General features: G+C 34.7%; 1 non-coding gene across 1 annotated transcript; it reads left to right on the plus strand.

The window, feature by feature from the left end:
• The first annotated feature begins 143,464 nt into the window (after nucleotides 1-143,464).
• On the plus strand, nucleotides 143,465-143,538 carry Trnav-uac (transfer RNA valine (anticodon UAC)). The gene has a single exon. It is a non-coding gene; the product is annotated as a tRNA-Val (tRNA).
• The last annotated feature ends 144,820 nt before the right edge of the window (nucleotides 143,539-288,358 follow it).

Here is a 288,358-nt window from a genome sequence, read left to right on the forward strand (position 1 = left end):
AAATTACAATTATACAAGTCCCACTGGGGTCTGACTGTGAAAACGGAATTATCAATCATGACATAAGAAATATCCCTAATTTAGCAACTTCATTCCAGAAATCCAAGTGATATGGTGGGAGTGAATACATTATGTTCATTGATGACTGGGAACAACCTAATGAGTTGAATTTAGTTCTATATCTAGAAAACTTTGAAAAGTTATAAGATTTGTGGGCTAACCTATAAAGATGAGGCTTTTTTATTTTTTTTTAATTTTTTTGAACCCAGGGGTGTTAAACACTGAGCCACATCACCACATCCCAAGCCTTTTAAAAAATATTTTATTTAGGGACAGGGACTCACTGGGTTGTGTAGGCCCTCACTAAGTTGCTGAGGCTGGCGTTGAACTCACAATCTTCCTGCTTCAGCCTCCAAGCTGCTGGGATTACAGGCATGTACCATGGTGCCCAGATATATTTAATAGTACATCTATAAAGTAAACCAAGAAGAGACATACTCCACATTTTCCATGGTATGTTTCTAGGCATAATTTCAAATATGTGATAATAGATTCCTTTTATTCTTAAGAACTCAGAAACTTAGTTATATCCATTCAATTTCACTTATAACTGGACATAAATGTTAGAGTTGGCTAGGGAAGAATGATTAAATATTTGCTTCAGAGGCAGGGTTTGTTTGGGAGATCAGAAATACCTAAATAGTTCTGGTATTGCCATTTATCTAGAAAGTCTGACTCTTTCATTGGACTAACTGTGTGACCTGTAAGTGGTTTTTTGACTATTTTATCACTCAGTTTTCTCATCTGTAAAACTGACACCATAGCAATTGACTTCACTGGATAAGGCTGGATATTAACTGAGACCAATTACACAACTTTAAGCACAGTTTCTATTAAAAAATATCCAATAAATGTTATCTATTGTCATAAGAACATTGAAAAGGTACTATTGAATTTTGAGAGGATTTATTCTCTGTAAATGTATATGCTAAAAAGATGTGGAAATAGCGAAGGCAACCTTTTGAGAACATGCATGGAGTCTGAATATTCTTATAGATTCTCCAGTAACAGTAGTATCACATATGAAGAAATCCCACACTCATCTATATCAATATATTAACAAAGAGGAAATTTTATTTTCTGTAACAAGATAATAGTGAAACATGGAATATAAGCCTCTATGCTGTTATAATATCATATTCAAATCAAAATGTAAGAAATCAACTCCAAAAAGTACTTAAACATGACATTCATATCTTTATTTTTTAGTGCACAGATTTTTTTTTCTCTTTATTTTTCATTAGGTGGCTATGTACTGAAAATGAAATCAGTAAAACCTGTTTCATTAGTGCAGTAAATATTATTATTTAAAACATTTAAAAAATAATTTAGACTCACAAGAAGTTACAAAGATGCTACAAAGATATCCTGGGCACTCATTCTCATCTTTTCCCACTGTTGACATCTTCCATTAGTACATTATCAAACCCAGAAAATGATTGGCACAGTACAAGTAACTAGAATATAGATCTTGTTCATTTTTCACCAATTTTTGAATGCATTTGTTTTTGTTTTGGGACATTGAACCCAGTTATCTCTGAGCTACATCATCCCCATCCCTTTCTATTTCTTTTTTTTCTTTTTTTTTTTTTTTTTTTGAGACAGGGTCCTGCTAATTCACTTACTGTGTCCCTAAGTTGCTGAAGCTGGGCTCAAACTAGTGATCCTCCTGCTTCAGGTTCCTAAGTCACTGGGATTATAGGTACATGCCACCATGTCCAGTGAATTCATTCATTTTTTTGTTTTGATTTTGTATAAATTTTGTATACAATTTTGATTTTGTATACAATTTGTAGTAAAATAATATTTTACTACATGTACATATTCTTAAAACCACCTCCACAATCAAGATACAGAATCATTTTATCATTACAAAGTCCTTTATAGCCACACCATCTTCACCTTCTGTAACTCCTGGCAATCATTTTCAGTTCTGTGTCTCTATAATTTTGATAACTCTTCATAAAATCATTTCAACTAATAAAGATTTAGTGCCAATTCTTACTTATATTTTAAAATGCATTTAAAGAAAAATTATAGATGCTTTGTTGAAGATGTGTGGAAACAGATATCATAGGTGCGAAAATTCAGTGTTAAATTTTGAACTTGGGAAATAATTCATAGAAATACAACTTTAGTTTACAAAGTAGTAAAATACTGATTGTCACTGTTTCATTTTTCAGGGATGCAGGTTAATTTTTATGGGTCACAAGCTCATACTCATTACTGTCCAGGATGATTGCTATTTTTGAAAAGCAAAGGAAAAATAAACTTAAAAAACGTTTTCAATTTTTGAAAGACATAGAACAAACTCACCACTTTGAGAAACAAATAAATCTCTTTAGATTTAAGTTAATTTTTTTTCAATTGTATTGATCCACTTTATAGGGACAAAACCCGTAGGATCTAAGCACCTCACAGATTGAATTAGGGATTAAGCTTCAACACATGGATTTTAGAGGATATATTCAGACCATGGCATATAGTCATGTGCCCTCTTTAGAAAGAAGGGATCATTTAAATTTTTCAGGTCAAGTTAAGGTTCATTCTTTAGAATCTTATGTCATACACTATGCCCTCAAAATTCACGTGGCAAATATAAACGAACAATTTATTTTTTTTCTTAACATATTCAAAGAAAACTTCACAGCATAATATTCAAATACAACCTTCTGAATATGATTTCAGGAAAGATAATAAAATTCTCCAGAACGAATTCAGAGCCAGTTCTGAAGTCAGTGGTACCTCAAATAGTGTCTTCCCTGAGAAGGGAGAATGATGGAATATCCCCATATCTTCTCTCCCTGACCTGAACTAATTTCACCTAATTATGTTCTCTTCTGGTGATCTACAGTAAGCCAGCATGTGAATTAAACTTATTTTAATAAATGCAGAATGCTTCTCTGAACAAAACTTTTGTAAAAACCTACAAACGACTGGCCTGTGATGATGTTGTATTGCTGTTTAGTTTCAGACACATTCATCAGTAGAACTTGTGCCAATGCTGACTTCCACTTTTAATCATAATGACTTTAACTAATGTTCTAACCTGATTAGAAGAAATCTTACTACTAGATAAGGAAGAGGCACTTAAAAACAAAGGCAGTAGTTTCTTCCAGAGGAGACATCCAGAACGTCATGATTTTATGTGTTCAAGTAACTAATCATTTCATTTTCAACTGTTCACTCTTTTGGGATATCACATAGAAGACAGCACAGCATAACTAGAAAATATGGAATAGAGTAAGCTCTTTTCCTTTTAATCCATGGCATATTTCATTAGTTTATGAGGGACTTATAAGTTTATAAATTTCTTGCTGGACTACTTTCTTCCAGCAGTTCTGTTTTCAAAGTTAATCATCTTCATAGTTGTGAATTTATATTCTTTGCATGTTGTAGATGTCTGAGACAGGAAAGCACTAATTAATTCATGTCGAGAAAGAAAAATGCATTTATTTATTTCTAAAAGAAAAACAAAAGAACAACTCTTTCTTTCACAAATAAATTTATCACTTGGAGACAATACAAGATGTTCTTCCTTGATTTAGATATGAGACCCTGAAAGAAGTATCAAAAATAAGTGACTCAGGTTATGTGGAATTAGTGAAAACAAGTTTTTAAAAATCTGTGATTTACAGGAAGGTGAATTCTCTTAGTTTCACTGGGAATTTCTTGAGTGCCGAAGAAGCCTTTGTTTATGTATATTTGCAAACAAACATTGAAAGTCAGGTAAAAAGCTCAGAGGATCCCCTAAGAAGAGCTGTCTCTGTGTGAAAAAATGGATGAAACCATCTATTGTATCTTACTATACTTCAATAATATGTCACAAGACTTAAAGTCAACACAACTTGCCTATACAAAAACTTGTGTTTCCTAGACAGATGAACATTGCAGAGACTTTTTAAAATGTTTTTATTTGTTCTAATTTGTTGTACATGACAGTAGAATGCATGTATACATTTTGATAGATCATAAATGATGTATAATTTCTCATTTTTCTGATTATACACATCATGTGTGTGATTTTAGTATCACATTGGTCATGAAGTCATATATGTACATAAGGTAATAATGTCTGTTTTATTATACTCTCTTTCCTACCACCATACCCCTTCCCCTCCTTTTGTAAGTGAACAAAATTGCTCTTGGTAGTATAATTTCAGGTAAAAATATCTAACTTTAAGGAAACAATCCTCTTGTAGTCAGTTGTGGCTTTGCTCACTTTACTTTTACTTTTCTCCATACAGCTTAACTTTTTTCTTGGTATCCTTTCATCCTCCTTGATTCATCAAAAAAGTAAAAATATAAAAGGTGTGCTCCAAGCACATGAGACCATCTGACAATTTTTGCTTGAAGTCTTACAAATTGATTTCAAGCTCCTTATCCATCACAAACTTGGAATTACTTTGAACAAATTACTTCACCTGTTTGACCTCAAAGTTCTGTCTGCAAAAGGAAATCAATGCTTATAGGACAGGATTGTAGTAAGAATTAGACAACATGTGATCAAATTGCCTAGTGACTAGAAGGTGCTAAATAAATAGCATTATAATTAGAATGTTTTTTTTTTAAAGTAATGGACTTCTATTGCCTAAATGAAGTTGCCCCCAGTAATGAAGAACTTAATTCCTTACAAAAACCATGAGGAGATCCAAAAAGTATATCCATGACCTTAGTTCCTATCACACAAACTTCTTCTTATTTGCAAATATGCACTATAAGATTGAAGTAATAACTAATGTGCTGTGAGGCAGGGAGCACGAGCTATATGGAGACACAGGGAACATGAAAGACAATTTAGTGCTTCCTCCTAGCCTGCATTTCATCTCACCCTTGCTGTCTATGGACTATTCATCAGCATTACTATGCAGTGAGATCTCCTTTGAAATTTTAATCAATTTAACATTGGTGTATCAATAGATTAGATGAAATAACTTTTGCTGTCTCTTCCAAGCACCTTTGTCATATGAATGGCTTACAGCCCTCATATTTCTCAGTATGAATTTCTAGATATCCTTCTATTTCAATCTTGTTTTCAAAGGACAAGGTGGAAAATGACAATGGTAATGAAGATTAACTGAAAGACTAATTATTTAGTCACTGGTGGGGGGATGAACCATACAGCTAAATCTTTCTGTCACGAATATTCATAACTAGTTCAGTTTAAATGCCAGATTTATGAGAGCAAGTGATCCATCTCTATCAAACACCGGATGCTTTATTTAAGGTAGGTTCAGAAGAATCTTAATTTTTCATACGGAACTATTCACTGTATATCAATTCTAAGACATTGTTCTCTTTCCACTGTCCTGTGTGTTACGCCCTACTTAGACTTACCCATACACATTTAAATAGAGTCAAATAGTTATTAAATATTAAAAATCTCTTGTATTTTTTGACAGTAACAATTTTTTTTTTTAAATCTGACCACAGTCTCATTTGATTGGTAAAAAGTTGTGTGCCATAAACCCAGCATGACTAGATTACTAATTTGGATATTTAATTGCATGAAATAGGTGCCTTATGTCTAACATTTGATACTGTGGGTATTTCAAATATGGCATAAATCTAGTATTAAATTAGCACATGATTTAAAAGCTGAATTGGCCATAGGAAGTTTATACAAACACTAATGTAAGAAAATCTTATTGTAAACATGTTTGTCATCAAGTTGTTTAATTATAACTATGTCCAATTAATATTGTTAATACATTGAGAAGATATTTTCTTCTTCCTATAGCTAGATAATAGTCTTTTTCAATGTTAGTAAAAACAGTTAATAAAAATGATTCAAGTATATACATATTTATACATATATATAAATAAAATGAAAATGAAATAGTTAATATTTGAAGATAAAAGTCTATTGCTTAAAATGCATACTAAGATATGATATTCCCTGAATCTATGAGCTTTCCATTTCTTCAGATAGGAAGCATTGAGAACTACAAGCAAAGGTTAGTATTTTGACCTTCCTCTAGTTAGTTTTGAGGCGTTGCTGTAATGATAAAATGGAACATCTGACAAATCATTCCCACAAATGTTTTTCTCGAGTAATCTGTTATCAAATAAGGGAGGGAAATCATTAATCTTACATTTAACTAAGGCCTTTTACACAAATTAAAGGCTCATAATCATGCGATTTAACTTTCAGTTTTTCCTTGGCCCTGTGTCTTTTAAATTTGAGGTACTTCTCTAGCTACTAAAAGTTCATGATATTATTTTTATCAACTATAATAATTAGCAAAACAACTCATAGTTTTGAATAGTCTATAAATCTCCCCCAGCCAAAGGAATTCTTACTGTGTGTGGATTATACTCTCTTGGAAGCCTGGAAGGCTATGAAAGGCTGTTATTCTAATTCACTCTGACATGCACATTCTTGAGCAAGTCATGAGACCCAGGAAATGTCATTCCAAGCCAATCTCCAAGAAAGTTATCTGAAAGGAGGCAGAATTTTTTTTCCTTTGGATGCCTATTTCCTCATGATTTGCCTAATACCCTCAAACTTGTTTATGAACTCTGGAGGTTCCCAATGAATTGATTCCCCTTCATCTCTCTAAAGTGAAACTTCTAGTCTCAAAATCCTCTCTCTCTCTCTCTCTCTCTCTCTCTCTCTCTCTCTCTCCCTCTCTCTCATTTCTGGACACAGCATTGTTTTTCTTCTCCCAGGCTCATGACAAGTATTTACACTAGAGCTGACTATAGTGCTTCTTCCCACATAGCATCACATGACCTTAGAAACTTTCTCCAAACTTGTATCCCAAGATGATGCTATTATTTAATTAGAATCACCATGGAAGATAAAACTTATATCCATTTAGTCCCTTAAATGAAATAATTAGGTGAGGATCTGGATAGCATGTAGTGTTTGGTACTTTGATTATCTACTGGAGTTTGGTTGGTTATAAATAAAATTCAATGAACAATGTGTTTTTCAAATATTCCAGATATTTTATAAAACGTAAGAAGAAGAAAGAAAGGAAGTAGGAATGAAGAAAAGAAGAAAGGAAAGATTACTTGTAAAGATTTTGCTTTTGGTCTATAGATTAGTTTCCTATTGCCTTGGTAACTAATTACTGGAAAAGTAGTGGCTTAAAACACTAAATCTATTTTCTCACAGTTTTGGAAGACAGAAGTCAGAAACATCTTTCACAGAATTAAAGTCAAATGGTTTCCAGGATTGTGCTCCTTTGGAAGCTCTAGGGGAGGGTCTGTTTCCTTACTTTTTCCAGCTTCTGAGGCTGCTTGAATTCTTTCACTTATGGTCCTCTGTCATCTCCAAAGCCAACAAGGATGGGATGCATCCTTTTCACATCTAGCTACTCTGATACTTCTCCGTCCCTCTTTCACTTATAAGGATACTTCTGATTCCACCAGGACTCCAGGGATAATTCAAGATAATCTTCCCATCTCAAAACCCTTACTCACACTCGCAAAGTTCCTTTTGCTGTGTAAGGGAATGCTGTCACAACTCTGGAAAACAGGACAGAGCACCTTTGGGGAGTCACTATTCTGTCTACCACATTTTATCTAAACAGCAGCAACTAAAGGAAAAATCAGGGCAAGCAAAACTTAGCATTTATAGTGGAGGAACTATGTTTCAAATACCTCAACTACCTCTGCCTCCTGTGCTGTTTCTAGAAATGTATCATATTGTAGCTGATAGCAGAAAGGAGGGTATAGTATGCTTGAGTTGAACCATCTGTCTATCCATTTACTAATCATGTTTCCCTAGGGGTAAGTCACTTAAGCTCTCTGAGCCTCAGAGTTTCACACTTGGAAATGGAATGATATGGTTGTCTCAAAAGGTTCATTTGAAGATTAAATGCTATAGCCTATGAAAAGTGCTTTGTACAAATCCTCATGTACAACAAATTTTGCCTCATCTTTCTTGATACTGCTTCTTATGTAAAGCCTATTCCATAAACTGCTATTAAATAAACATTATAATGAATGACCTTGTTAATGATGATTTTGGGGATTAATCATTTAATGATGCGATTCCTTTTGGTTCTTCATTGTATAGCATAAGAAATAGTTTAGAATGCTTAAGCTCTCCTACTTCAACCATTATGATGAATTCCATGCAGTAAATAAAACTGCATATTTAACTCTGTTCTAGTTATCACACATCTGTAGACTAGACAGGAGGTTAGTGATATTTTCAGATCAGTCTGACCATCTTAACAGAGTGAAACTTTATATCCTTAACATGTGATAAAACATTGGCAACTGAGGTAAAATCTTCATATTATTACTTGAGGTCTTATCAAGCTTTTTTCAATAATATATGTAGTATTAGCCAGTCAATATACGGTTAACTAATTACAGCTTTTAAAGTTCATACTTTAGTTTCTTTCAATATGACATTTTTTACATGACATCCAGGTCGAGGAAGAAATTTTTGTTTTTGTACATACAATTAATAATTAAAAACTGGATAGAATAAAATTAGCACCTGCATGGCACCAAAGTGAAGCCAATCAAGAAAGGGAGGAAGTTCTTGCTTGTCCCTAGACAACTTTGATTAGTTCTAGTTTAGCAACTTCTAAAATTGAAATTTTTTTCTAATTTTTGTCTTAAGCTTTAACATATTCAACTGTATTAAAACATCTTAGAACATATAACAAGAATTAATTTTACTTCATGCTTACTCTCAAGTCTTATTGCCAACCCAAGGAAACAAAAAAGGGCATTCTATAGGAGGTCATGAAGGTAGTGAGGCAAGTAATTACACTGAACTATTCTATGGAACAAAAATAATGGATTCTATGATTCAGGAGGCTAAGGCAGGAGGATAGCCAGTTTGAAGGTAGCCTCAACAACTTAGCTAGGTCCTAAGCAACTTAGAAAGTCCCTGTCTCAAAATAAAACATAAAAAATGGGCTGGGGATGTTGCTCAATGGTTATGCGCCCACGAGTTCAATCCCTGATACAAAACGAAAGATTCTAAAGCAGAACTGGATTTGATCCAAATACATCAATGTTTTACATTCCATACATCCTGTTGAACTTCACTGTGCTTTAACTCTATCCTTCACAAATCAATCATACACTGTTTTCAGATGATATCAGTTTATTTCCCCATAATTTAACTGTTTTAAGATTTTAGGGTTTTTCATTTTTGCCAGTGTTACCAATATTTTGAAGTAATTTTATTTAATTCAAAAACTCCAAATATAACAATAAATGTCTCAATGACAAGAAACCAGATTGTATTGTGTAGAGGCTTTTACAAAGAGTAAAAGTAGGTATCTTATTTAATTCTTCAATTAAAACATAAAAAAATCCTCTAATGCTTTTTTGACTTGAAATTGAAATTTTAGACATTCTTTGTCCCAATGATTTTACTGATAACGTTGCATCAATACAAAAAAGTGCCCTGTTTAAAATGGTTCTTCTCAACACTTGGACTGCACAAGATACAAAAAGTCCACCTTGCTGTTTTCAGTTATAAGAAATATCAGGTAGGCTTTTATAAGGGATGAGGGTCAAAACTTCAAACAGCCAGTTGTTGAAAGTTCTTACCATCTAAAACAAAGACATTAAATTCCAACCACTTAAACTGAATCTGAATTCCCAGAAATCAAATCTATCCAACTGAATTGATTATATTTGACACTGGCAAATGTAATATTGTAAGGCTAATGGAAATATGAGTAAAATGGAAAATTAAACATGTATTCTGATGGCGAATATAAGTTAAATATAAGTAGTTGATCTAATACTAACTATTAGAAATATAATTTGTTACTGGAAATTAAAGTTTCACTCATTAGAAATAATTAAGCTTGAGTAAAATTATTTTGTAAATAAATATATATTATTAAATATTAGTAATATGATTAAATTATATTAACATATTCAAATTATACATACAGAATTGTGAGAGCTGTTTTCTAAATTATAATGTGTACAACTAAGATAGACTTAAGAAAACCATGTTGTCACCTATTTAAAAATTAACATGTTTTTGAACTAGTGGCCAGAGATAGTATGTTCAGCATAAGAGTATGAAAACTTTCTTACCAAGTAGAAAAACAAACCTCACTGGTGACAAAATATTTTTCAACTGAGCCTAAAATCTGGTTTCAATGAACTGTGCAGCAGAGTTTTCTAAGTAACTAATACTAATCTATTAGAATTGGTATATGGGATGAGAATTATTTCTTATCCTTGAAATCAATTATTCTAGCAATGTTTAAATTCGCTAAACATCCACCATCCAAATAATTTTCTTCCTATAAATCATCAGGCATTCATTGGATTGCTGCCAATAAGTAGAATTTTGTAGAAAAAAAAGAAAGAAATATGAAGGGGATATGAAAAAGGTATCAAAAGGAGATTGAGAGAATCTGGAGCATACTCTGTTGGAGTGGTTGCCTACCATCCTCAGGACCTGTGTTCAGTACCCAGTACCACAAATACCATTGAAACATTTATCATCACTGTTTTCTGATAATTTTTGAATGAAGTGCAATTAGTTCTGCACTAGAGGCCAGGATTCAATACCCAGGCCATTAGTTCACAAGCATAAATTAATTCTTTTTAAGTAGGTGACAACATAGTTTCCTTAAGCCTGTCTTAGTTATATACATTGTACTTCAGAAAGACAATTCACACAATTTTGTACAATTTGAATATGTTAATAAAATATTATCCACAGGGAGAAAGAAACTCAAAGTAAAGCAAGGTCTTTGACAAGCTTGATGTTTTTTAATATTTTATTTTTAGTTGTAGATGGAAACAATGCATTTATTTAATTTATTTATTTATTAAACTTTTATATTAATTTTAATTGACACATGAAAACAAAAATTTACCATATAATGTTTTGATACATGTATATATTGTGAAATATTTAAATCAGGTTAAACATATCGATTTATTTAAATCAGGTTAAATCAGGTTAAATATTTAAATCAGGTTTAAATATTTAAATCAGGTTAAACATATCTATTATTTATATTATCTCCTCATTTTCTTTCCAACAAAAATTTTCATTATTTTTATGTGGTGCTGAGGATTGAACACAGTACCTAGTCAAGCTTGATGTTTTAATACATATTTTCAAAATAATGAACATGAACTAAAATCAGCAAACTTCATTGAGTAATATTGTTAAGAGAGATACTGTTCTAGATTTTAATGACACATCAATAATCTCTTTAAAAGACCAAAGTCCAGCCTGGATGAAACTTACAGCTGACTTTCTTAAAAGGGAGTAAATAAATAAATGAATAAACAAATAATTAAAACATTATGCCAGATTATGATAGATGTAAGTGAGAAAAAGCAGAAAAAAAAACTTTCAGCTTCATCTCTAACAACATAAAGATCTTGAAAGTCATTTTCTGACTAAATGACCAGAAAAATTACAAGAGATTGAAAATCTCTTTTATTGTAGACCCATCCAACAACTGAGGTCACAAAGCAAACTGGCCATCCTGAAACCTGACACATATAAACTTGTACAGTGTCTGACAGAGCTAATGTGGAGCAGAAGTCAGTAAAATCATAGTCCAGTAAAAATAATTAAATGATAATTTTGACACATGACGGGAGTGCAAAAGCAAATTGGCAAGAAAGCTAGAAACTTCTGGAGACTGTCATCTAACCTTTGTGAGCTTTTCCTGTGAGAACTCTATGACGCATTCATACTGAGGATCTAAAAGGATCCCTGTGGCTTTAGTGGGAGATGAAGAATGCATTCAAAAGTATCAAATCTCCTCTTAGAATTGCCTTCATAGTGTCCTAGAGATTCTGGTATGTTGTACCTCTATTCTTATTTAATTATAACACTCTTTTAATTTTTCCTTTGATCCATTCATCATTCAAACATGGATTATTTTATTGTCACATGTTTATATTGTTCCCATAGATTTTTTTATTATTGATTTCTAATTTTATTATATTATGATCTGATATAATCCAAGGAACTGTGTCATTTTTTTTATTTATTAAGACTTCCTTTGTGGCTTATGTAATGGTCTATTTTAAAGTTCCATGAACAGCTAAGAAGAGAGTATATTCAGCTTTTGCTATATGAAATATTCTGAAGATGTCCATTACGTTAATTTGTTTTACAGTACTTTTACATCTTAAATATCTTTACTAATTTTTCATCTGGATGACCTACCTATTGGTGAGAGAGGGCTGTTGAAATGACTCAGTATTATGGTACCCAGTATTATGGTATTGGGATCTGTCTGAATGTTTATGTTGAGTAGTGTTTGTTTTACACAATTAGGTATAATAATATTTGGGACATAAATATTTATTATCATTATGTCTTCTTGTTGGATTGTTCCCTTTCCAATGAACTTCTTTATCTCCTTTGATTAATTTTCACTTGAAATCTGCTTTTTATTTATTTATTTTTTTGAAATGAGAGTAACTACTCTTGTTTTCAGAATCATTGTACATGGAATATAATTTTTCATCCTTTCATTTTTAGCCTGTGGATATCTTTGAGAGGTATGCTTCTTATAGGCAACAAATATTTGTATTTCATTTTTAATCCAATCTACTGTCCTATGTGTTTTCATTGGGAGTTGCAAACATTTTATTCAGTATGATTAACGAAGATGTATTATTATTTCCTGCCATCTTACTTACTACTAGTATTTAATTAAATCCTGATTCTCATTTGCTTAAGTACTCTTCTAAAGAGATTCATTCTTTCCCAAACTCTTCTATTTTTAACTTCTTCTTTTGGTAGGATTTTGTTATGTATTTTCTGTAATGCTGGCTTAGTAGTGATGAATTCTTTTAGTTTATGATTATCTTGGAAGACTTCTATTTATTTTCCAATTCTGAAGATTAACTTTGTTTTATATAACAGTCTTAGTTTGCAGTTATTTTCTTTCAGCTGTCTATTTGGTATTTTAATTGTAATATGTGTAAAGAAAGATTTTTTGGTTTGTTTGTTTGTTTTATCTATTCATTTGGGGTTCTAAATGCTTCCTGTATCTGTATGCCCATCTCATTTCCAAGATTTGGAAATGTTTCTGCCATTATTTAATGAAAAGGTTATCAATGCTGTTAGCCTTTATTTCTGTTTCTTCCTCAATGCAAATGACTTTTAACTTTGTACTCTTAATGTTGTCAAAGAATTGTTGAATATTCTCATAATAGATTCTTATTTTTAATACCTTCAGACTATTCAAGTTCAGCCACAGAATCTTTCTTTTACTTTATCTAATTTATTGGAGAGACTTTCAACTGGATATTTTATTTGATCTATTGAGTTACATTTACAAGATTTATCTTTGATTTCACAGTCTCTCTCTCTTTATTGTAATGATTCTTTGCATCTATATTTTCTTCCTTAGTTCATTCCTTGGATCTTCTTTTAATTCATTAAACACTTTAACTATCAATTTTTTGAATTATTTGTGATTTTATCCACATCGTTGCCTGTGGATTCAGTTTTTGTGGGATTATAAATTTTTGAAGGCATTGTGCTGGCTCGTTTCCTTATGTTTTATGAGATCCTATGTTTGATCATCTCTTCAAATAGATTTCCTCTTTAATGTGAAAGTCTTTTGTGAGTAGTTTTCTCTTTATGATAAACCCTCAACTTGGGGTATATCTCAGTTTCAACACATCTGAAAGGATGGGAATGGAGATAAGAAAGAAGAAAAGTGGTATCAAGAGGTTCCTATTGACAAAATATGTAAAATTAGATAGAACTCTAAAAGACCACAAAATGTGGGAAGATACTATAATCAGTTTTCATTGAGCAGTTAATGCAGTAAGTCATAAAGAAATCAGGTTTTCTTTTTGTTGAGGTTTTGTAAATGGAGATATTTCTTTCTGGGGTTTCAATTTTAGAACCTCCCAGTTGTGAGGAAGTGTGTTTGAGACAAACATGCTGTGTTTTAATTCTCATTGATGACCCAAATCATTCACACTTGTTTAGGGGCGTCTGTGGACTGAGTTTTCACTCTCCTTGCCTAATAGCAACTATTGGGGTACACTTACCCTCTCCAGAACAGACTTCCCCCTCAAAATACCTTTGCTATTCTGATTGGAACCCGGAGTGTAAGTCTGTCAGAGTTGCTAACCAGCACTCTCACCCATGTACCCTGTGGACTGATCTGGATTGTGCCTCACTCCTCACTTAGTGCCTCAATCCATGAAATGGGGGAAGCACATAATGCATTAGTCTATCTTTTAAACCCTCTGGGCATAGGGGAGGTGGCACAAAACCCATAGTAGGAGATCACAGGGTCAATGCTTTCAACCCAACTCAGATCTATTCCAGTTCCATCCCATCAGCCAGTCAAGCTTCTTAGGCCAGAATTTAGACCGCCCAACATTATATTACAGTACCCTTTATTCTTCTTCCCTCTGAAGACTCATAGGCCAATCCATGTCTCCTGTAGCCTAGACCTCACCCAAGTCTGTGTTATACTGTCAGGCCTGAACCCAGACAAACTCACACCCACTGATTGAGTGAAAAGTAAGCCTAAATGAATGTTTGGTCTTGAGAACTCAGAAAGCAAGTATACCAAAAGCAAGACAAAAAAAGAGTTTCTAAAAATTCAGAGCAAAAAATAAAAAGCAAATGTAAAATGTAGGAATATCTAGTCTCTTACTCAGGGAGTACAAAGAACCTCTCAAAGCTGTTGTTGCTTCCCCACTTTCACTGACTCTGCTGGACTGTGCTGGGACTTTCTCCTGTACTGTCTCAGCTTGCTATATCTGAGAATTCTTTCTTCTCAGATTGCAAATTTGTTGGTCAGCAGCTCCTGTTTCTCTGAAACTCCATGGGAAAATTTCTTTCAGCTCATTGGAGGGGATCTTCTCTACACCACTGAGCCACTGCCTGCCTAGCACTACCCCAGTCAATGCTTTTTATTAATTCTCTTTCTATTCAAAAAACTGATATTTCTGATTTTCACTTTGTTGCTAGCTCTCTGAATTGCCTACCAGCATTTTCCCATAGCCCTCTTACCTTAATGTGCTGCAACAGAAGTGTTGTTTTCATTCAATTTCAGGGAGCTACTGTGATATTTTGGCTTTCAACTAGTTGATATTGTCCTCTATAGTATGACAATTTTAATTTCGATGTACTTCAATTTTATTTTGTTTTGTGTGCTTTTTGTGTTTTATCTAAAAAAAAATTACTTAACCCAAATTCATAAGATTTACTCCTATGTTTTTCTTCCAACATTTCTGCACATTTAACACTTTACTTAGATCTATAATTCATTTTTAAGTTAATTTTTGTGTATATTATAAGGAGGGAGTTCAAATTCCTTCTTCCCATGTGTATATCTAATCATCTCAAAATAATTTCTAAAGATTTTCCCCACCGAATTTTACTGGCCTTTATGTAAAAAATTAATTAGCCAGATGTGAATTTATTTCTTTATTAACAATTGTATTGCATCAATTTATATAACAATTTTTATATGAATGCCACATTCTCTTTTTTTTTGATTTATTAGGGAAGTTTGAAATCTGAAAATGTGAGAACTCTATTTTTTTTAATTGTTTTAGCTACTTAGAGTTCCTTGAATGTTGATATGAACCTTAGGATCAGCCTTTCAATATATGAATAAAGAGGTCCCTGGGAATTTGAAAGGATAGTTTGATTCTGTTGACCAATTTGGGCACTATTTCTATCATAAAATATTAAATCTCACACTGCATATGCATGGGATATCTTTCCATTTATTTAGATATTCTGTAATTTTTTTTAAAGAGGTCTTATTGTTTTAGGTATATTTATTCCACTCTTTTTTCGTTAATCATAGCTTTTATTATGGTATTACAAATAGAATTTTATTTTATTAGAGCAATAGTTCTTAAATTCATTTCTAGAATGCTCATCACTAATGTACAGAAATACAATGGACTTTTTAAATTACACTGTATGCTACAAAGTTTTAGAATTCATTTATAAATTGGAATAGTTTATTTTTCACCCACTCCTTAAAATTTGCTATGGAAAAGATTGTCACTTATGACTGAAGAAAGATTTTTTTTCCTTTTCTAATATAGATACTTTTTGTTCCTTTCTCTTTTCTATATTGCTGAGGATAGGATCTCAACTATGATGTTAAACAGACAACTTGATCCTGACTATTGGGAAAAAATGATATTTTTTAACTATTAAGCATACTGTTATCTGACATTTTTTATATGCCTTTAGTGATTTGAAGAAATTTCCTTCTATTTATTGAGTATTTTTATTGTGAAGAGATTTTGAATTTCAACAAATGAATATCCTCCAGTTATTGTCTTACTTATATATTCCCCCTACTTTCCATCAAGGTGGTACATTTAACTAAACAACTTTTAGATGCAAAACCAACCTTGAATTTCTGAAATAATCCCACTTGTTCATGGTATAAAATCCTTTCATATATGTTGTTGGATATGGTTTGCTTCAGATTTTTTAAAGAATTTTTTCATCTGTGATTATAAGAAATATTCATCTATAGTTTCCTTGTGATATGTTTGTTTAGTTTTAGTATCAGAGAAATATTAGTCCCACATCATTATAGTAGTTAGGATATCTAACCTTCTGTTTTGAAAAAGTTTATGAAGGTTGATATTAAATTTTTTGTTTTATAGAAATGATAAATTCATTATTGATCATATCTGGGTCTGGACTTTTCTTGTGGAAAGTTTTTAAATTATTTATTCAGTTTTCCTACTTTTTATAGGGATATTCAGCATTTTCTATTTCTTCTTAAATAATTTTTGTTTTTTCTCATTCTTGGACTTGCCCATTTTATCTTTGCCATCTAGTTTTTGGCATCCAACTGCTTATAATATTTCATTGCAATGTTATAAAAATTTTTCCCTAATGTCAATAGTCATGTACTCTTCTTCATTTCATTCTTAAATTTAGTAATTTCAGTAGTCTTCTCTTTCTTTCTTAGCCTGTCTAGCTAATACTTTTTCATTTGTAATGAATTCAAAATCCCATATTTTTGTTTCTTTAATTTTTAAATTATTTTTCTGTCCTCCATTTCACTCATTTCCCCTAATCATTATTAGTTTCTTTTTTTTTTTTTTTTTCTTGCTCAGGTTCAACTTACTCTTAATTTTGTAGTTTATTAGGATGAAAATTAGTTTATGATTCCAGGATGGCAGATTAGAGGAAAGGTATATTCTCTAGTTGCTTCTAAGCACAAGACTCAAGTAGTAGGAAGGCTACTCCTCAGAAAGGTGTGTGACTAAAGGAGTTCACTGAAATTCAATATCAGACAGTAAAAATAATTATGAAACCATGGAAAGTTTGAAGCTTTGAACATAAAATGAGAAATAATACATTAGAGGAACATCAGTTTGGTTGACAATGGCAAAATCAGTACCTCCAATCCATTTCAGAGGGAAGGGGGGATATAGGCAGAGAAAGGAAAATACAGTGAATGAATTGGTTTGGAGGAAACTTTGGAATAGAGAGGGAGAGTGATCTTAACTGACTCAGAGATGTTTGGGGAAATTGTTGAGAGAAAAATCATCAAAATTGGTCTGTCAATAGACAGTCCAACAGGAACCATTTTCAAATGGCTGCATAACAGTAAATAGAGGCAAGAAATTGGGAACTCAAAGGAAGTTGCAAGCCTGACACAGCAGTAACCTATTATGGGATCCAGAGTGTACATGGATCAGTGTGATTGAAACAGGCAGAGAGCATTGTGTATAGGCAAACCAGGTCGGGGATACTAAGGAGAGAGAGCTCCCTTTGCTGTCCTTCCATCCATACAAGTAACTGGAAAGATACCAGTAACCAATCAGATAGGCACATCTGCCCTCCAGGTCTGATCCTGGGTAACTTAGATTCATGGTGATGGAAAACATGAGACCCATGTAAGCTAAGACTCCTCACTTGAAAAGTGAAATTTTCAGTAGGACCCTGAGGTCGAGACATCCAGCAGAGATCTGCATCTGCCCAGCAACAGAGTGTAAACACCTAATCTCAAACACCCTCTAACAGAGTTCCAAAGGACAACCAAGACTAACTCCAGCTGCTGAAACCTCCAGTTTAGCACTCTGCATTACTCCCACTATGGGAGTACATCATTTGTCAGTACTCCCCAGTCTACCTTATTCTGTACCATTAGATGGGAAGTTGAGAGCTACTAAAAAAAGATTTGGCACAGGACACAGTGGGTAGCAGCTTGGTGAGAAATGGAACTTAATAACTCCTAGCCCTTTACCTAAGGGTTACAATGCCCCAAAATAAATTAAAGCAATGACACAAATAAGAACTGAACAACAATCTTTGCTAATTGTTTTTTTATTAGTTCATATTAGTTATATAAAATATTAGGGTTCATGTTGACATAATTATACAAATGTGAAAAGTAATTTGGTCTAATTCAGTCCCCAGTAATTTCCCTGCTCCTCCCTCTCCCTGTTCCCTTCTCTCTACTGACCTTTTTTCTATTTATTTTTTTTCTAATTAGTGTTTTTTGTATATACATGAAGGGGAGATTCACTGTGATGTAATCATATGTTTACATAGGAAAATTAGGTCAGATTTATTCCACCATCCTTTCCTTTTGCCATCCTTCCCCTCTCCACCTCAGTACCCACCCTCTTTTTTAAAAAAAATTCCTTTAATTATATACCACACCAGAATACACCCTGATATTATCACAAACGTATGGAACTCTACTTGCTCCAATTCAAGCCCCAACACTTCCTGAAACCCCTTCCCTCCTTTCACTCCACCAATCATTGTTTAATACATTTACAGTTTGATTTAAAAAAAAAACAATTAGCGTCCTGTGGATATTCCCAATGCTAGGATTCACTGTGCCATGTCCATGCATGCACGTACAAAAATGGAAACAAGCTCTATATTTCCCATTAAGAATTTTTTCTTATTTCCTTCTTTTCCTTTTGAAAACTTTTTAAAATTTTAAGTTAATTTTCATTTTTAATTTTTTTTAACTTTTCCATTCTATGTGATTGTGTGTATGTGTGCATGTTATTACTGTGTTGATAGGTTTGAGAATATATAAGGTAAAATTTTTCTTCCATTTTAATTGCTTTCTTCTTCACCCATTTATTACTTAACCTTGATTTGACTTCGGTGGAGTAAAATTTCACTTAGGTTTCATTTGTTTTTATGTTTAGGTTCATATTTTGACTTTTGTTCTGTTTATTACACTTTCTTCACTATCTTCCCACTAATAGCCCAAAATTTTCTGTCCCTGTCCCTTTTTTTTCTTCATTCTGTTACTTAAAGTGATATTTTTACTCCTCTAAAGCCATCATCTGTTATCTCTCTATTGTTTGTCCTCTGTTAGCTTTTCAAATATTTTACTTTCTTTCTGACCCCATTTTCTCCTTTCTTAAGGAACTTTAAATTCACAACCTGATAGAATTATATAGATTATACAATTCCTACCTAACTTATGTTTTGTGAAACATAACTAAATTTCTACCTAACTTATGTTATGCAGTGAAAAACATAGTTGACACCTGCTATTTAGTGTATGATCTAGTTCATGGTTGTTTATTGATGGTGCTAATGGTAAAGTCTGATCCCACCTTTTCTCTACAAGTGGTAATTAGTGTTACAGATGTCAAAATAGACACTGGACTTTATTTTAATACTGAGATTAGGGGGTTTTTTTTGACTGCATGAACAATGTGATCCTATAATATGTATAATCAGAAAAATTAGAGATTACACTCCATTTATGTATGATTTATCAAAATGTATAAATGCATTCTACTGTCATGTACAACAAATTAGAATAAATTTTAAAAGTTAATTAAAAAATATTGGGGGTTACCAGATTTTAAAATTTTGGTGATTATAGAGGCATGAAGTATTGTCTTGAGATGGTTTTATCTTGCATTTCTCTGATAACTAATAATATTGAATGCTTCTTTATGTGCTTTTTGGACATATATTCATCTCTCCTAGAAGTTTATGCTCAAGTTCTCTGAAAGTTTTTGCAAGTTTTTGTATTATTGATTTGTAGAAATTCCTTATATATTTTTATTTTGAATAGAAGTCCTTCTCGAAAAAATAAATAAATAAAAAACAAGGAAGACAAAACCTCTAAATCAACCACCAAGCCCAAAGTAGGAACAACTAGAGCAGAACCTCAGGTCCTACTCTTTGACATTTATTCACGCAGCAAAAGCAGACAGAATTTCCTAGAACAGAAAAGATAACTACACATGAACAGACACATTTATAAAAGAGGAAGAGGAATCCTTCTGAATAAGTGTGCAAGTTTAAGATCTCTGAATACATGAAGAAACAGAAAAGCAATTCTTCCTCCAAAATTCACAATCCTTTAACAAAGGAACCTATAGATGAGCAAGGGGTTGACATACCAAAGACTATTAAAAAACTGATTATTAAAATGTTCAATAAACTAAAAGAAGACTTAAGAAATGAATTAAAAGAAAGAATACAGAGAGCAAAAGAGCATTTTTAGTAAAGAAATGTAGATATTAGAAAGAAATTAATCAGAATTTGTGGAAAGGAAAGACACAATGAAGCAAATTAAAAATTCAGTTAGATGCAGTGGCACAAGTCCATAATTCTAGTAGCTCAGGAAGCTGTGGCAGCAAGATTGCAAGTTCAAAGCCAGACTTGAGAAACTAAGTGAGACCTTTTTTTTTTTTTTTTTTTTTTTCGGTGCTGGAAATTGAACCCAGGGCCTTGTGCTTGTGAGGCAAGCACTCTACCAACTGAGCTATATCCCCAGTCCCAAGACTCTGTATTAAAATAAAAAATAGATATGAACTGGAGATGTGACTCCGTGGTTAAGCACTCCTGGGTTCAATCTCCCAGTACCAAAAATAAAAGTAAACATAAATAAAAATCAGTTGATATATCACCAACAGTTTAGATTACACAGAAAATAGTACTTCAGGTTTTGAATATAGGATGTCAGGCCTTGAAAACAGGGTATATGAACTTCAATACTCAGTATGCAATAAAGAATAAAAAATAAAGGACCATGATAAAAAAAGAAAGAACTCTGCGACAACATCAAGAGAAAAAAATTGAGTCAATGAGATGGAAGATAACATGGAAATATGGCCTAAAGACATTAAGAATTTCTTCAGTGAAATAATAGCAGAGAATTTTTCTAAGCTTAGAAATGAGATGGACATCCACATGCAAGGATGCCTATAGAACCTCAAAATGAACAAGATCAAAAAAGAACATTTCTAACACATTATAATCAAAATGCCTAACCTAAAATAAGGAAAGAGTATTAAAAACTACAAGAGAAAATTGTCAGGCAACATTTAGAGACTCATTTCTGACTCCTCAAATCAGATCCTAAAATCAAAAAGATTTGTAATGAGCTATTCTAAGCCCTGAAAGAAAACAATTGTCAGATAAGATTGCTCTACCCAGAAAAACTATCTTTCAGAATCAAATAGGAAATAAAATATTCCAAGGTAAGAAAAAATTAAAATTTATGACCACTAAGCTAGCACTTTAAGGTTTACTTAGGAGATATATTACACACAGAACTCAAAATCACACTCCAAATGTATGAAAGTCTCTAGAAGAGTGACTAACTAAATGAAAATGAAGACTAGATTAAAAACAGCAAACAAACCAAATGAAAGGAAATAACAAACATCTATGCAGAATAACACTGAATGTAATGGCCCCAATTCCTGAGTTAAAAGATATAGATTGGCAGAATGGTTTAAAAAACAATGTTTAACCCTGTGCTGTTTTCAAGAGACTCATCTCATATGAAAAGTCACCCATAGACTAAAAGTAAAAGTATAAAAAAAAAAATCATATGCAAATGGATTCTGAAATCAAGTAGAAGGACATATACTCACATCTGACAAAGCAGATTTCAAGAAAATATTAATCAGAAGAGAAAAAAGTCACTACCTACTAGTAAAATAAACAATACATAGACTATTTTACCCCAAACACCTGAATTCACTTTTTTTTCAGCAGCTCATGGAATCTTTTCCAAAATAGACAGTATATTAGGTCACATTGTAATTTTAACAAATACAAAAACATAGATATAATTCCATGTATCCCATCAGACCACAATGGAATAAAACTAGAAATCAATTGCAAGAAAATGTTATATAAACCATATAAAGACATGGAGTTTGAACACCACTTTTTAAAATGAAAAATAGATCACAGCAAAAATGAGAGAAGAAATCCTTAGAAACAAATGAGACCTGAGATACAAAATATCAAAATCTTTGGAACAAGGTAAAGGTAGTTTATATCCACTCACACCCTTTCTATTCAATATAGTTCTTGAAAACTTTTTTTTTTTTTGTACAAGGGATTGAACCCAGGAGTGCTTAACCACTAAACTACATTCCCAGCTCTTTTTATTTTTATTTTGAGACAGGATCTCACTAAGTTTCTTAGGGACCCACAAAGTTGCTGAGATTGGCCTTGAACTTATGCTACTATTCCCTCAGCCTCCTGAGTTGCTGGGATTACAGGTATGCCCCATTTCTCTCAGTTGTTTTTTAAACTCTTATCAGAGCAATTTAGTAAAAGAAGAGAATTAAAGGGACATAAATAGGAAGGGAGGAGTCAAATCATCTGTTGGATGATGATATGGTATTAAATATAAAAGATCCTGAAAACTCTATAAGAAAACCTCTAGAGCTGGTAAATGAAATCAGCAAAGTAGCAGGATACAAGATCAACATACACAAATCAAAAGTTTTCCTATACTTAAATAGTGAATCTGCTGAGAAAGAAATCAGGAAAACTATCTCATTCACAATAACCTCAAATAAAATAAAATACTCTGGAAAATTTTTAACCAAGGATCCAAAACACCTGTTCAATAAAAATTATAAAACACTGACAAAAGAAATTGAAGATGACCTTAGACAATGGAAAGATCCCCCCCATGTTTTTGGATAGCCAGAAATAATTTGTCAAAATGGCCATACTGCCCAGAGTGTTACACAGATTCAATGCAATTCTCATCAAAATACCAATGATGTTCTCCACAGAACTAGTAAAAACAGTACTAAAATTCATTTGAAAGAATAAAAGACCAAGAATAGACAAAGCAATCTTGAGCAAGAAGAGTAATGTTGGAGTCATCACAACAGTGAACTTCAAATTATACTACAGAGCTATAATAACAAAAACAGCATGATATTGGCACCACAACAGACAAATGGAACAGAACAGAAGACACAGAAAAAAACCCACATAGTGAAAGTCATCCAATACTTGACAAAGTTGCCAAAAATATGTTGGAGAAAAGGTAGCTGGGAAAACTGGATATTCCTGTGTAAAAGAATGAAACTAGATCCCTATCTCTCACTGTGCACAAAAATCAAATCAAAATGGACCAAAGACTTAGGAATTCCAACAGAAGCTATCCAACAGATAGAAGAAAACATAGGGGCAACACTCCAACATATTGTTGCAGGCACCAACTTCCTTAACGAGACTCCTAAACTCAAGAAATAAAATCAAGAATCATTAAGTGGGTAACATCAAGTTAAAAATCTCCTGTGTAGCAAAGGAAATGACTTAAGAATGTGAAGATAGAATCTAAAAATGAGAGAAAATCTTTATCAGCTACTCCTCTGACAAGGGATTAATATCCAGAATGTATAAAGAATTCAAAGACCTTAAGACATACAAATACACACACACACACACAAAGTAACTCAATCCATAAATGGACAAAGGAACTTAATAGATACTTCTCAAAAGAGGAAATACAAATGGACTGCAAATATATGAAAAAATGTTTAACATACCTTGCAATCAGGGAAATGCAAATCAAAGGTACAATGAAATTTCATCTCATTACAATTAGGATGGTAATTATCAAGAATGCAAATATTAATAAATGCTGGCAAGGATGTGGGGGGAAATGTAAACTCATACATTGTTGGTGGGGCTGAAAATTAATTGAATCACTCTGGAAAGCAGTATGGAGATTGTTCAAAATAGGAATAGAATCACTATCTGACCCAGTCATTCAACTCCTTGATATTTATCCAAAAGAACTAAAATAAGCAGATTATAGTGATATAGCCACATCAATGTTTATAGCAGCACAATTCATAATAGCAAAGTTATGGAACCAATTAGGTGCTCATTAACAGATTAGTTGATAAAGAAAATGAGTAATGTATGTATAGTGGAGTTTTACTTAACCAGAAAAAAAGAACAAAATTATAGCATCTGCTGATAAATGTTTGAAACCAAAGAACATCATGCTAATTGAAATAAGTCAGACTCACCAAATAAAGGGTTGATTGGGTTTTTTTCTTATATGCAGAAGTTTACAGCAAATTTAGGGGGAAAAGGGAGAGCTCAGATTTTATAAGGGTAGAGAGACTTTAGAGAAGATCAACAGAGTAAACAAAAAGATTAATGGGATGGGAGGAGGGACAGGAAAGAGAAGGAAATGTAAAATTAATTTGATGGAATTATGCTATGTACATGTACAAATATACCACAGTGAATTACTCCTTTATTTATATCGATAAAGCTTAAAAATAAACAAATAAATAAATAAATGGAATACCAGTAGAGTACAAGACGGGGAATAAGGCCCTGGAAGAAGGAAGGGAAAGAGGAGGCACTAGGGACTAAAATGGAACAAATTAAATTTCATATAATTATGTCAAAATGAACCCAAGCATCAAGTATAACTAAAGTGCACTAATAAAAACATTTAAAAAGATAATTTCTACCAGGAGAAGATGCTGATCAGGGCTGATTTTGCCATTCAATTTTAATTGCTTGGTGTTAAGGTTTAGAAATAAGATGTATCCCAAAGCTCCTGTGTTAATACGGGGTTGTTCAGAGGTGAAATGATTAGATTGTGAGAGCTGTAACTTAATCATTCCATCCTAGTTTGAATAGACTGACTGGGTGGTAATTGTAGGCAGGCGGGTCTTAGCTGGAGGACATATGTCAGTGGGAGAGTGCTCTCTTCTCCCCCAAGATCTCTTCCCCCTCTGCTTCATTGCCAGTCATGAATAGATCAGATTTCCTCCACCACATTTTGCTGCCATGTTTTGTTGCCTCACCTTGGCCCAGAACAATAGAATGGATCCACCATGGGCTAAACCTCCAAAACTGTGAGCCAAAATAAACTTGTCCTCAAAAAAATTAGTTTATTAATTTGAGATTTTTAAAATTATCTTTTGTAACGATGGCTTTAAATAGTGTTTTAACTGTACTTCTTTAGTTTTTCTTGTTATTTTTAATATTTCAAAGTACTTTTCTTTTATAAAATTTTTAAAATTTATTCTAATTAGTTGTACATGACAGCAGAATGCATTTATACATTTTGATAAATCATACATAAATGGAGTGTAATTTCTCATTTTTCTGATTATATGTATTGTAGGATCACATTGGTCATGCAGTCATATGTGTACATGAGGTAATAATGTCTGTTTCACTTTACTATCCTTTCTGACTTCCCTTCCAATTTCTTCTTTTATTCATAGGCTTCTTACAATTGTGTTGAATTTCTAAATATTTATTATTTCCCCAAATTACTTTTTATTGTTTTCCAATTTTATTCCAGTGTGTTTATAGAATATATATTTTCATTATTGCAATCATTTTAAAAGTAATGAGACTTGTTTTATGACTTAAAATAGGCATATCCTGGAAAATATCCCTGTGTTCTGCTGCTCCCATTTGGTGGAACGTTCTATGAACACATGAGTGATCCAACTGGCTTATAATGCTCCCAAAGTCTTCTATTTTCTTGTGGGTTTGTTTTACTATACGCTATTGAAAGTGGAATATCAATGCTTTCCTCATCATTGTTGAATTGTTAATTTTTGTTTTATTTCTCTTCATTTTTTATCCATTTAGGTGAATTTAAATGAGATGTGCATATGTTTACATGTATTCTTTATATTTTTGTTACTTGTTAGCACTTTCTATCTTAATATTTGATTCAAAAATGTTTGCAATTACACACTGAAATATTATTGTAATACTGCTTTAAAGACCTTATCAGTTTATACAATCTCTGTCATCTTGTCATGGGTGTCTTCTGATTTCATTTTCCCAATTGAGATGAGGTTTCTCTGGTTCTTCATGTATTAAGTGATTTTTGCTTGAATTGTGGTCAACCTACCTATTATATTTTGATACTTTGGAACATATTTATATCCTATAGGGAATGTTAATAATCTATTTTTATTCTTCTAGAGAATATGGCTCAAATTTCATTTTGGTTTTTAAATCCTTTCCAGTGCTGTTTCTTTTTCTGTCCTGCATATACATATCCCAGTGGTTAGTCTCAGACCTGACCATAGTTTTATCCACTAGATCCCACTCAAAGTCTTTGGTATGCTGACTAGGACTACATTCATGCATAAATAAATCAGGGATTTACCCAGGAATTAATAAAAATAACTCTTTTGATTTCCCTAGCTATTTCCTCTCTATTATCTCACTGATAATTTTTGGTCCTCTAGGTGTCACTTATCAGCCTTCTCTTCAGAAACTGTCCTTTTCTCTGATCATACAGTCCTTAGGACAAAAGAAAAGAAAAAGAAAAAGAAAAAAGTTCAAGAGTTTTACCCAACCTACTTGGAAATGCAATTCTACCTGAGGGAAAGAAAGCTTCTCCTCCCTTATAGTTTTGACTTGAGAGCCTCCTGGCTCTAGAGTAGAATAGAACAGAGAAAGGGGGAAGAAAAATAATGAAGTTATTCCCCCTGCTTTCTCCAAGCTTTAGGAGTTTCCTTCTCTATCTCAAACCAAAACAGAAGGGTTCTTTCCTGAACTCTCTGTGACCACAGTGATCACTTTCAAGTTATGGATTGTACTATGTTCCTCTAAAGAGATACTGGAGGGAAAAAGCAAACAAACAAACAAAAAATCTCTAAACTTGTGGCCTGTTTGTCATTGGAGGAAGTCTGAGGAGGGCCTGGATAAGAGAACCTAAACTCAAAATGTCAGGGTCTTTTATGTGCATGAGTGAAAAACATTTCAACACATTAGATATTTTGGCAAAAAGATTTATTGAGGAAGTCAAAAAATACACATTCAAGGAACATGAGGATCACATCAAGAGTGAGAGATGTTTAAGGGTTCTTAGATTCTTTTCATGGAAACTGGTAAAGTATGGGCATGGAAAGGTATGTGAAGATGGCATCAGTATGGTGATTATAGGTGGTCTGATGATTCTAGGGCTCCTTAGGCTGACACCTTCTCCATTATCTCAACAGTAATTGTGAAAGTGACCTATATTGTAGCCCTCAGGGAAAGTACACTATTTGTTTTGTATCTCCTTTTACTCTATATATTCTAAAAATACCTGTATCTGGTAGATTAATTAACAATACAAAGAGCAACTTTCACAAATGGGTGAATTTCCACATCCTTTCCAGCATTAATTATTATTTGATTTCTTGATGATTGCCATTCTGACTGGTGTAAGATGAAATCTCAGTGTAATTTTGATTTACATTTCCCTAATTTCTAATGATATTGAATATTTATCATGTATTTGTTGACCATTTGTATTTCTTCTTTTGAGTAATATCTGTTTGATTCATTCACCCTTTTATTAATTGGGTTATTTGATTTTTGGTGTAAAACTTTTTGAGCATTTTATATATTCTACATATTAATCTTCTGTGAGAAAAGTAGATAGCTAAGACTTCTCCCAGTCTGCGTGTTTTTCTTTATATTTCTAATTGTTTTCTTTGCTTTACAGAAACTTTTTAATTTGATGCTGACCTATTTATTGACTCTTAGCATTATTTCCTAAGCTTTAGGGGTCCCATTGAGAAAGTTGTTGCTTGTGCCTAAAAGCTAGAATATTGAGCCTATATTTTCTTCTAGGAGTTGTAGAGTTTCTGGTTTAATTCTGAAGTCTGTGATCCATTTTGAGTTGATTTTGGTGTAGGGTGAGAAATAATGGTCTAGTTTGATTCTTCTACATATGGATAACCAGTTGTCCCTGCACCATTTGTTTAAAGGTTGTCTTTTCTCCAATGTATGTTTTTGGCACTTTTGTCAAGGATCCAATGACTGTATTTGCGTGGGTGTTGTCTCTGAGTCTTCTATTCTGTACCATTGGTCTATGTTTCTATTTTTACACCATTACCATGGAGTTTGGGTGTGATACTTGTGTCATAGAATGAATTTAGAAGTATCCCATCCCTTACTATTTCAAGGAATAATTTGAGGAGTATTGGCATTAGTTTTTTTTTTTAAAGGGTTGGTAGAATTCAACTGAGAATCCATCTGGTCCTGGGCTTTTCTTTGTTGGAAGACTTTTTATTACTGCTTGTATCCCATCACAAGTTCTTAGTCTGTTTTAGGTTTTCTATGCCATCCTGATTCTGTATTGGCAGATTTTATTTGTCTAGAAATGTAACCAGTACTTCTAGTTTTCCAATTTATCATAGTATAAGGTTTCATAATAGTCCCTAATAATCTTCTGGATTTCTGAGATATCTGTGGTGATTTCTCTTTTTTCATCTCTAATTTTATTAATTTAGTTTTTCTCCCTTTTTCTTGTGGCTAGTTTGGCTAAGGTTTTATCAATCTTATTCATATTTTCAAAGAGCCAACTCTTTGTTTCATGGATCCTTTGTATTTTTTATTCTCAGTTCAATCACTTTGGCTTGAGTTCATTTACTTTGGTTCTGATCTTATTTCCTTACTTTTACAGGTTTTGAGATTGATCAGTTCTTTTTCAAGAGCCTTGAGATGTATCATTAGGTCGTTTATGGGGAATCTTTCTTATTTTATTATGTAGGCACTCAGTTTTAGAATTTCTTCTTAGAACTGCCTTCATAGCATCCCAGAAGTTCTGTTATGTATCACTATTCTCATTTGAGTCTAAGAACTTTTTAATTTCTCCTTTGATTTCTTCTACCACTCAGTCATTATTCAAAAGTGTATTTTTCAATTTCCATATGTTTATATAATTTATGTAGGGTTTTTTGATGTTGATTTCTAATTTCATTATGATCTGATAAGATGCAAAGAATTACATCAATTTTTTTTTTTATTTGAAAATAGTTGCTCTGTGTCCTAAAATATACTCTATTTTGGAGAAGGTTCCATAAGCCACTGAGGTAACAGTGCATTGAGCTGTTCTTGGATGTTCTTGGATCTATAGATATTTATTAGATCCATTTAATTTATAATATTTTTCATGTCTAAAGAGTCTTTACTGGTTTTATGTATGGATGACCTATTTAATGGTGAGAGAGGTGTGTTGAAATCACCCACTGTTATTTTACAGGGTTCTATCTGGAGCTTCAATTTGAGTAGTGTCTTTTTCATGTAATTAGTTGTACTCATGTTTGGGGCATAAATATTTATTGTTATACTTTCTTGTTGGATTGTTCCCTTTACCAATATGAAGTAATCTTCTTTGTCTCTTCTGGTTAATTTTAGTGTAATATTTGCTTTTTCATATATGAGAGTAGCTACTCCTGCTTGTTTTTTGGTTCCATTCTCATGATATATCAGTTTCTATTCTTTTGCTTTCATCTTGTGGCTGTTTTTGTCTCTAAGGTGTGTCTCTTACAAACAACATATAGTTGTGTTTTGTTTTTTCATTCATTCTGGCAGCCTATGGCTTTTTATTAGAGTGTTACGAACTTTTACATTCAATGCTATCATATAGAGATGTTTATTAATTCCTACCATTTGATATATATATTGTGTTTAATTTAGTCCTGTTTCACAATAACTTAGCTACTCTTCAAATGAGATTTGTTCTTTTGTGAGGTATGAGGTTTGTTTTTATTTCTTCTGTATGAAGAATTTCTTTAAGTAAGTTCTGTAGTGCTGGTTTAGTAGTAACAAATTCTTTTAGTTTCTGGAACAAAATGAAGAGACCAAATTTAAGAATCATTGGAATTGAGGAGGGCTTGGAAGATTTTTATTTCATCTTCAATATTGAATGATAGCTTGCTGGATATAGCAGTCTTGGTTGACAGCTATTTTCTTTCAGGACTTGGAACACACCATTCCAAGCCCTCCTGTCTTGTAGAGTGTGTACTGAGAAACCAGAAGTGATTCTGACTGGCATGCCTCTAAATGACCTGACAATTTTCTCTGGAGGCTTTTAAAATTCTGTTCTCATTCTGTATGTTAGGAATTTTAATTATAATGTGTTGTAGAGAGGTTATTTTATGATCTTGACTACTTATGATTCTGAATGTGTCCTGTATCTGGATGTCCATATCATTCTGAAGATTAGGAAAATTTTCTGCTCTTATATCCATTTCATTAGCCTGCATCTAATAGCTCTCCTCAATTCCAGTGATTCTTAAATTTGTTTTCTTCATGTTATCCCAGAGTCCTAGTATTTTATGATCATTGTTACTTTCTTTTTCTTTAATAATGTCTGAATGTTTGATGCTGGCCACTTTGTCTTCCATCTCTGAGGTTCTGGTCTTCGGCATGGTCTACTCTATTAGGAAGACTTTCAACTAAACATTTTATTTGATTTTTTGTGTATTTCATTTCCAAGATTTCAGTTTCTTTTTTTTCAATATTTCTATTTCTTTATTGAATCTGATTCATATTCTCTACTGACTTCCTTAATTTTTTCAGTTGATTTTATATGTTCTCTTGGAATTTATTGTTCACTTTCATAATGATTGTTTTAATTCCTTAACTGATATTTTATCCTCGTCAATATTTTGGGGGTCATTTGCTGGTGAATTATGAACATTGGGAGATATTGTGTTAACTTGCTTTTTCTTATGTCTTCTATTCCTGTGTTATGTTTCATGCAGTGTTGAAAGGGATTTCTCTTCCACTTTTATGTGTGTACCTTTATAGGGCACAGTCTTCACTTGCCAATGTGTCCTAGAGTGATTTTGATTGAGACCCCCTAATAGGAGTGAGGTCCACAGTCTTTGTGTTCTATCTCTCTGATCTTGTTATAGCATTGATGTCCATAGGTAAGACCTGTGGACCAACTTCTAGCTGTTTCTATTTGGGGACTTGTAGTTAGTTGACTATACTATAGCTGAACTATAGCTGAAGGTCAAGTGTCATTAATTTGTGAGTGGAGCAAAGTGCATTCTTTTTATTGACTTTAGTTCAGCAGTAGTTTTTACCCTGTGAACTTGTAGTTTTCTAGAATCTCACAACATAGGGGGAAAAAACAATAGCAACAATCAATGTAAAGAACATACAGCTAGGCACAACTGTGTACACCTATAATCCCAGCAGCTGGAAAGGCTTAGACAGGAATATCTTGAGTTCAAAACTAGCCTCAGCAATGGTGAGGTGCTAAGCAACTCATTGAGCTCCTGCCTCTAAATAAAATACAAAATAGGACTGGGGATGTGGCTCAATGACCAAGTGCCCCTGAGTTCAATTCCTAGTACCCCCCCCCAAAAAAAAGCATTAAATTAAATACTTGGTTCCTATTATGATATCAATAATGTTAATTGACACAAAAAACCTAACCAGTAGGGTCTTAAATTGCCAAGAGCAAAAATAGTAAGTAACCATGAATCATATCTGTCATTAAAGCAAACATTGAGTATCAACTATGTTGTCCAAAGGAACACTTATTACAACAGCATTAATGGTGGGAGCAGGAATTATATAAACCAATTCATGCTAAAAGATGAAAAAGAACACAGTTAATTAAGAGAAAAGAAAATGTGATAGGAAGGCAGAAAAAAGTTCATAATTTCAAAAAGTGAACAGAGAGAATGCAGAATAGATGGAGCATGCTATGGTTATAAGGAAGGAGAAAAATAGAATGAAAAAAAAACCCTACATTTTGAAAATGCTAAAAATGAGGAAAAAAAGAAACAAATACATACGTACATACACAAACACATGGGTCATCAGCACAGCAAACACATACACACACACAAACACAGTATAAAAAGGAAAGAAAAAAGATTCTTAATGCAAAATTAAAGAATCATTTCCACTAAGGTGGTCAAAAAAGTCAATGAGAAAAAATAGACACTGTCTATCCCAGACTGACTTTCTTTCTGTTTCTTCTTGGGCTATGTGCTGGGAGTGAGAGTAAGGGCTGGGGATCATTAACACCTTCCTCTCTTTGTGTTGCTTACCAAGCTGCCAGATGGAGTGGCCTAAGACCGAAGCTGGTTCATTTAATTCTTAGTTTCTCTTCTCCCCAGTGTGAAGTAGGATGAGGTGGGAAGTACTGTGGGCTGGAGTTTGGTCTTTGCAGACCAACTGATACACTCCAAAGGTGGGACCCTGTAGAGTTTTATGGGTGCAATTCTAGCAGGTGGGACTTAGGTCTAATCAGGCCTCAGGAGCTTTGCTGAGCAGTTTCTGCTCTGGAGAGATTAGGTCCACACATCCCTAGGGCCCAACAGTTGATGATCTCTGCTGGAAGTCTGGATCTCTGTAGCCTCTCAAGGATTCTATTCATGGGGCAGGGGATTCAATCCTTTACCCCCTCTGCTGTCCATGAACACAGTTTTCCCAGTCTTCACAAGATTAGTCCCTGAGTGCATTCATACTCACCTGTTCAGACCCACTTCAGGGGGCACACGAGCTGAGCTGTCATAATCAAAGAGGGAGGCGATTTGGGCTACCCTTCACTTTTTCCAATGTGAGTGCCCCTGGTTAAAATATTCTCTATGTCTTTTTCATTCACATTCTACTAAGTACATGGAAGGCACTTGCCAGGTCAGTGTGGCCATCTTTGTTCAGATCCCCCTGCTTCCACAACAGCAGCCACCTCAAGGTGGTCCCCCCCTCAGCTCTCCATGGCCAGTTGGGAAACATGGGGCACTTTCCAAGCACAAGTGCACTGTGCAGCCTTTGAATTAGCTAAGGGCAGGCTGGTTTTCTGATCTCAAGTCTTACCATACTGAATATATCCATTGAGTTTCTCTCTGTTTCCCTTCCCTCTATTCTGAACTAGAACCACTGGTACTGCTGCCACTGCTATCACAACCAGCTTGGCTCCAATGTAGACTTTCTCTCTTGTTTCTCAGAATTTCTGAGTCTCTAAGACAGTCTGACTGTCTAATATTAAGCTTTAGCTAAATTGTTCTTTCACCCACCTCACAGAGAAGCAGTGCTCCTGCTGCTTGAATCCTGAACCACAGCTCTCCTATAGTCTGCCATCATGAATCCTCCTCTACCTCAGTTTTTACTGTCTGCATTCCCATTGGCATTGTGGACTTCCAATGTCTTACCAAAATTTCCCATTAAGCTCTGATTACAACTAATTCTAAGGCTTCTATAGCCTGTTTTTCCAAATTTTTCCAAACTCCTTCTGTAAGCCAGTTCCAAAAGGCTTCTGTGTTGGGGTCTTAAGCCCCCTTTGCTCTTCTTGGCCAGCAACAAGGGAAGGGAGCACTCCCCAACAAGGTCAGACTGGGATACGTAGGGCCGACTGACCATCCGCATCCAGCCCTCCAGGCGGAGGACAATCAGGCACATCAGAGAGACCAGTCACAGCAGGAACTCATTTATTGAGGAAGTCACACAGCTTTTATATAGGGTGGCCAGGTGGGAACCAATCAGCTTAAAGGTCAGCAAGGCACGGAGTTTCACGCAGGCGAGAATCCCATAGGACTATATGGCAAGCAGGAGCTGATCATGTTCGCGGAACTGTTGTTAACCAATCCCTGACCGTGGTCCCATTTATCGTCATTAACCTTTGAAACCACCTTTGAGGCCTTGATCTTGCTCACTCGCCAGGGAGTAAGGAGTCAGCCTGAGTTAGTTAACATGTCATTAGTCCCAACACTTCTGAACTTATGGTCATGTATAATAATAATAAGTACACCACTTTTCAGTACCAATTTCTGTTAATCAACTTTTTGTTTCTGTAATCAAAATACCTGAGAAGAACAACTTAGAGAAGGAACGATTTATTTTGGATCACAGTGTTAACCATGGATTTCAGTCCATGGTTGGCTGGTTCTGAGGCAGAAATATCTTGGCGGAAGGGTGTGATGAAGGGAAGCTGTTCAGCTCATAGTAATGGGAGAGGCAGAGAGAGGCAAAGGCTGAGGAAAAGAAAAACTCTCCCAGGGCTCATACCCAGTGATCTACTTCCTCCACTTAGGTGCCACATCCCAGTAGTTTATTTATATATCAGTGGATTAATCCATTTAATGTTCAGAGGTCAAAGCCCTCATGATCCAGTCTGTGCCTAAAACTCCTATCTCTAAACCTTGCAGTACTAGGGACTATGCTTTCAATGCATAAGCTTTTAGGGACGATTCCGAATCCAAACCATATCAACAATTCTTTTATAGTGAAATTTTCCCAAAATTTCAGATCATCATTGAATTTTAATGTTTAATTTTCTTATATTTTGTGGAAATTTTCTTGGATTACACTCTAGATTGACTTCTTTTATAATGAAATAACTTAAAAAAATAAGATTCCACCTCATGGTCATACTTAAACCTTTGCATCAATCTAATGAGCAAATTAATAATTAATAATGAAATTAATTCAGAATATTACTATGATATATTCTTTCTTCTCAATTTCCTATTTCATCATCCTAAGACTGCTTCTTTTTTACAAACCTTAATTTTCATATTTGCTTCAGAAATCTGGCCTTCAACAAATGTCTACTTAGAAAAGAAGAGGGCATAGATTTTTATCTCCAAAAATTACTGTCTTTTCTTGTAAAAGAACGGTAAAAAAGTCACATTAATTCTGCCAACTTAAACTTTTAACATTATTTAGTTCAAAACTATTTTTCTTTCTTTCAAATTTGAAGTAGATGTCAGAAATTTCTCCCTCTATGAGAAAAGATTCAGTTGGCCACTAACCTAAAATAAAGACATTCTAACCAGTATCTAATATCCTTATTTTTAACATACTAGACTGAGAAATTCATTAAACACTCTAATGTCACAGAGTAAACCATTTTAAATATTTATCTACTACCTATATCACAGTTTTTGTTTCTGCATGGACATACACATACATAAATTTTTGATGCTAGAAAGTTTCTTAAATTTCTGTATATTCTACTCTAAATTTAATAAAAAAATAGGTTTTAGAGGGGCTAAAAATGTGGCCAAGATCTTAGAGATAATAGCAAAAGTAGAGCTAGATTTTAATCACTTAACTTCTGAAAGGCTAATCTTTCCATTCAACATTATGTCTCCTAGAAGTTGAAGTTTAAGAGATCCAAGATGGCAGACTGGAGGGAGGCTTCGTTCCTTGTAGCTCTGTAACTCGGGTTTTAAGCAGAGGATATCTGTTTCTTGGTAAGGCAGTTTTTGCTGCTTATCGATCCCCTTCTGTTTACCCCATTTGTCTGCTGTGATCACCTGCAGTCTGCCAGCATATCGACGTGTTTTTTGAGTGCAGATTGCTCACTGTCAGGTGCCTATCATCCTCCATTTGCCTGCCTCTCGCCTGTGCATCACCTGTCTTACACCTATCTATCACCCAACGCACGAGGTTCACCAGTCAGCAAACTGATCGCCGACCGCCAGTGGAGCACCAGCTGCCTGCTGTTGCCTGGAAGCTCACTGTTACAGTACCTGCAGGTTTGATTACACGTGGCTGCCGCCATTTTGAGACAACAGCCAGGCCCCGTAGGACCCCTGGCCAGACTGACTGAGCCCCGTCTCCAGGATCCTTCAGCCCAACTGATCACTCCCTGCCTCTGGGGCCCTCACATGGACTGACTGCTCCCTGCTTCCAGGACCCCCAGACCAACTGACTGCGCCCTATCACCGGGACCCCAGACTGACTAATTGCAACCAGCCTCCAGGATCCCACAACCTCACCAAACACACCCAACCTCCATGACCCCTGCCTGACCAACTGCATTCTGCCTCCAGGACCTCCTGCTGACCACAGCCACACCCTGAGCTGCAGCTCCCCATTTGCCAACACATTTCTAAGCCAGAGCAGCCATCTTGGATAATCCTAGAAGCCAGAGCTCCAATCTTTAGGTGGGGCAAAACCCATCCTGAGACACCTGCTAGAGGCTTGAAGCTCATTGTCAGGTACCTCTCATGCATCAAGCTACTGAACTCTGGGAGGTTTCATTACTATATGACTGTTATACTGTAGATTTTCTTTTTTCTCCCTATTGAAAAAATTTAAGTTTTTATTTCTTTACTTTTCTTGCTCTCTTTTCCTTTTGTTTACCTGTTCCCACAGAGTCTCTTTCTCCCTTTTTTGCATGCTAACATCCCATTTCTTTTGATTACACCCTTTCTATTATCTAGAACTTCCGTATATTCTTTTCTTATCCCATTAACAGCCACATTCTACATTCCTCTGCATCCTCTTTGTCCTCCATTTGAAACTGCTGACCTTATTGCAATACTGTTTGTTTTACTGAAGATAATATTTGAACTCATTCTGTTTATTATGACAATTTTGTTATTGTCCTCATAGGGGCTGTTTGGTCTAGGATTGCATAGTGTCTGATTTGGGCACTGCTAATATTGATCTCCTCTTAAAGAAAGGGTTTTGGGAATCTATAGGGCTACTATAAGCCTACAGGGGGAAATCTGCAATACCCCAGAGCTGTAGTTCTAGAGGGGAAGATACCCGAACGACACGAAAAAACAAGGGAAGAAAATGATCCAACCAAATCTAGATTCTATATTAATAGAATCCAATGACAGTATGTTAGAAGAAATGTCAGAAAAGGATTTCAGATTATACAAGATTAAGATGATTCGTGAAGCAAAGGATGAGCTAAGAGAGCAAATGCAGGCAATGAATGAGAATACCAATAAGTTGAAAGAGCAAGTGCAGGAAGCAAAAGATCATTTCAACAAAGAGATAGAGATTCTCACAAAAAACCAAACGGAAATCCTTGAAATGAAGGAAACAATAAACTAAATAAAAAACTCAATGGAAAGCATCACCAAAAGACTAGACGACTTGGAAGACAGAACTTCAGACAATGAAGACAAGATATTTAATCCTGAAAATAGAGTTGCCCAAACAGAGAAGATGGTAAGAAATCATGAACAGAATCTCCAAGAACTATGGGACATCATGAAAAGACCAAATTTAAAAATTATTGGGATTGAGGAAGGTACAGAGATACAAACCAAAGGATTAAACAATTTATTCAATGAAATAATATCAGAAAATTTCCCAAACCTGAAGAATGAAATGGAAAATTAAATACAAGAGGCTTATAGAACACCAAATGCACAAAATCACAACAGGTTCACACCAAGGCACATTATAATGAAAATGCCTAACATTCAAAATAAAGATAGGATTTTGAAGGCCACAAGAGAAAAGCATCAGATTACATATAGGGGGAGACCAATACAGATAGCACCCGACTTCTCAACCCAGACTCTAAAAGCTAGAAGGGCCTGGAACAACGTATTTCAAGCTCTGAAAGAACATGGTTGCCAAGCAAGAATCCTATACCCAGAAAAACTAACATTCAGATTTGAAGATGAAATAAAATCCTTCCATGATAAACAAAAGTTAAAAGAATTTACAAATAGAAAGCCTGTGCTACAGAATGTTCTCATGAGGAGGAAATGAAAAACAACAATGTAGGTAAGCAAAAGGAGGAACTACCTTAGAGAAAAACCACTCAAAGGAGAAGCCAAGCCAACTTAAAAACCAAAAATAAGCCAAATGACTGGGAATACAAATCATATCTCAATAATAACCCTGAAAGTTAATGGCCTAAACTCATCAATCAAAAGACATAGACTGGCAGAATATATTAAAAAGAAAAACCCAACAATATGCTGCCTGCAAGAGACTCATCTCATAGAAAAAGATACCCAGACTAAAGGTGAAAGGATGGGAAAAAACATACCATGCACATGGATTCAGTAAAAGAGTGAGGATTTCCATCCTTATATCAGATAAAATGGACTTCAAGCCAAAGTTAGTCAGTAGAGATAAAGAAGGACATTTCATACTGCTTTAGGAATCATAAATCAGGAAGACATAATGATAGTAAATATTTATGCTCCAAACAATGGTGCATCCCTGTACATCAAACAAATCCTCAATTTCAGGAATCACATAGACCACAACACAATAATTCTGGGTGACTTTAACACACTGCTGTCACCACTAGATAGATCTTCCAAACAAAAACCAACCAAAGAAACCATAGAACTCAATAACACAATTAATAACCTAGACTTAATAGACATATACAGAATATTCCATTCATCAACGAGTGGATTCACTTTCTTCTCAGCAGCACATGGAACCTTCTTGAAAATAGACCATATGTTATGCCACAAAGCGGCCCTTAGGAAATGCAAAAAAATAGAGATACTGCCTTGTGTTCTATCAGATCATAATGGACTGAGAATAGAAATCAATGACAAAATAAAAAAGAGAAATTACTCCAACACCTGGAGACTAAATAATATGCTATTGAATGAAACATGGATAACAAAAAACATCAGGGAGGAGATAAAAAAATTCTTAGAGGTCAATGAGAAGGATGATACAACATATCAAAATCTCTGGGACACTATGAAAGCGGTACTAAGAGGAAAATTCATTGCATGGAGTGCATTCCAGAAAAGAATGAAAAGTCAACAACTAAATGACCTAACATTACAGCTCAAAGCCCTAGAAAAAGAAGAACAGAATAACAGCAAAAGTAGTAGAAGACAGGAAATAATTAAAATCAGAGCTGAAATCAATGAAATTGAAACAAAAGAAACAATTCCAAAAACTGACAAAACAAAAAGTTGGTTCTTTGAGAAAGTAAACAAAATAGACAAACCCTTAGCCACACTAACAAAGAGAAGGAGAGAGAAAACTCAAATTACTAAAATTCCTGATGAAAAAGGAAATATCATGACAGACACCACTAAGATACAGAACATAATGAGAAGCTACTTTGAAAATCTGTATTCCAACAAAGTAGAAACTACCAAAGACATTGACAAATTTCTAGAGACATATGCTCCTCCCAAACTGAACCAGGAGGACATACACAATTTAAACAGATCAATATCAAGCAATGAAATAGAAGAAACCATTAAAAACCTACCATCCAAGAAAAGTCCAGGACCAGACAAATTCTCAAGCTGAGTTCTACAAGACCTTCAAAGAAGAACTCATTCCAATACTTCTCAAAGTATTCCAGGAAATAGAAAAGAAGCGTACCCTACCAAACTCATTCTATGAAGCTAATATCACCCTCATACCCAAAACAGGGAAAGACACATCAAGGAAAGAAAATTTTAGACCAATATCCTTGATGAATATAGATGCAAAGATCCTTAACAAAATATTGGCAAACCATATCCAAAAACATATTAAGAAAATCGTGCACCACGATCAAGTGGGGTTCATCCCTGGAATGCAAGGATGGTTTAACATCCGTAAATCAATAAATGTAATCCATCATGTCAATAGACTTAAAGATAAGAATCATATGGCTATTTCAATTGACGCAGAAAAAGCGTTCGACAAAATACAACACCCCTTCATGCTCAAAACACTAGAAAAAATAGGGATAGTAGGAACATACCTGAACATTGTAAAGGCTATTTATGCTAAGCACATGGCCAACATCATTCTTAATGGTGAAAAACTGAAACCATTCCCTTTGAAAACGGGAACAAGACAGGGATGTCCTCTTTCACCACTTCTATTCAACATTGTCCTCGAAACTCTAGCCAGAGCAATTAGGCAGACTAAAGACATTAAAGGGATACGAATAGGAAAATTGCTGATTACATGATTCTATATTTAGAGGATCCAAAACCTCCTTCAGAAAACTTGTAGGCCTCATCAATGAATTCAGCAAAATAGCAGGTTATAAAATCAACACACATAAATCTAAAGCATTTTTATACGCAAGCGATGAAACAGCTGAAAGGGAAATAAGGAAAACAACTCCATTTGCAATAGCCTCAAAAAAAATAAATAAATAAAATACTTGGGAATCAATCTAACCAAAGAAGTAAAAGATCTCTACAATGAAAACAACAAAACATTGAAGAAAGAAATTGAGGAAGACCTTAGAAGATGGAAAAATCTCCCATGTTCTTGAATAGGCAGAATTAATATTGTCAAAATGGCCGTACTACGAAAAGTGCTATACAGATTCAATGCAATTCCACTTAAAATCCCAATGAGGTACCTTACAGAAACAGAGCAAGCAATCATGAAATTCATCTGGAAGAATAAGAAACCCAGAATACCTAAAGCAATCTTTAGCGGAAAGAATGAAACAGGGGGTATCGCAATACCAGAACTTCAACTATACTACAAAGCAATAGTAACAAAAACGGCATGGTATTGGTACCAAAATAGACAAGTAGATCAATGGTACAGAATAGAGGACACGGACACAAACCCAAATAAATACAATTTTCTCATGCTACACAAAGGTGCCAAAAATATGCAATGGAGAAAAGATAGCCTCTTCAACAAACGGTGCTGGGAAAACTGGAAATTCATATGCAACAGAATGAAACTAAACCCCTATCTCTCACCATGCACAAAACTCAACTCAAAATGGATTAAGGACCTTGAGATCAGACCAGAGACCCTGCATCTTATAGTAGAAAAAGTGGGTCCAAATCTTCAACTTGTTGGCTTAGGATCAGACTTCCTTAACAGGACTCCCATAGCACAAGAAATAAAAGCAAGAATCAACAACTGGGATAGATTCAAACTAAATAGCTTTCTCTCAGCAAAGGAAACTATCAGCAATGTGAAGAGAGAGCCTACAGAGTGGGAGAATATCTTTGCCACTCATAATTCAGATAGAGCACTAATTTCCAGAATATATAAAGAACTCAAAAACTCTACACGAAGAATACAAATAACCCAATAAACAAATGGGTTAAGAATATGAACAGACACTTCACATAAGAAGATCTACAAGCAATCAACAAACATATGAAAAAGTGTTCACCATCTTTAGTAATAAGAGAAATGCAAATCAAAACTACACTAAGATTTCATCTAACCCCAATTAGAATGGTGATTGTCAAGAATACAAGCAACAATAGGTGTTGGAGAGGATGTCGGGGAAAAAGGTACACTCAAACATTGCTGGTGGGGATGCAAGTTAGTGCAGCCACTCTGGAAAGCACTGTGGAGATTCCTTAGAAAACTTGGAATGGACCCACCATTTGACCCAGCTATCCCACTTCTCGGCCTATACCCAAAGGACTTAAAATCAGCGTATTACAGAGATACAGCCACATCAATGTTCATAACTGTTCAATTCACAATAGCCAGACTGTGGAACCAACCTAGATGTCCTCCAATTGATGAATGGATAATTCCATTCAATGGAATATTACTCAGCTATAAAGAATAATAAAATTATGGCATTTGCAGGCAAATGGATGAAATTGGAGACTATCATGCTAAGTGAGATAAGCCAATCTCAAAAAACCAAAGGACAAATGATCTCACTGATAAGTGGAGGATGACACATAATGGGGGTGGGAAGGGGGCAAGAATGGAGAAAGCAGGGACTGTATAGAGGGAAAAGAGGGGTGGGAGGAGTGGGAGGGGTGGGGGTGAAGGAAACAATAACAGAATGAATCAAACATTGTTACCCTATGTAAATGTGTGATTACGCAAATGGTATGCTGTTAATCCATGTACAAACAGAAACAACATGTATCCCATTTGTTTACAATAAAAATAAATTTAAAAAAAAGTTGAAGTTTAAGAAAATTGGTTTATATCACTAGTTTGTAATTTTTCAGCCTCATTCTTTTCTTCATGAAGAAAATTATGATGATATTTATCTTTATGATTATAACTATATGTTGGGTTTTCTTAGGGAATCAAATATGTATGTAAAAAAAAATGATATGGTGAGCCTGACTCAGGGGAAAACGCTAAAAGCTCAGTTTAATCAATAAGTACATTAGAGCTTCTACCGATCCTGCTCCTGCAAAAAAATTCCATACATAAAGTTGCTCAACAAATTCATTTGATGAGTTAAATGAGAGTATACCTTCTAATTTGTTTTCATATTTAATTATCCATTTATTCTTTTGATTCATCGGCAGTAATTTCATACTGTTGATTCCCTCTTGACCTTGTGCTTGTAACTGAATCCTCAGATCTGGCTTGTGGCCCAGGAATATGTAGAAAATTGTTTATATTAGCAGCAAGCTGCCTTGACTGCAACGCTTTGATTTAATGTTATAACTGTACTAAAAGTAGCATAGCTTTCCCATGTACTCTCTATTCTGTTCAAATCCCTTGTCATTATAACAGATGTTTGGATTATTGTTCTGTAAACTATGTCAGAATTTCAATCTCTAGTATCTGTTTATTATTCTCCAAGGGTGATATTACAAATGTTCTCATGCACATTTAATACTTATAAAACAGTCTGCCTTATTTCCCATAAAAAAAAAAAAAACTCAGCAGAAAGTTTTTGTTAATCAGAGTAAATACAACTAATTTGGGGAAGATTTTTTTTAAGTATGTATGAACAAACGACTCCAGCTAAAAATGGGCAACATTTCAGAAGATGTTTCAGCCATTTAAAAAATAATACTATAGCTTTTTATCTTATGCCTCATGAGATAAGGATTTTTTTTAAATTTAAGTACAACTAAAATTTAAATGTGCTATTGAAGAATTTCACTTTGATATTGAGCAATGATTCAATTTATATGAATGCTTGTTTGAACCATATCAGCTGATAGAACTTCATGGTTTTGAAGAGTGTAATATCAGCAAAATAAAAGAATTATTATAATAAAACAATGAGAGCCCAGATGCTTACAGATATCAGACATGTGTGGGGAGACCACAACTGTTTAAAATTTGTACTTGAGTGGAAAACCTTATTACTTTAAAAGAAAAAAAAAAACAGGCTTACTGACAGCTTTTTAAAATACATTTTTAAAGGTTGAACTATTAGTTTCCTCCTGTTGTTTGAATGAGTTATGGCAGCTTTTACAAGGGCATGAAATAAGATTTCCTGAGGTGACTTGGTCCAATTGGATGTTGACGAAGAACAAAACCTCCGAGATACCATTTGTTTCTCCTCTGCATTTTTATATTATAATTCTTGCTTTAAAGAATTAGTATGTTCTAAATAGAGCCCAAGTCAGATAAAGCAGCATTAAGCCTGCTTATTACAAGAGATGTAAACACTAATACTCTGAGGAATAATCTGTGTTTCTAGAAAACAAGGTTTGTAGCTTGAACAGTTTGTAGTGAGAATTATTTATGTGAGAATAATTTGTGTCTCTCATTTACTTCATAGGTATTTGTTATTTCTAATTCTTAGTTCTTTTTTGAATATTAAGTAATGGCATTTATAAAACGAAGTGTGGAAATATAGAGGAACCAACTCTTTTGAAATGATTTAGAAGAATGACAGAATTCTTCTGGGAAATAGGAGAAGTGGGGAAGGGGGAGTTTAAGGAAAAGGTCAATTAGCTACTCAGTCAACCCATAGAAAAAGGTGTGGTAGCTTTTACTTGCTTCATTTTAAGAGTAGACACAGCTATAACAAGGTTTAGATTCTGCAAGAATACCAATGTGCATTAGGTTTGCATTTAGGATTTAAGAAAAAAAAAGAAAGAAAAAAAACAAAACAAAACAAAACAAGGTCAGCTTCGGAAATGATGAATGCCTTTTTGCTGAAAGCTGTACTGAACGTCCTTGAGTTTAATCAAAACTATTTGTTTTTAGTCAGCTTTGCTGTTGTCTCTTTTACTCTTGTCCACTGATAGCTTGACATTAATGACATCATAAATCATGTGAAGTGGCGGCTTGGGTTTGGTAGCATTTCAAGTGTTTGTTGAGATGTCCTGGACTATCTGAGGGGCTGGTGCAAGGTTGGATATCATCCTGGACTGAATCTTTAGTTTATGGCATTGTTTGGTCAGTAAAAGCTCAGAGTGCATTATTGGCATGATGGGTTTTCTTTAAAGAATTCTAGTCCCTTATAAAATGCAGTCTTTAGAAAGAGATGACTGAATAGATAAATTTTCTTTAATTCTTTTTAAAAAATATTTAAAACCTGATTTTAAAACCCCATTTTAAAATAAAAATTTCCTATTCTTGCCAATTCTTATGGTCATTCAATGCCTCTATAACAAACCATGAGTCCATTTGCACTGCTCGGTTTGCATATTGCACATCAATTGAGACTTGAACAATATGTACAATTTGAATAAATCTATTGCTTACACTTTTTAAAAGGCTCTTGTCATACATAAAGCATCATCTGCACGTTGGAAACGCATTTGTTGAAAAATGTCCAGCATTTATCAGGTTTTTGTTTTGAAATGATTTCACTGAATCATTCCATGTTTATAGTTTCTTTATCTGTGTGACTTGTGTTCTTAGAACATGCTCTTTATTTTCATTGTTTTTTAGCACTAAGAAAATCATATTATTTTAACTGTTATGTTTATAATGATATTTTTATAAATTTATCTGTATCATAAGAATAATATGTATACCATTTATTTCCATGTAAGAAGTTGATTAGATTAATAAGCTGAAGAGATTTCCCTGCTTTAGAAGGCAACTGGTATAAAGAGCACACTTTTCTTCAGTCATGGAAAAAGATGTCACCTTGAAGTGTAAATAGCATATTGCAATAGGGCACTTTTCATAGTTAAACACAGTCCAGCCAAAAAATAAAGATACTCACCCAGTGCAGTTTTTCACCTAGATCCCAAGTGAATTTAGTTAAATCACTGCTTCACAATTCCAGGACAAGAACTGAATAGAATGTCATCAAATAATATCAATCATTTGACAATTTGAATAATATAATCCATTGTTTTAAAACTGAACTTGAGAGGGGAAATGTTGGGTGTGGAGATAAGCACAAATTCTTAAAATTCTCCCTTCAGATATTTAATACTTATTTTTGTATGAATGTTAGCAGAAAATTTTCCATGTATCAATGATTTTTTACATTTAGTGAAAATAATCTAACTTAATATAGTATTAAAAGATTGTTTTTCCTTTTGTTCAACAAGATATATTGACAATATAAATAAGTTTAAACAGTATTTGTTTCTTCCTTCAGTTAGGATTAGTGCCTGTTATAAAGATTTATTTGTTCTATGACTCAAATAGTGGTAGCATAATTATAATGATAAAGAAAATCACAGCTGAGCTTGATGTAATTAGAGCAATATAGTCCCATTCACAGTGACATGTCCTTCTCCTATGGGTTTCTTGGCAAATACCGAGGAATACTATTATGAATTTTAGACTATTGTACAACTTTAAGAAATGCTGTAAATATTGTTATGTGGTTTCATGGTATCTCTCACTATACTCTGTGGAGAATGTTCTCATGGAAGATAAGTTATTTATATTCCTTTTCCCACCCCAACATTTCTTACTTTTTTCCTGCACATCTGTTCCTCAAAAGAGGACAAGGTTGTTTGCTTTTCTCACTGAAAAGTATTTAAGAATATTTGCTTTGATCTGGTCTATGTGTGATAGACTCAGGCAGGCATTGTTTTTCTTCAGATCAGAACTATGTGCTAAGGTGAAAATATTTAGATACTTCCTGATCTGTAATACTTCTCTGATTTAGATATACCATATAATTCCTTTTGCCATAGAACAGAAGGAATGAACTTTAGCTTACTCCAGAAAAAAGCATGAACATTCCAATAAAGCACAAAATGTTTAAATTTCCTGGCAATCACTTCCATGGTTCATCCAGAAAAAGTTACCTTATACTTCCAAATATTATTTTCAGTTTTCTATATCCATCTATCTTGCAAATATTTATAATGCATGAAAAATGTATTTAAAAGCTCTCCTTTTTCCTATTCACAAAAATAACTTTGCTCATAATGGTCAAATAATGTTCTTCTGATAAAAGAAGAAAAAAATTGTCTTATTACTAATAGCAACATTAGATTCACTCTATTTCTATTTACTGAACGACTGATTCTAAAGAATGTTGGTTTCAAACCATTGGTAAGGAAAGATATTTGAACTTACTTGGAGAAACTATCTTTTACAAAACCTCTACTACCACTCTTCTCTCAAACATGAGAACACATTTGAAAACACACTCATACTTGCCTATACATGACCATGTTTATTCATACACAAAATCGTACAAGTGTTTGTGAAAGTACAGTGTTGGATCAATGGTTTCATTCATCCTGAAGATTTTCATTTTAATCTAAGCTCCTATTGGAAGTTAATGAAATATTATAAGCTCTGGGTCTATTCCAAGGTGAACTGAACTCCTGGTCATATATAAATAGTGAATAATTGTAATAACCATGAAGGATCTGGATGTTATTTCTAACTAACAGCTCCTGGCAGTACTATATATCAAGTTTTTATTAAAATCCTCTGTATGGATGCTAAGCTGACTTATTTTACAACTAATTTTCTTTTACAACTGAGCATGAAGTATATGTAAAGTTTGATAAGTAAAATCATCTAATATGACAAGAGACATATTTAAATGATGCATATATATCATGAAATATACTATAGCAGCTTGTTTTCATGATTGTCAAATGCAATTTCATAAATATGTTGTTATAATGATATTTTAGGTAATTTTTTCTTATGCTAAAATGGGATTTTTAGAAGAAAGCATCATTCAAAAATTTTCAATGTATTTCAGATTGGGAAGAACCCCTAAAGTTTTAGCTATGACTCCAGACTGGCAGTGCAAGTTAGCAGTAGTTACTATAGGCAAAGTTCTTTCAAAGGCATTCTTCCTATATTTACCTCAAATACCATTAATTCACTTCCATCATCAGAAATTACCAAAGCAAATTTGACAGATACTTAGTATTTAGATGTTTTGCATTGAAAAATTCCTCTTTATCAGAACTTTCTCCATATTGTGTTCCTAATTTTTTTAACTGAAGTTGATTTTAAAAAGCATCCTAAATGTGGCCTATTAGTAACTAATGGAAAGCAAGCAATAATTTCCATACATCTTTGGACATCCATAAAAAGCAAGTCTGCAAAGATAACTAACTAGGAGTATGAAAGAATGTGAAATGTAGCTCCCACTTCATGCACCAGGCAAGTTGTTCCCTTTGCTACATTGGATAAAGACAAATGCTCAACAAACTGGGTACCTAGAAGGTAGTTTAAGAGTGTTTCCTTTTCTAATTCACATAATGATACATATGGATTATCAGAGGCCTTTTAAAACAAACCAAAAAATTTATAGCCAGTTTCAAAAGTGAAGTTATACTTACTCTGACACAAAATCTGACCTTTAAATTGCATAAAAGTAGGAAATATTGAAACATTTTCTGTGATACTCAACTTCTGAAAGATGAGACACCATTTTCTGCTGACTAAACCCTCTTAACCAAATTGCTTTACTACTTTGCAACTATTTGTATTTTTATAACTGTTGTAATCCCATTATATTTAAATCCCTTTCACATTGTCATGTATAAGTGAATCTAATAGCTTACCCACATCCATAATAGGTCTGTTTAAAAAAAAGTCACTCACTTCATTTTTCATGTTCACAAAAATTAAAGAAACAAAAACTGAGCTAAGGAAATCTCTGTGGGAGAAGAAACTTTCCAGAATGTGCCATAATTTTCAAATAAAGCACTAAAGAACATAATTTGACCTTATTTCCTTGGGTTATTGATGTGCTAATGCTAATCTTGCACTAGGTCAGGGTTAACCCCAAAGAATAAGCTATTGAGCTTGTTTAATATCTTTGTGGTACTCATCAATAGCAGTGTGTCTGTGGCTCTGGTTTCCAAGTTTCAATCTCAAATAGTGTTTTCTACAACAAATACAATTAAAAAATAAATATTTTTCCAGGCCCCATATAAAATACCTTTTCTTTTACTATTTATTGACTTTCTATATAAAGGCATTTAGAATTTAAAAAAGGTTTATCAAAAGTTGATTTTATAGATTCACCTATTCTCTCCCATTGCAAGAAGAAATGTCTGCCTTTTTTTTTATTGAAAATACACTTACTTTCAGCTATATCTTCTGTGATAATCTCTTACTTTCAATGAGGTAGTCATAGGACATTATTTTTTCTATTGAAGACATATTGGATGTTATTAAAACATCTTTTAAAATATGAAAACCTTTTATGTACTTTCTTGTCTTGAGAGTGCTAGTAAGTAACAAAAAAAATCACAAGAGGTAGATGACGTATGGACTCCAAAGCAGTATTTTACTATAAAAGCATGGAACCCTGCTGGCATATGTAATTTAATGTGCACCATGCCTCCCCTAATTCAATCAGGTTTCTACATCCCTTCTTTTATATTCCAATTGGATTCCATGTGCTAAAGCCATCAAGATTTTCAGGATGAAATGAATGCTTGTATTAATCCTGCAATTTCCATTTAAAACACAGCATCGATTTGATTAATAAGGTTTGATGCTGAATAATTATATGGCAAATATGTAGGCTATAGGAAAACCACAGATGTGACCACCAGCAAAAGCCTTGTGGGACAAGGGGGTCAAAGGGAAGCAATGGCCATGACTGAGGTGATGAATTCTTAGGCTTTTCTTTTATGCAATTAACAAGCAGGGCTTCTATTAATTTGCCACCCCCAGAGCCTTGACTGGTCAGATGCGTCTGGGTCAAGGGTCACAGGGGCAGAGTCGAGGTCACCATCACAACAGCCCTGAAACAAAATGGGAAAACTGAAGAAATCCAAATAATATGTCTGAATATACATTCTGTAATATGGAGGGTATGGGAGGAAGTGCATTTCTCTAATGTTAAGATTGCTGTTTTAGAATAATAAAAATGTTCTTTGCACATTTAATTCAAAGTAATCAATCTAAGGTGCAGTGGTTGAGCATCCAATAAAAGAAAATCAATGTGGTCTCTACAAGGGAAGACAAACAATGCTCACTTTTACTAAAGGGATTATAGGTTAACATTTATTCAGTGTATTGTAATCTGATGTCAAGTGGTATAAAATCAAGCCAACAATCCATTACCACCCGTTATAGGCTAGGTGCTGATCTCATGCAAATTGGCTTTTCATAGAACTTATTGAATCATTTCTGTGTTCTAGTTATGAAACATTTTCTACAGTGACTGAACTTTGATGAATTTTATTTCATATCTTGAATGAAGACATATAAAAAACAAATATTTGGTTATGATACTGGACCTGAATTTTTTTTCTTCCAAATTCTTTTATTTCACTACTGCAAATATCCTCATATCAATTCATGTACTTCTATAATACTCAGTGATAGATTCCTATGTATTTTGAAATGTTGATGGAATTTATACTTATTTAGAATTTAAGAAAAATAATTCTTACTCTATCAGTGATATGCATATTTATAATTTTGAGTTTATCTTACATAGACTGAAGTTTGCATTTTATACTTTAAATATTGTAAGAATAGAGTATTTTAAAATGTGATGTCTTATAAAATAGATTACATGGTTTCACAATATTGGAATTAATCATTGTTAAAGTTATAAATATTATGATAAGTAACCTAATCATTAGTGGCTCCACTATTTGCTTACAATAAGGATTTATAGCAATTAACACCACCACTCTACCAAAATGCAGTGATCTTTTGAAGTATTAGAAAAAGTTAGTGATCACTCATTAAACATAATATAAACAGGCCTATAAAACCTGTCAAAGTTAGCATTTTTCTAAAGCAACCATGCTTATTGTTAGAACTGGGACCACTTTTAAGTGTGAGGAAAATCATTACCACATGTTTGAAAATATTGGTGATATTTTGCAGATTGCATTACTCTGGTTCTACTTCAAAACATTTCAGAATTACTTGGTAGTAGAAAGGGAAATTGAATTTGACACTATTTTTATTATAAAAGCTAAGTTTAGTTTTACCACCCTTGCTTTGATGGGACATTTAGCTTTTATTTGTTCAGTAATAGAAGCTTGCTTATTCTGAATTCAAGATATTAAAAATTATAAAGTTTATTATTTTAAATCTTAGCACTCTAATACATGTATATAATTGTTTATCATATTATTAAACTACTCAAGTATTAACATTTTTCAAGAATACTGAAATCCATAAAATTTATAGTTTTCATTATTATCTTTCTTTCATATTGTGATTTTTCCTCTGATACTTAGATGAAAGTAGATACCTTTGCTGATACTGTATAATGAAACAAAAAAATTAAACCATGATTATTATATTATGATAACCAATTTAGGTTTCTGTTATTGTTGCTTTATTTTGCATTTGACATAGTAAAAGGAATGTTTCAAAGACTCCACTAAATTCATCAGCAATTTTCATGTATTAAACTGGAAATAATAATAAAATACTTACAAACTGGTTCAGGTAGTTTAGCTTTCCTGTCTGAAAACTGACTTTGATCAAATGTATCTATTTACATGAAGCACTCTGAACTGATCAAAGTGAAAAAATATTTAAACAATATTAATTTAATATGATATTGTAACACAACTTGAAATGGCTAGATTTTTTTTCAATGTAGAATTAGCCCTCAAATAATAAATTCTTCGTATTTACAATTAAATTGAAAGTCAAATGAAAGACCAGTGAAATTTTTAAAAATGTAGTTATTCATATTCAGACTATGAATCTGAACTTGAATTCTCTCCAGGATGTGAATTTTATCAAGATTTTTTATGAACCCTTAATTTCTTGTTCCATTTGCATTAATAAAGTAGAAGCACTTGCTCATTTGTACTATACATGAACTGCGCTTTTGAATCTGATTCCTTCGTATAGCAAAAGAAGAAAGGCTTTAAATAAATGAAGAATCAGACATCACCCCCCAAAATGCAAGTGAGTTTTGTGGAAAAAAAATTTTTTAAAGCTTCATTTTTATTTGTAAAAGATTACCTTGCTTTAGGGCATCTAGATAACATGAAATCACTTCTCAACTAGGAACGATGAAGATATGAACTCTAGGCTAACAATAATGGCAAAAATAATTTCAAACTGAAGGCAAAACCACTTCATTTTGTGCACAATGTCTGAATGTCTTCCAATGGACTTTAAGTAAAAAATGGAAAACATTTTAGCAAATATAGGGAAGCACTGAGTATATGGCACTGAGAGGCATTTTTGATGTTTTTGCATTTTTGTGCAGAGAGAGCCATAAAAGGTTGCCAATGGGGTATTGTAAAACCACAGTTAACAGTGAATTTTAGATAGATATAACCAGTTAAAGGTGATTGAATATCAAGGGTTGAGTAGTGCTTATTATACCTGCTGTTGGGAGACTTCAATTCATTATTGTAACAGAATGAAAACAGCATTGCTGCTGTCCAGGACATGCTTGTAGTATTGATTGGGTTTCTCCAAAGTCTTCTCTTAGGATGCAGAGTGCAGTCAAACATGCACAAACATCACTCAGTTCCCCTGATTCTGTCATGTGCTCCTTGTACCTCAAACTAAAGCAGCCTTAAGACACAGGAAAATGCTTCTTTATTTGAAGGCAGACAGGGCTCTAAGCCTGACTCCAGGGGCTATGCAGATGTGGTGACCTTTCTTCCAGAGACCAGATTTTACACTCAAATTGTCATTAAAGCTCGTTTTTCCCTGGAGGTTCCCAGTCAACTTGTGTGCTCTCTCCATTAGGGTTAAAAGTCAGAGTGGCACCATGCCTACTACGCATACTAAATGAAATGGAACATAAATAAAAAGGGGACATGACCCTCCCTCCCGGATAGATGGCATCATCCACAATCAAACCAGATGTAGTCAGGCTTGGTCAGAACCCCACACATCCAGCATAAAGACTTCAGCCAGAATTTCATAGGATGCTTTGTCTCTGGAACTGTGCCTCTGAAGTAGGATATCCCTTTTTCTTAATTTTCATAAACAGTAGTAACAACTGACTCAGCTTGTGTAAATCTGGAAATCCTACATCTTTTCACACACTCTGGCTATATCTATAAACTTAAGATAATTAGTCTGATGGTATAGGACCAAAAATAAAAAAAAAAAAATAAGGAAAAGAAAGAGTATATAGAGTATAATGCAAACATGAACTTTTCAGGGCACTTTAATTACAAGAACTCAGAGTAGGTGCACATCATGAGAAGCATCTTATAAAACACTTAATTTTCCTTTGCCTACTATGTAGATTGTCTGAGGACAAAATGACCTTAAAAAATGCAAGGATCTCTCAATCTCATTTTAATGCTAAATCACAAATAAATTCAAAAAATTTTATCTAATATTACAAATGAATCAGCCTAATATTTCAAGAATGGGAGCTATTTTTGACCTATTGATATGCCATGTTTGTCCCCACTGGTCTCAACCAAGAATTATACTTCATTGACGCAGAAGCATTTCTCCTTAATTAAGCACTTCTTGATTTGAAATGCCAATGTAAAAAGCTCCATTTTCTCCTTAAAAGAGGAAGGGACAAGAAAGAAAATTGTTCTTTAAAATATTTCCTACAAGAGCTGGGGATATAGCTCCATTGGTAGAGTGCTTGCTTTGCAAGCACAAGGACCTGGGTTCAATCCCCAGCACCGCAAAAAAAAAAAAAAAAAAAAAAAAAAAAAATTCCTATAACTTTGAGAATCTCCTTTAGAAGGAAACAGAACCAGGGAAGGTATATCTAAGTCATATAAGACATATTGGTTAAAATTGCTACAACGTGTCGGGGTTCCCAGGACCCCCAGCCTTGGGCACGGTCATGATGGCACCTGGCACTGAGCCAAAAGCGGCCAGCTATACAGTAAACAACCAGCGAATTCCAATGATTGGCTAATTAACGATGTGATTAGAGCATGCCCCCCTCGTGTACCTATTCTATGCCTGCAGCTGTCCGTGCGTTTACCTCGTGTACTCTCCCCTGATTGGTTGAAGTGTATATAAGCCTGGTGGGTGGGAGAGTAGAAGGAAGCTGAAGCAGAAGCTGGGAGTAAGAAGAAGCTGAGAGAAGAAGAAGCTGAGAGTAGGAGAGGAAGCGGGGAAGAAGAGTGCGAGCGAGGACGTGAGCCGAGCCGGAGAAGCGGAGCGGCCGAAGTAGGCGTGAGCCGAGCAGGAGAAGCGGAGCGACCGGAGCAGGCGAGAGTTAAGCAGAGGGAAAGAGAGCGAGAGAAAGAAAAGAGAGAAAGGGATTAGAAAAGAGGGAAAGAAAGGAAGGCTGTGCACAATAAACTTCCAAAGCTTCAGACGTTTGTCGTGTCTCTCTCTGCGGCCAGAGGGAACGCGATAACAACGGATCTGAAATTGGGAGATGCTCCAAGATATGAATATAAATCTATTCCTAGTACCTGAATTTGTCCTGATGTGTTCAGTATCTATCCAGGCAATTCTCTTATTTAAAGGATATTCTCAGTAAAGACACAGACTGCATTTTGTAGTAGGAAGATTTGAATGGTTTATCATAAGACTTGAGTTCTAGTCCTGACTTTATTATTTAAGGTGTGACCTTGAGCAATTCACTTGCTTTCTTTGAACTTTTTTTATTTTATTTATTTTTATTTTATTTTACTTTATTTTTTATTTGTTTGAACCTGAAAATTGATAATATATGCTTTGACTACTTCTCAAAGGTTTTCCAAGTTTAAAATAACCCAATTTTCATGAGTTCTTAGGAAGCTGTGGAGAGATAGATGATAGATACATAGATAGCTGGATACATAGATAGATAGAAACTATCTATAGAACTGGTCATTACCAGTTGACTACCTAAAATATAATCTTCCCCAAATAAATAAAATCTCTCTTGCTGTTAGACTAGTCATGACTTTTTAAATTCCTTTTGCCTTGTTCTTTGCTCCAAGTTTTCCAGGAGCAGATTTTCTTTCATGGTGTCAATACCATGTTTATTAGATGATTTCCAAGGTTAAGGTCATCCCCTTGGTCCTTTGATCCAAGTCTCACCCTCCATGGGGCTTCATCTCCACATACCTAGCATGCCACCCTTCACAATTATCTAATGAACAGATGATTCCATATTATTCCCTTTGAGTAAAACTCTGCTTATCAAGCTTTGGGATTGTTTTCCTTTTATTAGTGATGCTTTGATCTCTACTCTGTCCCAAACTCTACACTTTTAGCTTGATTTGAGTTTGACCCATTCCTTTTATTTCACAGTAATAAAACTAAAAATTGCCATTTTCTAATAATGTTAATAAAAACTCAGGCATTTAATTTTTTTTCAGTATCTCCCACTGGATTATAAGCCTAAAGCAGGAGAATTTCCTTTTCAAATACTGAGCTTGATATCACAGATGCCACCATGAATGATTTCAACCTTGTTGTCACAGACTATATGCAGTCTTTGTAATTATAGTCAATTTAAAGTTCACTCCAAATTTCCCATGTGCCTTCCCAAGGTATATGAAAAGGAGCAATTCAGTCCCCTTCTGTTCAAATTATTCTTGTGGCTTTTTTCTGCCCTCAGAAGGCAATGACACGGGTTATATACAGTGTTTAATCAATGAATATAACAGTCCTATATGTGACTAAGCTTTGTTTGCATCTGTGACCTCTCCCACTTTCTCATCTTCCCCCCACCTCTTCACCCTGTGTTATTAAGGCAAACTTGTTAACATTCTTAGGGGAAAAAAAAGAAACTACAATTTATTGGTGAAGACCTACTATGCCTAAAGTCCTTAACACACAATTTCCAATCTTTATCACAAACTAATTTTCCAAATGAGAAAATTTAGACTAAAATGGTTAAACAATTTTATTTATGCTATAAAGCTAGTAAATATCTAGCTAGCAATTCTTAAATTCTCTACCAGGTCATGCTGACTCTGAAGATCAATACATTACAACTCAGTATGTTGACTTCCTTTACTCCATATTGATTTCCATAACCCCATTTGGGAGGCATTTTTTAAAAATCTTATTCCATGGATGACTCTGAAACTGACCATTGCTTATATTCTTATTCATAATACTCTCCTGTGATCACATTACAGTTTCTAAAAGCACATTTACATACATAATCACATTTGATGCTCATGAGAAGCCTCAGGAGTGCTGGGCAGGTGCTATAACACACATCTTACCATCAAAAAAGTCAAGACCTTAGGTTAAAGGACTCGCTCAAGCTATCACAATTATAAGCAAAAGTAAAACCATGGCTAGACTTCAGGTCTCCTGACTGCACTTCCAAGGCTCCAAAGATGAAAGTATCACATATTATTATGTGCATTCATAATAATAGTTTAAAAGTTATTAGTACAAATTTCAGTCCAGAAGTTCAGAAGTTCAAATGTCAAACTTTATTTTGTCATAGTTGAACTTAATTTCTTCCTGAAAACCTCATTTCTGCTTGAGTATAGAAAACAACCTCATGCACTTTGGAAAATTTCAAAATTCCTCATGACTCAAACTGTACTCCAGAAGGACAAGCCTTCTGATTATTCATTTTTCTCTGAACTGTTTCCTCAACATTTCCCCTTGGCCTGGTGCTTGTATGCTCTCATGACAAGAGATAAGAGTTGTCTCAGGTCTTCTTTTCAACATGTACCCCGTTGCTGGTCCATGCTAGCTCAGAAGACCACAACATCAGGTTTTCTGCTACCCTAGCCTTCCTCAATGAAAGTAAATCGTGGGTTCCTGGTGCTATTGTACCCCAGAACACTTGTTATTATTTTTATTAACTTCTTCCAGCAAGCTTTGCTTAGTATCAGTTGTACTACTTAATTAGTTATTTTAACAAAAGTCAATACAGCTTTTATGATTTGTCAGGTGCTATTCTAAGTACTATTATTATTGTTAAATCAATTTTGTAGCTGAGGGTATGGACCAAAGAAAGACTCAGAAAGCTGCCCAGAATCATACAACTAGTAAGCAGCAGAGCTAGAATTTGAACCTCAGTGGTTAATGATAGATGATAAGAGTGAATTATGTGAAGTATCTTAACTTCACCAGAATAAGGACCCTAACAAAATGTCATTTATAAAATTTGCACAGATGTTCTCAGACATAATGCCACAAATAGATGCACTGTACTTATCTGAAATATTTGATGTCCCTAAAAACTGGTCATTACGGACACGGCTACATGTACATGTCAAGAGATGCAGATGGTTCTTTCACAGAGAGAAGTCCTGAATCCATCCTAATATGTTCTAAAATATAATAGTAGTGAGGCCAAGAGTATATTCTAATAATAAATGTTTTATATTTAAATTCAATATAGTCATATAGGTGATTATAGGTATACATAATAGTTCTTATTTAGAAGTATTTTACTTATTATCAGCAAGTTCTTGAAAAAGAAGAAATAGAATATTTCAGAAAATAGATCTGAAATTTTCATTAAATTTGTTATCTTTAATACTTTAGAAAAATCAGTTTTTATTATTTATAACATTTTATGAAATTAAGCTTGAAGTTTTTGAACTCATAGATACTCCTCATGATTAAATTCCCCTTCCTGACACATGAAGTAATTTTTCAAGAAAACCAAAATGCTGGGAATATGCTTAAATAGAGAAAATCATCCATTATAATATAATAGGCAATTTCCTCTTCTTGCCAATATAAAGTTATTCCACACATGAAATAACAAAAAGAAAGAAAAGGACAATGGTTTGCAAGATACAGAACATCAGACTAAAATGGACAGTGATTCTTGAGAAACAAGAAACAAAAGAGGCAAGCCCTTTGATTGCACCAGCTCATTGCTTGGAGAAAGTTTCTGGTCAATAGTTCAGGGATGGGGAGTCCAAGGGAAACTCAACAGACTCCTTGAGTGAGATGATGGAGTGGAGAGTTCAGGGAGATTATGACATCTAAGGTTCATGGGAAAGCAGAAAAGAGAGAACTGAATAAGAAAAGAACCCTGGATATCTTCAGAAAGTCTGCCTTGAGTATCCACTTGGGTACTGAGCAACACATGTATCAAAGGAAACTACACAAGACACCCAAGACTGGAGGTAATAATGCCAACACTCTTCCAGGTCTTGACTAGAAAAAATTCAAAATCCTCAGGGCATTGAATACAATAGTTCAAAAGGTCTTACCTCAGTAGTTGGGCTCCTTAAACTGAGTATTATTTGGTTCCTGCTTAATAAAGCATAAAAGCTAGACTCAAAAGGATCAAACTATTTCTAAATAACTGTTTCACAAAATAAATCACAAGAATGCTTTTAAAAAATGCAAAAATATCCAGCACCCAACAAGGTAAAATTAATCAGGTGTGGCATCTAATCAAAAATACCAGCCATACCAAGAAGGAGGAAAATAAAACACATGAAAAGAAAAAAAAATTCCAATCATTTGAAATCCATCTAGATATTAAAATTAGCAGACAAGGAGAGCTGGGGCTGTAGCTCAGTAACAGAGCACTTCTCTAGCATGTGTTTGGCACTGGGTTGGCTCCTTAGCACCACATAAAAATAAACAAAAAAATAAAGGCATTCTGTCCATCTACAACTACAATTGTTTTTTAAAAAAATTAGAAGACAAGGATATTAAAACAGTTTTTTATAATGGTATCATGTTCAAAAAGTTAAGTATAAATAAGATTTTAAAAACCTAAATCAAACATATGGTATTGAAAAAATAATGGAAAAGAAAACAAAGCATCAGTAATCTATGGGATAACTTCAAGCCACCTAATATACATATAACTGAAGTTTGCAGAGGAACAAATTATACTGAGTGTTGGAAATAAAATGTGGGAACTGGGATTTTCACAAACGGTTAGTAGAATCTAAAATGGTACAAACCCATTCCAAGACAGTTTCATAATGTAAGAAAAAGTAAAATACTTATGTACCATATGATCCAGCCATTCACACATGGGATTTTTTGAGAGAAATGAAAATATATGTCCATAAAAAGGCTTGTACTCAAATGTTTGTAGAAGTTTTATTTGTAACAACCCCATGGAAACAATCCAATGTTCATTAATATATGAATGAATATAGAAATTATATCAATGTGGAATACTACTTATCCACAAAAAGGAATTAAATATTCCTTGATACTACAATGTAACTAAACCAAAATAATTATGCTAGTGCAACTAGATAAAAAAAAAATACTACATACAATATGATTCTATATAATAAAAATTCTAGAAACTGTAAACTCGTTATAGTGACAGAAAACAGACCAGCAGTCTTCTGCTGATGGGGTACAGTATGAGGATTAGGAAGGACTGAGAGGAATCAATTACTATGGGGACAGCAGGGTGTGGCTGAAGGAGGTAGGTCATCGGAGGGGCGTGCCTTTGAGGTTTATATTTTCTCCCTGGTGAGTGGAGCTCTCTCTCTGCTACCTGGTATCATGTTCCCAGATGCTTTCTTTTGCCATGTCCTTTCACCATGATGTTCTGCTTCACCTCAGGTGATCAATAAAGTTGGCCAACTATGGGTTGAGAACTCTGAAACTGTGAATGCCAAATAAACTTTTCCTTCTCGAAAATTGTTCTTGTCAGATCTGGTTGGTCACAGTGGCAAACAAAGTCTGGCTAAAACAAAGCTTTTCATGAGAAAGAAGGGGCATAAATTTCCATAATTATAATAAGTACTTACTAGCTATATCAGAATTTATTGGGAAAATAAATAATTTCATTAACTAATGCTTGAATAAGGAAAAGAAAAAAATTTAAAAACTTGAATTCAAGATACAAATTGTGAAATTTCTGAGAAATTTTTGAAGTTTAAATATTCTTTTATGGCAAAATTTTGCTAAAAGACAGCACAAAGGCAATTTAGAATTGTACATGTCTCAGAACAATAGGCCATGTCCACTGTGAAGTCTTAGGCATGAATTGTCCCTAGGGATTTTCATTCTCCTTACTAGAAGGTAATGTTGTTGGCAAATGACCAGTGTCAGAGAATATTTCTAATAGATGACAAAATCACTTGTGTAAGATCGATGACAATCTGTCATGTGAGAAGAGGCTCCCAATACAGTTTTTCTTCCTCTAGTTTCTGAATTCATTTTTCACATTGTTTCCAGAGTTTCTGAAGTAAAGCTCTGATCAACTCATGCTCTATCCTAAAACTTCCCATGATTTGCAGTGTCTAAGTTATTATTCAGAGAACCGATGTCATTATTTCTACTATTTTTCCAAGTTTTCGCCACAGTACACTGGGATATATAAATGCATATATACTGACATTGTCCTCTTTTTGTTTTATAAAGATCACTCCTCAGTTGTGTGTGGGCAAGGACTGGAGGAGAATAGGAAGGAATGGGGGGACCCACAGTATCAATTCTTGTGAGAGACCACGGTGACTTGGGGTGTTATGATAGCACTATGGGTCCAGGGAACTCTCATGGATGATTTCCTCTCTGCTATTCCATTTAAAGACTTCCCAAATAGGATCCAGGGTCCTCCTGCAATGTTACCTTTTTTTTAAAAAAAGATATTTTTAGTTGTCAATGGACCTTCATTTTATTTATTTATTTTATTTATATGCAGTGCTGAGGATCGAACACAGGACCTCACACATACCACTCAAATGCTCTACCACTGAGCCACAACCCCAGCCCAACAAGGTATGAGCAGTTACTTGAACCAGGGGTTCCTGGGTTACACAGCCTTAAGAAGTTGTTACTTCACCTAGGACTGAAGGGGAAAGAGAAGGGAGCTGTTACTAGGATCTAGCACAAGACAAAGCCACAAGGTCTCATACTGAAGCCTTGGCAGAGGAATTCAGCCTCCCACAAGCGGTAGCTCTGTTGGAGGGGAGCACAGGAAAATAAAGACCTGACATCACTTTGCACTGGCTTCTGAAGGCAAGAGACACTGGCCGACCTGCACAGAGGCAAGCCAGAGAAGATGGGAGAGTGTCTTTGGTGGGCAAATGCAAAGCCTCCAGCAATTGGGTGCATGAAAAAGAATGAGAGACTGACTTCACAGGCAGAAACGCGAATGAAAACACATGGAAAGAAAACAGAAACTTGGGAAATTTTTCATGTGTATCTTATTGTATGACTAGAGCAGGCCAAACTTGTGACTGATGATTAAATTCCAGGTCTCTAAAAATCTGCCAGTGCTTCTTAAAGTGCTTTCTTAAGAACTCCTGAATCAGATGTTACATGTTGAAACACGGATTTCCAGGCACCATGTCAGGCCTATTGAATCAGAATCTCTGAGGAGAAGCCCCAGAATTTGAGTTATTAACAAGCTCCCTGAGTGATTCTAGTGATTTTTTTTTAGAACTACTGACCTAGAAGCCTTTTAGAATTATAAACTTCAGACAGTTGAAGGCACTTTTCTATGGTATCACTATGCACTGGTTTTAACCTTGGCACTCCTTAGTTCAGGTGGTGTTTTAAACTGGAGTTACATGAGATAAGCAAAATATTCACTAAAAAAAAAAAAAAAAAAAAAAATTGCCAGGCTGTGAACACCTTGGGGACCAACTGTCAACAAATGAGAAGGAAATCCACATTGGAGAGTCTTATTTCTTTCCTTTTTTTTTTTTTTTTTTTCCTGTATAGAGAGAATCTTAGGGAGGTCTCAACTCCCCAGTCCTTTGTCACAGACAGGTGGTCTGGAACCAAACTTAGTCATTACTATGCACCCTAATCCCAGAGGTTCCACAGCCCTGAATTAGCCAAACTAACTCATTTTCAAGACGCTTACTGTTGGTGATACTTCATCAGGTGTTCGCAAATGGCCCTCTAACAAACACATCATCAGAGGCAATGCTGCTGAAAGCAACGCGTGCCAACTTGAGGAAGACAGGCCTGTTCCTAACAGAGCAGCGCCGGGACTCGTTATGAGGTGGTGGGAGACAAGGATGAAAGCATTTCTGGTTAGGCCACATGTGGGAGAGCTGAAGCAGTCAGTCTTCCAGCCACAGCTCTGCAAGCCAGAATGCTGAGAAAAGATGCAGGCTGGGAGTCAGAATGGGTAACTTGGAAATCGGAATGTCAGAATCTTTTGTTTCTCCTTTCTGCCATGTAGACAGCAGCAGAAAAAAAAGATGTAGGGATGGAAATGTTTTTCAATATCAGGAGGAAGAGAATCTTTACTATCAAAGAATTAGCTTCACCTGATGATAATCAAAACCCAGATAAGGTATATTATAATTCATTAAATGTATTTTAGTCAGAGATGTCTTGATTTTCTATCTCAGGCAGGTATTCTGAGGAATTGTAAAATTAACTACCGCTTAGCAAAAGTTTAAAACCCTTGGGTAAATAATAGTGTGATATAATAATATTAATAATAACATTATTAATACCATGTACATATTGAATACTATGTTCCAGGTATGCTAAGTGTTTCACATATATTAACTTATATAATTGTTTGAACAACAACCCAATGGCAAATTGATGATGATATTTTTTCCAAATTTACAGTTGGACAAATGACAGCTTACCAAAATTTTGGAATTCCAAAGATCCCATAACTTTTAAGTGTCCAATTGATGACCATTATTATAATGTAATGTTCACATGGAATTCAGGAAGCCATTTATTAAACGTGGGCATATTCATTTATATTCACTAATCACCACACCTACATATTGTTATTGAGGGAAGAAAAGAATGTGGTAGAATTTTAGATGCAAGAAAATCAGTCTTCGATGAATAATTATTCTTCTTCACCTTAAATGCATGATTTAAGGTAAATGTTAATACTACATCCTACTTTCAGTTAAAAAAGCTTTTTTATTCCATAATTATGATTCTTAAATCTGAAGCCACAAATTAAGAACATAGTGGAGAAGTAGCTAAGGAAATGACAGTCGTGTTCAGTGCTGGTACTTCACAGGCTGCTTGGTGGAGTGAAATGAAGAGTTAGTGGGTAGAGCTGAGGGATGTCTGGTACTATAAAAAGTTCTTTTCAGCAGGAAAAAGGTACTGCAGAAAATACCTGTGCAAAGGTGAATCTCTGGTGAACACTATGGGCGGATAAGAAAATTCTTCTGGCCATCCTTTAAAACTTCCTTTTATTCTTCATGCCACATCATATAACAACGAGAGCTATTATTACACTCCAGTTTATTTACCAGAATGCTTCCATGTGTCAGTTTTTTTTTTTTTAACCAATTGAACTTTGAAAGTCAGTGAAGTTAACTGAAAGCTGGAGGGTGCTGGTACTGGGGGAGAGGTGGCAATGTTGTTGGACAGATGGCCAGGGACAAACTGAGAGGCACAGAGGATGGGGCTGGCAGCTCTGGGTATCCCTTCCTCTTAGCCAAGATTCAGGGAGATCTGGGGGTGTGAAGAGGAGTGATAACCCAGGTGGACAATCTTTCTTAACTAGCACTAATTAGTCTTGGCTGAAACACCCCACTGCCACATAAAAGAACACTACAGATCTCATAGTGTCATTTGTTCAAAGATTTTGGATTAGGTCTGGTCATAACAGAATGCCACAAGCATTGTACTTGCCACTTCTTCATCTCAAAATTTGAAAGATATGAGCATATTATTCATCACCTAAGCGTTCACTATTGTCAGCATATTTCTCTCAGCCTAATGTTAATGTTATTGCATTCAAGATAGGTTACATTTCTGCAATTGTAGCTTTGCTATTTAATATTTTTCTTCCTCATTTAAATGTCATCTAAAATAGCAGTCTCTGAAGAGTCTTTGGCATGTAGTCTGTGAAGCCAGATGGTCTGGTTTCTAATGCAAACTCTACCACTTACCAGGTATATACCCTTGAGCATTTCATTTAACTCTCCTTGCCTCAGTTTTCTCATATGTGAAATGGGAATAAATACTACCAATCTCATAGTACCACTGACAGAATTAAACAAATTAATATATATGAAGTCCTGAAATAGTGCTTGGCAAATAAATTGAGTCAACTACTAGCCTGGCACATAGTAAATGCTATATAAATGTTAGCTATCGCTACTGCTAGAAGCTGTCAGAATAAATTCCACATGCTATATTATTACTTTAAAAACAGTACACTGATCTATCATACCAGAGAAATTTATTCAAGTTTGCCATATAAATGTCTAAATACACTTACTCATCAAACCAAACATGAATTTACCCTGTAAGTAGAAGAGAAGCACAGTAAAAACAACCATTTTAATTTTTACAGAAATTTGTTTAAATTTTAGTAACTCATTATAGAATTAAAATAGTTTATAAAAAGCATTTGTCAGACTGTGATATTGATCAAGTTCAGAAGTAATGTCAGAACTAAATAAAATGATTATTCAATGAATTATTGATTCATTAAATAATCAATTACCGTATGTCTTGGTCTGTATAAAGGTATAAAGTTTGAAGAAGAACAGAGAAAAATAAAACCATTCTTACCTTCTTAGAAGTTATGATCCAGTAGAGAGAAGTCAGATAAATAAATAATTTTTATATTTACTATTGACTGAACACAATAATAGAGTCAAGTGTGAAATGATACGGAAACATACAGAAAAAAAGTGATTTTCATACAGGGAGGATACTTAGTGACAGTTTGAAGCTGGTTATTGTGAGGCAAATGTTTATCTCGACCCTTAAGTTGGATCACTGATATATGAAGGGGAAAAAAAAAAAAAAAACAATGGTATCAATATTCTCTCTTGTTCTCATACGTAAATGTTTTTCAGGTACACTTGTGTGAGGGGAAGGGGATAATAAAACTGTAAACTTGATTCCAAAATACAAAACTGTCAAAATATTCAAATTTAGTAGGAAAAAATGTCATAAATATTCACATATTAATATTAATACAACATTACAATTAATATTTTGAATGCTTGGAGAAAGCATTTCAAAACATGGCATGCTAACTTGGGCAGACCTGAGGGTGGTCACATGGGAATGTTTCTTGTTGATTTCCACATCTCCCTGAGCTACTGTGAACCTTCAGGGCCTCAAGTATAATACACAGATATACACAAACACTTAGCCAGAAAGAAAGATAATTCCTGGGAATAGTTCCCACAGTTACAATCACTCAACTTCATTGGTCAAGTCACTCACACCCTTTCCAGTCATGGGAAAAATCAAAGAACAGATTATCTTCTCAGTCTTTTTCACTATTATCTAGTCATGATGAAAAACTTGATTTTCTTTAAACAAAACTCTGTAAGAAAATAAATTCAAGAATTATAATTCAACTTAGGGAATAGTAAGTGATATTTGGTGGGGGTGGGAGGAACTGAGGATTGAACACACGGCCTTGCACAAGCTAGGCAAGCTCTCCACTACTCAGTTACATCCCACCCAGCCATTTTTATTTTATTTTGACATAAGGTCTTCCAATGTTGCTGAGGCTGGCCTTGAACTTGGATTCTCATGCCTCAGCCTCCCCAAGTAATTGGAATTACAGGCAAGCACCACTGTGCCTGGCTAAGTGAGTTTTAGAACATATAAATAGCTTTTAAAAGTTTATTATAGAGCTGCTCCTTGTTTTTCTAAACATCTGTCCCATCTGTGCCTGGCTTTACCTCACGCTTTGGTGGCTTGAGAAGGTTGAACGTGTATTTGACGAGGAATCACTTCTAAAAGCTGGCTGAGCAGCATCTCAGACATGTCAAAAAAGATGTTTTGATCCCAAAAATAATGAGAGAAAAGGCCAGAGAGAGGTGTTCTGAACAAGTTCAAGCTATCCAAGAGACTGAGGCAGAAGCATCACAAGTATGAGACCAGCCTTGCCAGTTGTGCAAGACCCTGTTCAAAACAAAAGAGACAAAAACCTCAAATTCTGTCATTTCCAACAATAAGTCTGGAACTGGAGAGCATTATGATGGCGGACTAGAGGGCGACTGCATTTCACGATGCTCCAGGACGCAGGATTCAAAAGAGGAGATAGTGAGAGGCTTGGGACCAACTCAAAGCCGCCGGGTGAGTCTCTCCCTTTGGGGAGGTGTCCCGGATGGGGCGGGTAGCCCCTGAACGCAGGGAACTTTGTGAAGTACAGTTGCCCAGCAAGACGCCCCTCCCCCCGCTGGAGCAGTAAACACGGACAACTGGGATCATCGTAGAGGAGGCGGCTCAGCACAGCACTTGGACTCGGAGCAACCACTGGGGCTCCGGGCGGCTGCCTGAGGAGGAGCTGCGTGGCGAGCTGTTTGGACTCAGAACAACCGCTTCTGAACAACAGGGGGTTGCCCGGAGGAAGAGGAGGAGCACAGCGGGTCGCTTGACCTAGGAGTGACTGCATCAGAGCCACAGGCAGTTGCCAGAGGAGGAGCTGTGTGGCGAGCTGTTTGAACTCAGAATGACCGCTCCAGAACACCGGTGGCCTGCCTGGAGGAGGAGCGCGGTGGGTCACTTGGTCTCGGAGCCACCGCTCCTGAACACCCGGGGGGCTACCCCGAAAAGGAGGAGGAGGAGGAACAGGGCGGGTCACTTGGACTCAGAGTGACTGCCTAGGGCTACAGGTGGTTGGCAGGAGGAGGAGACACGAAGTGAGTTGCTTGGACTCCTAGTGACTGCGTCGGAAACCCAGCCGCTGTCCGGAGGAGGAGGTGTGTGGCGGGTCTCTGGGTCTTGGAGCTATTGTATGGGGCTCCAGGTGGCGGCTCAGAGGAGGGGCCGCATAGCCAGGTGATTAGGTGCAGAGCAGGGTCCCAGGAGCTAGGTGGCTTCTTGCTGGAAGAGCCGCAAAGAGACACGCCTAGGGGCGGAGCGAAGTTTCCAGGACTGCAGGCAGAGTCTCTGGGAGAGGCAGCCTAAGGAGACTTGCCTGCGAAGGGTGTGGCTCCCAGGCCCAGGAGGTAGGTCCAGGCCCCTGGGAACGTTGCAGAGGAAGACAGCCCAGCCCAGGCGGTAGTTGTAGATTGAGGGGAACCTCTAGGAGGGCAACTGACCAGCGAGACGTCCCCACCGAGTGAGTCTTCCCTGCTGGGTGAGGTTTTCCCACAGGGACGGTAAAACCAGAGACACAGGCACAAACAGGACTTGCCTCAGCCCACAGACTAGTTCCCCATTGGATGACCATTGGTCAACAAGTGGAGGCACCTCTGCCCACTAGCAGGGAATATACACCACCTGAGGGTCACCACCCCTAGAGAGGAAGCTTCTTTGTGGAGCTCCGCATTATCAACTTTCTCCAAGACTTCAGGCTACTTAAGGATAAGAGGGGATATACTAGCAATCTTCAGGGACATTATAAGTCGATAGAGGAAATCTGCAATATCTTAATGACCCACTGATTCCTGAACAATATGAGAAAACAAGGGAAGAAAATGCCCCAAAAATCTAGATGTTACATCAATAAAATCCAATGACAGCATGGCAGAAGAAATGATAGAAAGGGAGTTCCGAATGTACATAATTAAAATGATTACGGAAGCAAACAATGAGATGAAAGAGCAAATGCAGGCACTGAATGATCACACCAATTGACAGTTAACAGAGCAAATTCAGGAAGCAAAAGATCATTTCAATAAAGAGTTAGAGATACTGAAAAAAAACCAAACAGAAATCCTTGAAATGAAGGAAACAATAAACCAAATTAAGAACTCCATAGAAAGCATAACCAATAGGATAGAACACCTGGAAGACAGAACTTCAGATATTGAAGACAAAATATTTAACCTCAAAAACAAAGTTGAACAAACAGAGAAGATGGTAAGAAATCATGAACAGAATCTGCAAGAAATATGGGATATCATGAAAAGGCCAAATTTAAGAATTATTGGGATTGAGGAAGGCTTAGAGAAACAAACAAAAGGAATGAACAATCTATTCAATGAAATAATCTCAGAAAATTTCCCAAATCTGAAGAATGAAAGGGAAAATCAAGTCCAAGAGGCTTATAGGACTCCAAATACACAAAATTACAACAGACCCACACCAAGGCACATTATAATGAAAATACCTAACATACAAAATAAAGACAGAATTTTAAAGGCTGTGAGAGAAAAGAACCAAATTACATTCAGGGGGAAACCAATACGGATATCAGCAGATTTTTCAATTCAGATCCTAAAAGCTAGAAGGGCCTGGAACAACATTTTTCAAGCTCTGAAAGAAAATGGATGCCAACCAAGAATCTTATACCCAGCAAAACTTACCTTCAAATTTGACGATGAAATAAAATCATTCCATGATAAACAAAAGCTAAAAGAATTTACAAAAAGAAAACCAGCATTACAGAACATTTTCAGCAAAATATTCCATGAGGAAGAGATAAAAAACAAAGAAGCAAATCAGCAAAGGGAGGAATTATCCTAAAGGAACTGTCAAATAAAGGAGGAACCAAGATGTGTCAAAATTTTAAATATGAACCAAATGACCAGGAATACAAATCATATCTCAATAATAACCCTGAATGTTAATGGCCTGAATTCATCAATCAAAAGACATAGACTGGCAGATTGGATTAAAAAGAAAGATCCAACAGTATGTTGCCTGCAAGAGACTCACCTCATAGAAAGAGATACCCATAGACTAAAGGTGAAAGGATGGGGGAAAACATACCATTTGTATTTCAGTCATGTCTGTTGTGATATTTCCTTGTTCATTCCGAATTTTAGCAATTTGGGTTTTCTCTCGTCTTCTCTTTGTTAGTGTGGCTAAAGGTTTATCAATTTTGTTTATTTTTTCGAAGAACCAACTATTTATTTTGTCAATTTTTTGTATTGTTTCTTTTGGACTCAGCAAAAAAGCTGGAGTATCCATCCTCATTTCAGATAATGTGGACTTCAAGCCAATGTTAGTCAGAAGGGATAAAGAAGGACATTTCATACTGCTTAAGGGAACCATAAATCAGCAAGATATAACAATCATAAACATCTATGCCCCAAACAGTGGCTCATCCATGTATGTTAAACAAAGCCTTCTCAATTTTAGAAACCAAATAGACCATAACAAAATAATACTAGGTGATTTTAACATGCCTCTCTCACCATGGGAGAGATCTTCCAAACAAAAATTGAACAAAGAAACCATAGATCTCAATAACACAATCAATAATTTATACTTAACAGACATTTATAGAACATACCATTCAACCAAGAGTGAATACACTTTCTTCTCAGCAGCACAAGGATCCTTCTCTAAAATAGACCATATATTATGCCACAAAGCTAATGTCAGCAAATACAGAAGCTAGAGACACAACCTTGTATTCTATCAGATCATAATGGATTGAAGTTAGAAATAAATGAAAGAGTAAAAAACAGAAACTACTCCAACACCTGGAGATTAAACAATATGCTATTATATGATGAATGGATAACAGAAGATATTAGGAAAGAAATTTAAAAATTCTTAGAGGTAAACCTGAACAAAGAAACATCATATCAAAATCTCTGGGACACTATGAAAGCAGTACTTAGAGGAAGATTTATTTCATGGAGTGCATTTAATAAAAGAAGTAAAACTCAAAAAATAAATGACCTAACACTACAGCTCAAAGTCCTAGAAAAAGAAGAACAGACCAACACCAAAAGTAGTAGCACACAGGAAATAGTTAAACTGAGAGCTGAAATCAACGAAATTGAAACAAAAGAAACAATACAAAAAATTGACAAAATAAATAGTTGGTTCTTCGAAAAAATAAACAAAATTGATAAACCTTTAGCCACACTAACAAAGAGAAGATGAGAGAAAACCCAAATTACTAAAATTTGGAATTAACAAGGAAATATCACAACAGACATCAGTGAAATACAAAACATAATTAGAAGCTATTTTGAAAACCTGTACTCCAACAAAATAGAAAATTTTGAAGACATCAACAGGTTTCTAGAGACATATGAATTGCCTAAACTGAACGAGGAGGACATACACAATTTAAATAGACCAATTTCAAGTAATGAAATAGAAGAAGTCATAAAAAGCCTACCAACAAAGAAAAGTCCAGGACCAGATGGGTTCTCAGCCGAGTTCTACAAAACCTTTAAAGAAGAGCTCATTCCAATACTTCTCAAAGTATTCCAGAAAATAGAAGAGGAGGGAACCCTCCCAAACTCATTCTATGAAGCCAATATTACCCTGATACCTAAACCATACAGAGACACATCCAGGAAAGAAAATTTCAGACCAATATCCTTAATGAACATCGACGCAAAAATTCTCAACAAAATTTTAGCAAATCGCATACAAAAACATATTAAAAAGATAGTGCACCATGATCAAGTGGGTTTCATCCCAGGGATGCAAGGTTGGTTCAACATCAGGAAATCAATAAATGTAATTCACCATATCAATAGACTTAAAGTCAAGAATCACATGATTATTTCGATAGATGCAGAAAAAGCATTTGATAAAATACAGCACCCCTTCATGCTCAAAACACTAGAAAAAATAGGGATAGTGGGAACATTCCTTAACATTGTAAAGGCCATCTACGCTAAGCCCATGGCTAATATCATTCTAAATGGTGAAAAACTGAAAGCATTCCCTCTAAAAACTGGAACAAGGCAAGGATGCCCTCTTTCACCACTTCTATTCAATATCGTCCTTGAAACTCTAACCAGAGCAATTAGACAGACCAAAGAAATTAAAGGGATACGAATAGGGAAAGAAGAACTCAAACTATTCCTATTTGCTGATGATATGATTGTATACTTAGAGGAACCAGGAAATTCCACCAGAAAACTTTTAGATCTCATAAGTGAATTTAGTAAAGCAGCGGGATATAAGATCAATGCACATAAATCTAAGGCATTTTTATACATAAGCGATGAATCTTCAGAAAGAGAAATTAGGAAAACTACCCCATTCACAATAGCTTCAAAAAAAAATAAAATACTTGGGAATCAATCTCACAAAAGAGGTGAAAGACCTCTACAATGAGAACTACAGAACACTAAAGAAAGAAATTCATGAAAACCTTAGAAGATGGAAAGATCTCCCATGTTCTTGGATAGGAAGAATTAATATTGTCAAAATGGCCATACTACCTAAAGTGCTATACAGATTCAATGCAATTCCAATTAAAATCCCAATGATGTATCTTACAGAAATAGAGCAAGAAATTATGAAATTCATCTGGAAGAATAAAAAACCCAGAATAGCTAAAGCAATCCTTGGCAGAAAGAGTGAAGCAGAGGGTATCGCAATACCAGATCTTCAACTCTACTACAAAGCAATAGTAACAAAAACGGCATGGTATTGGTACCAAAATAGAAAGGTGGATCAATGGTACAGAATAGAGGACACGGACAAAAACCCAAATAAATACAATTTTCTCATACTAGACAAAGGGGCCAAAAATATGCAATGGAGAAAAGATAGCCTCTTCAACAAATGGTGCTGGGAGAATTGGAAATCCATATGCAACAGAATGAAACTAAACCCATATCTCTCACCATGCACGAAACTAAACTCCAAATGGATTAAGGATCTCGGAATCAGACCAGAGATCTTGCATCTTATAGAAGAAAAAGTAGGTCCAGAGCTTCATGTCGGCTTAGGACCAGACTTCCTCAACAGGACTCCCATAGCACAAGAAATAAAAGCAAGAATTAATAACTGGGATAGATTCAAACTAAAAAGTTTTCTCTCAGCAAAGGAAACTATCAGCAATGTGAAGAAAGAGCCTACAGAGTGGGAGAAAATCTTTGCCAATCATACTTCAGATAGAGCACTAATCTCCAGAATCTATAAAGATCTCAAAAAACTCTACACCAAGAATGCAAATAATCCAATCGACAAATGGGCTAAGGAAATGAATAGACACTTCACAGAAGAAGATCTACAAGCAATCAACAAACATATGGAAGAATGTTCAACATCTCTAGTAATAAGAGAAATGCAAATCAAAACCACCCTAAGATTCCATCTCACCCCAATTAGAATGGCGATTATCAAGAATACAAGCAACAACAGGTGTTGGCGAGGATGTGGGGAGAAAGGTACACTCATACATTGCTGGTGGGGCTGCAAATTAGTGCAACCACTCTGGAAAGCAGTATGGAGACTCCTTAGAAAACTTGGAATGGAACCACCATTTGACCCAGCTATCCCACTCCTTGGCCTATACCCAAAGGACTTAAAATCAGCATATTACAGAGATACAGCCACATCAATGTTCATAGCTGCTCAGTTCACAATAGCCAGATTGTGGAACCAACTTGGATGTCCTTCAATTGATGAATGGATAAAGAAAATGTGGTATATATATACAATGGAATATTACTCAGCCATAAAGAATGATAAAATTATGGCATTTGCAGGCAAATGGATGAAACTGGAGAATATCATGCTAAGTGAGATAAGACAATCTCAAAAAACCAAAGGAAGAATGATATCACTAATAAGTGGATGATGACACATAATGGGGGGTGTGAGGGGTTAGTGTTGGGGTTGGAGTTGGGTTTAGGGAAGGGGGCAGGAATGGAGGAAGGAAGGACTGTATAGAGGGAGGGGAGGGGTGGGAGGGGTGGGGGAGAAGGGAAAAATTGGCAGAATGAATCAAACAACATTACCCTATGTAAATTTATGATTACACAAATGGTATGCCTTTACACCATGTACAAACAGAGAAACAACATGTATACCATTTGTTTACAATAAAAAAAAAGAATCCAAAAAAAAAATTATAAAAACCATAAAAAAAAATCCCATAAATAGGTTGTTCAAATATGTAATCAATAAAGATATTTCCAACCTAAAAAAAAAAAAAAAGTTTATTATACTTGATTAGATGTCAAAAATACAAGTTAAAGATCTTGATAAATGGTAAGTTTTACAGTATAATTTCAAGGAATAAACTATCAACAGACATTAACTCCTTTAAAAGACTAAGCTTTTAGGCCATTGTTTTAATCAACTTTCTCAGTGCTATGACTAAAAGACCCAATCAGAGCAATTGTACAGGAATAAAACTTTATTTGAGGGCTCACGGTTTCAGAGGTATCAACTCCATCCCTCAAGTCTTGAGGTAAGACTGAACATCATGGCAGAAGAGTGTGGTGGAGGGAAGCAGCTCACATGATAATCAAAAAGCAGAAAAAGACAAAGCTAAGCTCATCTCATCAAATATATACCCCAAAGGCAGACCCCAAAGGCATACCCCCAATGACCCACCTCTTCCAGTCATACCCTATTCATCTTTATCTAACACTCAGTTAATCCCCATTAGGGTATTAATTCACTGATTAGGTTAAAGCTCTGATACCCCAATCATTTCTCCTCCAAACCTTCTTGCATTGTCTCAAATGTGAACTTTTGGGGTTCCAAACCATCCAAACCATAAGCCACATCAGCTTCTCTGAGACTTCCACATTGAGTATGAGCTTAGGAAGTTAGATAGAATCATGAGGGCTCACTGGAAGTTTTGGATAGCTCCTGGTGGTAAGCACCTTACTCTCATGCTAACATTGGCAACACACCTCAAATTATAGACAGCACAACTAAAATAATTGCCTGCTATAAACAGGGGACAAAGTGCAAAGAGGAATCTCATTCATAATACCAACAAAAATATAACATTCAAAGAAAGAAATTTGACAGGAAATAATAAATATTTAAATAAATAAAACTATATATGTATTTAAAATAAGTATTTAGAAAAAAACTAGACAACTTCATAATGTTCTGGACACATCTTCTATATCCTACTATCAAAAATGTCATAAACAGATGTATTGTTTCCTCATTTGTTTATTTATTTGATGTCTCTGAATGCTAAAATAATCAGGTACTCTATCTTTCATGTCAGGTATACTCATTGTTAGAATCACTAATATTTAAAGAGTTCTTATAACACAATATATAATACAAATTATTGATACAGAAAGTTGGGTAAAGGCACTAAGCCTTAAAAATAATATAAACTTAAATGGATTAAAGACTTAAATATAAGATCTGAATCTATGAAACCACTAGAAGAAAATATGGGAAAAATGATTTTAGAAATTTGAACGAGCAATGATTATAGGGGAAAGACCCCAAAATACAGAAAACAAAAGCAAAGATAGACAAATCGTGTTAACACCAAATTAGAAAGTTTCTCCACAGTGAAGAAAACAATTTTCAGAGTGAGGAGATAACTCACAGAATGGGAGGAAATATTTGCAACTACACCTCTTACAAAGGATTAATATCCAGAATGTAAAAGGCAATTAAACATCTTAATAGCAAAAGCATGACAAATTTTAAAAATGGGCAATAGACCTAAATAGATGCTTCTCAAAAGAATATATATGTGACTAATATATAAAAGACTAAAGGTAGGTAAAAAATGTCTAATATCTTTGATCACCAGGGAAATGTAAATCAAAATCACAATGAAATATCACCTTACCCCAGTAAAAATGATCATTCTCAAAAAGTCTGAAGATAACAAGTTCTGGTGAAAATGTGCAGGAAAGGGAATCCTTACAATCTGCTGGTGAAATTGTAAATGGGACAGCCACTATGTGGAAACAGTATGAAGGGGCCTCACAAAATTAAAAATAAAACTACCATATGATCCAGAAATTCCTCTGGGTGTATAATCAAGGGAAATGAAATTAGTCTGTTGAATAGACATCTGAAGTCCCATGTTTATTGCGGCATTTCTCATAATAACCCAGAAATGGAAAGTAAATGACCATTAATTATGAATAGATTAAGAAAATGTTGAACATATACACAGTGGAATACTGTTTAGCTATAAAAATGAAGGATATGCTGTCACTTTCAACAACATGGACAAAACTGAAGATCATTATGTTAAGTGAAATAAGCCAGGCACAGAAAGACAAACTCAAATGTGAAATATTAAAGTTAATATGAGGCAATCCAAGATGGCGGACTAGAGGGTGACTGCATCTCCAGTCGCTCTAGAACCCAGGATTCAAGAAGGGGAGGCATTGAGAGACTCGGACTAAAATAGAGCCACAGGTGAGTCTCGCCCACCAGGTAAAGCTCGGCCTGGGCGGCAGGCCCAGATAGAGGTGGCTTATTGGAGCAGGGTAGGGCAGCTAGAGTCTTCCCCAGGTAGCCCTGCCCACTCTGGCAGTGGGCCCCTCCCACATGGCCAGCTTCTCCAGTTTCTCGGAGCAGGCCCCCCAGTGAGAGCCTTTCTGATCAGAACCAGCTCCAAGTCCCAGAGCCAGCGCGGCGTGCTCCGGCCCGCAAGCGGCTGCAGGGACCAGGACAGGGCAGCCAGGGACTTCCCCAAGCAGCCCCGCCCCCTGCGGCGGGAGGTGCCTTTCAAGGCTAGCTTCTCGGACCACACCGCCCAGTGAGTGCCTTTCTACACAGAGCCAGCCACAGGTCCCCGAGCCAACAGAGAACTTTGACCCGCAAGCAGCCTCTGGGATCAGGGCAGGACAGCCAGAGACTTCTCCAGGCGGCCCTGCCTCCTCCGGCCACAGGGTCTTTCCACGGGGCGATCCAAGATGGCGGACTAGAGAGTGACTGCATCTCCAGTCACTCTAGAACCCAGGATTCAAGAAGGGGAGGCATTGAGAGACTCGAACTAAAATAGAGCCATGGGTGAGTCTCCCCCACCGGGTAAAGCTCGACCTGGGTGGCAGGCACGGATAGGGGCAGCTTATCAGAGCAGGGCAGGGCAGCTAGAGTCTTCCCCAGGTAGCCTTGCACTCTCCAGCGGTGGGGTCCTCCCACACGGCCAGCTGCGCGGTGCAGGCCCCCCAGTGAGAGCCTTTCCTCACAGAGCCAGCTCCAAGCCCTGGAACCAGTAGGGGGCAAGGGTCAGCTTTCTTCGGAAGCACTGCATTATCAAGTTCCTCCAAGACTTCAGGCTACTGAAGGCTGGGAGGTGATACACTGGAAATCTACAGGGACACTATAAGCCAATAGAGGAAATCTGCAATATCTCAGGGTCCCACTGACATCTGACCAATATGAGAAAACAAGGGAAGAAAATGTCCCAAACAAACCTAGATACTATATCAATAAAACCCAATGACAGCACAGCAGAAGAAATTTCAGAAAGAGAGTTCAGAATGTACATAATTAAAACAATCAGAGAAGCAAATGAGGAGATGAAAGAGCAAATGCAGGCATTGAAGGAGGAGATGAAAGAGCAAATGCAGGCTTAAATGATCGCACCAATCAACAGTTAAAAGACCAAATACGGGAAGCAAGAGATCATTTCAATAAAGAGTTAGAGATTCTGAAAAAAATAAAAACAAACAGAAATCCTTGAAATGAAGGAAACAATAAACCAAGTTAAAAACTCCATAGAAAGCATAGCCAATAGGATAGAACACCTGGAAGACAGAACCTCAGACATTGAAGACAAAATATTTAATCTTGAAAACAAAGTTGGCCAAACAGAGAAGATGGTAAGAAATCATGAACAGAATCTACAAGAATTATGGGATATCATGAAAAGGCCAAATTTAAGAATTATTGGGATTGAGGAAGGTTTAGAGAAACAAACCAAAGGAATGAACAATCTATTCAATGAAATAATCTCAGAAAATTTCCCAAATCTGAAGAACGAAATGGAAAACCAAGTACAAGAGGCTTATAGGACTCCAAATATACAAAATTACAAGAGACCCACACCAAGGCACATTATTATGAAAATACCTAACACACAAAATAAGGACAGAATTTTAAAGGTCACAAGAGAAAAGAATCAAATTACACTCAGAGGGAAACCAATAAGAATATCAGCAGATTTTTCAATTCAGACCCTAAAAGCTAGAAGGGCCTGGAACAACATTTTTCAAGCTCTGAAAGAAAACGGATGCCAACCAAGAATCTTATACCCAGCAAAACTTACTTTCATATTTGACGACGAAATAAGATCCTTCCATGATAAACAAAAGCTAAAGGAATTTACAAAAAGAAAGCCAGCATTACAGAACATTCTCAGCAAAATATTCCATGAGGAAGAGATAAAAAACAACGATGCAAATCAGCAATGGGAGGAACTAGCCTAAAGGAATATCCAAATAAAGGAGAAACCAAATCATGTCAAAAAAAAAATGACTGGGAATACAAATCATATCTCAATAATAACCCTGAATGTTAATGGCCTGAACTCATCAATCAAAAGACATAGACTGGCAGATTGAATTATAAAGCAAAATCCAACAATATGCTGCCTGCAAGAGACTCATCTCATAGAAAGAGATACCCACAGACTAAAGGTGAAAGGTTGGGGAAAAACATTCCATGCACACGGACACAGCAAAAAAACTGGAGTATCCATCCTCATTTCAGAGAACGTGGACTTCAAGCCAAAACTAGTCAGAAGGGATAAAGAAGGACATTACATGCTGCTTAATTGAAGCATAAATCAGCAAGACATAACAATCATAAATATCTATGCCCCAAACTTTGGCTCATCCACGTACATCAAAAAAACTCTTCTCAATTCCAGAAATCAAAGAGACCACAACACAATAATACTAGGCGATTTTAACACACCTCTCTCACCACTGGATAGATCTTCCAAACAAAAATTGAATAAAGAAACCATAGATCTCAATAACACAATCAACAATTTAGACTTAACTGACATATATAGACTATACCATCCAACAAAGAACGAATACACTTTCTTCTCAGCAGCACATGGATCCTTCTCTAAAATAGACCATATTTTATGCCACAAAGCTACTGTTAGCAAATGCAAGAAGATAGAGATACTACCTTCTACTATATCAGATCATAATGGATTGAAATTAGAAAAGAATGAACAGAATAAAAAACAGAAACTTCTCCAATACCTGGAGATCAAATAATACACTATTATATGATGAATGGATAACAAAAGACATCAGGAGGGAAATAAAAAAAAATTCTTAGAAGTAAACGAGAACAAAGACACATCATATCAAAATCTCTGGGACACTATGAAAGCAGTACTTAGAGGAAGATTTATTTAATGGGGCGCATTCAACAAAAGAAGTAGAAATCAACAAATAAACGACTTAACACTACAGCTCAAAGCACTAGAAAAAGAAGAGCAGACCAACACCAAAAGTAGTAGAAGACAGGAAATAGTTAAAAGCAGAGCCGAAATCAACGAGATTGAAACAAAAGAAACAATCAGAAAAATTAACAAAATAAATAGTTGGTTCTTTGAAAAAATAAACAAAATTGACAAACCCTTAGCCACACTAACAAAGAGAAAGAGGGAGAAAACTCAAATTACTAAAATTCGGAATGAACAAGGAAATATCACAACAGTCATCAGTGAAATACAAAACATAATTAGAAGCTATTTTGAAAATCTATACTCCAACAAAATAGAAAATTTCAAAGACATCAACAAGTTTCTAGAGACATATGAATTACCTAAACTGAACGAGGAGGACATACACAACTTAAATAAATCAATTTCAATCAATGAAATAGAAGAGGTCATCAGAAGCCTACCAACAAAGAAAAGTTCAGGACCAGATGGGTTCTCAGCCGAGTTCTACAAAACCTTTAAAGAAGAGCTCATTCCAATACTTCTCAAAGTATTCCAGAAAATAGAAGAGGAGGGAACCCTCCCAAACTCGTTCTATGAAGCCAATATTACCCTGATACCTAAACCAGACAGAGACACATCCAGGAAAGAAAATTTCAGACCAATATCCTTAATGAACATTGACGCAAAAATTCTCAACAAAATTTTAGCAAACCACATACAAAAATATATTAAAAAGATAGTGCACCACGATCAAGTGGGTTTTATCCCAGGGATGCAAGGTTGGTTCAACATTCGGAAATCAATAAATGTCATTCACCATATCAACAGACTTAAAGTTAAGAATCACATGATTATTTCAATACATGCAGAAAAAGCATTCGATAAAATACAGCATCCCTTCATGCTCAAAACACTAGAAAAAATTGGGGTAGTGGGAACGTTCCTTAACATTATAAAGGCCATCTACGCTAAGCCCATGGCCAATATCATTCTAAATGGTGAAAAACTGAAAGCATTCCCCCTAAAAACTGGAACAAGGCAGGGATGCCCTCTTTCACCACTTCTATTCAACATCGTCCTTGAGACTCTAACCAGAGCAATTAGACAAACCAAAGAAATTAAAGGGATACAAATTGGAAAAGAGGAATTCAAACTATCCCTGTTTGCTGATGACATGATTATATATTTAGAGGAACCTGGAAATTCCAACAGAAAACTTTTAGAACTCATAAGTGAATTCAGTAAAGTAGCGGGTTACAAGATCAATGCTCATAAATCCAATGCATTTTTATACATAAGTGATGAATCTTCAGAAAGAGAAATTAGGAAAACTACCCCATTCACAATACCATCGAAAAAAATAAAATACTTGGGAATCAATCTCACAAAAGGGGTGAAAGACCTCTACAATGAGAACTACAGAACACTAAAGAAAGAAATTAAAGAAAACCTTAGAAGATGGAAAGATCTCCCATGTTCTTGGATAGGAAGAATTAATATTGTCAAAATGGCCATAATACCTAAAGTGCTATACAGATTCAATGCAATTCCAATTAAAATCCCAATGATGTACCTTGCAGAAATAGAGCAAGCAATTATGAAATTCATCTGAAAGAATAAAAAACCCAGAATAGCTAAAGCAATCCTCAGTAGAAAGAGTGAAGCAGAGGGTATCGCAATACCAGATCTTCAACTCTACTACAAAGCAATAGTAACAAAAACGGCATGGTATTGGTACCAAAATAGACAGGTAGATCAATGGTGCAGAATAGATGACATAGACACAAACCCAAATAAATACAATTTTCTCATACTAGACAAAGGGGCCAAAAATATGCAATGAAGAAAAGATAGCCTCTTCAACAAATGGTGCTGGGAAAACTGGAAAACCATATGCAACAGAATGAAATTAAACCCCTATCTCTCACCCTACACAAAACTCAACTCTAAATGAATCAATGACCTTGGAATCAGACCAGAGACCCTGCATCTTATAGAAGAAAAAGTAGGTCCAAATCTTCAACTTGTTGGCTTAGGATCAGACTTCCTTAACAGGACTCCCATAGCACAAGAAATAAAAGCAAGAATCAACAACTGGGATAGATTCAAACTTAAAAGCTTTCTCTCAGCAAAGGAAACTATCAGAAATGTGAAGAGAGAGCCTACAGAGTGGGAGAATATTTTTGCCAACCATACCTCAGATAGAGCGCTAATTTCCAGAATCTATAAAGAACTCAAAAAACTCTACATGAAGAATACAAATAATCCAATCAACAAATGGGCTAAGGAAATGGACATTTCACAGAAGAAGATGTACAAGCAATCAACAGATATATGAAAAAATGTTCAACATCTCTAGTAATAAGAGAAATGCAAATCAAAACCACCCTAAGATTCCATCTCACCCCAATTAGAATGGCGATTATCAAGAATACAAGCAACAACAGGTGTTGGCGAAGATGTGGGGAGAAAGGTACACTCATACATTGCTGGTGGGGCTGCAAATTAGTGCAGCCACTCTGGAAAGCAGTATGGAGACTCCTTAGAAAACTTGGAATGGAACCACCATTTGACCCAGCTATCCCACTCCTTGGTCTATACCCAAAGTACTTAAAATCAGCATATTACAGAGATACAGCCACATCAATGTTCATAGCTGCTCAGTTCACAATAGCCAGATTGTGGAACCAACTTAGATGCCCTTCAGTTGATGAATGGATAAAGAAACTGTGGCATATATATACAATGGAATATTACTCCGCAATGAAGAATGATAAAATTATGGCATTTGCAGGCAAATGGATGAAATTGGAGAATATCATGCTAAGTGAGATAAGCCAATCTCAAAAAACTAAAGGACGAATGATCTCGCTGATAAGTGGATGAGGACATATAATGGGTGGTGGGAGGGGTTAGCGTTAGGGTTAGGTTTAGATTTAGGGTTAGGGATAAGAAGGGTGGTAAGAATGGAGGAAAGAAGTACTGTATAGAGGGAAAAGAGGGGTGGGAGGGGTTGGGGGGAGGGAACAAAATAATGAATCAAACATCATTGCCCTATGTAAATTTATGATTACACAAATGGTATGCCTTGACTCCATGTACAAATAGAGAAACAACATGTATCCCATTTGTATACAATAAAAAAAAGAAATATTTTAAAAACTGAAAAAATAAATAAATAAAGTTAATATGATAGAAGTTGAGAGCATAATGTTAGTTACCAGAGGGTAGGACAAGTTAGGAAGGAAAGAAGGATTGGGTAAAGATAGATCAATGGGTACTAAGTTACAATTAGATAAAAGTTAGGAGGTTTGTACATGCTGTTGAACAGAACAATAAATACAGAGAGCAATAATGTACTCTATACTTCAAAAATATGGAAACAAGGATTTTGAGTATTTTTATTATAAAGAAATGATAAATGTCAGGATATACACACATTTAGCCTGATCTATATGTAGTATAATGTATATACATATTGAAACACTACATGGTACCCCATAAATCTGTACAATTGTTAGGTTTTTAAGTATCAGTTAAAGATAAACTTAATTAAAAATAATGAGTTAAAACTGTTGAAAAATTACAAATGGTAAACTTCAACCAGTAGTCAAAAATGCAAGTGGAAAATGCATGAGATAGCATCTTGCAAATAATTTAAGTGTATGGAAATAATTTATTTAAGTCCTTGATCCACTGAGTCAGCTTCTTAGTAAAAAATAGGAGATTCATACACATGTACATAAAAAAAAAGTAGATAATTCTTAGAGTAGAATATTTTCTAATAGAAGAAGAGAAAAACCACCAAAATATTCTCCAATGGGCTAGAAAGTAAATAAGATATGCTACACGTATATATAGATTAATAATATCAGAGTATTAAAATTGTGTTTTCAAATATTAGAAGATTTGGGGAAATACACAGAAAATTCATAACAAAAAGCAAAACACAAAACAGAATACAATAATACCAATATACTATTGAAAGTATGTATCTGTGCACATGCAAATTAAATCATATTGGAGAACAAACACCAAAATTAGCAGTGACTTCCATGGTGTTGCAATTTTTTTTCTCTTAATAGGCTTTTATTTACATTCAAACTGGTCTATATAAAAAATTACATTATTTTTATAATTTTAAAAGTCAATAAGAATGATTAAGTGCTGGTATATATTTATAAAAAATCAGAATTAACTGATAGAACTATAGATACCTTTCATAAGAGGAAAGGTCTGGTATGCATATTCTAGTTTTTCATTGAAGGGAATTAACTCTCATTTGTATTTCTACCTTGTTTTAGGTTGAGATATGTAATGCTTTGATATTTTATCTTCTCTTCTTTCTTTCCATTTATCTTTTATTCTTTATTTAGTTGGTGTATATATGGTAGTTGATTTAATTTTTTCATAGATTAAAGGGCAATCATTTTATAAGTGTGTTTTTCTATTCTAAATTCTTGATTTAGGAAGAAGCAGTATACTGATCCATGAACATGGATGGTAACTAAATGCTAGCTTAGTCAAGTTAGAATTCTTGCATTTCTACAGCATAAAACTTAGACTTCACAGTTGTTTTAGAGATTACTGAAGATTAAATTTATCTACTATTAGTTTCCTCTTAAAACAAAAGACAATCCTTGAACATTTAGAACACAAGTAAAGCTCAGAATAATTTATTCTCAAAGCCATAAACTTCTCCACATTACTGATACTATATGAACCTGGAAATTGTTTTACATGTGGATTCAGTTATATAAAGTCACATTTACACAAATAGGAAAGTTTATGCATCCTTTCAATTTTAACACCGCAAAGGTACTTTGATCCACCAAATTATGAACTTCTTCCAAATTTCATTGTCAATATCCATTCTTTTTTCTGAATTCACATTTTATGGCAAACTTCTTTCCATGTTCACTGTTCACTTCACTCCACATGACCACACTTGAATAACTATGGTCTCTACCAGTCCACACAAGGAAGCTACTGGATGAACAACCATGTCTGCTGACATTAAATAACCTAATGTAGCATAACCCAGATTAAATTTATGATCATGAAAGGTTTATTCACTGAATTTCACTTGATGATGTAAGATCTCTACTGAGTTGGAAACCACAATTTTGATGCAATCTGTATGGTGCTGTACAATCTTTTTAAAAAAATGTATTTGAAGGCAGTAATGTTACCCTAAACCAGATTGAGATAACTCATTTTTCCTGACAGAGTCCTGTGATTACCACCCTAGCCTTAAAATTCTCTCTGACGGAATAATCATTTCTGCCACTAGTTTATATGTCTGAATAAATAAGTTCCTATTCTTCAGATTCATTTTTCCTTTCACTTTTTCAACCAAAACTATAGCAATGGAAAATTGATTAGCAAAACTTTTTTTCCCCAAATGCCAACAGCCCAAGTCATATCAACACTACCTATAGTAGGAGATGGCATCTCTAGAAGATGGAGCATAAGACGATGATTAAGGAGTTAATACTTTTTAGGAGATGCTAGCCCTGTTGTGAAGGTTGAGAGAAACAGAGAAACAAGACAAAAGGAAATGAAATTAACATGCTTATGATGCTCCATTGCACTGTTTGCCACATACCATTGAGTAACAAGGAGAGATGGTGGGTCAACTATCCCTTGTATTACCTGGCACTCAGAACTTGTCCATAAGGTTTGCAAGGAAAAAGTAACCTTTAGAGGAGTCCATGAGAGAAAGAGAGGAGGAGGAAAGAGTTTATGTGCTCAACTCCTTCCAGTCTCCCTTTTCCACTGGGTCAAGATTTTCTTTACAGAAAGCTACCTCCTCATATTTTCAGGTTGCAACTTCCAACCTTCCACACAGGCAACCTTGTAGGAGGGGTCTCATGCACTTCAGGAAGTGTAAGGTAAAACAACATTGATTGTCAACCAAAACAGAAAAAAAGAGGAATATAAGGGAATCTGAAAAGTTATCTGAGATCTGTGTCTTCATCCAAAGACAATGCTATCTATGTAGTTTTCTCACATATAACAAGCTGTAAGTTTTCATATTCAGGTGTTTATATTCCAAGATTCTTAAATATTCTTCATTTTAAGCATGTTGGAAAGATAAGAACTTAATGTTTGTAAGCAATGCAACATGACAAAGTTTCAAGGAATATAATCAAATGACTTAATATGTAAAATCTTGGCTATAAAATGTTATATCAGTAAAAAAAATCTTAAAATGTAAAAAAATATAAAAGTGTTCAAAATGTTTTTTCAAGAAACTTCCAATTTAATATAATTTGGAAAATTTATAGAAGTATAAAAAAAGTAATATAATAATTCATCCATACTATAAGCACTGATTATAGCCCTTGTTAATATTTTAATGTTTCAACCTTTTTGTCTTTATACTTTTTACATAGTCATAAGTATTTTAAATTGATACTATAGTTCATATATAACTTGGCTTCTTTCCTTTTCACTTAACATTTATTTTTATCATTCGCCAATATGTTAGTCTCTAAATGAAGACAATTTAAACAGTTGTGTAATAGTTCTCCAATAAACTGATTTTCCATAATTAACCATTCTCTTATTAAGTTATTTCTATGTTTTTACTCTTAGAAGTAGCATTATGATGCACTGAATTTTGATGATTTTCTGGAGGTTGATTCATAGAAAGAGAAACAAAAGAACAAATAATATGTGTCAGATTATTAATATATGTTGCTATTTTTTTCAGCAAAGAGATTGCTACAGTAGGTTACTATAGACTCTTCCTCCCAGCACCTCTCTTAGCAGTTCAGTCTCTACATTGTTCCTTTACCCTACAAGTGATTCCATGACATGTTAGAGCCCCTCAAGGGAACACTCAGTCAAGATTCCATTTCTAGGGATTTCCTTGAGCCCTTTGCACCACATGGAGTTGATGCTTAGTCTCTCTTCTACCCTTCCCCATTTCTGCACCTTCAAATTCTACAAAGGGCAATGGTCTGGACCTATGTCCTTCATATTTCAGGCAACTTTAATATTTTCCAAATTCTTAAAATTGCAAAATTCTTAAAGTGTGTCACTTGATAGGAAGTAAGAGAAAATATCAGAAAGGGGAGGAAAATGATTATAGGAGTGAATTGTCCTTTCATGTCCTTGTAACCTAGAGATAAATGATAGGCTACAGTTTGTAGATGCAGTTTCACAATCTTTTAGCAAGTGCTAAGAGGTAGTGAGGCAACCCCTTTACATATATTCAATTGAGGTTTCTGCTTTAATTTTAAGATAATGGTAAGGACATCTTTATGATTACCTTAAATGCACACATAGTATTTATGTGTATATGCATGATACTCTTACATCTCTACATTTACATATAAGTGTACACAAAGTTTGATATACCTATTTATCATAACATAGAGGAAAGGGAGAGGAAGAAGTCAGAACAGGGAGAGTTACCTAAATTCATACAATATCTAAAACTTAAGGTGTAAATTGGAGTAGCATTAAATGTTTAATAGCTGCTAACTTATTTGTACCTTTCACATATATTAATTATAATATTCTGAAAATTATTCCTAGCATCTCTCTGTAACTACATTCTCACTTCTCATCTAGACCTACTGAACATGTTTTGATTTCTCTGAATCTGTTTCTTATCTCAGTTCCAATGATGTGCAAAATTACCTTGTAAGGATTCTTCTTTGGATGTTGATTAAGATTTTGAAACCGGTATGAGACAAACCATACCAAGAAGCATCATTTGCTAAAATTACCCTCAAATCTCAAGTAAATCAGTTCAAATATTTATATTTAAAAGTGCTTCAACTGGAAGCAGTATCTCTATGAGGGACTAATGCCTGAAAGAAAATACCAGTGCAGGGATGTTCTGAATGTTTGTATCTGACCTTTCTTTGGTTTTAATCACTGAAGTTCTGGACAGCTTAATAAGTTGAAGGTGCTGGGTCACAATCTAACTTAATAAGGCCCACTACAGAGACTTGGTCACCTCTGATTGCTCCCATAAGTCTTAGGACATCTGGTACTGTCCTTGGGTGAGAAATGTTTTCCATAACTTTCCTCTCGTTCACTACCCTGCATATAAATTGTTTTTATTAACCTGAGGATGATACAGCACTGTATATTTGTAAGAGCCTTTGCCATTTTCAGCTTTATCCTGCAGAAAGGGAGTTGATTGTTTTCTCCAAAATGGAATTAAACACAGTTTATCACCAACGTCCTTTTTCTATTTTTCTACCCTTATTTAATATGGGTCAAACTAGCCTTTAGTTTGACATGAGATTAAAGAACTAAACATTGTAACAAGACTCTCTGGGATGATTTACAATATGCCATACTTGCAGGAAGAAAAGAGCCAGATAAAAACAATAGATCACTTTTAAAGATTCTGACATAAAACAATATATCCAAATGTAAATGTCTAGGGTATTCAATTGTATATGGGAATACACACACACACACACACACACACACACATATATAGTTGGATGAATGGCACATTCTTTGTTCTAATGATAAACAAATTGATAAAAAATCCAGTCTGTTTTATTTCATAGATTTTACAAATCTAATGAAAGTCATGTTTCTGTTCTCTTGCAATTCCCTAAATGGTAAATAGAGGTGGGGAAGTTGATCCAAATGGCTGAAACTATGGTTTGATAGTATAATTTTAAATCTGTGTCTTCCACCTTAAACTTTGTCATGGATAATGCATATCAAGGCCCGTAGATTGAAGAAAATAAAATTGTGTCCTTATAAAAAAAAAAAAAAAACAGGCTGAAAGACAACATTACTATTTTTCTTAAAAAAAAATATGTGAATGAAAGTAGCTTATGCTAGAATCCATCTTGTTTCTACAAAAGTCAAAATACTTGCATGCCCAGGTCATCTGCCTTCCCATCATCGACACATCTATTGAACAAAATGTTCAAACTCTCTGATTCAATGCTGTCTAACCTGAGCTCATAGACAAATACCACATTAGTCACAAAGTAATTAAATCTAGAACACCAAAAAGAAAAGGGAAGGATCTGGGTGATATTGGGCAAAGGATAACTAGTTATTCTAATAAGCACAAGGTAAAGACCAGTTCTGATCACAATTAGATCAGTTCAGTGGCAGCACAGTTGGAGTGCCTCCTATAGCAGGCTGACAGAAGTTTTGGAAAGAGTAAAAGTAGAATTTCCCTTGTGCCATTCTTAATTTGCATACAGAAATGTTGAATTAAAAGCTGACAAATTTTCTTCCTGTCATATTACATATCACTGATGTAGATCTCTGTATGAAACAATGGCTTTGCCATGTCACTTCAACATTAGCAAGAATAAACTATTACTCATGTGTGTTCTTTCTCTCTTCAATAATATACTCTAAGTATCTCAATCACTGATGGCACCTTGGTTTTTCATTTGGTCTTTTGGTTTAATTTTTTGCTTTCACTGCTTAGCCACTGTTTCAGAATTTCCTTCAACTTTATATCACACAACTTATTTGTAAAGGAAATTTCATGTGACTCCAACTTTAGGAACTTAGATTAAGATTTTAAAAAGCTTTTATTCACATCAATCTGACTACCGGATATGTCTACATGCAAATCACCAAAATCTACCTCCTGTTCTTCACCTTTTCTCTCATTCCTGTCAGATGGAATGCCTCATTAACATTCCTAACTTGGCATTATTAAAAAGCAATTTTTTACATTTTGTTTATTTTAATATATATTGTTTCTCCTTGACCCTCATGGAGATCATCTTCTCCATCACATTCTCTCTATCTAATCATTTATCTATCTAATCACTTGCACATCTAACAATTTTATGTTTCATATAGCATTGTCTGCACTACATCACCTCAACTCTTGTCAGACTTTGAGGATGCCTGTCTTAGATATTCACAGAATCCCATGGTTTGAATTTGCAACATAATTGTATAATGGTTGAGCCTAAAAGAGGCTTGGAGAACTTTTCTTCCATCTCTCACATTTGCAGCTAAGAAAAAAAAAAAAAAAAAAAAAAAAAGCTCAAGGTGGCAAAGAAAGAACTAAAACACCTATCACTAGATTTGAAGTTCACAGCTCCAACTGCAACAGCTTGCACTTACAATCCATAAGAAAGGCTGCAAATTAGTCCTTTGCAAGTAAGTAGTCTTAAAAATGTCACTGCTCAGGTCTTTCAGGTGATTCCAAACCATGTGGATATTCACAGTCTGCTTCAAGTGTCAGCATTCACTGTTCTCATTCTTTACCCCTTTATCCTTCCTTTTTCTCAGGAACACTTACTCACTTTTACTACATCTCTTGATTCTACTTTTGCTGAAAGGCCACCTCCTGATCATATTCTTCCCATCTACTACAATCATTTTAATTCCAACTTCTTCCACTTAAAAGATTTCTATGGGTTCATCTCCCTTAAAGTCTCAGAACACTTAACTTTCTCTATCAGTTTTGTAGTATCATGCTTGTGAGGATAAAAAAACACATTTTTTTTATACCAGAGATTGAACCCAGGAGCCCTTAATCACTGAACCACACCTAACCTTTTTTAATTTTTTTTTTTTTTTTTTTTTTTTTTTTTGACTTGAGACAGGGTCTCACTAAGTTGCTTAGGGCCTCGCTAAGTTGCTGAGGCTGGCTTTGAACTTGCAATCCTCCTGCTTCAGCCTCTCAAGCCACTGGGATTCAGGAATGATCCACCATGCCTGGCAAAACCCACAAATATTTTAAGACTCCCTAGGGGTGAGTCACTATGAAAACACTGAGGATATGCATCAGGCACTTCACATACCCCACTTGTTTCTTGTCCCGTGCTCATTACATGACTGACTCTGAGCTACTTAATACTTGAGCACCTAACTAGCATTTTCACCATTTTTGGGTGGTGAAGGGTAGGAATGAATCACTACAACTTAATGAATGAAAAGAAAAGAATTTTGGTCTTTTCATATATGCTTGTGTTAGCCAGAAATGGATTATCACTGTATTAAATATCCACTAAGAGTTTGTTTAAAGTACAGTGTTAGGGCAAATTTTACAAACAGCGGTAAGAACTTTTGACTTGGTCATTCACTCAATATAAAAGGAGAAGTGATCTGGGGTATCGTTACATATGAACCCATGGAAAGTAGGAAGTGCCTTGTTAAAAGCAGAGGAATGAGTATGAGGAATTGAAGATAAGGAAGTCCTGAGTAGAGATATGCAGTGTATAGATCTTTGTGTCTCCCATTAATCCTCACCAGAATATGTATACCACATTGAATGAAGCAAAAACAGTTGGGTTGGATGACTTCCTTGTGGATATTAGCCATCATGTTTCCCTGGCTAACCCAGTGCCCAAGTGTGTTCAGGCAGTGGGACTGTGAACCGAGTCACTGTGGTAAACTGTTGGAGGTTATTCATGGTACAATCCTTGGTGCCAGTTGTTATATTGAACATCTTCTTCCCTCAGGGATAAGCAATTGCTTCTTACCACAATCTTAAAGGGGGATTAGTCAAGAGAGCTGAAATAAATATTCCAGGTAGTAGTACAAATAAGTAGGAATTCCTAAAGTTAAGAAAGTTAAGTTCTATTCTAGGAACTGAACAGTTTGGGTAGAGTTCAAAGAGATGGGAAGAGATGAGGCTGAAGAGAGAAGAAAAGACTAGTTCAAGAAGTTGTAAAAGTACTTTTAAACTGAAGGAATTTTTTAGTCTTTTATCACACTGGTGACCTGAAAGAGGTAAATCCCAATTTTAAGTGAACTTTTCTTTTTTAAAAAAAGCAACTTTAAATTTTAAGTTAATTAATAAAATTCCTGCATGTAAAGGTGGTTCTACTTCCAGCTGAGGCATAAACCTCTTCTTCATCTAGTGTCTCCTGTCTTCATCTAGTGTCTTCCTCCCTCAATAAAAGTCACATTAGAAACCTGGCAAATGTATTTAATATTTGAAGCTTTTATCATCAGTAGCCTCATAGAATATTATAGCTGGGAGGCACATTAAAGGGCATGTGTTTCAAGTTTTGTCTTGGCTTCTACTTTTAAATGTCGAAATGTACAGCAAACCAGGACAGTAGCAGGTTCCTGTAATCCCAGTAATTCAGAAGATAGGTGAAAGAATACTCAGTTGGAGGCCAGCATGGTCAATGTAGCCAAGTCCAGTCTCAAAACAAAAAATAAAAATATAAAGCACTCTATATCTCATAAGAAATATTAAAATGACTTTTTTTCTCTTTTGGTACTGGGGATTGAACCCAGGGATGCTTAACCACTGAGCCACATACCTGGTCCTTTTTAAATATTTTTTATTTAGAGACAAGGTCTTATTGAGTTGCTAAGTTCCTTGCTAACTTGCTGAGACTGGCTTTGAACTAGCGAATCTCCTGCCTTAGCCTCCCGAGCCACTGGGATTACAGGCATGTGCCACCATGCCCAGCTTAAAATGACATTTTAAAAAATAAATACTAAATTGAAATTTTCATAAAAATTGGGAATCTGCCAAAAGTAAGTCATAAGCATGTATACAAGGGTCAGAAATCCAAATGTCTTCATTGGCCAGTTAAGTAAGAAAATGAAAAACCTCAAATTAGTAGACAACTGGTAGAGAGTGAAATTTTAGTGAACCTAATTGAGTGGACCTCTTTAAAGACATTCAAACTCTGGTTGTTGTTGTTTTAATTGAGCTCCATGTCTCAGAGCCCATTTGTGGCTTCTGATACATGGCACCAAGATGTATACAGTTGGTGGTTGATGAAAGTAGATGATCACCAAACTCACTGGACAGACAACTAAAACATTCATATTTTCACAGTCTAGATTTACTTTATGGTTCTTGGTTTTGTGGAATCTGTTTTAGTTTTGTTTGGATTTTGAATTTGTCTCTTTGGCCAGGGAAATCACTGAATTAGGTATGTTCATTCAGAAAATGGTTTAATGCTTAATATCTGTCAGGGATTTTCCAGGTGCTATAAACATTGTAGTGATTAAACCTGTTCTTCTAATGTCACGAAGCTTACATTCTAAGTAACATAATACAGATGAGCATGTCTCTAGTGTTAAGGGCAACCTGATGAACTAGATACTACTTACCTTATTAACCAAGGGCATGTCATTTAAAGGAAATCTAGTCAGTCACAGATAAAGCAAAGCATACATAATCTTGATTGTGTTTTGATCTTTTGTTACTCTGGGAATAGTAATTCTATTCTATTATTCTTCAGTATGGTTTATATGGGCTAGTATTTCAATAGTATTCTTAAGTCACTTTTATAAATCCAGTTTTATAAAATTATGAGAAATTAATTGCTTATAAAAGGTTTAATTAATGTTAAATGATTTTTTTTTCATTTTAATACCATTCAAGGTAGGATGTGGAAGCAAAAATGTCAAACAGTTAAGAGATGAGAGTCACCTGTTTTCTTCACAGTGTTAATTTGACACGATCTTAAAGCGTATTTCCCGCTTCCTGCAGCACTCCTCAGTGCTGACCTTCTATTTTGCTTCGCTACTTGAAGTCCACTCAAAGGATGTAGGTAGAATCTGGAGTACAAAATAAAAACAAGTTGTTTAAGACAAGTATTTCATGGCCTCCTGCCATGATAGAAATTTCCTCAAGAAACCAGCAATTTTTCTTTTGAGTCACATCAAACAGTTTCTTCCAGTTCCACCCATCCCAGTCTTATCCACTGGGTGGTCAGCATACTCTCTGCTTAAAAACAACTGGGAGAGGAAAAACCACCCTGAATAACTTTTATTTTGATATAAAAATTACAACTCTCAAGAGACTGAAGGCATTGTAGTCCTGACTTAATGACCTTGACCAACTGTTGTGACTACTCACCAAAATGAACCTACCAATAAGGAAATCAGAAAGGCTCTGGAATGTGTTCTGTGTCCAGGATAAACTCAATCTAGAGGGAGGGAAAGAGACTGTCCATTTTATTTCCAAGGTAATGCCTACCACATGGAATACCTAGTGAACACAGCCACAGCACAAGATTTCATTTTTTTCCTCTTTCTCATTTTTGGCTACACACTAATTTCAGGTGGACACTCCTTCCTCCAAGGTTCTTTGCAGACAAGGTGCTGCACTGTGGAATATTCTGGTAATTAAACAGAATTAAAATGATTTTCCTTTTGAAATTGTTGAAACAAGATTACTTAGTTATCAAAGATGAAACCATTTAGCTTTGGTTAAAATGTTCCCCTATTCTTAGACCCAGTTCATTCTTCTCATGCATTTTGTTTGTTCAAACATTTTATACAGTACTTACTATCTGAAATATACTAGGTAAATACTTCATTTGTTTGATGTAAAAAATGAAAACTTTTGCTGCCTAGGTCATTCATAGCAACCATACTATCATCATGCTTCTCCCAGGAGATTGTTGCATTTTTATTTAGGGAAGAGAAGTTGAATAAATTCAAATGCATAATCTACCTAAAACAGGGTATTCTATAATCACATATGAGAGGAAAAAAATGCATGAGTGTTGCCAGAGTTAATAACTCATATATTTCATAGGAGCAAGTTTGTTTTTTAGTTTGCTAGAGCAGAACAATACCTAATGACTTTTCTTTCAATCTTTCCTGTAAATATTCATCTGCTCCTTTTGGGATTTAATTGTAGAGACTGCCTGTATTGGCCAAAAAGAAAAATATCTGCATTCTCTTCAAACCACCTTTCATTTTGCATTTAATCAAAGACCTGACTTCATTTGATCTCAGTTCCACATTACTATTCCTCACACTCCAACCCAAAGGCAACAAGCTTACCAAGTAGAAGTATTAAGTGTGTGAGGTGATGGTAAGGGGAAATTTCATCACAACGTCAAGCACAGTATCGGGCAATGCCAAGCACTGTGCTGGTCTGGTGTGCTTGTCTTATTGAATTGCTTGCCAAGGAAATCCAATCCATGATAAACAGACAAATGTCTGAGATCACTGTGGCTCAGACTCTGATGAGGCAGCTGCCTCCATGCTGTGTTTGTTGTTCCGAGATATTGTAAATACTAATATTTTATAAGCTCTGCTGCAGTTTAGAAATGAATCTCATAAACATAATTCTCTATTTCCAAGTTTTTGGTAACACATAGCCTGAAAGAATCCTATGCTTGGTCACCTTGTAGATCTGATTCTCAGCTTCAGGAGCTGTGATAAGAAGAGAAAATTGGGGATGTGCAAAGAATCAACTACCCTGTCTTTCAGGAGAACAGAGAAATTTGTGCATAACCAAATATGATCCCCAAGTGACTGAACACTATGAAATAAAAAGGAATATGAATATGTAAAAGGTATTGTAAGTTAGGGAACCAGTGTGAAAGGTAGGTTAAAAACACAAAAACAACAAAACACAGTGTTGATTATTAAAAAGTCACCATGATTACTTTTTTCTCTAGCAGAAACAAAAGAATACTATTTTATTTTTAAAGTACCAACTGAGGTTTTTCTGCTAAAACACTAAACGAGTAAAAGTGTTCCATACTAATAATCTTTTTTCAAAATTCTCATGCTTTGGCAAGTTTGGGGATCTGATCTTTATCTATAATATTTTTCTCCCTTATGTGTTTATTTCTTTATCCACAGAACAAAACCTCCCTTTCTTTTTCTCCATTCTTATATTCTTTTTCCTAACTAATCAAGTCCTTTTGAAGGTGACGGCTTTTCTTGTCCAGTCATTGCTTAGGCTTGCTTTGCTAATCAGTATCTATCCACACAATATATTTATCAATCTGCTCATTTTCTAATAGCATGACCAAAAAATAAAAACAGATACCAGTGATTGACCTGGTTAATTTTATGGAATAGCTTAGTGTAAATGCAAGCAAATGAACTAAGGACTGAAGTAAGAATTTATATCTTTAATCACAGCAATCTCGATTAAGACTTGACTAAAACAGACATTATGTAAAAGTAATAAAATAAGTGAAAATATTTTGTAAATTCTGTAGCACTGAACACACATCACTGTGATTGTTTTTCCTTTAGGACACCTCACTGAGAGTGAGTTAAATAAGATGCCAATTGCCTATTAGAAATGTAGCCCTAATTAGAGTTGAGAAACCCCCCTTTTGTATTAAAGGGCAATAATGATGGAAAGACCTGCTACATGTGGGATCTTTCTTTTCTTTATTCTAAGTCGGTGATGCTATTTGGGTAATAACTGATGAAAGGACTAGGGTGCCAACCAATTTGCAGTTAAGTGGCTAATTAAGACCCAAAGCAAAGCTGCCAGGAGGTTGGGTCTCTTTGCCTTAAAGTGACACATAAAAGCAATTAGAATAGGGCTAGATTTGCTAGGACATATTTAAATTTGGACAAAAGTTTGGGCCAGTTATTATTTTATGTTAATATATTCCTCTGTACGACAGCATCAGAGAGAAAGGGGAATCATTTAGGACATAAGAATAAATTAGAATATTACTTGAATTCACTGAAGTTCAGATATGAATAAAAAGCAAAACTATAAAATCATTTCTATGTTTGCAGTCATAATGGGGCTACTATATGTAATTAGATTTCCTTGTCTCAGAGGAAAAAGGGATGGAGGTTCACAAAGCACACTTTTATTCAAGAGGAGAAAACCTCTTAATTCTTTGGTATGTTGTCACCTGTCTGTCATATCGCCTGAGTGTGACACCGGGCCCAGAATGCCAAGATTTTTGAAATTGTTAGATTTCAACTTGGGACAATTGGTTGTTATATTTAAATATAGTTTCTATAATAGAACAAGGGAGAAACAGATTATTTCTGGGTTTAAAAACCTTTGAAGTTAATGAGGAAAAGCGAGAGAATAGATGATGGAAATTATAACACAAATTATCCTCGTACAGTGGATGGCGGTAGGGAGAGTAGATGACTTTTAAAATCATGGCTCTAGTAGCATCTTAGAGTTGTGGGGAAGCACAGTTCATTTATACCTTGCTCTTGTGATTTATGATGTCACCATTAAACCCCTCGATGGCATTATATCCTTGTAATTTGCAGTTGCCTAGCATTTTTGCCATATACAACTCAATAACTCATTGTGTAGCTATTTCACACACATATAAACACACACATTAGTGTGAATATGTGTGTGCTGAATCTGTAGTCAGTGGAAACCATGATTTTTGATGTAATAATAAGTTGGGTTAATAAAAAGCAAGAAATCATGGACTGGATACGCAGTCATGGTGTCACTAGCTTTGTTATGAAGTGTCATGAGACACAGCACTGCATGTTACTACAAACTAATTTCACCTAGATTTTGCATATATTCTTTTTAAGAATTTAGGAAGCAAAACTCTTTGTAGGGTCCACCAAAAAGTCATTATTACAGGAAATTTATAAGATTGCACAGACACAAGGAAGGAAATAGATTCAATTTATCTAAACAGCATAGTAATAGGATTATAAAATAATAGGATTAGAAATACTAAACCTTCATGAGGTAAATCTGTGGATCTCCTCACTGTCCAGGGAATCTCTTTCCTTCCAGAGATTCTGGTCATGGACAGTAATTATGACACCCTAAGCCCATGAATGAAAAGGTTTAGAACCTTTGCTTTGACTATAATACAAGTAGTCATTAGCTAGGGGGTGCGAGGTGATGTTTCAACATGTCTTGTGCTAGCTTTTAAACCTACTTCTGTAATTATTCTCCAACAGAAAAATGAATGCCAGTGACTTTCTGGGGAGTTATTTTTATTTCTATTTGAATATTTTAGCTACAATGCTGGATATGCACTGCTGGATCTCTGAGAATGCTGTTCTAAAATGCTATATTTATAAAATGACCAAAGAGCACATGCTGCCTGGATTAAATTTATCTCAAAATGAGAGGTTTTCTCTCTAATCATCTGCTTGTTGACTAATCTGGCACATCTCTGGCAGGTTTGACGGCTGAGATGTAACAGGCAAAAGTGATCCAGATCCTAAAGGGGTATCCCTTTGTCTTTGCCTTCCTTTGAAACATGGAGATAATGAATGTGGCTGCTCTGAATTTACCATGACTTAAAGTAGCATTCTCATTGTATGAGACTACTAGTTTAATATAAAAAAGGTGGGGTGCTATTTTTAAAGTGGCACTATATACTAGATCACAGAATTGCATAGGTTCCTAGGATGCCATTTTTAAAAATATAGAATAGCTTTTCTAGAATATATTTAAGGTGTGCATCAATTATAATTCTCAAAAATACTTTTTCCTGTGGAATTTCCTGTATATTGCAACTCATGTCACATTATAATGTATCATAGACTAAACTAGACTGTGAGCACCTTGAAAAAAAGAATCCTTCACTTACCTTATTTTACTTCTGCCGATATTCCACAACACTAGACACATTGTAAGTATCCATCAAATATAGCATAAGAAAGATCAAATGCTACTCTATATTTAAGACGCTCAATGGTAATATATATTTACATCCCTGTAACCTGCAACGACTTCTGACAAGGGTCTACCTTTCTTTGCATTAGGGTTTTCTTATAAAATCTAAATCAGGATTTAATACTATGTATTGCAGATCTTCCATGAATCAGAAAATCAGAAAGAAATATATCCATAACAGACTCACTATCCCTACATTTCTCTGTGAAAGATTTTAATGTCAGTAATGAAAAATTAAATAATAAAAAACTCCTAACAAATAGAGTTTGGGTGTGGGCATAGAATCATTTGCCTTTGTACAATATTAGGGCCCATCAAAAACTGTGAGCAGCTTTATTGTTGGCTACATTTTCCTCCATGGGTTATTTTCTTTTCTATTGAGTAATTTCTTAATGCCTGGAGGGTTAAACATTCTGATGAAAAGAGAGTACTTAGCGTCTGTCTTAGATTCAAAGCTTCAAAGATTTAAAGCTTAACTGCAATGTTTTTCTTGATCTTGTAACTTTAAAGTGCTACCTGTACAATTAAACGTCCCTCTTTTGATATGTTTATTTTCATGATTTTTTTTAAGGTTATACATATTTTGAAGTCAGGTGTTTGTGCAATAATAACTTTGTAGCACTTTTCACTTCATTTCTCTGTTATCTAATACTGTCTGGAATCTTCCTTAATTCCAATCATCTAACATCTTACTGTTTTTGCTATGGATGGGAGCAGCTCTGGGAAATGGTATGCTGTTCTTCAATATCACAGTGATGTATTACCTGAAAGCTGACATAGGTTTAGCAGTTTGGTATTTTAAAGAAAGTTTCCAGAATTGATACAACCTACAGAAACATGTGTGTGTGTGTGTGTGTGTGTGTGTGTGTGTGTGTGTGTGTGTGTGATCCTAAAATGAAGAGACATCTATTCTGGTAATAGCTGTGTACTTGGACCCATCCACAGTTTGATTGTACATCAGTTATGATGTGTCTCTTTCTAACAGGAAGGATACCGATCTTGATGAATAGCTAAAAGGTAAGATCATTCTTAAAGGTGTGAGTGATTAATAATGGCCATGCATAGATTTTTTTCTAAGAGTGTAAATAAAATATATCATTCACATGAAGGGCAGGAGTTTGGCAGAATGATTCATAGTGCATTCTAAAGCATAAAAAGTCAAAGTTAAGGTCTCTTCTAAGCATGTCAAAGAGGAAGCTGGTTTAACCACTGGAAATATTCAAGTGGATATTGGTATAGAAATCATATGCCTTATGGCATACTGAGGACTGGTTTGTAATTTAAATTACCACCAACTAAACTAAATATTTTCCCTAATAATAAAACCCAATAATATAAAAGGGATATGGGGATATAAGATAAAGGTGGCTTCCATATTGTGGCACTTGGACCATACCCATAAATCCAACCAACATTTAGATGAGAGGTTCCTGGGGGAAGAAACCCTGTAAGCTGTAGGATTAGCATTAAGCTTGGCTCTGATGTAATTATCATCCACACCGAAGTGTAACAGCGTCCTATTAAATAAATAAGTAACACAGTGTGATTGGGAAATCTCTTCTTTGAAGACAGAATAACTACTTCTAGTGGTGATACCTAATTATAATAACATGCAACCTACATTGTTGGCCTTTTCTTGTTTTCCGTCAATGACTTAACCCTCATGGTATTTTCACAATGCACAAAAAATAAGCTTCATGATGATACAATAATACATGTCAGGCTCCTCTTGTGGCCTTGTACACAGAGGTTGTACATATAACAGCAGGATAAGGCCTCAAAACCCAGGCCAAGGTGTGAATTGACTTTTTTTTCTCACAGTTACAGGTGAATAATAGAGCATTGGTTGTGTCTGTCTATCATGAAGCCAAGGTGAAGACCAGATGACTGACCTCATAAACTGGGTGAAAAACTGTTGATGACGATCTGGGACTGAATCCCTATTTTCACTCACTCAAAGCCAAGTGTCATCATTTGTGCTCTTTTAAGAATAAAGATTTATGAGCAAATTTATTGATCAAATGTTCTACAAAAGATTTTATGAATGTCATTTTTTTACTTTTAATTTGTTCTAAATGGTTATACATGAGATGAAGGTCATTTTCTTCATCTGATCTCTCTCCTTCTGATGCTATGTGGCACACATTCTGGACATGATAGAAGGCACCAAGACATTTTCTCTGAAGTTTTCACGGTTTTCTCCCTCTGTTCTTTGAGTTTCAGTGTTCACTGCAAGTTGGGGCTATGTAAACAGTCTAAGCATGAGGGTTACTGGTGGAAGGAGATCTGACAAGTATACTGATACCAAGAGAAGCATCACTTTGGAACATAAAGAGCAAAAACTATGAAATACCAAATGACCATGTCAAAAGTACAACTTCACTATATCATGGTCTTCTAGTACTTTTGGAAACTAAACTCCCTTTGAGAAAATCTAAGATAATAATAGGATATATTGACTTGAATATAACATTCTCTCTCTCTCTCTCTCTCTCTCTCTCTCTCTCTCTCTCTCTCTCTCTGCCTCCCTCCCTCTCTCATACCTTTTTCTCTAAGTATTTCTCTTAAAAATATACATTTTGAGGATCATTCTGCTTTTGGTGAGGCAGTGCAGATATGTTTGCACATTATAGTCATGAATCTTGTGAATGTCTTCAGGTTCCTGGCATGGTAAAATTTAACACTTGTTCATTTCTATTATATATTTCAAGATTTGGAAATCTTTGAATAAATGAGGAATGGGTTACTTATAATATATTCTAAGAATTCAAAATTATATCTCTAGAATAGAAATATTAAATTTTTGTCTGTATATAGTAACTGTTCTCGAAAGACCTTATCATGTGTTGTACTCTAAGTTTTAACTTCAATTTATAGTGCTTCTATGTAGGTGAAAATGAAAACATCAGATGGGTCAGAGAGATTAGGTTTGGGGAGGTAATGGTTAGGTAGGAAGCCAATGGTAAATGTATCAAAAGTCTATAATATGTTGTACTCTTCCAAAGTTCCTTTTTAGGATATCTTTATATATAGATTTAATAGAGACACATTTATCAAATATTAAGAATAACTCAGTAATCTGAAAGATAAATGCCATTTCTATGCAATGTTTCCATATAAATCATCATATTATGGTCTATGGAAAATGAAATATATCAGACTACTTTGAACCTTTCACTAATAATTTGGCTTTTTTTTTCTTTGGGCTCTGGAATAAGATTATGGTGAGTAAAGAACTTTCTTCTCCATCTCACCCACCTGCACTCCTGCTAGGGGTAAGTGAATCTGGGTGATCAGTTTCTTCATTCCACGTGGCCAGGGTAATTAGGAATTCTGCTGATTCTCCAGACTGTTGTTTATTGGGATTCTTCCAAAGTTTCCTATTTTCCTGGCAAGATGACAACCAGATGACATATATATTTGCAACACAGGAAGAACCAAAAAACTGAAGTTGTACAACACATGGCCATGTCTACCTTGTGTTTCCACAAAGAGCACCTTCTCTAAAGGCTAGCTCTGACTTCATGTCTTTTGTGGCGACATAGATGTTCTTTCATGTGTTTGTAATTCCCTTTTTTATCTTGCTACCACCATCACTACTTTTTTCCTTCTGCTCAACTTTACAACTCCTCAGGATCTGGCAAGACCCAAGACTTACTTAAACAAAAGACACTATGCTGAGGTCTTTGACTGTTGAGTCACTAGTGATTTCCCAACTCAAAACACAGTTGTTCTCCAGCTTGTTCTTCTTTTTTTTTTTTTCTTTAACTTCCCTTCTTCCCTCATCACTAAAGCACTATTTGCAGCTAGCTCTCATTTAAGAGGGAGCCAGTTCCATGTCTTAGTAAATCAATGACTTGTTCACTGAGTCATCAGTAGAGAGACAAGCTGGCAGAACAATAATATAAGAAAGCAGTTTCTTTCTAAGACAAACTGCCAGGGTCTAGTCATCAATATAACATATTGTTCCAGAGAAGAAAACTATTCTCTTAGAGTAGGGGTTGTTCCCTCCAATCAGAATATATCATACTTTAATTTTAATTGCTTGTTTTAAATGTTTTGTGTTTGATTTGTTAAACTCAAAATGTTCGCAAACAGAACAAACAGGTGTTACATTGAGAAGAGTGTTTATGGAACATTTCAGGTAAGATATTCCCAGATTGACTGGATGCAATTTTAATGACACAATCATCCTCAAGTGTGTGCTAGTTCCTACTACATTCCCACAACATATTTATCAACATCACAGAGTGCAGAATTTTTTCCCTTTGCTTTCAATTTTTATGTGAAATCACTGGAAAAAAAAAAAACTTAGAAAAGAAAAAGAAGAACAGATAACACTTCAGAAAGAAATAACATCATAGAAAAAGAAATACTAATGGTATTAAATTCTGCTTCAATTACATAATTTAGTCCCTTCTACTTCCAAATTACAAGCTTCCCTTAGAGTCTTTATGCTCCTGTATACTTTTCAGAAACTTCCAAAGAAGCTGTAAGTTATTAACATTCTAGAACTATTATTTGTTGGAGATGAAATGTAAATAGATACATGTTCAGCATCTGAATGTTTCAGAAAATGTCTCCAAAATGTCCCATATGTTCTTCTAGAAAAAGCAGCAGTCCTGACAGTGAACCATGAAATATTCTGGAGGCAAATGGCAGAGTGCCAGTGTCTTAAGGGACAGCATTTTCTACTTTAAATAACAGACAAAATAAAGCTTTAAAATGTTCTTGGTGATGTAGGATTCAGTAAATGCTTCAAAGCTATGTAAAGAAAATCTCTACTTCCTAAGACCAATGCTAAGAAGAAACAGACAAAAATTAAGAATTGTTTTGCCAGCCAGCATAGAGAATCAATTGGTCTCTTTCTAAAATTCATGAAATTCAATGAATCAATAGGCTGTTAGGAATCAGGCCACACACACTGAAAGTGATTCCTTGTAAGTACTAGATAACAGAGATAACACAAAGCTTTTCAGAAAGTGCTGAGTACAAGCATGTATTAAAAAGACTAAATTGTGTACTAGCAGGAAATGAAAACAGCTTATTTTTTAATAGGCATCTGCAAATGAGGACATTTTGGCAAGGGTAAACCAATGCTTAATTGAAAGATAAGCAATTTGAAGGTAAATATCAAACTTCATTTTTTCATTTCTCATTTGATTTTTGTTATTTCTAGTTCACTTACCCTGTCTCTAAAAATGGCAAAATCTCTGTCATAGAATAATTTGGACTTAATTGACATTCCCCAAGGCAAACAAGCTGGAAATATAATAATTCTTTTGAAAGCAAACACCCTTTGATGACTGTAAGAATCAAGTGTGATCAGATAATTTTTTTCTTGGCCATTTTAAAGAGCCTATCTATCTTTATGTGGCCTATAACAAAAAAATTAAAATATATAAAATGGTTATTTTAAAAAGATACATAATTAGCAGGTCAGTTGGGGCCTAAAAGAAGGTCTTTCCATTATGATGATATATTAGCCTGAACCACTTATTTAAGTCATTTAATTTCTCGTTAAGATGTGAAATTTACTCGACTGAAATTACAAGTAGCTCCCTATGCTTATGTTAAAAACTTTCAAATGAGGAAACAAAGGGAAAACTTTCAAAATTTCTTATGGGAAAACATGAAAACAAATTGCTAGAAGAAATTGGTCTGAATTTTAGGGTAAGCACCACTAAAGTGGGGATGGGGTTGTTTTAGGTATTGGGGATTGATCCCCGGGGTGCTTTACCAGTCAGCTTCATCCCCAGCCATTTTTCATTTTGTTTTTTGAGCAGGGTCTTGCTAAGTTTCTGAGGTTCTCACTGAATTGCTGAGGCTAGCCTTGAACTTTCAATCCTCCTGACCCAGCTTTCCATGACACTGGGATTACAAGTGTGTGCCAACATACCTGGCCTAATTTTTGACTTCTTAATTTTATATTATCACTGTGTTTATTCATCAAATATTAGACCAGGATCATAAAACATGTAGGTTTTGAATTTGTTGGATAATAATATCCACAATTATGATTTCTCTTTGTGGTATAATTTTAATTATATTTAATCATTTTGGAGAAAAGAGTCAATATTTAGGACATATAAAATTTTAAAGGTAACATTTGCTGTAATATAAAGTAGCAATTATGGTAACCATAGTGACAATTTTTAAAAAGTTATGCTTTATATAATAGACCAATAAGAACAAAATCAATGCTGTATATCCACTAATTCTGAACACTTAACAAATATGTTTAAACATGTAGCACGGAGCATGTCACCTGTGAGTGATCAGCAACTCCTGAATGTCTAAATTATGACTGCTAACCTGTGTGGATGTATATATTATGGCATCTTCCTTGGCAATAGCAGCACTTCACTTTAGCTAAGGAGTCATTAGCTAAAAGACCTTGGTACGGGTATACTGTTTTTCCAACAACTCCTTTTGAGTTTAAAAGTCTCTTCCAGTCTTTCAAAAACATATTCACACACTGTTAATATATTAACACATAATGTCCCCATGACAATGTCATTGTTCCTTGATGTGTCATGGCCTGCCAGATCATCTTAAACTTTTACCATTAACTATGCTGAAGGCATATATGCAAGATATGTACTAGATCTAAGTACTTACAGAATTAAACTCTGTCAAAAATTTGACAATTTCCATCACATCTATTTATCTTTTTTTTTTTTACTCATAAACTCAAGTATAATGTTCAAAATATGCTCACCTCAGTGTTCAGTTTGACCAAAATTTTTCTTTCCAAGGTGTGAATTTCATGAGATCATTTGTACAAAACAATGACAATTGAACTAGGACAGACCTCAGGAGCTCCACCATATATTTGAGTTATTTACCTGGACTCTGAGTTTACATTCACTATAGATGGGATGATAAACACTGTTTCTTTGTTAATTGAAGATTTCAGATTTCTAGTGTGTGGGTTCATCTGGCAGGATATGCTGTTCTAAGTTGAGAGTCAACTGGAGCAAAATTCCATCAGGTCCCAAGTTGGAAGTGTAATGACTCCATTCTGAGGAATCCAACATTGGTAAATCTAAGAGTTCCTTTGATAGTATTCATAATGTAGTCCATGACTTCTTTGATGTTTACCCAGGCTCATCCTACTTTTAAGGGACCCTGGACAAATATTTTTGCTGATCCCCATCTGTGTAAATAATCTGATTTAAAATGTATTAAAAGCTCATGGCCCATATGAAGTAAGATACATATTTAGAACAGTGGGTAGAGAAGAGTAGTTATGTATTGTTGGATGTTCAGTCAGTGCACACGAAGGTCTTAGTGTGCAGGCACCATCTATTCATGTTCAGGTTCAAGAATCATCTTTTCATAGTATTTATTACCTAATGTTTACTTTTCTAAATTATTTTATATCTCAACCCACATGAAAAAGGTAACAATGCCATTATCACAATGTTATGATTCTTCAAAACGTGTTTGTATGGAAACTTTATAGTTTTTACTATACCACACCCCAATATCATTTATTTAGTTACAAATTTACTTACAATGTTTCATCATTTAATAGCTTCCATTGACTCAATCAGACATTATATAACTATATTTTACAGATTACAACCACAAAAGCAAGTCTTACTCAGAATAGATAAAAAAATGTGAGTTATTATTTTCTGTTATGTTATTTTACCATACAGAATTTTATAGCTTAAACAGACCAACATATCTTTCAAAACATGTCTTCTCTTGAAATCTTAGCCAAAAATCATTATATTCCTAGAATGTAATATTTTCAATGTTGTCCATCTTGTTGCCTTCCAGTTGGGGAATTGGGGAGGGTCACATAAGCTGAACAAGAAGAATAGTCCTATTCACACAAGGAAAGTTCATTCTTTGACTACCAAGGCTAAAACCCAGCCCAACAAATTATGAAACCACATTAACTATGGAAAAGAGGGGACTTTGATCAGAAGGCCTGACTGACATCACAGAGCAATGGTGGGAAAAGCCCTCAGAGGAGATAGGCATGCCCCACTTTCACCCCCAGGTCTGCTTGGCATGTAGTGACAGAGCCTGACAAAGGGGTGGAATAACTGCCTAAACAAGAAATCAAGGCCATCTGCCGCCCCTTCCACTTTGATACTGGGAACAAGAGGAAGTATGAGGTCTGAATGCAGAAAGGTGGGAATTAATTTTGTGACCCACATACATGGCCCAAGACCAATGACAGTAGTGGTATCAGTAGCTCTGAGCCTTTATCTTATCCTCATCCAAAGTAAATGAGATTCACCCCAAATGAATATATCAACAATGTTGAGATAATTCAGTGTCATATGATCCTGTGGCAGAAATCCTGTGATCTGGCCTCAGCATGCATGATCTGAAAGATATGGGTAGCACTTGTAGATCTTAGTGATAGGAAGGAACTTAAATTCGAGGTAGAAAGTATTGAAAAATGCAGATCTCCTAAAATGCAGGCCACAAGAAAGGTTTTTTTTGCAAGTACGTGTTTTCCTCCCATTTTTTTGTTTTGTTTTGTTTTGTTTGTTTGCTTGTTTGCTTGCTTTTACAGTGTTGGGATTGGATTCCAGGATATCACACATGCTAGACAGGGCTGTACATGCCCTGTCCCCCTAAGTTTAAATTAAAAAAAGTCCTTAGATATGAATTCTGTCTTCCTACAGCAACAACAACACTTGTCCCTTTCCATAGGATGAGTAGTTTCATTTTCAAATATATATCCATAGAGTGGGTTACCTAATAATATTAGAATAACCTTCCAGAAAGGGATCTGTATCTTACATTTCTAGTATACTCTGCAAAAACTGGTCTACCACTAGCCACATAACCATCAACAAATACTTCTCAGTTGATAATAGTCATTCACTAAATACAGTTCACAAGTAAATTGCAGAATGTTATAAAAATAATTGTTACTGGAAATAAATTCATGGTAAGAACCGTCATTCTTCATTACAATGATTTCAACCTAAGGAAAATTGTACCATATGTCAATCATTTGGCTGTAGTGAAATGCTGGATGGATTCCACAATTCCTAATATTATCAACCATGTTAAGTCCTGTGTATTGCTTCTCTTCTCTTTTCCTGTTTTATTATTGAGGATGTGCATATCCATAGTCTTCCCTTTTTACTAAAACAAATTCAATACTTCATTTTACATCAAATTTCATATCATTTTTGATGACTAACAACACCCCAAAATGATCTGTTATTTAGAATTGGGGTAGCTCTCTTTATATATAGACTATATTACAGTGGTTTACATTTACTTGTGTGTGAATGTACATAAATAGACTATACTAACACTCAATAAATGTTTTTTAAGGAAATAAATGAAAATGTACATCGATTTGCCTTCTCATACTGATCCAGTCATATCTGACTCAACACATAACAAGCTAATGTAATTTCCATTCCTTCACTACTTTACCAGAACTTGTGTGGCAATGATTACTTTGCCAAAGTTGTGAACATTGTACAGGAAATGTACTCCATGGTTACAGGGCTTCACAACTCACTTTGGTCATTTTTTCTCAAGGGAAACTAAACAAGAGGATATAAGTGACTTTTCACTCATCACTGAGGAAAAAACAATGAAATCATATGTCATCTTCATTTATGAAACTATCACATTAAGCCAAAACAGGAACAGAGCACCTTATTCTTTAGAAATTTTTTCAAAGAAGATGAATAAAAAATAAATAAGGGAGGGAAAAAATAAAGTAAAGATGTGCAATTTACAGTCTGGGCCAAAAATCAGGTGATGACCAAAGTCCTCTACGTTATGCAAATATGTACTTAGACAATGGTTACAAGAGACTTTAAATAATAAGATATTGTTAGAGCATTTTTAAAATTAGAATATATTTTGAAAGTGGTAATGCATATGTTTCAGCTATATCCATGTGTGGAATATAGAATATTAGGTCTTGGAAGCACATTCTGATTATACTAAAATAAAGAGCCATTGGAATTAAGAGGTATTATTTAGTTCTTATTTCCAGTTGGAAACAAGATTATCTTCCATATATCTCACCATCAGGTGGATTCTGAAAGATAATTATTTTGCATGCTCAGTTCAGGTTCTTGATTCCAATTCAGGAGGTTACTATAGATTTTAGAGCTGATGAGAGCCAAGATACATAAACTTTATTGTTATTGTTGCCCATTTGACAAGATAGTGTCCCAAATGAATGGGCATTGGCCATTCAGATGGAAAACAAAAGCCTGTTTATCAGCTGGTTAATTGCACTCAAATATGAAATAAGATTCCCAGCAGTGTGGCTCCCTCACATTTGTTTCTCACCTAAATTTTAAACTGTGAACAGAACCATTTCCAGTATCCAAGTGTTTATCATATTGAGGCACATCTGCCACAGGTGACTGGTGACCTTTCAACTTTGGTCAGCACCCTGACAGCTGGTGCAGTCACAGGAAAAGGGGGGCGGGTGTGCACTAGCTTCCTGGCACTGTCAACTTAGTTATAGTCGTTCAGCTTAATTCTGAATGAGGAAATAACCAAGTAAAACCAGAACACCAAAAATATTCCTTATATAATGAGGTTGGTGAATGCTTTTACTTCCCATCCAATTTTTTTGGATTTGAGAAAAACCAGGTTTCTTCTTCTTGTCATCATTAATTCATTTTATTAGTAGCATACTCATTTTTCAAATTTAGCTGCTGAAGGATCTTATTCCTTGTGTAACTGTAAATATGGTACTAATATTTCACTTAGCCTGTTTGATATCTGCTAGATAACTCAAGAATTACCAACAATGCTCACTTTACCAATGCAAAGACAGATTTAAATACAGGGCTTCATCTATCTTCTAAGTTTTTTTTTTTTGTTGTTGTTGTTGTTGTTTCTGTTTTTACACAATGCCTCTATTATTTTATTTTTATATGGTACTGAGGATCAAACCCTGTGCCCTCCACATGCTAGGCAAGGGCTCTACCACTGAGCTATAACCCTCACCCTCCTGAGGGGTTTTTAAACAGGCTGATTGGTCAGCAAATGGAGCATTTAAAAATGTAAAGATAGACAGACCCCCTCACACACACCACTGGAGGAAACTTAATCTGATAAAAAACCACCACTAATAAGAATTGCAATTTTCTGAATTACCTAAAGTCACATACTGTACTCTGAGTGTTGTTTTATGCATTCTCTGTTAATGCATGGACCTTCCACCTTGTACAAAATCTCAGTGCATAAGGAACAGAGTCTCATTAAGGCAGGTTTCCAGAATGGGTGTAGTTTACCTGGTTTTGATTCCTGTGGGCATCAAAATGCTGACCACGTTCAAGGACACAAGTAGCCAAATCATATGATTTGATAAATATTAATACTATCTCTGTCCATTCCTATTATCCTTCAGCTACTTTTTTCCTGACCATCTACTTGTCCAAAGCATCAGTGAATTCGTCTGCCAGATGAAGCAGTATTAAGGTTATTCCCACTGCCTCATGAGCTAATTATTCAATTTAATAAATAAATAGCTGTTCCTCATTCGTGATTCTTCTTTACAAGCCCTTGATTTAGTTTTGGAAATCCCTTCCCTCTCCCCAACCATGTGAATTCCATGCCCTTCTGTCTCTCTTTCTCTCTCTCTCTCTTTCTCCTAGAAAGACGAAGGGGAATAACATTCTAAATCATTATTTTTCTGGCTCAATAGTAGAGATTTTAGCTATGGCTTAAATATGCTATTTAGGTCCTTGCTTCTAAGACAGTGGGAGGGATTTGAGGGACTCAAGACTAGCCATCACCATGGTGATATTCTGACCACTCTGTTATAGCTACTGGCAAGTTACTGTGTTTCCTACTTCCTAAATTCAGCCCTTCCTTAATTTTCTAAGACTGTCAACTAAAGCCTGGTCTACCAGCTTCTTGTTAATTCCAGGAGCCCTCCCCCTACCCTGATATTCTTCCAATAAGTTCCCTTTTCTTTTTGATAGCCAGGGTTGGTCTCTGCTGTTTGCAAAGAAGAACCATTATTGATGTATAAAGTATATAATTAAGAAAGATAGCTTTAATTCAAGATAATATATGCAATATTGAGAGTGGAACACATAACGATTTCAAAGTGTTTTAAAAAGTGGAAAATGATGGTGGTCTTAGCTTATCAGGGAAGGACACTAGAATTAGTGACACTAGGAAAGAGAGAAAGATGTTTTCAGTATGTGTGGTAAGATGGAGAGAATGTCATAGGCAAAGAGAAGGAGCAAAATGGACTCAGTGGATAATGAACAGATCAACTTAGATGGAGTGGGATTACCTCAGAGTGTTCTTCCTGCCATAAACATTTGTTTAATTTCCTCTACTAGCCACTGTGGGAACTTGGGGACTGATAAGGACAGGCGCCTGTCCCTTGGAGCACAGAGGCTCTTCAAGTAGAGAGGGATACACTTGGAGTGTACAAATAAAGATTTCTGACCACTGCCCCAAATCTGTTTTGGGGGAAATAGTATCTTCCCTAAAGCAAAATTTTGGTGTTACCAATGTGGTATTTACAGGTGGAAAAAGGAAAAATAATGGTAGATTTAAATACATGTATTTAAAATTGTAATGAGCAGACGTTTGAAACCTTCAAGGGTAGCACTCCATGAAAATTGTGAGAATTTCTAGCTTCAATTGATTCTCACTTTAACACTTTGAGTAAGTGTAAAAGCATTCGTTAAAAAAAATATATAACCTATATGTGAAGGAAAACTTCATTTTACAATTGTACTTCCATTATATCCTTCTCTGAAAAAATCTTTACTCATACCTCTGCTTCTTTCTGACAGCTTTTAGCCAAAGTTTTTATCATTTAATCTCTTCAGGGCATGATTAAAGCAAAGATGATGCCTCCAGGCCATCTTAGTGTTAACACGGTTTATATCTCTGTTTTTGATATTTAAAATTCCTCTAGGTGTAAAGAGTAATTTCCTACTTCATAACCAAACTGAGCCTTCCTGCTGAAGGAATGTGGGTGGCAAATACTCACAAGTGACATAGTGGAACAGCTTCCCTGTTGGATCCAGTCAAAGAGATGGACTTGCTCAATATGCAATGTAGACTACCCACATGGACTATTCAGGCACAGTCCAAAGGGTACTGATCAGTAATAAATGATCCATCTCACCTTAACTGAGATCCTTTGTCGGTGGTTCTGATTTTTTTTTTAATGCTTGGAATTAGACAATTATGGCCTTCTGGGTATAACAATTTATTTAATCAGTCTTTTACGGTACACATTTAAATTGATTTCACTTCAATTACCTGGATTATCTGATTACTTATTTTGGATAAATTCCAAGCAGTGAAATTGCTAGTGTATATACATTTTCAAAGTTTTTGACCTGTAGGGCATTCATTAGTTATTTTTCTTTAGAAAAATGATACCAATTTATAACCAAACTAGCACTGTGTAAGTCACTGCCACATTGTTTTTTGAATTTAAGTCCTCCAGTGCAGGAGGAGGAAGAATATAGGTGGGTCATTTTAGTTGTTACATGAATGTCTAATCTGAATTTCCATTCTCAGTCAAAAAACTGACAAAATAAAGTGTAAGTTGTGGGGCTTTCAAATCTCTCTGTTTTTCAGTACATGTGATGAGATAAAACCTCTCTGAAAATTTAAATGTCAATAAAGAAGACTAGACTTTCCTAAAATAGAGAAGAATTTCCCTTCCCACCATCAGATTCTCCATTCAGTATTCTTCTATCTATCTTTACAAAGTAAAAGTCAGGGTTTGGACATTTCCCACCTATGCACTTCCTCATATCTCTGCCTTGGCTCATTCTGCTCCTCTCCCTACTCTCTCTCTCACCTACTCCAAGCCGGCCTTCCTTTAGAGTTCAATCCCTACCTCTGCCATGCTGCCTCCCTGGACTACCTGGCTCGAAGTTCTCATTCACTCCACCCCTCAGCCCTGGAGGAGAATGAATATTGGTTAAACTACAGTGACTAATACATCTGGGCTCAATTTAATTTAAGAATGATAATCAATCAACTGAGTATTTCATCCCTTCTCACTGGAGAAGAAACTATATCTATAAATATAACTAGCTCATAAAATAATTATCTAACTCAGAAAATACATAAACCTCTGCCATTTCACAGTGATGGTGATCTACTTAGATTCCTGTGTTTTTAAGACCGGACTTTTTTCCTTGAACTCTCACTAGGAGTTGTCAGGATGTGACTGACCCACAGATCATTATTTTTCAAAATAATTGGAATTCTCTCAATCATATAGTGAGAATCTTGTTAAATATGAATGAAATGCAGAATCACACATCTTGATTTTGAAAAGTCTCTGGTGTGAAGCATTTACTCTTCCCAACAAGTCTTCCCTGCTCTCTCACTATCTTCCTGCCATGCACACCTATACACACACCTATACACATTCCACAGATAAACCCTTAGTTTAAAGTAATAATTAGTTTTCATTAAAAAATAATTCATGAAACCACTCAGAAGTAAACTATAATTTTTGGTCATTTGAGAACCGTCCCCCTCAACTTCCCTGAGAAATAAAAAATGGCTCTTTAAATATGCACAGATTATATTATATTTGTTAAAAGTTGAAAGTTTTCTATTTTTCTTAAATCTTTTCTTGAAACAACTGTCCTATATAATTTTCATACCCATGTATTTTCCAATAACCAAAAATGATATGAGTTTCTAATCTTGAATTTTATGTATGAACACAACTGGAAGATTTCTCTTTCTTTTTTTCTTTATCTTTTTTTGTTTGTTTGTTTTTTTGGTACTGAGGACTAAATCTGAAGGTGCTTTACCACTGAACTACATCCTCAACCTTTTTTTTTTTTTTTTTTAATTTTGAGACAAACTTTTGCTAAGTTGCTGAGGCTGGCCTTGAACTTGCAATGGTTCTGTCTGAGCTCACGAGTTACTGGGATTACAAGTGTGTGCCACTGTTCTTGACTGGAAGACATTTTAAAATTATTGTTTTCCTTGGGTATTTTTCATGAGGACTGTCATAACTAAATAGGAAAAAAATACTACAAATAAAGACTACATGAAAACATTTTCAGATTTCAGGTATAATAATTTATTCTTGAACTTCTAAAATAAAAATTCAGATGTTGTGATTTAAGTTAAATCTACTATTAAGTGGGAAAAAAAAAAGAAAAATAGAACCTTTTTATCTTGTTTTTCTTTTCAGGCAAAACTAAATTTCATATGCAACCAAGAAAAGTTCCCCTATGATCAATTTGTCAGTCTACAAAGTGGTTTCCTAAAGACTGAAGTCTGTATAAGACAACTACTTCTTGTCAAGTTCTTTCAGTCTCCAAACTTTAAAATTGAGACAAAAATTTGTCCATACTTAATAGTGAAATAGACATCATTCACTCAGGTTCAACCTTTAAAGATTTTTTTTTTTTTTTTTTTTTTTTTTTTGGGCAAGGGGCCTTTTCAGCAAAGCAAAGAAAAATGATGTGACCAGGAAATTCCTTCTTTTCCTTGTTTTGTTTCTTTTGCACTCTCTCTTCCTTTCGCATTTCTCTCAGATGTAGAAAGTGCAGGAAGGAACACCTGCTGGGACGGAGGCAGCTTGGAGCTCCACTTCAGCTGCCTGGTTGGGGCATGCCATGCCACTAATCATGATCTCCACACTTCTCTGCCCTACCTGCCTAGGCTGGCGTCAGGGCTTGGCCACAATGACTTGTCCTCATGCCCACCAAGGCAAAACAGCAAAACTTTGGGGTCTGGATAGCTGTGTCTCTTATCCCTCTCAACTGAGAATAGAATCTTTGTCCTTCCACTACAGATGGTCAACAGACGAGTGTGCCAGTAATCTGAGAAGAGGCCAAACTTATTTTAATTACAAATTACTCCATCACTCCATGTTTGTTATCGCTCTGTACCTGCAACTCATGTAAAAGACAACTTAATATACGTTATTGAAATAATCATCAAAACCTTTCCTGCTTCACCACTTTCTACCTTTCTCTGAAAAGCCTGTATGTTTGTTGAGATTTATAACTGCAAATGCCTGAAGTCAATTTTCAGTTCTAGCAAATGTGGGGTAGAGGCGACTTTAAAACAAGCTGATCAGACATTGGAACAACAAAGACAGGAGGATTAAGGCAGTCAGCAAAGATGAAAGTATAAAGAGATCTTGGGGGAAAATAGCTTGAGAGGAGTCTTTTAGAAATCAAACAGAAAAACTCTCATCAGTTGGTTCTTACTCCTTTTTAAAAATTTTAGCAACATGTGCAAGGAGTTTCACATATCAAGTCAGATCTCCCATTCTTAAAAAAAAAAAAAAAATGAAATTGGAATGCAAGGAGGTTGATAAACCTTCAGCATTTTTTACCCAAAGTTATTTAGCACTGTGTCAATAGAAAACCACTTAATAATTTGAGAACATTTTTCCAGGAAAAATACACAGAAGTGGAAGGAAATCCTTGTGCCCATGTGGAAACACTTAATCTACTTCTCCTATGTAGAACTTGTCTGGGCATTCACAGAACTTATGACATATTTCCTTGTTATGTATACACTTTTCTTGTTCAACAATGCCAAAAAGTGATAACTTGGAGACTGAGAATTATACTGACAGTCACCTGTCATTCATTGTCCTTTATTAACTGACAACCTCAGGCATTCAGGCATGGATTTATGGGTCCTCCCCCACTTTCACTTTATTTTTAAAGAAACTGGGGGAGGGGGATAATATCAGAGGATTCAGTCCTGAATAGACTTTTGTTTTGCTCTTTCTTTTACCTCTTGACTGTGTCAAATGCAGTGTGTCTCTCATGCAGTTTCTCTTTTTAGAGAGCCTTGGCTGGGCCAGCTAGTTAGTATTCAGAGACAAGGCAAAGAGGATAAAATTCTTCTCTCCACTTGCTGAGACTGCAAATAAGCAATTAGACTAAAAGCAATGTATTGGAGAAAGAAGGCCATTGCAGACATCATTGTTGACTGGAACCTGCCAATATAACTTTAAAATTGTAAAAACTTCATAGCAGGGAGAAATAGTCACTTAGAGGCACATAAGTTGGTTAAGACACTAAGTCAGTATTTGCTACAGACATTTCTGCTGTGTAATGTACTCTGTGAACTGTAAGATTTTCCATTTAATCTTGTTTACTTATTGTAATGAGAAACAAATGGGTGAAATTAGCAATGGTGATAGAAAATTCAACCTTTCATAGTATTGCATGTTAGGAAAACATTTTCTACATTGGCATGTTACTCTCATTTTCATTTGAGCTCAGTTTAAATGATTATAATGGAGGGCTGAAGGTTACAAACTGCTTTATGTCTGACCAAGCAGTATCATATAGTTCTGCTGCACAATATATGACAGTTTTAAAACAATCTGTTTTGTGGTTATCAGTAATAGTGTATGAGCTAGTTCTTAAGTCTCTTCTTCCTCCCTCCATTAATACCAAAGTTGTGTGCTGAGTTCTAGGGATTAATGCACTTTCTTTCCTTGTGCAAGTGCATTTGCTCTATTAATAAAACTGGGATTACCTAATTCCATTTTGTGATGGTTCAATCTCCAGTGTGCCTTCAAGATTCACCAATTGAGGGGAGGTGGCAAGTAGACCTTCTTGATTTGACATCCATCCCTTTTCCTCTTCCCACCCCCATCCTTCCAAATCACGTTTCCTAAAAGTTGAGAAATGCTAGCCTGATGAATTTATTTTTACATATTCTAAGCCAGGAAAAAGAAAAGAATCTGGATTATTGACATTCTTTTACCGGAACTACAGTAGACTAGAGTTAGCAGAAAAAACTGCTAATCATCACAGTTTTCGTGTTGGAAGCAATTTGCCTATAATTAGTAAGTTGATAAATACCAACAAAATGGGTGCTAAAACGAACAACTCTTGTGCTGAGAGACATTTGACTCTACATTACACTTTGCATTTTTATATATGCAGCATTACATTTTGTTACAAAGAGCGACAACTCTAGTGGCAGCTGAAGCACTCTAATCTGTCTTCTGAAGAAAAGCAGACATACATCTTAATATAACAACTGCTTTTATAAAGCTTATCTGTTTTTTCAAGGAGTAAGCAATGCAAGGATAAGAAAAGAAGTTTTTTAAAATTTAATTTATATAAAACAGCAGCAGAAGATGGAGGTCTTGTTTTACTACATAATAAAATGCCGCACGCAGCATGTAAGATTAAATGGCACCAGTGTCTTTGGATATATTCTTCATTGGTAATACCAAATTCACACCTGTTTGTAGATATTTGCATTCTGCATTTCATATAAAATGGCTGTTCTACTAACTGTTTCATCTCCATATAAAATCAAACCCATGACCTTTTTTGTTCAAGTCAAATAAGGAAATGAGAATGATGTCTCACTGAGAAGTGAGACAAATGTTTAATTCAAATGAAGAAGATATGAAATACTTTATCTTTGAAATCAAACATGTCTATAAGTTTGGAATGTTAAACACTAGTTTAAAGGTCTAAATTATAAAAGGTACATTAAACATAGTAAGCAAAGGAAGATGATGGATTTTTCAGTGGAATGCTGGAATTCTGGCTCTTTCATAGTTATCAGAGAATATAATATCATAGTAAATTCAAACTATATGATCTGAAAGGACAAGAGGTTGTCCCAAGAAAGAAGTAATGAGGACATAAATAATGAAATCTCTTTGTGTGAATGTGCTTGGGAAAATGCTTTAGACAGTGCTTTTGAAATGGTGTTTATAGGCATAATTTGAGGAGTATTCTTTTCTACATCCATTTTATAGATAACTTGGTTAGTATATGTGAATCAGAGGACTTTCAGTGTCTTCATACTATAGATCATGTGGTATATGGATTCGATTCTTAATTGAATACACTCTAAAATATTTGACTCCTATTTTTTTCTCCTTCTTTGTAAAAAGTACACCTTTGTACTCCTAAGTACTGGATGAGACAATAAAAAATGACCATAAACAAAGTAAATGAAAGTTTTTCTTCCCCTCTTCAGAACATTTTATAGTGGGTGGTAGAATATTCAAGCCATTTCAAAGTCATATAAAATATTCCAAATATGTCAGGGGTAAGAAGAGGCTGTAATTCATTACTTTTTTTCCAGTAAATCAACATAAAATAGGACATTTAAAAAGACCAAAAGCCTTTGTTTTCATTTAGAGCTCATATCAATAATTTCACGCCATGAGCATTTGGCTTAAGATATCTTTGATCAGTGGCAGATCAATTTGTGAGTGTGTGTATGTATATGTTACTGGGAACTGAACCCAGGAGTGTTCTACCTCTGAGCTACATTTTAGTTCTTTTTATTTTATGAGACAGGGTCTTGCTAACTTGCCTAGGATGGCCTCTAACTTGTGATCCTCCTGAGTAGCTGGGATTATAGGCATGCAATACTGTGCCTGGCTCAGATTGACTGTTATGAATAAAGCAGAAATCTGGAGGACGTACCTGCTGTGGTTATTTGTGAGATGTGTGTCCCTTCATCATCATTATCATTGTCATCATCATCATCATCATCATCATCTTATTATTATTATTATTATTCATCCTGGTTAAAACTCTGGCTGCAATTCATTGGGTCTATGTGCTTTTAAGAAGATTTACTTATAAAATAGGATCAAAATGTATTTCACACATGTAAATTCTTCATGATATAGTATTTTATCAATAAACCAAAGCAAATAGTTTAACACTTAAATTTTTTAACTCCTTTGAAAAGCCCTCTTTTCTTGCCTATTTTCCAAGATCAAGAATACTACACTTGTATAGAATCTGAAATTAGAATGAAGCTACACAATTTGGACTAGGTCAATTTTGCTGCCATTATATTTTTTGTCAATATTACTTAATTTAGTGTAGGTCATTTTAAAGCATATGACTCCATTTTTAAGAGATAATAATATCTTGCGAGTGCCATATAACCTGTCCCTATGGAATATTTCTTTCTAAAGTAAAGTTACATAAAGTAAGCTACAAGAGTCTTTCTGTGTGCTTGGTTTATCCCTTCCCCCTTTTTTTGCCATTCAAAAACAATGCTGACACATGCATAAAATGACAAATAGCATTAGTGTAATAAAGAAGTTAAACCCAAAGCACAGTCATATATTAAATTGTTCTAAAATATACTGACCTAAGCACCTCTGTAAGATGTTATAAGTAAAATATGAAAAAGTAAAAGGTATTTGGAAGTGAGATGTGCTCTCCTTTGTACCCTATATAATTGCTGATTTTCTATCATGTTTGCTTGAATTCCTTTCTTCAGATATTATTTTCATGTCTCTTTGTCAAAGGAGAGGTTTGAAGCCTTTTTTCTCCATCTGGGCCACTGCTGTGTGCTCAGACCAAGCCTCTCAGGGCTACAGCAATGTGTCCCAGAAGCTTTTGGTAAAAAAGTCTTTTAAACAGCCCCTCATTTCCACTCAGCAGATCAACACATATGTTTTACCAAAAGAAAACTTCTAACATTTCAACATAAGCTTCAAACACCATAACTGTAACTTAGTGACCATGTTTCATTAAGACCCAGTGTTGACCAACTCTTGCCCACTTGCTTACAGAGTGAAATCTAATACAACCATTGTGTCATCTTTGATAAGTGGTCATTTTTTAGAATTTGATGATTTATAAGGCTTTTCTACAAATGGTCAATATTCTGAAGCAGATGTTTTCCAACACATAGTGAATTTCTACAAAGTAATATGGAGCCAAAAGAAGTATTTTTCATTCTTTTACTTCTTCCAAAGAAATTAAAAGTGTATACTGTAGTTTTTCATATCAGCAACCAAAAATAGGAAAAGAAATCATTGTAAAACATACAATAACAGAACTATTTTCTGCACAGATCCAACTATGAGGAGAACTATTCAATTAGGCCCCACAGTTACTTTTAATGAGGGTTGTTGTGGAATAAGTGGAAACATCTGTTACCCATGAACCACCACAGTGGCTACACAAGAAAAAGCAGTTCTCTCTTCTATTGATTGGGACTGGTCTTTATGGAATATTCTTATTAGTATGCTTAGAATAACCATGCAAATCTCTAAGCCAAATTAATTATTCTTGGCATTCCCAAGAGACAATCCTATAGTCATTTTTCACCAAAGGCAAGGAGCCGGGGAACCCTTTCTCTTTATTTATTTTATTATGGTTAGTGATGCCTAATTGTCCCACTGTATGTTGCCCTATTTTACCAGCTACAGTCTGAATTCATTCCCATTCTTTCCTTAAAAGTTTGAAACCCCCTAGTGACAGGAATATTAATGTGCCAACACTGTCATATCTATTTCAGCTCATACATATGCAATGTCTTTGTTTTCAAAGATTTATGTCAGACTTTGCTGAAGTGAGGTATTCTACCATTTTAGATAATAGCATGCCAAAGCGATGTTATCAGCCACATTCAGCACTCACTCAAGCAAACGGGAGGAGCATCCATTCCTTCATGGCTTCAACTCATAGAAACTGTTATTTATCCTTATTTGATGAGAAAATCTTTCAGGGGGAAATGGTGTATTTTTAGAAGAAGATTATGGCCATCCTGTGGATTATCTTTTAATTAAGAATGGATGATTTGTGCCCACTCTGCTGTAGCAAACGTCTTGCTGCTAATGAAGTTTAAAAAGACTTACTTTATTTAATTACAGCTAATCACCAGGGTAAAATGTGGAATTTTCTTTGATCCTACATGTATTGTGGTAATCCCTATGGATGATAGCATCTCCTCAAAATGCTTTGAGTTTTTCAGCCGATCACCTCTTGGCCAAAGTTAGAACCACCTTATGCCAAAGAATGTTTTCATTCCTTCTATAGTTGCCTACTCTGGCATAAAAATTACATGAAATTTTCTCTAAAAGCTGAGATGGTCCTTTTTACAGAGTATCGGAATATTCAAATACTTTAATCTTTTACTTTGCCCAGTTTTTTGTTCTGGTTCAATGATTGAGTACACCTGACATTACTGGACAATTTCTGTGTAAGGCACTCTTCTAGGAACATAAATGTGGAAAGATCTCATTGGACCCACAGTACACCAACCTTCAGAGATGAACCATGTTTACTTTCTCCTGTATTAAATCTCTGTGAACAGAAATTGGTAACTATGCTGCAAAACCAAGAATTTTTCTTGTCTTGGATTTGGTTTATTTTTAAATTACCAGATTATAATTACTTTGTAAGTTAAAAGAGGTCTATCTTTTACATTTTGTCTTTTTTATTTGGAAAGTGCAATATGGAAACACCCATTTTCTAGCCTTATTTCTTTCCTAAATCTTAAGGAAAATTATTTTGAGAATTCATGTTAAGATTGTCTTCACTCTAGATGGTATCTATGATTTTTCATCTTCATAAACACCAACCTTAATAATTTCCACCAGAAAGTAGAGTGTAATTCTTTGTATGCTTTCTCATATTTACTCTTTCAAACATAAATTACATTTTTTCTGAAGTAAAAGCCTATCCCAAATTAATTAGTGTGATTTATGTTTTTAATCTCAAAGAGGCCATCCTATTCTTTAAAAAAAAAAATTACCTTCTTTCTCTCTATTTTTTTTTTTCTTTTGTTCTACAATTTTCAGTCCATGTGATCCTGCTGATGTTGACTGGTTGGCACAAAGACCAGGAAGATCAAGGTCCTGCTGGACTTCTCACCTCAGGGAGAAAGTAGAAACTACCATGGGAAACAGAGGGGACAGAGGGCAGTGGAGGCCTGTGTCTGGCAGAAGAGGGAGCCAGCGAGCTGACCTTCTCCACCCCAACATCTGTCACTGGCTTAGAGAGGTATCAAACCTGCATTTGAACAGAATAGATGCCATGAGTTTTTGGGGAAGACAAAATTTTCCTGGCAAATGAGTATGTCGAAACTAACTAATCACAGTGAATGAAATATATGTTTTTGTACAACTTTTCAAGATTTTGCATTTGACAGGTTTCAAGATTATAAAACCCAGGCATCCCCCCATAATAATTCTCACCCAGGAGGGGGAGTTACGAAAGATAAATAATTCCTTTTGAAACTCTATAATCTACTAAATTGGTACTTTATGTGTAACTTTAAAAAAATCATCCACGTAAAACTATTTGTTTCACATGTCCAAATGTGTTCTAAATTGTTTAATAAAGTTGAGTTTTTATGAATTCTTTTGGTTTGCCCAAACTGAAGCAGATTTAAAATAGGTTTGCTGTCAAATCAATGTGAGTCTCCTATCTCACACTTATTATTCCACTCTCACAAAATAATAGAAACTCCCTTCCCACCACCTGCATATGAATGCTTAAGAACATCCCTTCTAGGTATATCTCACACTGCCACACCCATGTAGTAATTTTTATGCCCCTTTACCCATAATTCCCTATGTGCTAGTAGTATGCATTTAGACTTTTGAAGTGATGGAGGTTGGAGGAAGTTCTTCCAAAGTACAATTCATGTGTCTTTAAAAAAAAATTAAATATTTTAAAGTAGGAGAAGCAAAACAGAATTTGTGGTTAGTTCCTGTAATATGTTAAACATCTGCAGTTTTGTCTCTCCATCGGGATGCAGGGTTGTGCTGAAGTCACATCCTGATAACATCTGCACATTACTGATAGCTTTTGCTTTATTCTTTATGGTCTGCTGATGAGAGATTCTTTAACATCCCTTCAGTCATCAAGACCCCAGTTGGATTTCTTTGCTTGTGACAGCCTTAAAGGTGGTTTCATTTACACTTGCTAAAATGTCACAATATAGGAAGATATTTTCAGTTTGATGTTTCATCCCTTCCTTTTTTTATCCGGATGCTAGTTTTAGCTTTTCAAATGAATGTCGAACTCAAAATAGATTTTCCATGAAATATATTTTGTCTGATTCTTGAAACACCATGTCTGCAGCAGAATACTTTTTTTTTTTTTTCCAAAAAAGTTTTCAACAGGGAATGGCACCTCTGCTCCTGCTTGCATTTCAACAACAGCTACAATGCCATGAAAGGGCTAGCTTGTTCAACATTCAGTAACACAGAATGTTTCTACTATTTTAAAGGTCAGATATTGACAGATCTGAGTTGTTGTTGCTTCCCTAATGACCCCAATTACATCAGATCTGAACAAATAGTCAATAGACAGGGGCATTAACATACGTAGAAAAAATGTTTATATTTCCAAGGCCATAGGCAATCCCTTCTCCTATTTCAGGAAGACTTTGAGATGGTAGGACTTTTAAAAATTGGGACCATGAAAAGTAATAGAGGAAAATGATGTATACTCTTAGGTTTTCTGAGTGGATTATTTTTATTGCCAAATATATCTTTCTTGATGTATCCAGGCAGTGGTCAATGTCAATGCATAAGGCAACTTTAAAGAGTCCTAAAAACAGTAAATTTCAAAAAGATTAATTGATTTTTAGGGTTCCTTTTCTTGGTCAATTTAATGAAGATTTTCTTTATTGCCCTGGAATTCATTTTGTTAAATGAAACATTTCATTGAAATTCTTTTTAGAAGTTAAGGTTATAAAACATTTTTCATTTCAAAATATTTGGGGATGTTTTATATATTGTACAGATTTCTAGTGTAATTTTGTCATGGTTAGAGAATATATGCAGTAAGATTTCTTTCTTTTTTTTTAACTTGTTGAGACATGTTTTAGTCTATCTTATTGCTTATATTGGTGAACATACCATGTATACTTGAAACGAATGTGTTTTCTGCAATGTTGGGTAGAATGTTCTATAAATGTTATTTGGGCCAAATACATTGATAGCTATTTTATTCAGTTTAATTTGCTGCTGTGTTTAAAGGACCCAACCAGAACAACTGTAAAGCAGGAAAGGTTTATTTGAGGGCTCACAGTTTCAGAGGTCTTAGTCTAAAAGGTCAGCTCCATTCCTCAGGGCTTAATGTGAACCAGAACGTGATGGAAGAGTGTGCAAGGAGAAGCAGCTCACATGGTGATCAGGAAGCAGAGAGAGAAAGTTTTTACTCTCCGAATAGAAAATATATACCCCAAAACCACACCCCCAAGTCTCACCTCCTCCAGCAACACCCTATCACTTCAGTTACCACTCAGTTAATCCACATTAGGGGATTTATTCATGGATTAGGTTAAGACTCATAACCCAATCATTTCTCATCTGAACCTTCACATGAGTTTTTGGAGAACACCTTACATCAAAACCATAACAATAACACTGTTCCAATATTCTTTATCTTTATTGATATTTTTATCTAGATGTTATCAGCTATTGAGAATGGAGTTTTTAATGTCCAACCATATTTATGGATTTGAAGATATTTTCTTTGCCTCTCGTATTTTGAACCTATTTTAGTAGGCATATACATATTTAAGAGCTGTCTTCCTATGAACTGATATTTTACCATTATAAAATGTTCTATGTATTTCTGGGCATATTCCTGGTCTTAAGCTCTATTTGACTGATGCTAATATAAACACACAAACTAGAAAACACAGAGGTATCTGCTTATTTGCTTTAGTGCTGATACATCTGTGTGTCAAATATTTAAGAAAGAGTACATCAGCTTACCTGTCACCTTGTGTTCCCATAAATGTAAACCACAGGGAGAGCTTGTTCTTTCTCATGGGTAAGCCATAGCCTCTGAGACAGGAACAATTAGGGAAGGAGAAATTAAACCAAATGAAAATTTAAAAATGAGTTAAGGATGTGACACAAAATAAATCAGAACATAATCTCCATTACTTAGAAAACCCATGTCTGTGATTTATATAAGTGTTTTGATAGGTACTGAAATGTTAAACTCAATTCTGAGCTATAGTAGACTGAGTGATTTCCCCCAAATTCATGTCAATCCAGAACCTAAGCATCTGACTTTATTTTGAAATTGGGATTTTGTGGGTATAATTAATTTAAAATTAAGTCATACTAGATGAGTGTGAGTCCTAAATCCAATAATTTGTGTGCTTATAGGAAGAAGACAGACACATTGAGAAGCACAAAGGAAAGTAAGCCATGAGAGCAAGAAGGCAGAGACTGAGGTGACACAGCTATAAAACAAGGAATAGCAAGGACTACTGGGAGCCACCAGAGAAGATGAGAGACAGGTCAGGAAAATTTCTTCCCCAGAGCATTTAGAGGGAAGCATGACTTTGCCAACACTCTGATTCTTGGACACCTAGCCTCTAAAATTGAGAGAAAATAAAGATCTATTATTTTAAGTTAACCAGTTTACTATCATTGTTACGGCAGCCTTATGAACTCTCTGAAAACTATTTGTTTTCCCAATTAACACTCTGGTACTGGTCAAGTTGTGCTGCTATAACAAAATACCATAAAGTGGTTGGCTTAAATGACAAGAATTTATTTCTTAGAGAAGATAAAAAAGCCAAGAGCAAGGTACAAGCCAACTCAGTTCCATGATGAGAGTTTTGTTCCTGGCTTGCAGACTGTAGACTTCTCACTGTGTGCGCATGTGGTAGAGAGAAAGTTCCAATCTCTTTCCTGTTCTCATAAGGATACCAATTCCATAATTGTGGTCATGCCCTCTTGTTTTCATCTAAATCTAATAACCTTTCAAAGGAGTTAGGGCTTCAACATATGAATTTTGGAGAATGCAATTCAGTTAATAATAATTATCAACAAAATTCTGTTAAGAAAAGTTTCTGAGTTTCTCTAGAAAAAAAGAAAGTTCCACATATCCTGTGAATGTTTAGGTGAGGGTTGTGCTACTTGTACCTGTCAGGATATGTGTTTTCTATCACATAGGACAAACTTACTTGGGAACCCAGTGTCTATTTTCCCACAAAGCTACTCTAAGATTTCATCTCACTCCAATCAGAAGGGCAATTATCAACAATACAAGCAACAATAAATGTTGGCGAGGATGTGGGGAAAAAGGAACACTCATACATTGCTGATGGGACTGAAAATTGGTGCAACCATTATGGAAAACAGTATGGGGATTCCTCAGAAAACTTGGAATGGAACCACCATTTGACCCAGCTATCCCACTCCTCAGTTTATACCCAAATTATTTACAATCAGCATACTACAGTTATGCATCCACATCAATGTTTATAGCAGCTCAATTCACAACAGCTAAAATATGGAACCAACCTAGATGCCCTTCAACAAATGAATAGATAAAGAAAATGTGGTATATGTATGTATATATTTATATGTGTGAGTATTATACACACAATGGAGTATTACTCAGTTTTAAAGAAGAATGAAATTATGGCATTTGTTAGTAAATGGATGGAGTTAGAGAATATCATACTAAGTGAAATAAGCCAATCCCAAATAACCAAAGGTCAAATGTTTTCTCTGATATGCAGATGCTAATTCACAATAAAGAATTATTGTGAATAATAAAGTGGAAGGTGTATAGGGGTAGGAAGGATAGTGGAATGAAACAGATATAATTACCTCATGTACATATATGACTGCATGACAATGTGATCCTATAATATGTACAATCAGAAAAATGAGAAGTTATGCTCCATTTATGTACAATTGATCAAAATGTATAAATGTATTCTATTGTCATACATAACTAATTAGCACAAATTTTAAAAATTAAAAGAAAATAAATGCTAAATTTTTCACTAACTGTCATTTAAGAATTTCGATCTGGACTTTCAAGTATTTTTCAGCACTCAGTTGTTTAAGACATCTTGCCTACACTGAAATTCTGTTTTGAGGACATTTCCGATGATTTTATGCTGTACTTTCTGCCTGGAATTTCTTTTCCCATCCTTTGCAAATCCAAATCCTCTACATATCACAAGATACATTTAAAACACCAAATTCTATGTGAATTTTTCCCTCTTTTGTCCTAGGCGAAAATAATTTTTCCTGTGTTTCTTCTTATCTAGCACTTTATCTGTTTCATTTCAGCAATTGTTTTCCACCCTATATTCGAGAAAATTTTATTGAATGTATATAATGTGTTAAAGGAATATTTTAATATTGGGAATATGGAAGAAAAGGCAAACACTTTGTTGTAAAGAAATTCAGTTTAGAAAGGATGATAGCAAATTCACAACTGTGGTAGATCTTAGTAGATGTTAAGTACTATGATAGAGGAATACAAGAAGAGAAAAAGAAAAAACAACAAATGGATGGGCATCAGATATATTTGATGAATAGATATAGCAGGTGTGAAGGGTACATGGAGGAAAAGAGTCAAGAAATAAGCTATGGAGGCAGAAACCCTCTATGACAGGAAAACTGAACTTCATTCTATAGAAAACTGAGAACTATAATAGAATCTTAAAGTAACTATTGCTTTCACAGATGTATGGAGGATGAGTTGAAAAACTGAAATTCTGGGGATGGATAAACCAGACAGAAGGTTTTTGAAGTAATTTTGTAGAAAAATGCTAAAGCATCAAACTCAGGTTGATAGATAAGTTGGAACTTAGTTCATCAGGATTACTTAATGACTGGATGGTTGAGTGAAGAAGAAGAGACTCAGATGACCTCCTGGTTTATGACCTTGTTTTATAGATGGATGATGATGCTTTTTACTTAAGAAGGTAAAATAACTATATGGTTTATCATCCAAACCAAGAGGCATTTAACAGTTAGAGAGGATTTTTAAAATGATAGAAATTATTCTAGTTTAAAATTTCCACAGTAAATTGTTTTTATTTTATTTGTAGAACTATAAAATACCTCTATTCAAAGATGCATTTCAGGGGCTGGTGTTGTGGCTCAGTGGTAGAGTACTTGCCCAGCACATGTGAGGCACTAGGTTTGATTCTCAGCACCACATTAAAAAAATAAAGATATTGTGTTCATCCAAAAGTAAAAATATTTTTTAAAAATCAAAAATACATTTCAAAAACAATTATTTATGAAAGTCTATCACTTATGTTTTAGTTTGTATACTATATCAGATTGGTTGGACATAACTATGAACTATGAGTACACCATGACCAATTCCAAGTGTATTTCTGTTTCATGATTTTTTAAAATGTGTTAAGAACTACTTCAAAATTTGTTTTCTTATGATCAGTGCACTACAAAAATACATCTTTGGGTGATAACAGATATCATTACCCTATGTACTTGTATAATTACATGAATAGTATGAATCTATATCATGCACAATCATATAAATGAAAAGATGCACCCCATTTGTGTACAATGAATCAAAATACAGTCTGTAAGAATAAAAAAATAATTTAAAAAAAGATAAAAATAAAAAATGCATCTTTGGTTTTGTTTTTTCTTTTGCTTTGTTTTTACATCTGCTACTTCATTTATTATTTTTATTTGTAGGAGGAGTTGAAACAAATTTTAAGGAGTTGGAACATTTTTTTTTCTTTTTCCCCTAAACATGAATCATTAAAATAATACCAACCTAACCTTATAAATGTAGCAAACTAAAGGGAAAGTAGCACAACAGCCCAAGAGGCAAAGTTTGGGGGAAAGCAGAGGGCAGTCTGATATAACATATGCATAAATGCCATAAGATTCCCCTGCTCAGGATCACCTCCCCAGAAGGCAAGCACAAGACCCATTTTAAAAGGATGTTTACCTAAAAAAAAAAAAAAAACTCAGAATGTTCCAACTTAAAATTTAAGGATTAAAAGAGAAAAGGAAAACACACACACACACACACACACACACACACACACACAAGCCATCCAGCCATAACCACCTTCCTTAATCAAATCCTGAGATTTTCATTACAAAAATATTAATAAAAAATATTAAAAATTATTTTCTCATCATTTATTTTTAAAGATAATAGAATTCAGAAGTTTCTTAGAAAACAGCCCAGAAACTGCACTCCAGTTCACACCCCTGCTGCTGAGGATGAACAGGACTAGAAAGTTTGGGATACTGGAACTACTGGCAGAAGATGGAAAGTCCAGCTCAGAAGAAATCAGAAAATATAACCCCAAATGGGCCCATGATAATTTTGGTAGGGAGGAAGGGGAGATTGTAGATGACAAGAGTGGGATAGAGAACTGAGAAGAAAAGAACAATTTACAGTCACAACTGAGTAGGGGCCACTCTTGACAGGAGTCCTTGCCCAGGGGAGAGAGGTGCTAGGAAGAAGTCTGGTGAAAAGCTAGAGAGAGAATCCTCAAAGATGCTGAAAATCCCATCCCACCCCATCAGTCATGCAGAATCCTACTGCAGCAGAATGTTCCCCTGGTGGAGCTCCCACTGTACAAAGGAGGGTCCCTCAGAGCCCTGGGTTTCGCCCAGCTCTCCAGCAGAACACAACACATTGGACTGTAGATGAATTTTCATTTCTTGTTGGTGTGAGTGGGAGGCCGGGATAGGCAGAGAGAGCAATGCTTGGATTTGGGTTAGTTCCTTATTAGAAACCATCAACTTTGTTCTTACTTTCATTTCATTTGGAGCTGAGAGGACTAATTTGATGATTTTTAGTCTCTTCTCCCTTGTCCTGATTTTGAAAGCCCTTATTTTTTTTTCCTTTTCTTTATTCAGGCGCATGTAGTAGTATTAGCAGAAAGAGTTAATTTGGGCAACTTTGATTATTAAAAGCATGTGAATGAACAGTGAAGTGTTCACCCCAGTTTAGGGCCAAACTGCTTGTATCTTTGTAAAATCGTTTTGTATGTCAAGGAGTCCAGGCCTTTCTAATCACTTCCTGCTCCCCTTTACTGTGCAGCCATGTACACATGGAATGGCGTCTAACCACTCCCCATTCACTCCTGCTCCTTTATTTCAAAACCACAAGGTTTTATTTTCAATGTTACCTTTTATAAAGAAATTACAATTGCATTTCCAAAGGTCATGTGTTTTATCCATGATTAAATGTACTCCCAAAAGCTTTACTTGGATTTCATGAATTGGATGGAAAAAAAACAAAAGCAAAGAGAGAACCACTTTTGGAATTAATTTTCTGTTTGAAGTATCTGATGACATTGACATAAAATTGACATCATTTAGCTGTTTGTAGAGTGTTTCTTCTACTAATAAGTAAAGATAATAACTATCACTTCATTTTTGTATGCAAAAGAAATCTGGGAATCAAAATAAGTGAAATTTAAATCACTAGTCATCTGATCTAAATGAAATATTATGTTTCAAAGAGTGATGTATAAACACACTTGACTACATCTGCAAGTGTTAAATAGTTTTCTTTGGACCCAGTCTCCAAAAAAGATCTATTAAGTTTTATAGTACAAATTGATGCTGTGGTAGCAGATTTTTCTTCTTCAATTTATATGTGCTCAGTTACGTCCCCTGACAAACATTTTGTGCAAGTTACATATTCAACATCAAAATATCTTGGGATATGGAAAATCAGTACTTAATTGTTCAGTAAATAAATACTTTTGTTTTCTCAATTTAATTTTTTGCTTAAAAAGAATGTACTGCAAGCACAAAAAAAAAAAAAAAAGCTTTCTCTCAGCAAAGGAAACTATCAGAAATGTGAAGAGAAAGCCTACAGAGTGGGAGAATATCTTTGCCAACCATACCTCAGATAGAGCGCTAATTTCCAGAATCTATAAAGAACTCAAAAAACTCTACACGAAGAATACAAATAATCCAATCAACAAATGGGCTAAGGAAATGAACAGACACTTCACAGAAGAAGATGTACAAGTAATCAACAGATATATGAAAAAATGTTCAACATCCCTAGTAATAAGGGAAATGCAAATCAAAACTACCCTAAGATTTCATCTCACCCCAATTAGAATGGCGATTATGAAGAAAACAAGCAACAATAGGTGTTGGCGAGGATGTGGTGAAAAAGGAACACTCATACATTGCTGGTGGGGTTGCAAATTAGTGCAGCCACTCTGGAAAGCAGTGTGGAGATTCCTCAGAAAGCTTGGAATGGAAACACCATTTGACCCAGCTATCCCACTCCTTGGCCTATACCCAAAGGACTTAAAATCAGCATACTACAGAGATACAGCCACATCAATGTTCATTGCTGCTCAGTTCACCATAGCCAGATTGTGGAAACAACCTAGATGCCCTTCAGTTGATGAATGGATAAAGAAACTGTGGCATATATAAATACAATGGAATATTACTCCGCAATGAAGAATGATAAAATTATGGCATTTGCAGGCAAATGGTCGAAATTGGAGAATATCATGCTAAGTGAGATAAGCCAATCTCAAAAAACTAAAGGACGAATGATCTCGCTGATAAGCGGATGAGGACATATAATGGGGGGTGGGAGGGGTTAGCATTAGGTTTAGGGTTAGGTTTAGAGTTAGGCTAAGGAGAGCGGCAAGAATGAAGGAAAGAAGGACTGTGTAGAGGGAAAGAGGGGTGGGAGGGGTGGGGGGAGGGGAAAAATAAAATAAACATCATTACCCTATGTAAATGTAAAAAAATAAAAAAATTTAAAAAATTAAAAAATTAAATTTTTAAAATTAAATTAAATTTATAATAAATAATTAATTAAAATAAAATTATTTAATAATAAATTAAAATAAAATTAAATTTATTTTATTTTATTTTAAAATTTATTTTTTAATTAAAAATTAAAAAATAAAAAAAATTTAAAAAAAAGAATGTACTGCAAAATTTAAAAACATTGTCTCAAATAAAACAACTGAATAGCTATAAATTTTTACCATATAATACATACCAAAATCATTCTAGCATGAGTATTTAAATTTGGGGATGCGACCATTTGCCCCAGCACAGGCTCTTGCCATTGCCACCAACCATCCACCAGGGGGCCTTCATCAGAACTGAGTTGATGCAGGTGTCATGCCCTTGAGCCTCCCAAACTGTAAGCTAAATAATTTTTTTTTTTTAAATAAAAGTATTTAAATTCTTCCTTATGCCTTCCATGTCTGGGCTGTTGGGCCTTTGTCACCTACCTCTATTGCATTTACAACCAACTTATAATTTCCCATGTTTATTACACTGGTGGATGACTTTGTGTATCTACTAGGCCACTGTATGGACTCTGGCAAAACTTGTTAATATGTCAAGTGGCATTGGAGCATCAAGGTAGAATGCTCTTCTAATTGTCACCTGATACCATGGGAAGTTAGCTGCCCTTGGATGAAATGGAAGTGTGGCTACACTGTTGGAAATGTTTAGCAGGCCACCACTAGCTGTAATTACTACCACGCGCTAGAGTGAGAACCATTCACTCTACATATATGTCATACACTAGTAGATGAACCAGGCCAGAAGTTGAGAGAAAAGAATGGAGTTCTGCTAGATCCATCTATTTTTGACTAGCTTAATTCAACTGCTAGTAATGCTTCAGTAAAAATAAAATATTGTAAAAATATATGTAAAAAATATTGAAAATATTGAAAAATATATTGAAAAAAATATGAAACCAAAAAGATGCTGACCCAACAGTAATGAATTGGAAACATTTCAGGCAAATTGGGACATTAAATCACCCTAGTACTATCTTACTCCAATGACCAAATCAATTGATTTGAACTCCCAAATCAGGCATTACTTTCAGACCACATGTGGACACATACTCTTTTTACTATGTGATATTACTGGCAGCATTCAGCTTATAATTTTCTTTTCCAACTTCTAAGATGCCTATTTTGAACCTTTTTGTACTTGCTCTGTAATGAGAGGGATTTTCCAACATTCGCCATGACCTGTGGCAGTGTGTTCAAAAAATATTTATTTTTTTTACATGCTAAAGAGAGAGTTTAAAGAGAGTGAATACTGCAAGAAGCAGTGCAAATTTTGGAGGAAAGATGATTAATTCCTGTTTTAAACTGGAATCAGTTTTGAACTGAAATTTGAGATTTCTAAGAGACACACATAAGAAATTGTTTAAAAGTTGGATATATGAATTGAAGCTCAGGAGAGAGCACTATGCTGAAAATACGAATTTGAGTATCATTAACTTACAATAGTTTATTTAAAGCATGGATGTAAGTAGCATATTTGTAAGGAGAATGAATATGATGAGAGGATATATATTACTACAGGATCCATTTTTAGTTCGACATAAACACTTCTTGACTTATTTGCCAAGTCTCCAATAAACATAACCCGCAGAATTATTCATTCATAAGGAACTGGTTAAAATCATCCCAAATTTCAAAGTAAGAATATATGTAGTCAAATGTATTTTATGGATCAATAAATCATTCTACTTCCTCTACAAAAATAAAAATAAATTAAAACAAAAAGAATTACATACTCGTGGTCAAGAAAGTTAGACCAATTCCTGTGTCTGGGCATCCTCTGTGAGCCAAAATAACAAGCTAAGAAATGTAGGTGGACTGTGATGTCTGAACTCTGGATGCTAGAGAATCCATAATCTCTGCTATGTGAGCTGAAAGAATACAAAAGCAAAGTCTTAAAAAAAAAAGAGACAAAGAAATTGAAAACTTTCCAGGTTTCCTGCTGCAGACTTTTCTGCTCCTGGTTCAGCCCTTACTTTATTTACAACTGTAAATCGAGTATCAATGACTGGGTTGGTAGTCATGGCTATGATAATAATAGGATAAGTTCCATGATCCCTTGGAACATACCTTCCTTGGGCTTCATAATACAGAAAGTCTCTCTTTAATATGGTTAAACATACAATGGTTCATTTAAGATTTTTCTGTTTTACCATTGGAAATCAGTATATCTTCATTTGACACCATACTTGAAGATTGTATCTTTTACTGGGCTAGTTATATGTGGCGTGATGCCTTCTCGATGCTGAGAAGCAGCAGCAAACTACAAACTCCAGACAGTCAATGGTCACCAGGGTGAAAAACTGGACCTCTGTAGTATACTATACTGCTGAATTATGATGTCCAGATGAGTTAGGAATATTAAATGAAATTTTCCACTTGCAATCTTTTCGACTTAGAATGGATTTATCATGATGTAACCCCATCATATGTTGAGTAGCATGTATACTCTTCCTTAGAATTTTATATATTGTTATGGTAAATCAAGCTTAATTCAATATTAACTTTCCCTGATTGATACAACAAGAAATCCTGGCCTTTATATAGGTAAAATCTGTATCTTCCATGGGAACAAAGCACAGTTCCTTGTACATTAACACTCGTTGCTATTCAGTACATGTTTGTGCATTAATTTAATTAATGAATTGATGAAGTTATCTATTTTTCAATACTCCTATATTGTTCGGTATAACTCTTGTATTAACTGAAGTTTTAGGAGTGAGGCATCTTGTGGCAAAAATGTTGTTCACCTAAACATTTTATCTGGAGTCTAGATGAATTCTAATCAGAGCCTTCTAAGTTCTTTCTTAGGAAGAACAAAATGGTTTAAGTGGAAAATCTGAAAAGCAAGATTTTCTTCCATGCTTCAAAAAAGGCATGCGAACACAAGGTTCTGCCTGGTTTCCTATGGGAAGGCCACCTTCAGTATCTTTCTGTATTCATGAACTGCTAGCCATCTTTAAGAATGGTTTGGTACAATTTTATAAATCCCATTTACTGAACAATTTTTTCAGCTGCAAACATGTTCTTCTGGGTTTCTGTGTTAGTTTTTCATTGCTTTAACATACCAGAGATAATCAACTTATAAGAAGGAAATATTTATTTTTTGATATTCTATTTTTAAAATATGATTACATTACTGATTAAAGATCTTTATTTTTTTGAATGCTATATTCTAAGGGTGGCATTTGTAACCTTCCACACTCGGCCAAGTAAGTGAATCCATGAACTTTTCAGTGTTGTCTTCTAGGTTTCCAACCTTCCATTTAAGTTGCTTTTTCATCGTCTCAATAATTATTTCTTTCACCTTTACATAAATATTGATTTTATAAGTTCCTTTTCACTATCTCCCCTCTCTCCATCAAAACTGGAAGGAATCTAATGCAGTATCTGCCATTTACAGGTGTCAACTGATTGATTGACTGATACACTTCAGTGTGCCTGAGTTTCTGTAAATGCCTAACCATAGTCAGCCCTCCATATTTCTTGTGGCTTTTGTATCTAATTATGGAATCAAAGACTGTATTTCCATTAAAGAAATTACAGGCATCTCCAAGAAGAATGACAAGACTACTTCTGAGAAGTAAGGCCTATGCATAAGGTAAGTCTGTTTGATAATGTTAGGATAACCATATGTATATTCAGAAGGGACAGAGAGGCCTTTCCTTGAAACTGCCTTTTTGTTGTTGTTGTTGTTTTAATTATACATGACAGTAGAATGCATTTGGACACATCATACATAAATGGAGTATTACTTCTCATTCTTCTGGTTGTCCATGATGTAGAATCGCAAAAATCATGTAATCATACATGCACATAGGGTAATAATGCCCAATTCATTCTACTATCCTTCCTCTCCCTGTACCCTCTTCACTTCTCTCTGTCTAATCCAAAGTACCTCTATTCTTCCCTAGCCCTTCCCACCCCTCTGACATGTGAATTAGCATCCACATGTCACGGAAAACATTCAGACTTTGTTTTTTGGGGATTGGCTTATTTCACTTAGCATATTCTCCAGTTCCATCCATTTACAAATAAATGCCATAATTTCATACTTATTTAAGGTTGAGTAATATTCCATTGTGTACATATGACACAGTTTCTTCATCTATTCATTTGTTGAAGGACACCTAGGTTGGTTTCATAGTTTAGTTACTGTGAGGAGAGTTTCTATAAACATTGATATGGTTGTGTCACTATAGTACACTGATTTTAAGTCCTTTGGGTATAACCTCAGAAGTGGGATAGCTGGGTCAAATGGTGGTTCTATTCTAAGTTTTCTGAGGAATCTCCATACTGCTTTCCATAATGGTTGTACCAATGTGCAGTCCCACCAGCACCTTTCCCCACATCCTCACTAACATTTATTATCACCTGTATTCTTAATGCAATTCTTATTATGATCCCAATAACATTCTTGGAATTAGAATAGTGATCATGAAGTTCCTTTGGAAAAATAAGAGACCCAGAATAGCCAAAGCAATACTTAGCAAGAAGAGTGAAGCAGGAAGCATCACAATACCAGACTTTAAACTATAATGCAGAACCATAGTAACAAAAATGGCATGGTACTGCACCAAAACAGAGATGATAAACCAATGGTACAGAATTGAAACTGCTTCTTAATCACCAAGGTAGAATGGATTCAAAAAGCGCTATTAAATCCAGGCCATCTGCCTAAGAATGTGGAGTTGTACTCTTCTAATTAGGGTTCCAGGCAGATTGGGCCTTTGGGAAGTATATAGCAGAATGTAACTGCTAGTTTGATTAGATGAATCACCAAGGTTCTAGTTATTGGAAACAAGAAGACAACTGAGGCAAAAAAGGTGGGGGGGCCTGCTCTGGTTCCTCTACTTTAAAGAACTCTTCTTATTCCTTCCTCCAGTCATGCTGCTTTACGTGGAACATGGCGTACACTACGCTAAGAAGACAGGCTGTCTGATGCCTGTGTCTATTCTTCTAGATCATGCCAAGAAGACATGCCCATTTAGAGCCTGCACCCATCCTTTCACAACCTCCTCCAAATGACTCTGACAGTGCCCTGGAGCCTGAATAGTATTTCCTTGGTCTACCCTTTAAGTTACTGATAACACCACCTGTGTGGGCATCACTAGTCCAGAGCCATTATTGCAAAGGGGCTATTTTGGAAACACGGAAGATCTACAGAGCTTAAATGTGAATGTGTAGCTATAATATCTATCCATGGGTACAGAAGACCAGTCAAGGTGAAAAATAAAGCTGGGAGTGGGAAGAGAAGGGAGGAAGTCAGGGGATTCTATTTATGCTTTTTGCCTCATCCTCCTGAAACTCCCCTGATGAGAGAGAAATTGATCCCCAAGCCCAAGGTCTCCTTGAACTTTCAGGCAGGAATTACGAAGTTATATATCACAAAGTTAGTAGATGCCAAAGGGAAAGAATGAATACAGTAGGCCATTACTCTTGCCTTCATACCTGAAGGATAAATTCCTTTCCCCCTTCTGTTTTAATCATAGAATTCTCAAAAGAATAACTAAATAGAACAAACAATAAAATGAAATAAAGGAAATTTATAACAAAAAAAGAATAACCAAAATTATCAAATGTATATGGTTTTCTTGTTTAATTAGTGCTTAATGTTTTTGGAAAATTCCAACTTGAAAATGGCAAACCTAAAGAGCTTAGGACCCAGGGTGAGTAAGGGTTCTATTGTGGCTTAAAGCCCAGGGTTCCCCAGTGAAGAAAAAATAATGTAAGTGAATAGGAAGCATTTTGGCTCAGTTGTTTGTCACCTCCAGATAAAATTTTTTCTTCTTTAACCTAGAATAAATTTCTCATCTTTGTTTGGTATTTCAGGAAATGACCCTTCTGTTCCATAGAAGTGTTATTAGACTATATATGTATTAAAATTAGCCTAATGTATTATTTGTGTCCTAAATTTATTATTGCTTCCTATTAAATCCACCAAAAAAGAATATATGTGTAATAAGAAGGTTGACCATAAGCCTATATTTGTAAGATTTAATGTTATATATGTCCAATAATTAATTTGAGTAAAACACACCCACCCATACAACTCTACTTTGACATATATGTATTTTTTATTTTTTTCTCACAACTATATTAACGTGTTGAAATCACACAAGATATATTTAATACAGAAGAATGGTCTTTCAGCACTTCAATTATTAGAGAAAATACTAAATGTACAATTATTAAATGATAAAAACAAAATTTAAACAATTAAATCAAAATGAACCAACAAAATGATAGTTGCCAATTTCAAATTAGTCACTTTAGAAGGACAGACTGTTTTTTCACTGCTCAGGGTATTTTTGGAAATATTCTTTTGGGACTTTTTGGATATCTTTGGTGTAGACTCTTTGAAACATTCCTAGTGATGGTGAATCTTCATCAATTGAGGTCAGATTTTATTTTTAGAGAGAGCAAAAAGCCAATCAAAGCCAAGCGTGTTGAATGAGATAAGTGATCAAGCTGAGTCCTTCCACTTCTGATCAAAATCAAAGCATGGTTACAAATCCCAGAGTGCTGTGTTTATGTGGCTTTGTAAGTTTCTACTGGTACTGAAGAAAATTTTAGATAAAAGTTAAAAAAATGTTCTAAGTATCATTAGAATATGTGATTAACTTCCTAAGATAATGACTTTAAAGAACAATTGCATTTGGATGTATAACTTTGAGTATACTTTTTTATAAAGTAGAAAAATTAGAATTTTTCTCACATTATCCATCAATATGAATTTTAGGTGAATTAAAATGTCCTTTTTAAATTAAATCATAAAAACTAGAAGACATGTCAGCTGACTTAGCATAACAACAAAGTGAGAACCTTAAAGGAACATACTGATATAATTGATAGTTAAAAAAAATAATATATCAGTAGAAAATGCATTTAGAAAATTAAAAGATAATATATGGAAGAAAGAGACTAGTAAATCCACACTTTTTCAAAATGATAGGTTTTTTTACACTAGAACAAAAAATGAAACCTTAAATTTTTGCATTCAGTGAAAAGAAACAAGCACTGTCCTAGTCTATGGGAAAGCTTTGCTCCGGGGCAATTGACAGTATGTAACAATGCCTTGCAAATGTGTATTTGACCCAGTAAGCTGATGTATTAGCTTGTATTTGAGGAAAGTATTACAAATATACACAAAGATTTATATTCAAGTAAGTTCTTTTTTCTATTGAAAAAAAAGGGCAATAAGCTGATGTCAAACTGATAGAAGATTAAAATAGTGAATTTTGGTATTTCTGTATAGTAGAATAAATAATGATAGGAATCTGTATATAATACACAGACATCAAACAATTACAAAACTACAGCTTCTTTACTTCTTTCAACAAACATTTCATCAATTTTCAATACTCTAAATCCAAAATATTTAATGCCATAGACTTTTGGCATTGTGTGTATAGCTATATATTACAAATTCCTACTTCTGAAACACCTTTACTCTGGCTATGTTTGAGTTCTTTTCATTATGTCCTGGATAAAGTGTTATCACTATTCATGTGATATTTCTCACCAACAATGACATGTACTTTAGTCCACATTAGAGAGTGAAGGTGCCAAGGAATCTCCTCTTCCTTCTGCTTGTACTGAGCGACCTCTCAGTGAGCAGATTGTACTCTGTATCTTTTTCCTCTTGAGAGAGCAGGTTTCTGTTTTTGAGACATTCAGAATAAGTGATTTAAAGTTTGTGATTATCACTTCAGAAGTGAGACTGTTTTTAATAACAATTTAAAATGCAGAGAACACTTTGCTGAGCCTACGGTTATCCTTTCTCTATCAAGTGACTACTTCAACCTATCTTCCTGCAGAACTTTGCACCTTTTCACATGTGTTTTCTTTTAGTTAAAACTAGGAATATGATTTTGATTATTCATTTATTTTAGTGTACTAAAGCTTAAGCTCCTTCAACTTATTTCATGTTTGGTCAATGTTTATAGGGATTAAATACTTCCAATGAAATAGCCAAACCTGCATTCTACCTCACAGCAGAATATATTTTCTTAGGACTTGTAAAGAAAATCCCCCAAAGAGGACCTTTTAGAAATGGCATTGTGTCTCAATTAGAAGAAAAGAATTTAAAAGAAAAACTGAAATCAGGTAATTAATAAAGGAATAGTATTGAAAAACAGGTCATTGTTCAAAGTTCTATATTATTTATTTTATTTTTCAAAAATATTTTTAGAAATTCATTACCAGATGTATAATGTGGACTCAAGAGGAAGTAAAATATGTGCTATATTTGTTTTGCTTACTAAAGGTCTAAAAAATTAATTTATTTTGTGCCTTGTTAATATGAATTAGGTTCTATTTAAGCTATTGGTATACCACAGTTATATTTCTCACTTTGGTGAAAAGTGACTGTGAGCCAGTGGATAATGTTCTGGGCCTTAAGGTCAGACACAGCTCTGAGCCATGGTCTCACCACCCACTGCCTGTGTCACCTGGGCAAAAGGGACCTATGTTCTTCTGGGTGCGAAGGGCAGTTTTGAAAATCCATGAAAAGACAAATAAAATAACATGAAGGCTTTGGTAGAGTTCTTGGTTCATATAAAGCACTAAACTAAATAGCAGGGTCATTATTACTACCAATAATATTAGTTTTGAAGCTTGCTAAATATCACATTGCTCCTTCCTAAATTACCCACTCACTGAAGTACGTTGCCTCTCCAAGATCCATTTCAATTTTGACTTTCTCCTCAGTCTTTCTTAACTTTTCTGGCTTTTATCGATCTCTCTAATTGCTTCATGTGTGATTCTTGTCTCTTATCCGGAATGAATTTGAAATCTCCTAGACTTTAAGGATTATGTCTTTTATTATTTCTATTGTTTCTGAATAACTATATAATAAACTATCCCAATACTTGGTAATTGAAAAAATATATCCATCTTTGCTTGCCTTGCAAGCGTCAAGCCCTGGATTCAATCCCCAGCACTGCAAAAAAATATCCATCTTTATGTCTCATGATATCTGTGGGTCAGGAATTTGGACAGGGTTTGGACAAGTGATTCTTCTTTTCCAGGCCCCAGAGAGTTACTTGGGCAATCATCTGGTAGAAGGACTGTTCTGGAGAGTCAAAGACAATTTTACTGACATTATTGGTGCCTTAACAGTGCCAATTGGGAGGACAGAACTGAACTGGAACTGTCAAAAGGGTAGTGCTTTTCTATATGTAGGGGTATTGTCTCGTTAGTATGAAGGCTTCAAAATGGTTGGACTTCTTTCCTGCCAGTTCAGTCACCAAGTACATTGCCTTATCTGGTCTTGCCTCAGAAGTTGTCTAACCTCACCATTACTGTTAAAGTGGTATACCCAAATTCATAAAGAGGGGACATAGATTCCATCCTTTGATGGGAGAAATGTGAAAGAATTTTTGGTTATGATTTAAAGCTTCCACGTGCTCCCATGACCTATTGGTTTATCTAAGTCTTATTGATTCACCTCAAGCTGTCTTATTTTTCTCTTCTCCCACATATGTGTGTGAGATTCAAAGTTAAAAGATGTGATATTCTCCTCCAATAATTCTGTGTGAATCACTTCTTTTCCTTGGAGCCAAACTTTCTCTTTAATAATAATAATAATAATAATAATAATAATAATAATAATAATAAAATAATAATGTGGTTCAGTTAGATGATGTTTTCAATTTCATACAGCTCTAAAACTGTAATTATGAGTTTATTATTCTTATACTATTAATGGGAGAAAGGAATAGTATGGTATTAAAAATGTGCTGGTATTGGAAACATGGAATTCATGGAAATATGGATTTTTTTTGTTCAGAACTGTCACCTGTTAATGGTCTAACTTTTGGGGGTAATAATTATATGATTAGCCCCCAAAATTGTGGTAGATCTAATAAGATAATGTGTTTTTAGGGGAAATCTCGATAAACTACAAAGAATTGTATGGAAGGGTCGAGAAAGATTCCTCTGTGTTTCTAAGGGAGGCAAAGTGGAAGGAGAAGGTTATACAGGGTTGAGAGAGGATCCGTTTCATCTAAGCACAACTTTGGAGCACTATCATGAAAAAAACATTCTATGCTGGATGGTAAGCCTGAATGGTTTAAGAAGACTAGCTACCTTAAGCTAGATGTTGAGCCTGGTTAAGTCCACGTAAACAGCATCCCCTTTCCTTACTTTGGGGCCACATCTCTAATCATTGCAAACATGCATATTGTCAGGCAAAGGGACTGATAATTTAGCCTCTGAGTCAGTATAGAGAAGTTATTCATCACTGGGTTCAATCCAAGGTCAAAAACATCAAACCCCAACCATTAAGCAAAATGGTGACAGGCATGGTAGTGAGCACCCAGAGTGAATATATAGCACAAGAGAAGCAAGGTCAGGAATAAAGCAGCCCTCAAAGAAGGTTGCCAAGTCAAAGTTAGGAAAATCAGCCTAGAGTTCAGAGGTATGAGATGAACCACCCCAGAGTTCAGACACATGAGCAGAACATTCCAGCTGGAGAGGTCAGGCACCAACAAACGAGAGAGGCTGTGGAAATCCCCAGTGATTAACTGTATTTACCAGTTTTGTTCCTTTCCTACCAAGTTCCCTCTTCACAGTCCAGACCATCTAGACAAACGCAGTGAAGACAAGAAAGGGATGTGTTCTCTTTCCTACTGATGAAGGTGGTTTATTTTGGCTTCCCAATCTTACCATATGCATGGGATTCACTTCTTAAAGACTGTCTCCTCAGCTTCATCTTCACCACAGTTCTAGATACATGCTATTTTAACATCCCCTTAAAAGGATGATAAAGGACTTGGATTTAAGGACTCAGATTCTGTTTCAAAAATTTATTCTTTAGTCCCCAGCAATAAGAATTTGTTTCTATTTTATTTTTTCAGTCTGCTCAGGCTTAACAGAAAACATCACTTGCATCAGGGCAATGTATAAAATGCACAGCTCTGTGCCTGGTGCCTAGGTGTGAATGGCATGATAATGGTTTGGTTGCAGTGTTGTAATGTGTGATAATTTATGAAAATATGAAAGGAGTGAGGATTTCTGCATCCTATTGTCCATATGGTAAAAGTCAGGAAGGGTCAAGCTCGCCTTGCCTTTGTTGGAAACACCTTTTTGAAGCCCAGTTCTTGCCCTGCCACTGCAGAGGACCTTTTCTGCAACTGTGTGTGTCTGGGAAATGCCTATTCCATTAGGGCTCCTGACCCTCTCATGTTACACTTCAGAAGGAGTGACCAGCTTACTTAAAACAAAGGAGCTTTGACCTTTCTCCCCTTCTGAAACCAAAAACAGATGAAGTTAAAGTGACTCATTTCCGGCTCTAAATATGCTCTAAGAAATATGTTTTCAAGTAGTTTGGGACCTCAGGTTTTCCTATTACTTTTTTCTCCCTCTTACTTTTATTTCGCATTTTTACATATATATCTCATTCCCTTTTTGTCAAGGTCAACATATTTATTACTTATTTTCATGGTGCAGCTCACTAAACTTTTTTCCCTTCCAGCTTTCTTACTTTCTTCCTCTTTTTTTTTTTTTTATCTGCGTTGTTTATAACCATGACCCTTGATCCTCCAAGTCTTAAAACAGCTTGGCTTTCAGCAGCTAAATCTGACAAGGTCAGCATTTTTCTGTTTATTCTGAGAATACTATTTACCCTCTGGGGTTTTTAAAAGCAATTCTGTAAAACATCACTTGGAAAAAGTTTGTAGCATTCATAGAGACTTCCATAAATTCAGAACATAATAAATGATAACTTCTTGCTCTGATTTTTGAAGTCTGAGATAAGCATCATGACCTGAACATTTGGTGCCAAAACAGCTGCAATGACTAACAGTTTTTAAATAAAATCATTAGATCTTTAAAAGACTAAATGATCTAAACATAATTTATTTCACTTCAGTAGGATGCTGATAGAAACTTTAATCAAAAAATAATCAAGTAAAAAATCAAATAATTCTTGAGTTTGTCTAAAAATATTTCTATTAGAAATGGCATGATAGGTACATTATATTATTTGTTTCAAGGAAGCAGAAGTGAAGCTACAGAACAATTCTACTTTTGATCAGAAAATAAGCTGAGGCAGTTGAGGATCATAACTTTTATTTAATGACATAAAAACTATTTCTGAACTGCTGAGATTGAAAATATTGTTTGAAAAAGAATAATATGTTTGTCAAAGATTCAAAGATAATCCACCAGGCCTGGGTTCAGCTCAGCATTCGAGAGAGCTACTGAGCACACCTCTGCTTCAGTGTGAACACACCACTTTACAAACTTCAGAATCAAACAGAAAACTCAACTCCGGATGTGCAGTTTCATCAGAGAACAACTCTTCACAGCCGACAGAATTCCCTCCAATAAGGAATGATAAAGTCAAAGTATGTACCATGTTTGAATTCTATTAAGAAATTGATTTACTAGATTAAGAGAACAAAACAACAACATTAGCTCTAGCAAATGCACGACAGTAGCAAACAGCTGTCTTTGGTGGTGGATGAGGTTGAAGAGCGAAAGAAGACAGGCACTGAAATATGCTGTGGAGTCTTCAGGAAGAGAAAGGGCTTTTGAATTCCTGGCTCAGGAGAATCACGGAGCAGGTGGTGCCTGGCAGGCTAAACACTGCTAAGTCTGCATTTATTCCTTTAGCTATAACTGTACATTAATTCAATAAGATGGTCTAATAAAATAATGTATTTTCAAAATGCTTAGCTGGCATTTGGGGAGGGGTGAGCATTTTTATTATTTACTGAGGAATGAATCTTGAAGGAATCTCTGACTGATGCCAGCTCACGCTGTAGGCCGCTCTGGCCTCCAGGGGTCACCCTTCCCTTTAATGACTACACAATAATAGTCTGAGACCCCACCCTGAGGGACTTGAGTCTTTCAGCAATCTCTTGTGCTCTAGGAACTTTGAGAATCCCATAGGTTGTTTATATGTCCCAGAACCAATGCCTGCTGTCACCTTCCCCTCCCCAGACATCTGTCTCCTGTGTGCTGCTACACCCTCTGCCGGCATCCTCTTGCTGCTGGAGTCTGAATTTCCTAAAGCCATTTTAACTCTAAACTGTTTTGTGCTTAGTGTGGACACCATTCTGTCTTGTTATTCCCCTTAGCACAGTCAACAGCAGGCTGAAATATTTAACAAAACACTGCTAAAGGCTCAGGGATGATAGTAAGAAGAAAATTATAAGTTCAAAGAAAGAATGAAAAGAAATACAGAACAGGATACTAGATTATATGACTTCCCCAGAATGTGTATCCTCCATAGGGGTTCCCTGCTAAACATCTCTCTCCTCACTTGGGCGTGCATGCAAACGCACGCACACACACACACACACATACACCCTTCTTACTTCGAGTTAGACTGGCTTGCTTACTTCTCTCTCATCTGGAATCAAGACCCTCAAATCCTCTGTGACCCCAACAGAGGGGAATGTTTATGTTCCTGAAAGGAACATGATGTGATCTGTAAAGAATATAACCCTTTATATTCTCATACGTGGCAGCTTTTCTGTTCAGTATCTCAAATTTTTCATTTGCAATAAAATCTGTGCAGTTTAAAGGGCAGTGTATTTCTTGCTTCTAATCATAACTTTTCAGACAAAAATTGGTGTCTACCTGACCACCCTGTTCTACTGATGAGTCAATGTCTAAAACGAAGCACTCACTGTGATTTACAAAGTGGTCTCAGAATCTTGAGAGCACTCTAAAATATGTAAATAGCAGAAACACTAGTATAAAGGGATAAAGCAAGAACTGGAGTTCTTCCGGGACTCAAACACCAAGGCATTTGGGCAGGAAAATAATTTGAAATACCTGCAAACTACTTTATTAAAATATTTGTTCACATTAATTCAGAGCAATGCTTCATGATGGGAAGAATAAGAAGGAAGATGCCCCTTGCTGGTAGTTTTCACCTCTGACTCAAACTTGAATACTCCACACACTTATTCAAAGACTTTTCTGAAAAGATATTCTGGTGACTATTATTGCCATTTGACATTCATCCTCACTCCAATGAGGGTTTCAAAGAATTTCACCTGAAAGAGTATATAACTTTCTCTGGAAGATTTCTTATCAATATAACTATCCCATATTGTTAATTTATCAATGATGGCCTAATGTCCTTTAGAGACTGGGGCCCTGGGCATTGCCTCATAGTCCACTCCTCAATGTGAGTTGGTCAGTCTCATGTTACTATAACCTGAAGTTATTAGTGTTAATGCCATTGAACTCATGTCTCTTCTTTCTAACTTACCCACATGATAGAGAACAAGAAGTACATGTCAGATCATAAGATCTTTCCTCCTTTGAACTCCTGCTAAACACTGTTGAATACAAAAGTGGATTAAGCTGGGCACAGTGGCACATGCCTGTAATCCAAGCAACTCTAGAGGTTGAGACAGGAACATTGAAGTTCAAAGTCAGCCTCAGCAATTTAGCAAGACCTTTAGCAACTCTGTGACACTCTGTCTCAAAATAAAAAGTAAAAAAAAGAACTAGGGATGTAGCTCAGTGGTACAACACCACTGGGTCAGAACTCCCAGTACCAAAATTAAATTTTAAAAAATAAAAAAATAAAAAGTGAATCTAATGATAAATTGGTAAAATAAACTTTAGAAATGGAGACCAAGATGCAAAGATGTATATATAGTATGTTACTGAACCTTGATTATCTGAGTATGGTAAGTCACATGAAATCTGAAAACACTTCTCTCTGCTCTTATGTCTGAAGGAAATATTTCAAACTTTTTCCTGTTAAATATACTATTCATTTTATTTAATAAATACAACTTTTCCTGAACATGGTGGCACTTTCCTATAATCCCAGTGGCTCCAGAGACTGAGGAAGGAGATCACAAATTCAAGGCCAACCTCAGCAACTTAATAAAGTCCTAAACAACTTAGCAAGACCCTGTCTCAAAATTAAAAAATAGTAATAAAAAAAGGCCTGGTGATGTGGCTCAGTGGTTAAGTGCTTCTGGATGGTACTAAATAAATAAATATATACAACTTTGTGGACTTCTCAATCTTGCCACTTTATTAACATGTTTTGCATGTAAAACTTTTAATTGGTTTCTTTATACTCACTTTTAAAATGAATATATTCCACTGTGTTAACATTTTATATAAAATGGTCTAGACATGTACATGTACCACTAAAATTAAATCATCAATAATCACTATCTAAAATAAATTGCATTCCAAAAGCTCTGGCTAATGATTTATCTCTTCTTTATGGAACCGATCTCTATCAGATTGATTTATGTAGCAGCCAATCATGTTTCAGTAAACTGCAGCATGCACATGCATCTTTAAGTGATGATAAGCTGTGACTGTCCATTTATTTGTACAACACTAGCAAGAAAAAGAAAGAATAAAGTCCCAACCTCTTTCAAAAACAAGGCACAATGACCAAATTCTCCAAGAAATGGTAATGACCAAATCTATATCAATTTTCAGAATAACTGATATCCCAATGATATAGTATAGTATCATGCATATGCAAAAACATGCAAAAAGAGTGAACATTAAAATGATGACATTTGATACAGAGAATTCTATGCCTTTGCATGTTTACATTATGTGCTTTGATAGCAAGGTAACTTTTTGCACATTTACATTATTTGCTTTGATAGTAGATGCTTTTGTTAGTTGTTGAAATGATTGACAACCTCATGCTGTTCTATTTAATTGCCTTTTCTGCAATGCAAGGTTCTGTGTTTAGAAGACGCTGTTTCATAAATAAATCCAAAGTGTGTGTGTATGTGTATAGGTGTGTGTGTGTGTGTGTGTGTGTGTGTGTTTGTGCCCACAAACTCCAGAGGTTTCATTTCTCAAGCCAATTACATAACTATTCAATTACAATTGTTGCCATATTTGTCTGTATTTACACTGGAGCTCATTCTCATCTTTCATGTTTTTTGCCTTTTCTATGTTTAATGAAATCACGAATGTCCTTCAGAGAAGGAAAGCTTTTCATACAGCTTGTCATGTTAGAGGTAACAGTAGAGGTACTGGACATAGAATAGTTTAGCAAAATATGTAGAAGGTTCAGACTTTCAAGACCTACACAATAATTCTACCCAAGATTATAAGATTTATAAGATTTAAACTTTAAGGGTTTTTCATTCTGCCTGAGTTTACATTCCAGTTTTTGCACTTTTTCTGTTAATTAATAAAATAGAAAACTTCATTTTTTTCTAGATAAAATATAATATATAAATACTGCTGTAAGGGCTGGGGAGATAGCTCAGTTGGTAGAGTGCTTGCCTTACAAGCAAAAGGCCCTGGGTTCAATTCCCAGCACCGCAAAAAAAAAAAAAAAAAATACTGCTGTAAAAGGGTGTGTCAAATGATGATCTTAAAAATCTTCTCAATTAGAGTTTGGTCAATATGTGGTAGATAATATGCATAACTCTACTATTAAGATCTTTATTTTATTTTTTATTAATTTTTTTATTTGTTCTAATTAGTTACACATGACAGTAGAATACATTTATACATTTTGATAGCTCATACATAAATGAAGTATAATTCATCATTTTTCTGATTGTACATATTGTGGGCTCACATCAGTCATGCAGTCATATATGTACATATCTTCAGCAATTTTTTTTACATAACCTAAAAATTTCATTCAAATAACTCCGAAAGTAAGTTGTTACTGTTATGGTGTTATTATATTTGTCTTCAGGATATATTTTAAGATGGCTGTTATACTCATTTTTTAAAAATTTCATCAACCCTTGGTTGTTTGTGATTGATCTAGATGATTTTTTATACATTGGATAACAAATTATGTAGTATTCTACAGTTCAACATTCATAGTACCAATACCATGGTAACTTTTTTCTCCACCCAGTGTTGTGAACATAAGTCAATGAGACAGTGAATTTAGAGGCAGAGAGAAAGACAAGTGAAGCTCACACTAAAGCTTTCAACTGGCCTGAGAAATAAAAGTTGGATCAAGTGTGATTGTTCAATTGTTAAATGAGGCAGAGTGATATAGAAAAAAAATGCTTAAATTTAAATCCTGACAGTACCAGTTAGTAACTGTCTATTGTGTAAATCTCAACTATTCTTTCAGTTTCTTAACCTGTAAAATGGAAATAAGCAATGTCTACTTTACAGGAAACAGCCAATGTTGGATGACCTGGAAGGTACAACTAGGAGAATAAATATTCAACTCTTTATTCCCTCTTTTTATATCTCCCCTGGTATTGGACAAGCCCACTTCTAATTCCCAGGACAGGGAGCACAGTTTATAGTACAAGATTTCAGGACAGGGAGCAAGATGGAGAATGGCAGAAAGTTCATTTTTAACGATTAATGCAAAATAGCAGCAGATATATAAAAAAAGGAATAAAACTATAAGATAAAGAACCCAGAGAGAATCATGTTTGGTAATGAAGTCAGAACAAGAGGCTGGAGGAGATAATACATAAGTTCAGCATTAAAGGGTGCTGAGTCAACCATGTAGAGACAATTGGAGAAAACCTGAGACTGAAATCTGAGACTGACTGACTGCTCAGTACTGGCACAGGTCCTAAGGCAGGGAAGAGTCTGTTGCATTTTGTAATTTGAAAGAAGATCCATGTGGCTTTATAAGTCAAGGTATAGAATTTAGGCCTTCTTGGGACTGCAAAGGTACACAAGCAGAAAAGTGACATTTAGAAGAATCCTTCTGGGAGCTAAGTGAAGAATAAGTTGAACAAGAAAAATGGTGGTGGGGAGAGGAAAAGAAACAAACAAAAAAAAGAGAACAATTAAAAAGCCAAACATGTAATAGATTCACAAAACAAAACCAAATGATTACATGCCAAATGAGTCCTATAAACCACAACACTTGTAAGAGTTTAGAGAAAAGACAGTGCCTTTCAACTTCAGTTAGTAATAAAAGTTTTATGGAAGATGGGCTTTAAGCTGAACTTTAAAGGCTGATGTAGAATTATAATGAGTAGAGAGAAAAGGAGATCCAATTCCAGAATAAGAATAAATGAGAGTTGGGTAGTTATAAGAATATTTCATAAAGAATAAAGGAAGCTTTTTTTTGGTTTTTTTTTTTTGTTTTTTTTTTTTTCTGGAGAGGAGCCGAGGGAGATGGGGTTGGAGGAAGAGGGAAGACAAACCTATTTCTGGTCATCAGTGATTTATCTTCCTGTTCTGCTCAGATATGGCTTTAATTCTTAGCCAGGTATTTCAATATGTTTGGTGAGATTTTCAGGATCTATAGACACTGGGAAGATATTTCTGATTTGCCTTCTCAAATTAAACCACATAACCAAATGATTAACTACTAATCCAACTTATGCAAAGCTGGTTTTCACTAATAATTCCTCAAAGATACAACATACCAGAGTTCAAATGTGCTTAAAGCAAGACTTGCCAAACCAGTAACACACATGAAGTTTATATGGTCTGCATCACCTGCTGTTTTAGAGTATCGATACCATTGTTTCCTTGGTGCAGATATCTGAGAATGATATTTGTTCTCACTAGATTTTTAATCTAAGTAATCTGATATTACTGATGGTATAAAATTAGCTGCATTTTTATTGACTTAAAAGAGACTTTCTATTTTTTTTTTCTTTTTATTGTAAACAAATGGGATACTTGTTGTTTCTCTGTTTGTACATGGCGTAAAGGCATACCATTTGTGTAATCATAAATTTACATAGGGTAATGTTGTTTGATTCATTCTGTTATTTTTTCCCTTCCCCCCCTCCCCTCCCACCCTTCCCCTCCATCTATACAGTCCTTCCTTCCTCCATTCTAGAAAAAGTAAAAGTAGAATTTATCCAAATTTATAAGAAGAGTTTTAGTTTTAAAAGAATAGTGACAGTTATTCCTGGAGATATCAGAACTTCAACTTCATTCTTCTTGTGCATACATATTTTATGTGGAACAGTTTAAATGGTTTTCCCCTAGTAAATGGCATGGAATTCTTAAGTTGTAGAGGTTTTAATTTCAGAATGCATTTATTTCGCTCTTTAAGTTTAATGTAAAGGATGTAGTTTTCAGCATTCTTAGTTCTACAGATAATTTTAAATATCATACATGAGTATCAAATAATCAATGGTATAAATATTATATATTCACATGTGGTACTTAACTCAGAATTTAAGATATTTGTTCAGGTTCACATGGCAAGTAAAGGGCACAACTGAAACATTAATTGAAATATGATTAGGGAAAAATCATCATCTCACAAACTTTTTTTGTATCTCCCTTTGAACCTCTCTCCGAGAGCATCAGAGTGACAAACTCACAGTAGTCTCAATTCCCTTTCAAGGAAGGTAAAAAGTTGTTCATGTTAGTATTTCACAAGAAGCTAGTCATTACCAAGTGGAATTCAGGTAAAGATAGAGTGAACTGGACACCTGAGTCAAGACTCATGCACCAGAGTGGCTTCACTTACCCGACTGAATGCACTCCTCGTAGTTTATAGTGCTGCTGCCTCTGTGGTTGTTGAATTTGCACTTGTTTTTTCCATACACAATAAGAATGTGAATGACTGAAAATTAGTAATACAAACTGATTCATCCCTGAATTGACTTTGACTATCTTTCTAGGCCAATTGAACTCCCCACTTTCTTTAAGGCTGTGCTCTCTTGCAATGTACTTTCATATAGGGCTCCTGATTACAGGACCCATCATCCATTTCCATTTTCTTACCACACTCCATCATACTTTTAGAGATTTATTTTTCCACAAAAGCAAAAAGTGATCTTATAGGAATAAATTCCAGTTCCTATCTTACTTGTAAGAAAATCAGGAACTCCTCCAGATTCCTTCCCCAAAATTTTCTTCTTATCATTGTGCTACAGCTGTTCACTTAAACTTGGTTGACTGGATCCTTTTTATTGGGACTTTGAGTCTTAAGTAGAGCAATACAAGAAGATAATGCAAGAACCACCACAGAAGACTAAACACAATGCTGTAAAGAACCACCTCAGAAACATATACAGGGATTCAATCAATATCTGTTGAATTAATCTTCAATAAGAGAAGTACATCAGAAAATTGGAAACTGTTAATTGAGTTAGACTTTCCTAACAAGATCTGAAAACATCAAAATGTGGATTATCCATTAACTACAAGATTCCTATAAAATGAAGCTTCATTCATGTTGAAATTCTACCATTTTTTTTGCTAAACACTAGATTGAAGACTTTCATCTCATTGTTAAAGTCTATGAATAAGACCAACAGAAGAGAGAGGAATGTAGAATTAATAGGCAAAGGAAAGAGAAGTAATAAAATGGAGTTTGTCATGCCCCATGGCCTTTTCTGCAGTATTTTAGTGCATTCCTTTGATAAGCAAATACCAAGATCACATTGCATTCATAACACACAAGGAACTTGCATAAATAGAGAATGCTTTCACTTTTTGTTTTCCAAAAATTCTAAATAGTTCTCTCACAGTACTTGTGTGTATCATAGTTAGCGGTATTCGGAAATTTTATTACATTATCAATGATTTTTAGAAATAAAAAGTTACATAAAATATAGTAAGCAATGTATAAGGATATAAATAAGCTCTAAAAATAATAATAATATGGTCTACTTTTATAGAACTTCATTGTTTAAAAGCACTTTAATGATTGTTGTTCAAATGATTTATATTATATGAAAGGAATTACTATGGATGAATTAAATAAGTGGTCTTTAAATAACACTCACACATCTAACACTTAGAGGCACAATATTTTAGGAAAAAAAATCACTGTTAGAAATATATAGAGAGATATATATAGATATATATATCTAACAAATAATATATATACAACTTTTTTAATAACTTGCATAAGAATATATTTCTCTTTTTCCCAAAATAAATAAATGTTGGCTTTTTATACACAAAGGAGGATAAGGATAATGTTGAAATACTACTTTTCACAGTACTTGTGAAGCATCTGGATTTTCTAAATAATTCATGTAATTTTTCCTCTGTTAATACTCATTTGTTTAACTGTGCATAATGAGAGTTAAGAAGTGTCCCATCAGGAGGGGATGGAAGACTGGCAAAACTTGAAAAATTATAAGCTAAACAGAAATGATGGGTATAGTCCTTCTTTCACATAAAAAATCATAAAGTATTTCCTGTTTTGTCCCATTTCTCAGTTGGAACGTACTTTCATAGAGGGAACATGAATAGATTAAAAACTAACTTTGCTCTTCTTTAAGAAAACATAAGCATATCACTTTTGATTTCTTTTAAGTAGTTCAATAAACAATGAGTACTATTTTAAAACTATGCACATTTCATGGGAATCTCTCTCGAAAGAAATACTTTCTATGGAATGTCATTTTTTGAGTTAACAAAGCTATACTCATTTTTTTGCAATGTAGGGTGCAGTAAAAATCATTTCAAACATGTCCCTTTTTATCTGAAATAAAATGGAAACCTAAATTGTATGTGTCAGAAATTACCTAAGATGATTTTATTTTTCCTGTGAGAAACAAGGGGATATTAAAGTGCAGGTATTGCCAAGAGTTTCTTTAACTTATAAGTGATCTTCTCGACTGAGGGTACTGAGATGTCTTGGTTTTTCCTAATAATTTTTAAGTGATCTTCCATGATAAGAGGGCTCTACACTAAAGACAGGGTGTTGGATAGGGAGAAAGGGCTAACAGGAAGGCTAACAGGAGATCACTCAAGCTAGATACTTTTCTTTAAGAACTGAAGAACTTTCATTGAGATGTTTAGGAGATTTGAGCCCAGAAATCAGGGAATAAAATACTAATGGTATAATAATATCCCCCCCAATCTTTTTTTTTTTTTTTTTTTTTGGGTGCTGGGGATCGAACGCAGGGCCTTGTGCTTGCAAGGCAAGCACTCTACCGACTGAGCTATCTCCCCAGCCCTCCCCCCAATCTTTTAAAGGTAGGGAGGAGATGATGAGAAATTGTGAAGGGCAGCCCCAAAGACACTTCTGTGTAGCTTTGGACCAATGTCCTGAAACATTCCTGATGCAGCTTTTCAGATGAATTATTTTTCTTCGTTGTTTTTATTTCCAGGTAATTCTTAGCGTAAGACCCCAAACAAAAGGATCTTGTACATTTGCTTCGGGTTCATGTAGGAAGAGAGAAAGAGGCTGTATTATATTTGGAGTTGTCCCCAGAGAATCTAAATGTGATGGGAAGTTGGAGGAAAAATATTAAGTGATTTTCATGATCTTCTAAAAGAAATACTAGAAGGAAGAAGAAAAAAAGGTCCAGAATGGAATAATATTCCTTTATTCATATTCATTAATATGTGTCTTATTTTATATCTCTCTCCAGGAATCTAGGTTTCACAATGAAAAAGAATATAGCAAATCAAAACTACTCTAAGATTTCATTTCACTCCAATCAGAATGGCAATTATCAACAATACAAGCAACAATAAATGTTGGCAAAGATGTAGGGGAAAAGGTACACTCATACATTGCTGGTGTGAATGCAAAATGGTGCAACCATTATGGAAAGCAGTATGGAGATTCCTCAGAAAACTTGGAATGGAACCACCATTTGGTCCATTTATCCCACTCCTTGGTTTATACCCCAAGGACTTAAAATCAATATACTATAGTAATGCTGTCACATTAATGTTTATAGCGCTCAATTCACCCATAGCTAAAATATGGAACCAACCTAGATGCCCTTCAACAGATGAATGGATAAAGAAAATGTGATATATATATATATATATATATATATATATATATTTATATACATATATATATAAATAAAAGTTCAGTAATATTCCATTTCGTGTGTGTGTATACATATATATACACACACACACATGAAATGGAATATTACTCAACTTTAAATAAGAATGAAATTATGACATTTGCTGGTAAATGGATGGAGTTGGAGAATATCGTGCTAATAAGTCAGACCCAAAGAACCAAAGACCGAACATTTTCTCTGATATGTGGATGTTAATTCACAACGGGGGCGGTAGGGGGTTGCCAATAGAAGAGAATAGAGTTACTTTACCTTAGGTAGACAGGAGTGAAGAAGAGGAGTGGGTATGGAGTTGGGAATGATGGTAGAGTGAGAGACATTATCACCTCATGTACATGTATGACTGCATGACTGATGTGATCCTACAATATGTACAATCAGAAAAAATGAGAGATTATACTCCATTTATGTATGATTTATTAAAATGTATAAATATATTATACTGTCATGTGCAACAAATCAGAACAAATTTAAAAATTTTTTAAAAGAATATATGGACAATTTTTAAAAGAATATATGGACAATAGTCACTCATAAATTCACACTGGAATTGTGCTTTACTTTTGGACTAGATGTATTTATATATGTCACTTATTTGATATTCATATCAATCTACCACATTTTATGAATTATAAAAAGTATACTTCAAGCTACTAGGTTACAGAACTATTAACTGGAGAAGCCAAGGGAAGAACTTATTTATAATTCTCTACTTTGCCTTGAAAAGAATAAATATGTTGGTGATACCTCTTTTTCTCATAGTGTGAGTAGAGAGCAAGAATGATTCCAAAAGCAATGCTAAGTACAGACTCTTTTAATCAATTTGTGTTACATTATGGATATTTAAGTGCAAATAATTACCAACTGCCTTGTTGACATCTGCCTGTGATCCTTCAAACAACTCTTGGACACTTATTTTAGTTTTCTTGAAATACAGGGTACAGATATTCATGCAGTGCTTCATACATCTTCAAAATGTTCTGAAAACTACTTTGGATCTTCTCCCTCTCCAATATCACATTTGGAAACAAATGCCAGGACTACCCCCCACCCCGGTTTTCTCCACCCCCTCACACTTCATTTCTGTCCTCTCTTTAATTCCCTCCTAGATCTTTGCTGCTCATACTCTACCCTTCCCAAAACCATACCTCTCCTATGTGTGACTTTCCCTGCCTCTCCTGTTTTCAGGAATTAGGCCCTGGTATTTTCCTTTAACTTCTCTTAGTTCTGGCAGCAGGTTCTCAGAATTCTGGTAGACAAAATTCTTTGTCCTCACTGTGTATCTGTCAGTAAAATTTCTGCACTCTTTTCCTGAAACCTTAGATTATCCTTTGTAATTAATCTTTATTTTTAATTATATAATTTATGGGGTATAGTGTGATGATTTGATACATGTATAAAAGCATGTGATGATGAAGTCATGGTAGTTAACATCAAGTAATTTATGTTAAGGGAACAGTACATCCTTCTTGGGGGCAAGCACATGATCAGGATATGCAGATTCATCTCCAGAGAAAGAAGAATCAGTTGGTGATTATAGATTGCAAAGTCTACGTGGTGTTGTTCATAAACCCCAAATATATATTGTCTACACATATTAGAGAAGGAGTAGATATTCACAATACCTAGATGCAATTCAGAGATCATGAGATTTTTTCAAAAGAGGTGTTGATGCACAGAGTACCAAGATACTAACTCTAAGCAGATACTTACTCTTGATTGCCTCCAACTTTGCAGAGAATGGTACTTGCAGAGAGAGTCACACCCTAGTTCAGGATCTCTTGTGTACATTTTGTTAGTAACTGTGTAACTTTGAATGACATGAAGAAGTCATCGGTACTGAGTTCCTACTCTGCAAGGCCACTGGCATCAAAGTCAAGCCCATTGCCACCAAAGACTGCTGAGATAAGAGTGTCAAGAGGATCAACAGAGACAGATGCTAAAGAACAGTGGGAAGGGGAGCTAAAGCTGTTGATCACAAGCAACGGGGATGCTGTGAAGCACCACTAGAGGCAACAGGAAATGGCTGTCATTTTATGGGTAGCAACAGGAGTGTGTGCTAGCATGTAGTAATCAAAAATGGGGTGACTCACACTAGAGAAATGATTTCATATTTCCTAAGAGTAAACACACAAGAAGTATTGCTGACAGCAAAAGGATTCCCCACAGTAGCTCCCAGGCTAGGAGAGGACTAAGTCATTCATACTGTGCCTGTGGAACTCTCTGCAGGGTTCCATTGATTTTGTGGTCTGTACTCCCACACATGGCTTGAAATACTTTCAATTCTGTCATCTGTAAATACAAGCCAAGAGTACTCCCTCTACCTGTTAAGGACAGTAACAGTGACTATATAGGCTCTATAGGTGGGTGCAAGTTGGAGTGGTAATTGAGTATCAACTTTTAAATAACTCCCTGTTCACTTCATAATATATTTTGGGGACTGAAGTGTTAGACTGTTTTGGGATGAAAGGTAGGAGTGGGTATCTCAATATGATCAATTCTCTCTATGTGTATACAAATATTTAGTGTATATCTCAAATAACACACTCACAAATTCAATTTTCTGTTACTATAACAAAGTACCTGAGGTGATCAACTTAAAAATAGGAAAGGTTTATTTTGACTCACACATTTAAAGATTTCAGTCCATGGTTGACCTGCTCTATTTTGTTTTTTGAGGGGGGTGCCTATGGCAAGGCACTACATCATGGCAGGGAGTATGAGACAGAGCAAAGCCATTCACCTCTTGGCTGGGACATGAAGGAGACAGAGGAAGAGGCAGTGCGGGGATCCCAGAATCCCCTTCGAGAGCATGTCACAATGACAGGAAGACCTCCCCAGGAGGTCCCACTTCTTCAAGTTTCTACCACTTCCTGATAATGACAGCTGGTGAGTAAGCCTTTAACATATGGGCTTTGGGGGACATTTCAGATAGAAACCTAACAGGTCAGATATCTGCTTTGAATCCCAGTACTTTGTGGTTCTTGTCTGATAGCACTTCTATTCCTCATCTTTGAAATCCAGTCATTTGTTCAGTTATTAAATTATCAATAGATATTTCTTGAACTTTCATCATAGTAGCAATCATTGCGCTAGCTGCTGGCTTGGTATTATCTTGTTGGTAAACAGCAGAAAATATTTCTGCTTCTTGGATGCATAGCTCACAACGATAACCATTTTCAAAATTAGGTATCTCTGGCAGAGAGTCTTTGTAATAAACAATAGTTTCTTATGTTGAGCTAATGAGTATGTGAATAATTTCTTCTGATACTGGTAATACAATTGTAAGAACAGCTTGATTTGATTCATGAAATTTTTAAAGTAAATTTTTTGCTGCCCATCACTATTCTTGCTTTTCATTCCTCAAATAGCATTTCAAAGTTTTTCTAGAACTGATATTTCTACAAACTATTTTTAGTGTGCTAGATTTTCATATTTTGGCTATATAATTTGGAAATTTATGGCAAATGTTTAGTTTATAGTAATATTGATCTTAATTCAGAGGTTCCTGCCCCCTTTTAATTTTTTTTTTTTTTTTTGGTTCAAAGGCCATAATTCTATACTGCTTCCTTCAGACGAGGTGCTTATGGAATCTGCATTATATTATTTAAAACTGTCAAGTATACTTTTGAACATGGTGCTAGAGGCCAGAGAGAGAGATGAAGTCACTTTTTGAAAAATCCTGACATCACTTAAGATTCCACTGGCCTGAAAGTATAAGTGGTTGATGGGCCCCATAACCCCAAGTTGGAATACCCATTGTAAGCCGAGCATAGCTTCACTCTGCCTTCTTGATGTTTCTCAGTTGGTATATCTGATGCTGGTAAAGATCTCTGGAGAAGCTAAGGTCTAGAAAGAGATGGTGAATAACTTGTGGATAGGCATTGAAATCTACATGTAGTTGCCCCATTTATTCTTCATGAAGATGTGATCAATCCACCAATGCTTACTCAAACCAAGGATACCAAGATACAAAAACATGTTGATCCTCAAGGATCCCACATTTCAAGTGAGAGGAAACAAATATTACCCAACCAATGTCAATATAAGGTGGAAGCTAAACTCAGCAGCAGAAGTGTAAAAGCACAGCCTGGAGACATTGAGGATTTAAGGGTCGGGGGAGTGAAGACCATGGAAGAGTCCAGGGTCAGAGAGGAGTGGTACTGAGGATCTGAGCTCCTCAGGCTGTGATGCCAGAATGAAGGATTGAGGACTAAAATCACAGAGAGGGAGAAACCAAACAATGATGTGTTTTGTTGCATACATGTGCGACAGTAATGAGATGAAGCCAAGGGCAGTGTGGCATTCTGCAGCCTGCTCAGCTGCAGCAAACACAAAGTCCGGCATTCCACGCATCTAACCTTTGTCAAGCTGTGTCTGCAGGGATTATTTATTTAGTTTAGATTTGGGACATTATCCTTGTGAGAATCCAGATGCTTTGGTACATTTTATCCTCAGAATTGAACAGAAGAGTCTATCCTTGCCTAGGGTGGCATTCGCTGCTATAAATCATGACATGCTGTGTTTTAGCTGTGGCTATAAGCTGAAATATGTCTCCTTTTAACTTCTACCCAGTGGTCCTAGTTCTGCCCTTAGGAACTAACACAGATTAAGCTGAATCCCTTTCTGTGTTGCAGCCCTTGAACTGTCATTATGAGGGCTGCCTTCACTTCAGTTCCTCAGCTCCTCAGCTCCTCAGTTCCTTCAGCTATTGATGCTGATGTGGAGGCTTCCCCACACTGTCCTGCTTGTCTTCCTCTGTCCAGACTCTAATTTATTAGTATTACTCCCAAAATAGGAAACCTCCCAGACTAAGAGGTTCCAGAGTGCTATGCTTGCTACAGAGTAGACAAGAACTACTGCCTCTCTCATTCTGTGAACTCTGTTTGTGAAGACAAGCTTAAGTTGCTAGCAGTCTTTTGAAGCAGTCCTTTATACTATTGGTGTTTCTGTACTGAGTAACATACCTGCATTGGAACACATTTATCAAATGGATTTTGTAAATCCATCTGTCCCTGAGCAACTTTCTTACTTAACTTCAAAATCAAACTCAGCATTATTTATTGAAGCAGCAGTAAAGATGTCTATCACATTTCATTGGGGAAAGGAACATTTATTATTGGCATTATACAAACAGCCAACATTTAGTGAGCTCTAGCTATATGCCAGACAATGTGTTAATGTTTTTAATAAATTAAACTATTAAAATTAAAGTAATACAAAGAAATAGCAAGACATCAAATAGTACCAAAGGACAATATGTAAAATAAATCTTATTCTACTATCCTGTGAAAATTCAGATTTCCATGTTTTGTGCATCCTACCAAATATTTTTATGCATAAGTGTCAAACATCATGTTTACATGTTTAATATTATTCATGCGTGCGTGTGTGTTTAACAGTACTCTGGTCTTAGATGTTTGAATCTATGTAGTTTTTGATATCATTTTGCAAAATCACATACAGAGTCATCTTAATCTGTCAAACTGCATATATATCATAGCATGGATGTACCACAATTTATAGTTCATTTAATTATGAGAACAGGTCTCTGGATTGGGTCTTGTTATCTTCATTAACCATATGAACAACATAAAAAATCATTGCCTTGCCTGATGCTATAAGTTTGAAAAGTAACTCCATAAGTGTTCAAACACATGTCTATGTAAGCTATTGATAACACTTCTAGAAAAACTACTTGCACTTGTGGGTTTCACTGTGCCTCATAAGCAGACATATGTGAATACATACCAGATATTTCTGAGTATTTTATAATTGATATGATGAGATTTTTTTAAGTGGTTCAGGTGTTTTATTGGGGTCAGAAATACTAAAATAATTCAGATTGAGCTGATATAGTTAAGTCTCTGGAGTACATGGATGTAGTGGTTTGCCAGACTGTATTGCAGAATGAAATGATGTCCATATTCATGAGCGTTGTTAATTTCTATATAATCTCAAATTTTTGTTGCACAGGTGCCTTTTGTTTTTGTTTATTTTTAACAGAAATTGTTACAGCATCCAGAAATATCTCAAGTCATGTATTGAAAATCTGTGTTTTATTTACTAAGGTTTTAACATTTTTATTTACCCTATTTCAGAAAGCCATAGTTGGTCCTATCTCCTGGACTAGTATGCCATCATTGTCTCTTGATAAAGCTGCTAATTGAATGCAGAAAATATTAAAATATGATTATGAGTCTGCTAAAAGAATAAACATGTCAAGTGTCAACAAAATATTGTAAGTCTGCTGTGTTTCGAACTGAGTCAAAATAGATTGCTTAAATTTGTTCTTTTCAGTGCCTATTTGAGAAAGAGGAAGAGACACACCTGTTATGTTAACACATTCACTGTGCACCAAGGCTGTTCATCTCTACAATAAATAAATTAAGAGTTTGGGTCCTCTTGCAATTCTCAGTTCAGTCTAACTGACTCTGGCACATCTCTAATCAAATATACCCACATGATATTGTAAGCTGCTTTATAGTACATTAATAGCTTGTAAAATGAAATTGATGCAGCATGATGGACTGTATTCCTGAAGCAGTGACAAATTTATCAATGATAGATGCACTAATGGATATGTTGAATTGCAATAAATATAAATGCAGAATAGCAATTGCAGAGCATTAAAAATGTCATCTGTGAGTTTAGGTATTTATGAGGCTGAGCCAGCTGGAAACACGAGTGGTGCGTTCCTATGAGCCACTGCAACTCTGGGGTTCCAAGGAAAGCAGAGGCCCTTTCATCACACAGGTCAGGCGGCCTGCAAATTGTTGTCACAGCTGTGCCATTGTCAATTAGGCCTCCAATGACTCAGCCTTTGTTTTTCCTGCTCACACATCTCACTGCACCTTTCCTCTAAGCGTGGGTGCTTCAATCCCGCAACCTCCCACCACCTTTCCCCTCAGTGACTCTCCTCACATGTTCCGATTCATCTTCCAGGCATTGATCTAAAACTTAGAGACGTGACATCGGGGAAGCATCTCAGCCACTTCAAAAGGCACTGCTATTCCTCCTGGGCTATTTTGGCATGTCAAACCCAACAGGCTGAGCAGAAATGCTCCACTGTTACGAGTTTGCCTCTGATGTGTCTGGTGCACCTGCCCATCCTTCCTGAACCCTAAAGACTTTGTTTAATGTCAGCCAAATCTGGCAGGACACCAGGGGCACGGGGCAATGGAGGACAGAAGCACTCTGTTGTTGTTTTTTTTCCCCAAGCTCAAGCATGAACAGCAGGGTCAGAATCAAGTCCCAGGCACGTGTGCTAAAGGCAGAAAGGGAGTGGACCCAGCAGTGTTTATCCTGAGCTAGTGACCGGTGAGGCAATACTTTGATTGTGATAACATAGTAGATTAAGAGTTAGTTACATATTTTAGTATGTGTCCATCTGGGTCTCAGGTCTGATAATGAGGTGTGCCATAGTTATCCAAATACATCTCTCCATTTCAGGGTTTTCATGCATATTTGCTGTCAGCATATTAAGTAAAGATTACTCAATGTTGTTTGGAATTGGATGTCACAATGTGCCCTTGATCAAACTGAGGTTATTTTAGGTTACCAGATTTACCAGGAAATAAATAAATAAATAAATAAATATTTGGCGATTATAATTCAGTTAACTATGAAAATAAGTTAGTTTGTCATTGATGCTGCTTCTCATCACAAAGCGATGATAGCTCAACTCTGTATTAAACTCGGTGACATTCCTTTGTCACTGTTATTCAGTAGAAGAAAATGTCATAAATAACAAACCAAAGAGAAAAAGCCATACAGAACTAAACAAAATTAAGATAACATGACGCTTTAAGTCTACATGTGACATTCCAGTCTGAAAACCTGGACACATAAAATAAAAAGTAAAGAACTCATAAACCTGACCCTTCAGTTTATTTCTGGCTTAAATGTAATCAATTTTAAAATATATAAAATCCATTTCAGATTTAAAATGAAACTTTAACATATTGATGATATTTACTAATACTTGTATGAAACATTTTGTGTTTTTTAAATGCTATTTTTGTAAATGCTAGGACCACAAATCAAGGCCATTCTATACAAATTAATAAATGTAAAGACAACCATGAGATAAAAGCACATAAAGTTAATGGAATTCTACCCACTATCATTAGTCTTCTAATTCAGTTAAACAATTTTCTATTAAATGCCAGTTATAATCCAAGCAACTTTTTAACTTCTAGTAATGAGTTAATTGAGTAAATATTCACTGGAAATCTGTTATGTATCAATGAAAGGATACAAAGGAACAAGCAAGATCCTGAACTCATAAGGTTTTATTTTAGGGTGGGGTAAGAGAGAAGATAGAATATATTGTTCTTAAGCAATACAAAACTAATTAGATATTAAAGACTATAATACAATGGAAAGAATCACAGTAATGTGATGTCAGGGGAGTGATCAGCAGCCCATTTTAGGATGGGCATGAAAGCTGCTCTGAGAAGGCTGATATTTTAGTTGAAAATCACAAATGACGAACGAAATTGGTCATCTGAAAATAGAGGAAGAATATTTCAAGCAGCAGAGCAGTTGGTGCAAAGCCCTTGTGGCAAAGACAAGTTCCGCAAGTTGGAGGAACAAGAAGAAACCCACTTCGACAGAATCATAGATGGGAAAGAAAGAGCCACTGAGGTGAGGTTAAAGCCATAAACAGGAGCAAGATTACTTAGAGTTTTTTAAACCAGAGAAGAGTTTGGATCTGACAAAGAAAAGTCACTGGAGGATTTAATCCAGGTTATGACATGATTTTAACTATTCTAAAAAAAAAATGTTCCACATGCTCCATGCAGAACAGATTGAAGGTAGGCAGGAGGAATCATTTCAGAGACTATTGCCAAAGTGGCTTGGACTGTGGTCATAGTAGTAGAGACAGAAATAAACGGGAAGATTCAAGATATTTTAGAAATGTTTTAAAAGCAGGGCTGCTATCAATTACTGATGAAACTGGTGTAAAGAATGAGGGGAAGAAATTGATAAGAAAGATTCTTAGATTTGTTTGTGTGTTGGTTCCTTTATTGAGTCACTTAATCAATACTAGTACCACGTACCTAATTAGGTAAGATTTATGTAAGAACAGGTGTTGGGAAAAATGAGATGCACTGATTTAGCCATGTGAAGTTTGAGATACTGTGCAGTGAAGGTCAACTCAGTCTTGGGATGTTCAGTCCCTTCACATTCCAAAGAAAGGTCTGACCTGTGACCAGCTTCTGGTAGATAACCTATAGACTCTTGTACTATCTTGCCTAGTTAGTGTCCTTGTATACATGGGATCTTGGATAATGCTAGATAGTTTATCCTAACAATGTGATTTATAGTGAATGCCTGCTTTTCCTCACTGGGGCTCTCAGTCTCTGTCACTTTGACCTCTGGCAAGACTGGAGACCTAGTAGAAAAGATTAGTCACATAGGCGCTTGGTGCCTGTGTGAGTGATCCACAGACAAAACCCTAGAAACCAAGGCTTAACCTGGCTGCCAATTCTTTCCATGTGTTATCACACATCACTGCTGGGAGAATTAGGTGTTGACTATACAATTCCATCAGAAAGGACAACTGGAAGCTAGCATCTGATTTCTCCTGGTCTTTGTCCTCTGTGCATGCTTTCCTTTGCTGATTTTAACCTGTATCTTTTTGCTATAATATACTGTCACGATGAGTATAAACTTTTCTGAGTTCTATGAGTCCTTCCAGCAAATCATTGAACCTGAGATTAGGTGTGGGGACCTCAACACAGATGTTTATTGGGCATCAAAGAGGAAACATCTAACAGGCTGCTGGCTAAGTGAATTGAGTTATATGAGGAATGAAAACTGAAGATAATGACTTAAGAGTCACTGCCATATAGATAACAGTCTAAAATATGGGAGGGTCACCTAAGAAGGATCTTTAGAAATATTGCCTAGGGAAAGTTTGTTATTTAAAAAGCAACTGACTTAGATTGAGTCCCTACTCAAAAAAAAAAAAAAAAATTCACATTATTGGTAACAACCTGTTGGGGGCTATGCCGTGGGGACTGCACCGGGATGGTGCCTGGCAGTCAGTCAGAGGTTGCTTTGATCACATCGGTGGTAAGGAGGTTGATTAACATAAGCACACCCAGGTGATTTGTCATTGGCTGTATCCAATTAAGTCCACGCACACAACACGTGCACAGGTGTTCCGGAGTGCTCCTGATCGTGCCTGCTCGTTTTGACCTTTACCATGATTGGGCAGCTAGCTCCTCTCCTAATCTTTGCATAATTGGCGTCAGCCCTACCCTTCACCTCCTGGAGGGATATAAGCCAGCTCTCCTCGAGCACGGGGGTTCGAGGTTTGAGGCCCCAGGTTGGAGACTGGAGGTTCCAGGTTCGAGGTTCCAGTTCCTGGGTTTCCTGATTCATCAATAAACCATTCCGAATTCAAGAGTCTCACTACTCTTTGGTCCCCCGCGCCAAATTGACTCCGCTGGACAGCGTCAACAACCCAGGAGGACGCAGATGTTGATGGACACAGAAATCACTACCTATAAATAGAGAAGATACCCAGAAGAAGAAGCAATCAGATGCAGTGGAAAAAGGTTTTCCAGAGTAGTGGGTCACAACCCAGGACTTTGAGAGATGGGAAGTATTTTCGTCTCATTTGTAGGAAAGCTCATATGCAAACAGGAAAAAAATACTTGCATTTAACTAAATTTTGTGAAGTTGTCATAAATTTAGAGATCTAGCATTTGGGTGAAAGACTTAAAATACTCCGGTAGGCAGAAAAATGGATTCCCAAAGGTGATAACATTCCAATCTCAGGTATCTGTGAGAAGTTTACAGTTACGATTTATGAATAAAGACATAGACCTGAGATGAGGGGATCATGCTGGGTTACACAGGTGAACTCCACGTAAAAAAAGAAGAAAAAAGACAAAACAGAACAAGATATTTTGTGAAGATAAGACAAGCCCTCATTTTCAGGTGCTATATTAAACAAATTTTAAAATCCAAAATGTTGCCTAACTAGGAGTTTAATTAGTGTTTATTAAGGATGAGTTTATTCCATTTTTTTCTTACTTCTGCCATTCAAATATATAAGTCACAGATCACTGTCGAAGCCAGGAGGCTGAAAAGAAATGATTTTATAACTCACTTCCAAATCAAGTCAACCAGTGTGCCTTATATCTATAGAAAAATATTCTCAAATAAAAGTTCTATTGCTGCTTTAAAGCTGGAAAACTAGCAACATAAATCATCACAGTTATGAACAAATCATTTGAACTCTGGTGGTCTCTTCTGGATAAACATGGTGGTCAGTGGTGCCATCGTTGCCATAAAATTTACAAATTAGGACTCTCTTTTGTGGTACTTAAGTACAAGCTTCACACAAGATGAAAAAATATCTTGGTTACCCCCAATGCCTAATGCCTTGTTAAATGATGGAAATCACAACTTCCCAAATATATTTCACAGAACATTGATATTATGAGATTCTTCAAATCAAAAAAGTTTCTGCAGTCAGATAGATTTGAAAACTGCATCTTAAATACTTCCCTTAGAGATTTACAAAGATTTTTTAAAGCCTTGAAAGAAAAATGACTATTTATTTTTATTCAAACCAAAATTTCCAAGAATTGTGTGATCACCAAATATTTAGACTCTTGGGGGTATAGTGAGAGGATATTCTGTGGTGGCAGAAAACACATTCAGAAACACTTTTTTAAACTGTATTTGAGGAAGAAAATATCTTCAAACACTGTTATTCTTTGAATTATGATAGTTTTATTCTAATCATATTCATTTTCTTTTAAAAAACCAGAATGTTATTAAAGGTATGATATATTGTTTTCTCTTCATAAATTGTGTGTCTGTGTGTTTGTATGTGCATGTATGTGCTGCTTTTTCTTCAGTGGCTACCAGTGCCTTGCTTACTGCCTCCTTGCGTTTGATTTTGCTGTTTCTTTTAAGTCTGGGGTTTTAAGCCATCATAGGAGCTGACTCTGCTCCAAAGGCCAGTTCTCAGATTTAGGGACACCTAGAAGGATAGAGAGCCTTAAGGACATCCAGAAACATTATCTGAAAAGTATGGAAACCCAGCTCAGAACAGACATGTCAGGATACTGACAGCATATTCTCTATTTAATGCAGAGGAAGTTCTTAACTCTGTCTCTCTCCTGGGCAGCTTCAATACTTTGAGCTGGGACATAGCAGTCCTCTTTCAGCCACGTAATGGAATAAGTTGTCAGACATTTCATCAAGGGCATGACGGGTGATACGACCCTCATGTTCTTTGAATACAGGACTGTTCCGCTCCTTGGAAAGAATTTGTAACTTGATGAATTCCTTGTTTGAAATTATGATAAGTAAATCTCTGTTAACTGAGTGATAGCATTGCTGCCTTTATATAACCCTAGATTTTAATGAAGTCATTAAATTCGTTTTTAAAAGAAGATAAAGCCAGATATCAACCCTGACCTTGAGCGTCTCATTGATAACCACTTTTCATATAACAAAAAAACATAACTTTGAATGACAATTTTGGTTAATTTTTTTCAAAAAAAAAAAAAAAAAAACAGTAAGTTAACCTTTATGTGATTCAATTCCCTCATCTGTAAAATGAGAAAATTTGTTTAGAGTGCTGCTAAGGTCCCCTACATTACTAACATTTATGACTAATTAAAAAATTAAATAAATATAGTCTTCTATTGTGTTCATTGCTAGTAATGATAATAATAATAAAGTAATTCTGTGTAACATGCACCACAAAATAATATTGTATATAATTTTGTGTAACTCACACTATGGAAAGTTGTTTATCTCAGCAATTTTGTGAAGAAAGGCAGCAATGAACCTGCTATTAAAAATAAAATTGGAATTTAATTATATACATAGATAAATTTTTTCACTTGATTTCTCAGTTTCCCACTTTAACTGTTATTCTCTTAATCTGGACTTCTCAATTTTATAAAATAATTTCAAAATTGATATTTTATGCTATGCTAGGTATTTTTCTTGGTATCGTTGACTTGCATTCCACGGAAATACATGGGATTTTATGTTGCTCCTTTACAGTTGTATTCTTGTCCAATCTTAGAGGAAGACTTTAAAGAAACTATAGCTTGGGGGATCTCAAATAGATATTTAAAAGCTCCTGTGGTTTTCCTTCCTTGAAAATGTCCAAGAGAAACCCAAAGTTCTGAAGGCTGACCTATTACTTATTTTTAAATGCTACTATTTTTTCTTCCTAAAAATGAAATAGACTCTACACAGTTTCTCCAAGTTGCCTGCACACAGAATGCAGTCCAAACCTGTTTAAGGCATTCAAGTATTGACAACGATTAAGTATCTACTATATGCCAAAGATTATGCCAGATCTGAGGACCACCAAGAGGCGATTAGTAAATTCACCACATAGAGTCATTTACCCAATAAGTATAGTTTGACTCAAAAATACTGGTACACACTGGATGTGCAATAAATATTGTTGAAAGAAAAAAATAATTAAAAAAAAAACAGTCCTTGGCATCTGAGTAATCATAAAGAATTAAGGGTACAAGGAAAACTAGACACTTACTTAGAAGATACCATAATTTTACTCTAGCTGCCTGTCATTCTGGTATAACATACAGGCAATGCAGTTAAGTTTGGGGTTGTGCTTCTATTTCATCTAAAACCAGTTCATGCACATTTGTTTATCATGTTCAGTAAAGACAAGAAAATCCACACAGATAACACAGCTGACAGAAAAGTTTTGTGCTACAATAAGACCTGTGCAGCTGGGCACTGTGGAGCATGTCTGTAATCCCAACACCTTTGGAGGTAGAGGCAGGAGGATCACAAGTTCAAAACCAGCCTCAGCAAAAGTGAGGTGCTAAGCAACTCAGTGAGACTGTGTTTAAATAACATACAAAATAGAGCTGGTGATGTGGCTCAGTTGTCGAGTACCCTTGAGTTCAATCTCTGGTACCCAAGAATAAAAAATATAAAAATAAATAAAAATAAGACCTGTGCAACTAACTGGTACTGAGTCTTGGTTCAGTGTACTGTGCTGACGATACAGAATCTCAATGCTGAGGTAAGAAAGGTTATATCACCTTGGAGAGCAAGAGAAAGCAGAGGCAGTTGAGCTGAAGCTGGTGGGAGAATGAGCTATGCACCAATGAGTACAGACTATTCATGAGATTCTTTTCCCTTTCTGCTTCTCCACTTATATATAACGACAGAAACAGACACCCCACAAAGTCTCTTCTCATAAGAGAAGACAACACAAACCTGGAAACATAAGCTTTTGCTATACTTAAGAAATATTATTTTTCATAATGCAAGAAATTCAAGATGAAAACTTCTTAAAGCAGCTTGCTATTGGTGGAGAAGGGACAGAGATCAGATCTCGATCATCTACATTTGCTTATTCAAAAATATGCAAACCACATTAAAATTCCAATTCATATTCAAAATGTCAGCATAATGTGAGCATTTTAAGAAAAGTCTCATAACACAGCTCAATTATTTCCAAAAACACTTTGAATTTATTCATAACAACATTCACAGTATTTGGAGGATATTAATCATATTTTCTAATATCATGTCTTTACACCCAGACTGATATTATTATTCTAAGAACCATTATAATCATAACTTTCAAGCACAAGATTTAACATCACCCCTCTTTGAAAAAGAATGATCAGCAAAGATCCAGAAGTTTGTTACCATCACTTTGGTGATACATTAGGACAACTCTTTTGGTCAAAAATCTCAACAAAAATAATTCTAATATGCTAATATGTTGGTTTCAAAAGTTATTTTTAAAATTAAAACCACTATAGCAGAATATCTTATTCCAGGTCAGCAGCATAAGAGATAAAATAAAAGAATTCTTGGTATATAAAGGAGCAAAAGCTATCTCCATTGAGTATACTTAAGGCTATTTCTGCCTAGCCTTTCAAGGATCCGTGTGTTAATGTTGTGTCTCTGCATGACGTCAGTACCCAGAGTACAGACACAGAGGTGTAAAAGTAGAGGAATCACTTCCCCCATCAGCTCACCAGAACATTCATTCATCTATTAACATTATTATGCACCTCCACGTGGCAAAACGTGTACTATATTCTGGGTTAATGAAAAAAGATATAGCCCCCATTTTCAAATAGTTCACAGCTTTTTAAATGGTAATGACAAGCTGACAGACTAAAATTTGGAGCCAAGAGACTCCTGCACAGTCCTGGGTATGGAGAAGGGTGGGTAATGCTGGAATCAAAAAAGCCTCTTGGCAGCTTGAGCTAAGCGTTGAAGGTTAAATTTGAAGGAGACAGGTGGGGAAGAAGAATAGGTGTTCAAGGTCCAGGAATAGATATGTTCCAGGACTCAGAGATGTGAGAAACTCTAGGCAGGGCAAGAGCCTGTGTGCCACACCAAAAAGTCTTTAGCCAAAGGTGATGGAGAGCCACTTTGGGAGGGTAACCGCATCATATTTTATCATTAGAAAGCTAACTTTGGAGGCTTACAAGGGATGCGATAAAGAAATTCCAAAGTGGACACAGGTAAGTGCTGATATAAGAATCTAGTTAGAACTGGAAAGGTCTGAATTTCTCCAAACTCTTATCATTATTGCCACCCCCACCACCACCACCATCATCATCACCGCCAGAAGAAGATAAGCCTCATGCATACATCATCTCATTTGATTCTTACAATAACAATGATGCCATTATTATTCTAATTTTATTTCTGAGAAAGTAAGTAAGTTGACCTGTCCTCAAAAAGTGGTAAACCCAGAGGTAATACTGAGTACAGGAGCTTTGGCATTGGCACTTCTTTCTTGGCTCTATCTTCCCACCAGTTTATGTGATTCACTGAATCTCAACAGTGGTGCAGAGACTGTTTTGCTTAGGGATCTGCCATCTTCTGGAGACACACCCGAGGTATTAGGAGACTGTGACAACTTTACTCATCTGGAAACCTCAAAATAATATATTTTTGGAACTCGAAGACATTACTAGAACTGGAGAACATCATGATAAGTGAAAGGACCCGGGCACAGAGAGACAAATACCTCATGTTCTCATCATATATGGAAGCTGAAACAATTGACCTCACAGGAGAGAGTAGAATAACAGTTAAGAGGAAGGGTAGAGGGAATGAGGTATATAGGGAAGCTGGGCCATGCGTACCAAAATAATATTAGATAGAAGAAATAAGTACTAGTGTCTGCAGCATCTTAACTATATTCACAAAACTTTGTTATATATTTTACTAATAACTGGAAGAGAGGAGTTTGAAGGTTCTCAATACAAAGAAATGGAAGAGAAATGCTAATAAATGTTAACTAGGCTGATTTGATCATTGTCCATTGTATACACCTATCAAAGTACCACAATAAGTGACCAATAAGTGTTCTCTGATTGAAGAATAAAAACATCAAACTTTAGCTTGAAGCCTAATAGAGATTTCTTCTGAAAAAAAGGAAAATCAAAAGTAACCAGTTACTCTTTTTATTCATATGGTCCTTGAACTAATGCTCCAGACTTTGGTCCTAATAATCACATATATGATTGCAAGCTCTTCTGTTTTGATTAATGCATTTTGAAAAGAATATTATATTCATATTATTAATTTATGTATTATCAGAATGTTGACTACTCAACTTAGTATTTCATTATTTTGAAGAGATGTAAAGGTGGTTCTCTTTCATAAATATATTTTAGGCAACAGTTTTCAGATCCACTCATGCAAGAAAGAACATCATTATTTCTGGCAAGGATCCCAGACAGCATCTCCATAACCCAAGAAATTATATATCATTTTGTTTAGGACAAACCATGGTAATACTGCCAAAAATCCTAGATATGCACATGATCCCAAATCAATCTTAGGAACAAGAAAGGATATAGCAGGTAACAATCTAATTTCCAATTTAGAATAGACATAATAGTTAGAAATGTATTCACGCATCAGCAGAGGAGATGAGACTGACCACAGATAATACATGCTATTTGCGCACCTCTGGTAGAACTTAAGTTTACCTTTCATTGCACCTCTTTTAGTAATTCTTTCACCTCCTCTATGTTAAAGAAAAATCCTGTTCCATGTTTTTTACAGAACCAAAAATTATATTTAATGAGAAACCAAGAGCAGAGTAAATAATGATCATTTCAGTCCTTGTTAATGTAAACAAATCTTTTAAAATGCTGAAGTACAAATAAAATAAATGTACTAGAAGTATTGAATTATGTTAACACAGTTATTTCCTATAGTCATCACTTACCTGTGTCAATCTTGCATTCATGCCAGTGATATTAGATTTAAATTTTGTATTTTAAGTGACCGATGCTAAAGGGTGATCTTGCAATGCAAAGGAGTGCAAGCCCACTGAGAGCAGGACGCAGAGCCAGGCATCATCTGACGCTTGGTATAACAGTGCCTCCACTTGGCCATTACTCGCTCAGTACTGTTGAATAAACAAGCACACAAAGAACAGGTGAAATTGAAATAGAAGGTAGAATTTAAGCAATATCCTGGTAATTTAGGCAAAGCTGTTCATTTGTAGGAGAGAAAAGAAGCAATATTCAAAAGCCTGGGTTATTAAAATTAATTGTCCCCTCTAATTGAATTCACAGAATAACTTGACTTGGATTTGCAGGATAATTTCTCTCCAATTACAGACACAGTAATCTGGTATGGGCGTAGTGCCAGAGCGTACACTGAGTCACTGTGATCACTCAAACTTAGCAGCGTATTGTTGGACTTTGTGTTCATTCCCAGCACATAAGATTACTTTCCCTCTTTTAGAAATTGTATTTGCTCGTCCCTGTTATTTCTAAGCAACAAATGAGTTAAACATTATGTCTCTAATTTGATCAAGATAAAATATGAACATAATTAGGGGGAATAAGTTCAAGAGATTTAGTTAACGTAATATATTAATGTGTTCATCAATTAGCTAGATTTGGCCACTTCACAATGTATATAAATATACTTCAAAACATCATACTGTACATGATAAATACATACAAATTTATAATCAATTAAAATAAATATAAAAAAATTGAAGTATGTTTTAGTCCTAATTTCTAATTAGCGATTATCTCATTAATATCACAGGTTTAAAAATCCTTGCTAAATTAGCATGAGCTATACCTTGAATGCATTTATTTGTTTTACACTTATGTAGTTAATTCTTTTCTGCCTTAAAAAACTGAAGAAAAAAATGCATAATATTTGTCTAGTAGTCAAGATAATAGTTCTGTGATATTTTATTCTACCTCATAATCAACATTTTTTGTCTTAAAGACTAAAATTGATCACCAAAGAAAATTAGGAATAATTGTATTTTAAAAAATAAAAAAAAATTACAATATAGAAACACAAATCAGGGAATGCAAATTAGATCTATTTGGAATTGCTAAATTAAAGTATCTTTCCTCATATGAATCTAGGAACTTTATGAAATGCATGTCCTTATTATTAACTCTTGTAACTTTCATGGTCATATGGTTTTTAATTATTTCACAGCATGGAATGAACCTAATTCTCTAGAGGCAAATACTCACCAGTTTATCTTGATTACTTTATAACCAGCATTTACTTTGAAGAAATAACTGAAAATAGCATATTAGTGGAACATTTCATCTAAATAATGTCTTGAGTATTTTCACAAACTCTAAAGATTCAAGTTTAAGATAAATGACATTTTACTCTTGCTCAAGTACTTTTGATCATCTTCTGCAATTTGACTCAAACTTAACAGCCATTTTTTATTGGTGCTTTTAGTAGGAAAAGTTCAATAAATTACTTTTTGAATTATGGAAAATTTTAAGAGTTGAATGCAACAAAGTTTAACTTACCTTAAGAGGGATTTGTTGTCATAAACTGTTCTCAGCACCACCTCAGTTCTCTGATCAAAAGCAATGCAGAGATCACCCTGCCTACCCTGCCTTCCCTGCCTCTTCCCCGAGTACCACTGGGTGGATGGTCCCTCTCTGCCTGTGATAAGCGCTTCGGAAGACTCTCAGAGTTTGCCATCACTCCTGATGCCACACACCTTTTCTTGGCACTTCATCTGGTCCCAGGGGAAAATTCCTGCAGAAATTTCCTTCTCCATAATCTCTTGACAGATGGCTGTGCTGGCAAGATCTTTAACTCTTAGGAGCGTTGTAATAGGCTTTTATTCTCCCGCATTGCCTTCTCACAGGTTCAATTTTAATTGCACATTGGTTGATGCCTCATGTCTTAACAAGCCAGAGCATCATTGCCCCTGTAAAATTCCCAGAGAATCTGCATTTCTTTTTTTTTAATTTCTCTAATTTTGCAGAGCTAGTTTTCTTTCATTGTTTCATTATTTTCCTGCACCTATTTCCAGAGGCATTTGGAATAAAAGGCTCAATTATTTACTATAAGGCACAAACTGAATAAATATTGAACTGTTCAAATATAAATAAAGTGTTTTATGGACATTGATGAAGTTGTAAACCAGAAAAACAAAATCTTTTAATTACCATTTTTTTTTTTTTACTTAACATACGTTCCTCTGATAATGCCTTTCTTATATTAGTCTCCCCCACTGCTTCTCTCTCTCTCTCTACCCCATCATCTTTTTATATGTGGTGGGAAATAAAGTAGAAATATACTTTGAAATTAGAGGGTCATTCTTTGGTATTTATCCTAAAGAATTAAAGTCATGAAACTATAGTGATACCTACATACCTATGTTTACAGCAGCAAAATTCACAACAGCCAAACTATGGAACCAGCTTAGGTGTCCATCAACAGATGAATGGATAAAGAAAATGTGGTAAATATACACAATGGAGTTTTTGTCAATTATAAAAAAAGAATGAAATTAAGTCATTTGCAGAAAAATGAGTGAAATGTGAGAGCATTATATTGGGTGAAAGAAGCCAAACTCAGAAAGTCAAGGGTTTTGTATATTTTCTCTCACATGTGAAAGCTAGAGAGAAAAAAGGAAAAAAGGGAAGAGGGGTACAGGATTTCATGAAAACAGAAGAGAGACCAGTAGAGTAGAGGAAGGAGACTGGGGGAGAGAGGAGAGAAGGGAAGGGGCAGGCACTAGGGAATGAAATTATCCAGATTGTTATGTGTGTATATGTGCAGATAATGCAACAATGAATCACACCATTATATGTAATTTAGTGCCAATAAATAAATAGATAATTTTTTTTTAAACTAGAGGGTGATTTGTCACCTGGATGATGTTACTTAAAATGACAAAAGAATATTCATTTATCGATTATTTTATTTCATCCTTAAATATAGTGAATATAGGGATGATCCAAAAGGGTATAGAAAACCAAAAAGTTTATGAATTTAATCAAAAACTTTGGGCCAAGTGTAAGAGAAAATAAGGGGTGATGGAAACCATGGTTAAGTGAAGCAAGTCTGCCTGGTTACAAAGAACAGTGGCTGCTCATCTTCTACTGGTTACTATTTGGTGATAATTTAGTTCTTTGTTGTAAGACACTCATATATAAGAGGGATTCTTCTGTGTGGATTTTTATCTGAAAAAGCAATCTCAAGCTTTTCAAATATTTGAGGACACTATGGGAGTTAAGCCCAGCTTTTGTGGTGCAGTCTCAGCCTGGGTATTGCCACCTAACAATTCTGATCTACAGTAATACTGAAATAAAATATCGGCAGTGCTGAAACACTACCTTTAATTAATTGTGAGAAATAAGCTATTTTCTTATATTTGAAAATGATAATATAGACCAGTCAAGTAAAACAAAACCTACCATAACCCTTAATAAAGGTCCCAGGGAGGATGTTAGTTAAAGTACAGGTAACAGGTGAGGGCAAAGTGCAGAAAAAATGTGAATGAGGAGCAGGTTTACTTAAAACTAATAATGAAAAGTGATTTCATGAAGAAAGTTTGAGATATTTTATTTTATGTAGATTTCTTACTCTCTACCTTGTACAAATTTGTATAATTTTTTCTAATTATATAATCCATGTTTAATGTAGGAGAGATTTTCAAAATTCCAATAATTGCATCACTAATAAAATGTTAGTCTATAATCTTTGTAACATGGCTATATATAAACATTCATGCATATTTATACATATATACAATTTTCATACAAGCATTTTTGTATTATATACCTGTTTATAATTCCTTATTCATAAAATGGTATGTTGCTTAGATTATTTGATAGCCTATTTTCCACTCATTTCATATTAAATATATTATCAACATTTCAATAAATCATCATCCATAAAGTTATTTTCAGTGGCTACATAGTATTCCATTGTTTGGAGATAACAAAATTCACGAGCCCAAACCCCTAGTATCGGCAAACTTTTGTTGTTTTGCTTTTTGTTGTTGTAACTTATCTTCCTGCATATCTAGTATATCTTGGGAAAATAGATGCACATTTCCTTCCCAAAATGCTGTGCCGTGTTACAACCCTACAACTGGAATAGGTAAACTAATTTTCTTGCATTCTCAACAATATTGGGCTTAACCATTCTCTCTAATAATTTTAGGTGAGAAAAAAAGGAAAATAAAACTAAAAAATAGTTGACATAACATTTTTTTTATTATTATTATTATTTTTTTACGTTTACATAGGGTAATGATGTTTATTTTTTTTCCCTTCCCCCCCACCCCTCCCACCCCTCTTTTCCCTCTACACAGTCCTTCTTTCCTTCATTCTTGCCGCTCTCCTTAGCCTAACTCTAAACCTAACCCTAAACCTAATGCTAACCCCTCCCACCCCCCATTATATGTCCTCATCCGCTTATCAGCGAGATCATTCGTCCTTTAGTTTTTTGAGATTGGCTTATCTCACTTAGCATGATATTCTCCAATTTCGACCATTTGCCTGCAAATGCCATAATTTTATCATTCTTCATTGCGGAGTAATATTCCATTGTATTTATATATGCCACAGTTTCTTTATCCATTCATCAACTGAAGGGCATCTAGGTTGGTTCCACAATCTGGCTATGGTGAACTGAGCAGCAATGAACATTGATGTGGCTGTATCTCTGTAGTATGCTGATTTTAAGTCCTTTGGGTATAGGCCAAGGAGTGGGATAGCTGGGTCAAATGGTGTTTCCATTCCAAGCTTTCTGAGGAATCTCCACACTGCTTTCCAGAGTGGCTGCACTAATTTGCAACCCCACCAGCAATGTATGAGTGTTCCTTTTTCACCACATCCTCGCCAACACCTATTGTTGCTTGTATTCTTGATAATCGCCATTCTAATTGGGGTGAGATGAAATCTTAGGGTAGTTTTGATTTGCATTTCCCTTATTACTAGGGATGTTGAACATTTTTTCATATATCTGTTGATTACTTGTACATCTTCTTCTGTGAAGTGTCTGTTCATTTCCTTAGACCATTTGTTGATTGGATTATTTGCATTCTTGGTGTAGAGTTTTTTGAGTTCTTTATAGATTCTGGAAATTAGCGCTCTATCTGAGGTATGGTTGGCAAAGATATTCTCCCACTCTGTAGGCTCTCTCTTCACATTTCTGATAGTTTCCTTTGCTGAGAGAAAGCTTTTTAGTTTGAATCTATCCCAGTTGTTGATTCTTGCTTTTATTTCTTGTGCTATGGGAGTCCTGTTGAGGAAGTCTGATCCTAAGCCAACAAGTTGAAGATTTGGACCTACTTTTTCTTCTATAAGATGCAGGGTCTCTGGTCTGATTCCGAGGTCCTTGATCCATTTTGAGTTGAGTTTTGTGTAGGGTGAGAGATAGGGGTTTAATTTCATTCTATTGCATATGGTTTTCCAGTTTTCCCAGCACCATGTGTTGAAGAGGCTATCTTTTCTCCATTGCATATTTTTGGAACCTTTGTCTAGTATGAGAAAATTGTATTTATTTGGGTTTGTGTCCATGTCCTCTATTCTGTACCATTGATCTACCTGTCTATTTTGGTACCAATACCATGCCGTTTTTGTTACTATTGCTTTGTAGTAGAGTTGAAGATCTGGTTTTGTGATACCCCCTGCTTCACTCTTTCTACTGAGGATTGCATTAGCTATTCTGGGTTTTTTATTCTTTCAGATGAATTTCATAATTGCTTGCTCTATTTCTGCAAGGTACATCATTGGGATTTTAATTGGAATTGCATTGAATCTGTATAGCACTTTAGGTAGTATGGCCATTTTGACAATATTAATTCTTCCTATCCAAGAACATGGGAGATCTTTCCATCTTCTAAGGTGTTCTTTAATTTCTTTCTTTAGTGTTCTGTAGTTCTCATTGTAGAGGTCTTTCACCTCTTTTGTGAGATTGATTCCCAAGTATTTTATTTTTTTCGATGCTATTGTGAATGGGGTAGTTTTCCTAATTTCTCTTTCTGAAGATTCATCACTTATGTATAAAAATGCATTGGATTTATGAGCATTGATCTTGTAACCTGCTACTTTACTAACTTCCCTTATGAGTTTTCAAAGTTTTCTGGTGAAATTTCCAGGTTCCTCTAATTATGTAATCAGGTCATCAGCAAACAGGGATAGTTTGAGTTCTTCTTTTCCAATTCGTAACCCTTTATTTTCATTGGTTTTTCTAATTGCTCTGTCTAGAGTCTCAAGGATGATGAATAGAAGTGGTGATAGAGGACATCCCTGCCTTGTTCCAGTTTTTAGGTGGAATGCTTTCAGTTTATCACCATTTAGAGTGATATTGGTCAAGGGCTTAGCGTATATGGTCTTTATAAGGTAAAGGAATGTTCCCACTACCCCAATTTTTTATAGTGTTTTGAGCATAAAAGGATGCTGTATTTTATCGAATGCTTTTTCTGCATCTATTGAAATAATCATGTGATTCTTAACTTTAAGTCTGTTGATATGGTGAATGACATTTATTGATTTCCGAATATTGAACCAACCTTGCATCCCTGGGATAAAACCCACTTGATCGTGGTGCACTATCTTTTTAATATATATTTGTATGCGATTTGCTAAAATTTTGTTGAGAATTTTTGCGTCAATGTTCATTAAGGATATTGGTCTGAAATTTTCTTTCCTCGATGTGTCTCTGTCTGGTTTAGGTATCAGGGTGATATTGGCTTCATAGAACGAGTTTGGGAGGGTTCCCTCCTCTTCTATTTCATGGAATACTTTGAGGAGTATTGGAATGAGCTCTTCTTTAAAGGTTTTGTAGAACTCGGCTGAGAACCCATCTGGTCCTGGACTTTTCTTTGTTGGTAGGCTTTTGATGACCTCTTCTATTTCATTGCTTGAAAATGGTTTATTTAAGTTGTGTATGTCCTCCTCGTTCAGTTTAGGTAGTTCATATGTCTCTAGAAATTTGTTGATGTCTTCAAGGTTTTCTGTTTTGTTGGAGTATAGATTTTCGAAATAGCTTCTAATTATGTTTTGTATTTCACTCGTGTCTGTTGTGATGTTTCCTTGTTCATTCCGAATTTTACTAATTTGAGTTTTCTCCCTCTTTCTCTTTGTTAGTGTGGCTAAGGGTTTATCAATTTATTTATTTTTTCAAAGAACCAACTATTTATTTTGTTAATTTTTCCAATTGTTTCTTTTGTTTCGATTTTGTTGATTTCGGCTCTGATTTTAACTATTTCCTGTCTTCTACTACTTTTGGTATTGGTCTGCTCTTCTTTTTCTAGCGCTTTGAGCTGTAGTGTTAAGTCGTTTATTTGTTGATTTCTACTTCTTTTGTTGAATGCACCCCATGAAATAAATCTTCCTCTAAGTACTGCTTTCATAGTGTCCCAGAGATTTTGATATGATGTGTCTTTGTTCTCATTTACTTCTAAGAATTTTTTTATTTCCCTCCTGATGTCTTCTGTTATCCATTCATCATATAATAGTGTATTATTTAGTCTCCAGGTATTGGAGAAGTTTCTGTTTTTTATTCTGTCACTTATTTCTAATTTCAATCCATTATGATCTGATAGAGTACAAGGTAGTATCTCTATCTTCTTGTATTTGCTAACAGTAGCTTTGTGGCATAAAATATGGTCTATTTTAGAGAAGGATCCATGTGCTGCTGAGAAGAAAGTGTATTCGTTCTTTGTTGGATGGTATATTCTATATATGTCCGTTAAGTCTAAATTGCTGATTGTGTTGTTGAGATCTATAGTTTCTTTATTCAATTTTTGTTTGGACGATCTATCCAGTGGTGAGAGAGGTGTGTTAAAATCGCCTAGTATTATGGTGTTGTGGTCTATTTGATTTCTGAAATTGAGAAGGATTTGTTTGACGTACGTGCATGAGCCAATGTTCGGGGCATAGATATTTATGATTGTTATGTCTTGCTGATTTATGCTTCCCTTAAGCAGCATGTAATGTCCTTCTTTATCCCTTCTGACTAGTTTTGGTTTGAAGTCCACATTATCTGAGATGAGGATGGCTACTCCAGCTTTTTTGCTGTGTCCGTGTGCATGGTATGTTTTTCCCCATCCTTTCACCTTTAGTCTATGGGTGTCTCTTTCTATGAGATGAGTCTCTTGCAGGCAGCATATTGTTGGATTTTTCTTTTTAATCCAATCCAATCTGCCAGTCTGTGTCTTTTGATTGATGAATTCAGGCCATTAACATTCAGGGTCATTATTGTGATATGATTTGTATTCCCAGTCAATTGACTCATATTTGTTTTTGACATGATTTGGTTTCTCCTTTATTTGGCTATTCCTTTAGGCTAGCGCCTCCTGTTGCTGATTTGCATCGTTGTTTTTCATCTCTTCCTCATGGAATATTTTGCTGAGAATGTTCTGTAATGCTGGATTTCTTTTTGTAAATTCCTTTAGCTTTTGTTTATCATGGAAGGATCTTATTTCATCGTCAAATTTGAAGGTAAGTTTTGCTGGGTATAAGATTCTTGGTTGGCATCCGTTTTCTTTCAGGGCTTGGTATATGTTGTTGCAGGCCCTTCTAGCTTTTAGGGTCTGTTTTGAAAAATCTGCTGATATTCTTATTGGTTTCCCTCTGAATGTAATTTGATTCTTTTCTCTCGCAGCCTTTAAAATTCTGTCTTTATTTTGTATGTTAGGTATTTTCATAATAATGTGCCTTGGTGTGGGTCTGTTGTAATTTTGTATGTTTGGAGTTCTATAAGCCTCTTGTACTTGGTTTTCCATTTCATTCTTCAGATTTGGGAAATTTTCTGATATTATTTCATTGAATAGATTGTGCATTCCTTTGGTTTGTTTCTCTAAGCCTTCCTCAATCCCAATAATTCTTAAATTTGGCCTTTTCATGATATCCCATAGTTCTTGTAGATTCTGTTCATGATTTCTTACCATCTTTTCTGTTTGGCCAACTTTGCTTTCAAGATTAAATAATTTGTCTTCAATGTCTGAGGTTCTGTCTTCCAGGTGTTCTATCCTATTGGTTATGCTTTCTATGGAGTTTTTAACTTGGTTTATTGTTTCCTTCATTTCAAGGATTTCTGTTTGGTTTTTTTTCATTATCTCTAACTCTTTATTGAAATGATCTCTTGCTTCCCATATTTGGTCTTTTAACTGTTGATTGGTGTGATCATTTAAGCCTGCATTTGCTCTTTCATCTCCTCCTTCAATGCCTGCATTTGCTCTTTCATCTCCTCATTAGCTTCCCTGATCGTTTTAATTACATACATTCTGAACTCCCTTTCTGACATTTCTTCTGCTGTGCCTTCATTGGGTTTTATTGATGTAGTATCTAGGTTTGTTTGGGACATTTTCTTCCCTTGTTTTCTCATATTGGTCAGTTGTCAGTGGGACCCTGAGATATTGCAGTTTTCCTCTATTGGCTTATAGTGTCCCGGTAGATTTCCAGCGTATCACCTCCCAGCCTTCAGTAGCCTGATGTCTTGGAGGAATCTGATAAAGCAGCGCATCCAAAGAAAACTGCCCCTAGCCCCCTACTGGTTCCACAGTTTGGAACTGGCTCTGTGCGGAAATGCTCTCACTGTGGGCCTGCACCATGCAGCTGGCCGTGTGGGAGGAGCCCACTGCCGGAGTGTGGAAGGCTACCTTGGGAAGACTCTAGCTGCCCTGCCCGGCTCCAATAAGCCACCTCTATCTGGGCCTGCCACCCGGGCCGAGCTTTACCCAGTGGGCAGACTCACCCGTGGCTCTATTTCAGTCCGAGTCTCTCAATGCCTCCCCTTCTTAACTCCTGGGTTCTGGAGCGACTGGGGGTGCAGTCTCCCTCTAGGCCGCCATCTTGGATTGCCCCGTGAAGAGAGCCTGCAGCCGGAGTGGGCAGAGCCGCCTGGCATAACATTTTAAAACTTAAAAATTTATCTCATTTTCACATATACCATATAAAATTTAACATATACAAGCTACATAATAATTTTCTTAATATTTTTTCTCTTGAGTGAAATGCAGGACAGGTTTCTCTAAGTCAGAAATTGTGTCAGCAAGTGATGGGAGCCGTCCAGAGATACCTGCAGTCTGTCAACTGAAGAACCTGAACATCTCCTGGCAGCTCTGGGCTTTCCCTCCTTGCATTTCCAGTATGTGGCATGCCCATAGATCTTCATGGTTTGGTATTTATGGAGGCAAGAAGGTAGAGGAATTTGTCAGCTGCAAACAGTTTTCAAGCTACAGACTTTAACAATCAATGACTGATTGTGACATACAGGTAACTGGGAAGAGAAATGCGGGGCTAAGACTAGTATTCGTTGTAGCCTTCCTCAGCAGGACAAGTGATATCCTGGATAAAAACATCCTTCCATAAGCACATGTCTGAGAAGGATCTGCTTCAGATATGCTGCACACAGGTATTCCATAACTATGCTCAGAAGCCAATCTCTCTTCTCTGACAGATATCAATTCCACTTTCGTGAAAAGTGATTCTTCTCAATGGACCAGAATGCACTGAGTGATAATAGACAAGTAACCTCCTTTATTTCAGTTTCACACGTGTAAGGTGGAAATAATAGTTGTAGTACTTGCTATTGTCAAGATCAAGTGTAAGTTGCCTAAAAGATAGCCCTGGCATAGATAAAATCCATACTAATTTTTTTACTGTTATCACCGCTGTGACTTATATTTCTCTAATTTGAGAATCTTGATTTTATTATAATAATTTATATCTTTTATTTATCTCCAAAAGATGAATTCTGGGATTGCACTCTGTTTTCCTTCATTTTTTACATCACAAAAATTTAGCACATTTTCCAGAAAAGTATTAGGCCCTGAATATTTCTTTAAAACTGTATGAATGAGTAGATGGAAGAACAAATAAATAAATGTGCAGTTCAATCATTGGGCTCAATCTTTTCATGTCATCGTTCACTTTCTACTTTGTATCTCTAATTCTCTAACTTGTTATATAGTCTTTAATAAACATACACTCCATTTAAATTGAAACCAACAAAGCTTGCACAAAAAAATCAATAAAAATATATTGAACCTCAAACAGATAAACTACTCATTGTCTTAGGGCTGTTTCCCTCACCGAAGCCATGTTTGTCACAAAGGATCTATACCTTTTTAATTGATACTCTAACTAGAACAGGCAAAATAACGGTGTTCAGTTTTGTGTGAAAGTTCATGATTAAACTTCTGGATAAGAGCATTGTCAAAATGTGATCATGAGGGGCCAAAGATACTGTTTGTAAAATTCTAAACCATGCAACCTAAACAATTTACCTGCTGTGCTTCACAGACCTGTGGAAATGGCAAAAGCTAAGAAATTTTGATGTGTACTAGATTAATTGCAGAGTGATTTAAGTTTTGAGAAGAAATTATTTCTTGTTTCCTCCTTGAATGTGAGTGGTGAAGATTATTTATACCACATAGTGAGGGTGTTTCTGACTTACTACATAGGTGTCATTAATGTGAAAAGCAGCTTTGTTTCCATGGTTCTGAAAATGACAAACACAGTCTCAACAATAAACTTTTACAAAGTTCAACCCAATTTCAAATTGAAATAAACTTTGAAAATTCTCTCTTCCATATAAAGCAGAGAGAAGAATTCAGTGTCACTGAATCCACATTGCAGAAGGCTTCAGTGGTACTCAGGATGTGATGGAATGCCAAGTATGTACTACATAGAGCAAAGGCAAAGCAGTTCAATTTATACCATTGTTATTTGCCTTTGCATATAAATCAAAGGAGGAAAAATTATGTTAACCAGATAGTCCTTAAACAGAGAGTTGGAAACCGATGGAAATGAGTAAGTAGTTATCAGCAATGTTTTTTATGCCCAAAATTTTATTATTCTATGCCTTTTATTACATACTATCATGTACAAGTTGATTTTATCCTTTACTCTATTAAATGTCAGGTGAAAGAATTCTTCCTGTTGGTATTTAACTAGAATTAAAGGATTGTAGATATTGAAAGAACTTACACTGCATCTGATTCAGTTTCCTCCTTTTTATTGATGAGGAAGAAGGGCGAAAATCAAAATTATTACACAATTTATCCAAAATTTCTATCATTAAGTGGTAAAATCAATATTCAACTACTCGAGTTCAGTGCATCTGAAATGTATATTAAAAATTATTTCCATAAACAGATATAGGTTTTGATTTCATAGACTTGAAAAAGTCAATTCATAAAGATCTAAACTTGAACTGAACGTGGCAGTTTTTCTAGGAACCACTATGGAAAATCACATGCCATACTGAATAAATTAGAAAGGGATAATTGAATTTGAATTGAAAATAAATCAAGTGAGCACACTCAGATCCAAGACTACCTTGCAACCACTTATTAAAGTATTAAAATAATCCCATACCACCTCAAGTTCTCAAAGTACACCTTACTGCTCTGCTGAGAGCCAAGTCTCCCAATAATTCAGCAATCCAGTTGTTAAGTTGACCTGAGAGACCCAACTCCTTCTCCAAGTGTGTTTTCCATTCTAATTGTTGGTACTTGTGGTTGTTAAATATGTTGATATTACCCCTACAACCATCCTGCCCCCTTTGTCTTGCATAAATGCCAAAAGCAGGATTTGCCTCAAGTACCCTGACAAATCCCTGTTTACCTAAAACTAAATTATGCATAATGAATAATTGTTCCATTAATTAATAAGAACTGAATATTTAAGTAGCTAATGATACCATTGAAAAGTCAACGGAAGTGCTACACTAAAAAAGCCTAAGATAACTATTAAAAGATGAAAAATCAATTCCATTTAGTAATAACATTTAAAATTCAATAGTGTTGGATTTCCGCTGTTAATAATTTTCTCATGGACTCAGTTTTGTGCCCTGAATAGTAATCTCAACCAAAATTAACCCTGCTTCAAACCAAGAGTGCAGGGAACAAGCTAGAGTCATCAAAGGCTAACCAAAAGTCCTACTTCTGGCTCTAAAATTGCCCCTATACCCTGTAAAAACAGCCCATCAAAATGAAGAAAAATGTAGTTTAAAAAACAATCAAAGCTTGTAGTGGAAAGTAGAATAAACCCCCACGTCCTGAAAAAAAGAAAGATAACAGTTGAACCAAGTCAGTGTTGAAGATTAGACAGAAACAGGAAATTAGAACTCTAACAAAATCTTAACATAAAAGGCAAACAAGCACAGAACAAATAAAATAATGCACAACAGGAAGGGATCTGAACCAACACAAACAACTGCAAAGGGTCTTATTGGCAGACTTTCAGACGCAGAATTTGAAGAGGACAGAAACATTTAATTGTTCAGTAATACTTCTTAAATGATGTTTTACCTCAAGAAATCATATCAGTGAAGAATGTGCAAATGGTTGGGCAGCTGCGTCCACCCCTTCTAACCAAAGCCCAGCTGCAAGAAGAAAAGCCAGAAACACAGAGGAGACAAAGAATAATGAATGAGAGGATGAAATCCAGAAAAAAAGAGAGAAATTAAAATGAGACAGTGAAAAATTAAGCTGCAACTCAGAAAGATAGCCCAGAAAAAAAAAAAAAAAAAAAAAAAGAGCTTTAAACAAACTGTAGTAAATGTAATTTAGAATGTTTTTAAACTCAACTATTGAAAACAAGTCTTTCTGAAACTAATTTGTGAGACGGGCAGATCCTTAAAATTCTTGTCCCAGTGTTGGAATGGCTAAAGTTAGCACTGTGCACTGGCCATGTGGGCCCTGGACAGCCAAGAGCTGTTTTCAAGGAGGGCATAACAGAAAACAGGTGAGTGTTCTACCATGTTTCTCTCTGACATGTGACAGAAACAAAGTACAAAACCTAGATGGTGTTTTTGCTTCAGGAAAAAGGAAAATACATTATTTGTATTCAGCAAAGCATATAGAGAAATTTATACTGAGATTATGATCATGTCCAGGTCCTCAAGATTTTACAGCAAACAAATGTAGACTCTGAGGCAATTCAGCACAGTGAATGGGCTCAGCTGTCAAACTTCCTACATTTGAAACCCGATCTTCAACTCCTGGCTTTGTCCTTTAAGGGTGTTCCCTGGAACTTCAAGTTACTTATAACTAAAATGATAGTTCAACTTATGGTGGTTCAACTAAGAATTTTTTGACTGTAACGTTGTCTAACTCACAGGGTGATTGTGAAGACTAACTGATCTAACTGGTATAAAACACTTGGTGGAGTGCTTGGCAAGTCCTCAGTAATTGATAACTCTCCTCTATTTCTGTGTCTTGAATATTCTCTCTGGTACCATTCCAAAAAGTCTGCTTTGGTTTGTTTTATATTTGTGCTTTTTTGATAACATGTATAATGTGTTTAATAAATGAGCAACTATTAATAACCTATGATCATGTCTACCATCAGTCAATAAATTACAGTATGTTGAGAACATTTTCTGGGCTCAGATTACAAAGGATAATCAAATAGAAAAGGCACGGACACTGCCTGAAAAGTGATTATTAAGTGAAACAATCTGTGATCAATTCCACAGACATTCTTGTGTTGAATGTGTAGTGCAAAAACCTAAATTTGACCAATGTTAAAGCGTAGGTAAATCTTTGAGGCCTAGGATAGTCAGAAGGCTCTGAGGTAGAAGTAACATGTACGTGATGGAGACAGGAACAGGGCAATGGGGCACACTTTCTGTTAAAGAAAATATGGAGTAAAATTGGGACTGGTTTGGCTAATATGAAATTTTTTGGAGAAAAATGACAATGGATTTGTTTCATCAAGGTGTCTAAAAGCCAGAGGAGTTTTTACTCAAAATAGTATCAGATAAGGATTGTATGTGGTGAAGTAAAGTGATGAAAACAGTATTGCATAAAGATGGTCCTTGCTGAGGTATGCAGACAGATCAAAATCAGAAGAGTGTGGAGGATGCTGCAGTTTTCTAGTGTGACATAATTATGTACCAAATAGGATCAAAAAGAGATGGTGGTTTTACTTCTGGAAAAAAAGTGTCACTGGAGGTTATAAGGAGAGTGATGAGATCTGACTGGTGGCACTGACTGCTCAGTTAAGAATAAATTTATATGGTCAGCATAGGCAATAGGAAGACATCGTAGGACACCATTTAAAAGTTCAGGATGAAATGATAGTGGCTATTGATCCCACAGGAATGGAAGAGGTGAGAAGTACAGATGGTCTCCAACTTATCATGCTTCAACTTAGAATTTTTTTGACTAAGATGGTGCAAATGCAATAGGTATTCACTAAAAACTACTTCAAAGTTTTAAATTTGATCTTTTCCTGGGTTGGTGATATGCAGTCTGAAACTCTTTGAAGATGCTGGGCTGGGTTGAACAGCAGGGAACCACAGCTCCCGGTCACCACAGGATCCTAGCCAATGCCCATGATGAGCTGTGATGTTCTGTGGATGAGGTTTCTCAAACACGTTTTCAACTCTGGATATGCAGTTGTAATCAGTATGATTTGAACAGACTTTTCAGGAGAATATCATAGTCAGTTGCACCAAATTCTGCCCTGGTTTAATCCTCTGAGGTCACAGTCTTGAAATTCTTAATGATTTTTGAACAAATGATACCACATTTTCATTTTGTACTAGACCCTACAAATTATATAGGTAGTCCTGATTGTGAACATAGAGTCAACAGGATTTGGATTTGAGGCATAAGAGAAAAGAGATGAGTCAATGATTACTCCCAGGTGTTTGGCCTGAACACTTGGAGGACTGAATTTAGTGAGATGGAAAAGGTTAGAAGGCACTAAATTATGAAGGAAGAATCAAACTTGGAATATATAAAGTTTGAGATGCCTATCAGACATTCAGGTAGATATGTGTGGGGTTTAAAGAAGCATTTGGAATTGGAGATACCACTCTGGAGTCCTCAACATTTGGGTGGTATTTGAAGTCACAAAACTGAAAGAGAACATGCATAAGATATAAGTATGAAGAAGCCTAAGCCCCAAGAGTTTTCAATCTGTAGGCATTAGGCAGTGGTAATAGCAAAGGAGGCTAAACAGGCTCAGACAGTACAGGGACATAACAAAGAAGGTTCTAGAAACCAAAAAATTCAAAGGTATCAAGAAAATGATGATGATAGTTCAAATAAAATGGAGATTTTGAGCACTGAATTTACAACATGGAGGTCAAAAGTGGTAAGAGCTGCTTCCATGCAGGAGTTGAATTCAAAAGAGGAAGAAAGATGACTTGGAAACAGTACACATGAGCAATTGTTTGAGGAATTTCACTTAAAGGAATAGAAGAGGAAGGAGTTGTAGCTGCAAATAAAAGTGAAGGTTGTTACTAGAGGGAGGGCAGGAATTTTGGAAAGTTTGAAGTTACAAAATGAAGTGTGATTGTACATTACAAGCATGATCTCAGGAACATGTAGTTTGAGATTGTGATGAGCCATTTAAATGGAAATGTCCAGTAGGCATCTAGAAAGATGGGAGTTGATGTCTGAGAAGACAGAATTGAAATTATCCATAGTTTAGATGTTATTCACACAGAGGTGCAATTTGGGGCTGTAAAAATAAATTAGCCTGGAAGAGAAGTGTAGGGAACAAAAGGAGATTGAACAAACCAATGTTCTGAGGAAGGTAATAAAACAAAATCAAAAGCACTGGGTTATATTCTCGACCCTAACTCCATTTAGGTAGCTGTATTTCCATTTGCAAATTAAGGTAATTATCTGAATAATTAAATAAGCACACAAAACCTTTAGTCCAAATTAGCTAGATATTTTACACAGAAGAGCTTCTCTTATATATGAGAAAGTCTAATATTGGGTTCATTTTGTCAGTTTTATTCAGTCTAAACAGACTGGTTACAGGTGATTTACATTCTTTAAAGGAGATTATTTAAGAAATAAAACAAGCTAGAAATTGCTACCTGCTGATAGAGACCTTCACCTTTTTCTTGGATTTGTTCATACCTAAAATTGGGATTTTGGCATAAGATGAAAGATCAAAAAACGCAACATAATTTGGGCTAAAGCATCCAATTTGTTAAAATGTATGTAAGTTCCAGTGAAGGAAACTGAGCAGCAATGATTGTCTTTCACCAAGGACTCAGCAAACTCCACACAGCTCTCACCTAATGGGCCTTGTAACCTTTAAAATAAAATTAAAGGGGTAATAGCTTTCTGAGCAAAAACTTGCCACACACATGCACACACGAGAAAATGAAGGCCAGTCTAACAGCCCTAGAAGTGGAATGAAAACGGGGCCTTGTGCATTGCGAGAGGAAGTCAATCACGGAAGTCACTGAAAGGACGTGTATGACAGCGATTCACACCTCAGCAGGCGCACACTGCTTAGAGCAAACAGAACGGTTCAGATTTGGGGCATTGGATGCTCATGTTTTCCTTTGTTTTCAAAGATGATCACACTGACAATGATTACTATCTAAGGATCATAATCTAAGAAGCATCATATAGAAACAAGAAATATCACAATGGAACTGACAAACGAGCCTTATTACAGCTCTGACAGTGGCACCAAGGGACATTTTGTGGCAGAGCATGAATGTTACTCTAGCAACCAAAAGAACATTACTACTGTTCGCCTCCATGTTCTTCCCCCACTTTTTGAAACATTTCAATAAAGAGCTCCAGAAGAGGCCTTGGGAAGTCAGGCATAACCTATTTCCCCTGTACCTCCGGAGGTGGAAACAACAGCTTCCCCTCAATCTCTGGTGGGAATGGGGACTCTTCACCAGGAAAACCAGCATATCCGTGGTCTTCTGGGCATACAGACAATGTCTCTGCAATGTTATCATTCAAACCTAGGTGAATCCAAGTCTTTTTTAGATAGCCAGTATTTCCCAAACCTCTATTTCTAGTATATTATACAGTCACCTTTTCATAGCCTTAGCACCCAGCCTTTCTCAACCAGAATTGAGCCACAGAACATAATGCAAGTTACAAAATGAGTAACATGCTAGGAGCAAAAGAGACAAGTTCATTCATTACATACAATGGATGACTTAGGGTTTAGTGATCCTGAGAAAACTGGCTGTGCTGTGGTTAGGGGTGAAGGGGTAAAGTCAAACAGATTAAATCATGGCTATTAGAAGCTGGAAGCGCTCTCCCCCTATTTCAGTTTGGAGTGATGAAAGCTTGGAACCACTGGTGAGTGAGTTCCTTAGTCACATGGGAGTTGTCTCTCTTATAGGAGAGATGGAGACCACTTTAAAATTGAGAGGGCAGAATGAGTGAGAACAAGAGTTAGAACAGGAGCAGCAGAGTCAGAGAGACCTGGCAAACGTCCTTTGAATATTTACATCCATGGAATTAACTGTTACTTGTGCCAGTGGGTTTTATTTTTCCTAAAACTACACTTCATTCGTTTCTATCAGTTTCAAATGAAGAGTCCTGAATAATATTGAAGTGTATAGTTTCAGCTAATCAATATATAACAAAAATTTAACCTTTAGATACTTAAACTCCAGGTTAAAACAACAAAAAGGTGCCCGTTTTCTTTATATTCTAACTTTTTTTTTATTAATAATAGTAGCTCTGTATCAATTATTGCAGACTCTGCTAGGAGCTTTACAATAATTCAGCTATAGCAATCAAAAAATAAGAATTTCGTCCATTTTAGCAAACTAAGACTCAAATCATATAATTTGTGTAAAATTAAAGTTCTAACACATGCTCAGCAAAGGTGACATATGGTTCTAACTTTATCTAAAATCTAGGATTTTGGTCATTAAGTTATATTACTGGGCCAATGAATACCAGAAATAAGTAGGTAAATTTGCCTTTTCTCTGTCACTGGGTCATTTCACATTACCTGAAATTCTGCAGGTCTCATACCAAATTTATTTTATCTCAATTTATCCCCTTACCACCAAACCTACTCAATAACCTTATATTTTTTTTAAAAAGGTGGTTGCTCAATAGATTGAACCAGAAATCAAAACTGAGCCTCAGTCCAACTTAGCCTCACTCCTTATTGTTAGTTGTTGTTTTGTTCTCTGAGAAAGCAAAATTTCAGGTTTTTGTTTCTTTTTAAAATTGTTTTTCTTGTATTTTGATTGACACATAATATTTGTTATTGGTACAGATTTATCAGTTATAATATATTTTATTCATGTACATAATGAGTGGTGATCAACTCAGAGTAATTTAGCATATCCACCACCTCAAACTTTCAGCATTTCTTCATAGTGAGTACATTTAAATTCCTTTCTTCTAACAAATTTGAGATCTACAATGCATTATTTCTAGTTATATTCACCCTTCTGTGCCATAGAATACCAGAACATTTTTCTCCTGTTAAACAAAACATTGCATCCATTGATTGACCTCCATTTCTCCATTCTTCTTCCTACTCTCAGTCTCTGGTAACTATTCTGTTCTCAACCCCATGAGTTCAAATTTTTATATTCCACTTACAAGTGAGAGCATATGGGGTTTGCCTTTCTGTGCCTAGTTTATTTCACTTAGCATAACGTCCTCCAGGTTCATCAAAGTTACTCACATGACAGAATTCCATGCTTCTGTGATTGAATAGTATTCCATTCTATATATGTTTCACATATTTTAATCTCTTTATCTACTGATGAACATTTAGGTTGAGTTTATATCCTAGTTTTGATGAATAGTGTTACAATATACATGCAAATACAGATGTCTTCCAAGATGTTGATCTCACTTGGTTTGGGTACATAGTAGAAGGGTTGCTGAATCATATAGTACTTTTTTCTTTAGTTTTTTGAGGAAATTCCATAATGTTCTTTATAATGGTTGCATTAATTTACATTACCATCAACTTATTTATAATTTACTTATTTAAGTAAATTTTTTTATTTCTTGCTGACAAATAACAATTATATCTGTGTATAGGGCACACTAGTCTCCTTCTCTCTCTCAGCCTAATCCCCACCCCATCTAATTCCAACTCTCACCTTCAGTTTGTTTCCCAGTATTCAGACCAAATCTGCCTCAGATACTTGAAAGGCTTACATTGACAGCAGGCTCTGTAATATGCTGGAAACCATGAATGGGCCAAGCTCATATCTAATCATCTCCTCTTCATGCCTTATCTCCAGCCATGCTGAACCCATTTCCTACACATGCTTTTTTGTATCTCCTAGACTGTTGAACATACTAGAGTGCAAATTTAGGAAAACTCCTTCAACTTGGTATCCTATCCCTGAGAAGCCTTCCCTTCCACTGTAACCTCTCTTAGAATCCTTCTCCCAAGCTCCCAATTACTCTTGTCAGCTCACCCTACCACTTTGAATATTGGAGATGTGCCTCTTCTTGGATTTCTAGAACCCACTCTGACACATTCATAATATTTGAAAATATGATTTTGAAACTCCATTAAATCAGTATGCTTTCTACTACTAACACTCTAAGCCATGAGGCTTATTTACCCCAAAAGGAGAGGGTGATTTCAACATCATGGAAAGAAATACGACAGAGACAAATTTCCACCTGAAGTGAAGACAGAGGACAATATCATTCAGCTTTGAAAGAAAAGAAAAAAAAAAAAAAAAAAAAAAAAACAAGAGATTAGGACTAAAAACTTATCTCCCTCTTCCAGGTTAAAATGGCTGAGGGTTTACAGAAATATCTAGACAAATGGAGGAGAAGGTAAACATAGCAACACTGGAAACCTCAGGTACTCAGAAGACACTCCCACAAACATTCAAGACAGGGCTTGTCCTCTCCTCAGTGTCCCAACAGAAGTAAGGAATAAGGCAAGAGCAGTGGTGCAAGAGAACGGCTCAGGGGGTAATTCTGAAATAGCAAATTAAATATTTATATGGAAGGTATCATCTTCATAGAGCAACAGAACAGACTAAGATTCATACAGCAGCAGAAATAGAAAAGATTTTAGGGGACAAGTGTTTTATTTTGTAAATAAAATAAGTGAAGACAGAATACAAAGAGGTGAAACCCTAGAATTATTTGCTGCTGAATGAAACAAATTTTAGTTGAAAAGTTCTGGTCACCATTTTTGGCCATGACATATGTTTGAATTCTGGTGTCCAAGCTGACATTTTAGAAAAGTGTATTGTAATGGTTCCAGAAATCCCATGTATGCTTCCATCATATTTATACTTATAATTCACCCTTTTCCCACTGAATTACCAATATAACCAAAAAGAATTGGAAACAACCAGTTACATTATGCTATAAAATACTTATGACATTTTCAAATCTCCCTATCTATTTTAAATGTCAGCTGATCTCAACAAACATTCCTAATTTCCACTCAGTGATGCCAGTTTAAAATTAAGCTAGAATATTTGTTTTAAATGTTCCAAAATGATTTCTGTAGAATTAAAATGTTTCCTGTTAATATGGAAAATATTTTTCTATGTTATTTTCTGCTTCTCTTAAAATGTGTTATCAATTAGAAATAGAAGTTTAATTAAGGAGACTTGGTATAATAAGCAGAAACTGTCTCCCCCCTGCCCCCCCGATTTTAACCTATTATTGAAGTTTTTCATTTACTAAAGTAAGATCTAAGTTATTTTAATCAAACATAGGCAGTTTTTTAGCCTAAGACTTACATTAACATCAGCAGTTTTATAAAAAGGTTTTGTACTTTGAAAACCAACTGGTAACTTAAGAGCTCTCCAGAATTCTAATGGCCATTTTCTAGTTTTACATTTTAAAAAATACTGTGCCATCCATAAAGCAAAACAATAAAGCCTATTTGTAACATTCTTATTTCTAGTGCTTATTCTTTAGGTATGGCCCGAGGTGGATATTTGCAATGCCCTCCATTTAAAATATTTCATTATTTATAGCTTTTCCCCCCAGATAATTCAAAGCATGATAAGTATGTTATACTTTATAGAACATTTACAGGGCTGAATAGTATTTGGGCTCAGCACAATTTTCTGCCCATTTAAAAAAAAAAACAATGTTATATATTGATGAGCTGGTTGTTCTTGACAACCTCAGTCCCACTTCCCTACAAACAGCCTCGAGTTCATGTTTAGCCAAAAAATATGGTTAAAGTGAGCATGGATACAAGTATCAATGTTTATCTGCTTTTAACAATTAAATTTCATTTGTAAAAGCACAATTGCCTCATAGTTAGTGACTGTAATATTGTATCCTCAGATTGGGTATGTATTGAATATTTTGTTTTGGGAATTTAAACAAATAACATATAATATTAAGATCATGTGTAAGAATTTATTTAATGTCAAATTATGTTCAATATGTTTTTATTTAGCTATTGCTTCTTTTGGTGGTATATATCTTTGTTTTACAATATTGAATGATTGCATAGTTTGGTACTTAGGATTTTTTGACATTTTACTTCAATAAAGAAGATAAAGAACAAAGTTCTCCATTTAATCAAGAATTATCCTTGCTTTATACCTCCAACATTCTCTGAAGTAGTAAATACTCTACTATCACTGATGCAATAGGGAAAAACAAAAAAACAAAACAAAACAAAGAAATAGCAGGGAAATGGAATTATTTATCCATATTTACACAAACAGTAAGTGCCAGGGGCAATTTGGGGGTGGGGGGTGGTACTGGGGATTGAACTCAGGAACTCTCGACCACTGAGCCACATCCCCAGCCCTAATTTGTATTTTATTTAGAGACAGGGTCTCACTGAGTTGCTTAGCGCCTCACTTTTGCTGAGGTTGGCTTTGAACTCGCAATCCTCCTGCCTCAGCCTCTTGACTGCTGGGATTACAAGAGTGTGCCACATGGTTGGCCCAGGGCAAAATTTGAAGCTACTTTTGTGTCTAGATCTTTAATCCCTGTTTTTAACCTCCACACCATGTGCTTTGATACAGAGATAGCTTTTTAATAAAGAACCGTTCTTATTACACAGTGTCCTTCGCATTTCCTAGAACTTCTTTGCCTTTTATTCTTTTCCATTCCAACTCTAGTCTGTCCCTTTTCACCTTGCTTTCATTCTTATCAAGATAGGATATATTATTTACAACAAACATGCAAGAGCCAAACTCAACTATAGTTGTGAAAAGAAAACCTTACATGTTACACAGATCAATGTCCCCTTGCCATGGGCAAAACAATTTTTTGACAATCCACTTATTTGAAAGTTTTATTGGTGGGAAAATAAAAAGCTGGACCATTAAGAAATGCTGACCACATGCCATTCACTAAGAGCTTACAACAGGGCCTGGCATTGAACTTGGCTATTTCCTTACAGTATCTAATTTAATTCTCACAACTACCTTATGAAATAAAACATTATTCTGGTAATTTAATGAGAAAAATTAGATGCTAGGAAACATTGCACAATGTATCCAACATCATACAGTTTCACAGCATGAGTGGAAATTTGGACTCACATTTGATTGATTGCAGAGATTGTACTACATTAGCCATTTGGTTAAGATTCACTGGGGCCATGCCTTACGTGACCTTGAAAGGACGTTTTGAATGGATAGAGACAACAGTAATGTGACTCAAATCACTTTCTTCGGTGATTATTTTTCACTCCTCACTTCCAAAAAATATCAAACATCTTTTATTAAAGTGGGGGTAGGTGTGGGGAAGGAAGAAAAGAAGAGAAAATGAAAAAGAAAATCCCTCCTCACTTCCTTGATTGATGGTCCAACCAATTGTCTTGGTCTGGAAGTAGAGGCACTTGTCCAATCACAGCAGAAGTTTTCTTTTCACTACAGTGGAAGGCATTGTCTTACCAATCATTTTTACGCATCTCCATGATTTCTGTCAGTTCAGTCACCAAACCACAAACTCGAAGCAGAAGCTAAAGTTGGGGGAGACTCCAAAAGCAAGGGCCACTTTGCAGTGACAAAGAGTTTCAAGTGGCAACTTGCCTTCTCTTGCCAACCACGGCTGGGCCACATGCCAGAAAAGCACTCCTACATCCTCAGGACGGCAGCTGAGCCCAAATGAGAGCTTGAAAGCTTTCACTTATCCTATCATTCTGGATGGCAAGCTTCTACTCCAAGTATGGACAAGAGGGAAAGAATAGTAAGTGCAGCCGACTGTCTGAAACCTTGTGTTGTTTCAGTGCATATCCATTTTTCAGCAGGATGACTTTTATTTCTCCATTTTTAATTGCTTCATTCGTATTGCCCCTTTTCTCATGGCTTTTTCTAAACTCCACTTCAAAAAGCTGTTTTGTCCAGAACAGAGATAGTATCATAGGAATCTCAAGCTAAGCATGAAAAGTTGTATCTAATATCTCTATTTGTTAGTTTCATTCCATGAATAGTCCTGCTTGGGTATGTTGCTGCTATGCTGTTAGGACCTACATAAATGATTCCTGAAGACATACATGGAGTGCAGAAAAGCAGTCAGGAACACTTCCTTGTCACGTCTCTGATGTGAGGACTCATAATCTGCACACCCATTTTGCTACCAGGCAGTCTACAGTGGTGACCGTCTAGTCATGAATGTGGGGGATGGAGAACAGTGGCTCCTGAGCAGTTTGGCCAGCTCTGTCACGCTCTCTAACAGGAAAAAGGAGGAAATAACAACTCTCACTTTTTATTCACACAGATATAAGAATGGATTTGACCATGACTGCGGAGTACTTCAAGGCATTCTACTCATATATATTTTTGTGTAGATTTGTGCACACACACACACACACACACACATGCAGTTTCTCTTGAGAAATACAACAAGGGAGAATTTCCTACAGAGCATGGCAAGCACATTTCATAGTCTTTATGTATTGTAGGTCCATATATCTAAACATTTTTACAGGTAAGTTACTTTCTGTCTTATGAAAAATGTCGTTTGGCTGTACTGGGGTCTTCAATATCCATGGTACAAACTGGCAGCTTAGAGCTTTTCATTCAATATCCAGCAGACAAGCAAATCCCAGGGCTGAGCTATTGATCCAGCTGAACTCACAAGCAGTATGTCCTTATTCTTCTGGTTCAGTAGCCTTGGATGTAGTATACAAAATAATTTGCTGCATTCTTCAAAGTGATTTTCCCCTGGGGGAGGAAGAACACAGTCAGAAGGATGCAAAGATATTTCACTGCATTCAACAATAAAAGGAACATTTTTAAATGTTTACTGATGTCAAGAAGCCTACTTGTTTGACATTAGAGTTTGTCTTTGTTTTATTTTGTGACTATTGCTATGAAAAGGCCAAAAGAATCTAAAATTGTTTTAAAACAATTTTAATCTGCCTCCCATAAATTGACCTACTACTTTGGGAAAACAATCTTCAGATCCACTTTTATTCATGTTTATTATCACACTATTATTTGTATGATTTTTCCTTTTTCTAACTTAGCTATAAAATCATTCTCAAGATGTGAAGAGATATTTTTCTGATTTACCTGAAAAACAAAGAAGAAGAAGATGGAGAAACAGCATGTGATGGCCACAGAAAGACACACTATATTGAGGTTTTTATTTATTAACCAACTCTCTTCTTAGATACATAGGGTTAATTGGACATTGTACTTGGAACTGGGGGATACCAAATAAGAAGAACAAAGCCTGGTTCCCATCCTTACAGAAAGAACTTTCTAGTTAAAATGATACATGAGAAATACATTTAACACAAGACAATTAAGTATCAAATTAATAATAAAGACAGTGAAATAAGGGGCTTAGAGAAGATAGAATTTACAGAATGGGATAGTAATAGCATTCGTTATAAAAATGCAGAGCTAAGATGTGGGTGTGTGTGTGTATCTGCATGCACGTGTGCAAGCTAATATACCTTATAAAAACAAATTAGGGTTTACGTATGCATATACACTTCAATAATTAATAACATCTTTTTAAAAATTATATTTCATTGGCAAAAGTTGCATGTATTTTAAAAAATATTTGTTTAATAAATAATAGGAGTTTAAAAAAAGGGAGAGATGATTCCTTCAGTATTTTTATTCATAAAATTTCACACATGGTAAATTGTCAGAAAACAGCCATTTTTCTTTTATCTAAATATTCAGTAATTTTAGGAAATCAAATTATCTTTGATAAGCTGAAAATGGCAATTGTAGTTAGCTCAAGCAAGAATTTGAGTAAACTCAGAAGCCCCATATCAAGTATTAGTTTACAGTTTGCTTCTGTGAAATTAATTGATCAACAGCTTATAGCTTATGAAATGGGAGAGGTGGAACTCATTTTAGACAAAAGCAATAATTTGGTTATCATTGCATGATCAATAGCCTCTTTTAGCAGGTGTATAGGTAGTACTCAGCACTGAACTAATAAAGAGTTTAGGCACATGCAAAGTGAAAGAATTACTTGCTAAAAATTATCTTGGTGATCATACCAAGTAGTATTAATTAATTATTAATATTAGTTATCATTAGTACTAATTATTATATTTAATTTTATTATTACATTTTATTATTGCAAATGGATGAGTTTTAGGAATTCAAATTGAATTTATATTCAGTATGTTTATACTTCTTGCTTAGTTCTCTATTGTGTTGGTATTATTTCAAATTGGTGAGATTTGAAGTAATAGACTATAAAAAAAAATCCGCGTAGAATTCAGTTTCATCACTTTAGATATACCCATGTGTTTATTAATCAACTAATGTTTTAGTATCTGGAAGCACCACCATGAATGCAACATAGAGAGATAAATCAATACATATGTTACATATTATATATGAAAATTGTGAAAAATGAAGCAGACATACATAAAAATAGATAAATAACTCTTTTAAAATTCTCTTAAGCTGGGCACAGTGGTACATGCCTGTAATCCCAGCAGTTCAGGAGGCTGAAGCAGGAGGATTGCAAGTTCAAAGCCAGCCTCAGCAAAAGTGAGGCACTAAGCAACTCAGTGAGACCCGGTCTCTAAATAAAATATTAAAAAGAGCTGGGAATGTGACTCAATAGTTAAGTGCCCCTTGGTTCAATGTCCAGTACCAAAACAAACAAAAAACCTCTCTTAAGCATTTCAAATTTGAGCAGAAATTCCTGTGAAGTGATAGGGCTGTTTTTTTCCAGAAGAAGAAATAGCAAGTGCAAAGGTGCTGAGGCTGAATTGGATTGGGGTGATTTAGACAATTGGTCTAAAGAAGCGTGTAAAGCCAGGAGTGATGAAATTTAGCATCATCTATGGCCATGTTGAAAGAATGTTATTCTGAGTGTAATGGGACTTATCTAAGACGTTTTAGAATAGGAAAAGTTCATATAACGAGATGGTTTTCTAAAGGATCCCCCTGGTTGCTTGTGGAGAATTGACAGTAGTGTGCCATGGGTGGGACACTGAGACAGGTGAGAGGATATTACCCCAGTCAAGATCTGAGACAGTGGTAATCCCCTTCCCACTTAAAATTGCAGAAAAACTTACCAGGGAGATGGTGAGTGTTAAATTCAGCCTTGGTCTTCCCTAAGAGGTCACAAAAACAAGCCCAGTTTCACATAAAGTCAGAGCAGGGATTCATGTTATCTTGACGAAATATTTTTTAAACATGACTGCAGTATGTCCATCCCACATGTTCTCCAGCAATGGACGTTGCCACTTTCCCATCGAGGGGTCAAGTCTGGTTCTCTGACCCCTTGAATCTGAGCAGGCCCTGTGACTGCTTTAACCAGTGGAACACACTAGCAGTGTGGTTTTTCCTGTCCTCTGTGAGACCTTGGCTGGTTGGGGAGCTTTTGCTCATAGTGTTTTGGAAAACAGATGCCATTAAAGATGGGAAACTACCCTTGAGACATCGCTATGGGAAGTAAAAAACACATGGAGAGGTTCTAGAATTTCATGGCAATTAAAAAAGAGAGAAAGAGAAAGAGAGAGAGAGAGAGAGCTAAGCAATACCATGGCATCAAGCATATGAAGAAAAAAAAATATCTTGGATGTGGATTCTCCTGTTTTGGCTGCCCTAGATAGTATCATGAACCAGAGGTCCACTACCCATCTAAGCTCTTCCTGAATTTCTAACCAACAAATTTAAGAGCAAAATAAAAATTTTGTTTTAAGTTGCTTTAGGTTTGGAGGTAGTTTTTAAAGTATCAATAGATGGATGGAACATTATGTGTATATACTTGCTCCCTTCCAAAAAAGAAAGTCGGAAAGTATTTTAGTGAAATCCCAGGAAGTTACCACTGTGAAAAACAGGAGCAAACAGTAGTCAACAAAAACAGCAAGCCACAAAAGTGGACCTACAAAACCATAAACTACTGTAATCATTGGAGAAGGAATGTATATATTCTTTTGCAAAGATTCCAGGACCAAAATTATTTTTCAAAGAATTCTTTAAACTTTAATAGAAAAGAGGTAATTTGCTGGGTACGGTGGTGCACATCTGTAATACCCCAGCAGCTCAGGAGGCTAAGGCATGAGGATCTCAAGTTCAAAGTCAGCCTCAGCAATTAAGGGAAGCACTAAGCAACTCAGTGAGACCCTGACACTAAATAAAATACAAAAAAAAAAAAAAAAGGGTTAGGGGTGTGGCTCAGGGGTTAAGTGCCCCCGAGTTCAATCCCCAGTACCAAAAAAAATAAATAAAATAAAAATAACAAGGCAAAACCAGTTAAAAGTCCATTATAATGCTATTTATTTACAAATCCAATAAAAATAGCAAAAAGAACAAAATCATGGAACAGGAGTATTAAGTGATTGTGTCAGCTTGTGTAAAAACTTAATTCTTGGTAGTTACTTACTGATCGATGTATAGAAAATGATTCCAAAGCTTTGCCTTGGTTTGATTGGCAATGTCTTCAATGTTCTTTTAAAATATAAGATCAACAAAATTTTCAATAAATATAAAAATGTTAATATCCTTAATATACTGAGACATCTTTCAAATCAATATTCAAAACTAATACCTCTATGGGAAAGAAAAAGAAAAAGTGAAAACTGAACAAATTATATGTATTAAAAATTAAATAAACAGAAATAGAAATGATAAATTAGCAAAGAAATACTTTATCTAATAATAGAAGAAATAAAACTTAAATCAGCCATGAAACCCTGCATTAGCACAGTGGATAAACAAAGGAATAAGCAAGAAAACAAATCATTCTTCATAGGTATTGGTGAGTAATTAGTAAGGTAGTCACAATCTGGTGACATAGAAGTTGTTTCCTTAGAAAACTTATTTCAAAAATGGATGGTCCTTACGAAATCAGGATTCCCTTCATAATAGAGAGAAATTCTTTCCAACCTTATCATTGTGCAGAACAAAAATAACTTAATGTGTCTTGCATCTCTATTTTAATAAAAGTTATAGATTTAATTATTATGGATCATTTTCCAATAATATATTCCATCAAATAATTGATACTACTTTTCACAAACTCATTTGAAAAAAATTCCAAAATAATTCTGTATTTCTTTACCATGACTGGTATCAATAAGCAGCATGGTAATTTCACAAAATGAAGCCTAATTATGACTTGGGTTCCAACCAGGCCTCTTTGAGCCTGGAAGCCTGAGTTTGTAACCAACTCTCAAGAGTTACTGACATACTCGTTTGAGACTCACTAATCTAGAGAAAGCAAATAGAAAAATGAAATCCATGACTGACACATATCAGGAGTCATGGGCATGCCTCAGAAACATACAGCTACAAAGCAGCAAGCAGATGAAGTGAGACATTGCCACTCAAAGGTCTCTGGAAAATCAGCTTACAGTCCAAAGAACCCTCCACCTCTCAGAAAAATGAACCTTATGTTTAACATTGGCAGCTGATTTCCTGAGCAGCTTCATGTGCTGAGGCTGAAGTGAATGCAGTCAGACAACTCCGGGGATAGAAGGAGTCACCAGGCAAATCTAGTACCGACAGCAGGAAACCAGCTGTGCCCTTCCCCTATGACAATTCAGTCATGGCCATCCCTTTATGTGGCACAGGCACACTTTGGCTTCAGCCTTTTGCCTTATCCTCTTGGAAGTTACAATATATCCATTTTTCTGAATCTCTGCTACTTAACTATATCCTCCTGCCATACTTTGTGACCATGAATTGTATTTCAATAAACGATGAGTACACATTTAGTATCTATGGTACAGAATAAAGAATATATTCAGACTTTTTTTTAAAGCACTATACACAAGAATCCTTTTCCTGCAGATATAGACAGGTGAATGGAGAATATAACATCGGACATGATGGTGGGACACTGAGGGCAATAAAGTATAACTGAGTATCTGTCAGCCTGGTTGTGGCTTGTTTGTTCACACATCGGGCTAGTTTCATGAAAGGGAATAATAGAACTGTATTTTTCCATTTGTAGAGCTGTAAAAAGGAAATGACATTTTTATTTGTTATATGAATAGTTTCCAATTGTTTCTTAGTTTCTTCTGTAGCCAATTTTAAAAAGTATTTCTGAGAACTTTAATATATTTTCTTAAGTAACACATTGTGCTTTCATCTACATTTTCAGTTTTTCAATATACAAAGAGGACTTGCAACATCACTTTAGTGTTTCTCTAAAAGCCCAAATGTAAACAAAGAGTAAATACAAATGCCAGGAGTCTGTTAAAATTCTACAAATGTGTCCACTACCCACTCTGCTTTGCTTGAATTGGGCTCTTTGTGTCCCCATTTCCCCCAGCCTTGGCCAAGTGCATTCTGTCTCTCACAGTGCCCTGACGATGATGGTACAATGGTGTGCATTCATTGCAGTGGCATGTACAGAGCTGTGCTTCAAGATCTCGTCGTTGTTTCCTTGGTAGAACCATTCCTGGGAGTGAGTTGCTCTTGTCCTTAAGGATAGTCATCACCAAATTTTGACTCTTTAAGTGGCAAAAATACATTTCATCCCCAAGATTCTTAATGTAACCTCTTTTCCAAAAACTTTGCAGCATAGAAATTGCAGATACAAGGCATTTTAAATAGTATACTAGAAAAAAAAAAGGATAATATTATCTTTGCCTTTCCTTAATATGTTCATAGTTTTGAAAAGTTTGGCTGGTATTTGCTTTTATTATAATTGTTGCGAAGGGGAAATTGAATTCAGAATCTGTATAGAATGATAAAGTAATTCCAAATAGCAGTTGTATCCATATTCATCACTGATCACCAAATGGGACTGCTTACAAATGTACTAGAAGACTATCAGAAAGGCACTGTTGATTTACTTTACATAGATAAACAAGCCACATAAAAAATGAAAGCACAATGCTTTCGGAATTGTAAGTGATTAAACATTAATGACTGTAAGGCTTAGTCAAACACTGAAAGTCTTAAAGTCTTCCACAGTACATCATGTTGAGTGTCAACAGATAAAACAGAATGCCAATATTAGTTGGAATGTTCTTGAAGAGAGTTAAGCTTTGTCAATAGCTATAAATGTACATGTGCCAATATCTAAAAATCTATCAATCTCTACACACTACTTGTACAAGCTTGATTAGTCTGACCATCCCAAAAATATTCTGGTACTGCCTGGTCTTGAAAATAAACAATTCTGAAAGTTCACTATTCACTTTATTTTTTGGTATGTATGTGTGACGTGTATGGATTTGGATGTTGATATAATCAAGTAACTTTTTGAACACAAAAGAAGGTAGAAAGAGAATGAATAAATTGAATCTTTGCTTTCAATTACTACAGTCAGTTGCCTGTATGCATTTCGGTGACTATATTTAAATACTCATTTATCCAGATAATATCAATTTTATACTGATGGAAGAGAACACAGTGCACTTGACATGCAAGACCTGAATTCTAATCTTTGCTCAGCTGTTGATTAAGTCATCTGACATTGTAAAAACTATCACTTAACCTGTTTAGGACAGTTATTATTGCTTTAAAGTAGGAAGTCTCTTATCAACTCCTTAGTTAATTTGAAGGACCAAAGGAGGCAGTAAATTCAAAACACTCGATGAACTGTAATTGTTGTTCCACTTGAGATAGTATTAAGAAACTCCGTATAAAACCATAAGAAGTTTGCAGACAAGAAATGCAAACAAAGGGTAAAGTTTACCTGCAGGATGCTGGAAGTATAATGAATGACTTTAATAACCAATACCCAATTTTTCTGAGGAACAGAGTTTTACTTTTCTGGAAAAATGCATTGATTAGGTATTATAGGCATAAGAGTTAGCAGGAAAAATGCCTGGGAGAAAATGAAAACTGCTTTATTTAGTAGATAAGAAAATCCATAACCGAGGGTAGAGAAAATCCTTAAGGAAGGCAAGGAGGAGCAGAAATTCAAGTAAAAGTTCATAATAGAGGAATTATGAAAGAAGGCCACCTCTTGATACTTTTCAACTTGCCTGCAAAATCTTCAACTCACAAAGTGTAGATTTTTGCAGAAACCAGTAGAAGAACTAAATTTCAAGCTCATTTTGGCTCAGGATAGAAAAGAGACACTACATGCCAAGATAAAGGAGGCAGTATTTATTATCTTATAAGAAGAAAACCTCCAGAAAATCATAAAAGTCGAATTGATTTGACCAATCTTAGGCTCAGAAATTTAGAGTTCAAGTAAAATTTACCAAGATGGTTGCGAGAACAGGAGACTTCAGCCATCCCAGCTGCATGTGGAGTTAAGCGTAATGCATGATAAGTAATGAAAAATGCAGTGAGAGATTCATGATATTACATGATATTAAAAGAGGGGTATCACTTTTGGTGGATGCTGAAAGTATAATGACTCTAATAACTAACACCAGAATATTTTTGAGGAGCAGCACTGCATTTTCCTGGGGAAAAAAATGCAATGGGAAGATTCCAAAAAGTGGGGAGGGATTTGAGATTTTTTTTTGTTTTGTTTCAATTTGGGTTTTTTTTCCTTGTTTTATCTTAATGTATGAGTAGAATTTTAAAAGATAAAAACTCCAGAATATGTATTCCCCTCAAAATGAATATCCAAATTTCACTCTTCTAGGAACTTAAAATTCACCCATAAGCTCCATCCAATTTTTTCTTTAGTCAGAACATCTTCATTCATTCTGTTATTCAATAAGCCAAAAGAATTTTACTTTGTTCCCACTGTATGCTAAATACAGTGCTAGATAGTGAGTATACAAAAATAAATATTCTCTCTCCCCTCAGATCTTACTCTCCAGTGAGAAGGCTTACAGTCTTTCTTTCCAATGTATACTGAACTCATAAGTATTATTTTTAAAAAGCACCCATAGGCGAAAATACCCTCTGTCTTGTATTAAAAGTTTATAAGGGATAGGGAAGTTTTTAAATTTAATAGCACTCTCATCATTACTGAAAAATACTTCTTGAGCATTCAAAAATGATCACTCTTCAACATAACATAAATTTTATACTATTTTTCCATTTCCATTAGTAAATTACAATTTGAGATAATGCTACAAAACATCAGAAGTTTCATCTAAATCATTAAGAAAGACATTGAAATGAGATTGCTGGGACATAAAAGTTTTTAGAGAGTATGATTATAATTTGCCTTTCTTGGCTAACAATGCCTACAGTGCAAGAATGTGGTCAACTCTAAACTCAAAAATTTGGTCATCTTAGAATTACATTTCTCATGGTAAATAAGTAAATTGGAATTCTAATTTTTTTTGTAATTGAGTCCCTGCCTTTAAGAAATGTATATTCTAATTCAGTGTTTATTAATCTCTTTTGGATCATGGAATTCTGAGACAGAAGCAGCTATGGATTTCCTCTATCAAATGGGCCACATGTGAACTGATACACGCAGATCAGTGTGATCAGTGGATCTTTCCACTCCTACACTATTTAACAAAGAAAACAATCAAGTTCACTATGATTACAAAAAAATATAGTAAGTTCTATTACTTGCAAGACTGTGGTATTTAAAATACTTAAAATTCATCACACAATTTAGGATTTTGGATCACTTATAACTGTAGAGATATCATTTTTAAAGTTGTTTTATTTTTTAAAAAAATGAAAAGAAGAAGCTTCTGAGATACTTGAGGGCAAGAACAGTCTTTTTCATTTTGGTATCCCTGGGGTCAAACACAATCCCTGCCATATATATGGTAGGTACAAAATAATCTTTGATGAAAAAAGCAACGGTACTCAATAAACCACCAACTAAATATGCATCCCTACAGTATTTTTGCCTGCTGCTAAATGGGTCTTATAATACTGTAAGGTAAAGACTTTCCATTAGATTCATATCCCTCCTTCCCCAACCACCTCTGGCAGGTTCTGAACAGCCTCCAAATTGTTGCCATTGGGGGACTCAACCCTGTGGTCATCAGACCATGCTCTCTTTTGTTTTAAGATAAAATGTTAGAGCTCAAGTATTGCTGTAAAATGAAATAATATCTTTGGCACTGCATTTAAAATAGCAACCTGCCTAAAGGCACAATTCTCTTCCCCTCACCGCACTGTGAGTGTCTATTTCACATTCAGCACTTGCTCACTGAGCATCCATCTCCAGACACTGGGAGAGAACAGAGTGAGAGCCCAGTGAGCACAGAACCTGTGAGGGAAGGGCAGCGCAAGGAAAATCAGAGAGCTGCAGATGTGAAGGAAATTTGGCCCAAAAGCATAGTCATTAAACATACACTGTGTTGACAATGATGGTGGGGATATGTTTTGCTATTTTATAGATAATCTTCACCTTGTCAAAATGTTTTCATTTAAAGAACGACACCATTATAGAGGTATATCAGAGACAATTCATACCATATTAGTCTGAAGATTAAAAACATAACACTTTACTGATATGTTAAAAAGAATTATAGCAAAAATGCTCTAAGTCCTTGAAATATTGTGCTTATTTGTAGTTAAAAGTCTTTGATCTTAATATGTGTACAAAAAAATTCCAAATAAATAACACATACATATGGGACTAAAGGCCCAAAATTTTTTCAATTGTTTACATAGTCTCTTTCATTTTATAGCAACAAGGAAAAGCTAATCCTCTATGAAAAGACCTCCACCACCTTCCCAACCATTATCACCAGAAAAGCAGCAAATTCATTTTCCAATAAAAGAATATCATTATAGCAAGATATACATATATATATATATATATATGTGTGTAGTTTGAGGTTTGTTGGGTTGTTGTGCATAAGAACTGAAATTTGTTTTTAAAGTCCACCAATTACAATATCTATATAGATAGATCAGATTATCTTATAGATCAGATAATTTTGCATGACTCATAGCACAATATAAAATAAACCTTAAGCTTGAAATGAGCTTCTGTATAATGATATGTGAGTATAAGCAGATGTTTTGCTCCATTAAACAAGGTCTTAAAAGCCTAAACTAGGGGTTGACAAACTAGGCAACCAGCAATCTGAATTCAGCCTGTGGTCTGTTTTTGAATGGCTCTCAAACTAAGGATGGTTTTTAAATTTTTAAAGGGTTGTAAAACAAAACAAAGAGGGATATGTGACAGAGACCATACGTGGCCCATAAAGTCTAAAATATTGATTATTTGGCCATATGCAGAAATCTTCCGCCAACCCCATGTTTAGAATCTAATGAACTAGTGACTAGCTTTAATATGCATTTGGATTAAGGTGGAAATGCCACACTATTACACTAGATACTTTTCTTCTGGTGTAGACAATTTGTACTGAAAACATAATTTTTTTCCTAAAAACAAATCAAATGCTTAAATTTCTACTTAAATTCCATTAAATAGATTTTGCTGTCTTATCAAAAGTAATTTCTTAGAAATAAAACTGTTTAGTGATAATTCTAACAAGTTATTTGACATATTTAGAAGAAACTTGGATCTGAAGTGCAAAACTAAGAATTACTCAAGGCCATGTAAAATTCTTATACCCAACTGTAATATTCTTTTCCATTAATTCTTCTTTAGGTAAAGCCTTATTGCTCCATGATTTTTAATATGCAGTTTCACATAAAAATACTTAAATATTTGAATCTCAGAAATTTTAAATATTTGATCAATAAAACATGCTTATTTATCTTGTGAACTAACTTCTTGCAGTTCAGAATTCAAACTCAGTTAATACAATGTTATCATTAGCATTATATAATTCATATTAATATTTAATTATGTGCCCAGAAAAACAACTATTATAGTAGAGAACCAAAAATAAGATCTCTCTGTTTAGTATTAGTTTATTCCCACTAAGCCCAAATAGGTTTCTACATTGAATACAAAGCAATAAAATAATTTTTCTTTTGTAAACATCAAACTGTGCTCATGACGTAATGTCAAGGATAAATCTTATTTCTTACAATGTGGAATTATTCATTGTGATTGTAACTCTAAATATTAAACAGGATGTAGAGATATAAGCACCAAGAAAGATAATTTAAATAGAATGTGTACTCACAAACAGAAGAAAAAGAAGTCACTTTTCCTAAAAGTACTTTAGAAACTATTACAAGAATAAAGGAAATAATACATTTTGATGTCCATTTATTGTGAATAACAAATTTTCCTCTATTTAAGTCTTTTGTTAAAAAGTAGACTGTTTTGCTACAGCCATAATTTTAATTTGAGCTTTGTTCTGATATTTGAGATACCGTATGTTGACAAGGTAACAGTACCTAGATCAAACACCTAGATATTTTTAACTTTTGAGATATGGATTAATGCTGTTTTACTAAGGAAAAGATGGGTTTGTTGGTTGTTTACTTTAAAATAGTTGACAACTCTGCACATTAAACAAGGTAAAATCACAAATAATACCGGAGATCAACTAAAAATAAAGATCAATGACTTGTAGTATGGATTTGAAAGGATATGGGTCAATATAGAAGCTGCAAGATTTTTTTCTTCATTATTTAAAAATGAATGCACATCTTCTGTGGGTAAAACAGCCCAAAGCCTTCTCTTTAAAACCATCTTTTCTCGGAAACAACAATCCTTTGACATCTGTGACACAAGAGACATGCAGAAGTCATTAAGGGTATCCCGAGGGGGTTCTAACAGTTGCTTCACTTTAGGGTGGGTGTGAGAAGGCTTAAAATTAAATTACTCTAAAATAAAGTTAGAGCACTAAGCAATTTCCTGCTTTCGACTCAGTAGGGTTTCCCGTGAGAAAAGAAAGTGGGCAAAAAGCTCAGACAGACAGACAAACATATTTACTCCTAGGTGGAAGGTACAAATTAAATTAGCCTGCTACAAAAGGGAGATGTTTTCTCCTTCTGTTCAGATGTCATGGTAGTGAGGAAACATAGTCTGGGGCCAAGAAAAATGGCACAAATGCATTCATCTGAGCTACCATTCATCCTGATCCAAGGTCTAAACAGAACACATAAAAGAACAGCACTGTGGAAGGACTTCCTCTCCCTAGTTACCAAGTTGAGATTTGCAAGGGAACATGGGAGCAGGGGGTGGGGATCTTTCCAGAATATTTCAATGTTGATGGAACTGTCAGAGGATGTTATGGAGTTAATGGCTGAATCTGAAATCACATCAGTATAATTTGATTCCATATTTCATAGAAAGAGCTGTATTTTATGGTGCACAGTATGGTATGTTTAAAGGTACATTGTGAACTTTCTTTCCCTCTGTAGCTGGAAACCAATATAGGCACTTCCAAAGAGTCAAGTATCTATTATAGTGCCTCATTAATATGCATGTTTTTGGCACTCAGTTTGGTTCAGCTGGTATGCTTTCCAGTATCTCATTCTTTATTTATATGAGACTGGGAGGTGTGACCTATGGAGCCAGTTGGCTGTCATGAATTGGAATATTCATTAAGCCTCATGAATTATGCATTAGCCTGCTTATAATACTGAGATCCACATTTGATCTAGCCAGAACTCTCAACTGCTTCCCATTTGATGGAATGATCCACATTTTGGTCAAACTATGCATGTGTTCTATACACTGCAGAAGGAGTGTGTGTATATTTGCTACCCAGAAAGGCCTAGAGATTTGCAACTCACATCTGACTAAGTGAGTTTCATATTTTTTGCATGTTTGAAGGGCACAGCAGACATGGTTCTCCTCTGGCAAACTAGGTTAGAGTAGCATTCTTCTCTAGCCTGATTACTATTTCCATCCATTACTGCCCTTGCTTATAAAAGTCACCGGTGACTGGTAAGCAGACTGGATTACAAAAGATATGTAGCTATCTCCTGGTGATCCACACATAAAAGCAAAACCAAACATAAAGGACATGAAAAATGCTGTTAAGAATTTAGGTTCTCTTATCTAAAACAAGGAAACCCTTTTACTGATAGCCTTATCATTTTTGTTGCCTTTCTATGGATAAGACTAGCCAGACTACATAAAATCCAATTTGCAGATTTGCTGATGTGGTAAGATTTTATCAAAATTCAAAAACAATATTTATTAATTACTTATACAATATTTTAATTTTTAAATTATGTGAATCAATATTAAATTCAGACCTTGCTGAAATCCATACCTTTAGAAATAGAAAAGTTGAAAAGATCAACTGGAAAAAATTAATGTAATTTCTAATACACATCAGCAAATTCAAGTGCTACAGGCATTTCACTTTTCTACATTTTATTTCAAATTGCTGGAGTTAAAATTGTACCCCCAAAATATTTTTTCTTAAGTAAAACTATGTTTTATAAAGAATTCTTTTCAAATCTTTTGATCACCATCCACTTTAGAAAGTTCCTACTCTATTTCTCAACATAGAACTGCCTCAGAAGGAGCTCTTATTCCAGGGAAGTAATTATTATCAGTTAAAGTCTAAAACATAATTTAAATTTAGTCCATTCTGTTTGCTATATTCTGGCAGAGTGGACTAAAGAATCTATAGCCAGCTCTACAAAAGGTCATGGGTAAGTCCTGGGTAAAATGGCATTGTTTACAGATTTTTTAGTGAAGAGATTAGCTGTCATTTATTTTCACATACCTAACTGAGGAGCTTTAGTGGTTCCCAGCAAGAATGTGTTCTCTTCTCTTTCTTAGCCTGTCACATCCTTGTCAGTTTCAATAAAATTACTTACCTGAATTATGCAAATGAGGCTTTGTTATGTCCAGCTCCCATCATTGTTCATCTCCACTACAGCTGAAAATTCTAGCAGACCCCTTGCTTACACTGTCTGATTCCAGGACTTCTTAGGTCAAGACCTTTCAACCTCAGAGCTTGACTTATGCCACAACCATTTGACAAATCGCCCAGACCCTCACAAAAGCTGGTTGAGCTCCAGAGTGGCTGCTCTCTCTATACACCACTGTTTCTCTGTTTTGACATTTCCTTCTCACTTTTCCTCTCAGTAATTAGACAAAAGGAGAAAAAGACATTTGTGTTTAAAGAATGCTTTCATTTAGGACTGTGATAAATGGCTCCCCTTTCCATGAAGCTGCAATCCCACTGAAGGACAGAAGGTTCCTTCACAAGGGGCCTGAACAGAGAAGGCCGCCCACAAGAACCTTCCTGGACTTCAGCTTTGCCTCTAAAGAGCTTGCAGAGAGTGTCCACCGATCTCTTCTGTGTTTTCAGTAACACTGAAAACTGGGAAAACAAACCATGAACTTCCATGTTAAAAGTATAATGGTTATAAATATAAGCATGTCGAGTTTATAATTTAAATGTTTCTAAGAATGTTTTATATTAGAAAGCAAATTTAGAACAAAAGGCAGTGTCATTACTCTAAGGTAATTTTAATGTCATTAAAAATCATCTGTTTAAGTACTAAGATTAAAATATATCCCACTTCCCTGTAAAAGAAGGAATTGACAGAACTATCAGGGATTTGACATTTTAGCCACTCATGAAAAATTTGAAATATTTGTGGGAAGTTCAATCATGTGACAAAATACAAATCTATCGCATTGCAAAAAGGAAATCTAGCACTGTAATGAAGAAAAAAACTTTAATAGGGAGTAACTTATGTCAACCATGTTTTCATAAGCTTCTTTTAGAGTAGTGAGTTAATGTTAATTGTTCCATTGGGAAAGAAAGATTGCCAAACATGTAAACTAATTGAAACTGCATGTGACTCAACTGTTGAGAGTTTCGGTGAGGAATTAGTGTGTTACCATTTTTGCGATGGTTAATCTGTCATTTTTGCTCATGGAAGTGCATTAATCAGGGCACCACCAAATGATATTCTCAAACCAGACCTCCAGTATGCTATCATGCTTTAGTTAGTAAACCAATACATTTATCTTTAAAGTTTAAAGCATGACATATGACTTTATTCACAAATTAAGGAAAGAAGGGAATAAGAAAATATGAAATTTTTAGAAATACCCATTTAAATTGGCATATTCCATTTATCTGATTTATGGAGCACTACAATTATACTGATTTAAGTTAATCTTATGAAATTGTGGAACTTTAAATGTTTGCAAGACAGCCTTACTTTTAATTTATATTATTTCTAATAATTATAGTTCCTACTTATAGATTTACAATAACATCTCTTTTAATAAAAAAGAAAACCACACATGATTTTTAAATGCCAGTGTTGATTTATGTGGTTCCTTCTTCTCTTCCTTGTGTTTAGTTGTAAGAGCTAAAACAATATAAATGAATAAACATGTCAGAGCTTCTGTCCTCCAAATCAAAACAAAGCTAAAGGAGGAATCAATTTTATTTGGATTTTTAGTAAAATCTTGGTGAGGGAACAGGAACTTTAGATGTTTCCCATGTAAAAGGCACTAGAACAGGCAGCCTGATATACTTGAAATAATGTACCCCCAGAACTAAAGGCCAGAGTAGATTCTGCTTCACAGATCTTTTCCAGCATATGGGCAGGCATTTAATGGGGAAAGGAAACCATGAGAACCCATTTGGTAAACATTTAACTGGTATAGTATATGTTTAGCTGTTAGTTTCCATTCATTCTGTGAATTGAACAGAACAGGGTGAACCTGCTGATGCATAATTAAAAAATGAATATCACTGAAGCCTCACAGCCTCAATGTTTAAAGGTGTTATAGTTTACTGTAAAAGGAAGTTAACTAGCATTGAAAAATACAAAGTTTTATTAGATGAATATGTTCTTAATATGATACAAAAAACCTGTGACTTTAAATGTATCTCTAAATGAAACTGTGTTTATGTATTAATATATGAATTTGAAGAGTTGTAGGACTTCTTTGAGGAAACTGTCTTTATGTATTAATATATGACTTTGAAGAGTTGTAGGACTTCTTTGAGGCTTTGTGGGCTCCAATATGATACTCATGTTTTACAAAAGTGGATTCTATTTCTTTTTAGTGACCTATCTGCTTCCATCTGCATTTTGTCAAAAAATGTATCTCCCTATTTTTAAAGCAAGAATACCTGCTTTCCTTGGTAGATCATAATCAAATGATGATTTCTTGATTTCAATAATGAGAACTGACTTAATTCTTTATGTATAAACTAAAAAAAGTAATAATATTAACTCCTTCAAAAGATAGTCCTGATTATTTAGAAAAGTTACAGACTAAATTTGCTTACTCACTAACATGCCATTCCTTTAAAAGACAAAGATATTTTAAATTTAATATCAAAACGTATTTATAGCTGGGCATGGTGGCACTTGTCTGTAATCCCAGTGACTCGGGAGGCTGAGGCAGAAGGATCATGAGTTCAAAGCCAGCCTCAACAAAAGTGAGGCAATAAGCAACTCAGTGAGACCTTGTCTCTAAATTAAATATAAAATAGGGTTGGGGATGTGGCTCAGGGGTTAAGTGCCCCTGAGTTCAATCCCCACTACCAAAAAAGTAAATAAATGAAGGTATTTATAAATTTCACATTTCTAAAGCACACCATAAGCACTCAGTAAATGTTTGTCAAAAGTTTTATTAAGCACCTATCATGTGTTATTCATTTCTGTATCTAGGATATTCATAATCTAAAAAAGTAAAAAAGAACAAGACTAATGTGTAAAAAATAAAATACAACAAAGAAGAACGCTCAAATGCTATATGAACAATTTTACAGGCCTCCAAAGAAGCAGAGAGATTACTTACAATGATGGATATCAGGGAAGTTGGTGGATAAGAAATGTACCTATCATTGAAGACATGTATTTATGTATTATGTATCAATGAAGAAATACATTTATTATATTCAATTCATTAGTCAGAAAAAAATCTTTCTAGTCTTTATAGATTAAATGCTCTTCTAAAGATGTAGTTGAATCTTCTATGACACTGAACACCTATGTGTGTGGTTTACATATGAGATAATTTTTGCAGAAATCAGAAATGTCCTTATCAAATACTTGGATATTCAAATACTCAAAAAAAAGTATTCCTTATCAATCAGTAAGTAATCAAACAGAGTAGTTAGTCTGTGACTATTTCCATTGCCTATTTTCTTATCCTTTAATCAGTTCTTCCAGTCCAGTAATGAATTGTCCAAAAAGGAGCTGTGGCTTCAGTTGTCCCAGCAGCCTAGGAAGTAGTCTCTGTGTGAAGATATGGTCTAAAATGAGCAACTATTTGATTCTGAAACTTGGTAGTGGTATTGGTTTTTAATTTCTGTTCAAGAGTAGAAATTTGTGTGACTTGATCTACAAAATGGTGGAGTGTCTATTTATATCTCTTTTTCACCTTAGAGATTTCAGAACATTTAAGAAGTTCTTATTATACTCTTGAAATATTTGAAAAGGATATCAGTGTCCTTTCCCCCTGAATTTTCAAACATGACACCTGCTCCTCCTCTTCTACTTCCCAACTCAATACACGTCACTTTCACATCCCTCATCATTGAAATCACAAACACCTGGGACAACCACACTATTTCTTTTCCCACTTCCCTCGCCTATATAAGTGCACCTTAATATCTTACATATTTGTCACTTATTTCACCTCCTTTTTCACTCTTAATCCAGACTCTGAATTTCCAATTCCACAAATACCTTAGTCCCTGAATCTTCCTGCTTTCCTTCTCAGCTACTCCACTTGATCCTCCCTCCATAGTCAGTCTTCAATATAAAATGCAAAGACAAGCATACTGAAGCTGAGTATCCTTCAATGGCTCCCATTTAGATTTCAAAATAAAATTCAGTGCCTTAGCAGAGCCCACATTCTTCTCCACCCTGAATCAAGAATGCTGTTTCATTGATCCTTCATGTTTTGACAGACCATGTTCTATATCTGAATATTCCTCCTCCCCTTTTCCTCAGTTTTCATTCCACCTGCCTAAGCTCTCTTGTGATTCTGTTAACTTTTCCCTGAATGGCAACCTGGAGTACAATTTTCATGCCTTGCTGATTCACTTGCCCATCCATTCACTTATCCTAGCACTTTTAAGTTTACAATACTATACTTTGAACCCTTTCAAGGTTAAAAAAAAATTATTCTAGTTTTTGTCTCTCAATTGTCCAGAATTTATTTACTATTTGATAAATATCTATCAAATAAAGAGACCAAAACAGAGGAATTTAGTCTTAAAGAGTTTGTTATGGGTATGTATTTTGTTTCCAACAAAGACAAGGGGGCAAAAAGCAATAAAAATGACAATATATTAATATATGTAATAATTATGGTATAAATCCAACATGTATCACTATGGCTCTGCATTGCTTATAGAAAAAAATAAAATTAATAGATACAGACTTTTGGTTTCAGCTCCAATATGTAAAAATCTTAAAAGTGATCACCTCATCCATTCAACAGGAAAAAATAATATTAGCCAATCTGAAAAAAAAATCAAAGACTTTTCAGGGAACTGAGGTTGTAGGAGAACCTACAACCTACCACCCTAAACTCTTGAAAACAGGAACATCCTGAGATACAGCAACTGACATATGTTCATGCAGAGCAAAACTTCTGGACCATATACTAGTAGGATGTTTAAAGGATAATTTTGACAAATTTAATTTGGACTGCAGGAGAATAAGAAACTCCTAGCGACCACAGTCAGGAGGGCACCACACTTTCATGGACTTTACTTCTAGGAACATCACCAGGTTCTCAAGGTAAAGATCCAGGAAAGATATCCACATAGGTCTGGCAGGGACTGTGGAAGAGTAAACATTGTGAAATACTCTCAGAGTCTTCTCTGCAACAAAGTCTTGGGTCCCAGGAAAAAAGAATTTTCCTGAGCCATATCCAATTGTAAACATAACATTAATTCATTACATCACATGAGGTGGCACACATGTATCCCAGGGGCTCAGAAGGCTGAGGCAGGAGAATCTCAAGTTCCAAAGCCAGTATCAGCAACTCAGCAAGGCCCTAACCAACTCAGAGAGACCCTAAGCAACTCAGCAAGAACCTGTCTATAAATAAAATACAAAAAAGGTCTGAGATGCGGCTCAGTGGTAAAGTGCCCTGGTTTTGAGCTCTGGTACAAAACAAAACAAAAAAAAAAAAAAAAAAAAAAAAAAAATTTAAATTCATTCATTCTAGGACCTATAGCTTCCTTATTTTACTTAAGGAAGAAAAATATTCTAAAGAGAGCTTCAAGGAAACAGATTGGGAATTCTGTGGTCAGTGAGTTCAGGGTAGGGGAAGGATAGGGAAATTAGACATGGAAACACATTTCTTAAGGTAATGCCCCAAGTATCAGGTCCACTAGAACACCAATATTTAATTGAAATACAACAGAATTTCCCATCTCCCCCATATTTTATCACCACAACAAACAGTATGATAACACTAGATTGCAGCTAAAGAACTCCAAGACACAGACTTTCTCTTAGGAAGAGTATAGGGAAACCCAAAGTTGAGGAGAAAGACAAAACAAACATAATAGAAGAATTTGAATCCTCTGATACTTACAGCTACAGCACATATTAAAAACAAACTCATAGTCAGATTTTCTAAACCTTGACAATGAAGGAAGATTGATCTCATTTGTCATTACCCAATACAGTATGTTCAGCTTTCTACAAAAATATTAAACATTAAGCCAAAGTCAAGAAAAAATATCTAAAGAGAAAAAAGCAGTCATCTTAATCACATTTAGGAATGGCACAGATGTTGGAATTATCAATCAAAAAATTTAAAACAAGTATGATTAATTGGTAAGAGGCTTAATGGGAAAAATAGGTGGTATAGAAAAATAGATTGTGTAAATAGATAGACAGAAATTCTAAGGAAGAAAAAATGCTAGAAATTAAAAACACAGTAATAGATGGACTCCTTGGTAGACTAGACAATGGACTCCTTGGTAGACTAGACAATGTCAAATAAAGAATTAATGATGAATGGATAAAGAAATTGTAGTATATAAACACAATGAAATATTATTCAGCCATAAAGAAGAATAATATTATGGAATTTGCAGATAAATGCATGGAATTGGAGAATATCATGCTAAGTGAAATAAGCCAATCCCAAAAAAACAAAGGCCGAATGTTTTCCCTGATAAGTGGATGATGATATATAATGGGGGTGGGCTGGTGGGGGTGAGAGAAGAATAAAGGAACTTTCGATTACATAGAGGGAAATGAGAGTGAGAAGGAGGCAGAGGTATGAAAAATGGTGGAATGGGACAAACATGTATGATTACATGAATGGTATGAATCTACATCATGCACAACCACAGAAATGAAAAGATGAACCCCATTTGTGTACAAGGAATCAAAATGCAGTCTGTAAAAAAAAAAAAAGTTTTTTTAATTTAAAAAAAGAATTAATGAATGCGAAGATAGGTCAAAATAGAAAAAAAATCAAACTGAAATTCAAAGATTCAAAGAGAAAAGTGACTAAAAATATATATACAAGAACTGTGGGATAATTTCAAAAAAGCATAACAAATACATAATTAGAATACCTCTGAATAAGAAAGAAAAAACAGCAAGAGAAATATTTGAAGTAAAATTTTCAAATTAATGATAGATATTAAATCTCAGCTTAAAACAATAAAAATCTCACTTAGTCATATAATATTCAACAGCAGAAAGTGAAAGACAAAGAAAATCTTGGAAGAAGTCAGAGAAAAGATAACCTATACTGAAACCAGAATAAGAATTATAATGAATTTCTCACCAGAAACCATGGAAGCAAGATGAGAATGGAGTAAAGTACATTAAAGTATTGGGAAAAAAGGCCAAACTAGATTCTAGAACAAGTGAAAGTTTCCTTTAGAACTAAATCAGAAATAATGATTTTCTCAGAAAATTCAAAGTTGAGGGAATTCATTGTCAATACACCTGCATTGCAAGTAAATTTTAAAATACTTTATAGAAATAAGAAAAATTATATAGGTAAGAAATTTGGATCTATGTAAGAAAAGAACAGTAGATAAGAAAAAAAAGGTTACAAGTATTTTATATTTTAAGAATTAAATTGTAGCATTCGTAGGTAAATGGATGGAACTATAGAACATCATGCTAACTGAAATAAACCAGACTCAGAAAAATCAAGGATAGAATGTTTTCTCTCATTTGTGGAAGCTAGAGAAAAATAAGGGGTGAAAAGGGGGTAGCTGGATACAATGGCAAGCACCCATAATCCTAGAAACGCAGGAAGCAGAGGCTAGAGGATCACAAGCCTCAGCAACTTACCCAGGCCCTAAACAACTTAGCGAGACCCTGTCTCAAAAATTTTTTTTAAATGTAAAAAGGCCAAGGATATTGCTCAATGGGTAAGCACACCTGAGTTAAATCCTTGGTACCAAAAAAGTTAAAAAAGGAGGTGAAATCCCATGAAAATAAGAGGGAGACCAATGGAGTACAAGAAGGACATAGAGGAGCACAGAGGGGGAACAGGAAATGGGAGAAACTGCAGAATGAAATTGACCGAATTATGCTATGTACCCATATGAATATTCCAAAAGGTGAATTTCACCTTTTATGTATGTAAAGCACCAATTTAAAAAAATAAATAAATAGAAAGATGACCAGTATAGTAGAGGGAGGGGAATAGGGAGAGGGAGGAGGAGAAAAAGAGAAAGTACCGAAGACTGAAATGGAGCAAATGCATGATTATTCATGCATGTATGATTATGTCAAAATAAACCCCATTATTATGTATAACTATAATGCACTAATAAAACCGTTTTACAATTTTTATATTTTTTATTTTTAACTTATTTAAGACAAATACTGTTTAATATAATAATAGTAAGCATGTGTTGGTAAATATAGTATATGGGTAAATAAAATAAATAACAGTAACGTAAAAGAAATAGAATTATATGACCTCAAAATATATATTGTAATTTTAAAATGAAGATTTTCAATTTTCTTAAAGTACTTTGAGTATAGAAAAATGGAGATGAAACAATTATATAAAATGCTTATTAAAACAAGAGAAAAATTAAAAAGTGAAAAAATCAAATGTAATAAATAGAAAATACAAAAGACAGTATCTTGCTAATTACAAAAGACTGTATAATCACTTTATCATTTTAAATGGCAATGCTCTAAATATACCAATCAAAAGAAATTGTCAGAGTGGATAAGAAAACAAAACAGCTATCTATTGTCTACAAAAAATCATCTTTAAAAGACTCAGATTAGAAGTTAAGGGAGAATAAGATAGAACTTACTAACATATCAAAATAAAGATGTAGCTATATTAATTTCAAAAAATATAATTCAAATAAGGAAGATTATTAATGATAAAATGGGCATTATATAATGATAAAAGAGGCCAATTCTTCCAAAGACACAACCTTTAACATATATGTAACTGCGGGGCACAGTAGCACATACCTATAATCTCAGTAATTTAGGAGGCTGAGGCAGAAGGATTCTGAGGTCAAAGTCAGCCTCAGCAACTTAGTGAGGCCCTAAGCAACTCAGTGAGACCTTGTCTCTAAATTGAAATACAAAAAAAGGGCTGGAGATATGTTTCAGTGTTTAAGCGCCCCTGGGTTCAATCCCCAGCACCAAAAACCAACAAACAAACACATATATAACTAATGTCACAGAGTGTCAAAATACATGAAGCAAAAACTGACAGAACTGTGAAGAAAAATAGATAAATCCACTACTATGGTTGGAAATATCAATGAGTTAAGTAATTGATAGATCAAGCAGGTAGAAAATTATCAAGAATAATGATGACATAAACAGTATTATCAGCCAAGTTGATAGAGTAGTCATTTGTAGAATTCTCCATCTCACAACAGAAAATATATTCTTCTCAAACACATGTGAAACTTTTACCAAGATCAGATACACATAAAATCAAAACCATATTTTGAAAAGTTTCAAAGAATAAAAATTATATAAAATATATCCATAAATCACAAAATAATTAATATAACTGGAAATCAATAACAGAAAGACAAATGTAAATCCCTATACATCTAGAACTATATAGGACATACCCAAATAACCCAAGTGTCAAAAAATAAATCTCAAAATAAATTTGAAAGTATTTTGAAATAAACTAAAACAAAAACACACTTGTCAAAATTTGTGGGCAGCAACAAAAGCAGTACACAAAGGAAAATTTATAGTATTGAATGCTATATTAAAAATCACACTCCATTTATGTATGATTTATCAAAATGTATAAGTGCAATATATTCATTCTACTGTCATGTACAACTAATTAGAACAAATTAAAAAATTAAAAATAAATAAATAAACCTAAAGTCAATAACCTGAGCTTCCTCTTCAGTAAACTAAAGAAAGAAAATTCATTTAAGCCTAAAGCAAGCAGAAGAAAAGAAATTTAAAATTTAGGCTAGAAATTAATGGATTTGAAAAGAGGAAAACAACAGAGAACAAGCAAATCAAAAGGAAACTTTTAAAAAGACTAATAAAATTGTTATATTTCTAACTAATCCAAAAAAGAAAAAACAAAAGCAAAATAAATAAGCTAGCAATACCAAAGAGTGGTACTAGATCACATGAATAGGAATAGAATAGCAAAGAAATACTATGAACAATTCTATGCTCATAAATTGAAACTTTAGATAAATGAACCAATTTCTTTAAAGATACAAACTGCTATAAGTTACACAACGGAAAATACATAATCTGAATAAACTATATTTTAAAAATTAAATCACAATTAATCCTTCCAACAATGCAAAAAAGAAAACAGCAAATCCAACTGGTTTTGCCCATGAACTCTACCAAATAATTAAGGGATAGAACATATTACTCATAATCTCTTCCAGAAAATAGAAGCAAAAGGAAAACTTCCTAATTCATTCTGTGATGTCAACATTACCGTAATATTAAATCAAAAATATTACCAAAGAAGAAACTACACTACAATGTATCTTACATAAAACATGGTAAAACTAAATAGTGAAACCCCACCCAAATCTTTTTTTTTTAATTTACTTATCTTGTTGTAGATTGGCACAAGACCTTTATTTTATTTATTTATTTTTATGTGGTGCTGAGGATCAAACCCAGTGCTTCTCACATGCTAGGCAAGCACTCTATCAGTGCTTGAGGAACAACCCCAGCACCCCCAAACCAAATCTTAATACTAGAACTTGTAAGTGTGCAAGTTTACATGGTAAAAAGGATTTCTTAGATGTTAACAAATTTTGAATTTTGAGATGGTAGTTGATCCTGGATATTCACTGACTTAATGTGATCACAGGTGTTCTTTTAGGAGGGAAGCAGAGGAAGGCTTGACTACAGCAGAAGCTTATGTGACACAGGAAATAGAGACTAATTAAAAACCAAGAAATGCCTGCTGTCTCTAAACTTAAAAGAGGTGGGAATTGAGTTCTCCTCTGTAACTTCTGAAAACAACCATCCCTGTCAAAACCTTTATTTTAGCCCCGTAAAACTCATTTCAGATCTCTGACCTCTAGAACTATAAGAGAATATGTTTGTATTGTTTTAAGTGATTAAGTCTGTGGCACTTGTTACAGGCACAATATAGAATTAGTATATATATAGATCCAAAAGTTCTCAACAAAAACATTAGCACACAAATTCAACAATGCATAAAATAATTATAAAAACACTTCCAAATGGAATGTATTTTTAAGTATACATTCTAAAATCAGTATAATCCACCATTTCAACAGATTAAGAAATAATATATGATCACATCAATTAGTATGAGATTATAGGTTCTATAATCTATCAGATTACAGAATTCTGACTGGGATTTCTTTGAAACCATAGATACATTTGTCTAGAATTTATGTCTTTATCATGTTGAATATTCTTCTAGATGAACAGGGAATGTCTATTTATTTAGACATTCTATAATTTATTTCATTTGATATAACCCAATCATCACATTCATCACAAAAATTCTTAGGAAACTAGGGACAGAGAGGATGTTCCTCAATTTGATGAAGATCATCTATAAAGTACCTATACCTAACTTAGTAGATAATGGCAAATGTCTGGATGCTTTCCCCTTAAGATCAGGAGCAAGGAAGCCCTTTCTCACAATTCTTATTCATTGTACTGGAGCATAATGGAATAGTGTGATAAGGCAAGAAAAAGAAATTAAAAGTAGATGGATTGGAAAGAAAAAAAGCAACTGTCCTTGTTCATATTTGACATATTATTTATGTCGAAAAATCCTAAAGAATCTACAAACACACACCAAAAGGAAAAAGAAAACTCTTGGAACTAGTAAGCTAGTATAGAAAAGTCTCAACATATAAGGTCAAACATCAAGGGAAATTGCCTTTCAATACAGGATCGATAAAAATTGGAAAAGAAATGTTTTAAAATACCATTTGCAATCACACACAAAAGAAGAAATACTTTGGCATATAAATAGAACAAATTATATACAATATCTAAATGAAGTAAGTTACAAAACTCTAATGAAATAAATTATAGAATGTCTAAATAAACAGACATTCCCTGTTCATCTAGAAGAATATTCAACATGATAAAGACATAAATTCTAGACAAATGTATCTATGGTTTCAAAGAAATCCCAGTCAGAATTCTAGCAAGATATTTACTAGATATTGGCAACTTGATTCCAAAGTTTGCGTGTAAAGGCAAAAGACGCAGAATAAACAATACTACTGGGGAAAAATAGTGAAGTCAGAGGACTCATGAACTGATATCAAGACTTACTATAATGGTACAGAAATGAAGATTGCATGTCATGGGGCAGGGAAGAATAGACACATAGATTAATGGGATAAAAGAAAGTCTAGAAATGAACCCATGCAAATATGGTCAACTGATCTTTGATAAGAATGTTCTTCATAGAGAAAAGATAGTCTTTTCAACAAATGTGCTAAAACAAGGGGCATTCATATATAAAAAACTGAACAAAGACCCAGACTTTAAACTCTGATCATTATTGGTTCAAAATGGATGATAGATTTAAATGAAAAATCCAAGATTTCTAGAAGAAACATGAGAGAAATTTAGGTGGGCTTGGATTTGGTGGTGTTTTGGGATTCATCAAAGTACATTTCATGAAAGAAAAAAATTGACGGATTAGGTTTTGTTAAAAGTGAAAACTACTCTTTAAAGGATACTATTGGAACTATCAGAAATAAGGCTACATCTTGAAGAAACATTTACTACACACTTAGTTGATAGGGAAATACACCGTGATATACAAAAGACACTTAAGGCTCAACAACCAGGAGAGAAAAACCAATCCACTGGAAGGACAACAGGGCAACTAAGTAGACACCTTATTAGAGGAAACACAGAGATGGCAAATAAGAATATCTAAGAATGAGTCTATCACTGTCTTTAAAAAATGCAAATTACAGCAACAATGGGATACCACTGCATGCCTATTAAAATGACCATGAAATCCAAGAAAATGTTAATAGCAATTCATAATGAGGATATGGAGCAAAAGGAACTCTCATTCATTTCTGGTAGGAATATAAAACAATCACTTTAGAAAACAAATGACAGTTTCTGGCAAAGGTAAACACAGTTTCATTGTGCAATTGTGCTCCTAGGTATTTACACAGTGAATTTGAAGGCATGCATGAAACAAAAGATCTGCCCTGGATGACTTAAAACTGTCAGAGCCATCAAAATCAAGGAATGTCTGATATTGTCTGAGAACCAATCACAGCCAAGAAGAGTCCAAGGAGATATGACTAAATGCAATATGGTTGCCTGGATTAGTTCCTGGAATAGAAAAAAAAAAAAAAGGATAAGTAAAAACCAAAAGAATCCAAATAAAATCATACTTTAGCTAATGATACAGCAGTATTGGTGCATTATTAATATTGTGACAAAAATATTATCCTAATGTAAGTCAGTAATAATAGAGGAAGTTAGTCTGGGGTACATGGAAATAAACTCTCTGTAGTGGTTTTGCTATTTTTTACAAATCTGTAACTATCTTAAAACAAAAAATTATTAAAAATATGTTTAAAAATGAATACATAACATGTCTTTCTAAGACTGCATGGTATATGAATAAGGAGAATTTTCAAAGTCACTTTCAACTCCATGTATTGCCCTATTTTTAAACATAATCATTTTTAACATATACTATAATTCATGATTCAGTTAGCAAATGCTTCAAAGCTTCTCAACAATTCCTAGCATACAGCTTGACCTTTAAGATTTTCATACATTTTGCCATAAGAAAAAATGTTTCCATGTAATGAGCTTGATCTTCTGCCATACAGGCTCTGCCTGTGCCTAACAAGGGCTGACAAGGAATCTTTCTCCTTTTCTGCCTTGTCTTTCTCTTTCTCCCACCTGCCTGCCCCACCCAGTGGACTCCTCTCCCCAGTGCTCACCCTTCTGGGGCTCAAAGGTGAAGTGGTAGGCGAAAGTTCCCAAATGCATGTGGCTGAGAGCCTGGGATAAGAAATGAAAATCACTGTCCTGGCACACTTGCCTCTATTCTGTGTTCCTGAGAAAACAAGTCTATAGTTGTCAGCGTGGACAATTATGGCTTTAGATTTCAGAGAGGGAACTCTTGGAAAAATCGAAGAGGAATAAGTTATCACCCAACATATCTATTCCTCAGTTTTCCCATTCGTTACATGATAAAACTTGAAATCATACCTCACTTCATCTCCTAATGAGAACAAACCCTAAGGTAAGGACCAAGTAAGGTGTTCATCACAGACCCCATTCGGCAAGGTCAGTGTGAATCCAGGTGCTAAATTACTCCCATGAGATGCAGGTGCTGAACGACTCCCAGAGTCGCAGACTCCTGGAGCTAAATGTTCTTAGCCATATTCATACCCTCTGTTCTCTCTCTCAACAGGGACAAAGGGAGGTCAGACCAGGCCCCTGGAGGGCAAGAGTGGGAAAAAGACGTGTGCAGCCTTTCCTTGGCAGACAAATATTCATTTTTACGAGTTGGAAGCCTCCGGCTCCCTCCCTTGAATCAGAGACTGCAGCAGCTCAGGCTCAGGCTGCTGCAGGATGTATTTGTCTTTCCTCGCACATTATTATTTTATTGTTATTACTCTCATTCCTTCCTAACTGTGAGCCAATGAGCAGAATTATTTTTATTTACTCTGATTTTTTGGATGCTTGAATATATTACTTCAATATAGTTTATAATCCCTATAATAGCACATAATGGTTATACTTTAGACATTTAAAGGCAATTGGGCACATTCAATATGCTCATGACATATAACTTTATAATGTCCTATCTCTTTCTGTATTAAATGTTTCATGTTAATAAATTCTAGCCTATTTTGTGTGTTTCATATTTGTGTGTATAAACTCATAAAAATAATAATAACTGGCATGAATTTTTCTGGTAAACTTATAGTGTGAAAATGTAATTGAGAATAGTTGATACCAGAGGTAAAGCTTTATAATTGAAGAAATCAACTAGAACATAAAGATGTCCTAAAATTCAATTTCAAGAGGATTCTGACCAGATCCAAAAATAACATCCTGGCAATCCATTTGAATAAAATTCTTCCTAGCATCAAGCATGCGATATACTCTACTTTATGGCCAAGAGTGGTCTGTGAGCAGATGAATCATCCTCTGTCTGACCCAGACTCCTGACAAAGAGTGATTTTCATTGTAAACTAATTTTTATAATGTCCTAGTTTCAATGTCATCTGTGTCACTAACACAATGTTTTTCCAAAATGCTGGCTCTGCCTTGCAGAAGCTCTTCAGCCTCTCTGACAAGTCTGAAGAGGAGGATTAATAACCAGATATGATGGAGCATGATGACATGACATCATCCTCAAAGGTGACCCAGGGCCAGACCAGAGCCCACACCCCCAGCGCACATTATTGTTGACTGTTGCAGCTGTCCCTATTGTCCTGTCAGACATGTGCAGGGTGATGGAGGGAATACATGCTGGTGGCCAGAAGAAGGGGCTAATCATCTTTGGAAGTGGCAATGAGTAGGTTAGACTTCTCTTTATTTTTTAGAAGAGATGCATGTCTCATTGCACACATGTAAGAAAAGTAGAGTGTGAAACTAAGGGAGAAGGCACTTAAATAAACCTGCCAGCAGGGTTTCAGGAATTTAATAAGCATAATTCCAGTAGCTTTAGGTTTAATCCTTTGTGCCTGCACAAGTTAATCCTTTATTTTTGTGCTGGAAGAAATTTAGCAGCTTTTCTCTCTGGGCCCTCATTATTTATATTCATCCCATAACAACATTCTTTTGCTCCAAAGCTAGACTGATTCATTATGAAAAAAAAAAAAAAAATCTTCTTCAAGTTCCTCTGTAGGTAATAGCCAACTTTAGTCTAATGTAAGATCTTTAATTCTGACCCAGAATTTTTTCTCTCTCCTGGAAGAACTCCACTACTTTTCATTTTTGTTTTCAGTTACACGTAAATTATATAGCATCATGTTCAAGAAAATGCTAATTGATATTATACCAATTACAAAAGAGTGGTTCAAGCATTAATTTGTAGTAGATCTTCAATAATGTTCTGTTAGATAACAGGAATTTAATTTTCAATGATTTGATGTGATAACTGGACTTTCAAAACTACTATAGCTAAAATCTCCTTGGGTAACATATGAAGAAGAGTAAAATGAGTATTGAACTTTAATAACAATTCTCCAATGTATCATCAATTATTTTAATGGGACCCTGAAGATTCATTTTTACTTTTTACTTTTTTATTGAAAAGGGAGGCTAACTTATACTGCTTCTGGGATTAGAGAATAAATGTAAGATTAAGAAAAGCTGGTAAAGCAAGACTATCTTTCTAGATTATGTTTCTGTCTTTTTTTTTAACTTTTATTTCTTTGGATATCACAAATCAATTAATTAAGGAAATAATATTTTACTCTTTGAATTTATGTTGCAAAGGAAGAAATAATTTGACAACATATATTTCCCTCAGGAATATTGATGTGACAAAAATAAATTAAAATACAGAGAATGAGTACTTGCATTTTAAAATTATTGCCCATTTTTTGGTGATTTTAATAGAGGCAGCAATTCTTTCCTATTTAATAGTTTTTAAAATGCTTACACTTTTTTCAAAATTAAATTATGGATAATATTTTTAAAGCATGTTATCATTTAGAGATAAACATGTTGACAATTATCTATAAAGCATAAATAGGGATGCTAAAGAAACACTAAAATGTGAATCAGTAATTACAACTACAAGATACACAAGTGAAATGAAATAAATATAGTAAAGTGTTTTTAAAATATTGACTTGAAACTTGGATTTGTGGGACAGAATATCACACTAGAGTCACATCAGACTTAATTAAAAATTCAAGTGTAGTCTAATTCCAGCTGGTTCACTGTATAAATTAGGCTAGTTACTTAATTTCTCTAGATTTGGTTTTTAATTCTTACAAAATTGATAAAAAATTTCTGAACCCTTTTGTTCATCTACGCTTTTGGAAATTATACCTCACTTTCTGTTATTTTAAAGGCATCCCTTGGCTGTTACAAGTAAGAATGTCAGTCCTATGCTTGACAACTTCCCTCCCTTCTGATTGGTCAGTGGTTCTATATGATTAGCTGTTGCCCTGACATATTAATTGTTAAACACTTTGAATGTTGCTGCCTTAAATTTTTATCATGCACTTTTACCCCAAATTCTTTTGAAGATAGCTAACCTCTTTACAAATATTACCAAGAACTTAGAAAATCTCAATGCAATTATCTCCTTCCACCTCCCACATTATTATTATTTATCACTTAGGTCCCTCATTTATTTAACCTCTAATCCTCCAAAAATAGGTTTTACTTCTGACATGATTGCCAATATTTATTACTAAATTTTTCATCAATACTTTTATTTATTCCCACTCTCTATTTTGTGTTTGATTTCCTTCTTGTGAAAATTTATTTCAAAATTCTTTTAGAAAGTATCTGTCAGTAATAGACACTCAGTCTCTTTCTTGTCTGAAATTGTCTTTATCTTACCCTTAATCTGAAATGATAACCTGGCTAGGCATTAAAATTCAGGCAAAATACTACTACTAGTAATAATTTTCCTAACTTCATTAAAGACAGTAATCCAATGTCTTCTGAAGAAATAAATGTCAACCATCAATCAAGTAATCCATCTTTTCTGTTGCCATTTAAGATTCTTTCTTTGTATTTTATATTATACAGCTTCACCAGAATGTGTGTTAGTGTGAGATTATTTCAATTTATTATGATTTGGATTCACTAAGTCTATGAATTGCAGATTTGAGTACTCTTTCATTCAAGAAAAATTTTCAGAACTTTTTTTAATATTTTCTTTCTCCATTTTTTTTTCCTCTTTGTTCTGTACAAAAATCCTCTGAACATGTAGTGTGCCTTCTCAATTCATGTTCCATATCTCTTTTTCTTTCTCATTATTTATATATTCTTTTCTCTGTGTCTTGTTTTGGATGATTTCTTCAAATATACTTTCCAAGTCACTAATTTTCCCTTCAGCTATGTTTACATACATCCATTTAATGTTTTATATTCAATAATCAAGTTGTTAATTTTAGAAATTCTATTTATAGAAATTATATCTATTTATAGAAATTCTATTAGCATATTAGGAAACAGAATAACACTAATACCTCAAACTCAGCTGTCTACAGTAATGACACAAATGACAAGTGAAAACTATATCAGACCCAGGAGGATCTATCAGTAGTTGCTAATCAACTGTTGCCAATTGTTGCCAGGTGGAGTGTAGACCTCTTATTGTCAGATTTTCTGTGTTTTCAAGAGAATTCAAATATCTCTATTTTCTGTGAAATATCTCAAACTCTGAGTGTTAGAAAAACATGAGTTTTTGGAAAACCCTGGTGTTATGGTTTGGATCTTTAAGATCCCTGGTATGGTTTGGATGTGAGATATCCCCCCAAAATCACATGTGAGACAGTGAAAGAAGATTCAGAGGACAAATTATTGGATTTTAGGAGCCTTAACCCAATCAGTGAATTAATTCCATGATAGGGATTAATTTAGTGATAAGTGAAGTGGTAGGGTGTGGCTGGAGGAGGTGGGAATGGGGCAAGGTTTTGGGTATATATTTGTATCTGGCGAGTGGACCTTCTCTGCTTCCTGCTCACCAAGTAAGCTACTTCCCTCTGCCACACTCTTCTGCCATGTTGTTTCTGTCTCACCTGGAGCCCTGAGGAATGGAGCCAACCCTATGGATTGAGACCTCTGAAACCGTGAGCCCTCAAATAAACTTTTCCTCCCCTACAATTGTGCTGGTTGGGTCATTTAGTCACAGAAGTGAAAAAGTAGACTAAAACAGTTCCCCAAGAAGCTCATCTTTTAGGCAATGTAGAAATTTTCAAAGGTGAAAAGATTAGATTATGAGAACTGTAACCTGATCAGTTATAACCTCATTATTAATCCAGTTGATGGATTAATAATTTGAATGGACTACTGGGTGGTAACTGTCAGCTGGTGGAGTGTGGCTAGAGGAAGTGGATCACTGGAAACATAGTCTTGGATTTTATCTGTCCCTGGCTCCATTCTCTTTCTCTCTGTGCTTCTTTCCGTCATGTGCTAAGGAACTTTCCTCCACCTTGCCTTTCTGATATGATATTATGTCTTAATTCTGGCCTAGAATAAACTATTATGAAAATTAAATGAGAAAAGTCAGGTAATACGCCTTAAGTAATACTTAATACATAGGGAATATTTAATAAAGTTCTAGAGAATTTTCTCTTTAAGAATTGAGAACACTAAGCTTTACTCTCAGTGTTCAATATACAATTGTACCTATCATGTACCTACTAACAATTCAACAACTATAAATTGAATAAATGATTACTGATTGTGTGAATAAGGCTCAGTGTAAAAACTTGGTCATATTTCCTATATATTTAATGTATGATGCTATAGAGCTAATTATGTTTTCTGTGAAGTTTGTGAAGTTAGTGTAAAACAATAGCTATGAATCAGTTCATTCAACTAGCCACCTATTCTCTGAAAAAAACTTAGACAAAATTATGCAGAAAACCTTTGAGATCTCAAGAGTTCTACTTAATAGTGTCCTTCCATATGAGGACAATTGTTAAACAACTAATGTGTACAAAGATTCTAGAATCTAGATTCTGTACCTGGAGCAAAGAGAAAAACAGAGCTGACATTATAGATGTTTCCTAGGTTCCATAGCACTTAAAGTTGAAAAGGGAAAATAATATATATACAGTGTAAAGAAAGAAAAGAAAAGAGTGTGTAGTGAGAAGAAAACAGTTGTGTATAGCCTAGATTGTATTCAGTAGACACTTTTATGTTTCCCAATAATGCACTGGTTTTCTGATATGAGCTCTTTTAAATCCTACATATGCATCACTGTTGGTAATATGTGCTAACCAATCCCAAGGTTGAAGAACAAGTTGTATGGGAGGAGTCTTTTAAATTCTATCTTAACTACATAACCAAAAGTTCTAAGTTCATGAAGGTTTGGAATTCAGAAATATTTTGAGGCTCATTCTCTTAGTTTGGCTTTCTCTTAATTTTCATTTGTGTGGCAGTAAAAGAAGTACATTCTAGTTTTAATTCTAAGTTCAGTGAAGTTGTACACTTCAGTGTCAAATTATATGATTATATGTGATTTGGCTCATATTTAGATGAACTCAGATATACAAGCACCCTGGAATTATCCGCAGCTCACTCTCCATTATTCAGTCTTCTTAGAACTAAGCCACTCTCTGAGATCCATCAGGTTGTTGAATTCTCTGAGAGGTATTTGGGCCTACATGGCATGTCTGCTCTAATGTCAAGACCTAAAATTAATGAATTTTACTTTATGAAGTGCCTATGAGATTTTCTTAATTTTTGGAAATTAGTCTGAATAATTTTATTTCTTATTTAAAACATTTGCCCAAAATTATATAACTGGCAAAATTTGTATAACATAGACTGCTAACTGAAAATAAAAAATAATACATTTGCTGTCCCCCATAGCTTTTCTCATGTGTTTTGCTTCCATCTGTTTGCCTTTTGTTTTTGTTTATGTGAAGCTTTACATTTTGCCATCAATATGTTATGTTGTGTTGTGTTAACTTGTAAGCTGAAACATAAAAATAATAAATTATACACATTCACCAATGTTTTAATTGACTGACTAGTAAAATCTGACCTGAAAATTTAGTAAAAAATTTAATAAGACTGCGTTGAGAGCACATGCTGTAAACAAACTCCTACAGGAATAAGGTAAGTGATTTCTTAAATGATAAACATCTAAAGGACATTGTCTCCAAATCCCAAGTGAGAAGTACATGCCCTAATAGCATGTGTCCAACTTCCACAGAAGATATTCACAGAATCACCGTTCATTACCCTCTTCGTGGAAAATGCCTTCAACTGGTGCTTCTTTAAAGATTTTAGTTATTTGATAGGTTTCCTGTGCATGTATTTATGTACTTACTTACTTATTGTGGTACTGATGATTAAACCCAGGGGCACTCTTCCACTGAACTACATCCCAGACCTTTTATTATTATTATTATTATTATTTTATATTGCAACAGGATCTCACTAAGTTGTCGAGGCTGGTCTCAAACTTGCAATCCTCCAGCCATAGACTCCCTTCACTATCATTACAGGCATGTGCCACCATGCCCCACTCTCTATCTTTATTTTAATGTAGACCATCCAAGAAGTATATTACATAGAATGAGTAATATAGAAAGAATGAACCTTTATGCATACAATAGTAAGTAGACTTGCAGGGTTAGGTAGCTAGTTCTGCATTAAATATTATTTAAATAGTAGGTAAAAAACTCAATATCATTGTGGATGCATTAGTTGCTACATTCATAAAGACATATTTTCTTCAGTCTCTATCATTATCTTTTGTTCTGCAGGAAATAAGGGCAGCTTTGGTTCTAAGTATGGGCCATTTTAAAATCAGGTTAAAAAAAGCATTTAACTCTGCTGTAGCCAAGGGATAGTGTCATCAATGTAGTGGTCACATCTTTTTAATGCCCTAGGCAGTGAAGCAAGGTTTCCCAGAGCAGATGGTATCCAACTATCACTTTGACTGTTTTTCAACCTATCCAACTACAAGTTCTCCTTTTTGGGGGGTGGGGGGAATGATACTTTTGTGCTACATACATTGTACTTGTTAAGTGAAAGTCAATTCTTGTTAATTTTATTAATAATTATATATAAAGACATTTCCTATGGTTCTGATCATTGAACTTCACTGAGTTACTACCATTTCAGCTGAAATATCATTTAGCTATCACAAATCATCTTAAATAATATTAATTTGTATATGATTTTAAATATCTATGTATATATGTGTGTGGTATACTTTTTCAGTATAGCTCTCCAAAAGGATTTTGATTCCAAGTTGCTTTAAAAGAAATTCAGTTTCACTAACATGTAGTATCACTGGAGGAGGGGAATCTACAGAAGAGAATGACACTTATGGCAGTGTTAATGAATACATTCAGAAACTGTGTTTATTCAATACCAAAAGCAACCCAAATCTATGGGTAATCTAAAAACAATAGTGAGTGAGACAAAAATTGACTATGGTTTAAAACATTTTACAACAATCAAAGATAAATATCTAGAAAGTGCATGACCTCACAAAAATCAGCTCCTATGATTCTGAACTTGTAACCACTGCTCAGAAACTAGCTTGGATATTATTTTCCACCAAGGAAATAAACGCTTGTCTTTGGACTGACTCCCATGTGGCAGAACTAAGGAAAGATGTTTATTGCTATTCTGCAGCTCTTTTAAAAATCAATCCAAAAGAGAAACTCTGTGGAAGACCCATCTTCTTGTTTTTTCTGATACTTTGCACTCTGAAGATGAACTAAAGCTTAAAAGAGAAGAAAGGGGGAAAAAAATGGGGGGTGGGGAGAAAATGAGAGGCATATGGAAAAGCAAAACAAATGATGGAGAAAGCAAAACCAGTGTTTCCAAACTTCAAATCACAGAGTGTTGCTCTTGTCCTGGAATTCCCCTAGAGTTACTTAGGACAAGAATCTGGTCCACTGAGATCAAAGCCAGGAAGAACAAAGAAAGTCAGAGTGATAAACAGTCTACTAGGAAGAAATCTCAAACAAATACTGGCAGTTTGTAGAGTGACTAGGATAAAAATCAGCTGTTCATACTAATCTCTCATTTCTTCCATAAAAATAAAGATGAACTTGCTGTGTTACTGACAAGAGCTGGGCATCTCGAGCCTAAGTACTTTCTTAAAGTGGAGATGTCATTCTTCAGCATATTTATACTCTCAGTCAAACCAGCACATTTCTACTCCCTGTGTCCACTTTCACTGTACACCCCCTGAAACCATGAATGGGCTAGAAATTTCAAACAGTATCGACCATACTAATTGCTCCACAAAGAGATGCGCATAACATCAATAAAAACAGCTCTTTGCCCTATTTCCTGATTTTCTGGACAAAGATGGAATATAGCTAAGAACAGAGTCTCAGATATACTCACATCCCAAATGCTGTTATTTTTTTTTTCTTTCTGTAGCTGACCCAAGTTTCTTTTAAAATTCTTCATTCTTTTAGGCAACAGGGATATGGTTAGATGTGACTGCAATGTAATATAACCGAGTTATTTTAATCCAACCTAATAATTAAAATGATCTTTATAAGTATTTGTGTTTGTGTCTGGATAATTCAAGATAAGGTACCTTGATGAAAAAATCCTACTCCCTACCCCTGCTCTTCTCCAGAAGGGTATCTTAGTGTATAAGGAAGTGTTGCCAGGTGGTCTTGTCCTGGGTAGAGAAGAAGGGCTTTCTGATGAGTATGTTCATTCTTTTTTTTTTAAATCTTTAATATAGTATATATATATATATATATATATATATATATATATATACATATATATATATAAATGTGCACATATATGTATTTTACTTGTAGGTGGATTCAATACCTTTATTTTATTTTTACGTGGTGCTAAGGATCAAACCCAGGGCCTCACACAAGCTAGGACAGCACTCTACCACTGAACCACAACCCCAGCCTCAGCTGAGCATGTTCATTCTGAATTCTTGTAAGTCTCTGCTGAAAATCAGCTGGATTAGCTGCTTCCTGAGCTGGTGACACTCAAGAAGGTACTGCAGTCGTTTGGTTCTCTCCTTGGGATGTTCTGGCACTCATCACTGTGGTGTCAAAAACCCTCCACAACCTCTGTACTCTGACCCAAGACATGATGAGCCTCCAGGGATGTTAGTAGCCATTTTTCTTCACTGGAACACAAACACATGGGTCGCTGCCTCCTAGTACATACTGTGGGGAAGGCAGAATGTCAATCCCAGCTGGTAAACCTAGCCCTCTTCAATTCCATCAGGATCTCATTTGAAGTGGCCTGGTTTGAGGTTTCTTCTTGATGTACCTCACTAGTTCCTATATGATAAGGTTCCCAATAGCTCAGTTTCTAAAGCTCCTTCCCTCCATCCCAACTCTGATTGAGGTGGGGATGTAGGATTCTTGAAGATCCAACTATGGGTCTTTTACCATATTTTCTCTGAATATATTTCTTCTTCCCTTCCATATAATTGCCAAAGACCATAAGAAGCAGTATTTCAGTTCTATCGTATCTTCTTTTCACTGTAGGGCAGCCAAACTCATGATCTAAAATCCTAGCCAGAAGACTATAATTTCTACATTATGGTACATACTTTATGATCTGGATTCAGAAGATTGAGTTCATTTACAAAAAAAATTATAACTATAACTTTTCTCAGAAAACTGACTTTTTTATATGTTCTCAAATAAAAATCTAAGTGGATAATAAATTCTGAACAAAGACTTTCTTGTTTTAGAGATTGCGCCTTCCGCTTGTCTTTGTTTTGGTTACAAAATACCTGAGACTGGGTATTTTATAAAAAGTAAAGAAGTTAATCTGGTTCATGATTTTCATAACTAGAAGGTCCTAAGATGCACCAGCATCTTTCAAGGGCTCTGTGGTGCCAGCCCAATAAAGCAGGTAAAAGTAAAGGAAAAGGGAAGAGAAAAAGGCAGAAGGGGTCAAGGCATGGGGTCCACTCATTTTGTAACTCACTCTCATGAGAAATAATCCAGTTATAGCAGTCCTGACCCAACCCCAATGGGTGGCATTAATCCATTCATGAGGGTTGTGCCTTATTATTAGCTTTTTAGAATCTTATTTCCTTCCCCTACACCCCATCCCTCAAAGATTCTACCACCTCCATACCACCACACTGGGAACCAAGTTTCCAGCACATGAATCTTTGGGGAACAATTTCCAAATCATAGCATCCCTGCAACAAAGTAACTCAAAGCATCATTGGGAAAATGATTAAACAAACAAATTCTTAAAATATTATCAACAATATTTTTTGGAGTAAGATTTTTAGGCACAGAAGAGAGTTAAAAGATTTACACCATGGCTTTATTTCTTCACCCCACCTTTTAGACTGAAAAGAATCATGACACTGACAATAACTCAGACTCTTATGCCATCATGCTACATGATAGAGGGCAGGTATGAGAAAAGTCTTTTATACAGCAAGCTGTGACTCCCAGCAAGGGCCCATTAAACTTAATTAGTGACACAAATCAATCTGAAGTTCAGAAAACAACTGGACTATCCCAAAGAATGAACCATAGAATTTTCTTCTTTAAATCATCGATGATATGAAATGGCTACATGAGAATCAACAAGGTCCTTAGAAAGCTCTTGGGGATCAGTGTTACCTTCTCTCCCTGCTCTATTTCTTCAAATGTACCACAAGCCAAGGAGGTAGGGCACGGAGTTGAATAGTGGCAGATAGAAAAAAAATCACAGCAGATGTTCAGGCCTACATATGTAAAACTCGGTGAGGATGAAACAAAAGAGGAAATTCTCACCTGTTTGTTTTTGCTAAAGCCTATATCATTATCATTTAGGCACCTACTTCCTGGGAAAAACAATTTGCAAACTTCTGAAATTGCAGAGAGATATTGTCACTGTATCCATGGAGGATATAGAAAGGATGCCAAAGGAAGGGCCTGGGATTCAAGGACACTTTTAATGTCTGGCATAGATCTCTTGTATTTATGACAGAAGAAGTCTTAGCAGCTTTTTTACTCCTTTTCTTTAAAAGTTTTTGGCATGTATTACAAATTATAGTACTGTCTTTTCTCTCTTCTTAAATCAAGACACTCCAAGGTTGTACATACAATCATGATTTATTTTATTGTTCTAAATGAGTTCTGGAACTAACCAGTCTCTAGCCATTATTGACTGAATTTGGTTTCCTCTGTGTATATCCAGGAGTCTCAGAATTATACAGAAAGCTGCATGTTCACAGGAAATACAAAAAGTGATGCAGCAGGAACAAGTTTTGCCTAGATGAGGAGGATTGAAACTCCTGCACATTACAGGAAACAAATTAAATTGTCTTCCTTCTTATCCTCATTGTGAGCTTGATAAGAATATGCACCTTCCTTTGAGAATATTTCCAAGGTCATTCATGAGATGTCATGAGGTCTCCTGAGCAAATCTTCTCTGGAGTTTCTAGGAAAAGGCCAATATTAAGTATAAAATAATTTCAGGCCAGGCACGGTGGCACACACCTGTAATCCCAGTGGCTCAGGAGGTTGAGGCAGAAGGATCACAAGTTCACAGTCAGCCTCAGCAACTCAGAGAGACCCTAAGCAATTTAGTGAGACTCTGTCTCTAAATAAAATATAAACAGAGCTGGGGATGTGGCACAGTGGTTAAGTGCCCCTGGGTTCAACCCCTGGTTAAAAAAAAAATGGAATTTCAGGAAATCTAGATCCTGTCAGTCCATCCACAAAGTGAAAATGAAATTGATGACTTGTAGACAATTGAATCAACCAAAATTTAATGTTCTTGGAAAAAAGATCTACAAATCTGTCTTAATACCCGAGTAGTTTTGCCTAAGGCAAATAATTGTTGCCAATGAAAATCATTTAAGAATCTACAAGTTACTCCATGCATTTACTCAGGAAGTATCAATGAGCAATGACTGCATGTCAGACTTTCTTCTAAGTGAAGAAGATACCACAATTAACAAAATGTCAACAAACAGAGAAACAATAAATAGCAAAACAGCTGTGTTGTGCTGCAGCTGGGCCCTTGTGGGATGCTGCCACTACCTTCTTCAGACTTGAAGGAAACAGACATTATCTTCAGTTCTGTTCTGTATTCCTATGACATGTTCAACCACAGTTTTTATTTGTTTGCTTCCTTGTTTTTTGCAGTACTGGATATTGATCCCAGTGGTGCTCTGCCACTGAGCCACATCTCCAGTCCTTTTAATTTTAATTTTTTTTTTTTTAAACAGAGTCTCACCAAGTTGCTAAAGTTGGCCTGGAACTTTTGATCTTCCTGTCTCAGTCTCCCAAGTTGGTGGGATTTCAGACATTCAACCACAGTTTTGACTCCTCTCTTCCTTTTTATTCATTTTTTATATTTAATTTTTATACTGACAGATCACTAAAACTTCTGCTTTTAAAAAAGTGAGGAAAAAGTTGATCACTAAGTGAATTGCTTTCCTGAACTTTGAGTCTACTATGTCTGGAGATTCATCATTTGATGCACCCCAAACATCTCAAATCACAACCACAAAGTCAAACATCTTTCCAAAATTCTGTTAACCCATCTCTTATATCTTCTAGACTTTCTAGACTACTAAACCACTTACTAAATTTACCAATTCAGAAATTTACATCTCATCTCACCAACTTCTCTTTCCTTAGCCAATATATAACAATTCTACCTTCTAGACTTCTTTTTAAATCTATCTTATTCTATTTAATTATTGTTAGTACTGTCTAGTTGAGAGATAATTAGACCTTAATTATTTAGATTCCTGCACTATCCTTCCAATTTTTCTTCATTATTTAAAAAGATGAAGTCCCAAAATAGACATATACAAGTTTTATCATATCACTTCACTACTCAATATTTGATTAAACACCCCTACTGTCCACAACTAAGCTCCATTTTTTCATCTAATGAAATCTATATGTTAATGTTTTGAGACCGATGTATTACTTCAAACAAATTTTAATAGTGTATTTTATACTTTTACTGTTAACACTTTTAACTAAAATGTCATCATAAATTCATTAGAGAAATGAAGAATTCAGAAAGAGAGGGAGAGAGAGAGAGAAAGAAAGAGAGAGAAGAAAGAAAAGAATATTTTTAAACTTGTCAGTACATGAGTCATGGTACCTTTCTAAAAAATAATAATAATAATGGCAACTAAATTAGATCGAGTTCCACTGGTGATAGTCAAGTCAAATAAATCACCTTTAAGCCAACCATGTTTTTCTTTCATATCAAAACTAAAAGTAGGGTTGAATAATCAATATTATAGGAGAAGAAGAAAAAGGTAAAAATCAAGAAAATAGGAGATTATGTCAGAGAAATTAGAAGCTACTTTTAAAAAGAGGAAAATGCCATCAAGAAAATAATTAAGAATTGAAGAAATTAAGCCTTCTGTTCTTTTGTTTGTTTGTTCTTTTTGCACTTGCAATTACCATTTTGAGTTTTCAAAATTATCTGAGTGTATTTGTTACACACTTCATTTTGTGTATCATCCCACAAAATTCATACAAGTAGTTTATTAGGTAAATTGTTACATAAGATAATTTCCCCGGGGTGTTTTAACCAACATAAGCCATATTTAAAACACTCAGGAGTGACACTGCATAACAATAAGACTGGATGACACTTTCAGGAGGTCTGAAATAAGTAGGAATGCTAGCCTTCACAGAACCTGGAGAGACAGAACCTTCCCTAAGGCTACAGAGGGAGCTCCACCCTGCTGACTTCAGACCTGTAACTTCAGGAACTGAAAGAACCTCAATTTCTGTTGTTTTGAGCTACCTAGTCTGTGGTAATTTAGAGCAGATCTAGGAAATTAATATAATAGTTTATATTTTACCATTTTGAAATTAGAACAATTTATAATGACTGGTTATAAAAATCAGATAAACAAATGATCTTTAAAGTTTTTAATTAGAGTATGATTTTATGCACCACCACCATCATCCAATTTATCCTTTTCCTTGCCTTAAACATATATAAATAAATAAATTCAGTGATTTAGCATACTTACATAATTAAAACTGAAGAAGTGGATAAAGTAAATCGTTCCAGAATATCAGACAATCCCTTTCCTCTATTATAGTCTCAACCCTGACCCCAAGGGAAGGGGCGAAGCCTATACAGGTTATAAACTAGATTGAACTCGATTCCATGTCATTACATCACTGAAGACTTTTTTACCACTCTCCATGAAAATGTGTTCAACTTCAACTCCAGTGAACTTACCTTGGAAATAGTTCAAAATAGACAGTTAAAAATAGGTTAATTTTTCAAAGGAAGTAGGGACTTTGGAAAACAATTGCTTCATTCCTCTCCTTTTAAATAATGAAACAAAGATCAAAAGAGCTCAAGTGTCTTTCTTCAATTGTACAAATTATGGGTGGTAGAATCATTGCTTGAAACCAGATCTCCAAATTTTCCTGAGCCTGAGCACTTTCCTATACCAAGTCCCATCTAGGGTGTCCAAAGATTTGACCAAACACAACCAATCCTTTCCTTGTCTTCCCATGTTGCCATGGGTTAAGTGTTTTAGCGAAATCTCTATTTTAGGAGTCTACCAGTTACATTTTTATAAGATAAAATGTATCTTTAGACAAATAATACATTCAGCATAATAACTCTTCTTTTTCTTGAAAATATTGTAGTGTTTGTGGCAGATGCTAGACTGACAGGCTTGAAGACTTGCTTTCAAATTCCTATGAGAATATTTGTGTCAGAAAAAAATATATCAAATAGTTGTGTTTTTGTTTTCCATCCTGAAACAATTTATTTATATGTCAATGAATTGAGAGTAGCTTCTAAGACAGATATTGAAGATAATTACAACCCATGTCTATTATCCAACAGAGATGTGGCAAAACACACACACAATGTATACACATACAAACACATACACATATGAATGATAGAAGAAAAAACTGATTTAAGAAATGAAAATGTCTGCTTAGAAACCTACCATAAATTTGAAGTTGTATTCAATGGCCAAGTACCAAGTATGGGTCCATTTGATGCCAAGAAGAAAAATAATGGCTAAGTGAATACAATTAATCACTATATTTACGTGACTATCATTTTCCTATGTAAAGAGCTACCCTGGTGAGTGCTGTAACACTTGTCAATTAGTTCTAATTAGTGTTTCTGCCTATAAATGCTTGACTCCACTTTCGATTACAATTGTTTGCGTATCTTAACAACTACTGTACTAGATATGCTGGCATAAAGCCTGACATATTTTAAGTTTAAACTACCCAGCCACAACACCCCTACACAGGTAAACAGTACTATGCTGTTTTCTGGGTTAGTGGGGTACTTTCCTGAATTTGATGCATGTATTCATGGGTGATCAAATTATTGGTTGCTCTCAGGAAGATAAATTAAACTTCTTTCCCAGACAAAATAACTAAATGTTCCATTGCAATAATGTTGCATCAAATCAACCTTTGACTTAGTCATTTCTTGAAATATCTACAAACAACTTCTAGAATCAACATTGTAAAAGATGACTAAATGAAAACTTCAGACAGCAATCCCACATATAAAGTGTAATACACTTTCTCATACATGAGTATATTAGATCTAGAGAGGCAAATATCATACTTAATAAGCTTTTCTATATTTCCCTGACCAACAGAATTCAAAGTGGCACAGAAACAAACTTTAAAAAAAACATTTTAACGTATGAATGTTTAGGTACCTTCTCTTATGAGATATATGGAAAAAGTCAAATTATTCAGAATAATCTTTTGTTCCTTCCTAAATGGTAATTTCCTTCTGACTTAGTTACCTCTTTTGCAGAAATGCCCTTGTGGTAGCAGTCTGCTCTTTTAGTCCTTTAGAAGTTAAAAATGATGGTGTGGCAAATAAATGGTGGTGAACAATATTCCATTCATTTTCTCAAGGACCTTGGAGAGAAGCACTCCAAATGGGCCTGGCCTTTTTGGTGGAGTGAATACTTCTGGTTCTGGGTGCATGAATCATAGCAAAGTCTCAACGTATTTCTGCCAAGAGATACTGTAAAACCTGTGCTTCTAGTGATTTTAAGTATTAGAAAATGTTACCTTATAGAGAAATGAAAGAGAAACCAATCTATTTTTGGGGGAATAAAACTAAAATGTATTCAATAGTATCTTTTTGTATCTGAAATAATAGTCATTTTTTTGTCCTCAATTGATGGAAACAAAAAAAAATTTGTAGAAAGTTTAAAAGATTCAGGATCTTTATTTCAACATTTCTTGTGCCTATATAACCATTCCTAGTTTCAAACAGGAAGTTAAGAAATCAAGAACTCCTGAGATTTAATTCTTTAAAAATAATAATAATATGATCTCTAGTAAGAAAAGACTCATGAGAAAATAACATAAAGTTTTGTTATCGTTTTATAGGAACTTCTTATATTTCTCTGATTTCTGCTTAGAACAGAACACTATACATTTAAAATTAGAAATTGACTAGAGTGACAATTTCAATATCTTAATGTCAAAATATAACATCAAGTTTTAATTGATGAGGAAGCTGAATTAATAAAGGACCAAGGTCTCAAAATAAAAAATGTATTTCATGAAAAATAGGATTGGTTTTAGTTATACCAAAAACATTCTGAATTTGGTTATGTAGTATGTTTTCACTACTTTTAAAAATTGTGGATGTAAAATATTCTTTAATTATTTTCTTAATCTTTAAAATATAATTCATCTATTGAATAATTACTATAAGCTAGAGGTCAAAAAATCATTGGTGATGGTACAATTACATTCCTATGGGGAATGCCAAAATTCTAAATATCTGTTTCAGAAAATAAAAGCTACAATTAAGTGATTATGGGATGATGTGATAGGTATTTTTGTCATTATAGACTTTTAGCAAACTTAACTATATATTTTATCTTCACCAAAGATATGTGGTCATATATGATAGCTTTGAAATAATAATTCTGTTTTCTTTGATGAAGAATTATACTAAATTATGTTTTAGGTTATAAATTACTGTAATAAAATTATTAAATTAGGATAGTAAATTGGTTTACCCTTTTTGGAGAAAAATTTGCAGCTTCTATTAAATATGTTTAATAACTATCATTTATCAAATACTTATCACATGCTAAGCACTGTTATAAGCATTTACAATCATTCCTACAACTCTGTAAAATAGGCATTAATAATTTGTATCAAATTGAAAAAGCCACCAATTGTGAGAAGCACCTTTATATTACATATCTTTAAAAAAAAGGGGGGGAAATCATGAGTTATAATGTACACAATATTTTCTTGTCATTTATTATTTTTATTTTTACTTACCCAAAGAGGTCTCTTATATTTAGAACTGCTTTTTTTTTTAAATCAGGTATCACTTATATACCAAATCAAATACATAAATTAAGCACCCGTTTGAGATCTGCTGATTGAAAGGTTGAAAGGTTGTCTCCCAAAATTCACATGTAGAAATCCAGTCATCAACATGATGGTATTTGGAGGTGGGACCTTCTTAGGCTGAAAAGGCAAAATGCCTATAAATGAGATTAGGGCCCTTACAGGAGGGAACCAGAGAAATCTTCTGTGCTTTCTGCCAGGACTTCTCCAGACATTAAATCTGCCAGAGACTTCATCTTGTACTTCCCTGCCTTCAGAACTGTGAGAAATAAATTCCTGTTGTTTACAAACCACTCAGTCTATGGCAGTTGGTTATAGAAATCAAGATGAAATAAAGCTCATTTTTTACATTTGGGGTCTTTTTGAACACTTTTGACCCAGAGATAGCAATATTTATTTTTTATTTTGGCCAAACATTATCCAATATGCCATTAAAATAGTTGGTGTTTTAAAGAACTAAAATCATCATGCTAGAGGGATACAGTCACTTCGATGTTTATAGCAGCACAATTCACAATAGTCATATTATGGAATCAGTCCAGATGCCTGTCAATAGATGAATGGATCAAGAATATGTGATATATATACATAATGGAGTTTTACTCAGTCATAAAGAAGAATGAAATAATCACATTTGCAGGTGAATGGATGAAAATGGAGAATATCATGCTAAGTGAAATAAGCCAAACTCAGAAAATCAAGAGTTGAATGTTTTCTCTCCTATACGGAAGTTAGAGCAAAATAAGGGAAAGAAGGCAATAGGAGGGATCAAATATCATAAATATGTGAGGAAGATTAGTGGATTACAAGGAGAACAAGAGGGAGGGAGAAAGAAAGGGAAAGGGGAAGAAATATAGAATTAATTTAATAAAATCAAGTTACATGCATAAATAAATGTGCCAAAGGGAATTTCACCATTATGTATATGTACTTATCAAAAATAAAGAAAGAAAGAAGCAAAAGGAAGATCAATAGAGCAGAGGAGGGAGAATAAGGGAAAGAAAGAGGGAAGAAAAGCAGAGGGGAGATGGGGATTGAAATCACATCCCATGATACTGTCAAAAATAACCCAACTACCAGGGATAATTATGATATTCTTGAAAAAAATATTGTTGGTGATGCAATATTTCTTTATAAAATTCTCTGCTCTCATCTCGAGGGGTTGCTTCCAGCTTTTGGCACCCTTTTGACAAATTTTGTTACCACTACTTTATTTTGTTTGTTCCAATTAAAAAGTACACATGAGGTTTTCAAACAACCATCAGGACGAATGTTCCTACGATTGAAGGTTGTTTAATACCGTATGTAAGGGTTACAGGTATCTAATCACAGTAATAAAAACAGAATATCACATACCTCAGCAATGGCATCTCTGTTCCACTGTTTTCTGGTTAATAGTTGTAAGATGGCATTAATGGGTAGATGGATTCCATTTCACAAATGTTAAAATATGAGAATATAGGAGTCCTCCTTATCTGTGGTCTCACTTCATGTGCTTTCAGTAACCTATGGTCAATAGTGACCTGAAATATTAAATGGAAAATTCCAGAAATAAATAATTCAAACATTGTGCATTGCATGCTTATCTGAATAGTATGATGAACTCTCACACTATCCCACTCCATCCAGTCCAGACAAGAATCATTCCTTTCATTCCTTTGCGTGGTATGTCCATGCTATACACACTACTCACCCTTTAGTCACTTGGTAGCCCCCTTGGTGAATAGATCTACTGTTATGGTATTGCACTGCTTCTAATACTTACTTTAATTAACAAAGACCCCAAAGTATAATAGTAGGGACATTGGCAATTCAGATATACCAAAGAGAAGCCTTCCTTTAAGTGAAAAGTGAAAGATCTTGATTTAATGAGGAAAAAGCATTAGAAACTGAGGATGCTAAGATCCATGGTAAGAGAAATCATCTATCTATAAATTTATAAAGAAGGAATAAGAAATTCATGCCAATTTTGCTGTTGCACTTCAAACTGTAAAAGTTATGGCCTCTGTACATAATAATGGCTTAGTTAAGATTGAAAAGACAATCAATTCATGTATATATCTATATGAAAAAACATATATATAAAGTTCAGTACTATTCACGACTTCAGGTATCCACTGGGTATCTTGAAATGAATTCCCTTTGCATAAAGGGGGACTACTGTAAAAGAAATACAGAGGCAGAAATAATAGAATAGCTTAATATAGTACTCTCTAGTCAGGATATGTTCCCAACCCTGATCTGCTACTCACTGGCTGCATGACCTTGAATAGGTAATTTAGCCTTTTTGCTCTTTCATTAACTCAGCAATAAAATGGATATAATAATTATAATCTTACCTTGAACTGTTATTTTGAAAAATTGAAATGGTAATAAATTTACTTATGAATTTTTGGTCTATAGAAATATGTATAAACATACAATTACAGTGATAATAAGGATATACATATGAATGACCATTGTGCTTAATGTTGAAAAATACAAGCTCCTAAATTTTAACCAATAGATTAACTGGTATAATTACATATAAATGCTAAAAATAATGAAAATAGATTTACATCTGCTGGCACAGAACAATAATCAAGCTATATTAAATGAAAAGGCAAGTTTTTAAGACAAGATGATCCATATTTAAAATGAACACATAAATAAGCATACATAAACCACATGTAAGTTATACTCATAACTTCATATGTTTTGGGGTATTGCTTTACAAAAAACCTAAATGATCATTATCCAAATTTTCACAATGGTTAGATCAGAGAAATGAAATTATCTACACTTTTTACACTTCTTTATTTCTTGAATTTTTACATTGTGTTACAAAGCACTTTTAATCAGAAAAACAAATACTGTGAGAATAAATTATACATTTATTTAATTGTTCCATTAGGCATATTTTATAAGATGAAATGATATGTGCCAATAAAATGTTAGGAAAATAAGGGAAATATAACTAGATCTGAGCAATAACTTTCCTGAACATTTCATTAAAAATATCGTTGCCTTGGCTTGGGGATATAGCTCAGTGGTAGAGCACTTGCCTAACATGCTTGAACCCTAGTTTCAAACCCCAGGACCCCCCCCCCAAAAAAAAAAACAGTTGCTTTAATGAAAACTTATTTTTCTGTCATTCACTATTAACCATAAATGTGTGTGTTTCTTCAAGACTTTCCAATATTCCTTACTTGTTCTCTATATTCATTCCTTCATTTATAACTAAGTGTAAAGTCTTCTACCCTAAATCCCTGCTCTCTGGCTGTAACAGACTCCCTCACCTTCCTAGTGTAAGCATCCCTACTGAAAATGTGGCCTATTTCTGTGTTGGAGGCTGAAATGTGATTTGAACAGCTGCCTGTAATCACTTGCACAAGTAGGTTTTGGGCAACTCTTCCCTGTGCCCAGAATGCCACTTTTCCTGTTCCAGATCAAGTGGCAGACCAAGCTATAAAGGTATTTGATATATGGGTACTTACTTCAGACCCAAACCATGGATTCTATCATTAAAAATACATTGTGAATTTGTATGTGCTGTTTCAATCACTTCCAGATAAGGAAATTTCATTTCATAGAAGATGTACAAGAAATTGAAGCTAACAAAAAAAAAAGAAAGAAAGAAAGAAAGAAAGAAAACTAAGGTGGTACATAATGCTTGAAAATATTATTTTTCATTGTCAGGTTAGATTAATTCATGAAAGATTTTGTTTTCTGTGACTAAAGAAAAACAAAATGAGATGCTTACAATAACCTGTTACCAACAGCCTTTCTCTCTCTCCACTTCATTAAAGCATCTTGGCTATGTGAGAAGTTTTCTCCCACGAAAACGCACATTCCTCAAATTTATGCTATTGAGTGAATACTGAAAGACAAGTTTCTTAACACAAATATCTTGATATCGTTATTGTTTGCATAAAGTATAAACTGGCACAAGCCTTTGGAGAGATGACCAAGAAAAACACAGTTATGCAGATTTCTGAATTAACATCAACTAAAAATATTTTGTTTTTAATATGGACCTGGAACTTTGACAAATGGTTTAGAAGGGTTATCCAGTGATGTGCTAGTAAGACCACTGTCCAAGAAGGAAAATGAAAGCTCTAATTCATAGCATTTTGTCAATTTCTATGGTGTAAATACTATCCCCAATACCAATTTTAAACTTACCAAGGTTTTAGAAACCAGCTCTCAAAATTCCTGAATGATTAACAGTTGGCTGTCTCCAGCACATCATAATATTCTATCTTCAAAACAGTTTTAAAACAGGAATTATTATCCCCTTTTATAGATACTTAAAATGAGATGGAAATTGGTCATTTGTCCAAGGTCATACTGTTAGCAGGGGGAGGGGTGTTGCTTTCTTTTCTTTATTCCTTTGCTTATGTATTTTAATTCTAATCTTCTTCACAGAAAAATGTAAATTAGCAACAAAAGAATAAACTAAATCAGAAAGAAGAAAACTCAAAGCCAAACTTCCCTCTGGTGTACTATTTGCCTAGAAAAACCTACCACGGTAATGGATTCCAATGGGGTGTATAACTTAGCAGTTAAAAAATACTCTAGCCTGAAAACAGAACTAACAAAGCTTTCATGTTTAACACCTTTTTAAAAAGATGTTTTTAAAAGAAATTATATTTAATGACTATAAAATAAGGGTTAGACAAATGTCTAAAGTTGATGGTTTCATGATGTGGTGATAATTTATAGGAAAAAAGTGAATAATTTGTCCTATAAAGTATTAATCATTATTTAGTAACAAGTATCATGCTATAATATATAAATATTTTCATAAAAGAGTAAAAAATCTTATAAATTGTTTAGTAAATGCAGCCAAAAAAAGGAAATTTAGGAAGTACTACATGGATGATTTTCTCACATTAATGATAAGCTGTATCTTCTCAAGGTATTCATGGAAATGAAACTACTTCAGAAAAGGTATAATGTAGTAGAAAGAAAAATACAGAGTGTGTAAATCACTCAGGTACTGAAACCTGAGTTTGGATCCCAGTATTTCTACCTCTGATCTATAAACCCATAAATGAGTTACTTTATGTTTTTCTGAACAAAAAGAAAAGTAGATTCTTGTTCAGTTTCAAATAATATGATGACAATAATAGTTAGAATTTTTTGAACAATTTGAGTGTGCCAGGAAGTGTACTAATTCACATGCATTGTGGTTCATGTAATCCTCTTAACTCAATGAGGATTGAGTTACTTTTTATTTTACTGATAGGAATCTGCTTTGTTTAGAACATAGTTATTAACTGGTAGAAGATGATCTCAGAGCCAAGACTTCCACCCTCCAAGTCTTATCTACTACTTCCCACTTTGTCTACATATAATGAAAACAAATCAGCAAATCAGCACTTCCAAAAGTGTGATGACTTCATCTTTTCCAAAAGGTGTAAGGTCTGGAATTGTGCCATATTTCCATCTATATCCCAAATTAGTACTAAATGCATGAATGACACAGTAATGAACTAATGGTTATTGATGATAATTTAACAGCCTCACTGCTGTTCTATGAACACTATCATAAAACCAGAATGTCAAATATATGTGTATTTGTTAAAGGTTTTGAGAAAACTTTGCAAGTTCCAAAGAATTAGATTCAGGCAGTACTTGGTAAGGTGATTAACAACACTTACCACCCAAACTTAATATACCAATGTATCTGTAAGAGATTGATTACAAATCATTCTTCTGTTGAATTGTAATTGAAAGATCTTGGAATACTTTCTAAAAACATTTCTTCACAATGTCTTTCTTTTTCAAATCTCAAAAAGTATAAAACTTTGACTTATTTCTATCTCTGACTACTTACAGATATTTACCCTGACAAGGAATCACTTTGGAGCATTTGATAGAAAAAAAATACTGTTCATTATGACTTTCCAAATTAATATTAATCATCAAAAGCACCATATTTGAATGGAATTTTGTTTAGTATCATTTACTTGTTTGATTTCTTTTACTATTTCTGGAATTGGGGTTTATTATTTTCAACTAAAAAGACCAACATTGCTAGAATGATCTCTATTTAGAACAGTTAATATTTCTACTCCACTGTTACATCCCACATACATGAAACCTTATGTTTCAAATCACAAGGGGGATGAGTACAATTCATTATCTTATAAAAACAAAAATAAAAGCTAACAAACAACACATGTCCTGCTATAATGAATTAGACTGGCAAGCTTCTTTTTCATAGGGCAAAAAAATGCCATTTCCCATGTTATAAACTGTTCTATGTTATGTGTTTGTGTGTGTGTGTGTGTGTGTGTGTGTGTGTGTGTGCATGTCTGTCCATCACTGAGGATTAAACCCAGAAGTGTTCTATCACTGAAATGTCTCCAGAACTTTTTACTTCTATTTATTTTGAGACAGGGTCTTGCTAAGTTGCTGGGACTGGCTTCAGCTTTAGATCCTCCTGTCCTAGCCTCCTAAGTAACTGGTATTATAGCTCAACTGTTTTAAAATTTAAATAATAAGTTTTTTTTAAAGTATGTACACTATTTTGTGAAAACTTCCTTATCTTCTACATTATATTACTTTTCCCTCAATTTCTTATTAATTATTTCTCTGCTCTTCGTATTTATAATATTTTCAATGCATTCTTTTTTCCTTCTATTTATTCCATTAGACTTTTCCAGGCCCACTACCTCACTTTTCATTTGTTTTCCCTTTGGCTTCTTATACATTACCTGGCAAATAGTAGATATGTTTAATATGCATCACTGCTGAAAGTTAAAGTCATTTTCTCTGTGCAACTCTTTACTGTATCATCTGTCATTGATGAAAAAGAGGCTGACTAAGGGGGACAGGGAGTGTATGTGTTCTCCTTTTCCTCCCATTAGCATTTGTCGAATTTTTTAGCAGTAACCCAAGTATTGTCAGATAGAGAACTTCTGGTTAAGTTAAATAGAGTAGGTATTTCAAAATGATAGATATGTAAATTTGCTTCACTATAGTAACAAGTTTACTCTCAGTGTGTATACCTTAACATCATGTTGTAAACTTTAAATATATACAATAATATTTTTTAGAGAAGAGGTTTTGAAGAGGAAGGCTATAAAGAATAATTATCTTCTCTCCATAACTACCCACTGGAGAAAGAATGAGTTCTTTGCATTTTGTAGAAGTAACATTCTCTCTTCTCTGTCTCTCTGTCTCTCTGTCTGTCTGTCTGTCTCTCTCTCTCTCTCTCTTTCTCTCTCTCTTTACATTTAAACAAGTGGTCATGTTCATCATCCACATTAATGCAAATAGCTAACAAGTTCAGTTTGTCAAACTTCTTATACTTCCATTTATAGATGGATTGTGAAATAAAGATTTTTGCTAGAATCTTTCTTAGTAAATTAGATTATGAGCAATTTCTTCATAAAACTCCTTCACAGTTGGTGCACCTAGAGTACTAGCCTTCACTGAAAATGTCATGAGATTCTATTGCAGTACATTATGCCCATCATCTAGGTACTCCCAGAGAAAGAAACTCACAGTTAGCTAGCTCCAACCCAAGAATAACATAATTGAAATTTTATGTTTTTTGTGTAACCCTAGTTTGCTACATTAAGAATTCTGAACTCTAGTTTCTTCTAGGACTCAGTCCTCAAAGATTTGAGGCAGTTTAAAAAATACCAAGATAGAGGGTAGAGGGTACAGACAGCATGATTTCTTTGTGGAGTTATTTGATTGTCAACATAATAAATAAAGAATGTGTGATAGGAAACAATTGGAATAGTTTACCAGCCCCTTAGAGTTCAGTCTACTAGGGTATAACTGCTCTGAAAAAGAATCCAAAGGAAACTTAAAATACTGCAAGGTGTTTTCAGTCTTGTTATTCACCAGTTAAAATGACTAGACTACAAGCCAGTATTACTGGGACCTCCAAATAAGAAAAAGTTCTTGCCTTTTCACAGGGTCTCTGGCCATGAGTGTGGTCTGCAATCCAAACAATACAACTGTAATCAGACTAGAGAGTTGCAAAAGAATGATTTCTATTTTGGCAACTTTGTAAAATCATAAAATATTGTTGTAAGGAAAACATCCTGGCTGGTTGGTTGGTTCCTTTCCAGCCTCTCTTTGTAAGTTACGATTCTCCAGACTGAAAAGGATATAAAACTGTGAAAAGAGCTGATCAGAGTTAAATAAGAAGTAGCCCAGCAAAAGATTGAAGAACATTATGCTGGAAGCCAGTTCTATCAGAAGTTTCCATCAACAGGGGATAGTAGAACAGATTTCATCTGCTATCTCAGGCTAGAAATGTAAGTAACAACGGAATCACCAGAAGCAATGGCACATCAGAGATTGGAACAAGGGAGCAACGATGTATGAATGAAAGAAGTATGAATGACACTTACTAGATGCCTTATATGTGTAACATGGAGGAGAAACACTTCTTAAATTGCTACAATCAAGCTGGGTGTGGTGGCTTGTGCCTGTATTCCCTGTGGTTCGGGAGGCTGAGGCAGAAGGATCTCAAGTTCAAAACCAGCCTCAGTAACAGCGAGGTGCTAAGCAACTCAGTGAGACTCTGTATCTAAATAAAATACAAAAAAGGACTGGGGATATGACTCAATATGACTCAATCCCTTGCATCCCCCCACCAAAAAAAAAATGCTATAATCAAGAAAAGAAACAATGGTATATCCCACAAAATGGTATTTAGTGAATAGACAGTATTTAGTGAACAATAATAAAAGTAATGATACAGGGGGGGAGACATCATTTCCATCAAGGGTCATCAGAGAATAACTAATGAGTAAAGAAGAATCCAGGCTGTTCTTCATAGATAGACATAAAAATGAGAAAATACATTAAGTATGCCATAAAGAAAACAGGAGAAACAGGGGTGCATAAAGGTATATTTAGAGTGTGGTGTGAGGATGCCAGATGGCAAGGACATGTATAGTCACATATATATCTCCACATTTACTCTTATCTTCTTTTTTCTTTTTTTCTTTTTTTTTTTCTTTTTTCTTTTTTTTTTTTTTTTTTTTTTTTTGGCTGTGGCACCCCTGAACTGCCTTTGAGATCTTGGGTTAGCTACCTTACCTCTCTTAGTCTCAGTTCTCTTAATTGAAAAATAAATGTTCCTCATTTACTGAATTGATGCATGATCAGAAATGAATGTTAATAGACTTAAAACAGTGATTGGGTCATTGTAAGCACTAAAATTAAAAACAAAAGACTTGATAATTATTTTTATTATAAACTCCTTGAGATCATATATTTCATACTCCTATGGTCTTTTCAGAAGACTTTATGTTCTTTAAGGAAAAAGACTCTGTCTTATTCATATTTGACTCTCAGCATCTAACACTGCTCCTGGTGTATGTAGTTGGTACTCATAAATGTCTCGTAAAGTTGAACAAGTCCCCAGCTATATACACCTATGTCCACATTTCGGTATCACGTAGTCTTTAAGTTCACATGCTCTTATACGAGGCTTTCTCTTTCTGGACAGTTCTATTTCCTTATCTTTCCTGGTGCCACAGGGATTGTCTCTTTATTATTGTACTTAATCTAATTTCGGCTATGGTTTATGGGATTATTTGTATCTATAGAAATTCAGAGTAGGTAGAAACAGTAATCTGTACTCAGTAACCCATAGTTTTGGCTTTTGACCTCCCATCCCAGTTCCATATAACAAGTTAGGTTTATTCAAATGTGAACCCAAAAAAAAAAAAAAAAAAAAAAACCTACTTAACATACCCTGCAAGTTCCACTCCCAGTAATTTATATTTCTACATTAAAACAATTTGTTGCCTATAGGATGTAAAATACCATTATGCCAGCTTACATCCTGAGAAAGATCTATTAACATCCACTACTCTGGAGGGTTAAGGCTAATTTAAAAGATTATTCTCTTCTCCAGCTACTTAGATTACCAAAAAAGATAGCCATGTAACATTCCTTGCCTTTTCTGACTTTAAAAAGTTGCCTGCTTGTTACCTTTTTTTATCTGAAGCCTGTAGGCAGATTCTAATTTGGCCCTGCAAAAAAATCTGTTTGGCCCTGGGCTGAGGGAAGATGTTAATTTTCATGACTGTTTTAGAACACATCAAAATTCAGTATGCATCTTTTTCAGGATTTCAAAGCAATATGCTTAAAACATGCAATTTAGAGCTAGAACATATAGAGCATTTAAAAATATTCAGGTTTTACCAAGAATCCATCCGGTCTATTATTACAATAAGTAGGATACAAAGATATCTTTATCTGGTTGTGAATGAAACTATCTACATAGAAAAAAAGTTTGAAGTTAAATTGTAGCTCTTCTAATTCTACAGAGGTTTTCTAACTTTGACACTAGAAATTGATATAGTTGAAAAGAAAGGAGTTATGAAATTGAGTACACACTAAGCATTTCTCCAAAATATTTATCAGAAAATGTTGTCTAGCCTCTAATGTTCATCTTTAATATATCTTACATAACACTCTGCTTGGTCCAATAAACTTAACTAACAGTGAGTGAGAATATGACTCATTTCATCATGAAGATCTGTTAAAACATGTTGAGCATTTCCAGTCTTTATCTACACAGCATGTGTGTTTGCTTATGTCAAGAAATGGTGACTCCTTCTTGAGACCTGTAGTAAGAATAAATTTTAAAATGATCCAATGGAAGTGAATTTGTAATTCTTCTCATAGATGGCAGATGTATCTTTAGTTTTAATGTTGTTATCCCTTTTGGATTTGCATTGTCCTCTTCTTTGGGAATGCCAGAAGTTGGAGGTCACATTGAAGTGTGGCTACCAATGGTAAGTTGTTTTTAGCTGAACCAAATTAAAGTTGTTAAAATTCATCCAATTACCTTCTACTCCTCCCACCCAAAGTTGACATACTTCTATTATCAAAATCAGATCAAATGAAAAATTGAACAGCTTTCTATTCATGTAAGGACTCCAGAAAATCCAGTTTGGAAAAGAAAAGTAGGAAAGAAATGTGTAAATGTAATTTTCAGGGTTACTTTCTTAAGTACCACTCAAAGAATAAGGGACATTAAAGAAACAACTCATAGATTTTCAGAGACAACTGGATTTTCATCATGTAGTTTTTGCATGGATCTCAGCCACTGATGAGGCACATTCATATTTCCTGGAAATACATGTTTTATGATTTCAACTGTACACATTCTATAAGAGCCTCCTGTGTGCCAGATTCTCTGCTAAGAGTTTTGTGCATATCATCACATTTAATCCCACAATGACAATTATGTAGTTACAATCAAAACCTCTACTTTAAGAAGAAGGAAGCTGAGGCTCTGAGAGATGATAATCAAATGATTCACAGGCAGTAAGAGGCAACACTAAAATTTGAACACAGATTGTCCAACCTGAGTCCTCACAAACTACCATGCTATCTTGCCTCCCTTCCATTGCACTGAACTGATCAGAAACTAGAACCCTTAACTGAATGAAAAAGCAGAATCCTACCTAATGAGGTAATATTTGAAGATACATATGTGGATGGAACAACCAAACATTGGATGAGGATAAGGAAGTTTAGTAAGAGCTGCCCATGGAAGTTCAGCTGTCAGCTGAAGTAAGGCACACCCAAACAGGGTCAGCCAAAGGAAATATCTTAAGATATTTGAAAAGCAAAAATCAAATAATGTCATAAATCTGTGAACCCTAGGAAACACAGCAGCAGAGAGATGCACCTAGCATGCTACCAAAGAAAACAGAACAGAACCAAGGAGGCCTGTGCAGGGGCTTCTGCCAGTGGTTGTAAAAGCTTCAGATTGCAGGAGGTCAAACATCAAGGTACCCATGGGATTGACATCGATCCTAAGCACTCAAAACTCCTTTGAAGTTTTCTTTGGAACAGCTTTCAAAGTTTATGGTAGAAAGTCGTCATTCCTTGAAAGTAGATTCAATACTTGAAAACAACAAAACTTGTAGCAAAGGTAATAGAAAAATTTTAAGCAACAAAGCTTAATTACACAAACAAGAGTAGTTCTAATATAGTCACACCTATTTTCTCATGTGCCTAATTAACTAAGTGTGAGAATAGGTCCTGAAATATTTCTAGCATCAGTTTTATTGTTGAAATAAGCAAAGGGCCTTCCGAAGAAACAGGTTTAAAGAAAATAAAAACTTACTAGAATATCTAAGTTCTAGTGCACTTATTTAAAAATCAATTTATTTCTGATATTTTCTTTTTTTGAAGTTGGACAAAGTTCATTTTATTTTATTTTTATTTATTGGTTCTTTTTGGTTATACATGACAGTAGAATCCATTTGACATAATTATAAAGGCATGAAATAAATTTTATTCTATTTCAACCAAAGTACCTCTCCTTCTTATATTATGTTCCAACCCAGTTCCAATTTGAAGGAGTTTATCAAGTAAAGTTTTAAAAATTATTTGTTTGAGTCAGTTCCTATAAAATTCAAATTCAAATGAATGTTGCTTAGTGTCGCTCACACTTTTATTAGTTTGCTAGAGCTGCCATATCCAAATACCACAGACTGGTTAGCTTAAGTAGCTGAAATTTATTCTTTTACAGTGCTAGAGGTTAGAAGTCCAAGATCAGCCTTCTATTTCTCAGGCATAAAAGCAAATGCAGGAGTTGGTTGCTTTCGAGGACTCTCTCCGGCTTGCAGATGGCCACCTTCTCACTATGTCTTCACAGTATGTTTCTCTGTGTGCCCACATTTCTGGTGTCTCTTCTGGATCTGCTAATCTCCTCTTCTTATGAGGACACTGAACAACCTCATTTTCAATTAATCACTTTTTCACAAGTCCTATCTCTGAGTACAGTCACATTCAAAGACAAGGGGATTAGGCTTCAACATGTGAATTTTGAGTAGTTATAACTCACTCAGAAATAACACTATTCACCAAACCATGAAATGTTTTCTGATTTATGTTTAGATTTTTTCAATTTACGCAGCAAGCTACAGCAAACTAGTAGTCCTAAACATTTATATGTTAAAGATATATAAATGAAAAGAGGTCGTGCTAAAAGAAATGGTAATGAAAGTCATTTTAATTAAACAAATAATCCACCTGGATTATCCTTTCAAAACGTTTCCATTATTTTGTCTTCCCTTTTTGCCACATTTTGCTCAATTATATAGTCTAATTAAATATATGCTATATTAAATGCATATATCTTAACTATATCTTATTAAATATATAAATACATAAATAAATACATATAATTAAATATAAATATATTAAATATGTATTGTTCAATTATATATTCTAATTAAAAGAACAACTCATTGAATAGATTTTTAAGATAGTTCAAATTATTTTTGTCTATGATATAAAGAAGTAATTGCTGTCATTTAGAATCTATGCTGCTCTAGGCACTATGACAGATCTTTTTAATACATTATTTCACTTAATTCTCAAAACAACTCTATGAAGTAGAGATTATTATCCTCCTTTTACTAATGAAAAATCTAAGGGTTAGAAATTTTAGATAATCTACCCAAAATGACATGTTAGTAAGTAATTTAGATTACATTGAAACACAAATCTGCTGGTCACCAATATCACAATTTTACCCATAATCAAAACTAAGTCCTGAGGACCCAGCATAGTCATTCAAAACCAGTAATGATTAATTCCATCAGATGTGATACTTCCATAAGTGGGTGTTATAGTTGGGATATAAGGTGTCTCCCCAAAACCCCTTTGTCAAGCAGAAATATTCAGAGGTGAAATGATTAGATTATGAGAGCTATGTCCCAATCAGTCCATCCTACTTTGAATGGACTAACTGGGTGATAACTACAGGCAAGGGTGGTGTGACTGGAGGAGGTGGGTCACTGGAAGCATGCCCTGGAAGGCTTTGTCTTCCCAGTGACCCTGTCCCGGTCTCTATCTTTCTCTATCACAGCTTCCAGGGCACCATGAGATAAGTAGCTCTCCTCCTCCGCACCCTTCAGCTATGATGCTGCAACTCATCTCTGCCCCAGAACAATGGAACTGGCCTACATTTGAAACCATGAGCCGAAAATAAACTTATCTTCTTCTAAGTTGGTCTTATTGGGTATTTTGATCATAGCAATGAAAAGTTGACTAATACAGTGGGTAAGAATATCAAACATCAGAATGGTGTTGAAAACACACATTCCACTTATATTTATTGATTATCTAGGGTACATTAACCACTATGGTAGGCACTGAGGTAAAGATGATGAGCAGCACATGATCCTTCAATAAAATTCACACTTTGTGAAGACAGATACTTAATAGAACAAGTTGCTGTGGGATAGAATAAGTCATGGAGACTTTTACTCAATGAGCAGGTCCACCTAAGGCATTATTTGGTAAAAGTATAAGAAGTCTTACAGATAATAAAATACACTAACTTTAATAACAGGTCTTCCCTTACCACATGGGAATGTCATTTTAAAATAAAAAATAATTCAACAAATGGCAAGAAATCTTGCTCGCATGTTCATAATGTACAGCTCTATCACATTCTATTCCAGTAAATTTCAACAAGGCTCAGTTGAACTGTTTCATTTAACTTTTACTATAACATTTTTACAAACCACACTTTCTGATCAATGATGCTTTGGCTATAGAGCTAAGTACATGGTAATACTTTTTCTTCTGTACTTTGGAATCTAGCCTTCTATTTACCAAGCATAAAGGCAAATGCCAGTTAAACTACTTTTAGTTCCATCTTTCTGATGTTCAAGTGCAGGAACAATTATCGCCATCAATATTTAATGGCCTAATCCTAAGCAGACAATGCCACAAGTGTAGGCAATAGTCCTGTTAACATGCTGTTAATTTTCAAGCATAGAAGCAGAAATGGACTATACAGTTACTGAAAATGCACAGCAGTACATTTCCCCAAGGTAAAATTCTCTCTGCATTCTCTGATCTACCTTCATTGATAATAAGGGAATTAGAACCATTTCAGAGTTGTGTTCACTGGGTTAAGCTTGTGCTCTCTTTAAAATTCATGGAGAGAATGAAGCTTTTCCAGCTTTTACAGTTTTTTGAATAACAAGGTTTGTGGTTCTCTGATTCAAGACAAACACGTCATGACCCTACTACCACCTTCTCACAGTTTTATTTAGTATGGTTTGATCTTCTGATTTAACGCTTTAAAAAAGCTGTTGTTACATAACAGCAGTCATTGCCTAGATACTTGAAATTTAGACCATTGGGCATTAATTAGAAATCTTTTCTATAAAATATGAGATATGAATACCAATGAAACAAAGATTAGTTATAAGAAATTTTAATGAAATACAATATGCTTTTACAAGTACAACATGAGTAAAGAACTTTAGTTGCCTAATTTTTTTCATTGAGAAGATCAGAGTATAGATGGTAAATGATTGATTCTTTTCCTTCCTATTCTCTTAAAATGTCTGAAGACTGAAACAGGAAGGTAATAATGGGGATGTAGAAGGCAAGCTGCTATGTAAAATCATCATCTGGGAGAACAACAAAGAAAGTATAGGTGGAGAAACCATGTAAAGATTCATAAAGCAATGGTAGAAGAAAAATCCTTCTTTAATTGTTTATTCATAGGCTAAATACATTTCTGGAAGTAATACTTGAGAATAAAGTCTGTATTAATCTTCTTTGTGACCTCAAATTTTACCCAAATTATATAGTTACCTCTAAGTCTGATACAATTGAGTTTTCAATCTAATTCAGTTATGATTTTCATTGAGTAGATGAATTTAACAAACTTCCCTCTTAAACACAGTGCACAATGGTCCCCCACTTATTCACAGTTGGACTGTCTACAGTTTCACTTACTCTGCCTGAATATATTAAATAGAAAATTATAGAAATAAACAATTCATAAGTTTTAAATTGCATGTCATTCTGAAGAGTGTGATGAAATCTTGCTCTATTCCATCCAGCCTGACCTGTGAATATTCCCCTAGTCCAGTACACGTACATACATAAGCTCCCCACGCATCAAGGCGCTTAGATGCCCTTTCAGTTTTCACAAGATCATCATACTGTTTATTGCAGTGCTTGTGTTCAAGTAACCCTTAATTTACTCAATAAAGTTCCCAGAACACAAGAGCAGTGATGCTGAATATTCAGATGTGTGAAAGAGAAGTCTTAAAGTGCTTCTCTGAAGTGAAAAGTGAAAGTTCTCAACAAGGAAAGAAAAGGAAAAAAAAGTATGGTTATTTTGCTAAGATCATTGGTAAGCATGGATCTATTGATGAAATTGTGAAAAAGTAAAAGGAAAGTTTCACTAATTTTGTTGTCACATTTAAAACTGCTAAAGTTACAGTCATAGTGCATGAAAAGTGCTAATATATATGCTAATATATATATGCTAACATATATATATTAGCTTATATATATATATATGAAAAGTTCTTATATATATATGATAAATATATTAACACGCACACATATATGGTTTGGTACTATTATATGGTGCTATTGTTTGATGCTAATATATTTCCTATATGTGGTTTGGTACTTTTTAGTTTCAGGGATCCAGCAGGGGTCTTGGAATGTAGCTTCCATAGACAAGGGGGGACCATCAAAAATGTTTCTAGGATAATTTCATTGTCTCTTCCTTCTTTATACTTTGTAAATCTTCAAATTTTCAAGAGTTAAATGTCCAAGAACAAAACTTAAAAATATTTTCCTAAACATCACATTTTTAGTCAATGCCATCTAACTGGAATAAGAGCAAGAAATTTTGATCAGTTTGGAAATCTGGTTGACTTAAGTGAACTTTTTTATAGATTTGAGGGGAAAGGGCTTCATGTCTTTATACAATTCCCTGGTTCTTGTAAGGGAAGTGCCAAATGTCATCATAAGAATATTTCTTGTTCCTTTGCCAAATACAGTTCTTAAGTACTATGTTTATATAGCCATCTGTCATGTTTACATAGCAGACCTCAAAGGCAGAAATTTCTAATTTGTCAGAAGCATGGGCATGTACATAAGCCTATCTATTATATAAATTATTTTGGGGTAGATTAGAATCTTTATAAATGTTCATTAACTAAAAAGCACAGTTGAGCTTAATGTAAAATGGAGGAGTAGATGACTTTCTTCTTAAAACCTTGCTCCCTCCCGCTACCTTCCATCTGGATTGCTTATTGCCTGGTATTTTTCATGGTACACTTCATCCAAACAATGTTCCTATCCATATCCTTCCTTTCTTTGATTCAACAAGTATTTGTGTAACATCTACCACATACTTTTAGGCCATGCTCCAGGGAGATATATCAATGAACCAAACAGCGTTCATTGCCTTCCATTCTAAGAAAAGAAACAGAAAATAAATAACAAATATAAGAAGTTAATTACATCAGATATTAGAAGATAACATGGCTATGAGGGAAAAATGAAAGTTAATCGTGGGGGGCTGGGGTTGTGGCTCAGTGGTAGAGTGCTTGCCTTGCATGCATGAGGCACTGGGTTCCATCCTCAGCACCACATAAAAATAAATTTAAAAAGGTATTGTGTCCATCTACAAATAAAAATAAAAGTGTTAATCATGGTAAATATGATGAGTTATAAGCAAAGAATAAGGAATGGGGAGTGTCAACAAGAGGACTATTCTTTCAAAGGGGGCAGTGAAGATGGGCCTAACTGAAAAGCTGACTTCTGAGTGAAAAAATTTGCCATGCAGAAGTCCTAGAGCAAAGTGAGTAGGAAGGAGCGCAACAGAAGAATAGGCGAGAGAAGAAAGAGATTGAGAGAAGGGTGAGGATCCTGAAAGACCACTGGGAGGACTAACTGTTAATGTCTTGATTCTCACTCCACAGAACTGGGTGCTGAAAGTCTCAGCAGACTAAACTGATGATATAGTGATTCATTCAGTCAGTCCTCATTTATCAGTTCATTTAACAAATATTTATTAAGGACAAAAGCATCCTGATAGGCACTATGAGTACCATAGCAAGGAAAATAGACCTGATGGCTATCCCCAAGGAGTTTACAGTCTAGTGAGGAAGACAGTTAGCAATCTGAGAATCACAAGAGTCATGTGCTGAAGCCAGTGAAGCAGGACAGGGCATCATGGGAGTCAAATAGGAGAAACTGACTTGGTCATAAAGAACAGGGAATACCATCCTGAGAAGGCAGCAATTAAGGCAAAAGTGAAGAATACATATGCACATCCTGGTAGATTAAAGTACCGTGGAGGAAAGGAACCACAGGAGCAGGGTGACTGCAGGAGACTTGAAAGTGGCTGGAGCTCAGAGAGCAGGAGGAGGGCAGTAGAATGTGTCTGGTGCGTGAGGAGTTAGTGTGCCAGGACCCAAGGGCTGCATTAAGCAGTTTGTCTTTATCCTAAGTCCACTGGGAGGCTGCTGAAAGATTTTAAGTCAGGTAGTGACCTGATCAGATTGAAGTTTTAAAGATCGCTAATCCATATTGAATATGTATTAATGAGTTTATGTGTCTATTCTCTAGATAATTTGTTTGCATTTTAAAGGGAGCCTTCTGGAGGTAATCCTGAACCCAAGAAGGCTCTGGTGGGAATTTTAAATATTGCAGCAAGCTGATAAGAGAAAAAAAGTTGAGTAGGGAGATTATTGAGCAACCATCAATTAAGTTAAGGAACAAAGTCATTTTATAGGTGTTAGGCCCGTAAAATATGGATTTTTATTAATCTATTAAGATGTCAGAGAAGAACAAAATATTTATTGTTTTAGTGTGAATACTGAATCCCTTTCATTTCTTGAATAAGCATTTTGAAGCTTGGGCATGTTTCCCAAGGTAGCAGAGAAATTTCATAGCAGTTCTTCCAACTTAAATTGCTATTTTTTTTTGACAAAAAAAAGGGCAAGTTAATTTAAGATTCAAATTGAAGGATGTGAATGTCTTAGAGATTCCCACTTCTTTTGTTTTCACTTCTAAAACATGGAACATTTATGTCCATATAGCCTTAAAAATCCTGCTGCTCTCTGGGCACAGTTCATAAATCTCAGTCAATAGTCTCATGTGCAGTCTTTCTCACAGTTGTGTATTGAGTCTTCTCAAATTAGTCCTCAGAGGGAAAGCTGTTTGCTGTGTACCTTTCCTCTCCCCCACGTTGAGCACAAGCCCCTCCACAGTTACTGCAGATACACACGTTTAACTCATTCAATAAATACTTATTAAGCATCTACTATATGCGAGGCAGTCTTATGTGATCAGAAGATTCAACAATATCCTCCAAAACTAGAATAATTGGGGGCAACTGGCAAGTAAATGAATGGTTCAAAACAATGTGACAGTTTATCTTCAGAGTTTGGCACAAAATGTTGTACATCTAACTCTGAGAAAAAGAACACTTTGAAGAAATGATGTAAGTGACTAATTTTGATGGACTTTGTAGATCTTGCTAAGCAGACACAGCAGGAACATTTCAGGCAAACAGAACTACACATATGAGCAGCTTCGCCAAACTGTGCCAGCAATTGTAGCATGGGGTGTACGTATGGAAGCAAGGTATGAATGACTAGAGATGAATGAAGCAAGGTATGAATGACTTGAGAGAAACCAGAGCACACTTGCAAGAGGGGATTATATGCCATTTTAAGGATTTAGAATTTTCTTTTTACAATAATAGGGAAACACTGATGATTTCTTAAACAGGTATAAAGTAAAAAAAAAAAAAAAAGGAAACTGATCAGATCCGTCTTTTTGATGCAATTGTAAATAAGATTATATTTCCAGCTTAGTCACCATATGGCTTTACGTATTTCTGAAACTATGCTCATTACGTTCCTCGAATTTGATGAGTTTATTGGTATTCACCTTTAATTGTCATCGTCCTAAAATATGCCAACAGTTATTTTCCTACTGGCCCACACTAAATCACATAAAATATTCTTCAGGACTCAGGACTACAGCATTTCTTCTGAGGATGAGAAGGTACAGATGCAAACTGAAAAAGTGTCCAATTTTCTCACAGAGAACTTCTTAACTATAGGAAAAGATGTCAATAAGATAAAATATCATGATGTTATTTAAGGGATGTGGACAACACATATGGTTAAACTCATCCTCCCAAAAATATTAATAAAATTTAAGTTTAAAAAAAAATAAAAAAATAAGAAGGCTTAAACAAAATAGCATTGAGTATGTAGACCTCCCAAGTCATTAGAATCAGAATTATCTATGAGTTAAATTGCTGTCTAGAAAAAGTTTTATGCGATGGAAAGAATTCATTTTGAGAAAGAAGAATTCTACATTTCAAATGTAGTAGATAAAATAACTGACATATATGGAAGCATTCAAAGAATAACACAAATATTTTAAGTTACTTTTAAATAATGAAAGAAATCTCTTGAATGTTTCTTGAACTAATCATACTTACAAAACTTTCAGTGATTTTCATGATTCCCAAATATGTGTATGTGTGTGTGTGTGTGTGTGTGTGTGTGTGTGTGTGTCTGTGTGGGTCTCAGTATTTTGCTTTTGGATTTTCCCATTATCTCTTCTTGATAATTGCAAGAGATTTGGTATGGACTATGTAATTTTCTTCAAATTATTTATAGTCTAAAGCAAAACTACTTCTACCAAAATCAATGAAGTACTGAATTTCCCCAGGCATGCCAACAAGCAAATATGCACACTTATATGTCATTAAATGGCATTCATGACTAAGTTAATGTCAAAGATTAACCAGAGAGGTTTTCTCTCTTATTCAATATAACCAAACCACAAGAAAAAGTGCTCAATGTGGAAAGTCTACTATATTTTTTGTTTTGTTTTTCAGGACTAAATTTGTAAATTAAGCTGTTTTGAAGAGAAGCAACTGAATAAGAAATTTAAATTCTTAAATTTGATTAAATATTTATTGCTTATATAGAACATAGTACTTATGTTTAAAACTTGTGAAATTAACATGCTATTGAAAATTGATATTTTATACCTACTCACACATCATAGATTATAATAAAATGGTACAGAAGCCATGAAATTTTCATTATATCTTATTTCCCATACCTTTATTCTTCCTTCCTTGCTTCACCTTGTTTTATGCTTATCATAATTAGTGGTAGTCTTTAAAATCCAATATTATTTGACAGATAAATTATATATATATTATTATACATAATATATAATTTACATTATATATATTAGTTTAATACATATGGTTTATGTTATATATTCATTTTTTTATAAATAAGTATGTATTGAAGAAAGAATCACTGAAGAATATGTTCAAATCTACCCCTAGATTGAGCAAACAGATGATCTTTTTTAAGATTGCGTGCAGTTGACATACCTCAAGATAATTTTACTCAATGTGTCTTAATGTGATACCATCTTTTCATACTAAGGAACAAAAAAAAAAGAAAACATTCAATGAAAGTCATTGGTAGCTTATCTTTGGTATAACCATTATCTTCTTTGCAAAGGTACATCTGGTACCAACATAAATTGCAGTTCAACTTCCTCAGAGTTACTGGTGTTTTTTTTCCTCCCTATGTATTTTATAAATTGCCTAATAACTGAACAAATTTCCTTTTTTCCATTATTAAACCAGAAGCTGGATTGAAATCTTAATATTTCAGTCTTTTGACTATTTGATGTACAATTTAATGTGTTTTAACACTTTTATTGCTTTATGTGATCATCACCAAAAGCAAGATATAAACTAGTTCTGTCATCTCCAAAATCCCTTCATCCTTTTCTTTCTTTTACACTTTCCCTCCATCTCCACTCCTGGAAACCTCTGCTATTCTCCATCATGCATCTTTCATTTCAAGAATGCCACATAAATGGACTCATACGGTAAATAACCTTTAGAGTTATTCTTTCATTTATTTCATACTTTTTGTGACCACTTTTATATTTATGATATCATGCTGTCATTTCTAAGTCAAGTTATTGTATGTATCTGTAGTCTGTTCCCTTTTATTGCTCTGTGGAATCCCAATATATGGGTGTACCACAATTTGTTGACTCATGGACCCACTGGAAGATCATACATTGATTTCAGTTTGGGACAGTAAGGAATATAACTGATATAAACATTTATGAACAGGCATTGCATCAATATAAGATTTCACTTCTATAGCATAAAGATTAGGAGGGGGCTGGGGATATAGCTCAGCTGGTAGAGTGCTTGCCTCGCAAGCACAAGGCCCTGAGTTCGATCCCCAGTACCGCAAAAAAAAAAAAAAAAAAAAAAAAAAAAAGATTAGGAGGGACACTGTTCACTCATATGGTAGATACACATTTAACTTTGTAAGCAATCACCAAAGTGTAGGTACCATTTTGCATTCCTACCAGTAATTTACATGAGTTTATTTTGCCCCACATTCTCACCAGCACTTTAGATTGTCAGTAGTTTTTTGAAACCACTTTAATATCTATGTTAGGAGCTCATTAGTGTTTGAGTTTGAATTTCCCTAAAGGTTATTGTACATCTTTTCAGATATTCATGGTCTTATTTTATGTCCAGTCATTATTACTTCTTTCTTTGCTACCACTTTTAAATTATAAAGTCATATTATGTTTTTCTCTTTGGTACCAAGGAAATAAACATTTCTGGAATGTGTGTGGTTATAAATCCATAGGTAACATACAAAAAGTCACAAAATGTATCATTTCAATAAATTGAAATTTAATTGTTTTATTAGTTTAGCTTTCTCCCTGGATTAGTTTTGGTAATCCAAGATACACATAAAGCAATGTATTTTTTCTTCTTGGTTTTAAGTCTGATATTTACTAAGCTCTGGAATGGAATCCTTAAAAAAAGCTCACTAAATCACTGAAAGGAGACAACATAATACTTTCAACAAAGAACCCCATGGAATTGTTCTTTTGAAATGTTATTATATTGTCATTGTGTCTATTTGGCTCTGCCAATTTTATTCTGGAATTCCTGTTTACTGCCAGCGCTCTAGAGAGAAATAGAGCCAAATAACTGTAGGGTTTTTTGATCTAGTTGTCACCAAAATATTTGACAAAAGTCCCTTAAGCATAGGACTATAAAAAATCATTTACAACAAGGCCAGAGAAAGCATGAAGACTGACTAACTTGGTTCTGCATTAAAGACATGGTTTAACCTAGGTTCATTAAAAGTAGGAATCTTGTTACAAACATGGGATTCTTGCAAATGAATTGATTCCTACTCTGGAAAGTTGCCACAAAAGTTTTGGTAAACTGTGATAGTTTCAGTTAACTTTCCATTTGAAATCATGAACGCAGACACAAAACTACAAGCAAAGAATACTATATCACATCAACCAGAAAAACCCCCATTGCCCTTTCCCTGAGAGTTTAGGGCAAACACTCTGCCAGTTCCTGACTGGATTCCATTTTTCTTGGTGCATTCTGAATGAAATACTTGCTTGCCTGCCTAAGTCTATGAATCTTAGCCTCTAAACTCCAGGAGACATAGTAAAAGCTTCAGAGTCTGTATATATTTTTTTAAAGTTTCTCCAGGGGATTAAGACTACCGCATCCTAGAGGAATGACATGCTGACTCTGCTGGCCCCACTGGTCTCTTTCCAAAATGGTTGAAGAAGGTTTACCTGGAAGCCAGTCTGTGGTTTATCAGGATTTCAAATGCAATGAAAAAACCTTCCATTGTTCCACCTCTTTGTAGAGGCCTTGACTTCTTGAGGAAGATGGAAGAAGATTAGGGAAAGAGAAAAGGAAAAAGGAAAAAGGGGAGGAAGGAGGAAAGAGAGGAGGAAGGAAGAAGAATGGAAAGAAGGGAGGAAGGAAGGAGAAGAGAAAAAAGGAAAGAAAGGAGGGAGAAGGAAGTAGTTTTGAAGCAGAGGCTCAATAAATATGTGGAGTGAATGAATAAATATATAAATTACTTAGAAAAAAGTATCACACTAATGTGAATGGATTTAGTTTGGATTGCAAGATAAGGCAAAAAATGGTGGTAGAAAAGAATATAGATAGAGAAAACACTGCTCCTGAATGTAAAGGGAGAGTACTGAGAAAAGACACTAATGACGTCAAGGAAATTTCTACTGTATGCTTTTGCCCAGAATTGATGCAGTTTAACTTGTTCTATACATTGATTGGTTTATCAGTTAATAATAGTTTCATAAGCACAAGTTCCAAAGGTAAATTTCCTGGGTCAAAATCCCAACACCAAATGCTGACATCTCTCCTTGAGTCTAACCATATGTGTACCTCAATTTCCTCATCTGTTCCATAGAGATAATAGTGCAACTATCTAATGGCATTGTTATGAGAATTAAAAGAGTTAACAGAATTGAAAACGCTTGAACTGTAAACATAGTGAAGTCTTAATGTTGGTTCTTAAAAATCCATGAAAGGTATAGTAACCTATTGTCTGGGTTACATAAAGGAACAATGAAGTTATCATCTTTGTGATTATAAGTTCTCAAAATGTTGAACTGAACAAATTAATAGAAATATTTCCATTGTAATTTTTAACTGCTTTTGAAGAAAATTAACTATTTTTTTAATTTTTTATTTGTTCTAATTCATTTTAATACTCTTCCTTTTATTAGACAAAGGCTCCCTGAGATAAGTTAAATATGAGACTCTAGAACTACAGAGCTAAGAAATACACAAGGGTTAAAATTATTCTTAAATTATCAAGAATGGTAATTCTCGTATTCCATGGTGGTGACCCACAGTTGTTAAATAAAACTAACTGCTGGGCATAGGAGTAAACAACATGCTGTGTCTGAGGCCTGGAACACAATTGCCAATTATTTATTGCCAGTAGTGTCTCATGGTAGACTAAAAAGACAACTCTCTCTCTCTCTCAGTAAACTTATATTGAATTTCAGAGATACACACACACAAACACACACACACACACACACTCACACACATTTTTGTTTGAGTTGGAATTTAGCCACAATACCTAAAGTTAACATGCTTGAGATTGCAGAAATTATTGGTGATAATAAGAATTGAAACTATATTTTTATATTTTAATTTTAACCCAAAGAGAGAAAACCTCAAAAGAATTGGCAGGAAAAGCAACTCTGGAAAGGATTCAACTCTTTCAAATATCCATCATTATAGCTTTTAATTAAAATCGATGAGAATATACCACAGACTGAGTTTTCATGGATTTAGGAAAAATCACAAAAAGTTGAGGAATTTTAGTCCATGCAGAATGGGAAGGACTGAACTCTAAAATGATTATATTATATATGCTAAACTAAATTCTTAATTTGTTTCTAAACAGTTTTCAATATTAAGCTCTTTTTTTTTTAAACAAGGTCATCCATTAATCAAACAAGTACTAAGAGCAAAAGAAAAAATTGTCCATTTTCTCCATGAGTTTTCAAAACTACCCATCAATCAGTAGTGACCAGTGGAACAGTGACCTTTCCTTCTCTTAAGGATCTGCTCCATCACAGACTTTCTCTGGAACCATCCTCATAATGTAGCATCCCTTTGGATTTTCAGTCACCTCATTAATGGCTGCCCCGTGCTCCCTGTCTACTTTTAATTTCTTCTAGTAATAGAAAATACTTCATAAAGGAAGATTTAATTAACTGAGTTTCCAAAAAGCTATTTACAGTGAACTGGGAACATTAGCTTTAATTTTTATTGTTCAAGAATGAAGATCCCGTTCTTACAACAGATTAAATGCAGCAGGAAAACAACATTTTAACCACACTAAAGTGCAGAAACCCACTGGTAGAAGTCAATTGTGCTGCTGAGAAGACAGAGGCTCTGACAGTCTAATCTGAGGGAAAAGGTCCTGCCTGAAGCATCTCTTCCTTTCCTTAACTTTCCTTGAGTGACCCTTAAAAGGCCTCATTTGTAGTTACAGAAGCTCTAACTTGGGTGATGGGGAGACTTTCCACTACTTGGAGCAAAGAATTTTAGTAAATAGTGCAAAATTGAGAGTTCTTTCCATCCCTCCAAAACAAAATCTTGCATGTTATTCAAAGATATACAAGAAGTTTTTCTAGGCACATTAAAGAAATGCCTTTTATAGAGCAGGCTCCTGTTTCAAAGAAAATTCATCATTGGGTAGAGACAAAAAGGGGGAAAGAAAAATCAGCGCGACCCTGGCAAACAGAGGTGTTGAGGTCAGTCAGGTAAATATTTTTGCAAAAAAAAAATTCCAAAGCATTTACTGATTTATATCCTTCAAGTTTAATCAGTCATAAATTGTTTTATATTTTTGGTTTTGTTACTTTTGTTTTGACAGGGGTCTCACTATGTTGCCTAGGATTATCTTGAATGTGTGAGCTCAAGTGATCCTCATATCTCAGTCTCCTGAGTATCTGGGAGTACAAATGCACACCACCATGCCTGACTGTGATAAACTTTTTAAAATTTTTTTTTAGTTGGCAATAGGCCTTTATTTTATTTACTTATATGTGATGCTGAGAATCAAACCCAGTGCCTCACACATGCTAGGCAAGAAATCTGCCATTGAGCCACAACCCCAGCCCCATAAGCTTTATAAACACACAATTTGATCAGTTATTATTTACCAGGTAAACTGATAGGGCACACAGTGAGTCATCCCAACCTTGCATTTACAAATCCATATTTAGAGCATGCACTTCCTTTTTCCAAGTGTGCCTTTAAAATCTTTATGGAAATTAGCTGCTGAATATTACAGACTAGCCATTTTTCAAAGTGAATATCTTTCACAGTTTTACCTTTTTCTCTCATTTACCAAATGAAATTAGACCATATTACAGACTAATACCTTGTGAATTGCATTTATTAGATCAGAGCCAATTTGAGTTATGAAGGCACATGCACCCAGAAGCACTAAATGCCCTGTGAAAAGCCAGAGAGGTGGCTTAAAGGTTTATAGCACAAAGTAGCTTTTCATCCATAAAAGACCTGGGTTCCATTTTTTTGCTCTCAGCCTGAGTAAAACTGACATTCATGGCTATACCATGACTTGTATCACAGAAACCAGGTACTCATTGTTGCTTTGCTATGCATGCGGAAGCTGAACAAAGAATGGCAGCCACATCTTGTGCAATTCTATAAAAGTGGAAATAGTGATATGTTTCTGACTCCATAATGTGAAGAGTAGGAAAATAAACTTATTATTAAGACTCTTAAAATTTAACTTTTAATAAAAACAGAATGATTTCCATCTCTATTATGACAAAAAAGTCTTCATAATTATCAACTCATAAGAATTAAGTTTTTAAGAACAAATCCAAATCCCAAAATCTTTTATTTGAAATGGTTTAAATATTGAGCTTTTAGTATGTTTTGATCTCTGAAGCAACTGATTTAAAAGTTGACTTGTGAAGAAGTATACTGCTCCCCCAAATAATTCATTACCGATAGTTATTCCGCCTTCACAATTAATCAGGTTTAAAAGTGTTTCATTTGGTGCATTTGTATTGTTTAAATAAATCTGGAAACACTAACCCTGTCACGTTCAGGGGTTGAGTGTGGGAATGAATCTGTAGACACAGAGGGTAAAATACTTCAAGGCATATCCCCAAGAGATTTTGACTGGACAATCAGAATTTATTTTCCAAGAGGAGGTGTCCACAGGCAAGTGAGCCCTGTGGTGTGTTTTAAGGTCTCCTTAACCTGTCTCGGCAAATTGCATAAATCACAGCCATAAAGTCTTCCTATTCAGCATGTTGGGGATAGAGAAAGCTGACCAGCTTCTGACCTCCGATTCTGGGCCCCCACTGACCCTAACTTAGAAGTTCAGGCGGTCAATTGCAGGTCATTGAGGGCAGTCTCAAAGTCTTTTTAATTCCACTTGGACTGCAAGGTTAAATTTATGCAGCACAGGTATTTTCCTAGGTTTTCTGAATGTGTTACTCATAGCATCCACAGCTGGATGAACAAAAAAGAAGGAAAAAAAGAAAAAAAGGAAGAGGAGGAAAAGGAAATGAAAAGAAAAAAGAGGAGAGAAAGAAAAAACAAACTTTAAGTTGGTATCCTACCAACCAGCTCCACTTTAGTATACACCAAGTCGGTCGTTTATCAGTATAATGGATCTACAGACAGCCTTAAACAATTGTCAAACATTCTTTTAAAAGCCATTAGTTTTTCAACTAATATATATCTGTTTTGTGCATTTGTTGAACCCTTCACTTGTCACTGAGATAGGCCCGTTAAGCTAAGCAGAGGCCTGATCAGTTTTCAGTGAGCGTTGAGCCTCAGGGTTCACCTGGGTCATCCGCAAGATTTATGAGACCCAGTGCCAGTATCTGATTGGGACCGTTAGTGCTAAAGAAAGCTGACACTTCCTCCCTTTCCCTCCTCCTCAAGCCTGACACACAAAGTCCGGTGACTTAACTTGTACATTCCCACTGGCTGCCTAAGAGGCAGCAAAATTGATGACCTGTACAGACACCAAAGTGGACATCAATAAAAAAAGATGGATGTGAACAAGTGGAGTGACATGCCTCATTGCTGAGGGACTGGGGAGGGGAGAGAAAAGGTTAAAAAAACACTGGAAAGTTATTTATATAAGCTTCAAGGACAAGGATTTTGTCACTACTTGCCTAAGGATTTGCTCTTAAACTATTCTTCTTCTGGCTTCTATCCTTCTCTCATTGGTTACAAAAAAAAAAAAAAAAAAAAGGTCTGAGAAACTTCTGATAATTACTAAATACTTTCATTTGTTGGGTTAAGTGTAGAAATTTTTGTTAATCTTTTGTTACAAATGAGTTATACTACGAAATGCTGAAAACTATTGAAACAGATTAAAAAAAGAACAGGACACATTTGAAAAAGAAGTCATGATTATTTAAGCATTACTACTGTGCTTCCTAAACAATAAGGATGGTTAAAACCTTGTGCAGATTACACTTCTATAAAATGGTTGACATAATTGCTCTTAACATGATCATTCTGAAGCATCTCTCAAAGGATCTGACTTGACACACTTAAAATTACACTCTTGAAGGTGAATCCATGGAATAGTTGACAACTGGGCAGAGAATGAGAGTAACTGCATTAGCCATTACAAACTGTGTGTATTTCTTTCTTGTTTTTTTTTTTTATTGTTGTTTTTGTGTTTTGTTTTGTTTTGTTTTTTGGTGTGAGTGTGTGTGTGTGTGGTGGGGGATTGGTACTAAGTTTGAACCCAGGGTCTTGCACATGCTAAGCAAATGCTCTACCATTGAGTTACACTCTAAGTCTTTTGTTGTGTTTGTATTTTAAAGTGCTGGTGAGAGAAATCATATGGTGGTTTAGCTAGCACTCCAAACTAGATCCAAAGACACATAAAAAGAATTTTAAAAATTTTAGGGTTTCTCCTATTTTATTCTTGATGTTTATTTTGCCTCTTGGATGTTTTCTGTGTACTTATATATTATGCAAATGATATCTAAATCTAAACTGTGACCATTTACAGTTGGGAGTTGATTATATACTCAGTCATGTCAGAAGAAATGGTAGAGTCCCTATATCACAATGTTTATCAATAATTGTTCCACACCAACTCTTACCTTGATTTTGATATTTTCTTCAGCAAATATTACCTGATGATCTATCATCAAATAGCAAAAGAAATTTGCAAGATATAAAAAGTTTTTTTTAATAATTTCAGGTGTTGCAGATAATAACATCTATTATGTTGCCATAAGTCATTTTCTGGTTAAAAATCAAGACAATCACATTATCCTGTTTGTGTGCTAAGACTGAGCTCAACATCTGAAAAAGATGAATTTGAAGTTTAAGTTCTGCACCATTTTGGCAATGATAAAATAACTCAATTCAAAGTCCCCCGTCTAATGTCTCTCATTGCTCTTGCCCATGACAACAAAACTGTCAGTAGAGTAACCTTTGCACTTGTATCATAACAAAACTTGTAACAACTTAGAGGGCAAGAGTTCTCTCTGGTGACTTTGGCCAGCTCAGGATGGGCATCCAACCCAGAATCAAAAACTAAAGCAGGTATGTTTGTGAAGTCACACTCCCTTCTGCCCAGGCCCTGACCCAATCCACCTACCTATCCCTGATATGTCCAAGACACGCAGAAGCATTTTTGAACATGATGTTTTACTGATTAAGAGTAGATAATACCAGGAAGTTTGGTCAGTCATCATATTCACTTTCAAACATCATGCAGTACTCAAATAATGTCAAAGGAGGCTCCCTTTAACCCTGCTACTTTGATACCAGCTCAGTTTTATAAGTTCACTAATCTAGCCAGGCACTGTGGCTCACACCTGTTAATTCCAGAAACTTGGGAGAGCTAAGGCAAGAGGATTGCAAGTTTGAGGCAAGTCGGGCAATTTAGTGAAACCCTGTCTCAAAATAAGATTTTAAGAAAAGTTCTGGGGATACAACTCAGTGATAGAACAATTCCCAATACCACACTATATATATATATATATATATATATATATATATATAAAAATGTGTGTCTGTGTGTGTGTGTGTGTGTGTGTGTGTGTGTGTGTGGCACTACCCCATTCTCTCCCAGTTCCCCATGTAAGACTTCATATCTTTGCCTTGGGGATTCTAACAGACTTCTGACACCACTGACTTTTCTCCAGGTTCAGAGTCACCCCTTATTGCTATAAGATGAGCAGAGTCCCCATGGGGACTTCAACAGTATCAGCCAGAAGGATTTACATAGATAGTCACAAGCTCATCTTAAGACCTAAAGCAACTGCCAGCAGGAAAATGACATGAATTTGTAAAATCCCTGATCCAACGGAACATTAAAAAGGGTTTTAAAAGGTCGAGTGTGATATGCTTGAATTCATCTCCTTCAACATCATGTATGGTTAGTTTGTTATTATCAGCACTATAATAAACTGCTATTTTGCACTTAAGGGTTTTTTCTTCTTCGTTTTTATAATGAAGATTTCATAGTCATGATACTTACCTAGAACAGTATTTGGCATCAAGTATGGATTTAATACATTTAAATTGATTTGCTCAACTCCCTTTTGCCTCATTTGCAGCTTGGCATTGTTTCCCTAAAGTACAAACCATCAGGGGTCTTTAGCCAAAATAAATTCAATATTTTGACTGCAATTTAGGAAGTTAATAAGAAAAACCCAGGTAACAATCTTTACTTTCTCCAGAATATCTTAAAAAAAAAAAGAGCTTCCAAAATATTCCTCTGAGATCCCAATGCTGTTCATATTCATTTAACTGCCCAAGTATCATTAAAGGCTTTATCAAAAGATGGTTCAGAGTCATGATTCCATTCTTTAGGCCTGGCACTACCCATAAGGTCCTTCCAAGGTTGACTGGAGATCCACAAATGATACTTCCAAGAGCTCAGTACCACCTGACTGGGAGATTTCAGGTCCTAGATGCTTATGTTAACTCTGTCTCTGTGAGGAAGCTGTGGATCCCCTACCAACCTGGACAATTGTGTTATCTCTGCCCAACAAACTGGGAACTAGGATCATCCTTTAGCATCAGGAGGCAGTATGTAAAAAGCTTCCCCAAACTGCTCCAAATTGAGTCTAGAGTTCTCTCTTCTAGATGTCAGACACGTATCTCCTCTGGGACCCATTAAATGGTAAGAGTCCCAAGAAGATATGATTCAGATTCATCTGAAGAATTTTTAAATTCTTAACCCAGGGTCTTTAATGTATAAGAAAATTCTCAGACACTTGGGGCAAGAATGACTGTGTCCTGCTGGCCAAATAAGCCTATAAATTTGTAGTATCATCCCCAGGGTTTAGGGTACCTGATATCAGGTAGCTCTGGGGACTGACCTAGGCCTTCTTCAAGCTGAAAGTTGATGCACAGGGGAAGCTCCTTCTTTTGTCATCATGGGATTCTGGAAAGTGATAGACCTGAATTTTCCCAGTTTGAGGCACAGTTGCTTTTATCTTATTGGATCTAGAAGAAGCAAAGTTACAAAGTCTTTTTGGTGTCACTTTATGTAATATAAAAAGTTTTCTGGAGTTCGTAATTCATGCTGTTTTTCTTAAAAAGAATGGATTTTTCCAAAGAGTGAATGTGCCTGGAATGTACAACAAAGTGTTTTAAAACAACTTAACACATAAGCATGAAAATTTCACCAATCCTCAGATTGTTTTTACCAGTAGTTGTCTCCCCAGGAAAGAGATTATAAAACGATTTGAATTAAATCCCCTTTCTCCTTTGTTGATAATTAATGTTTTTTTTTTTAGTTTAAAAAAATAAAATACAATAACAATAGTGCATACAATAAATAATACCTGAAAAATGTAGTGAGATTTAGAGAACCAATAATTACTGGTAGGTAATAGAGTCATGTCAAGTGATTCTCTTAAATTCATTGCCCAGCATGGATGTCTCAACTGAAAGATTGAACTGTAAAGATAATATCTCCACCAAGTCACTATTTTATACAAAAAATATATAGCCACATACTTCATACTTCCTTTCTGAAGATAAATCAGAAAATGACCAAATATCAATACCAATATAATTTCAGATATGCTGTCTAGGTGTCTCCCCATAAGATCAAAGTGTTCCAGAAATCTTAATGATTTAGCAAACAGAATGTACAATCCAGGTCTTTCAGAATTCAAACAGCAACATATTCTACTGCAAAACCATGTTTAATTTAAAAAATATGACTTTATCAGTTCTCAGTCATTGACAAAGGGTCTATCATTAGGATGGATTAGCAAAGAATGTTTTTGAGAGTTTCTATATTTCTAGTATTTGTTTACTTCTTACCAAACAGATTTATACTAAACAGATTTATACCAGACAGATTTATCTCTTCAATTTATACTAACTGGGCCCTCCTGGCACATGAGAACTTCACAGGGACTGTGAAATTAGTCATTAATATCAATAGACTATTTACCGTGCTTTCACAGCAAGAAAGTCTTTTGCCACAATGATCAAAATCTTTATCTCCACTCAAAACATGTCTCAATAAAACATACATTTGCTTTTGAAGTTTCTTTTTAAGCCATCCAAACTCTACCAAGTAAAATATTTGTTTGACAAAAATTACTGTTTTGTAAAGGAAATATTTGCTAAAGTAGATGTAATTGAATATATTATATATCTATTTTTAAAAGGAAATAGAATTTCTGTTACTTAAAAAAATAAACTATTATCATCATCATCATCATCAATCATCACTATTACTGTTGTAGGAAGGAAAAGAAGGAAAAAGAAGTAAGGAGAAAGTGGCATCTTACTCTTTCAGGGTGCTATAACAGAGTACCATAGTGGGTGGCTTATCAGCAACTAATTTTTTATTTTATTTTTTTTTTTTTTTAGTTACGGATGGGCACAATGCCTTTATTTATTTTATTTATTTATTTTTAATGTGGTGCCAAGGATTGAATCCAGGGCCTCATACATTCTAGGCAAGCACTCTACTACTGAGCTACAACTGCAGCCCCAGCAACTAATATTTGTTTCTCACAGTTCCGGGGTCCAGCAAAGGTTCCAGTGAGGGCTCCCCAGGATGCAGATTACCAACATTTCTCTGCATATTCACATGGTGAGAAGAGCTAGCTAGCTCTCTGGGATCATTTTACAATAGCACTAATCCAATTCATGAAGGCTTCACCCTCATGACCTGATTACCTCCCAAAGGTGCTACCTAAAAACAAAAAACAATGACAACAAAACCTTCACATTAGGGATTAAATATCACCATATGGATTCAGGGGCAACACAGTTTTAAGTCTTTCATGAGTATCTTTTCATTATTGCCCATCACTACCAATGACTTTTCATCAATAGTTTCATCACAGTTAGCATTTTACCTCTTCATAGGACTCTAAATAATTCATTGAAGTCATCCGTTAATAACTTTGGACAAATAGTACAAAGTGAAAGATGATGGTTAAGTGCTTAATTTAATTAAATGACTACCTATATTAATTCAGTAAAGAGATGCATACAACACTAATAGAACAATAGAATGCCACCCTCTGTTCACATAATCCACACGACCATCTTCATGATTCATGTGGACCATCCCACCTAAATTTAATGTTCAGCCGCTCATAATCATTAAGACCTCTGGTGGTTACAACAGGCTTCTTTGCCATGCTGGCATCCAATTTGTATTTTCCCTCCAGACATAGTCAACATTCAAAAGCACAGAAATTTCTCTTTTTTTAAAATTACTTTCTACTACTTATTCTATTCTGCTGTAATAAAAAAAATTCTATATTGCAAACTATGGATAATACTTTGCATCGTCTATTCCCATGATAACTTTTTAAACTATGTTGTGGCTCCCGATTGTGCTGATACTCATTCGACAAACAAAACTTACACCTCAATAAACAGCAAGTCTGCATATTAGATGAGAAAAAGGATATGCAGTAAAAAACACAGCTTCTAAAGAATAAAAAAGAAAGAAAGAAAAACCTGCAGTGCAAATTGGAGAATGGGATTTTGCCCCCTATTCCAGAGGGTTACTTCTGTCACCAAGTTGTTTCTCATTTCCATGAATTGTTTTTTCGATTAAGATCTGCTGGGGAAATAAAAGCATAGGGTAGAGTAGAACTTGCTGGAGATGACAAATGGTTCTTCCTTAATGACTTATAAAAGAAAAGTGGTGTCTCGAGTTTTACTTTCTGTAACACAAAAGGAAAATGCTAAGCAATGTTATATTTTATATAATATGCCCATTTACTTATTTTTAAAATATGTTATCATTTTATTGTTATGACCATTGACACATTGCTAGGAAACGTATCTGTCACCTTTAAAAGATTAAGTTAAAATGCAAGTTTGTTTCTTTTTTTCTAACTTATTATGAAGGATGATGTCCTTAAAGTGAATCCTCTAGTCAATCAAAGGAGATATTTGCAACTAAATCCACAGTAGGTAAGAGAGTTTACTTCAGCCAAATTCCCACTAACAATAAAAACTTTGTTGGCTACTTTATAGCAAATAGTCCATGAAATATTTCTTATGAAAGTTAAGCAATAAATATTTATCTTTGTGACATTTTAGGTGAAAAACACCTGTTATACCACCATCCAGAAAAATCATGGGAAAGTCCAAGATGAACCATAATCAATATTCTAGTGAATATTCTCTCAAATATATAGATATATCTATACAAATAAATATATATTTAAAATATGTTTAAGATATATTATATTTTAAATATATATACATTTGTATAATACATGCATGCATATGATAATTCATTATTTAAATTTATAAGTTTATATTATTCCATAAGTTATTTTTAAACTCCATAATACATCAGTTCTTGCCAACAACTATGATTCTGTGTCATCATTTTTAATAACTACATAGCAGTTCATTGGGTATATACACAAGAAATGGACTAGAGCATCTTCCTATTGATGAATTTTTGTTATTTCCGAATTTTGGCATTATTGGCAATGCTGCAAAGAATACAGTTTATTTTACATCTTTCAGCACTACTTTAGTATCTACTGCTAGAAGATAAGAAACATACATTTTAAACATTGCTACATATTACTAAACATGGCTACACACAATTAAAATCTATTTACATTTTCTCCAATTTTCATAATTTTCTCATACCTTAAAATAGACTAGATTTTGTCACTATGCCAATCAGATAGGTGAAAAATGATAGTTTATTGCTGATATTATTTCTATGCTTTGATCCTACAGGGCCATTCCCATTTCTCCTTTGTTACCTTTGCTATTGTGGTATTCATTTACTTCTAAATGGCTTGCAAATGTCCTTTTTTAATATTGGATTTTTAACTCTTCATTTGTCACATATATGATGATTATTTTCCCCAGCTTGTGATGTATCTTTCCAATCTTATTTGTGATGGATTTTGGTTATTAGATATTTTTATTGGGAAGCAGTCAGATGTTCTTTTATGGCTTCTGAACCACATGGCATGTTACAAAATATTCCCACATGCATCCAAAATTTTGTAACTTTCTGTTTAACATAAAAGTCCATGTGCTTTAATGGATGACTTCTACAGGAAGCTTTATTTTCTTGACAAGCACATATCTGATGGATATTTCACCAATTTTCAAAGCAAGTGGCATTATTCCTACATAACACAGGATGTACAGTTCTTGTTCCTCAATTATATAAATGTATTTTAAATAGATTGTCCATTAAAATGTTATTTTGTACCCTCAAAAACTTATTCATGCTTTGTTTTTCTTTCTATGTCCTGTGTATTTAATATTAAGCCTTCAAAAATGGTATAGAACTCAAGTAAGAAGTTAACTAAACTTTACTTAAGATACATAAAGACCCTACTTTTTCATGTACTATATTATGCACAATTTTTCTTCCTGAAATAATCCAAGAAATGAACTATTCTCTTTCATATATATACCAAACTTTAAATATATATACCAAACTTTAAATATATATATGTATATATGCATATATAATATATATATGTTGTCAATGGATATTTTTTTTTTATTTATATATGGTGCTGAGGATCAGACTCAGGACCTCACCCATGCCAGGCAAGCACTAGACCACTGAGCCACAACTCCAGACCCTATATAGCAAACTTTAATCCCTCTTGTACCAATATAGAATGTAAGATCCTATAACAGTAAAACAACTTAAAATGGCAAAATTATTATCCTATTTCTGCTCTTCACAGAAATTGTATGATCTTGGAGTTAGTCAAACTGAAACACCTTAAGAATGTCACCCAAATTTTTAATTATAAGGACTAAACAGGTTGGATGCAGTGGTTCATCTCTGTAATCCCAGTTACTCAGGAGGCTGAGGCAAGAGTAAGTAATGCAAGGTTGAGATCAGCCTGGGCAATTCAGAAAGATCCTGTCTCAAAATAAATTTTTTAAAAAGGGCTGGGGATGTAGCTCAGTGGCAGAGTGTCCCTGGATTCAATCCCCAGCAACAACAAAAACAACAACAAAGATGTAAACAGCCCCAGTTATATTTCTCATTCTGATGACTGCTAAACTTTTATACAGCACTTGGAAAGCTCAATGATTTTTGTTTTTAGAACAATATTTTTTAAATTATTCTAATTCTATGTGGTCTGTTTTGTCTGAGACAAAGACCAGAAGACTCTTTTTCTGTGTCTTTAAACTAATACATAACTTCTGTTTAAGGGCCTGGTGACACCTGTAATGGACAATTTACAACCTATAGGGCTTCTGGATTAAATAACAGAGGTTCTGTAAACCAACAGGTTTCAGACTTCGGTGAAAGCACCAGTAATTTGTTTATTGCCCTTTCTCAGTTCCTCAATTACAATTGATCTCTGCTAAACAGTCTAGTGTTGCTAATTGTTGGGGAAGGGTGGGTGATAACTTAATCTTTATAGACATCTTCTAGCCAGGATTTCTCCTTACAATTCAGTGCCATAATCTCACCTAAGCACACATAAATGGAATCCATACCCAGAACCATAACAAGTACTTTCAAAATTAATTTATAAGCAATCAAATTTGAAGGGCCTGCATTTGGAACATTGAAACATAGTAACTGATTGTATCTGATACCAAGCCAAAGACAGACAAACAAGAGCACTTATCGCTCTTGTCTTGCCAGATCACGTATTTGAATTCTACTGATAGGAGTTTAATCAGCACTTAATCTCCTTATCGTGTCTAGGGTGTTGATCAACTTTAAGTACTTAACATAATGCAGAACGCTTACAGGCATTTCCACTTCAAAACCTGAAGTGCAGTGTTTAGGTGGCTTCTAATCTTGTTTTTTTCACCTACTAATAGTGTTAAAAGAAATGCTTGTCATCATCAACTAAGCATGTCCTAATTTAGTCTGCTTAAACTTGTAAATTGTTTGATCTGGAAAGGTTTGGATTATTTACACTAAACCTTCAGTTTCTTGACCACCATTTTAAAGACTGAAATATACTCTATATATGTGTGTGTGTTTGTATAAAGTGAGTTTTATTTACAATTAAACTTTTGAACTGTTTGTTTTAGAAAGGTTTGATTTATTTATTCTAACCTTTTATTTTCTTGGCACAGCATATTAGAAATTGAAACTACACACACGTCGGTATGTGTGTTGAATATGTACTTTAAGTACTAGTGTCTAATTTTAATAAGCTATGTCAACAGAATGTCCACCTGAACACGTAGCACATTAAAACATAGGCCTAGAATTGTTTCGATGTTATGCTATAGGTAAAGGGTAATGAAAACCTCAATCATATCCTGACTCAGTAATTATTCTACATTTCTCCATTAAAGTTTTTCCTTTATCTTATAGCAGCTTAATGAAAGAAAACAAAATATTTACTGTATATTTGTTATGAGTTAAAGCCACATATTTCACTATAAGTTGTCCTCCTAAAGACTATTAACCATAATCTTTTTTGCCAAAATTTAAGTATTTGTCATGTGAAATTGTTTTCATGCCTTCACATAGATTGAAGTTACTTCTTTTTAAAAAGTGAAATAAAATGATTGAAACTGATAATCAAAATAATCAAAACTATGCAAAACCAATGCCTATATAGAAATGATCATGTTGCATTTGGTGCATATACTTTTGTATTTCAGTTGCTTCAAATATTTAATTGTGCACTTAATTTTTATGTTAGCACATATCCAAAACAACAAATGATAGCTCTATTTTGTCTAACCCATGTGAATTATAAGATAGAAATCATGGGAGTAAAGATATTTTATTATTTGGGAGGTCAGTTAATTCAAAATTTCAACTCAGTTCTTCCTAAAATAAACTATTTAGAATCTTACTTAGAATTATTGCCTCAATTGTTTCATTATCTTTTGCTCAATCCAAAAAACTATGATTAGGGGTCCTAATGATTTTTTATGTTATATTAAATAAGCTTACTTATTTCTGGTTTTAAATATTACCACATATCTCACTCTCCATGTTGCAACCAAACATGACAGATTGATTTCATTAGGATATTCCCACTCCAAAGAGAGATTTGAGACTCACTGTATAAATAAAAGATAAAGGAGGCAAAGAATTTTAAATACTCTTTCAGTTTTCAGAGAAGTATTTTCAGCAATTTTATTGGGCCAAAGATATCTACAAATATCCATAAACATTACTTTATAGTATTTCAGTTAATTCAGAAAGAAGGGGATCTATGGTAACTGCTCCTGTACTGTCAAATAGATAAAACTTTAGAACTAAATTAAATATATTATAAATAAAACCAACATCTATTTAAAAACATCTATTTTAAAAGTCTATTTTAATAATGTCATTTAAATAAATACATGACAGAATACTTGATTTATGTGAATGATGTTCTACTAATCTTGGAATTACTGATATATTTGTTAAGTTCAAATTTGGAAGAATCATGCATCTCAGAGATGGGTAATACTGAGCAAAATAATAATGCTGGCTAAGTAGCACTGAGGAATAAACAGTGAAAAATAAAATAAAAGTCTATTATGTCTTGACTATGAATGCCTTCTCAAGTAACTTGGATGCTTCCATTTTATTTGAATATTGCTTTTTGTTTCCTCTATTAAGTAGTACTTAAAAACCACAACTTCAGTCAATCAGTAAACAGGATCATTACTTCTAAGTGTTTCAGATTCTAAATCAAGGGTTTCATTTAATTTTCCTAGCAGAATAATGCATATAGATGAGGATGTCAAATTGCAAATAACCTGTATTAGAATAGCGTTTACAGTGCTTATGGTAAGTAATCAACATTATTGACTTAGCTCAGGGATTTAAAATGCTGAAAAACACTAACAGAATAAATTGATTGGAAGAATAGAGAAGTACATCACTGTGTTAAAAGATTTGAAATGAAAGTGAGACGCATTATATGATTTTGTAGTTTAAAAGTACATGTCCATATATAGATATGCACGTAGATGGATAATGTGGGCATTATTGATTTAAATTCCCTATTGGGATTAAAGAAAGAATGCCTGGTTTCATTTCAATGGTAATGTTGGTATTCATTATCAATATGATAAAATACAAATTGGTGGTTCTGTATGACAGATTTAATGCCCCTGCTGAACTTTTTTCCATTAGTAGCTAATGGCTACTCCTGTTTACCTTCTATGACTCCAAATGTTCATTCCATCTTTTTTTCTGTGATCATCATCGTTATACAGGAAATGATTTTGCTAAAAATGAAAATATTCTACTTTATTTTAAAAATGATAGAGCTTGCATCTGTAAACATGACTTTAATCTATGCCTTCTATGATGTGTCAGCATTCTCCAAAAGAATCTTGTTCTGAGTTTATAAAATAGAAGTGAAAATGTTCATAACTGGAATAGTACCCAAAAAAAAAGGCTTGTTGCGATTCTTAAAGTGAAACATTTTGCTCTCAGAATAGTTAATAGTTTTAACATTTATACATAAGGTGAGCATTTTATTTCCATTATTAAAAATATTTTATTGTGATAAACAAATCAATTCATGGAATTGCTTTTCTATTCTACATAGCAGTGGTTTATTTTTAGAATGGCTTTCAACTACTAAGTTGGATTTATTTTAGAGAAAGAAGAGTACAAAAACTCTTATTAATTTATTTTAATTAAACCCATTACAATAATCCCTGGAGAGAAAACAATTAAACATTGAATAAGAGACTATTAAAAATCAAGCTCATTTCCTTCCTGCTTTTGAGTTCCCTTAGTCATCTCTTTTTCCAAAATAAAGCTGTTAGGTTTTTTAAGTGAAATAGCAAAATTTTAAATGAGGTTATATTACTAATACCTAGTATTATTACACATCTACTGTATACCAGACATTATTCTAAGCACTTAATGTACTCAATTCTCCTGAACAAACTTATGAGATAGATGTTCACCATTATTCTCATTTTACATTAAGGACACGTCAAAGGATACCATCAATAAAGCAAAAGGACAAATCATTGAGTGGAAAACAACACTTGCAAATCATATGTGCATATTAAAACCACAATGAGATAACCACTCTGCAACCGCAATTATGTCTATGATAAAAAAAAAGACAGTAATAGCAAGTGCTGGCCAGGATGTGGAGGAAAACCCTCATACACTGCTGTTTGGATAAAACAGTACCATTCCTTTGGATAAGAGTTCGACACTTCCTTTCAGAACAAAAACAGAGTTACTATAGACAAAGAAATTCTCCTAGGTGTACACACAAAAAAAAAAGAAATGAAAACACATGTCTACACAAAAACCGATACAGACGTTCATACAAGCATTACTCATTAGCCAAAAAAAGATATAATCCAAATTTCCATAAATTAATTAAGTAGGTAAATGAAATATAATGCATTTATTTGAAAATAAAAATGAATAAAGTGCTGATACCTCACACAATATGGATGAACCTTGTAAATACAATGCTAAGTGAAAAAAGCTAGACACAAAAAATATGACTCCATTTAAATGAAATTTCCATAATAGACAAATCCACAGATACAAGTAAAGTAGTGGCTGTCTAAGATTGAGGGGGTTAAGAGGGAATGAAAAGGTAATGAAAATGTTCCCAAATTGATTGTGATGATGATTGTTATGAAGATATTAAAAATTGACTTGTACATACTTTAGATTGGCAAATTGTATGGTATGTGCATTGTATATTAATAAAGTATATGTGTGTATACATATGTACTTTTTAAAGATGTTAAAGAAGGTATAGAGAAATAAATCACTCTAGGAGATAGTAAAGGGTAATCTGAAATAAATGCCTGGAGTCTGACTCCTGAAATTCAACCACTAAGCTTACTAACTCTATTAATGGTAGTTTTGCTCTTTAAAGTGATGATTAGTCCATTTAATCACATATTTTATTCAAAAAGCCGCCATCCAAACTCACTTCAGATGCAAGTTTTCTGAGTGGACATGGATAGATGGTTCTTTCTGTGATAAAATATGTGATACGTGGTGAGCAGTGTTGACGAAATCATTTCAAGATACTAATATGTCTAATTTTGAATGTCTATATTCTTAATAAATCAAAGCAATTTGCAAAAAATGGGGCATATTTAGTTACTAAGGATAACATAAACATCCTCCATGGATAGAGTTTACATTTTTATTACCTTCCCCCCTAAGAGTTGCAGTTATCATCCAATCATTTTCTTAGTCTAGAAAAAAAAAAAAGGTAGACATCGAAACATAGTTGTTATTTTTTTATGGTTATTTTCTCCTTTTCATATAGTATTTTGTTTAAGATTTGTAGAAATATCAGAATAGAGTTGCAGAACTCTAGCACTAAGGAAAGTAAGAGACCGAGTACAAAAATTGAACAACTGAAGAAAATAAGATTTAAAGACCTCAAGTAATTTATATAGTCACTAAATTCAACAGAGAATAAAACTGAAGCCATTATCATCAACATCTTCACAACAGTGGCAATAGAAATAACAAGAACTTATTGAGAAAACATTATGGAGTCCTTCATGGTGGTACATGTCTGTAATCCCAGTGACTCAGGAGGCTGAGGCAGGAGAATCCCATGTTCAAGGCCAGTCTCTGCAATTCAGAGAGAATCTGTCTCAAAATAAAAAATAAAAAGGACTTGGGGTATAGCTCAGTGATAAAATGCTCCTGGGTTCAATTTATCAGAAGAAAGGAAGGATGGAAGGAAGGAAAGAAGGAAAGAAGGAAAGAAGGTAGGAGGGAAGGAAAAATACCATGGGGCAAGCAGTGCATTATATAATCCTTATCTCATTCGACCTTCACAGAAACCCTATGTAGTATAGATATTATTAATATTTCCCTTCTATAGATGAAAACCAGAAGTATAGAAAGTTAAGAAATTTTACTAAATCAGAGTTGCAAGTGGTGAATCTGGTATTCAAACCCATTTTTCTGACATATTCTTAAATATCTTACCTTAATCACAACCTATTCAGCAATCTCATCTTTTTTATTAATAATAAAATTGGGAGAGCCAACATGCTATCAGAAATACTTTGACTGACAACCAGTGTAACTCCACATCATGTACAACCAAAAGAATAGGAAGCTATACTCCACGTATGTATATGTCAAATACCATCTACTGTCATGTATAACTAGAAAGAACAAATAAAAATTTTTAAAAAGAAATACTGTGACTGAAATTAGAATCAAATAACAAAACAGAATCAAAATAAATATTTGTTCATATTGTATGTATATATTCATTTATTACATTTGTGTTTTAAAAAATAAAATACAACTGAAACATAAAATAAAATTTATTATCTTGAAAAGAATTAACTAGACAGATTTGGGTCTTGAGGAGAGATGTAACAGGTTGTAATCTTCAGACCCAGAAATATAAAAGCAATGAACTATTTTCTCATTCTGACACATAAATAAAAATAAGACATATTTATATTAGAAAAATTAATTTGCAATAGATGCTGCACATTTAATTTAATACCTTTTCTGAAGTTATTGGTATGCCTTTTAAGACTTGTCTCCAAAAATGATAGAATTAAAACAGTCCTTTTGGAAACCCGAAGATATATCAGTTATCAGTCATCCAGAACTACTGCATCAGGAGACCACAAGTGTATGGATGTGTTTGTAATGTGTGTGAAACTCACTTAATAGGGGACCCATGGTAGTTACCCAGCATTCATCTCTGCCTGTCACTCTTTGCCAGAATGACTTGTTCCTTCTTTATCCCACACTCCTGTAACTGTCCAACCTCTTCTCTTGAGTGTCTCCTCCAACTCAGAGATCCTGGCATAAATTATGAACTCTAACTCATAATTGGTTTTACTTTGCCTCCATTTCAAAGGTAATTAGCTAAAGTCAACATTATGTGTGCTATAACATATATACTAATTTTATGTGACTCATCATATATTCTGTTGACTTGATGTTATTTGCACATATTTACTTTTTCCACGCTGCCAAAATAATCTTACAGATTCTAGAAGGACTCTAAACTTCTATTGATTTGTCATCTAAATTTTACCAGGAAAGTTACAAACTCACATTGGAAGAGCTTTCAGACTTTGCTGTACATGGCTATGAACAAAGGCAAAAGTATTTTTTTTCTTCTCATTTCACATCAACCACACGCTTCATGGAACATCTTGCCTGTGGCTTTGCCAATTTCTGATTTGATTCAGGCTGCACATCCTTCTCCTTTACAAACTGATCATAGCCATTTTGGCTAAAAAGTTGCACTTAATATAATAGGATTGTTTTATATTATAATATAATATATTTTATTAAGATATTGGCAGTTGGATTTTTTTTTAGGAAAATGAGAGGGGGGTGGTCAAGGGTATGAGAGATGGTAGAATAAGACAGATATCATTACCCTATGTAAATGTATGATTACATGAATGGTATGAAGCTACATTGTGCACAACCATAGAAATAAAATGATGTACCCTATTTGTGTACAATGAATCAAAATGTAGTCTGTAAAAATAAAAAAAAGAAAAAAGAATTAAACAGTCATATTATAAAAAGAATAGACACATAGAGACCACAAATTCAGCCCCATGTAAATCTACTTGACTGAATTTTGACAAGGAGCAAGGGCAATTTGTTGGAGAAAAGGTACTGTTTTCAAAAAATGTTTCTAGGCTGATTTGACAATCCCTAACCAAAAATTTAACCTGACACAAGACTTCCTTACATCTTTCATGAAATGTAACTCAGAATTGACACTAGACTGAATGGACCATGGATCAAAATTGTTTACTACAAACAAATCTTTAAAACTTCTTGTGGGTAGAGGGGTGGAGGGTGAAAGAAGAATGGAGGAACTTTAGATTACAGAGAGGGAAATGAGAGGGAGGAGGAGGTGGGAGTATGAGAGATGATGGAATGAGACAAACATCATTACCCTATGTTCATGTATGATTACATGAATGGTTTGAATCTACATCATGTACAACCATAGAAACGAAAGTTGTACCCTATTTGTGTACAATGAATCAAAATGCAGTTTGTAAAAATAAAAAAAAATTTAAAAAGAGAAAACATAAAAGTTTAAAGAAAATAGAAATGCAACCTATTCATTTACATTAGTATTATTAAGACTTTGTGTTTTATTAACCATGATTGGTAAATCTTGGCTTGCGGGGGACAAACAGTTCTCTGCCTTAAGAGATAAGATATTTGGGGCTTTTTTTTTTTTTTTTCATGAGACTTTTTAAGCTCTTAGAAATGCTGATCTTTCAACTTGGTTACTTTGAAACAGTGTAGATCCATAGCTCCTCTGCAACACACTTATAAGTACAAATCAGTAACCTAAACTCCCCATTCCATGTATTTGTAAGGAAAAAAAGCCTTGTTTGCCCATTTGATCTTTCTTCACTTTATCCCAAGGAGCATTAGGATTTCCATTCATTTCTGTTGGGATTGAAAAACTTAACTCTACTGCAGGCTAAACTGGGGATATGCTCCATGAAGCAGCAATTCAGAGCCTATTGCTCATCACACGTTATTGCTGCTGCTGCAGATGCTCAAAAGAGCTGCACCTTGGGTGTCTTGCTTGTGGTTATAGGCACTTATTTGGGATCATTACCCCAGCAGCTAGAGGTTTCCTTTCTACATATTCTGCAGGCTTGCTCAGTAGAAATAATTTTATGTGTCCACTGATATTAGCCTCCTGTTAACGATGATGTCTTCGTCAATTATGGGAATGGGTGCAGCTCTTCATATAAGTCCTTTTTAGACATGTCAGGTAGCTAGTATAACACTCAATTGGATTTTCTATTCATCTTTACGTTTTGCTTAGCATCCTTAAATACTGTAATTCCGAATCTGAAAGGTTTATATGCTATACAGAATTCCATTATATTAGATTATGATTAAATGCAAAAAACAAAAAACAAAAAAAAACAGAACAAACTTGCTTCCTGAAGTGTAATATATTCTTCATTTACAGAATATAAGTGAAGCTCAAAAGTTCCTGTGATTTCATTCACATTTAGAAGAGAAAAGATTTTGTGCTTCTCCCTCGGAGTAAATTAAAGAAAAAATTAGAGAGGTATTAGGTAAATTTTTTCCCTTCCAGGAATTTGTGATATTGCTTTATTGAAATATGAAAGTCTAAAATGTGAAAATGCACTATAGTTTTATCACTTGACTCTTTGCATCAGTCTGCATTTGAAATGCACTTTATCAGTTCTTCAAGTTCACAATACTTTATCCACAATTCTAACACTCAAAGAGATCTGAAAACTAAATATTTTCAAAAAGTAATGCCAAAATTCAATCAATAGCAAAGTCTGATTCAAATTAACATGAGATTATGTATATATTTAGTGTGAATGCTCATATATTTTATTTCAGAAATATTTTTAAGTTTGATTTCAGGGTCCCCACTGGTGATATGATATCATACATAGTATATGCATATGGTATTACATTTCTTGGTGATAAAAATTTTAAATTATGAAGACTCATCTGTCCCCAATTGATTTACATAAAGGATCTCAAATTAACAGATTTGTATCTGAATGTTAGTACTAACTTAGGAACTATACCTAGAGTGTTTACATAGATACACACACTAACAAATCTACACAATGCAAATAAGACAAAAACCAAAAGAAAAATTAAGAATATATTACACTTCAGGATATATTCATCATTGAACTATGTAGAATAAAATTGAAAGCATCACAAATGAACAAAAATAAGTTACTGGCTAAATATGTTCAAGCATATCTGTCAAAGGGATGAAGGTAGCCATAAAAATACTACTACTGTACATTATTTGGTGACAAGGAAAACGTCCATCATCAATTATTAACAGAAAACCAAGTCATCAACAATTTGAATAACATGATTTTATAAACCTACACATAGAGAGATTACACTCCATTTATGTATGATCTATCAAAATGTACAACTAATTAGAAAAAAATTTAAAAATTTAAAATATATACAAAAATATGTAAATAAACCTACATATATACATAAATAGAATTTAATGTGAACAGTTATGAAAGTTTAACAGTTATTTCTGGATAATGAGATTCCCAACTTTTAAAAAGTTTTCCACCATTATTTTTTCCACTGTTTTTTCTTTAGTTTCCTTTATTATCAAAGTTTTTTTATATGTCTTAAGTATTTGTTTTATTTGCTAAGAATTTCTAAGGGTGGGAGGATGGACCAGAAAAAGAGAGAATAATGGAATAAATCTGACCTAACTTTTCTTTGTACATATTAGAACATGCCATAGTGAATCTCACCTTTATGTATATTCACAAGGCACTAATTTTTTTAAAAATCTGTAAACAAATATTAGAAAGATCAGTAGAGTAGAGGGAAGGTATCAGGGGAAGGAGGAAAAGAAGGAAAGGGGAAGTACTGGGGATTGAATTAAAACAAATTACATTCCATGCTTTTATAATTCTGTCAAAATGAACTCTAATACTATGTATAACTAAAAAAAAAGAAAAACTAATATTTTTTAAAAAAAGAAAATGTGTGGGAAAGTGTAAGGAAAGATGTGGACAAATTCTTTAAAGAAAAAAGGATGATAACTGAGCCTCGAACACTGAATGATTGCATGACCATCCCTTGCTGTGTACATGAAGAGCTGGTTCAGTGTTTGTTTGCTGTGGTGGGAAGAGTTCATCTGATGAAAAGAGAATTACATAGAGAAACCTTGGCATTTATGGGCTGTGCTTTGTATACAAAGATGATGTTATTGACTCCTTGACATTGAGGAAACTTGGGTATTTCTTCATGTCTGCAATTACCCAATTTGGGAAATGAACCGGACACCATAGCTTTATCGAGATGACAGCTTAGACATAAAGTGCTGCGGCTGCCATTTTTTTTTTTTTTTTTTAGTTCCTGTCACACACAGTAAAGCAATAATGTACAGTTATGCCTATTCTCTTCAAATTGTTTATGCTCTTTAAATAAACAGTGTTTTAAATTAGGAATGTAAATCTTATCCCCTTTCAGCACACTATATGTGGCATCACCTTTGTCGTCATAAAATATTTTCATAAGTATAAAAAATCCTGTTTGATTAAAGTACTGTATAACATATTTTCAAGTGAGAACAAGCATCAATCTTGAAATTCAAACAATAGGATTGTGAATGGTGATCAAATATTGATTAATACAGTCCACACCAATCTTACCATGTCTCTAAATCATGTAATCCATATGTGGGATAATTCCTTATAGATTGGGGGAGACCTATGGCAACTCTCGTAAAGTAGTATGTTAATGTATCAGCAAATATCTAATAAATATCTGTTTAGTATACATAGTTTGTCTTTTTTTTTTTTTTTAAGTTCAAAGTGCAAGTCTTGCCTATCCTTGGAAAACTTACATTCTACTTAGGAAAAACAAATATTCACAGATGGAAATAAAATCATAACAAAAAAATTCAAGATAATATATGTCAAGAGATGTCACAAGGATGCACATGATCAAATACTAATTACCAACAAATAATTTTAAGTGAGAGTATTGAAGTTTCCCAAAGTATGGAGATACATAATGCAAGTCTATGAGGGGCAGGGTTAAGAAGGAAGCAGAGCTTCCTTGAAGAAGTTGAAGAGTATCAGCAGAGAGAAGAACATTCCAGATGGGGAGAATAGTGTGAAGTAAACTTCAGAGAAGTCAAGAATAAGGAAAATATAATAGCTGGTATTCCCTGTGGGATCACTATGAGTCACACACTATCATCCCAAGACTCTGTGAGATTGGTACAAATATGAACCTGTTCATAACCATCCTATTGACTGTGCCCTCCATACCATCATTCTCCATCATTTTCTGTTGTATTAGTCTGAATCATTTTTTATGACACTCTAATTTTAAAAATTTTTATCACATTAATTTTTAACTTATTTAACATCTTAATGTAAGCTTCAAGAGGGCTGGGACTTGTTCAGCTGTAATATCACTAGTATCTGAAATAATTCTTGAACAAGAGTCACACATAGTGTGTACTTATGAATAGTATCATTCCCTTGTACAATAACTAGCACAATGCTACACAGTGAGGATTTGAACTCAGGGCTCTCTTCATCCTAAAATCACAATGCACAGCATCCCTCATTCAATCATTAGAAAACAAAAAGTAGTTCCTTTCAAAAAACACATGAATTTTCATCGTTTTTTTTCTTTCTCATTCATTACATTCTAATAGGAAATAAAACTAAAATGGAAGGTGTCTATGAAGGTGTTGATTTTCATGTTATGATTTCTAAATTTTATTATAAGATGTTCTAGTATATAAATAGATTTGGGGAAAATTAATGTAATCTGTTCATGCTGTAGAGGTTGGAATGAACTCTAAGCCTAAAAACACTTATCTCTGACAAACAGAGATATCTAGAAGAGGATCCAGGGAGGATGACGCATGCAACTTTACACAATGAATAAGATGAAGTGATGCTCAAAAAGTCAAGCTAAGATGTTAGCTAGAAGCAATATGGCACTGAAGTTCCAAAGGTGTGAGATTTAATTTTTATGCACATAGAGGAGATAGTTGAAGAAAGGAGAGTAGATATAACCCTTAAGTTCACTGCAGCTGTAGGAAGAGACCAAAGAAATAGGAGCTAAATCATGCAATAGGTGTGCATAGAGGAAGCAAAAAAGAGAGATACTGTAGACAACCACAGAAGGAATGACACCCCCTCATTATCTAATTCCAGGCAGATATATTTTACAAAGTCTCTTTTGAATATAATGTTGTATGTACTTTGTGTCACATTCAAAATTCAGCTTCTCTAGAGGTAAATATTGATAGACATTCAGTTCTTCTTGCCCTTTCTGCCATGTTAATATTGAATAGTGAATATATAGACATGTAATTGTGTATTGACTTTGATTATGACACAGTTTAAAGTTTTCTGTATTGTCAGATATCACATATTCACCAAAATTTGCACAGCACATACTGACTAAAAGAACACTGTGCAAGTTTCAATAATTTCTCTTGATAATCATTAACCATACACATTGCATTTAAAAATTATTCCAACAGATATTCAGCATCAACAGACTATAATTCCCTAGTAAGGTATAAAATAGGCATTAAAACTATTTCTAAACTATCATCTAGGATGATGTATAAAGCATTACATATAATAGCAGACTAAGTATCATAAAATATTAGTCAAGGACTTATATAGTCATTAATACTCCTCTTTAACAAAAGGCAATTTCACAGCCTCATTTACCAACTGGAATATCCCAAGTCTACTTCATAATTATGCTTTTTATTCAGCTCCGTAAATTCCATTTAGTGCTTTTTGGCAATTTCTTAACATTAGTGCCCCGGATGTTGTTTAATTGCAGTAGAAGCTTTATAAGTATTATAAGCAATACATATTTTGTGTATGTTTTTAACTGTAGGTGATTTGACTTGTATTGTGGCAACCATTTTTTTTAATACCCATTATACGTTCAGAATTTATTTTATTGCAACTAATTTTTAACCTCAGTGTGTTGCAACATCTCTTTATGATGTTAGTTTTATAAATAGAAGAATGCAGAACTGAGGGTTGTGGTCAGCCCTAACTTTACTCACATTGTTTTGACCTAAGGCAGGCCTGAGGAAGGAATCATTTCAGGTAGATTACAACCCAGATAAATAACTATAAAAGTCTTGCAACAGATCTCCTCTTTAAAAATACATATTTCCAATGCTTTTCAATGTAGTGAAGTATCAGAGTAAACAACTTCATTAAACATGTTCAAGCACATTTTGGAGAAAGTACATTTGACTGAAAATTATAAGCATCTTTCTGCATCAGCCTTTTTTGAATTTAAGGATAATTTTTCAATTAGCTGAGCCTGCTGCTACATACTAAAATTCAGTTTGGGTGAACAGCAGTTTGATTGGATATTCAGAATTACAGCTCCTGGAAGTTTTTAAAAGGTCACCTACTCCTTTTCCCTGAACTTACGCAATTAAAATTGCACTAATATGGAAAGAAAGGACAGAAAGGGGAAAACAGATTTATCAAAGACAAACAATAGGCCAAGCATGATTGATACAAAGATTAATAAATCAAACCCCCTATGTCAATGAGCATACAGACTTATTGGGTTTATGGGGATATGAAAAAAATAACTGAAATAATGCATGTAACAGTTTTTG

The sequence above is a fragment of the Sciurus carolinensis genome, chromosome 6 (genome assembly GCF_902686445.1).
Source record: "Sciurus carolinensis chromosome 6, mSciCar1.2, whole genome shotgun sequence".
Lineage (NCBI taxonomy): Eukaryota > Metazoa > Chordata > Mammalia > Rodentia > Sciuridae > Sciurus > Sciurus carolinensis.